General features: G+C 41.3%; 3 protein-coding genes, 1 long non-coding RNA gene and 1 pseudogene across 7 annotated transcripts; 4 read left to right on the top strand and 1 right to left on the bottom strand.

The window, feature by feature from the left end:
* Positions 1 to 28,090: 28,090 nt before the first annotated feature.
* LOC139450591 (anaphase-promoting complex subunit 10-like) lies at positions 28,091 to 101,965 on the bottom strand. Of its 2 annotated transcripts, XM_071232356.1 has the most exons (4): positions 101,827 to 101,965; positions 35,975 to 36,120; positions 31,400 to 31,562; positions 28,091 to 29,726 (listed from the first exon to the last, which is right to left on the bottom strand). In XM_071232356.1, exons 2-4 carry the CDS (start codon positions 36,087 to 36,089, stop codon positions 29,441 to 29,443), a joined length of 564 nt encoding a protein of 187 aa, XP_071088457.1. In that variant the 5' UTR covers positions 36,090 to 36,120; positions 101,827 to 101,965; the 3' UTR covers positions 28,091 to 29,440. The 2 variants fall into 2 exon arrangements, with proteins under 2 accessions (XP_071088457.1, XP_071088456.1); XM_071232355.1 differs by lacking the exon at positions 101,827 to 101,965 and having other exon boundaries at positions 35,975 to 36,153.
* On the top strand, positions 49,463 to 55,696 carry LOC139450082 (uncharacterized). 2 transcript variants are annotated; one of them, XR_011652218.1, is made up of 3 exons: positions 49,463 to 51,888; positions 54,259 to 54,400; positions 55,314 to 55,696. It is a non-coding gene; the product is annotated as an uncharacterized lncRNA (long non-coding RNA). The 2 variants fall into 2 exon arrangements; XR_011652219.1 differs by having other exon boundaries at positions 54,256 to 54,400.
* LOC139450592 (protein furry-like) lies at positions 96,783 to 172,414 on the top strand. Its single transcript, XM_071232357.1, has 64 exons — positions 96,783 to 97,096; positions 105,660 to 105,829; positions 106,487 to 106,540; positions 107,424 to 107,560; positions 108,878 to 108,908; positions 109,474 to 109,524; positions 110,174 to 110,253; positions 110,771 to 110,854; positions 112,104 to 112,227; positions 113,591 to 113,728; positions 113,987 to 114,085; positions 114,780 to 114,937; positions 115,322 to 115,478; positions 115,815 to 115,895; positions 116,812 to 117,116; positions 117,483 to 117,623; positions 118,633 to 118,700; positions 119,851 to 120,017; positions 120,620 to 120,811; positions 121,418 to 121,507; positions 121,898 to 122,160; positions 122,578 to 122,748; positions 123,405 to 123,581; positions 123,797 to 123,946; positions 124,111 to 124,283; positions 125,778 to 125,886; positions 126,433 to 126,592; positions 128,349 to 128,360; positions 134,619 to 134,773; positions 135,148 to 135,431; positions 136,032 to 136,282; positions 136,922 to 137,056; positions 138,830 to 138,904; positions 139,359 to 139,558; positions 141,702 to 141,778; positions 142,038 to 142,203; positions 142,580 to 142,680; positions 144,196 to 144,375; positions 144,852 to 145,023; positions 145,281 to 145,491; positions 145,792 to 145,890; positions 146,990 to 147,221; positions 147,910 to 148,229; positions 148,793 to 148,892; positions 149,037 to 149,134; positions 149,767 to 149,934; positions 150,324 to 150,476; positions 151,293 to 151,467; positions 152,584 to 152,801; positions 153,090 to 153,164; positions 154,754 to 154,771; positions 157,768 to 157,861; positions 158,276 to 158,364; positions 158,673 to 158,861; positions 159,299 to 159,423; positions 161,132 to 161,345; positions 163,610 to 163,700; positions 164,645 to 164,709; positions 165,650 to 165,748; positions 165,854 to 165,937; positions 166,054 to 166,164; positions 166,287 to 166,483; positions 168,402 to 168,499; positions 168,780 to 172,414. The coding sequence occupies exons 1-64, from the start codon at positions 97,069 to 97,071 to the stop codon at positions 168,938 to 168,940; spliced, it is 8,850 nt and encodes a 2,949-aa protein (XP_071088458.1). The 5' UTR covers positions 96,783 to 97,068; the 3' UTR covers positions 168,941 to 172,414.
* An 11,833-nt stretch (positions 172,415 to 184,247) lies between these two features.
* On the top strand, positions 184,248 to 226,173 carry LOC139449678 (protein inturned-like). Of its 2 annotated transcripts, XM_071231164.1 has the most exons (20): positions 184,248 to 184,404; positions 198,806 to 199,041; positions 202,615 to 203,351; positions 204,176 to 204,258; positions 205,101 to 205,304; positions 208,089 to 208,201; positions 208,920 to 209,009; positions 209,793 to 209,870; positions 210,794 to 210,968; positions 211,719 to 211,775; positions 212,000 to 212,062; positions 212,870 to 213,076; positions 213,901 to 214,058; positions 214,750 to 214,874; positions 215,036 to 215,110; positions 215,751 to 215,881; positions 221,641 to 221,744; positions 222,605 to 222,794; positions 223,282 to 223,424; positions 224,180 to 226,173. In XM_071231164.1, the coding sequence occupies exons 2-20, from the start codon at positions 198,953 to 198,955 to the stop codon at positions 224,295 to 224,297; spliced, it is 2,940 nt and encodes a 979-aa protein (XP_071087265.1). In that variant the 5' UTR covers positions 184,248 to 184,404; positions 198,806 to 198,952; the 3' UTR covers positions 224,298 to 226,173. The 2 variants fall into 2 exon arrangements, with proteins under 2 accessions (XP_071087265.1, XP_071087264.1); XM_071231163.1 differs by lacking the exons at positions 184,248 to 184,404; positions 198,806 to 199,041 and adding an exon at positions 201,534 to 201,779.
* LOC139450220 (uncharacterized) lies at positions 217,875 to 219,175 on the top strand (annotated as a pseudogene).
* Positions 226,174 to 242,642: the final 16,469 nt, after the last annotated feature.

The raw sequence follows: 242,642 nt of genomic DNA, 5'->3' as shown, positions 1-242,642 counted from the left end.
TTTGGTTGTTGTTTCTGTTTCTTTGTTTGAGCTGTGGTTGGAGCTGGAGCTGGAGCTGGAGCTGGAGCTGGAGCTGGAGCTGGAGCTTTGATATCAATTCTAGACACTGGCTTAGGTGTGTCTCGTATTTTCCATGACAGATCTGACTGACGGTGTACAGATGCTGTTGTAAATAGGATAACTGTTTTGTAAACAGAAGCAGAAGAATGTTGGTTAGTGTTTGGATGTGAGACTAACTTTGCTTGTGAAGCTGATCTTCTGCTCAGATTTATTTTTTTGTACAATGCCTTGAAACTTATGGTGACTGCAGTCAGTTGAAGAGGACATATGTTTACCCTGACAGTTAGAGCATTGGTTTAGTGCAGGCATTTCCGTCATGACCCATCTCACCACATCTGAAGCAAGTAGCCTTACCTGTACATGAATTCTGCCCATGTCCAAATTTCTGGCATTTGAAACAGCGAGTAGGTCGTGGAATGCAGAGGTTCACAAGCATTCAGAAATAACCAACTTTGATAAAGCTGGGTGGAAATTTTGTATCGAAAGTCAAAAGGTATCTGCTTGAATGGAAACACACGCCATCTTTGCGATATGTGAATCGTTTGGCTTCAATCACACCGTGACTCCGAAGTTCAGATAGAATTTCTTCAATAGTTTCTTCAGCGAGCCTGCGATTGTGGTCTCGGATTATGGCCTTGCTGAAATTTAGGGTCTTGTGAGCAGAACAGCTAAACAGGTATATGAAACAGTTTAGTTGATGTCATGAGGTGGAATATACCGGGAAAAACACAATCTATCAATCAAAAGCGCTCCAGATCGTAATATCGTAACATTCTTTAACTCACCAACTTTATCCTTTTCCTTTTTCCAAAAGAAATGGTGAATACGATGCTAAAGTATGGTCACCCTTAGCTTCTATGACAAGGAACCGAGGCCAAGTATCCTTTTCAGAATACAATAATCTTGTCACCGTTTCATCATCAGATGAATCAAGTTCAGAATCAGAATCAGAAAGTTGCCGGGTTGTTTTTTACACATAGTTGTAGTAACTCTGGTTCAGAAAACTTGCTACCTGCCCTCTAAGGAGCACCAACAAGGGCGATGCCATACGTAAGGTGAATTCAAGCAAATTAACATCATAATGCATAAATTAGTTTACTCCAGCAGAACAATAAAATCAACCAGATTGGTCGGAGAGCTACCGTCTTCTGGGAATACGACTCTAGGGAAAGTTAGAAATTGAAATTATACGTTTGGAATTTAAGTGAAATATCATTTGGTCAAGACTAAAACAAACTATGACAACATTTAGATAAACTTGTGTGAAACAATAATGACGAACAGGGTTTGGCATGACCAGGCGATTGATATCACCAGGCCCATCCTACCTCACGTCAAGGGCAATGTAAGGGTCAAAGTGATGTGTTGGACAAAGAACAATATTGCCGGCTCTGGCGTCCTCAACCATAAGACCCCCTTTCTCTGCCGTCACAGTGATGCAACACACAGCAAACAGTTTGCCCAATTCGCTCGCCTCTTACGACCAGCAATGGCGTGCAGGGGACACATTCTACCCCACTAACCATTACTTGCCTTCTATTACAGGCTCTTACTCTAAGCACACTCCTCCAGACACAACTTTAGCCACTTCTCAGCTCTTCAAAATATTTTGTACCAGTCTCTAGTATTATCGTTCCTTCCAAGTTGTAAATATATAGTTGCCCATTATTTGTCTCGTCTGAGATACACACAATGGCTATTTCATCACCCAATGCTGTTAAAGACAAAGCATCATCATAGTTTGCAGGGCACTTCATTAAAAACGTATCCAGATTATTTGTAACGTTTCGCATGTATACTCTCAAATCTATAAGACCATAAATTAGAAAATCTTTCAAAATCACAAATTGTAACAAATGACACGGAGCCGAGATGCTCGTAAGCATTTGCGGAATGACAGGGGGCTGGTGATTGTACATTACATAATACACATCGTACCTATACCTTCTGTTGACTTTCGTCAATTTGCACCACACGAACATCTTGTCCCTACTTCCGCCTATAAGATAAGTGCTGGCGACTATGTGCTCATTAACATAGGCAATAACAACTTTGGTTGGATTGTCAAACTCTGTTGCCATCAGTTGCCATTTGGAATCCCGTCCTTGAAAGAAATAGATATGTTTATTACTTCTGTCATAATATAGGCCGCGGATTTCATCATAGCCCTCACTAACCAGCATTTTTAGAAAACGCCCACCTAGGGAGTGAAGTCGTATGTTGTAACTATCTGGCTGAACTATCAGAAGACAGGCACGCGAATCCACTGCCCAGTTTATGGGAGAATGTAAGCCAGATATGCGTACCCAATTTGTTCCATTTGGGTCCAACACATATAAACCCATTTCAACTGTTTGTTCTGCGAAAAGTAAATCTTTTGAAGAGTCCATTCGAATTGTGAGCGGGATGCCAGTACATCTTGATCTTGGGGATAGAGCTGTCCTGTTAGAAGCCACACTTGGACCAACATGAAAAGAAGTATTTGTTTTTGTTGACCAGTTTCCTTCACTGCTGCTCGGGAGAAAAGAACAATTCATAATTCCTGATTCATATACTATCGCACAGATAAAATTGCCAAAGTTCATGAAGGTACTTTGTAATAGGTAGTTGTTTGTTTTGCTTTCAAGTTGCAAATGTTTCCATTCAATACAATCAGAAGGAGGCGTTTTTAAGCAGAAACAGGCTACCATCACCACGACGTTTCTAAGGCATTTCATGTTTATGTGTAAGGTGTTGACTATCCAAACGTCGACTTCAGAATAAGTTTCAGGACAGAAGGTCTAGACAGAATATTCCAATTAACTATGAAAGCCACAGAAATATATTTTATCAAACAGGAGCTTATCAGTGATTTAAAAATAAGCAAAATTCGTTTGCGATTGTTTATGCATTATCATTAGATCTGATCTCGAGATTTGCAATCATATGCTGAAAAGAAGAAAGAAGACGAAATAGCCACATACAACTGTCTTTGCTGTATGTTAACTCAACAACCGATGCTGCAGCTGAAACAGCTCTATGCAAACCGTTATCCTCACCACTGCCCGTACATAGATATCAAACCAACCATCAAGCGTTATACTCGGGAACGTATGCAAAACAAAGGGGGACAACCAGGTGGGGATCAATAAACTTCATAAGTTTAAACCAACAATCGGTCACACCTACATGTATGTGGGTATTCAGTAAAGACATGAAGACGTCATTTTGCGACGAGGTCCTATTGGACACGATTATCTGTTTTACACAGATGATGACGAACCTGATGTATACCTTTTAATGAAAGGTTCACCATCAAGCAAGTTCTGCTTGACTGCACATGTGTGGTCTTGGCAATTGCAAGGGATTCACATTATTAAACAGTAAGTTTGAAGGATCTTATTTCCCCTGTGAGCGGGCTATCACCGTCAACGTCTTGACAGAAATTATTCTGTATTATAAATTTTAAATATATATGGTAGTTATTAAAATTGGTGTGATGCTTTTTGTCAACAGAGCTTATGGACTGCCCAGGAAGTTAGGAAGTGCCGTAAATTATTATCCCTCTATGTGACACGTAGTTCCTATCATAATTGATGCAATAATAATGTATAATCAACACATGTTTTAAGCCAACTTACTATAAGGCGGTTTTTTTAAAACATGTTAAATGAATAGCTTTTAAATCGAACTTTTAAAATCGCACTAGTATATATATATACTTGTATAACATGTTCTCATCATCGTGTGGCTGGAATAAGTTCCACTCACTGACTTACTCACTGGATCGCTTTCATTATAGAAATATTCCAGCAGTTCAATCCTTTGGTGTCTACAATTTTGAGGTACAATCGATCATGCTCTGTCTACGAAGATTCCAAAAAGCCTTAAAGAAGTCAAATGTTGTTTTATCAAGAATACAATATTCAAGGCATCACTGATAAAAGTGATGTACGATCGAATTATCACCCAGTTCAATATTTGCAGATCCCCAGAAAGTTCTTAACGTTCACTTTATACAGTGTTTTAAAGAGATGGCCCATCAGCCAGATTCAGATAATGGGGAAGATTACAACAACAAAAATCTCTTCATGAACTAAATAATGCCCTTGGACATGCTCACGATACTGCTACAGGAGCTGATAACATACATTATCAAGTCCTGAAGCACTTACCAGAATCATGTTTACAATCACTGTTGAATATTTTTGATGAAATTTGGACGTCAGGACACTACGTGGAAAGCAAATGACACTACATAGAAAAATTAACATGATTTTGGATTGCGAGGCCGTTTGCCGTTTTTAAATCCAATTTTTTAACAGACAGAAACTTTCAAGTCTGCTTGGGTACGGCGCTGCCCTGTCCGCTCATCATAATCATGATCAGGGCGTCTCACAGGGCAGTATTTTATCTGTCATATTCAGCATAAAGATCAATAGTTTATCAAAAAGTTATAATTTATTCAGTTGATTGATATTGCCTGTCTTGGTAAAAACATGGATACTATTGAAAGGCAACTCCAATTATGTTCATAAATGGCCACTCGAAAATGGTTTAAAGTTTTCTAAAACTTTTGCCAGCGCCACTGTCATTGGATCCAGGACTATCTCATCCAGATTACCTGATAGCTGTTCTATTTTAACAGAAGAAGCAAATGCCATTTTAACAGCTCTTAAATATATCAACAGCCAAACTAAACATAAACAGTTCATTTTTTTCAGATTCTCTTTCTTGCCTCCTGGCTATTAAAAAACTTGTCTTGCTCACATCCACTTTTAATTGAAATTGTTGAATTCTTTAATTAATTTGCTTCTGGCCAATACGACATCGTTTTCTGTTGGTTACCCAGCCATGCTGGTATCATATGTAACACAGTGGCCGATGCTGCAGCAAAAGCAGCACTCAACAAATCTGTGACACCACTTCTAATCCCATACAGTGAGGATAAACCTGTTATTACTTGTGAAGAGATCTCCCGTTTACTAAACATACAGTTGTGTTACTCATTGTGTATTACCAAAACGCGTGCTTTTGTACTCTCGGAACACGTTTCACGAACAAATATTGAAAGCTCAAAACATCCCTTGGTTTATTCAACGACATTGCATGTGGAGTTGATATATCACTGAGAGGAGCTTATGCACACTTGATAACCCCAGCAACCCTGTTCCTAGGCTGACGTCACATGGCACTGTTTCGCCGATGGATCTTGCAACAAAATTCCACAAATTACGTCATCGGGTATTGTGACGCTATTGTAAACTTTGAGGTGCAAGGCCAGTTCCACAACGCGATCTTATTGTAGTGGAACGACAGTCGTTAGTCTATTAAAGTATGTGAGTTGCGATAGTCTCAGCCCTACGGTAATGCTGTGAATTCTAAAGGTGGACCGTTTTATGGTATTAAATTCATACGTTTCAACTTTTGACGTGTTTGAAGTATTATTCTGTTCTGTTCAAACTCAATTGGACTATGCCGTGGATCGTGTAGGCGTCAGCCTATTCATACTCAACAGTATAATTCTAAAAACGTTATAAATGGCAAGTAATAAATAAAGTACTAAACTCGCTTCCGTGTAAAACCAATTTTATGAAACTCGTGAATAGTTTTCGCTTTCGCTATATCAGATACCATAACTATTTACTCGTTTTTTTAAATTGTTATCACATAGGACCTCGTTTAGTATTCTATCTTTATAAAATATTACATCCGAGATCTGATGCATTTTCATATTGTGTTAACTTATACTTTCTGCTTGTAAATGTTCTCGACTAGTTTTAAATCGAATCGGTGATATTCTAGTTATTGTACTGTCCATGGATGACAGGTTTTATTTGTCTAAATATATGTATTACTAATGTATAACTTTTCGTCACGATATGGCTGAATTATTGCCGATGTGACGTTCAATATGAACTCACTCTCTATGTTTTAGTGTTGTTAAAATGGTGTTTGCTTCTACTGTGAATATGGAACTGTAATCTGGTAATCGTGAAGATACTGTTCTGGATCCAATATAAATATACATTTATAAGTGTCATATGTGTTTCTTAATTGATTGTATTGCTGTATATTAATTAGAGGGTTTGTGTGAGATTTCTTCAGTTTTGTTTATGTCGGGTCGACATTTGGCCTTGTCATTTGCCAAGGAGGTGATGAAAAGAGTTGAGAGGGAGCTATATCTTAACACTAGTATTAGAAGCAGAAATGACAGATTTAATTCTTAATCCAAGTGTTGAAACAAGAGACTTTTGTAAATAACCCTTACATGCTCCACTATAGACGATGGAGCCGTAATCAAATTTGTAAGGGTTGTCTGATCTCCTCCCTACTTTGAATTAGATACAACTTTCAATAAATCGGATGACATCAGAAATTTAGATCTAAGTAATTTAATGTGTAGTAAGAAAGTTAACTGGCTATCAAAGATGAGTCCCAAGAATGTGGCCTTCTCTACAACTTTGATAGTAAATAATTCAGGGTCCTTGTGTGGCTTATATTTTCTTCACAAATGTATGTTTAGTTAGTTTTTTATTATCTAAAAGTGACTCAAAACATGGTTCAGGCAAATGTTTCACAAACTGATAATGGATATTATCTTCCCCTGCTGCAGTATTGAGAACGTGTTGTCTCAAGGTAAGTTTTCCTTGAAATGAAATAGATGAATTGAGGGAAAATGATGACATTCGATTTATTCAAATGCAGTGTGTGAATCAATAAACATTTCGATTCAGTTTATCACATAAACACAAAACTAATAATCATAAAATATATTATTACAGATAACGTCTTGGTTTCGTATAGCATGACTACTCATGATTAGCAGAATATAAATCAATAAGCATTTCGCTTCAACTAATACAATAAACATATCAAATAATCATACATTACATTATACATATATACGTAAATAGTATCGAATGGATCTTTACCAAGCGGTACAATAACCACACAACACACATGATTCACTATTCCAATGTCACCTTGAAATGATGCAACATTAAAGATGGACGTATTTGTAGATGTATTACGGATGTAGATGTAACACAGTTTCGCGCATTTACTGTAGTTCTTCTAATGCAAGTGTTACTAGATATTTTATGCAGAGCTCGTATACGAGCTTTTTGCATTTAACCTCAAACATTCAGTTACAAGTATTGCATCATTTTCTTTTAATCTTTCGATCTTTGGTGATCGTAATTACACTAGAACCTGTACAAGTGACTCATATTGTTGGAATAGTACGCGTTTTTTTAAAGTTCCTAAAACATCATAGAAGATTCAAACATATACATTGAGCAATAACCTTACAATAAAGCAGCGCATGTAGATCAAATTATATAATGTTCCAGAAATCATAGACAATAATAATCAAGATACTTGAAAAGAACCATTAAACAATCTATGACAACAATCATAAAACACATTCAACATATATGAAAACGACCATTGAAACACCGCATGAAAGTGTCTTGCCCTGAAATAAAATAGATGAATTGAGGATATATAATGACATCAGAATTGCTAGCGTTCCAAGATTATATTCCGATGCAGTGTGACTTGGCGGTCTACTTATGTCTTTCTATGTTGTTAGATTGAACGTGCGCTTTCTGCATTTTGGTGGGTAGGGGATGTAATAAATGAATATAATAAAGTGGTAAAAGCTGGGCTTGGGTTGGTGGGGGTTGGGTCAAGCGGTTGAAGCACGGCGTCGGCTGGCGAGCCTGTGTGGTGACAAAGCCCCTTGGAGCGTCTGATGGAGTTGCCTGGCCAGGAGCTTCATGGCTGAGCTCTCTTTCTGTTCACTGAGGGCCTTGTACAATATGCCGGTCAGCTTGGCGGCTGTGTTGGTGATGTACGCTAGACTTATTATCACAGTCCACCAGGAAATCAAAGAGATCCTTCTAACTGTGGATATCATGCTCGAACCTCTCCTCCATGTACCATCCCATGACCAGCGGTGGGCGCGGACGAGCGCTCGCGAAGTGTTTACCAAGGCTGTTGTCGATACGAGGGGCGGGGTTGTCCTTGTGCTGCTCCAGAATAAAGTCATCTATCCGTGACAAATCCATACAGGGATCCTCCTTCTCTCTTGGAGGAAGGGTCACCTCAATCTCCTGTCTGGAGACTGAAGTTGTCTCCTTCTTTATATTCTGGGGTCTGGGTTTCTGCACCGGGAGTGACGCAGAGGGAGCCAGTTTGTACTTAACCGTGGACTGATCGAGATCAAAGATGATGGAGAATGTTGAGATGTTCTTTCTCTAGGACGTCTGGAGATAGAAGTCCCTAACCCGGTACGTTAGAAGCGGTTCCAGGGTGGAGACCAGCTCCCTCGGTAGGGCCTTGCTTATATCTATCATGATGGGCGCTTGGGGGTGTCCAAGCCAAGTGTGTGGTCACATGACAGTCAAACTGCACATCCTTATATCGTGGAGGGACGCATAGCAATCTCTGATTGGTTAAGTTTTGAAGACATTATTTTAATTTATTGTCACCATTAGTTTCTTTGTTATTTTATGGATTAGAGAAAACACGCTTACGAGGTTTTGGTAGACAGAGCATGCCCTGGGGAGAGGGAAAAACCAAGGGGGCGAAGTATAAGTATGGAAAATCACTTTCCCTTACGAGGTTTTGGTAGACAGAGTATACCCTGGGGGTCGGGGAAAACCGCGGGGGCTTCGCCCCCTTGGTTTTTCCCTCTCCCCAGGTCATGCTCTGTCTACCAAAACCGAGGGAATGTGATTTTCCATACTTATAAACCGTCTAAATTGATTAAATGTTATAACGAGCATCTATAAATGAGGCGCTTCATTATAACGCTTCCTTGAAGACGTGATGTCATAACTTGCACGTGAAATTCGCTAACTTGCTGGCGTTCAAGAGCACTTGGATGTGTCAAAAACAAACCACAACTAAAATACTTACTTTTAAATGAAAGTGAAATCTTCGGTTTCTAAATGTTTGTGTTGTAATATTCCACTTCTTTTAAACTTTTCAAAACGAAAATTCGCAAATTTTAAAATTGATTTTTTGCTTTACAAGATTTTCAACTTTAAACAATCCAACTGTTACATAGAGGTAGTTGTGACGTAACAGCTATCAGTTACTGCACGTGCAAATTGTGCAGCATTGGTAAGCACTAACTAGAGGCATTAAAATTAAAATGCCAATTTAGGGAATGTAAGTAGTACAAAGGTGTTCTCCTATTTGTAGATTCTCAAAGGTTAGCTGCCAATCACACACAAGAATATTTTCTCTCACCCCCCAACCCCCCCACCCCCACCCACCCCCACCCCACCCCCACCCCAACCCCCAACCCCCAACCCCAACCCCCAACCCCCGATTATTTATACAGACGTGTCATGCAGTTCAATAATTTTAGGTGTATTAAATGCTTAAGTTATGCAGCGTCTGTGGGGTATTTTGTGATAGACCTAAATACTAGATAAGGAAATGTATGTGGTAAGAATGGGTTCAGCTATAGATTCCCGTCATCTAGCTACAAATCCTGTGATGTATTAATGGTTGAAGAATTTTGAACTGAATTGTCCGAAAATTTATAACTAAGTTTTTGGAATTCAATACAGTGATAAAGTCTTATGTCAATATGTGGACTCATAAATATTTGTTTTATTATTAATTTAGATATGTTATTATCTTATGAAATATCGCGTAATAGTGTAATTTGCATGCTTTACCATTCATTGTACCATTCTAAATCATATGAATGTTGTAATATCAGTCAATCGGGTGAGAAAACAGCCCAATCCTCGCTCTATAAAGGACTATGTCACTCATTTTGCAAGTTGAAATGACCCCTGATACTTTATGAATACTTTATGACAGTTTATGGAGTACAAATCAATGCTGATTAGTCAAACCGCTATGCAATTTTTTTTTCAAAGGAAATTATGCCTTATTCTGTAAAATTACCATTGGCTCGGGTAGAACCGCTGGGCTAACCACGCGGTTCAAGATAATTGAGCACTGTTCGACTTTTTTAACCGAGCGTTCCTAACCACGCCAATGAAAATACTACATCATAAATGAACTGTTCCGATTTGCACGGTTTTACCAACCGCTAGTCCCTAGCGGTTTGCAGTTGGTGAAACCGCGCCAAACTGCGCACAATGGAAACTAAGTCGCCGAACTTTTAAGCATAGTTTTGGTATATAGCATTTTAACCACCTCCCTAAACGTCCCCCAAACCACGTGGCAAACCGCGCACATGGAAACTCAGCCTAAAGGGCGGCGGCTTTTACATAAGCCAGTAAAGCTTGTTTGTCAATCCCCATTCATATATTTATGTAAAAAAATCTGTTGAAACAAATACATTGTTAAGCCTGGTTTGTTTGCATTAAAATCAAAACATAGGAATCTGTAAGGTGTAAAAAGCTTTTACATAAAAGAACAAAATACATGGGAGAGAGTAAATACATAATTCTATATAATTTTCTTGAATGGAGCACATTTGAAAAAAAGATAATCCAAGCATATGCGATATTACAGTGTTTAAAGAATTTATATCAGTCATATATTTCTCACTTAGATCACCAGTATGTAACCCAGGTAAAGCATGCATATCGAGGAACATTGTAATGTTGGTACAGTTTATCGTGTCTTCGTGCTTTATAATTAGCATTACACATTGTCTTTTCATATTCCTCAAGGTTTTAATGTTTATTTGTTTATGTACTTTTTATTTATTCTTTTCTCTCCTTTATTTTTTCTGGGCTATAAATTTATCTAAATATACATTTAGTTACTAATATGTGTGGGGGTGTTTAACAGAAACCTGGTTGCACCATGATATTCTAGCCACTGATATTACATTGATACCATTTTCAAATCGTAGCCTGTATTAAGGAATATATCCGCCCGTGGGAGATTTTATTGCAGAACAGATTCACCGGGGAAGAATCTGTACCGGTATAAAATCTCCAGTGGGAGAATTTGTACGGGGGAAAGTTTATGACAGGACACGGGCCGCATTTCAGGCTGACTGCCGACTTGTATAGGGGATTATCATTATTGGTCAGCGTGTCAATCTAGAAATGACACGACGGCGGTGAACTCTAAAGCAAGCGTTTGCACCATGACAATATCATGAGCATGTCATGAAAATACTTCATTGTAATCTTCACCATTATTAGAATCAAAATAAACTCTTTGTCTTTTCCTGTTGCCTCTGATATCTCTGACTCAGGGACATAATTTGTTGATGAAGAATATTTGGCAAGAGTTTTGCCAAGATTATTTGTAATGGCAGATTTATCAGATATTAAATTATTACTGTTTTTGAGATTTGAAACTTTTTGCCATTTATGCCTTTAACATGTTCAATCCCTTGGACATGGTGGTGCGTGAAGTAATTTTTGAGTCGTTGTTATAAGCACGCGATGCCAGGACATAAGTAGTTTTTCACATTTTCAAATTGTGAACTGTAGCATGTCGGTGGAAATATTTTCCCACTTTCTTCCTACACTCCATTGTTTTTTGCAGGCGTTATTAGATGATGGTTTACGAATATGAGGATTTTCAGAGGACTTTGCAATTGTTTGGTCAGCAATTTCTAGTTGAGCCGAAAACAACTGGATGTGATCTTGTGAATCTCTGAAATTATAGGTTTTAGTTTTTGAGGACATAACATATTATACAAGGACCAATTGGCTTTCATAAAACTCCACCGTGATGATGAAGGTGGGTCATCATTCACTTTTACAGCTTTTAGGACAGTAGGGAAGTAATCACTTTCACAAAGGTCATCATGCACAGACCATTCGAACTCATTGTAAACGTTTAACCCTAAAGAGTCAGGAAAAAACACATACATCATTATCAGAAATATAATCTGCAATGACTTTAACCTGATTGGTAGTAGTTGCACTTCCACAAAGTGGGTTATGTCCATTTAAATCGCCCATGATGATGCAGGGCTTTGGGAGCTGATCATGTAGATTCTGAAGATCAAATAGTTGAAGAGTAGATGAAGGTGGGACATACAGAGAGCACAAAGTCCATGCAGTGTGCAATGTACTTCGGACAATAACAGCTTGAAGATAAGTATTTAAATGAACAGAAGTATGAATGATGTGCTGCATGACTAAAATAGCAGAGCCCCCAGACGCATTATCTCCCAGAGGAGAAAATGAATGATGAGTGTTGTACAGCCTTAGGTCAAATGTCTCTTGGAGACAGATTGCTGACAGCTTAAAATCTTGTTTTCGGAAATGCAGCACATTAAAATGGGTCCCGAATCCTTGGCAGTTCCACTAAATCAAGTGATTTGTGTTACTCATTAAGGTGGAGTAACAGGGGGATCGTCTCCTGTCTTCCTTTTTGGGAGAGTGGCCACTTGTACGACCACTTGTGCTCACGTGAAGGGATACATATCTTCTAGCGACTCATACTTGTTGTTGAGCTACACAGGAAGTTTTAGTGTCTTTGACACTCAGTTAGTTACATATTTCTTTTTTTGTATTGTCAACATTATTTCATGCAATGGTTTTGGTTGTTGTTTCTGTTTCTTTGTTGGAGCTGGTGTTGGAGCTGGAGCTGGAGCTGGAGCTGGAGCTTTGATATAAATTTTAGACACTAGCTTAGGTGTGTCTCGTATTGTCCATGACACATCTGACTGACCTTGTACAGATGCTGTTGTAGATAGTTTAACTGTTTTGTAAACAGAAGCAGAAGAATGTTGGTTAGTGTTTGGATGTGAGACTAACTTTGCTTGTGAAGCTGATCTTCTGCTCAGATTTAATTTTTTGTACAATGCCTTGAAACTTATGGTGACTGCAGTCAGTTGAAGAGGACATATGTTTACCCTGACAGTTAGAGCATTGGTTTAGTGCAGGCATTTCCGTCATGACCCATCTCACCACATCTGAAGCAAGTAGCCTTACATGTACATTAATTCTGTCCATGTCCAAATTTCTGGCATTTGAAACAGCGAGTAGGTCGTGGAATGCAGAGGTTCACAAGCATACAGAAATAACCAAATTTAATAAAGCTGGGTGAAACTTTTGTATCGAAAGTCAAAAGGTATCTGCTTGAATGGAAACACGCGCCATCTTTGCGATATGTGAATCGTTTGGCTTCAATCACACCTTGACTCCGAAGTTCAGATAGAATTCTTCAATAGTTTCTTCAGCGAGCCTGCGATTGTGGTCTCGGATTATGCCCTTGCTAAATTTAGGGTCTTATGAGCAGAACAGCTAAACAGGCATATGAAACAGCTTAGTTGATGTCATGAGGTTGAATATACCAGGAAAACACAATCTTTCAATCAAAAGCGCTCCAGATCGTAATATCGTAACATCCTAACATCCTTCAACTCACCAACTTTATCCTTTTCCTTTTTCACCCTTAGCTTCCATGACAAAGAACCGAGGCCAAGTATCCTTTTCAGAATACAATAATCTTGTCACCGTTTCATCATCAGATGAATCAAGTTCAGAATTAGAATCAGAAAGTTGCAGGGTTGCTTTTTACACATAGATGTAGTTACTGTGGTTTAGCAATCCTGCTCCCTGTCCCACAATGGAGCACAAACAAGGGCGATGCCATACATAAGGGGAATTCCAGCGAACTAACATAATATACAGAAATATTATACTCCAGCAGAACAATAAAATCAACCAGATTGGTCGGAAAACTACCGTCTTCTTGGCATATCCAGTTAGAAATTGAAATGATACGTTTGGAATTTAAGTAAAATAACATTTGGCGAAGACTAAAACCAACTTTGACAACATTTAGATATACTTGTGTGAAACAATAATGACGAACAGGGTTTGGCATGACCAGGCGATTGATATCACCAGGCCCATCCTACCTCCCGTCAAGGGCAATGTGAGGGTCAAAGTGATGTGTTGGACAAAGAACAGTATTGCCGGCTCTGGCGTCCTCAACCATAAGACTTCCTTTCTCTGCTGCCACAGTGATGCAACCCACAGCAAACAGGTTGCCCAATTCGCTCGCCTCTTGCGACCAGCAATGGGGTGCAGGGGACACATTCTACCCCACTAACCATTACTTGCCTTCTATTACAGGCTCTTACTCTAAGCACACTCCTCAAGACACCACTTTAGCCACTTTTCAGGTCTTCAAAATATTTTGTAACAGTCTCTAGTATTATTGTTCCTTCCAAGTTGTAAACATATAGATGTCCATGAGTTTCGCCTTCTGAGATACACATAATGGCTATTCCATCACGAAATGCTGTTAAAGTCATATCATTTTCAGAGTTTTCAGGGCACTTCATTAAAAACGTATCCAGATTATTTGTAACGTTTCGCATGTATACTCTCGAATCTGTAAGACTGTAAATTAGAAGATCTTTCAAAATCACAAATTGTAACAAATGACACGGAGTCGAGATACTCGTAAGCATTTGCGGAATGACAGGGGGCTGGTGATTGTATATAACATAATACACATCGTACCTATACCTTCTGTTGACTGTCGTCAATTTGCACCACACGAACATCTTGTCCCTACTTCCTCCCATACGATAACTGCTGGTGACTATGCGCTCATTAACATAGGCAATAACAACTTTGGTTGGATTGTCAATCTCTGTTGCCATCAGTTGCCAGTTGGAATCCCGTCCTTGAAAGAAATAGATATGTTTATTACTTCTGTCATAATAAAGACCGCAGATTTTATCATAGCCCTCACTAACCAGCATTTTTAGAAAACGGCCATCAAGGGAGTGAAGTCGTATGCTGTAACTATCTGGCTGAACTATCAGAAGACAGGCACGCGAATCCACTGCCCAGTTTATGGGAGAAGATAAGCCAGCTATGCGTACCCAATTTGTTCCATTTGGGTCCAACACATATAAACCCATTTCAACTGTTTCCTCTCCGAAAAGTAAATCTTTTGAAGAGTCCATTCGAATTGTGAGTGGGATGCCAGTACATCTGGATCTTGGGGATAGAGCTGTCCTGTTAGAAGCCACACTTGGACTAACATGAAAAGAAGTATTTGTTTTGGTTGACCAGTTTCCTTCACTGCTGCTCGGGAGAAAAGAACAATTCATTATTCCCGATTCATATACTATCGCACAGATAAAATTGCCAAAGTTCATGAAGGTATTTTGTAATAAGTAGTTGTTTGTTTTGCTTTCAAGTTGCAAATGTTTCCATTCAATACATTCAGAAGGAGGCGTTTTTAAGCAGAAACAGGCTACCATCACCACGACGTTTCTAAGGCTTTTCATGTTTATGTGTAAGGTGTTGACTATCCAAACGGCGACTTCAGAATAAGTTAAAGGACAGAAGGTCTACACAGAATATTCCAATTAACTATGAAAGCCACAGGAATGTATTTTATAAAAACAGCTTATCAACGATTTAAAAATAAGCAAAATTCTTTTGTCATTGTTTATGCATTATCATTAGATCTGATCTCTAGATTTGCAATCATATGCTCAAAAGAAGAAAGAAGACGAAATAGCCACATACAACTGTCTTTACTGTATGTTAACTCAACAACCGACGCTGCAGCTGAAACAGCTCTTTGCAAACAGCTATCCCCACTTCTTATCCCGTACATAGATATCAAACCAACCATCAAGCGTTATACTCGGGGTCGTATGCATAACAAAGGGGGACACCCAGGTGGGGATCAATAAACTTCATAAGTTTAAACCAACAATCGGTCACACCTACGAGGTCCTATTGGACACAATCGGTGTGCCAACGAATATCTGCTTATAACAGATAATGACGAACCTCTTAAGTGTATACCTATTCTGCTTGACTGTGCAATTGCAAGAGATTCACATCATCAAACAGTAATTGCTTTTTCCCTGTGAGCGGGCTCTCAGCATCAGCCCGGGTAAAGACATTAATCTGTATCATAAACCATAAATATATATGGTTGTAATTAAATTTGGAGTGATACTTTTTGTTAACAGAGATTATGGACTGCCCAGGAATTTTGGAAGTACCCTAAAATTATTATTATTCCTCTATGTGACAGGTAGTTCCTATCATAATCGATGTAACTATCACCAACACGCTTTAACCTCATTGCTATGCGTTTCTTAAATGTGATATAAAGCATGTTTAATAAATTTGCTTTTAAATCTATCTTTTTAAACGCTATATACTTGTTCGAATAATTTTCACTCACTCACCCTTTCGATCGCTTTCATTACAGAAATATTCCAGCAGTTCAATCCTTTGGTGTCCAATTTTGAGGTACAATCAATCATGCTCTGTCTATGAAGATTCCAAAGAGCGTTAAATAACTCTAGCTCAAACGGTGTTTTATCAAGAATACAACATTCGAGGCCTTTGTGAAACTTTAAAAAAATGTTTAAAGTAGACAGGTGGAGACAGTTCCAAATAGCACGCATCACTGACAAAATGATGTGCGATGCAATTCCCTATTTTGACTTGTACCATATTTTCCTGATATTATAAATGTTTGATTGAAATCATTTTGCCATTGACTTGGCTTTGCGTGTGTTTGTGATTTGTTCCATCGTTGGAGCTCACCTTTCTGTGAACACCTATGTGATAGTGATTCATAAACACATGTATAGTCGGAATCGTATAGTCGACCATGATTTGGGCAGAGATTTTTTATGAAAGTGGAAAGGGGGGGGAGAAGGCAGAAAGGGGATTTATTACCCAGTTCAATATTAGCAGATCCTCATGAAGGGGATTAAACACACAACTTATAGTTCACTTTATATAGCGTTTTTAAAAGATGGCTGATCAGTCTCAACGTTTAGACTGTCAATAGGAGGTGTTCTGAGCGATTATTGAAAGAGACCTTGAAGATAGATTGATTCGAGTAATAATATAATAGAAATAATAATAATAATAATTATAATAATAATAATAATAATATTAATAATAATAATAATAATAATAATAATAATAAGAGTTTGCCACTAATGTGGCTGTATCCCCCGCCCCTGTTGCAGAATTTGTGACATAATTAAATCTAAACAAACCCTTAGCTTTTTTAACCGGGGTGGAACTCGTCATGGAAATTGTCAAAAAAAGAAGAGTTTGGAACTTAAGTCCATCTTGTTGCCATGGAAACGTAAAAAATTTTTTCTATAATTTCTAAATAGCAAAAGGCACCAGATAAGCATGTACCTGACAGACCTGCAAAGTTTGATGAAAAGATATGGAAGGGTTTATGAGTTATGCGCCGGAAACGAACCCCACCCTCACAGAACCTAAGTCCATCTTGTTGCCATGGAAACGTAAAAAATAAACATTTCTAAAATTTCTAAATAGCAAAAGGCACCAGTTCAGCATGTACCTGACAGACCTGCAAAATTTCATGAAAAAATATTGAACGGTTTGAGTTATGCTAGGGAAACGAACCATCCCCTCCCCTCCTAGCTACCAATCATAATGGGAGGGCGTGGTTTGATTAACGTGGGGGCTCTTCTTGATAGAAATGTATTGTGCACTTTTGCACACATTTATTTGTCTGATGAAAACAATTCCACAGTTTTCTTTAATGAACCAACCAAGCGAAGTGCCATATCAAATCGGCCAAGAATAAGTTTTTTCCATGGAGAGGATGTCTGAACGGCCACTGCATCGAGTCTATGCGCAGTGTTTTGAGAAGATCAGCAACCCAGCGGAGTCCTTGAATGAGGTCAGCTGGCCTGAAAAGTGTAACAGGAGTCTTTCTGTTTGCTGCTCAGGGCCAGTCACTTCGCACTCGAAACCGTCAATTTGAGATTTTGCATCAAAATGTAAATATGAAATGTAGAATATGCAATGAATTTATTGAGGTAAAGCTTTGGGTAACGGATTGTGGATCACTTTCAATACCACCAACCACACAGTTTTAATTATTTAAATTACCAACATAATTTAACAACACAATGTTTATTAATTACATTGTAAAGAATATAATTATTCTTTTATGAGTATTCTGTATACAGTCAATGTAGTGGGCACAAGGATGCTCTCGAAGATTTAACGTACACTTCTATCTACATTGAAATATTCTATTCACAGTACAGAACAATAATACTGGGTATATTACTCTGGAATTTCCCAAGGGAATGAATCTAAATACTAAACAACGCGACAGACAAAATACTGCCTTGTGGAACATTCTGATCCGGAGTATAATGACCAGACAGGGTAAATCCCACACGAACTTGAAATCGTCTGTCTGATAAAATAAACGGGATATAAATTGAGGCAAAGAGCCTCTCATTCAGAAGTCATATAAATCTATAAAAATACCGTATTTCCATGTTGTGTCATATGCTTTTTCTAGATCTTGTATTTCTTGAATGGCCAATACGACATCGTCGCTTAATGACCTCATCAAATCTGGACTGACAACCCAGGAAGGTGTATACGAGTGAGTGAGTGATTGAGTTGAGTTTAACGCCGCTGTTAACAGTATTCCAGTTATATCACGGCGTGTCAGCTTAATGTGGGAGGAAAACCCGAAGTGATGCAGACGTGTACCACTTCGGTGAAACCCACGAGCACGGGTATGGTGCTGACAAACCTAGAAACATAATCGGGGCAAACCGGGATTCGAACCCACAATCATGGGATTCTGGCGTGCCCAAGGGACGCAACTCTGCACAGCTAATCGCGGCACCTTAGACGACGGGGCCACCCGTGCCCCCAGGTGTAAACGATATTTGGTTTAATTTCATGTGATTTATTGATACTTACAAGGGAGTCCCAATTCCATTAGATCATGGGTGTAAGATCTGACCACGTGTTTATAATCAGTGTATGGGATGAGAAGTGGTGTCACGGATTTGTTGCGTGCTGCCTTTGCAGCAGCATCAGCCATGGCGTGACAAATGATTCCAACATGGCTGGGTAACCAACACAAAACGATGTCGTATTGGCCAGTAACAAGAGTATTATACAATTCAACAATTTCGATTAAAAGTGGGTGTTGATATGACATGTTGACATGACGAAAAAGAATAAAAAAATAGGATAAACTTCTGATATTTTGACTGTTTACAGATATATTTGAGAGCTATTAGAATGGCATTGGCTTCCTCTGTGAAAAAAGAAGAGTTATCAGGTAATCTGGATGAGATAGTCCTGGATAGTCCTAGACAGCGGCGCTGGCAACAGTGTCACCATCCTTTGTATCCATCAGTAAAGATTGATTTGTAAGTATCATATGTGTTTCTTAATTCATGAAATTGGTGTTGATTAATAAGTTCATTTGTTTCAGATTTCTTTCGTTTAGTTAAGTTTAGGTCCTCTGGCTTTATCAACTGCCATGTCGGAGAAGACAAAAGTTCAGTGGGAGCGATGTTTTCAAATTTAGTTTAGCAGCAGCAATATAAGATTATTGTCTTATTCCAGGTGATTTTGTAGATTTTCGTAAAGGGGATTAAAAACATATGCTGGATTCGAGTTATTGGTTGTAATTTAGATCCTTAAATATAATAAAGATCCTTAAATGTGCCGATGTTTTAGGGATGGCTCGTCAGCCTTCACATACAGCCTATTAATGGATGAAGTAGCAAGAGGTACCACTTCAGGATCTGTTTGATATATCTGCCAAGTTTTGTTGAAAAGTATTAAACGGTTACACTGTGGAAGAAAAATGATTACGGACAGATGATCCTTGTTGTATGAAGTATTTACTAATATTAGAGATAATTAATTTTGTTTTGTGCACATAGCTTGTAGGAGTTGTTATAACATATATCTGTCCATCCTCATTGCATATTTCTGTACTTTTGTACTTTATTGTTAGTAGTTTCCTTGAACTCCATGAACATCTGATGATGGGACAATACACTCTGTTCATTTGTTTTGGTGTTGTTTTTTATGGCATATTTTCAATCAGAGACCAGTTACATTGTCCTTTTGAAGACACTCACAATTACTGTATGATTTGTGACATATTCTAACTACAGAGGAGGATATATTGTAGTACTCCAAATACCTTGTATAGACCATGATGTCTGATTTCTCTTCCAGGAATAGTGAGAATGATTCTATTGGTCAACATACCAGGTCATGGGGCGAGCGAGCAACTGAGTTTTGTTTGTTGTCAATGCCACACTCAGCAATATTCCAGCTTTATGACGGCTGTCTGTACATAATCGAGTCTTGACCACATAATCCAGTAATTGACATCATGAGCATCAATCTGCACACTTGGGATACCAAGATAAGCATCAACCAAGCTATGTAGCCAATCATGTTTGCCTCATCTTACGACAAACATTCGGCTACTCATGCTACCTATGGGGTCACCCTCTATCGTGTTACCCGTGGAAGCAGCCTCACTCATGTTACCTGTGTAGCCAGCCTTACTCATGTTACCTGTGGAGCAAACCTTACACATGTCACCTGTGGAAGCAGCCTTACTTGTGTTACCAGTGGAGAGAGCCTTACTCATGTCACCTGTGGAGCCAGCCTTACTTGTGTTACCTGTGGAGCCAGCCTTACTCGTGTTACCAGTGGAGCCAACCTTACTCGTGTTACCTGTGGAGCCAGCCTTACTCATGTTACCTGTGGAGCGAGCCTTTCTCATGTTACCTGTGGAAGCAGCCTTACTCGTGTTACCTGTGGAGCCAGCCTTAATTGTGTTACCTGTGGAGCAAGCCTTACTCATGTTACCTGTGGAGCCAGCCTTACTCGTGTTACCTGTGGAAGCCACCTTACTCGTGTTACCTGTGGAAGCCACCTTACTCATGTTACCTGTGGAGCCAGCCTTACTCGTGTTACCTGTTGAGCGAGCCTTACTCATGTTACCTGTGGAAGCCACCTTACTCATGTTACCTGTGGAGCCAGCCTTACTCGTGTTACCTGTGGAGCCAGCCTTACTCGTGTTACCTGTTGAGCGAGCCTTACTCATGTTACCGGTGGAGCCAGCCTTACTCGTGTTACCTGTGGAGCCAGCCTTCCTCATGTTACCTGTGGAGCCAGCCTTACTCGTGTTACCTGTGGAGCCAGCCTTACTCATGTTACCTGTGGAGCCAGCCTTACTCGTGTTACCTGTGGAAGCAGCCTTACTCGTGTTACCTGTGGAAGCCACCTTACTCATGTTACCTGTGGAAGCAGCCTTACTCATGTTACCTGTGGAAGCAGCCTTACTCATGTTACCTGTGGAAGCAGCCTTTCTCATGTTACCTGTGGAGACAGCCTTACTTGTGTTACCTGTTGAGCGAGCCTTACTCATGTTACCTGTGGAAGCAGCCTTACTCATGTTACCTGTGGAGCCAGCCTTACTATTGTTACCTGCCGTGGAGCCAGCCTTACTCATGTTACCTGTGGAGCCAGCCTTACTCGTGTTACCTGTGGAAGCAGCCTTACTCGTGTTACCTGTGGAAGCAGCCTTACTCGGGTTACCTGTGGAAGCAGCCTTACTCATGTTACCTGTGGAAGCAGCCTTACTCATGTTACCTGTTGAAGCAGCCTTTCTCATGTTACCTGTGGAGACAGCCTTACTTGTGTTACCTGTTGAGCGAGCCTTACTCATGTTACCTGTGGAAGCAGCCTTACTCATGTTACCTGTGGAGCCAGCCTTACTCATGTTACCTGCCGTGGAGCCAGCCTTACTCATGTTACCTGTGGAGCCAGCCTTACTCATGTTACCTGTGGAAGCCACCTTACTCATGTTACGAAGGGCGTTCAATAAGTTTTGCAACTTCATTATAAGACCAAGTCGCAGAATATCTTTAGCACTTTAATTTTTTAATATAATTTAAATATTAAACGAGACTTACCTGTAAGGTGAAGTTTGATATAAATTCCACCGACCTATGGAGTACTGAGGGATTACGTGAGATGTGCGCATGCGCTGATTCATCAGTCTTTAACGTGGAAATGTGATTCCTTGTCATACCTAGGGTTGGGAGTGGAGGGCACGTAATCCCTCAGTACTCCATAGGTCGGTGGAATTTATATCAAACTTCACCTTACAGGTAAGTCTCGTTTAATATTTAAATTCCACCTCTCTATTCCGTACTATCGGAATCACGTGAGATGTTTAGAGTCGGAATCATATTTCCATATGGTAAACAACAGAAACGTGGTATGAAAATCTACCTATTTAATGCTAAACTATGTTCATCAAAGTTTACAAAAGTGGCAATGTCAAAATGTCTGGCTGGGTGCCAAAATGAATAACTAACCAATGTCACTGTATTATAGGCTAAAGTCTATGCCTTGCTAGGATCACATAGCTTTCATTATGCACACTGGAGCTAGGCTACACGCAAATTTCAGTTCAAAATAGCTCTACTAAACTGACTAGCATCTGAAACAGGTTTTTTGTAGTATTTCCAAAACACACAATCAGTGCTCCAACCTGCAGTATTAAGAATTGTCTTTAAAGGCACTTTTTGGCAACTCGCCTTACTGGTAGATGCTGCCCTAATGCTATGTGGCTTGAATATGTCCATGTTTATTCCAGCATTCTTAAGAACAGTTTTCACCCATCTTGCTATAGTGTCTTTTGAGACCCTTTGATGTGGTTTCTTCGTTGTTAGGAAAAGTGCAGTTTCTGTGCCTCGGAATTCTTCTGTCCCCTTGATGTACAGACTAAGAAGGTAAACAACACAAAGCTTCTTGTCAGGAAAACTGTCTAAAGTCAGTTCCTCTTGGTGATATCCCGGCCGAGATTGTTTTAGTAAATCTCCGAACCTGATCTTCACAGAAGTTTCTAACATATCAACATTTCTGCAATCAATCAAATGAAGTGCCTGAAGCCTTTGTCCTGACAGTAATAACAGAAGAGTTGACAGCTTCATTGAAAGGTATTTTAACGATACACTTTCATCAAATTCTCTCAGATAAGTGATCACTTGTCCCACATCCCAGGTGACGTTGTATCGAGGAAGAGCAGGTCTCACATTAAACACACCTTTCATGAATCGTGACACTGTGGGATGTTGTCCAAATTGCAAATTCTGAATCTTCACTATTGTTGACAAGGCTGACCTGGCTGTATTAATTGCTGAGTAACTTAAGCCTTGCTTGTACAGCAATGCTAGAAAGTCTAGCCCCTGCCTCAAAGAGGGTGAAAAGGTATTGATATGCCATTTACCGCAAAAAGACACCCACTTCTTGAGATATGACCCATATTGTTTGTGAGTGGAATTTCTCCATGACTGCAATATAATGTCCTCAGCTGGTTTTGAAATATCTTCACTTTGGAGTCCTTCCCTGATAATTTCATGGCTGTAAGGCGTAACTTCTTGTGCAGTGGATGAGTCGTTTCTGGACGATTTCTCAGTTTTAGCAGACTGGTTGACCTGGGCAGCAATCTGGGACAGTCTGTTAATAAATGTAGTAGCTTGCTGAACCAAGGTTGTGTCGTCCAAAGTGGTACTATCATTAGTACATCTGCTGCCTCCTCCTGAATCTTCCTCAGAGCTGGTCCAATCACACTAAAAGGGCAAAATATGTACTTATAAGAATTGCCCCAAAACAAAGAGAAGGCATCAATTGCTGCTGCACCCGGGTCAGGGTGCCAAGAGACATAACACTCAAGTTGTCTGTTAAGCCTTGAAGCAAAAAGGTCAATCGATGGGGTACCATATACTTCAGTCAGTCTGTGAAAAACACCACAATCTAGTTGCCATTCTTTGTCATCTGACACATTTCTTGAATGCCAGTCAGCTTCACTATTACAAATCCCTGGCAAATGAGCTGCTGAAATCCATAGGTCCCTTTCTGAACACCACTGCCATATCTCTCTAGTAATATTGTTGCATATCAACTTGGTACCCCCCATGTGGTTTATGTAGGCAACTGCTGTGGTATTGTCAAGCATAAGCCTGATATGAGCATGTGTCATATTCCCACACAGTGACTTTAGTACTAGCCCCGCTGCTGACAGTTCTAAATAGTTTATATGCAGTTTACTTTCCTCACTAGACCAGTGTCCTGATGCACTTTCACCATCAAGTACTCCCCCCCAGCCTGTTTTTGAGGCATCTGTTTTGACTACTATGTCAGATTGATGTGGTTCAAGTGACACTGGACTTTTTCCCACATTGTGTATCCACCAGTTCAAATCATGTACACATCTATCATCCAAAGTAACATGCCCATCATAGTTCCCTTTAGCTGCTTTCAATGCACTGTTCTTGACTATTTCCAAGTGCTTAAAATATAAAGGTGCAAGTTTTACACCATGGGAGCTAGCATTTAGTTGCCCGATAACAGCTGCCAAATCTCTGATTGAGAGAGTTGTGGTCCTTAGTAACTCAGAACAATTCTTTTTGATTTTTTCAATCTTCTCTTGAGTAAGATTAACAGTCATGTTAGAACTGTTAATAACAAAACCTAAGTAAGTAATAGATTTTGAAGGTTGTAAAACAGACTTTTGTGGGTGTATGGTAAACCCCAAATTGTCAATAACACTGACAGACCAGTTCACATTGTCTCTACACATATCTTCCGTTTCCCCTACAAGCAGTGAATCATCCATATATGCAGTGTTTGCGAAACCCTGTTTTCTCAAACAGGAAAAAACTGGTTTCATGATTTTTGTGAATAGTCTAGGGGCAGAGGCTAACCCATTGGGCAAACATGTGAACTGATACATTTGGTTTTCCCAGTAAAATCTCAGATATTTTCTATCTTGGGCACATATAGACACTGAATAATAGGCATCTTTTAGGTCTACAGATGCAAAATAACAATCTTTTTGGACCAAGTATAGGGCTGATTTGAAAGTGTCCATTTTGAAGTGAGATGAGTCAACCTCATTATTCAAATGTCTGAGATTTAAAATAATTCTCAATGAATTGTCCTTTTTTACCCTGCAGAAAATATTTGAAATATATTCCCCAGGTTCATGGGCACATGTTTCAATAATACCTTTTCCCAACATTTTTCTTAACTCTGTGTCAATTTGAGTACGCTCTGCACTGTCAAAAGTTATAGGCGAGGGAACACATTGTTGTATGGGTACGTTTCTGAATTCAATACTAGCACCCTCAACACAGGACAGTGTCCAGGGGTCAGATGTTATGTTCATCCAATTCTCTAAATGCAACTTAATCTTGCCTGCAGTGAAATTGTCAGGAATGTTGTAAAGTGAACCAGTTTCATAAAGATTCCCCACCTGTTCATGGCTACCGCCATCATTGTTTTTCAGAATTTCCTGTGATGTGGTTTGGGCCCCGATGGTCGTCGCCCTAAAAAAGGCCCCTGGTTTCGGTGATTTCCCGTTCTTCCACGATCAGACCCCGACTGAAAACCTTTGTTCTTCACAAAACCACCTTTTCTGAGTCGTTGAGAGTCATAAGGCCTGAACCTGTGTCCTGGGTTTCTATGTCCATATCCAGGTGTGTATGACCCTCTATGCATGGCTGTCTTGCCTGGTGTGTGGAGCTTGATGCTGAGCTCTTTGCACTCTGTTATGTCCTTGATACTTTTGGGGAGGTCATCCCCAAACAGGTATGCTGTTGTTGGGGTATCAGCCGAACAAAGACGCTTGTAAGGACCTTGCAGATCTGGTTTAAAGTTATCTCTTCTTTTGACATTGAGATCTGTCTCTACTCCAATAAGTATTCTCAGAGAATCTTTGGTCTTATCTAACATCTTGATTGCATTAACCTGTTGTCTGTTGGCAACAGCAGTCATCAGTTCATCCATCATCTCAGTGATGGGCACTATAGCTTTAGTTATCATTCCTTGCGTGTGCTGCATCCGAATATCACGTGCTCTGGTCAGGGGTCCGGCCTCATTCCAAATAACTTCATTGACACGTGGTACCAAAAGGTTCCCAACATTCTTAGGTCGCATGTACTTGGGATTTTAACTTGACCATGTTAGGAGGTTTAGACAGTCCCTCATTGACAGATTTGGCCAGGTTTCCCGTGATTTCCGGACCGGCAGCGTCCTCCTCGCCAAAATACTCGACCATATCTTTCATGAGACTGTTCAAATCGGCCTCATCATCACCATTATCAACACTGGAATGCTCCCTGTCTATACACTGAGTTACCAAATTGTCAATCATGTCCTCATCGGATGTTTCGCCTTCCTCACTATGGGCGCCGCCATCTTCCTGCGATACGGAAGCAATCGGTTCTTCTCGGCTCCTTCCGTCACTTTCCCCCCTGCTGCTATTTTTAGCCAAAGTAGCACAGAGTTCACGCATGGCTTGAGCTTGGGCGTTCTGGCCCTGAAGTAGTGCTTGCAGTGTAGCGTCCAGCTGCGACCCCCTCACGGAATCTGGGTCACTGCCCCTCTCTCCTTTTCTGCCACTTGGGTTCTTGGAACCAGTAATTTCTTTTACTCTCTTAGAGTTCGACTTTCCCCCAGTGGAGGTCGTGTCGGAATTAGAGGCATCGTTCGAAATCTCAATGAGATTCTCAACAAAATCAAATAGGCCAATAGTCTCTCTTGCCACGCTGTCACCAGCAGTGCTACTTGGTCCCTTGACCCCTTCTGCCAGTGGCATCGCCATCTTGGCTGACCACGACCAGTAGCCGTATCGGTCAAAACTTCAAAAGTAGATGTAGAGTTCTTGAAGGGACCCACTCAAGAATCCTTGTTAGCAATCGGGTCCCATCTTGGATATAGACACACTGAACGTAAAGAATCTTGATGACACGTCCTGGAACCGTAGGAGAAATTGATAAAACTTCTCTCTCCTGATTTACCTCTTGACCGATGAATTAACTCACACGAACTGATGAATCAGCGCATGCGCACATCTCACGTGATTCCGATAGTACGGAATAGAGAGGTGGAATCTCTATTCACCTCAATACACTTATCCCATTTGTCCTTCAAGCTTTTAATACCATTTTTTCTGGAAATCCACAGATTAGCCCTCTAACCACGCCTCTGTGGCAGCCTTTATGTCCTTGTCCTTTATGTAAGAGCAGATTTCATTTGCAGGAACAGGAAATAGTCACTGGGGGATAAGTCTGGGCTGTAGGGTGGGTGATTTAACTGTTTGGTTCCACATTCACATATGGCAGCCTGTGCAAATATCGACTTGTGAACCGGAGCGTTGTCATGCAAAATTAGATTTTCGCAATTCTGTCATTACATTAGCATAATACTGTCCATTGATTGTAGTTTTTTGGTAGCATGTAATCAATCAGTAATATGCCTCTTGTATCCCAATATATGGTGGCCATTACCTTGCCAGCCATTGGTTGAGAGCGAAACTTCCTCAGAGATTGAGAATTAGGTGGCTTCCATTGCATGGATTCCAATTTAATTTCTGGGTCCCAGTGGGGGATCCATGTTTCATCACCTATCACTAGACAAGAAAGAAATCTGGTTTCATCAGCAGTATAGAGATCCAGGAGGTCTGGACAACTTTCAGTTCTCTGATGGCGATCATGAGCTCTGATTTTTCTAGGTAACCATCTTGCAGATACCTTGGGCATACCAATATGCTCATGAATAATGGTTACAACAGTTCTAACTGATATTTGGAATTCCCGTCAAAGTTCAGATACTTTCAATCGTCGGTCAGACAAAATTCTTCTTTCTATAGCGGCAATAGTTTCCGATTGGGTGGCATCTGATGGCCTGCCTGACTTTCGGTCATCGTCTATGGACTCCTACCCCTTTTAACATGTTTAAACTGTAGAGACCAACAGCAAACTGTGGAATAGTCACGAGCATGCTTACCCATCAGTTTACACATGCGATCATGGATTTCTTTTGCTTTGCATCCCTCCTTGGTAAGGAACTTTATTAAAGCGCGTTGTTCATGTTTGAGAGAATCCATGATTGTGACCACCCTAAGATGAATGAAGCCATCACATCTAACTTATTCTTGTGTCTGAAACTTGTTACGACACGTGTCAACCTGATGTTATGACTAGTGTCGCACCTGCTACAAGTTGACATCGTTTTTGTAAACACAAATGCCTAAGTAGCAAAACATATTGAGCGCCCCTCATACCTGTTGAACCACCAATATTCATCCATTACATCTGAAGGACATTTCTCCACAAATTGATTCATCTGAAGTAATGTTATAACCCTGATTAACAAAGAAATGTGGTAATAATTAGTAAATAAAACAACATGTGCATGAAGAAATATATATGTTTATTTCTCTTGTACTCATGTCTACCTGAAACACAGATATGGTGTCTGTGTTTATTTGTTGTTGAATGCCGCACTCAGCAATATTCCAGCTATATGAGGGCGGTCTGTAAATAATCGAGTCTGGACCAGATAATCCAGTGATTGACTTCCGGAATATCGATCCATGCAATTGGGATACAATGACATCAATGCATCAGGCAAGTCAAGCGAGCCCGACCACCCAATCTGGTTAGTCGCCTCTTACGACAAGTATGGACTACATCCTACAATACATAAGTCATACTAAAACCAATGCAGATATGTCCAGTGATGCTGATGGGACTATTTTTGTTCATGTAGCATAGACATTCCCACAATCCTTTCTGCAGCTAACAATTGTTAGCAATGTCAAAGAAGAGTTACATACTGACTTCCATGCCAGAATACAAAGTGCTTCAATCAAGAAGTTTGACATGCAGTAAATCTCATTCTTTACTTTCTGATTGGTGATGTTGTTTGTTCTGCATTGTCAAACTGATGCTGATATACAGTTACGTCATAATGTGGTCCATGATATCCATGTTCTATTAGAACCTGGCCTCAAGAGCTGACCACACCAGAATTGACAGCTCTAGAATTGACCCATCTTCCCGAGGCATGGGAGTTAACTGACTTTAAAAGTCTATTTTCGACCCCTGACGAACTAGGCTGGAAGTTTGTGGCTTGATTGTAGGGCCACCAGTGGCTATTACCAGTTGTGTCAGATTCCACCTCTCATATCACATGTATTTGCTGCAAACAAAATGGTGACGCCCAGCTAAGATAATCTGATCTATAAACAAGATAAATATTATAGTAAAACAGGTCTTACCTCGCAAAGTGCATCAAATCATTTGAGCACCTAGGTTAAAAACATGAAAAGATTTGTAAAATATCTGTTGATGCCAAGTTGACAGTACACATGCAAATCCTGCAGTCGATTGATATCTGCACGTTGAATTCCATGTTGTTCATGAACCAGATATCTTGTTCGTTGCATGATTTTGATTAAAATATACATAGACTCCATATAGTCCAGCCAAAATATAACTCCTGAATTCCAGTCTAGGTTGGCAAGGGTGGAAACTGGACTTTTACAGTCAGGTAACTCCCTTGCCTCAGAAAGATGGAACTCAGCACACCAGCAGTGAGCGTACCAGAAGTCATGACCTGGTAGTGCAGCTGGCCCTGAACTGACTTCTTCCCATCAGTAATAGTGAGTTTCCAGATAAAGGTACCGGGGCTGCTGAGAGTTCTGTCTTGGGTTATTGGGTAGGCTGGCACTGTTCCGTATAACCCTGACAACCTTGTATCACATGGACTGAAGTACCTCGAGGACAAATCAGTCATCACTATCTCGTGTGTGCAAACTGAGTGAACTCTAATGTGGTGAAGTTGGGTGCCCTCACCATGGCATTGTCTGAACAGTGGGTGGGAGAACGGATCTTTATCCGCCGTATGTGTGTATCCCGACCATTTTGGTGATTGGACAAGACAGTGACCTGGATCATGAACGTCCTGATGGGTTTGTCATTGACGTCTTTGAGTGGGACACACACCCAGCCCACCGGCTCGCTCATCTCCACCTGCTCCACCTCAGTCAGGTCGTTGAAGTGGTTGCCAGCTCGGATGGATATTCTGAAACAATTCCACCACAGCATTATTGATGAGTTGGTATGTTTCTGAGGGACTAAACAATAAAAGACAAAACATTCATGAAATAACTCGGTGAAAAGATTATGTAGCTCACCTTCATGTTTTGTATAACTAGAAAAATGTTTGGAAGTACATGAAACATAAGAAGCAGCCCTTTCACGGCCATTTCCAGAAAGAATCATTACAATTTACATATAATCATGCATTTCCAGTCGAATGTCTTCAGTTTGGATTATATCTGCCTTCAACAACATCAAACCAGATGAAACTTGCCTTGCCTTCATCATGATATATGAAAAGAAAAAGAAACCTAAATGTCCCCAACAATGACCTTAACAGTGCCCTGTTCCTCAAAGCCATCTTAGCGCTACGATGATCGTAAGCCTATGTTAAAGTATGGGACTTACGATCACCTTGGTGCTAACATCACTTTGAGGAACGTGGCCCTGCTGCATGTAGGATTTGCTCAGTTTGGGTTGTGTAACCGTTCAACTTAACTAGAAAATTGGTACTAGAACTGTTAGGTGTGAACTGTTATTACAGCAAATACACTGGGAGTTTCCATGTCAGAAAAATAAGCCAACTTTTCAAACAGCAGACTAAATAGGTCACAGGCTTCTCAATGTTACATAATCTGACCAATAAAAGCAACGTAAACTTTCATCAAGAACCTCTACACCTCAGTTGATTGGAATGTTCATGTTTAGTTGATTGGAAGGTTCACGTTTAGTTGATTGCAAGGTTCAGGTTTAGTTGATTGGAAGGTTCATGTTTAGTTGATTGGAAGGTTCACGTTTAGTTGATTGCAAGGTTCACGTTTAGTTGATTGCAAGGTTCACGTTTAGTTGACTGCAAGGTTCATGTTTAGTTGATTGCAAGGTTCATGTTTAGTTGTAGGCAAGGTTCATGTATAGTTGATTGCAAGGTTCATGTTTAGTTGATTGCAAGGTCCATGTTTAGTTGATTGCAAGGTTCACGTTTAGTTGATTGCAAGGTTCACGTTTAGTTGATTGCAAGGTTCATGTTTAGTTGATTGCAAGGTTCACATTTAGTTGATTGCAAGGTTCACGTTTAGTTGATTGCAAGGTTCATGTTTAGTTGATTGGAAGGTTCACGTTTAGTCGATTGCAGGTTCATGTTTAGTTGATTGTAAGGTTCATGTTTAGTTGATTGCAAGGTTCATGTTTAGTTGATTGCAAGGTTCATGTTTAGATTATTCCAAGGTTCATGTATAGTTGATTGCAAGGTTCATGTTAAGTTGATTTCAAGGTTCACGTTTAGTTGATTGCAAGGTTCATGTTCAGTTGATTGCAAGGTTCACGATTAGTTGATTCCAAGGTTCATGTTTAGTTGATTTCAAGGTTCATGTTTAGTTGATTGCAAGGTTTATGTTTAGTTGATTGGAAGGTTCACGTTTAGTTGATTGCAAGGTTCATGTTTAGATGATTCCAAGGTTCATGTTTAGTTGATTGGAAGGTTCACGTTTAGTTGATTGCAAGGTTCATGTTTAGATGATTCCAAGGTTCACGTTTAGTTGATTGAGTTTGGTCTCCACTGTGAACCAATGCTTGTTTCTCAATGTAAGCAGCAAGCTATGACACTTTTACACAGCTTGGAGCAAAACAACATTTACATTAACATGATAGACAGTGTACCTGTTAGGAGTGTAGCTTTCATCTGCCTTATAATCCGCATACAGACAGATATCTTGTATTGTTGTTTTCTTCTTGAATTGGATGTTCACAAGGTGTGGCTGGGGTCCATCTGACTGCCAAAAGGTCTCGTAGGATTCATCCCGAAGTTGATCTACTCCAAATCCTGCAAAATGATCACAGCTGTCCATTTGATTATGTTTTTTGAATAGGCCCACAGAAAATGTCAAATTTTAATGTTACTGAAAACAGAAAATATTGTAGTGCAGTTTACCTGGCTAAGTGTTAGAGGTGAGATGCGGTGAGATTGCGTTCAAGATTATTCCACTTATACCATGTATACAGCGAAATGCGTGCACTTGGGTGTATGTATGTGTGTGTGTATGGCTGCTTGCACTAGTACGAACTAATGCCAATTTTATAGTGCTAGCCCACTGAGAAACCAAGCCCATTTAACAGGAATACCCCACTCAGACACAGTATACTGACTCCGAGCCAACCAGTCCTTATTTTAGACCCTTAATGCTGAGTGCCAGGCAGGGTAACAACAAGTACCATCTTTTTGTATGACAGCCAGGCACTCTACCACTAGACCAAAGAGGTGGTTACAGTGCAAGAGGACCCATCCCCGATGGCTCTGGGTGGCGTCACACCTTTAGTTCAAGCATGATTCAATTTACAAACAAAAACAACAGGCCTCCGCACAGCGAAGCCAACAACCCAAGTGCTGTGCAGAATAACTGGCTTTGGTCATGTTTTTATTAGAGGAAAATTGAAGAGAAAGCTTCTTTGCATTTCTTACGGATAAGTTACAAAATACAAATTGACAGCTTGATTGGATTAGATCAAAGCCTAGATTACAACATAAATGCCTTGGTCATATGAAGACAATTATGTTGAAGAACACTCTCCTACCTAGGGCCAGCCTAGTACCTCTGCCACATTGTCACATCTTAGTCCATTAAGATATTTATTATGTTTTTCATCTGTTTAACTTTCATTGAGAAAAAAACCTCAAATGTGAAAAAATCTTTCCATTTTCGTATTTATCCTTTGTTTACACTGGAAGTATGGCTCCACATGCTGTCAATCAAAGCCTTTCGGAGAGGTCGTGATACAGTCACTTTGATGTGTAAAGCCATATTGTCATGCATCTCTGTCACAGTTGTAGTACCATATCGATATAACTATGCAAAACAATGTGTACATGTACCAAAAGGCTCTCATTAGGCATTTTTTCAGAATAAGTGCGTTTGTAAACAACAAGCACAAAGTCCGATAAAGCCCACTCCTGTGGTGTGGTCACTGGAGCAGAAACTTCTCCCACGGAATATGGCACACAGGACCGAGTTAGCTTCGGGGTTATTGTTTGCAAACAATACTTCAGACAGTCAACATACTGGCCCTTTCAAGGTAGCCACTGAGCAGTCATTTTTCTTAACACGGGTACAAGCCTTATCATGCTTATGTAGCAAAACCAAAAGGCTTAATGTCTACTTAAATAAACTGTTTCTTTTGCAGCATGATGTGTACTGCTGTGAAGAAGGGGGATTCCACTGTAGTGTATTTAGGCCATGTGTTTAGGTCTTCCACTGGTGGGATAGTATGACAGTTTTTGGAATGTTTTTGAAGTGGAATTACCCCTACCTCCATTAGAAATTAGAAAGGAAGACATTTGGTCATGTTCTTTGGACAAAATTGCCTTGACCCAGCCAAGGTTGTATGCATATCTATTAATTATGTACAATCCAAAACAGGAAGTGATGTAAAGCACATATTCCACCCATATCATACCATAAAATAGCCATAACGCAATAATATAGAGTTGTCTGCTCTTGAGTCCCTACCGTGTAACAGTGCCTGTGGTCTGGTGGCAAAGTGCTGGCTAAATAACATGTTAACTCAATCATTGTCAATAGCCTTGCCATCTTCACTTAAAAGAGGCAGTGTGAGTGATCCTCCTCTACCGAAGTTGTGTTATTTGGAATCCGAAATAAAATGGGCCTGGGCCCACTTGCACAGAACAATCTTAGGTACAATTGATCTTAGGTGGCTACAATCAACTTTACAATCACCATACAATTGTCCTATTCCACTTGCACAAACCGATCTTAGCGCGATTGTCAGACGGCTAGGAGTCTTCATCTGTGGAGGTACGAATATTTTCAACTCGACTCCTGTCTACAGTTGTCTGCAAACGCGCATAGTTTGCTGCGCATACAATAAGCGGAACCGGTAACGACACGCAACACGTACCTTCCTCCATCGTACTTTGCAGTTTCAAGACAGGTTCCAATCTTTTTAAGGAAACGATTACTAGAATGAAGGTATATATTCTTGTCGGCATTAATACTGTCATGATTTAGGAATTGTTTTCTATTTCAACAAGAGAAATACCTACTCATGTTTTTATTCAAAGTATTGAAATACGAATAAATACATTATTTATCAACATAATTATTATGAAAATTAAAATGAATAATAAAAATTATTCCTAAAAACATAACGCGTAAATGCATGATCGTCATCTATTTGGGTAAGCTTTTCGTAAAATCCTAAATATATCCGTCATGTTTTCGTTTCGTTGCTCCAACAAAGGATGTTGTGACTACCATTTGAAAACACAGAAAGACGGGAACTTTCAAAAACGCATAGACGGGAAAAAAGAATAATGAATAATACTTCGAGAAAGCAATTGTTTAAATATATTCACTGGGTAATTATTTTGTGTGTGTTAAAAGTGTGAATTTTATTTTTGCTATTTATGGGATATTTTGCAAAAAATTAAAATGTTTCATCATGTACATTTGCTTGTTTGATGAATACTTGCATTTCTTTTATTTTAAACTCTGATATTTAACCGCTCGTCCACGTACCAATTTGATTTTAGATTTAGCATGTATATAGGGGGAGCTCAGCGATTCAACAACATTGATACACTGGGTAACGTAGATTGTACTCTTATACAAAGGGAAACCACTTCCATCTAGAGTATGAACTAAGATTAGCTGCCCTTGATTTATCGAAAAGGTCTCGGACGTTACAAAACGCTTGCGGGACGACTTAGGTTTTTATCCTTCCCTTGTTTAGCGAAAAGGTATGTTGTTTCACATTTCTTTCAGTATTGAGTCGGATGGGAATATTCCTTTTATTACTTGCCCTTTAAGAGATCACTCGTTTAATAAACGTACAGCTGTATTACACATTGTGTAATACCAAAACGCGTGCTTATGTACTCTCGGAACACGTTTCCACGAACAAATATTGAAAGATCTCAACATCCCTTGGCTTATTCAACGACATTGCGTGTGGAGATGATATATCACTGAGAGGAGCTTATGCACACTCGATGACCCCAGCAACCTTGTTGCTAGGTTGACGTCACATGGCATTGTTTCGCCGTAGGATCTTGCAACAAAATTCCACAAATTACGTCATCGGGTATTGTGACGTTATTGTAAACTTTAAGGTGCAAGGCCCCGTTCCACAAAACGATCGTACGGTAGCGCAACGACAGTTGTTGGTCTAACTTAAAGTATATGAGTTGCGATAACCTTAACGCTACGATACTTTTGTGGAACGGACGCCTGAATTCTAAAGGTGGACCGTTGGATGGTATTAAATTCACACGTTATCAACTTTTGGCGTATTTGAAGTATTACTGTGTTAAACTCAGTTGGATTATGCCGTGGATCGTGTAGGTGTCAGCCTATTCACGCTCAACAGTATAATTCTAAAAACGTTATAAATGGCCAGTAATAAATAAAATACTAAATTCGCTCCCGTGTAAAACCAATTTTATGAAACTCGTGAATAGTTGTGGTATCTGACTCGCTTTCGCTCGTCAGATACCAGAACTATTCACTCGTTTCATAAAATTGGTACTACACGGGAGCACGTTTTGTATTCCATATTTAGCTGTCGAATCGATAGTTACGTTTTTAACTGTGGTAATTAACGATATTTCTGACGTTAAATCTGTGGTGCGTTCTTCATGTTGTTTAAGTGTCGATTCGAATTATAAAGTTTAACAAAATAAAGCGGCAATGTTTGAACGTAAAGCAGTTTATTTATGTGCACGCCATTTTGTCAAGTTTATTTTAGGGACTAAAACGATCTTAGCTACTAAGATTGGTCCGGACCAATTGTAAGTTTCGATTGTAGCTTACAATGATCTTAGCCTACAATCGCTTTGTGCAAGTGGATGGCGATTGTAGCCGAAGCCTAAGATCGCGATCTTAATGATTTACAATGATTGTAGCGCTAAGATCGCTTTGTGCAAGTGGACCCTGGTCAAGTGCAGTATTCAAAACAACAACTTATATCTTGACAAACCAAGAGACATCACTGTTATTTTATGTCAATTGAATGTGCAATGTTAGTTTCTGCTGATTTCGGAAGAGTTCATGTCTGAGCAGTTCAAACAGGCTGATCTGCAGCATCCTCCATAACAAGCTTCGCAAATGTATTGGTTCTAGTGTTCATCTCAGACTTCTTACAATCTGGCCATACTCCCTTAATTATGGCATGCCAACTCTCCGCTGACTATATACAGTTTTCACAGCTCCATGGGCCTACCTGGTTTGCACGATGACAAAGACCATACCGCTTGGTTACCAACTTCTCTCAATTTTCCCTCCCGTTCTGCTTTGAATATATCAACATCCTGCACTCCGTTCATCTTCTTCGCCATTTTAGATAGAACGTAGTTACAGCTTTTCTATCTGAAGAGAAGACGAAATATGTTCAATTTCGCCGCGATCTTATAACGGAAGTTCATTTGCCTGTAAAATACGGACAATTCCTGTTTCTGCCTGTGGCTGGGATTGCGATAATTTCGCGACCCAAACGAATTCGTACCCCTATAAAAAATTAAGAAACTTCGTAACCCTATTTCGTATTTCTGCACCCGTGTTTCTAAATATCCGTCTTTGCTTGCCCAACATCTTTTATTCGTGTACATAGATCTACATGGACACTAATACGATAGGTGAGGTGAGGTGAGGTGGGGTGAGGGGGGGTGAGGGGAGGGTTAACTTCATGTGCAAGATAATTGCACTTATATATAGCAACGTGCATGCACGTGTGGGTGCATGGCTGCTTGTACTAGTCCGGACTGATGCCGATTTATAGAGCTAGCCCACTGAGATAACATGCCGCTGTGGTGAATACCCCACTCAGACACAGCATACTGACTCCGAGCACGACCATGCATGCAGTCCTTGGTTTTGCCCCTTAATGCCGAACGCCAGACAGGGTAACAACAAGTATACTCGGACCCCGTGCATACCGCGATAACCCGAGGTTGCAGGCTACCATCTCTTAACGCCTTTTGGTATGACGCTGCCGGGGATCGAACCCCGGACCTTCCGCTCTCCGGCCGGATGCTCACTAATACGATATTTATTAGGGCTCCAAGCCGAAAGGCTGTAGAGCCCTATTGTAATCGTTCGATTTATTATTATTATTTATTATTATTATTATTATTATTATTTATTATTCCGCCGATTTTTGTACCAGGCCTAGCAAAATAACCACTTCCCTGATTGTGTTCAAATTTTGTATGTATATGTGGACCGTTGGGTACTAGTGCCCGCCAAAAATCCAAGGCCATAGGCCTAAAGGACAAGGGCAGATAACTGAAAAACAAGTATTTTTTGACGATATATTTTGCCCTGCTGCTCCACAACCGTTTGTCCGTTTACTTTCAAACCTTGCATGTATCTGCTGCTTCAGTTCTTTGATATTTTTTGTTCTTTGACTTTGGTCATTGGTCACGTGGTTTGGCAGCAATATTGGATTCAAGGTTTTGCCAAGGTTTTTTGGGCACCTGTCTTCAAATACTATCTCCTCTGAATCCACTGCATGAAATGATTTCAAACTTTCTGAGAATTGTCTCCATACAGAACACAACAAATTAGCATAGCCGTTTTTTTATATCTTTTTTAGTTGCGGCCATATTGGATTTTGATTTTGATAATTTTTTTCACCAAAATTTTACTTTAAAGATCATATCTTGTAAGGTTCTCCACAGAAACTATTGAAAGTTTGCATGAAGTTTTGATACTATATGTACCTCATTTTTTTTCTGGGTTGCATACTGAAAGCACCACCGCTTGGTGGTATTACTTGATTTTAGTAAAAGTTATTGAGTACAAATTGACTTGAGTACAAATACTGAAGGAAGCGCCTCATAAATCTACTATAAACCCCCATTCACTGGCTTTGCAGATACTTAAGCGTTCTCCACAGTCTTGTTCAATATTATGTGTACTACCCTTGACGACCAGAGTTAGAATTGGCCTTTTTCAACCGATGCTTGTCCTAAGAGGCAACTATGCTTGTCACAGGAGGCGACTAATCGGATCGGGTGGTCAGACTTGCTGACTTGATTCTTCATTTCTCAATTGCTAATTACTACAGTACCTTATTTTTGACGGCGTTGTTAAAAGCAAACCATTTGCGGATTAGATTATGGGAAACTGTGGCACACGCCAATTTGGTAGCGGCAATGTCCTGCAAACGGTGACTATCTTTTGACGGAGTTGGTACAACCAAACCATGTGCGGATTCGAACATGGTCGAAGTCAAACTTGGGTTAAGAATACACTGGGACACATGTGGTGATCTCTCACAAGCGGTTAATTACATTTAACGGCATTGGTACAACCAAACCATTTGGGGATTCGAACATGGCCGAAGTCAAACATGGGTTAAGAACACGCTGGGACACGTGTGGTGATGTCTCACAAGCGGTTCATTACATTTGATGGAGTTGGTACAAGCAAACCATATGCGGATTCGAACATGGTCGAAGTCAAACATGGGTTAAGAACACACTAGGACACGTGTGGTGATGTCTCGCAAGCGGTTCCTTACATTTGATGGCGTTGGTACAAGCAAACCATTTAAGGATTCGAACATGGTCGAAGTTGGAAATTGGTTAAAACATCCTGGGACACCCAGGCACATGTCAATTTAGTAGTGGTGATGTCTCATAAGAGGTTCCTTACATTTGACGGCGTTGGTACAGGTAAACCCTTTGAGGATTCGAATATGAACGAGGTCGGAAACAAGTTTAGCACTTTATCTCAGCAATGCGACAGGAACCCGGGGTCCGGACAAACGCAGAACGCTAATCCGTTTGACTTGAGCCCAATTGACAAAGAAGTTACAGCCTGTTTAAGAGTCACCAAGCCGAAAGGCTAAAGAGCCCCAGTGTTATCTTTTGATTTAATATTATTATTATTCCGCCGATTTTTGTACCAGAGCTAGCAAAATAACCACTGGCTCGATTTTGTTGTAAAAACCCAAGGCTGTAGGCCCAAAGGCCAAGGGCAGATAACTACAAATCAAGACTTTTTAAAAGATGTATTTCGCCCTATTGCTCCGCAACCGCTTATCCGATTACTTTGAAAACTTGCATGTATCTGCTGCTTGAGCTGCTTGACATTTTTTGTTCTTTTACTTTGGTCATTGGTCACATGGTTTGGCAGCCATATTAGATTCAAGGTTTTCACAGTGTCTTTTGGGTACCTGTGTTCAAACGCAAACAACTCCGAGTCCACAGCATGAAATGCTTCCAAGTTTTTGGAGAATTGTCTCCACACACAACACAGCAAATTCTAATAGCCGTTTTTGGATATCTGTTTTAGTTGCGGTTGTATTGGATTTTGATTTTGATTAAAAAAAATACCGAAATTGTACTTTAACGATCATATCTTGTTCGCTTGTTGACAGAAACTATTGCAAGTTTACATGAAGTTAGTGTATCATATGCATCTTATTTTCTGTTCTTGGGTGAATGGAAAAAGTAACAACACTTGGTGGTATTATTTGATTAAAATTTGGGACACCCCTGGAACACGCCAATGTCCAGAACACGGTGACTATCTTTTGACAGAGTTGGTACAAACAAACTCTTTGAGGATTCGAACATGTTTGATGTCAGAAATGGGTTTAGAACAGACTTAGCACACGCCAATTTCGTAGCGGCAATACCCTGCAAGTTGTGCCTACATGTGACGGATTTGGTTCAAGGAAACCCTTTGAGGATTCGAACATGGACGTTTGGGCACAGTGTTACTTGGAGCCCGCCATTGCTGCTTGCAGCTTTAATTATATTTTATATTTATTATATTATATTTATTTTCTATATTTAGGATCCATGGTGTATGCTATATCATAGTCGCTATCTAGTCATATCGCACATTGTGACGCTGAAGATATGACGTCACAGTCGTGTACAGAAAAATATCCAAATTCCAAGGTCACGGTTGTCCCCAAAACTGAAAATATATTTTTTTTGAAGATTTGTACGGAATATATTGCCAAACATCCTTTGAATGTAGCTTTGCGTTTTGTAGCCTATAATTGTACTGTAGATAGATTTTTTTAATATGCCTACCGACGATGACTGAAAAAAGTACTATTCTGTGAATGTTAGCTTCTGCCGTGATATGGCCTTTAAATCGGCTGTTCCAATCAGAGGTTTTTTGTGTGTGATTTGATACCTCTGATTGACCTATCTAAATCGAGTATTTTCCACATTCATGGTAGAATATATGTTTCACATTTGGGGTGCGAAATATCTCATTTGTATGAGTACGAATTCGTTTCCTGTGGGTATCCGAGTCCTACTCAGGACCCACCCGACCAGAGTACCCGCGATCGAGTTACCCGTCCAAGCCCTAGTTTATCCATTATCGGTCTGGGTCAACACGCTTGCCAAACCCGTAAACAAATAAACCGGGAAAGGCAAATCAAAAATACATTGTTCGTAAGGAAGATAATTTCTGTATGTCAACTTCTTTATTATGAGAAGCACAACGTTTGTGCCCCCTGTGTTGATGGAGGAAGTTAGAAACATACGTTGTAGGTATTGAATGTTCCAGAGAGCAAAGGGTTGCCACCACAAACGTGGCATGTACATAGGCATAAGAAACATCAACATGTAAGATACATGTTAAACTCCGAGCTAGGAGTGTACATAAAACATATTTTGAATTATGAAAAATGTATATTCTCATTGCTTTTAGACACTGTTCACCCTAATATCTTTTTTTATATCCTAATACTTGTAAGAAATTGCAAATTGCAAACAACCTCAAATTATTGCATTCTGTGTTCACCATGCTCTGTTGAACATAAACGATTGTTAGCGATGGACATGAAAAAGACTGTATAAAGTTGGCCGAGTGAGTCCGGTTAATATATGTCTCCGAAGAAGGAACGGAAATGACGTTTGCGCATGCGTGTTAAATATCAACAGGAAATGGGTTATCTGTATAAGGTCGTCGCTATTTTACATACTTTTCGAGACCATGTGTATGCGTTAGTTTTATCGACTATCGCGCTTTTCAAGGGAGACAACTCATGGCAACTGTCAAATTCGCGTCTAATGTTACAAACCAATTAAAGTCAGAAAGTTCGCGTGTTTTACGACTGCTTATGACACTTGGATACAAGGACATGTCATCAGTTTTCCGATATTAATCAGCGCATATATCGTCAGTTGAATGATCATGTCGTTTATATGTTTATGTTAGGCGTGGCGGGCGTCATATATTGTATTCAGACGGTAGTCATGCGATAAGTTTGTCTGACATTTGTAGACAGAACCCAGCTACCCTAATGTTATCGATATTACCGCCCATGTTCTTTGAACACTTGTATTCCAATATCTGCATATTTTGTTTTCCCACATTGCGAGGCATATGTAATTTTGTTTCATTAAAATAGGCTTCATTGTTTTTTTAGAAATCAAATGGTTTCTCGTTCAGTAAAGAATGGTTGATTTTACCTTGATCTGCTTCACAGTTCTGATTTTTTCCCCATTTACGTCAAGTTTACAAAGTTGTGATTGAGAAAGTTTTAATCATACATCACATAGATCTAGCATCTTGTACTGAAAGTTAATATAATATGAGCAATTATAATGTATCTTCATACACAGTAAACATCGCCATGGCCTAATGTAATGTTGAAACCCCATAATGTTAGACAATAAGTAGGTTTATAAGTACAAAATATTTAGATCTAGCTTCTATTTGATTGTAACAAATGTTATATTTGGGATAACACTTTCTTAGTAAAGTACAGATTCTAGTACTTTTTGGGGTTGAGTTCTTGATTGATATTTTGAATATTACTTCAGATTTATATCATAATGTTCCACATAAAAATTATATGGAGACTTTTATCCTAGGTTAGGTTTTATTAAACAGTGGTTATAGGCCTATCTATTTTGTTTCAATTTGAAAGTTTCTTCAAGTTACTTATTATCCTGATTATGGGACACTTCAAAGAAAGACTGCATTAAGACATCAAATGCGTGTAAACAGAAAATAGGTTACTACTTTACAATATCCAGCTTAGGCAAACTCACTATATACTGAGTTGAGCTTATAACACAGACAACATCAACTTTGCTTTATTTCTTTACATATAGTATCAAGCACCACCTTTGCAGGCCTTGGATGTCTTGTGTATAGTATAGTACTGCCATGACGTTTGTTTCTGGAATATATCAACTTTGCTTTATTTCTTTATATATAGTATCAAGCACCACCTTTGCAGGCCTTGGGTGTCTTGTGTATAGTATAGTACTGCCATGACGTTTGTTTCTGGAATATAAATGGTACAATACATACAGACTTAGCTTTAACTTATTTAATCTAATTACCAATTGTGTGTTTTATAAATGGATTACAGCAGTACAGTGAAGCTTTGTTATTGGGTGTACCATTCCCATGGAAACTATCCAGTTGTCCAGTTATTGTAATTATGGTCTTTTCTATGTGTGTAGGTTGGTTGTTCGATGGGTGGTTGGCATTTGGCATAAGGGGAGTAAAACGGGCACTTGTTGTCTTGGAGTCCATATGATGTGTCTGAATGGAGTATCCATCATGTTTCACTGCAGCATGGTACAGTGTAACTCGGTGGGCATGCACTGTACTCTTTACATTATGTAATGTCTGAACTGGTACAAGCAGCCACATACATGTTGCTATACAAGTACAATAATCTTGAATCCGACCTTTAACCCTGTTTCACCTCACCTCCGCTGCCTCAGGTCACAAATATTATATGTCTTTATCTGTTGTAAATGAGGCAGGCTCTGTCGTTGGTCAAATTGGATGGGAATTGAAAGATTTGTAATATCTTTCAGAGAAGTACTTCCTGTAAATTCACCAACTACAAGACTGCCACCTGACTCATAATTGTTAAATAAGAGTTTTTCAAACTTCTTTGAAATTGAAGTACTGTCAAAAGTGGCAGTTAATCCATAATAAAACAACAGGCTCAAATTTGACCAATTCTATTTATATTTCTGAGCAGATCTTATTGCATTCTTCATTCTTCACAGAGTTTATGACACTTTAGATGTACATAACATTTGTATGGCAGCATATTATGTTTTCAATGTAATTTCATAATTACATAGAATGAACATTGTCATTCTGTTAACTGTTTGAATGCCTATCAAATGTGCCCCAAAAGGCAATGAATACGACCATTGCATAACTCTGCTGTTATACTTAAACTCCTTTCAATATTTTATTGAGGTCTCATCATTGTTATAATAAAGTCTATGCACTACCACGCTTTGTGAACATCTACAATCTGTTTCACTTTGTGCCTCATCATGAAATAGGGTAATGCTCATGTTATAACCTTAAGTTGCTGTTCACATCTTTATTAATCTCAGCTATGGCAAAAAAGGTCTTTATGTCAATCATTGTCAAATAGTCAATAGAAGGGAAAGTCATAGACTGCCAAACAGAGTTTTAGAATATAGCAAAAGAAGAAAAAAAGAAGAATATCATTCACACTGTCATTAATATAAGCAAGCAGCTGGATAACCATGACTTGATATTTATGCCAGGCTCAACTCAGTATGTGGCGTCTCTTATAAATGAAAAACTCAAGACAGTAGATGGATATACATGTACTTGGTTTGAACAACTCTGGAATGATACATCAAATCCTCAGCATGGAAATATGCTACTCAGCTACCATATGTTTAAAAAAAAGATCTTGTCCCCGAACTTAACTTGCAAACTTTTATGTCCATGAATCTCAGAAAATATCTCCCCAGACTATGTTTGGAAGTCTCACCCTACACGTTGGGATAGGTCGGCACAATGCACCCCCATCCCTTAGAGCTCAGAACTTGTTATTTGTGTAAGAAAGAGAAAAATGAAGTTCATTTCCTTAATTGACCCATGAAGATGTAGAACAGGTCTTCAGCAACCCATGCTTGCCGTAAAGGCGACTATGCTTGTCATAACAGGCGACTAAAGGTATCGGGTGGTCAGGCTAGCTGACTTGGTTAATGCATGTCCTCGATCCCAATTGCATGGATCGATGTTCATGATGTCAATCACTGGATTGTCTGGTCCAGACATGATTATTTACAGACTGCCGTCATATAGCTGGAATATTGCTGAGTGCAGTGTTAAACAACCAACCAACAAACAAACAAAACAGAGGGTAACATTTACAGTATATAACTTTATCATTGAATCTGTACTCTTAGTCTATTTTGAGCTTAACTTTCTTTACCATTTTTCACAATACACTGGCTTTTTTGCTGTTTTGCTGTGGTAATAAGTTTATCATAAATATGCCATACACTTGTGTTGACACTTTGGTTATTAATATTCAATGTTTCTCTCTTATTATTATTTTCGATGATTTAGGAATATTTTGCATAATTTGATTATATTCTAATATTATTCAATTATATACAAATGTTGTTAGTGCTAAACAGACTAACTGCTTATTCTATTATTGTTCAAGTTTATACTCTTCATTATTAAGCTTTATTCCATTAATTCGATCATTAATTCGAGAACATGCTACCAAGAAGAAGAGATAAGGTGACACTGGATCACCTACACAACCTCTATTATTTGGCAAAAGAAACATATATTTGAGTATATTAGCCCTTAGGTCGTATTTTTCCAAAAAAAACTATAGTGAATGGTTTGGAGACAGTATGAAAAGTCTTTTCAAAATCAGTGAAAAATAATAAGCCTGGCCTGTCTGTTTGATTTCATATATATATAATATAACACATTAGTCTCTCATGTTCACTTATACAGGAATGCATGCAGTTTGATTGGAATGAATTGTTATGCCAAATGTTGTTTTTTCAATTGTGTTGATTTCATATGTCCTAAGCATTTATTTAAAGTTAGGTATTGAAATTGGCAGTCAAAATTTTTAATGTCTTCAATCTTTATTTTGTTTTGGTATACAAGTTATTATAACATTGTCTTTAGTTATTTTAATGTCTTTCAATGTTTCAGTAATACACTGTTTATCTGTATACCCATATACCCACATCTGTTTATAAATATTTAAAGAAATCAACAGGAAATGGGTATTTAGGAAAGTTCATGCATTTCAATGGTTATTTTTCAAACTGTCAGCAATTGAATTACTCAGTCTTGTTGTCAGGTGGTGGGGTTGCTTGAAGACTTGGGTTTGATTCCTCACATGGGTACCATGTGTGAAACTCATTTAGTGTGTCCCCTGCTGTTTTATTGCTAGAATATTGCTAAAAGTGGAGTAAAACTCACTCACTTACCCAGTATTGGTGTCTTGATTTTGGCTTATATTTTGCTAGTTTCACCGTGAGGTTCATCATTGGATGAGTATAGTTGCTCATTAATTCCCATGTTTCCCCATCAGTGTTTCCCCATCAGTGTTTCTCCATCAGTGTTTCCCGATCAGTGTTTCCCCATCAGTGTTTCCCCATCAGTGTTTCTCCATCAGTGTTTCCCATCAGTGTTTCTCCATCAGTGTTTCCCCATCAGTGTTTCCCCATCAGTGTTTCTCCATCAGTGTTTCCCGATCAGTGTTTCCCATCAGTGTTTCCCCATCAGTGTTTCCCCATCAGTGTTTCCCCATCAGTGTTTCTCAATCAGTGTTTCCCCATCAGTGTTTCCCCATCAGTGTTTCCCATCAGTGTTTCTCCATCATTGTTTCCCATCAGTGTTTCCCCATCAGTGTTTCCCATCAGTGTTTCTCCATCAGTGTTTCTCCATCAGTGTTTCCCCATCAGTGTTTCCCCATCAGTGTTTCCCATCAGTGTTTCTCCGTCAGTGTTTCCCATCAGTGTTTCCCGATCAGTGTTTCTCCATCAGTGTTTCTCCATCAGTGTTTCCCCATCAGTGTTTCCCCATCAGTGTTTCCCCATCAGTGTTTCCCGATCAGTGTTTCTCCATCAGTGTTTCTCCATCAGTGTTTCCCCATCAGTGTTTACCCATCAGTGTTTCCCATCACCAAAAGTGTGCCAAAAAACCTATGATTGTTGGGTTGGGATCCTGGTGTTCTCTCTGATTATGTTCCTTAGTTTGTCAGCATTTTTGTGTTCATGGGTTTCATGCCGTGATATAACTGGAATACTGTTCAAAGTGGCATTAAACCCAACTCATTCCACTTTATCTCGCTCATTTGGTACTTGGTGATAATGTGGCTGTTAAATGTGTTTTGTAATATAGTGAAACATTGCTCTCAGTCACTCAGTCACTCTTATTAAAATGAACTGTTGCATGAAGCAATAGAATTAAAATTTACTTTCAATGTTATAAGTAATAACTATACTGATAGAAAGACGCAAGGGAATTCCTGATATATGAAATATAGTATGGTTATGCTTTAACTGTTTTGGAAATGTTGCATATGCATATTTACATTTCTTTTTCTTAAACACAGAAGTAAACATTTCTCTGAATATTGTTATGAATTCCCTTTACAATTTTTCTGTTAGTATATTATTGTAAGGGAACTGAATCACCCTGTGTTAGCCTATCCCATTCACCTGTAATGGTGTCAGCATTTCACAGATGAATGGGATAGTTTCCAGGCCAGGCCACGTGGAGGCCCAGGGTATCTGGCCCAAAAAAACAGTTAAAAAAAACAATACCTTAGTAAAGTCTTACTGTTTCTTCTATAGATCATTAATGTGCCATATTGATTACAACAGCAACATATACCCCAAAAGTATTAGTGTGAAATTTTCTTCACTGTCATGTTATCCTGACTTTCTTCCATCTGTTGTGGGTAGAAGGCTTCTGTGAGGGTATTGGTTGTCATGTTATCCTGACTTAGTTGAGGGCTGCTGCGAGGGTCATGGTTGTCATGTTATCCTGACTTTGTGGCATCTGTTCTGGGTTGAGGGCTGCTGTGAGGGTCTTGGATGTCATGTTATCCTGACTTTCTGGCATCTGTTCTAGGTTTAGGGCTGCTGTGAGGGTCTTGGTTGTCATGTTATCCTGACTGGGTTGAGGGCTTCTGTGAGGGTCTTGATTGTCATGTTATCCTGACTTTCTGGCATCTGTTCTAGGCTGAGGGCTGCTGTGAGGGTCTTGGTTGTCATGTTATCCTGACTGGGTTGAGGGCTGCTGTGAGGGTCTTGGTTGTCATGTTATCCTGACTTTCTGGCATCTGGTCTAGGTTGAGGGCTGCTGTGAGGGTCTTGGTTGTCATGTTATCCTGACTGGGTTGAGGGCTTCTGTGAGGGTCTTGATTGTCATGTTATCCTGACTTTCTGGCATCTGTTCTAGGCTGAGGGCTGCTGTGAGGGTCTTGGTTGTCATGTTATCCTGACTGGGTTGAGGGCTGCTGTGAGGGTCTTGATTGTCATGTTATCCTGACTGGGTTGAGGGCTGCTGTGAGGGCCTTGATTGTCATGTTATCCTGACTGGGTTGAGGGCTGCTGTGAGGGTCTTGATTGTCATGTTATCCTGACTGGGCTGAGGGCTTCTTTGAGGGTCTTGATTGTCATGTTATCCTGACTGGGTTGAGGGCTGCTGTGAAGGTCTTGATTGTCATGTTATCCTGACTGGGCTGAGGGCTGCTGTGAGGGTCTTGATTGTCATGTTATCCTGACTTTCTGGCATCTGTTCTGGGCTGAGGGCTGCTGTGAGGGTCTTGGTTGTCATGTTATCCTGACTGGGTTGAGGGCTGCTGTGCGGGTCTTGATTGTCATGTTATCCTGACTTTCTGGCATCTGTTGTGGGTAGAGGGCTTCTGTGATGGTCTTGGTTGTCATGTTATCCTGACTTTCTGGCATCTGTTGTGGGTACAGGGCTTCTGTGAGGGTCTTGATTGTCATGTTATCCTGACTGGGTTGAGGGCTTCTGTGAGGGTCTTGATTGTCATGTTATCCTGACTGGGTTGAGGGCTTCTGTAAGGGTCTTGATTGTCATGTTATCCTGACTTTCTGGCATCTGTTCTAGGTTTAGGGCTTCTGTGAGGGTCTTGGTTGTCATGTTATCCTGACTGGGTTGAGGGCTGCTGTGAGGGTCTTGGTTGTCATGTTATCCTGACTTTCTGGCATCTGTTCTGGGTAGAGGGCTTCTGTGAGGGTATTGATTGTCATGTTATCCTGACTGGGTTGAGGGCTGCTGTGAGGGTCTTGATTGTCATGTTATCCTGACTGGGTTGAGGGCTTCTGTAAGGGTCTTGATTGTCATGTTATCCTGACTGGGTTGAGGGCTTCTGTAAGGGTCTTGATTGTCATGTTATCCTGACTTTCTGGCATCTGTTCTGGGCTGAGGGCTGCTGTGAGGGTCTTGGTTGTCGTATTATCCTGACTTTCTGGCATCTGTTCTGGGCTGAGGGCTGCTGTGAGGGTCTTGGTTGTCATGTTATCCTGACTGGGTTGAGGGCTGATGTGAGGGTCTTGGTTGTCATGTTATCCTGACTGGGTTGAGGGCTGCTGTGAGGGTATTGATTGCCATGTTATCCTGACTTAGTTGAGAGCTGCTGTGAGGGTCTTGGTTGTCATGTCATCCTGACTTTCTGGCATCTGTTCTAGGTTTAGGGCTTCTGTGAGGGTCTTGGATGTCATGTTATCCTGACTTTCTGGCATCTGTTCTAGGTTTAGGGCTGCTGTGAGGGTCTTGGTTGTCATGTTATCCTGACTGGGTTGAGGGCTGATGTGAGGGTCTTGATTGTCATGTTATCCTGACTTTCTTGCATCTGTTCTGGGTAGAGGGCTTCTTTGAGGGTCTTGATTGTCATGTTATCCTGACTGGGTTGAGGGCTGCTGTGAGGGTCTTGATTGTCATGTTATCCTGACTTTCTGGCATCTGTTCTGGGTTGAGGGCTGCTTTGAGGGTCTTGGTTGTCATGTTATCCTGACTTTCTGGCATCTGTTCTGGGCTGAGGGCTGCTGTGAGGGTCTTGGTTGTCATATTATCCTGACTTTCTGGCATCTGTTCAGGGTTGAGGGCTGCTGTGAGGGTCTTGGTTGTCATGTTATCCTGACTTAGTTGAGAGCTGCTGTGAGGATCTTGGTTGTCATGTTATCCTGACTTTCTGGCATCTGTTCTAGGTTTAGGGCTGCTGTGAGGGTCTTGGTTGTCATGTTATCCTGACTTTCTGGCATCTGTTCTAGGTTTAGGGCTTCTGTGAGGGTCTTGGATGTCATGTGATCCTGACTTTTTGGCATCTGTTCAGGGTTGAGGGCTTCTGTGAGGGTCTTGGTTGTCATGTTATCCTGACTTTCTGGCAGAAGGGCTTCTGTGAGGGTCTTGATTGTCATGTTATCCTGACTTTCTGGCATCTGTTGTGGGTAGAGGGCTTCTGTGAGGGTCTTGATTGTCATGTAATCCTGACTTTCTGGCATCTGTTCTGGGTCGAAGGCTTCTGTGAGGGTCTTGGTTGTCATGTTATCCTGACTTTCTGGCATCTGTTCTAGGTTTAGGGCTTCTCTGAGGATCTTGGTTGTCATGTTATCCTGACTTAGTTGAGGGCTGCTGTGAGGGTCTTGATTGTCATGTTATCCTGACTGGGTTGAGGGCTGCTGTGAGGGTCTTGGTTGTCATGTTATCCTGACTGGGCTGAGGGCTGCTGTGAGGGTCTTGGTTGTCATATTATCCTGACTTTCTGGCATCTGTTCAGGGTTGAGGGCTGCTGTGAGGGTCTTGGTTGTCATGTTATCCTGACTTAGTTGAGAGCTGCTGTGAGGATCTTGGTTGTCATGTTATCCTGACTTTCTGGCATCTGTTCTAGGTTTAGGGCTGCTGTGAGGGTCTTGGTTGTCATGTTATCCTGACTTTCTGGCATCTGTTCTAGGTTTAGGGCTTCTGTGAGGGTCTTGGATGTTATGTGATCCTGACTTTTTGGCATCTGTTCTGGGTTGAGGGCTTCTGTGAGGGTCTTGGTTGTCATGTTATCCTGACTTTCTGGCAGAAGGGCTTCTGTGAGGGTCTTGATTGTCATGTTATCCTGACTTTCTGGCATCTGTTGTGAGTAGAGGGCTTCTGTGAGGGTCTTGATTGTCATGTAATCCTGACTTTCTGGCATCTGTTCTGGGTCGAAGGCTTCTGTGAGGGTCTTGGTTGTCATGTTATCCTGACTTTCTGGCATCTGTTCTAGGTTTAGGGCTTCTCTGAGGATCTTGGTTGTCATGTTATCCTGACTGGGTTGAGGGCTGCTGTGAGGGTCTTGATTGTCATGTAATCCTAACTGGTTTGAGGGCTGCTGTGAAGGTCTTGGTTGTCATGTTATCCTGACTTTCTGGCATCTGGTCTAGGTTGAGTGTTGTGGAGAGTTACGGTTCATTTCAGCTTCTTTTCTTGACTTTGTTAAATATGTTTGTTTAGAAATATGGTACTTTTGAATTTATAACTTGCATAATGTCTATGCCATTTTGTTCCAAATGTTGTATATGGTCATCTGTTAATATTAGGGTTGGATCAATTACTAGCCTATTAAGTGTGAAATGTTGATTATTTGTCAGAATGCACTGAGCCCTGCAGTGGTAATGACAATTTGTCCAAAATGCCTGTTGCTTATTTGCCCTATGGCTGAAAAAGTGTCTTAATTCCAGATGCCTCACTACCATGTCAAATGGTGCCCTCGGTGTATGAATGAATTTAGTTTTGCATCCTTGGCATTTCTTTATGCGACCATTTAAAGCGATCAACTGGAAGTTGTTCTCTGTGTGCCCACCAAACCTAGTTTGATATCTGTGAGGATTATTCATTGATGATTTGTTTGGTTGTGTGCCTTTTCTCAGAACTACACTTGAAGTTGGTGATCTATTGCCCACATAGTCTTCATCTACCTGGCACACTTTGCACACAAAGGTTTCCTTTTGCAGTGTTCTAAATGATGCATTGCTGCCAGAGCATTCAAAGTGATACCAATACCTGCAGCTCTCACACTGCACCTGCAACATGTGCAATACAAAATTGTTATTTCTATTGTTTGTTATTTCATTTCAGTTGGTTTTTTTCCTTACAGTCAAACATATCATTATTCATGCTTATATTTTTCGTTGTGCTACTTTATAAGCTTGCTAAAACATGTTCACTTATGTGATTCATTTAATCATTATTTCCTGTAGGGCTGGGACGAGTCCAAATTTACTACCCGGGTACCCACCCCCCTATTATCCGACCCTACCCGGCTGCCCGCTGTAGGCCTCAAGAGATTGGTACAAAATGTCCGATTGGGAAACGTTTGACCGTACACCTGTCACCATGCATTTAGATACACGTATAAACTGATCTGGTCATGCATACACTGAAGTTGACTGAAGTTTTATCTTTATGCAAACATATAAAGCCAGAAGGTATGTTTACATATATAGTCAGAAAGAAATGTGACTATTTGTCACTTATAGTGTAACCATAGAGTTCTAGATAAGTTTTGCCATTAAACGATATATATATATAATTATGTGACTAAACTCGGGTCCGGGTAGTCCCGTGGGTACCCGGGTCCTACTCAGTACCCAGCCGACCCGAGTACCCGAGTTACCCGTCCCAGCCCTAATTTCCTGAGTACTTTGTGTTGTAACTGGTCAAGAATTCTTACCCAATCTTGTTCCCTCTGTTTGGTCCCTTGTGTTGACTTGACACATTTGCCAGTGGTATCCACTTGTGTATGCATTGAGCAGCCTCTACAGATGTCAGCCATTGCTGGTAAATCTGAAACAGTACATTCTCATGTTCCAATTTCTTTAGAAATATTCATTGCATTTAATTACTTTTCTTAATTTTTTCAATGGTGTACCTCCATGTCAGTGGTGTCATTAACTCACTCTATATTCTTAAGTGATAATGCCTATCAACCAGTTAACATTTATAGAGAGTATTATATGATATTTAATGTGTATTCCATCATTTCCGTCAGTTCTAGTGTAATGTCATTCTAACCTTATTTCGTAAGGAAGTAAACAATGATGTCCGAATGATGTAAACCATATTCTGGTGCATGGGAAGTAATATTTGCCCTTGTGCACATGCAAATTTTATGAATTCTGTTATTTCTAACCCTTTGGGTTATAAAGAGTGGTATGTTTCTGTTTGCTCATGATTAGTTTCAGGAATCTGTACCTACCAGAGTTTTGCAGCAAATATGATGCTATGTGTGTCCTGAATTCATCTGTGTCAAATTGGGTGGACATGTTCTTCCCATCAAGAAGGAAGTCAACAAACTGAAATTTCAAGTTATCACTAAGGGTAAACTAGCGTTTATCAGTTTGAATATTACTAACAAAAATTATGCATTGCCATTTCTCTATATTGAACAGCTTGAAAAAGGTTAATATCTGTTACTAAGGTCATTTAGCAGTAATTAGCTGTCAAGTATGTGTCCTACCTTCATCACAAATATTCCACAGCTTGTGGAATCTTGTTGCAATTGGTGATTTGCTGTTATTAGCTTCCATCGTTTCTTTAATATTTCCTTGTCGAGGAGGCCCTTTTCACTTCTCACTTGGAGTATTCTCCTCCAAGCTGACAAAATTGCTTCTTTACTTTTATAAGACGTGTCTTCACCCAAAGGATTTAAGTATAAAATCTCATTTCTTTGTGGGAACACCACAAACATGTGCCAGTGCTTTCCTGTGACATATGGAGCAAGGATCATTTCTTTCAGAAGCAGATCCACCTGTTCAAGAAATAAATTCAGTCTTTTAAACATTATTCTTTGCTATGACCATCTTTTTTACTTATATATATATTCATTGTATTGATGAATGAGCAGGAAGATGTGTTCTTTCTGAAGTCAGTTTTGCTAAGTCAGTTATACACTCTTTAAATAGCAAGTCAACTGTAATCCCCCGCAGGTGTAGATAATGTTAGATGTACAGATATAACAGGCGTATATGTCACATGTACATAAGTCTTCTACATTAAATCTTGCTTCACATGTCCCTTGGAGGGAGTAGAATGTTTCACTGTTGTTAGAGGAAAGGATTTGTCATGAATTGTAATGCTCATATTTGCTCTGATTTTAGAACCATTACAAACTTTTGACAATGATTGTATTCCTTACATTCCTGAATAATGGTGGTTGTCCATGATTAAGAATAACGTGTGTGGCAACAAGGCAATCCATCAGGTATACATCATCTCGATCTCGACATTTAGCCCCGCAGTATGCATTGAGTACCTGTAAAATTAGAAAGCAATGCATTCAAACTATAATACATGTGTTGCATTCACATAATTTATTACTGGATTGTCTGTTCCAGATGTGATTATTTACGGACCACTGTTATAAACAGAGTGCAGCATTGAAACAAGAAACAACCATTTTTGCTTTCATGCTTTCTGATATTTTGATGTAATTGAATGGTTAATGTTGCATTGAACACTGGTTCAGCTATGTTATCATGGCAATGGTGTAATTGCTTTTCCTGTCAGTAAAGCCCAAACTAATATTCTTCCAAGAAAGCCATGTCTTAAGGGTCATGACAGACTAAGCATAATAATTTCTGGGAAGCTGCAACTTGGTATCAGTGACATGAACATCAGAATTACCAAAACAAAAAAGATATCAATAGATGTATCATATGCCAAATAATTAGTGCCTCATCAGATTTGAAAATAATTGGTTATTATGAACGTACCTCATCTGTAACTTCATGCCCTGGTTTCAGTGCTCCAAAGCTTCTTCCCGTCAGTTTATGTCCATCTACTACAGCCATCACAGCATTAGTGTTTGAGTGAAACCTCCATACAGACCCATAATCCAAAGGTATCGGCAGCTGAAACGCAAGTGAACGATAGCTGTCACTTCTGTAATGTTAAAACTTCAAACTCGTTGGTGGAAGAGTAGACTTGGTTTTGGGGACAGGCTTGCTGAGGACTAGGGGGTTATTTCCCACCTACTCAATGTTGCCCACATTCATATGTGGTCGTCCATGGCAACGTAATGAATTCGGTGGTCACGTACAGTTACTGTGTGTCATCGCGCCGCGATTGCATTTTTCTCAAATCAATCACTGGGTTGTGAGGTCAACATTAAGTTGTGTACAGGACACCATGATATAGCTAGCTGGATTCAAAGTGTGTATTCAAAACATCAAAAGTCAGTCCAACATTTGATTATATCTACCAGTACATATTCTGTTGTATTCGTAGCTCATTGACTTACAGTTTCACTCTGTCTCCTGTTGATCTGAAGTGTCCCCTCCCCTTGATTCTGTAATACAGGAATAGTATGTTTACAATAAGTTAATATTGAAACTTAATGAGAGCAACTGTACAAACAAGCAGGGTATTATGGTACAGATACGGCACATACGTTTTTGGTTGTGTGGTCATCTGTTGTTTGCTTTACAACTGTTTCTTTCCTCTTTCTCCCCACAAATTTTAACTCTGGCAAGTCATCAGAAACATCATCCTGCTCCTGCAATTGGTAACATAACAGGAATTTTCAGTATGCTACTTTTCCTCACAAAGTCCCAAACAAAACTCTTCATTTGGTTCCAATTGATACATTTTCAGTGACAGAATTTCTTCTATAAAGAATTTTATAGACATTCCAAATATGTGCACATAGCATACCTCTGTGGATGTGTTCTGCTCTGATTCTGCCAGCAGGTCTATTACAGCCAGTTTCTTCCCTTCCTCAAATGTTGCTGTTGAAGTTGCCTAGGATCAGAGAATGAAGGTTTCATCTTTACTTTCATGGTATTACAGAGATTTATGACTTGATAGATACTTGTCAGTATTAAAAAGAGATGTAAGTAAATGTTTCGATAATATGTACCTAAAATGTACACAGTGCATGGATTCTACTAATAATACAAGACTGTTTGAAGAAACTTTTAGTATATTTTGTCTTCTCTCTTTATACTCACCATAAAACTTGCCATATCAGGTAGGTCATCTTCTGACTCTCCATGCTCCTGGAAGTGGTCAATTTTATTTAAGTATTCACACCTGTTTGATTGTCATTATTCATTGCAAACTTTAATTTATAATGCCACAGAATGTAGTCCAGCATGTGTATAAAAAGAAGATATCAGTTCTTGCGCCTAAGTTCAAGATGTGTGAACGTTTTTTCTCAAATCACATGCACGTGCACACACACACGTCATATTTATCGTATTATTTGAAAGTACATGTAATGTTAAAACATCCATTCAGTATGAAACATGCATTGCTTAAACAGATGATTGCACATATGACTAAATGTATGTTTCTCTTTTTTTTAGTTCTGCTTTTCCTTTTCAATAGTTACCTTATTTTCTGTTTTTCTGGTAATATTTGAAAGCGATTTTGCCCTCTCTGCAAGTGAAATTGTGATCAATTACACATGGTTATTTGTTCACTTTATTTCTTCTTTAAAAAATCAATCATTTGTGTTGCAAAATGTATATCCTCCTTATAATCCTGAATGCACATTTAGAAATTTCACTTGTTCATGCACCTGATGAAAGCTTTTTTGTGTGTTAATTTATTGATATTGTATTAATCATTGAGTCAATAGATTTAATACAAAACTTACGCATCATGTGTTTCTTCTTGTTGAGCAAATACTTTTTCTGTACTTTTGACTTAAGGAAATTTTTAGCTGCTGTTGGCATCTGCCTGTGTTTCCTCCTTTTCCTAAAACAGTTTCTATTTTGAACAGTTAGCTTTATCTTTTCTAGGGACTTGTTGGCCTCTGTTACTGTTTCCTGGCTGCTGCACCTCATCAGTAGATCCCTCAACTCCAACAACAACCTCACACTCGTTTGTTTCCTTTGGGCATTGCCAGTGTCATTTGCAGGCGCCTTCAATGTTGTGTCACTTTGCTCTGCACCAGTCATGTCAACAGCTGATGGAGAATCTTCTGAAGAGACTTTTGGAAATTTGACATTTATACCTGTTGGCAGTGATTTCCTACAGTCTTTGCTGACATGGAACATTTGGATGTCTCTGTATTGCTTGGGAAGGGCATCCCAAGGTAGTGTATTGTGATATAATGTTGCCAGAATATGCTTACATGGAAAGAAATATCTTCTAAAGTCTTGGCAAGAACAAAGATCTTTGTTTTCCCTTTTTAAAACAACATTGTAATTGTTCACTTGGTAAGCAGATTCGCCTTTATGTATAGACTGAATCTGTGTCACCTCATTTAATCGCTTTCTGCAGTGGTCAAAGCATGTCAACCCTCTCCCATTCAAGAACCCTGGTACAGAACTCTTCAATGTCATCTTCATTCTGTCATTCTTTTCATAGTAACTGAAATAAAATTGTTTATTTGTAGAATATTTCTCAAGACTGTGTATGTGATAATTAGCAGTTAACCTGTTTTTAGATTTAACTTAATTGTGTCATTTGTGCATGCAGTAATTTTGTTTTTGTATTTATTAATAATTTAAGTTTAAGTGCATGTAGCCCATGCTTATGTTTAGTTGAATATATTTAGTTTATACACATCCATCCACACTGCCTTACCTCAGGTAACAATATATGGGTTGTTCTTTGTTGTTGTCATTTTGCCTATATCCCAATATGCTTGCACTCTTATCAAAACAAATTTGCACTTCTATGAGGATGTAATATGCATCGATGAGTGTGAAATACCTTACTTAAAATGGACTATCCCATGGCTAGACATTGATAAAGAACAAATATTAATATGGTGTGACTCATAAAAAATATGTTGATTCATCCATTACAGTTTTTACAATATTTTGCTGGTTTTTAATGTAAAATTAGATCCATCAACAATATCCTGGCTAATACAAGAAGTGCATTTCCGGTCAACTAAAGGTGTATTACTCCATCTCCCACAATCGATTTGTAAATAAAGACAAGATGTTCTAAACAATAGCAATTATATGTATACCATGTACACATGTTTTGTTTAAGTATGTAAATATGTTTCCAGTGTAGTGTTATTATCTATGACTTTATGAAATCTTGCCTTACCAGAAATTGCCCTATCAGAATTCCTTTTTTGAATAACATGATCTTCAAGGTGTGGTCTGGTAACCAATTTAATCCAATCAACTGATGTAGATAACATCCAAATTTTGAGGTTACTAGCAATATTGTATCAACATTAGCCACTTCTAATGTATATTGGTAAAGTAAAGTTATTCTACAAAGACTTCTGTTATAAACAAAATGTGACAATTTTCTTGTGATACCCAGACGTTTTCCTCCTATTTACTGTAAACTCCATATCTTATATACATTGGAGTGAATGGTTTAATGATAAATAAATGATAAATTCAGATTTTCCACTATAATAGGCTATTCGTAACCACATAACTCTCATCTGTATGGGAATATTTTTGTATTAATTATGATACCGAGATCCTTGTATGCATTTACATTTTCTAAACATTCATAATATTTCTTTTTGCCTCAAAAAATAAGTATTAACACTTAACCACAATTATCTTCAGTTTCTAAACGTTACAGCGAATCCAGCAAGTAATTTCTGTAGGTCTTTCTTGTAGATTGTTAGTAATATGCTTACATCAGCATATATCAATCCACAACGAACAAATAGTGTTGGCATACTGGGATGTAGGCATACTGGGAACAAACCTGATATCTAAAACCTACTGTTATCTGTTATCAAATTAACTTAAGTAGTAGATCTAGATTACCTCTGTTGTCTGCTCTTGTGGTGTTTCATTAAAAGTTGAATCAGCCCTGTTATGCTCATGTCTGCAGTATGTTTCTGCTCACTCTTAAACAGAGAATGGAGCCTCTCCACTCCATTAGTAGTTGTCAGTCCCACATGCTGGTTGAAAGGTCTGAAGGCCATAGCCCATGGCTGGAATTGTAATATTAGCGTTAAATATCACACACATTCACAGTTTATATTTATTTTATCTATTTGTGTACAAAAGAATTCAACTTTTATTGTACAAGATGTTAATAAAACAAATAATAACATTGACTTTAACATTTGATTATCAGAACAAAATTAAGAATCCTGGCACAGTCTCTCAGATGTTTTCTAGGAACTGATTTAAATATGATGCATCAAATATGCATCATGAAAATAAAGACCAGGAGTATTCTGGATTAAAATCATATATGCATTTCACTTCATGGAAATTCTGTGGCCAACAAGTTGTGGGACTTTCTTCACATAACAAATTGCATACACTTTGTATCATTTTACCCACGTTTCTTATAGTGCATTCACCTTACATATATACCTTAGGTGAGCACAGCCAGAAGTGGTCCATATAGTTGATGAAATTCATGTAGTGCCCCCACTGAGTTCTCAGTTCCTGTACTTTAGTCCCATAGTCTGACTGATCCAGGCAGGACATAATGTCAGACAAACTGAATAACAGGCATGAAAACATACTGAAATTCTCAATTGAATATTCATGTAAGTAAATTTGCAAACATTTTAGAAAGTAAGTAATTTCAATATATTTGAAAGGAAACAGGAAGTTGTACCTAAAGACAAATAATATATACTGTTTAAGAAGTTCGAAATATCATAATATAATGTAATTTATAACATTAAAGAACTTGCAACACAGAGGAGATAATGGGATACACTTTGATTTAAATTATGGACATTTTGTGAAATTATTTATAGTCGCCTCAGTCTTGGCTGCAGCGATCTTAACATATATAAGTATAATAGACATATTTTGGATACTGAAATTAATTTCTGTTGATATCATACCGAAGATTCTTTACGTTTCTTTTTCATGTTTACAAATGACTTTAATCTTCCAAATGAAATGTATTTTCCCAAACAGTGCTATATAATAATTTGAATTTGAGTAAGGAATATTAAACCCAAATATTATATTCTATTTAAAACATCATATTAAAAACTGACAGATTTTCAATGAAGTACTAGTAAATGAATCAACTGTACATATATTTATCATATGTACACGTCTAGCTTGGCAGGTATAATTAATTTATTACATTGAACCTTATGTGATATCATAATTGCTTCTTGTATTATGCGTCATGGAGCAGTATTAACGCTTGTTTACCATTATTTTTTCATATGTTTGTGAAAATAAAAACATTTAAATAAAAAAATATGCTTGTTTTTTCTGTTTGTAACATAAATTCATCTCAGTAGTAATGAAACATTCAGGGTATATGTTGTATTGTTATGATAGTGTGTTTTCAAACTATTGTTAATACTTCTAAAGTTCTGTTGACTCATTACACAGAAAGTAGCACAGGAACATACTCTGACAATATTGCTTCCCGATCTGTCCTTGATGGTATCCTCTGCAGCCATCTTTTCCAGGCTTGCTTTACATGGAAATGGCAGATGTAAAAACTGCTTTCTGCAAACAGAAATCTTCATCGTGTGTACTTTCTAAAGTTATTTCTCTATCATGAAATTTGATCCTCTTTTGTTTGAAGGGCATATCTGAGAAGTTGACAGATGACAAATTAGACCAAATTTTATGAATAACAACTTTTTTATTGTAAAGCTATTAAAGCATAACTAAGAAGTTCTTATCTATAAATTTTGTCTACTTTGTCATCTTTGTTCCATTTGTAAATGCTGCAACAACAACATGTACTTTATCACAATAACTTACATAAGTGAATACATTCTTTAACAATAAGCATTTGCTAGTATTTCATACGTGGTTGAAATCTGGTATAAGAAATAGTGTCAGTGCTACCAGTAAAAGCCATGATTAAAGAAATGTAAAAGCTGCAAAATTTCAAATAGGTAGTGTGTGCGTGTGCATGCATGAGTGATGATGTAGGTGGACAATTTGACACAATAGCTACCTGGAAAAATCTTTTGGATGACATATTTTTCCCTCTGGTCATCATCAATTATAAATATGTCTGGCTTCCACTCCTTATGTAAGGAAGCAAACTTCTCCATGCCCTCCTGTAGACTATCAGTGGTCTGGTCTTCTGTTATGATGAAACCTACTGGAACATACACTGAATCTGTCCGTACTGCCAGTTGATACAGAGGTAGGTTGTACTTGTTAGTGTTGTATGTCGCATCCAGTAAAACAGCACTGCCAAACTTTTCAAGCATAGTCCTTTGCCAGTGTGTTGACATGACAAGTAAGAAGGTGTCACCTGAGGTGTCGCTGAAATGGCAAGATATCTTTATACACAAATATCTTTACATATATCAATTTAACAAAGGCTGCATGGTATTGGTTTTATTAAGGCACATTGGAACATTGATGCATGTCATTGTATCCCAATTGAGTGAATCAATGCTCATGATGTCAGTCACTTGATTGTCTGGTCTAGATTTTTACAGGTTGAAACAACAAATTTTTAGATATACAAACAAACTTCGCTGTACCAAACACAGTTAAGAAAGATATATGCTATATATGCTATAATAGTTCTAAAAATGTACTAAAATTCTTCATTTGTGTAGAAGTACTCCTTGCATTGTAGCCAGAGATGAATCAGGTCCTTTTTCATTGCAAGTCAGTCAGTATATGAAATAATTGGTCCGGGTTATAGTAGCAGGAAGATGATATTATTCTCAATAGCTCATTATCAAGATGATTTTGCTGAAAGTGAATCTAGATGCTTGGCATTACAAGTAAAAACGAATGTATGAATCAAGATGTGTACTGTTAAATCTTTTTAAATATATTCAAGTGAAAGGTGCATCTATCCACGTTAGCATATATGGGTCACATGTAACATCACTTAAAATGCTTTGAATGTCTTCAGTTTATTGGGGGGTGCGAATGGCCCAGTCGCTAAGGCGTCGCGGTTCGCTGTGCAGAGTTACATCCCTTGGACACGCCAGAAACCTATGATTGTGGGTTCGAATCCCGGTTGTCCGATTATGTTTCTAGGTTCGTCAGCACCATACCCGTGCTTAAGGGTTTCACCGAAGTGGTAAACGTCTGAGACCTGCATCACTTCGCGATTTCCTCCCACATTAAGCTGACAAGCCTCGATATAACTGGAATACTGTTAAAAGAGGCGTTAAACCAAACTCACTCACTCACTCATAACGCTTATTCCATTCATGGAGAATAATTCTTAAAAAGAACACGTTGTCCCAATAAAAGATCGGTGTACTGTTAGCTTGTCTGCATTGTTATAAAGATAAAATGACTACACATCCACGGATGTATCATTCAGTACAGACGTGAAGCAGGGCTAATCAGCACCTTGCGGCTGTTTGTTTATAGTAAGAGACTTGTACCATGGGGAGTGGACATCGGCATGTCTGATGACCATGAGCTCGTGACTGCTGATAAGATGCTGACAGTTTTATCACTAAACACAATTCTTTTGCTCAAAATTCCTTGTGAGCTAGCACTATAAATCAGCATCAGTCCAGACGAGTACAAGCTGCCACACACACGTGCATGCACGTCGCTATATAAGTGCAATAATCACCTCGCCTCACCACAATTGCACCATATGAATGAATACACGAGTGTGTGGTGAATATTATTTATCGCTGACATCATAAGTTCTATGTAATATACACAGTTTTAATTCTTATTTATTTAAAATGCAGAACAGCACACTCATTTGTGTGTATACAAACGGGTTCAGCGCAAACTTGTCACATCCAAAGGCTTTTTTGCAGCACCAATTTTATAGATTATTATGGAGTAGAAGCAAATAGACACAATAGCTTCACAATTATGTTTTCTGGGCTTAGGGGTATATATTAACTGCTTATGAATTAAGTTTTTTTACCTTACATTGTATTCATTATTTTCAAACGAATATTAGTATTTCCTTACTTTCTTGGTCGAAACCAGCAGCTGTCTAAACGTGAGTCTGTCTCATCTCTTTTCAGTTTTTCCAGTAAGTCTGAGATGACTCCTTGTTCCTCTTCGGAATTTCTGAAATTCAGTATGATTTTAAATAGAAACATTTGTTGAGCGAATTTGAAATAAAAACGTGCATGTTTGTTGAATCGTCATCCATTTAGTAGAGTAGAGTTTATGCGATCATTTATATCGTAGAATTGGAAAAATTAGGTTTCATTATAAAACACTACAGTGAGATGAACAAATGGTACTCCTGTTGGTCATTTTCTACAACTGTCTCAAATGTACTGTTAAAATCAAATATTTGAAAACAATTTCTCTTTGAATTGAAAACACATTGGGTAAATCGTCAGTCAACTTATCATATACCAGTCTAGAAACCTGTGCAGTGTTATTTACTTATATGTATACGCAGCAGTTAACGACATCACCTGTTGTTTCGTACAGCTGTGTGAATGTGGTTGTATAAATCCTTCTTGGTTGGACTGAACTGCCGATTCGTTGAATTTGGTTCTGATGGCATAAACTCCTTCATGAATTCCTCTACCCTCGCTCCAACTTCTCTGGGCCGCCTTTCACCAGTTTCCACGACTTCATGTATTTTGTTAATCACAATGTTGTCAACCCTGTTTGTGCCACCGCTCTCCTGCAAATTATTATTTTCTATAATAAACGTCGATCGAAACCTCACCTCCAAGAATGAAGAGTTGTAGGGGGAGGCCCACACTACCTGGAACCGCCCATAGTTTTCAGGCCCATACCTACATAAATACTACGGACTGCTGAACGTTGATATAAATTAATCATTGCAATAAATGTAAGTTACTTTTAAGGACATTAACAAACTTAAATGTACATCGATCGCTCATCGCAACAGAAATTTTTCATGTTTGATAGGCATTTCGTAGAAGTTGACGGGTGAAAAAGTAGACAAAAATGTTCTATGGATAACAACCTCTTTATAATACTGTAATAACGACGTTCCGGTATAGATTCTTATACCGTTGTCAAGCAAGACAGACTAATGAACGTAACAACAATTATAATACTTGAGAGGGATTAACATGAGGAGATTGACATGTACTGTTACGAGAGAAAAATATTATATTCAGGTGTCAAGCGTGTACGCATTTTAAAACCACCATAAACACATCATCAACAGATCACAATGTTATACGAGGCCAGGCCAGCTAGGGCATATTAGACACCAGTTACCGCTAAACGGTCAATAATAATAATAAAACCACTTACAGTGCTAAAATAATACAAATACCCTGTGTTAAAGGATGAGAGTAAATGCAGGGAGTCCGAGCTACGCAAAAAGCAAAAGTAAACATTATTTATTTTAGCGTCTACGCTTAAACATATTGTTAATCAGTGCGACTACATGGGTTGACAAATCCTCGCTCTGCATCAGATATTAATTTTCATTTGGTCTGTAGGTGACCAAGATCTGAAATTTTGATTCAAAGACGAGGCACGGTTCCAAACACAAGTTCTTAGGTCCAAGTAGAGATTTCAATTTATCAAAAAGTGTTTCTCGTCTTCAATACTATTTGTATTACAGTGTTTACAAATACGAGTATCCAAAGTAGTCATTAATGAAAACCGAAAATCGTGTAGGTGACAAAACGCAGCCCTGTTTTACACCACTAAGTACAGCGAAACTGTCTGTCATTTTACCATTTTACAAATACCTGCGAGCGATTAATTTCACATGATGATTTAACCGCCCAAAAGAACTTCCAGTTTACTCCCAATTAGAATAGCTTGTACCAAACATAATCGCGATTCACTCGATTGGAAGCTTTCATTGCATCGATATAACACACACAGGTTGAGCGATTCACGGATTTCCTGTTTTTGATAATAGAATATATGGTATAAATATGATCCGTTGTACTTCTCTTACGCCGAAAGCCGTTTTGTTCCTCTGCTAATAAATGATTTGATTCTAGCCATTTAGAAAAGCGTGTAGTTAAAATATCAGCGTAAATTTTTCAAGGTATTGATAATAAAGAAATTTTACGTTAACCTAACGGATCACGTGGATCCGTATCTGATTTTGTTATTGGATAAAAAAAAATGTGCCGCCAAACCTCAGGACAAACATTATTATCCAAACAAAACATAAATATGCGTAATAGTATTTTTAGATTAGAAAAAGACATTGCCTGACAACGATACAGTAACTTTTCGATACTTAACGTTCGTATCCTGTCAGTGATGCCTGAGTTTCTCTTATGGGTGAATAACATAAAATGACATTTTACTATACCTCGCCAGTGGGGTGTTCTAAATGGTCTTCAGGTCTCCGAAATGAAACAATAAAGCGCCGTTCAAACTGATGTTCGGTCAGTCTTCCCTCGCCCAATGCTTTATGTAAATCAGCTGCGTATTTCCGTCTTTTCCGTCTGTCACCTTTTTCGGCCTGTATATAATAAAGACATTAAAAAATGATGATATATGTTGGAAGTGATAGTCTAATACGATTCACGATTTTGACTTGTGCCATTTGTTCCCGTGATTTTCCATGTGAACAATTGACTTGCCTTTGCATATGTTTGTGACGATGCCACAGGTAGGGCGTTGCGCTCATTCGCGAACACCTCATTTCATGATTTAGTCTATTTGATAGTGATTCTTATGCATATGCTTATGATATAGTTCGAATCGTACAATTGACTCTGCAATTAGTAGAATTTTCTTAAATCAATTGAGATTTTTTTTATAGTTTTTATTTAATGTTATGATAAGCATAGTGCTGTTTACTGTATCAGCTGGAAAGTGTACAGTACAAAAAACACCAACTGCTTTCATTTCATCCGAATCCCCTGTTGTAATTTTCTCCAAATATATATATAACATATAGACGATTCTGTCATATCATAAGTCGCTCATGATTTTATCATTCTCTAATTAGTAACATATGCCTATAACTGCCATACGATTGTGTATCAAGGTTCGGATGCAAATATGTTTTTAGGACCAAGTTGACAAATGTATGCTCCTGAAATATTCATGAACCGACTTTGTTATACTTTACAATCCTACATGTGGATTTGCAGTGTCACCTTTGCATATGGAAAACACAGCATCTCTCTGACATGCAGTTTTGCGCCACAGTCCAGTTTTGGTGTCGTGAACAGTCGCTCCCTGGTTCTTTTCCTGGCATACTGGTGTTCAGCTGGTGGTTCTTCCTGGAATAATATATTGTAACAGAAACATAACCATCCGTTATACACTACAAATTTGTGTTTAGGACGTAAATACATTCAAGCCATATTAAGATCTAAACATGTTTAGGATCGTGTTTAAATCCTGAACGGGATAACATTTAGTCTGGGGTCTAAACACACAGAACCCGCTATCGTCTCACAGCCTAAACACCACCTGAACACAGCATCTCCAAAATGTAAGCATGTTTCTTATTTAAGTATGTTTATAATGTAAACTTGTTTACGTAAAAGTCCACATAATTGTGTTTATCCAAATAATCTAAACTTGTTTAAATAAAGTACATATCATTTGGCAATAAGTCAAATATGGAAAATATGTATGATATGTATTGAAATCAGATGTGCCAATTAGATTCACAGGCACTTACATAACACATATACCATCAGAATTTACAACGAACTTGGTCCAATATAAACAAAATAATGTTCAAATAAATCAAGCTAAGACAATGGTGAGATAAAGAGATAAGCTAACATAAAAGTTGACATTTGATCTCCGTACCACATGTGGTAGCGTGCCGGACTACAAATCAAGAGGTTGCAGGTATGGGTTCCTATATCACGCCGGGTATTAAATAAAGTGTTGTGTTATGTGTTGTTGCTGTGTGACTAATTGTACTTACAGAACACAGAAGCTGTGAACGTATGTCTGATTACAACGATAGACTCCAATATTTCTAAAGTTACCACCCAAATTTCAGTATCCTCATTAAACGCTAAAATACATACAGAAAGCGTCCATTATCAAGTTACTGAAAGTGAAGATTACGGATCTTACAGATTGAACGAAAACGTATGTGTTGAGTATGACTTTAAAGTATCTTGAGGGGAAAATATCCAACAATACTGGTAAAATAATTAGTATTCACGGTATTTTGTTTAAAATAATCTTTTCGTCATTAAAGATGTGACACTAAGTTCAACAAGTAGTACCTATATTCCCTGTCTCATGACTGTCATGATGAGTTGCACAAACGTTCCTATAACTGTACGTCCCTTATACCTTGTCATATAATTGACAGCAAAACAATTATGTCAATAGAATATATGTTTTAGGCCACGAGAAAGTACTTATTACATTATCACCTACGTCTGTTCAACAATTAAACACCTCACCTCACTCCATTGTTCTGTCATAATATTGTGATAATACGTTGTAACCAAATAGTAATTTTACACCCATCTCCTAATGTAACACAACAGCGGTTGCATAACATTCAAACAAAGCGACTTCATTGAAATATTTCCGTCTTTTAACTCTCAAATATATTTTATTCCTTTGTTGTCTAAGGAGCGTTATCATGTTGTATACTTTTAAATGTGTGTGTGTGTGTATATATATATTATTCATTTTATGTAGTTTGTATTAGTCGAAAGTATTGATTTACAGAGATACGGTTATTACCTTATTCTTTTCTTTGCGCCCTTTTCCGTATTTACAATCCCACGTCTGCGATGATACAATGATATACAGGGTATCATCTTTTGGCTTCAGACTTTGATTCCTGCCATTCAGCAGAATCCGCGGTTTATCTGTCGCCGTCGGGATATCTGTATGGGCAATGAGAAAGGAATTATTTTAACGAAAGTTATAAGATCGTATGTTCATTATACCTGTGAACATGAGACGAACATATGCCTAGAACATGTAAAAGCGCTAAATGCCTTCTTTACATTATTATTATTCAGATACCAACTGTGTTGTAATCGCGAAACTAACTGATACTCACATAATAAATACTTCTCTACTCACAGTTTTTGTTGAAGTGCTTCTTAGTTGTTGTTTTCTTGAAGCTGTATCCTGTAACATTACAAAAGCTGGCTTTGGCAAGCGCGACACTTTCGTTGTTCTCAAACTCCTGGGTATATTCGAACCTGCAAAAAATATTTTTCATATTTGATTTGAATGTTTTTCATCCGTATGATCAGCGATGCAGGTACGATTATACGGTGTATATTCATCAAATTGATGTTTATCATTGCCAGCATTAGGAAATGGTGTTTACTATGATCAGATAAAAAGTTTAATTCGTTACATTTCATCATTGTAGTTGAAAATCTACAAAAAATTCTTAGTTATATTATACATGTATATTTTATTTTATTTTTATCTATTTGTTTTTATATTCGTTATAAATTTGATTTTGATGTAAAACAATATCATTCCACGTAATTATCACAGCTTAGTTATAGTTTATATATCCCGCCCCCCATTTGAATTCACTTAGATTTAAATGTCTATTAGTTTAACTATGGTGGAATTATATTAAATATCTTATACAATTGCATACAAATCTATCTATCTATCTATCTATCTATCTATCTATCTATCTATCTATCTATCTATCTATCTATCTATCTATCCATCCATCTGTGTGTGTGTGTGTGTGTGTGTGTTGTATTTTCTTATTACTTGTATATAATTCCTATGCACTATACATTTATTATGCACTATTATTATTCAAATATTACAATATAATGAAATGTATGTTTGAGAAGGCCTCGTAAGTGTGTCACTTGTGCCTAATCCATTTGATTTTCCGCATAAAATATGTTTATAATAACAAAATCTAAAGTTGAATTAACTTACTCGTATTCCATCTTCAAATAATAGTGTAGTGATCAGCTAAAACGCATGTGGTCCTCGCTGAAAGTGTCAGATGAAACTGACCTGCTGGGTAAACGCGTCACCTGCTGGTCACTATCTAGATTTGTCATCCTTCATGCGATATAATAAGGGGGATAGTGTGGCCCCTGACATGAATTTGTTGAAAGGTTCTCGCAATAGCTCATTGGCCAAGTGCCCCGGTAGGCATCACATTGCATAACGGTTAGTTCAAGCTACACACGTCTGTTCATCCTGAAAAGTGCCAACGCTTAGCCTCTGAAAATATATAATTTTATTAGAAACAAACAAGTACATTCAAATTGAAAAAGACCCCCATTGAGATTGGAGAAATAAAATATATCAATAAAGCAAACGATTGCTGTCGCATTTTCAGGTTCGAGTAATTAACTGATCATGGACTACATGGTCGATAGGCGGTGTTGATTCAACACGTCTTCTGTCTATGAGGTATCAGGGTTATAGTGTAAATAGCCCTAGACAATATGGGGTCATTTTTTCCCCAAATTGTGGCCACTTTCTCTACAGTTTAGGCCATTGCCTCCAAATTGGTTGGGGCATGGGACAATTTTTTCCTGCACCCAGTTACAAGGACCATAATTGCTAACAACAAAGTTACGCGGTGTGTAAGCATCTATCATGCGTTAATTCTCTTTCTTTGGTGCACTTCGTATTGTCAATGAAATGGAAACCCTTATATTAACATTTAGTCCAAGAAATGAAGCTATTGTATACATAAATATACATCTGCAACAAATGAAGACGAATCCAAATAGTGCCCTAAACAATGTTTCATTTCAGGAGCTGAGGCAATTGAGACTTGCCAAATCTTCATAGCCCGTATATTATCGTGATAAACAAGAATTACCTCACAAAATCTGACATAAGGATAAAAGCGTTGTTAATAAATTCAGTGACCAACCCGCCCTTTATTTTTTCAAACGTCTCCATGGCTGTGACTGTTCATTCTCCATACCGCCGGGGCCGAGGCCACATTTGGGTATCCAGCATGTCAAGCAAACGAATTAGTTTTTCTGTTTTGTTTTTTCAACAGCACCGAAAGTTAATATGTATTTTATTTCATAAGAAAGTAGGCCTTCGGCCCAAATTTACAGTATATATTTGGTCCAACACTGAACAATAAAAACGTTGTGTTGTGTTGATGGCATGATACATGTACATGGCATGGCTTTTAACTACCTTTACATGAGGTGAAGAGATCGATTAATTGCATTTAAACAGTGTTGAATGAATAACATGTATGTTTGGTACACATCTTTCTCGTAACGTACTGTATTTGGAACAAATCAATGCAAAATGGAATATTGATATTTCATTACAGAAAATCCTTTCATATCTTGGAATATTATCTCAGTGTCCCTTTATTATGCGGATGTAGACACGTTTAAAACAAATGCCTTCAGATGAGAATACAACCGCTTTATTTATATGCTGCCTGTGCTATACTAACCCAAACATTTTGGGCATTTTTTCCAAGAGTGCATGTGCTCGTAAACTCATGTTCTCTTCGAAAAACCTTAAGATGAAAAGACCGACTTTTCATAGTCATCTAAATTATTATATTAGGTTATATTATTTTCTTCTTACTAAAAACGAGTACATTAAAGGTAAACTTGATTCTGACGTACCACGTGAGAAAAGTTAAGGGCGGATTGGATAAGAATTGTATTCTCACCACACTCTATGTTTGTGAAGTGATACATTTCATTGAGATAATATACAACAAATTGTTAATTGCTTCCAGCTGACTATTTTTCAGGTGAAGACCATCAACCCGGGCTCTGCGGAAAGTGTCACGACGCATGGTATGACATCTTCCGACACTGAGGGGGTATTAGCGCACAACCGTCATGTGTTATGGCGAGAGAGCTGGCATCCTTTATCAGTTTCTCAATAAATGCAGTGTGATAAGATCGTATCAGTTGACAGTGCACATACCCACGAACATATGATATTTTCTCTCCCTGTGATTCGCCATGGGTGTCCGTTGCCTCCTCTCAGTTTTGCTCGTCTTCCTCCTCGTGTAGAATTTGGTCAATAAACACGATGTCATCAGAACACATAATCTGACCCACGGTTTAGCAGTAGCTTGCTGCTAATTTTTCAAGGGGTCGATCTGTGGAAGAAGGGCGCGTGTGTTTGTGGCGGGTGGGGGTGAGGGGGGGGGGGGGGGGGGGGGGGGGGGGTATCCAGCAAGTCCAGTTTCTTCTGTGTGTTTTTTTTCTCAACAGCTCCGATTAAATATAAATTTACAACTCTGTATGATCACAGTAAAAATGTGTTTAGATCTAAATCCTAAATGGTTAGGGTTTCAACATTTGTAGGATTGTGTTTAACATGCTAAACGTGTTTCGAGTCTAAATGTGGGAAGACTCGAAGTAATCAGTTACACTTCCATTGTTTTGCAAGTACATGTGAATCTGATTGGCACATCTAATTTCAATATATATTCCACATCATATTTACATTTTACTTTATGCCCAATGATAGGCACTTCATTTAAACATGTTTAGATTATCAGTATAATATCCAATGGTTTGCATTTTATCGTTAACATGTTTAAAGGTTAAACCAAATGTGTATTCCGCTTAGGATTTCAACACATTCTTAAACATGTTTCTACCGAAACATGTGTTGTATGTATTTTGATTCTAAACTCATTTTACAGTGTAAGTACCATGATATCTAATCTGAAATGTGTCTCATGTGTGGTTATGAAATACGTGGACCAATAACTGTATGACATGTACAAGGCAACAACGGGAAGTTTCCTCAGAGGTCAACAATACATTTACATGAATACATGATATAAAAAAATATTTTCACTGTAGGCATTTATTCACGTTGGGCCATAATATAGTAATTTTAGAGACCGGTAGAGTAGGATATGCACACCCTTTTTTGTGTAAATTAATTTTTAAAAATCGTTGAAAAATGGTCTCCAAAAGTCTGTTGGTGATGTTTATAGAAGGCGGCCATTATGGTCTCGAAAAGTAGGTTGGTGATATTTATATAGGGCGTGGAGGGTTTGGAAAACAAGAACGGAAAGGTGCTAAACTGGGGTATATTGTCACTTTCTATTTTTTATAGAGTTATTAAGATGTCCATCTACACCTTTGTCGCAGAAAGTATCTTTCTATCTTGTCTAAATTAATTTTTAAAAATCGTTGAAAAATGGTCTCCAAAAGTCTGTTGGTGATGTTTATAGAAGGCGGCCATTATGGTCTCGAAAAGTAGGTTGGTGATATTTATATAGGGCGTGGAGGGTTTGGTAAACAGGAACGGAAAGGTGCTAAACTGGGGTATATTGTCACTTTCTATTTTTTTTGTAATTATTAAGATGTCAATCTACACTTCTTTTGCAAAAAGTATCTTTCTAGCTTGTGTAAATTAATTTTTAAAAATCGCTGAATAATGGTCTCCAAAAGTCTGTTGGTGATGTTTATAGAAGGCGGCCATTATGGTCTCGAAAAGTAGGTTGGTGATATTTATATAGGGCGTGTAGGGTTTGGAAAACAGGAACGAAAAGGTGCTAAACTGGGGTATATTGTCACTTTCTATTTTTTTTGTAATTATTAAGATGTCCATCTACACTTTTGTCGCAGAAAGTATCTTTCTATCTTGTCTAACTTAATTTTTAAAAATCGCTGAAAAATGGTCTCCAAAAGTCTGTTGGTGATGTTTATAGAAGGCGGCCATTATGGTCTCGAAAAGTAGATTGGTGATATTTATATAGGGCGTGTAGGGTTTGGAAAACAAGAACGGAAAGGTGCTAAACTGGGGTATATTGTCACTTTCTATTTTTTATAGAGTTATTAAGATGTTCATCTACCTTTTTGTTGCAAAAAGTATCTTTGTATCTTGTCTAAATTAATTTTTAAAAATCGTTGAAAAATGGTCTCCAAAAGTCTGTTGGTGATATTTATAGAAGGCGGCCATTATGGTCTCGAAAAGTAGGTTGGTGATATTTATATAGGGCGTGGAGGGTTTGGAAAACAGGAACGGAAAGGTGCTAAACTGGGGTATATTGTCACTTTCTATTTTTTTTGTAATTATTAAGATGTCAATCTACACTTTTGTCGCAGAAAGTATCTTTCTAGCTTGTGTAAATTATTTTTTAAAAATCGCTGAATAATGGTCTCCAAAAGTCTGTTGGTGATATTTATAGAGGGCGGCCATTATGGTCTCGAAAAGTAGGTTGGTGATATTTATATAGGGCGTGGAGGGTTTCGAAAACAGGAACGGAAAGGTGCTAAACTGGGGTATATTGTCACTTCCTATTTTTTATAGAGTTATTAAGATGTCCATCTACACTTTTGTCGCAGAAAGTATCTTTCTATCTTGTCTAAATTAATTTTTAAAAATCGTTGAAAAATGGTCTCCAAAAGTCTGTTGGTGATATTTATAGAAGGCGGGCATTATGGTCTCGAAAAGTAGGTTGGTGATATTTATATAGGGCGTGGAGGGTTTGGTAAACAGGAACGGAAAGGTGCTAAACTGGGGTATCTTGTCACTTTCTATTTTTTATAGCGTTATTAAGATGTCCATCTACACTTTTGTCGCAGAAAGTATCTTTCGATCTTGTCTAAATTAATTTTTAAAAATCGTTGAAAAATGGTCTCCAAGAGTCTGTTGGTGATATTTATAGAAGGCGGCCAATATGGTCTCGAAAAGTAGGTTGGTGATATTTATATAGGGCGTGGAGGGTTTGGAAAACAGGAACGGAAAGGTGCTAAACTGGGGTATATTGTCACTTTCTATTTTTTTTGTAATTATTAAGATGTCAATCTACACTTTTGTCGCAGAAAGTATCTTTCTAGCTTGTGTAAATTATTTTTTAAAAATCGCTGAATAATGGTCTCCAAAAGTCTGTTGGTGATATTTATAGAGGGCGGCCATCATGGTCTCGAAAAGTAGGTTGGTGATATTTATATAGGGCGTGGAGGGTTTGGTAAACAGGAACGGAAAGGTGCTACACCGGGGTATATTGTCACTTTCTATTTTTTTTTTAATTATTAAGATGTCCATCTACACTTTTGTCGCAGAAAGTATCTTTCTATCTTGTCTAAATTAATTTTTAAAAATCGTTGAAAAATGGTCTCCAAAAGTCTGTTGGTGATATTTATAGAAGGCGGCCATTATGGTCTCGAAAAGTAGGTTGGTGATATTCATATAGGGCGCGGAGGGTTTGGTAAACAGGAACGGAAAGGTGCTACACCGGGGTATATTGTCACTTTCTATTTTTTTTTTAATTATTACGATGTCCATCTACACTTTTGTCGCAGAAAGTATCTTTCTATCTTGTCTAAATTAATTTTTAAAAATCGTTGAAAAATGGTCTCCAAAAGTCTGTTGGTGATATTTATAGAAGGCGGCCAATATGGTCTCGAAAAGTAGGTTGGTGATATTTATATAGGGCGTGTAGGGTTTGGTAAACAGGAACGGAAAGGTGCTAAACTGGGGTATATTGTCACTTTCTATTTTTTATAGAGTTATTAAGATGTTCATCTACCTTTTTGTTGCAGAAAGTATCTTTCTATCTTGTCTAAATTAATTTTTAAAAATCGTTGAAAAATGGTCTCCAAAAGTCTGTTGGTGATATTTATAGAAGGCGGCCATTATGGTCTCGAAAAGTAGGTTGGTGATATTTATATAGGGCGTGGAGGGTTTGGTAAACAGGAACGGAAAGGTGCTAAACTGGGGTATCTTGTCACTTTCTATTTTTTATAGCGTTATTAAGATGTCCATCTACACTTTTGTCGCAGAAAGTATCTTTCGATCTTGTCTAAATTAATTTTTAAAAATCGTTGAAAAATGGTCTCCAAAAGTCTGTTGGTGATATTTATAGAAGGCGGCCATTATGGTCTCGAAAAGTAGTTTGGTGATATTTATATAGGGCGTGTAGGGTTTGGTAAACAGGAACGGAAAGGTGCTAAACTGGGGTATATTGTCACTTTCTATTTTTTATAGAGTTATTAAGATGTTCATCTACCTTTTTGTTGCAAAAAGTATCTTTGTATCTTGTCTAAATTAATTTTTAAAAATCGTTGAAAAATGGTCTCCAAAAGTCTGTTGGTGATATTTATAGAAGGCGGCCATTATGGTCTCGAAAAGTAGGTTGGTGATATTTATATAGGGCGTGGAGGGTTTGGAAAACAGGAACGGAAAGGTGCTAAACTGGGGTATATTGTCACTTTCTATTTTTTTTTGTAATTATTAAGATGTCAATCTACACTTTTGTCGCAGAAAGTATCTTTCTAGCTTGTGTAAATTATTTTTTAAAAATCGCTGAATAATGGTCTCCAAAAGTCTGTTGGTGATATTTATAGAGGGCGGCCATTATGGTCTCGAAAAGTAGGTTGGTGATATTTATATAGGGCGTGGAGGGTTTCGAAAACAGGAACGGAAAGGTGCTAAACTGGGGTATATTGTCACTTCCTATTTTTTATAGAGTTATTAAGATGTCCATCTACACTTTTGTCGCAGAAAGTATCTTTCTATCTTGTCTAAATTAATTTTTAAAAATCGTTGAAAAATGGTCTCCAAAAGTCTGTTGGTGATATTTATAGAAGGCGGCCATTATGGTCTCGAAAAGTAGGTTGGTGATATTTATATAGGGCGTGGAGGGTTTGGTAAACAGGAACGGAAAGGTGCTAAACTGGGGTATCTTGTCACTTTCTATTTTTTATAGAGTTATTAAGATGTCCATCTACACTTTTGTCGCAGAAAGTATCTTTCGATCTTGTCTAAATTAATTTTTAAAAATCGTTGAAAAATGGTCTCCAAAAGTCTGTTGGTGATATTTATAGAAGGCGGCCAATATGGTCTCGAAAAGTAGGTTGGTGATATTTATATAGGGCGTGGAGGGTTTGGAAAACAGGAACGGAAAGGTGCTAAACTGGGGTATATTGTCACTTTCTATTTTTTTTGTAATTATTAAGATGTCAATCTACACTTTTGTCGCAGAAAGTATCTTTCTAGCTTGTGTAAATTATTTTTTAAAAATCGCTGAATAATGGTCTCCAAAAGTCTGTTGGTGATATTTATAGAGGGCAGCCATCATGGTCTCGAAAAGTAGGTTGGTGATATTTATATAGGGCGTGGAGGGTTTGGTAAACAGGAACGGAAAGGTGCTACACCGGGGTATATTGTCACTTTCTATTTTTTTTTTAATTATTAAGATGTCCATCTACACTTTTGTCGCAGAAAGTATCTTTCTATCTTGTCTAAATTAATTTTTAAAAATCGTTGAAAAATGGTCTCCAAAAGTCTGTTGGTGATATTTATAGAAGGCGGCCATTATGGTCTCGAAAAGTAGGTTGGTGATATTCATATAGGGCGCGGAGGGTTTGGTAAACAGGAACGGAAAGGTGCTACACCGGGGTATATTGTCACTTTCTATTTTTTTTTTAATTATTACGATGTCCATCTACACTTTTGTCGCACAAAGTATCTTTCTATCTTGTCTAAATTAATTTTTAAAAATCGTTGAAAAATGGTCTCCAAAAGTCTGTTGGTGATATTTATAGAAGGCGGCCAATATGGTCTCGAAAAGTAGGTTGGTGATATTTATATAGGGCGTGTAGGGTTTGGTAAACAGGAACGGAAAGGTGCTAAACTGGGGTATATTGTCACTTTCTATTTTTTATAGAGTTATTAAGATGTTCATCTACCTTTTTGTTGCAGAAAGTATCTTTCTATCTTGTCTAAATTAATTTTTAAAAATCGTTGAAAAATGGTCTCCAAAAGTCTGTTGGTGATATTTATAGAAGGCGGGCATTATGGTCTCGAAAAGTAGGTTGGTGATATTTATATAGGGCGTGGAGGGTTTGGTAAACAGGAACGGAAAGGTGCTAAGCCAGGATATATTGTCCCTTTCTATTTTTTATAGAGTTATTAAGATGTCCATCTACACTTTTGTCGCAGAAAGTATCTTTCTATCTTGTCTAAATTAATTTTTAAAAATCGTTGAAAAATGGTCTCCAAAAGTCTGTTGGTGATGTTTATAGAAGGCGGCCAATATGGTCTCGAAAAGTAGGTTGGTGATATTTATATAGGGCGTGGAGGGTTTGGAAAACAGGAACGGAAAGGTGCTAAACTGGGGTATCTTGTCACTTTCTATTTTTTATAGAGTTATTAAGATGTCCATCTACACTTTTGTTGCAGAAAGTATCTTTCTATCTTGTCTAAATTAATTTTTAAAAATCGTTGAAAAATGGTCTCCAAAAGTCTGTTGGTGATATTTATAGAAGGCGGGCATTATGGTCTCGAAAAGTAGGTTGGTGATATTTATATAGGGCGTGGAGGGTTTGGTAAACAGGAACGGAAAGGTGCTAAGCCAGGATATATTGTCCCTTTCTATTTTTTATAGAGTTATTAAGATGTCCATCTACACTTTTGTCGCAGAAAGTATCTTTCTATCTTGTCTAAATTAATTTTTAAAAATCGTTGAAAAATGGTCTCCAAAAGTCTGTTGGTGATGTTTATAGAAGGCGGCCAATATGGTCTCGAAAAGTAGGTTGGTGATATTTATATAGGGCGTGGAGGGTTTGGAAAACAGGAACGGAAAGGTGCTAAACTGGGGTATATTGTCACTTTCCATTTTTTATAGAGTTATTAAGATGTCCATCTACACTTTTGTCGCAGCAAGTATCTTTCTATCGTGTCTAAATTAATTTTTAAAAATCGTTGAAAAATGGTCTCCAAAAGTCTGTTGGTGATGTTTATAGAAGGCGGCCATTATGGTCTCGAAAAGTAGGTTGGTGATATTCATATAGGGCGCGGAGGGTTTGGTAAACAGGAACGGAAAGGTGCTAAACTGGGGTATATTGTCACTTTCTATTTTTTATAGCGTTATTAAGATGTCCATCTACACTTTTGTCGCAGAAAGTATCTTTCAATCTTGTCTAAATTAATTTTTAAAAATCGTTGAAAAATGGTCTCCAAAAGTCTGTTGGTGATATTTATAGAAGGCGGCCATTATGGTCTCTAAAAGTAGGTTGGTGATATTTATATAGGGCGTGGAGGGTTTTGAAAACAGGAACGGAAAGGTGCTAAACTGGGGTATCTTGTCACTTTCTATTTTTTATAGAGTTATTAAGATGTCCATCTACCTTTTTGTTTCAGAAAGTATCTTTCTATCTTGTCTAAATTAATTTTTAAAAATCGTTGAAAAATGGTCTCCAAAAGTCTGTTGGTGATGTTTATAGAAGGCGGCCATTATGGTCTCGAAAAGTAGGTTGGTGATATTCATATAGGGCGTGGAGGGTTTGGTAAACAGGAACGGAAAGGTGCTAAACTGGGGTATATTGTCACTTTCTATTTTTTATAGAGTTATTAAGATGTCCATCTACACTTTTGTCGCAGCAAGTATCTTTCTATCGTGTCTAAATTAATTTTTAAAAATCGTTGAAAAATGGTCTCCAAAAGTCTGTTGGTGATGTTTATAGAGGGCGGCCATTATGGTCTCGAAAAGTAGGTTGGTGATATTTATATAGGGCGTGGAGGGTTTGGTAAACAGGAACAGAAAGGTGCTAAACTGGGGTATCTTGTCACTTTCTATTTTTTATAGAGTTATTAAGATGTCCATCTACACTTTTGTTGCAGAAAGTATCTTTGTATCTTGTCTAAATTAATTTTTAAAAATCGTTGAAAAATGGTCTCCAAAAGTCTGTTGGTGATATTTATAGAAGGCGGGCATTATGGTCTCGAAAAGTAGGTTGGTGATATTTATATAGGGCGTGGAGGGTTTGGTAAACAAGAACGGAAAGGTGCTAAGCCAGGATATATTGTCCCTTTCTATTTTTTATAGAGTTATTAAGATGTCCATCTACACTTTTGTCGCAGAAAGTATCTTTCTATCTTGTCTAAATTAATTTTTAAAAATCGTTGAAAAATGGTCTCCAAAAGTCTGTTGGTGATGTTTATAGAAGGCGGCCAATATGGTCTCGAAAAGTAGGTTGGTGATATTTATATAGGGCGTGGAGGGTTTGGAAAACAGGAACGGAAAGGTGCTAAACTGGGGTATATTGTCACTTTCCATTTTTTATAGAGTTATTAAGATGTCCATCTACACTTTTGTCGCAGCAAGTATCTTTCTATCGTGTCTAAATTAATTTTTAAAAATCGTTGAAAAATGGTCTCCAAAAGTCTGTTGGTGATGTTTATAGAAGGCGGCCATTATGGTCTCGAAAAGTAGGTTGGTGATATTCATATAGGGCGCGGAGGGTTTGGTAAACAGGAACGGAAAGGTGCTAAACTGGGGTATATTGTCACTTTCTATTTTTTATAGAGTTATTAAGATGTCCATCTACACTTTTGTCGCAGAAAGTATCTTTCAATCTTGTCTAAATTAATTTTTAAAAATCGTTGAAAAATGGTCTCCAAAAGTCTGTTGGTGATATTTATAGAAGGCGGCCATTATGGTCTCGAAAAGTAGGTTGGTGATATTTATATAGGGCGTGGAGGGTTTGGAAAACAGGAACGGAAAGGTGCTAAACTGGGGTATCTTGTCACTTTCTATTTTTTATAGAGTTATTAAGATGTCCATCTACCTTTTTGTTTCAGAAAGTATCTTTCTATCTTGTCTAAATTAATTTTTAAAAATCGTTGAAAAATGGTCTCCAAAAGTCTGTTGGTGATGTTTATAGAAGGCGGCCATTATGGTCTCGAAAAGTAGGTTGGTGATATTCATATAGGGCGTGTAGGGTTTGGTAAACAGGAACGGAAAGGTGCTAAACTGGGGTATATTGTCACTTTCTATTTTTTATAGAGTTATTAAGATGTCCATCTACACTTTTGTCGCAGCAAGTATCTTTCTATCGTGTCTAAATTAATTTTTAAAAATCGTTGAAAAATGGTCTCCAAAAGTCTGTTGGTGATGTTTATAGAGGGCGGCCATTATGGTCTCGAAAAGTAGGTTGGTGATATTTATATAGGGCGTGGAGGGTTTGGTAAACAGGAACAGAAAGGTGCTAAACTGGGGTATCTTGTCACTTTCTATTTTTTATAGAGTTATTAAGATGTCCATCTACACTTTTGTCGCAGAAAGTATCTTTCTATCTTGTCTAAATTAATTTTTAAAAATCGTTGAAAAATGGTCTCCAAAAGTCTGTTGGTGATATTTATAGAAGGCGGGCATTATGGTCTCGAAAAGTAGGTTGGTGATATTTATATAGGGCGTGGAGGGTTTGGTAAACAGGAACGGAAAGGTGCTAAGCCAGGATATATTGTCCCTTTCTATTTTTTATAGAGTTATTAAGATGTCCATCTACACTTTTGTCGCAGAAAGTATCTTTCTATCTTGTCTAAATTAATTTTTAAAAATCGTTGAAAAATGGTCTCCAAAAGTCTGTTGGTGATGTTTATAGAAGGCGGCCAATATGGTCTCGAAAAGTAGGTTGGTGATATTTATATAGGGCGTGGAGGGTTTGGAAAACAGGAACGGAAAGGTGCTAAACTGGGGTATATTGTCACTTTCTATTTTTTATAGAGTTATTAAGATGTCCATCTACCTTTTTGTTTCAGAAAGTATCTTTCTATCTTGTCTAAATTAATTTTTAAAAATCGTTGAAAAATGGTCTCCAAAAGTCTGTTGGTGATATTTATAGAAGGCAGCCATTATGGTCTCGAAAAGTAGGTTGGTGATATTCATATAGGGCGCGGAGGGTTTGGTAAACAGGAACGGAAAGGTGCTACACAGGGGTATATTGTCACTTTCTATTTTTTATAGAGTTATTAAGATGTCAATCTACACTTTTGTCGCAGAAAGTATCTTTCTATCTTGTTTCAATTAATTTTTAAAAATCGTTGAAAAATGGTCTCCAAAAGTCTGTTGGTGATGTTTATAGAAGGCGGCCATTATGGTCTCGAAAAGTAGGTTGGTGATATTTATATAGGGCGTGGAGGGTTTGGAAAACAGGAACAGAAAGGTGCTAAACTGGGGTATCTTGTCACTTTCTATTTTTTATAGAGTTATTAAGATGTCCATCTACCTTTTTGTTTCAGAAAGTATCTTTCTATCTTGTCTAAATTAATTTTTAAAAATCGTTGAAAAATGGTCTCCAAAAGTCTGTTGGTGATATTTATAGAAGGCGGGCATTATGGTCTCGAAAAGTAGGTTGGTGATATTTATATAGGGCGTGGAGGGTTTGGTAAACAGGAACGGAAAGGTGCTAAGCCAGGATATATTGTCCCTTTCTATTTTTTATAGAGTTATTAAGATGTCCATCTACACTTTTGTCGCAGAAAGTATCTTTCTATCTTGTCTAAATTAATTTTTAAAAATCGTTGAAAAATGGTCTCCAAAAGTCTGTTGGTGATGTTTATAGAAGGCGGCCAATATGGTCTCGAAAAGTAGGTTGGTGATATTTATATAGGGCGTGGAGGGTTTGGAAAACAGGAACGGAAAGGTGCTAAACTGGGGTATATTGTCACTTTCCATTTTTTATAGAGTTATTAAGATGTCCATCTACACTTTTGTCGCAGCAAGTATCTTTCTATCGTGTCTAAATTAATTTTTAAAAATCGTTGAAAAATGGTCTCCAAAAGTCTGTTGGTGATGTTTATAGAAGGCGGCCATTATGGTCTCGAAAAGTAGGTTGGTGATATTCATATAGGGCGCGGAGGGTTTGGTAAACAGGAACGGAAAGGTGCTAAACTGGGGTATATTGTCACTTTCTATTTTTTATAGAGTTATTAAGATGTCCATCTACACTTTTGTCGCAGAAAGTATCTTTCAATCTTGTCTAAATTAATTTTTAAAAATCGTTGAAAAATGGTCTCCAAAAGTCTGTTGGTGATATTTATAGAAGGCGGCCATTATGGTCTCGAAAAGTAGGTTGGTGATATTTATATAGGGCGTGGAGGGTTTGGAAAACAGGAACGGAAAGGTGCTAAACTGGGGTATCTTGTCACTTTCTATTTTTTATAGAGTTATTAAGATGTCCATCTACCTTTTTGTTTCAGAAAGTATCTTTCTATCTTGTCTAAATTAATTTTTAAAAATCGTTGAAAAATGGTCTCCAAAAGTCTGTTGGTGATGTTTATAGAAGGCGGCCATTATGGTCTCGAAAAGTAGGTTGGTGATATTCATATAGGGCGTGGAGGGTTTGGTAAACAGGAACGGAAAGGTGCTAAACTGGGGTATATTGTCACTTTCTATTTTTTATAGAGTTATTAAGATGTCCATCTACACTTTTGTAGCAGCAAGTATCTTTCTATCGTGTCTAAATTAATTTTTAAAAATCGTTGAAAAATGGTCTCCAAAAGTCTGTTGGTGATGTTTATAGAGGGCGGCCATTATGGTCTCGAAAAGTAGGTTGGTGATATTTATATAGGGCGTGGAGGGTTTGGTAAACAGGAACAGAAAGGTGCTAAACTGGGGTATCTTGTCACTTTCTATTTTTTATAGAGTTATTAAGATGTCCATCTACACTTTTGTCGCAGAAAGTATCTTTCTATCTTGTCTAAATTAATTTTTAAAAATCGTTGAAAAATGGTCTCCAAAAGTCTGTTGGTGATATTTATAGAAGGCGGGCATTATGGTCTCGAAAAGTAGGTTGGTGATATTTATATAGGGCGTGGAGGGTTTGGTAAACAGGAACGGAAAGGTGCTAAGCCAGGATATATTGTCCCTTTCTATTTTTTATAGAGTTATTAAGATGTCCATCTACACTTTTGTCGCAGAAAGTATCTTTCTATCTTGTCTAAATTAATTTTTAAAAATCGTTGAAAAATGGTCTCCAAAAGTCTGTTGGTGATGTTTATAGAAGGCGGCCAATATGGTCTCGAAAAGTAGGTTGGTGATATTTATATAGGGCGTGGAGGGTTTGGAAAACAGGAACGGAAAGGTGCTAAACTGGGGTATATTGTCACTTTCTATTTTTTATAGAGTTATTAAGATGTCCATCTACCTTTTTGTTTCAGAAAGTATCTTTCTATCTTGTCTAAATTAATTTTTAAAAATCGTTGAAAAATGGTCTCCAAAAGTCTGTTGGTGATATTTATAGAAGGCAGCCATTATGGTCTCGAAAAGTAGGTTGGTGATATTCATATAGGGCGCGGAGGGTTTGGTAAACAGGAACGGAAAGGTGCTACACAGGGGTATATTGTCACTTTCTATTTTTTATAGAGTTATTAAGATGTCAATCTACACTTTTGTCGCAGAAAGTATCTTTCTATCTTGTTTCAATTAATTTTTAAAAATCGTTGAAAAATGGTCTCCAAAAGTCTGTTGGTGATGTTTATAGAAGGCGGCCATTATGGTCTCGAAAAGTAGGTTGGTGATATTTATATAGGGCGTGGAGGGTTTGGAAAACAGGAACAGAAAGGTGCTAAACTGGGGTATCTTGTCACTTTCTATTTTTTATAGAGTTATTAAGATGTCCATCTACCTTTTTGTTTCAGAAAGTATCTTTCTATCTTGTCTAAATTAATTTTTAAAAATCGTTGAAAAATGGTCTCCAAAAGTCTGTTGGTGATATTTATAGAAGGCGGGCATTATGGTCTCGAAAAGTAGGTTGGTGATATTTATATAGGGCGTGGAGGGTTTGGTAAACAGGAACGGAAAGGTGCTAAGCCAGGATATATTGTCCCTTTCTATTTTTTATAGAGTTATTAAGATGTCCATCTACACTTTTGTCGCAGAAAGTATCTTTCTATCTTGTCTAAATTAATTTTTAAAAATCGTTGAAAAATGGTCTCCAAAAGTCTGTTGGTGATGTTTATAGAAGGCGGCCAATATGGTCTCGAAAAGTAGGTTGGTGATATTTATATAGGGCGTGGAGGGTTTGGAAAACAGGAACGGAAAGGTGCTAAACTGGGGTATATTGTCACTTTCCATTTTTTATAGAGTTATTAAGATGTCCATCTACACTTTTGTCGCAGCAAGTATCTTTCTATCGTGTCTAAATTAATTTTTAAAAATCGTTGAAAAATGGTCTCCAAAAGTCTGTTGGTGATGTTTATAGAAGGCGGCCATTATGGTCTCGAAAAGTAGGTTGGTGATATTCATATAGGGCGCGGAGGGTTTGGTAAACAGGAACGGAAAGGTGCTAAACTGGGGTATATTGTCACTTTCTATTTTTTATAGAGTTATTAAGATGTCCATCTACACTTTTGTCGCAGAAAGTATCTTTCAATCTTGTCTAAATTAATTTTTAAAAATCGTTGAAAAATGGTCTCCAAAAGTCTGTTGGTGATATTTATAGAAGGCGGCCATTATGGTCTCGAAAAGTAGGTTGGTGATATTTATATAGGGCGTGGAGGGTTTGGAAAACAGGAACGGAAAGGTGCTAAACTGGGGTATCTTGTCACTTTCTATTTTTTATAGAGTTATTAAGATGTCCATCTACCTTTTTGTTTCAGAAAGTATCTTTCTATCTTGTCTAAATTAATTTTTAAAAATCGTTGAAAAATGGTCTCCAAAAGTCTGTTGGTGATGTTTATAGAAGGCGGCCATTATGGTCTCGAAAAGTAGGTTGGTGATATTCATATAGGGCGTGGAGGGTTTGGTAAACAGGAACGGAAAGGTGCTAAACTGGGGTATATTGTCACTTTCTATTTTTTATAGAGTTATTAAGATGTCCATCTACACTTTTGTAGCAGCAAGTATCTTTCTATCGTGTCTAAATTAATTTTTAAAAATCGTTGAAAAATGGTCTCCAAAAGTCTGTTGGTGATGTTTATAGAGGGCGGCCATTATGGTCTCGAAAAGTAGGTTGGTGATATTTATATAGGGCGTGGAGGGTTTGGTAAACAGGAACAGAAAGGTGCTAAACTGGGGTATCTTGTCACTTTCTATTTTTTATAGAGTTATTAAGATGTCCATCTACACTTTTGTCGCAGAAAGTATCTTTCTATCTTGTCTAAATTAATTTTTAAAAATCGTTGAAAAATGGTCTCCAAAAGTCTGTTGGTGATATTTATAGAAGGCGGGCATTATGGTCTCGAAAAGTAGGTTGGTGATATTTATATAGGGCGTGGAGGGTTTGGTAAACAGGAACGGAAAGGTGCTAAGCCAGGATATATTGTCCCTTTCTATTTTTTATAGAGTTATTAAGATGTCCATCTACACTTTTGTCGCAGAAAGTATCTTTCTATCTTGTCTAAATTAATTTTTAAAAATCGTTGAAAAATGGTCTCCAAAAGTCTGTTGGTGATGTTTATAGAAGGCGGCCAATATGGTCTCGAAAAGTAGGTTGGTGATATTTATATAGGGCGTGGAGGGTTTGGAAAACAGGAACGGAAAGGTGCTAAACTGGGGTATATTGTCACTTTCTATTTTTTATAGAGTTATTAAGATGTCCATCTACCTTTTTGTTTCAGAAAGTATCTTTCTATCTTGTCTAAATTAATTTTTAAAAATCGTTGAAAAATGGTCTCCAAAAGTCTGTTGGTGATATTTATAGAAGGCAGCCATTATGGTCTCGAAAAGTAGGTTGGTGATATTCATATAGGGCGCGGAGGGTTTGGTAAACAGGAACGGAAAGGTGCTACACAGGGGTATATTGTCACTTTCTATTTTTTATAGAGTTATTAAGATGTCAATCTACACTTTTGTCGCAGAAAGTATCTTTCTATCTTGTTTCAATTAATTTTTAAAAATCGTTGAAAAATGGTCTCCAAAAGTCTGTTGGTGATGTTTATAGAAGGCGGCCAATATGGTCTCGAAAAGTAGGTTGGTGATATTTATATAGGGCGTGGAGGGTTTGGTAAACAGGAACAGAAAGGTGCTAAACTGGGGTATCTTGTCACTTTCTATTTTTTATAGAGTTATTAAGATGTCCATCTACCTTTTTGTTTCAGAAAGTATCTTTCTATCTTGTCTAAATTAATTTTTAAAAATCGTTGAAAAATGGTCTCCAAAAGTCTGTTGGTGATATTTATAGAAGGCGGGCATTATGGTCTCGAAAAGTAGGTTGGTGATATTTATATAGGGCGTGGAGGGTTTGGTAAACAGGAACGGAAAGGTGCTAAGCCAGGATATATTGTCCCTTTCTATTTTTTATAGAGTTATTAAGATGTCCATCTACACTTTTGTCGCAGAAAGTATCTTTCTATCTTGTCTAAATTAATTTTTAAAAATCGTTGAAAAATGGTCTCCAAAAGTCTGTTGGTGATGTTTATAGAAGGCGGCCAATATGGTCTCGAAAAGTAGGTTGGTGATATTTATATAGGGCGTGGAGGGTTTGGAAAACAGGAACGGAAAGGTGCTAAACTGGGGTATATTGTCACTTTCCATTTTTTATAGAGTTATTAAGATGTCCATCTACACTTTTGTCGCAGCAAGTATCTTTCTATCGTGTCTAAATTAATTTTTAAAAATCGTTGAAAAATGGTCTCCAAAAGTCTGTTGGTGATGTTTATAGAAGGCGGCCATTATGGTCTCGAAAAGTAGGTTGGTGATATTCATATAGGGCGCGGAGGGTTTGGTAAACAGGAACGGAAAGGTGCTAAACTGGGGTATATTGTCACTTTCTATTTTTTATAGAGTTATTAAGATGTCCATCTACACTTTTGTCGCAGAAAGTATCTTTCAATCTTGTCTAAATTAATTTTTAAAAATCGTTGAAAAATGGTCTCCAAAAGTCTGTTGGTGATGTTTATAGAAGGCGGCCATTATGGTCTCGAAAAGTAGATTGGTGATATTTATATAGGGCGTGTAGGGTTTGGAAAACAAGAACGGAAAGGTGCTAAACTGGGGTATATTGTCACTTTCTATTTTTTATAGAGTTATTAAGATGTTCATCTACACTTTTGTTGCAGAAAGTATCTTTCAATCTTCTCTAAATCAATTTTTAAAAATCGTTGAAAAATGGTCTCCAAAAGTCTGTTGGTGATATTTATAGAAGGCGGCCATTATGGTCTCGAAAAGTAGTTTGGTGATATTTATATAGGGCGTGTAGGGTTTGGTAAACAGGAACGGAAAGGTGCTAAACTGGGGTATATTGTCACTTTCTATTTTTTATAGAGTTATTAAGATGTTCATCTACCTTTTTGTTGCAAAAAGTATCTTTGTATCTTGTCTAAATTAATTTTTAAAAATCGTTGAAAAATGGTCTCCAAAAGTCTGTTGGTGATATTTATAGAAGGCGGCCATTATGGTCTCGAAAAGTAGGTTGGTGATATTTATATAGGGCGTGGAGGGTTTGGTAAACAGGAACGGAAAGGTGCTAAACTGGGGTATATTGTCACTTTCTATTTTTTATAGAGTTATTAAGATGTCCATCTACACTTTTGTTGCAGAAAGTATCTTTCAATCTTGTCTAAATTAATTTTTAAAAATCGTTGAAAAATGGTCTCCAAAAGTCTGTTGGTGATATTTATAGAAGGCGGCCATTATGGTCTCGAAAAGTAGGTTGGTGATATTTATATAGGGCGTGGAGGGTTTTGAAAACAGGAACGGAAAGGTGCTAAACTGGGGTATCTTGTCACTTTCTATTTTTTATAGAGTTATTAAGATGTCCATCTACCTTTTTGTTTCAGAAAGTATCTTTCTATCTTGTCTAAATTAATTTTTAAAAATCGTTGAAAAATGGTCTCCAAAAGTCTGTTGGTGATGTTTATAGAAGGCGGCCATTATGGTCTCGAAAAGTAGGTTGGTGATATTCATATAGGGCGTGGAGGGTTTGGTAAACAGGAACGGAAAGGTGCTAAACTGGGGTATATTGTCACTTTCTATTTTTTATAGAGTTATTAAGATGTCCATCTACACTTTTGTAGCAGCAAGTATCTTTCTATCTTGTCTAAATTAATTTTTAAAAATCGTTGAAAAATGGTCTCCAAAAGTCTGTTGGTGATGTTTATAGAGGGCGGCCATTATGGTCTCGAAAAGTAGGTTGGTGATATTTATATAGGGCGTGGAGGGTTTGGTAAACAGGAACAGAAAGGTGCTAAACTGGGGTATCTTGTCACTTTCTATTTTTTATAGAGTTATTAAGATGTCCATCTACACTTTTGTCGCAGAAAGTATCTTTCTATCTTGTCTAAATTAATTTTTAAAAATCGTTGAAAAATGGTCTCCAAAAGTCTGTTGGTGATATTTATAGAAGGCGGGCATTATGGTCTCGAAAAGTAGGTTGGTGATATTTATATAGGGCGTGGAGGGTTTGGTAAACAGGAACGGAAAGGTGCTAAGCCAGGATATATTGTCCCTTTCTATTTTTTATAGAGTTATTAAGATGTCCATCTACACTTTTGTCGCAGAAAGTATCTTTCTATCTTGTCTAAATTAATTTTTAAAAATCGTTGAAAAATGGTCTCCAAAAGTCTGTTGGTGATGTTTATAGAAGGCGGCCAATATGGTCTCGAAAAGTAGGTTGGTGATATTTATATAGGGCGTGGAGGGTTTGGAAAACAGGAACGGAAAGGTGCTAAACTGGGGTATATTGTCACTTTCTATTTTTTATAGAGTTATTAAGATGTCCATCTACCTTTTTGTTTCAGAAAGTATCTTTCTATCTTGTCTAAATTAATTTTTAAAAATCGTTGAAAAATGGTCTCCAAAAGTCTGTTGGTGATATTTATAGAAGGCAGCCATTATGGTCTCGAAAAGTAGGTTGGTGATATTCATATAGGGCGCGGAGGGTTTGGTAAACAGGAACGGAAAGGTGCTACACAGGGGTATATTATCACTTTCTATTTTTTATAGAGTTATTAAGATGTCAATCTACACTTTTGTCGCAGAAAGTATCTTTCTATCTTGTTTCAATTAATTTTTAAAAATCGTTGAAAAATGGTCTCCAAAAGTATGTTGGTGATGTTTATAGAAGGCGGCCATTATGGTCTCGAAAAGTAGGTTGGTGATATTTATATAGGGCGTGGAGGGTTTGGAAAACAGGAACAGAAAGGTGCTAAACTGGGGTATCTTGTCACTTTCTATTTTTTATAGAGTTATTAAGATGTCCATCTACCTTTTTGTTTCAGAAAGTATCTTTCTATCTTGTCTAAATTAATTTTTAAAAATCGTTGAAAAATGGTCTCCAAAAGTCTGTTGGTGATGTTTATAGAAGGCGGCCATTATGGTCTCGAAAAGTAGGTTGGTGATATTCATATAGGGCGTGTAGGGTTTGGTAAACAGGAACGGAAAGGTGCTAAACTGGGGTATATTGTCACTTTCTATTTTTTATAGAGTTATTAAGATGTCCATCTACACTTTTGTCGCAGCAAGTATCTTTCTATCGTGTCTAAATTAATTTTTAAAAATCGTTGAAAAATGGTCTCCAAAAGTCTGTTGGTGATGTTTATAGAGGGCGGCCATTATGGTCTCGAAAAGTAGGTTGGTGATATTTATATAGGGCGTGGAGGGTTTGGTAAACAGGAACAGAAAGGTGCTAAACTGGGGTATCTTGTCACTTTCTATTTTTTATAGAGTTATTAAGATGTCCATCTACCTTTTTGTTTCAGAAAGTATCTTTCTATCTTGTCTAAATTAATTTTTAAAAATCGTTGAAAAATGGTCTCCAAAAGTCTGTTGGTGATGTTTATAGAAGGCGGCCATTATGGTCTCGAAAAGTAGGTTGGTGATATTCATATAGGGCGTGTAGGGTTTGGTAAACAGGAACGGAAAGGTGCTAAACTGGGGTATATTGTCACTTTCTATTTTTTATAGAGTTATTAAGATGTCCATCTACACTTTTGTCGCAGCAAGTATCTTTCTATCGTGTCTAAATTAATTTTTAAAAATCGTTGAAAAATGGTCTCCAAAAGTCTGTTGGTGATGTTTATAGAGGGCGGCCATTATGGTCTCGAAAAGTAGGTTGGTGATATTTATATAGGGCGTGGAGGGTTTGGTAAACAGGAACAGAAAGGTGCTAAACTGGGGTATCTTGTCACTTTCTATTTTTTATAGAGTTATTAAGATGTCCATCTACACTTTTGTCGCACAAAGTATCTTTCTATCTTGTCTAAATTAATTTTTAAAAATCGTTGAAAAATGGTCTCCAAAAGTCTGTTGGTGATATTTATAGAAGGCGGGCATTATGGTCTCGAAAAGTAGGTTGGTGATATTTATATAGGGCGTGGAGGGTTTGGTAAACAGGAACGGAAAGGTGCTAAGCCAGGATATATTGTCCCTTTCTATTTTTTATAGAGTTATTAAGATGTCCATCTACACTTTTGTCGCAGAAAGTATCTTTCTATCTTGTCTAAATTAATTTTTAAAAATCGTTGAAAAATGGTCTCCAAAAGTCTGTTGGTGATGTTTATAGAAGGCGGCCAATATGGTCTCGAAAAGTAGGTTGGTGATATTTATATAGGGCGTGGAGGGTTTGGAAAACAGGAACGGAAAGGTGCTAAACTGGGGTATATTGTCACTTTCTATTTTTTATAGAGTTATTAAGATGTCCATCTACCTTTTTGTTTCAGAAAGTATCTTTCTATCTTGTCTAAATTAATTTTTAAAAATCGTTGAAAAATGGTCTCCAAAAGTCTGTTGGTGATATTTATAGAAGGCAGCCATTATGGTCTCGAAAAGTAGGTTGGTGATATTCATATAGGGCGCGGAGAGTTTGGTAAACAGGAACGGAAAGGTGCTACACAGGGGTATATTGTCACTTTCTATTTTTTATAGAGTTATTAAGATGTCAATCTACACTTTTGTCGCAGAAAGTATCTTTCGATCTTGTTTCAATTAATTTTTAAAAATCGTTGAAAAATGGTCTCCAAAAGTCTGTTGGTGATGTTTATAGAAGGCGGCCAATATGGTCTCGAAAAGTAGGTTGGTGATATTCATATAGGGCGTGGAGGGTTTGGTAAACAGGAACGGAAAGGTGCTACACCGGGGTATATTGTCACTTTCTATTTCTTTCGTAATTATTAAGATGTCAATCTACACTTCTTTTGCAGAAAGTATCTTTTTAGCTTGTGTAAATTATTTTTTAAAAATCGCTGAATAATGGTGTCCAAAAGTCTGTTGGTGATATTTATAGAGGGCGGCCATTATGGTCTCGAAAAGTAGGTTGGTGATATTTATATAGGGCGTGGAGGGTTTGGAAAACAGGAACGGAAAGGTGCTAAACTGGGGTATCTTGTCACTTTCTATTTTTTATAGAGTTATTAAGATGTCCATCTACACTTTTGTCGCAGAAAGTATCTTTCTATCTTGTCTAAATTAATTTTTAAAAATCGTTGAAAAATGGTCTCCAAAAGTCTGTTGGTGATATTTATAGAAGGCGGGCATTATGGTCACGAAAAGTAGGTTGGTGATATTTATATAGGGCGTGGAGGGTTTGGTAAACAGGAACGGAAAGGTGCTAAACCAGGATATATTGTCCCTTTCTATTTTTTATAGAGTTATTAAGATGTCAATCTACACTTTTGTCGCAGAAAGTATCTTTCTATCTTGTCTAAATTAATTTTTAAAAATCGTTGAAAAATGGTCACCAAAAGTCTGTTGGTGATGTTTATAGAAGGCGGCCAATATGGTCTCGAAAAGTAGGTTGGTGATATTTATATAGGGCGTGGAGGGTTTGGAAAACAGGAACGGAAAGGTGCTAAACTGGGGTATATTGTCACTTTCTATTTTTTATAGAGTTATTAAGATGTCCATCTACCTTTTTGTTTCAGAAAGTATCTTTCTATCTTGTCTAAATTAATTTTTAAAAATCGTTGAAAAATGGTCTCCAAAAGTCTGTTGGTGATATTTATAGAAGGCAGCCATTATGGTCTCGAAAAGTAGGTTGGTGATATTCATATAGGGCGCGGAGGGTTTGGTAAACAGGAACGGAAAGGTGCTACACAGGGGTATATTGTCACTTTCTATTTTTTATAGAGTTATTAAGATGTCAATCTACACTTTTGTCGCAGAAAGTATCTTTCTATCTTGTTTAAATTAATTTTTAAAAATCGTTGAAAAATGGTCTCCAAAAGTCTGTTGGTGATGTTTATAGAAGGCGGCCAATATGGTCTCGAAAAGTAGGTTGGTGATATTCATATAGGGCGTGGAGGGTTTGGAAAACAGGAACGGAAAGGTGCTAAACTGGGGTATATTGTCACTTTCTATTTTTTATAGAGTTATTAAGATGTCCATCTACACTTTTGTCGCAGAAAGTATCTTTCTATCTTGTCTAAATTAATTTTTAAAAATCGTTGAAAAATGGTCTCCAAAAGTCTGTTGGTGATGTTTATAGAAGGCGGCCATTATGGTCTCTAAAAGTAGGTTGGTGATATTCATATAGGGCGCGGAGGGTTTGGTAAACAGGAACGGAAAGGTGCTACACCGGGGTATAGTGTCACTTTCTATTTTTTTTTTAATTATTAAGATGTCCATCTACACTTTTGTCGCACAAAGTATCTTTCTATCTTGTCTAAATTAATTTTTAAAAATCGTTGAAAAATGGTCTCCAAAAGTCTGTTGGTGATATTTATAGAAGGCGGCCATTATGGTCTCGAAAAGTAGGTTGGTGATATTTATATAGGGCGTGGAGGGTTTGGTAAACAGGAACGGAAAGGTGCTAAACTGGGGTATCTTGTCACTTTCTATTTTTTATAGCGTTATTAAGATGTCCATCTACACTTTTGTCGCAGAAAGTATCTTTCGATCTTGTCTAAATTAATTTTTAAAAATCGTTGAAAAATGGTCTCCAAAAGTCTGTTGGTGATATTTATAGAAGGCGGCCAATATGGTCTCGAAAAGTAGGTTGGTGATATTTATATAGGGCGTGGAGGGTTTGGAAAACAGGAACGGAAAGGTGCTAAACTGGGGTATATTGTCACTTTCTATTTTTTATAGAGTTATTAAGATGTCCATCTACCTTTTTGTTTCAGAAAGTATCTTTCTATCTTGTCTAAATTAATTTTTAAAAATCGTTGAAAAATGGTCTCCAAAAGTCTGTTGGTGATATTTATAGAAGGCAGCCATTATGGTCTCGAAAAGTAGGTTGGTGATATTCATATAGGGCGCGGAGAGTTTGGTAAACAGGAACGGAAAGGTGCTACACAGGGGTATATTGTCACTTTCTATTTTTTATAGAGTTATTAAGATGTCAATCTACACTTTTGTCGCAGAAAGTATCTTTCGATCTTGTTTCAATTAATTTTTAAAAATCGTTGAAAAATGGTCTCCAAAAGTCTGTTGGTGATGTTTATAGAAGGCGGCCAATATGGTCTCGAAAAGTAGGTTGGTGATATTCATATAGGGCGTGGAGGGTTTGGTAAACAGGAACGGAAAGGTGCTACACCGGGGTATATTGTCACTTTCTATTTCTTTCGTAATTATTAAGATGTCAATCTACACTTCTTTTGCAGAAAGTATCTTTTTAGCTTGTGTAAATTATTTTTTAAAAATCGCTGAATAATGGTGTCCAAAAGTCTGTTGGTGATATTTATAGAGGGCGGCCATTATGGTCTCGAAAAGTAGGTTGGTGATATTTATATAGGGCGTGGAGGGTTTGGAAAACAGGAACGGAAAGGTGCTAAACTGGGGTATCTTGTCACTTTCTATTTTTTATAGAGTTATTAAGATGTCCATCTACACTTTTGTCGCAGAAAGTATCTTTCTATCTTGTCTAAATTAATTTTTAAAAATCGTTGAAAAATGGTCTCCAAAAGTCTGTTGGTGATATTTATAGAAGGCGGGCATTATGGTCACGAAAAGTAGGTTGGTGATATTTATATAGGGCGTGGAGGGTTTGGTAAACAGGAACGGAAAGGTGCTAAACCAGGATATATTGTCCCTTTCTATTTTTTATAGAGTTATTAAGATGTCAATCTACACTTTTGTCGCAGAAAGTATCTTTCTATCTTGTCTAAATTAATTTTTAAAAATCGTTGAAAAATGGTCACCAAAAGTCTGTTGGTGATGTTTATAGAAGGCGGCCAATATGGTCTCGAAAAGTAGGTTGGTGATATTTATATAGGGCGTGGAGGGTTTGGAAAACAGGAACGGAAAGGTGCTAAACTGGGGTATATTGTCACTTTCTATTTTTTATAGAGTTATTAAGATGTCCATCTACCTTTTTGTTTCAGAAAGTATCTTTCTATCTTGTCTAAATTAATTTTTAAAAATCGTTGAAAAATGGTCTCCAAAAGTCTGTTGGTGATATTTATAGAAGGCAGCCATTATGGTCTCGAAAAGTAGGTTGGTGATATTCATATAGGGCGCGGAGGGTTTGGTAAACAGGAACGGAAAGGTGCTACACAGGGGTATATTGTCACTTTCTATTTTTTATAGAGTTATTAAGATGTCAATCTACACTTTTGTCGCAGAAAGTATCTTTCTATCTTGTTTAAATTAATTTTTAAAAATCGTTGAAAAATGGTCTCCAAAAGTCTGTTGGTGATGTTTATAGAAGGCGGCCAATATGGTCTCGAAAAGTAGGTTGGTGATATTCATATAGGGCGTGGAGGGTTTGGAAAACAGGAACGGAAAGGTGCTAAACTGGGGTATATTGTCACTTTCTATTTTTTATAGAGTTATTAAGATGTCCATCTACACTTTTGTCGCAGAAAGTATCTTTCTATCTTGTCTAAATTAATTTTTAAAAATCGTTGAAAAATGGTCTCCAAAAGTCTGTTGGTGATGTTTATAGAAGGCGGCCATTATGGTCTCGAAAAGTAGGTTGGTGATATTCATATAGGGCGCGGAGGGTTTGGTAAACAGGAACGGAAAGGTGCTACACCGGGGTATAGTGTCACTTTCTATTTTTTTTTTAATTATTAAGATGTCCATCTACACTTTTGTCGCACAAAGTATCTTTCTATCTTGTCTAAATTAATTTTTAAAAATCGTTGAAAAATGGTCTCCAAAAGTCTGTTGGTGATATTTATAGAAGGCGGCCATTATGGTCTCGAAAAGTAGGTTGGTGATATTTATATAGGGCGTGGAGGGTTTGGTAAACAGGAACGGAAAGGTGCTAAACTGGGGTATCTTGTCACTTTCTATTTTTTATAGCGTTATTAAGATGTCCATCTACACTTTTGTCGCAGAAAGTATCTTTCGATCTTGTCTAAATTAATTTTTAAAAATCGTTGAAAAATGGTCTCCAAAAGTCTGTTGGTGATATTTATAGAAGGCGGCCAATATGGTCTCGAAAAGTAGGTTGGTGATATTTATATAGGGCGTGGAGGGTTTGGAAAACAGGAACGGAAAGGTGCTAAACTGGGGTATATTGTCACTTTCTATTTTTTTTTTAATTATTAAGATGTCCATCTACACTTTTGTCGCACAAAGTATCTTTCTATCTTGTCTAAATTAATTTTTAAAAATCGTTGAAAAATGGTCTCCAAAAGTCTGTTGGTGATATTTATAGAAGGCGGCCATTATGGTCTCGAAAAGTAGGTTGGTGATATTCATATAGGGCGCGGAGGGTTTGGTAAACAGGAACGGAAAGGTGCTACACAGGGGTATATTGTCACTTTCTATTTTTTTTTTAATTATTAAGATGTCAATCTACACTTTTGTCGCAGAAAGTATATTTCGATCTTGTCTAAATTAATTTTTAAAAATCGTTGAAAAATGGTCTCCAAAAGTCTGTTGGTGATGTTTATAGAAGGCGGCCATTATGGTCTCGAAAAGTAGGTTGGTGATATTCATATAGGGCGCGGAGGGTTTGGTAAACAGGAACGGAAAGGTGCTAAACTGGGGTATATTGTCACTTTCTATTTTTTATAGAGTTATTAAGATGTCCATCTACACTTTTGTCGCAGAAAGTATCTTTCGATCTTGTCTAAATTAATTTTTAAAAATCGTTGAAAAATGGTCTCCAAAAGTCTGTTGGTGATATTTATAGAAGGCGGCCATTATGGTCTCGAAAAGTAGGTTGGTGATATTTATATAGGGCGTGGAGGGTTTGGTAAACAGGAACGGAAAGGTGCTAAACTGGGGTATCTTGTCACTTTCTATTTTTTATAGCGTTATTAAGATGTCCATCTACACTTTTGTCGCAGAAAGTATCTTTCAATCTTGTCTAAATTAATTTTTAAAAATCGTTGAAAAATGGTCTCCAAAAGTCTGTTGGTGATGTTTATAGAAGGCGGGCATTTTGGTCTCGAAAAGTAGGTTGGTGATATTCATATAGGGCGTGGAGGGTTTGGTAAACAGGAACGGAAAGGTGCTAAACTGGGGTATATTGTCACTTTCTATTTTTTATAGAGTTATTAAGATGTCAATCTACACTTTTGTCGCAGAAAGTATCTTTCTAGCTTGTCTAACTTAATTTTTTTTAAATCGTTGAAAAATGGTCTCCAAAAGTCTGTTGATGGTATTTATAGAAGGCGGCCATTATGGTCTCGAAAAGTAGATTGGTGATATTTATATAGGGCGTGGAGGGTTTGGAAAACTGGAACGGAAAGGTGCTAAACTGGGGTATATTGTCACTTTCTATTTTTATTTAAATTATTAATATGTCCATCTACACTTTTGTCGCAGAAAGTATCTTTCTAGCTGGTCTAACTTATTTTTAAAAAATCGTTGAAAAATGGTCTCCAAAAGTGTTATATGGGGGTGGCCATGTTTGTCTCGAAAAGTAGGTTGGTAATGTTTATATAGGGCGTGGGAGCTTTGGAAAATAGGTGTTAAACCGTGGTATATTGTTACCTTCTATCTTTTTTAGATGCCAATCTACACATTTGTCGCTGAACGTACCCTTCTGTCTCGTCTAAAGTCATTGTTAAACTATTAATATGTCGGACTACTTGAAAGGTATATGAACCTGTGCCCTCTTATGCTGTGATCTGTTCCAGGATCAAAAACTGTTTTTTCAGCTCTAATACACCCTTTTTCAGTCATCTGTGACTCTTGAGGTAGTTGTCCGATTTCTCTCAATGTTCGATGCCATTGTGGGTTATATACAGACTCAATGGTCTGAAGATTTAAGACCTATATATATAAATTAATTAATTAAAACTGATTGAACGTGTTGTTCCCAAACAGTCCAAGGAATGCATGATATTTTGGAGTCTTTAAGTCCTAGGTCACATGGGGTGGCAGCTATATCAGATTCATGATTGAAAGTATGTTTGGAACTAGAATGCAGTCTAGAGTGTCTGAATGCATGGTCAACAACATTTAAAGCACGGAGCCGTGAGCCTCGGAGCTAGATTTTTTTTGGAGGGTATGGTCGGTGTGTTATTGCTAAAGACAACCACGATCACGAAACGCGTTGTCGGGTATTTGTTTCATCATATTTGCACAATTGTAATATTACTCTACGGCATAATTTATTCTTTGATGGCCTTATTCAGCCTCATTGGATGGTTTTAGAAGTGGTATGAAAATGACCTCTGAAAGCCTGACTATTTAAATAGTGTCACATACAGACCCTGACAAAAGAAAATGTGGGTTTCACCGAAGTGGTGAATGGTGGTACACATGTATGGCATATTGGGAAATGAAAATGTAGAGACGTCCACTGTGGGTATGATAAGAGGTGTAACCACGGTAATCTTTTAAGATTACAATTTGTACCAGGAAATACTTTAAAAACAATTGCCTCAACTTCTACACACAAAATAATGATTAAAGGACGTGTTGGATGTGGTGAAAATATTGCGTTGGGAAAGAAAGTCGGACCCTCCTATTAGAATGGTTTTTTTTTCTATGAAGCAGGGTGAAAATGTGTAAGATGAAAATAAAATTATTTTATTTTAGTGGTTGTTAATGCTATTGGGAAACATTGTACTTTCTTAAATAAGAATGAAATAACAAACACGTCCTAAATATGAAACTTGACATAAAATTGCGAAACAATATACATACTTCTAGCCTCTATACACATTAAAATTCTCACATAGATATTCCTCACCACACTAAATGGGAACAAGGAGAATTCCTAGACACTCCAAAATCGAAGACAAAATTCAGGGAACTCGTAGACAAAAGACATATGGTAGGGAAATATACTTATCTATTGATTTATTACATATAGATATTGAATTATTATGTGGCAAATGTATTTCAAATAGTAAGTTTTAAATGACAATAATATTATTGCTATCATCTTGTCCCTCTCTGCTTGGATATACATGTATGTACCTATTTACAAAGGATACTGCTAATGCTCAAAGGATACTGCTAATGCTTTCATAACAAAAGTACGGTAATCCCCTATTCATCACTTACGGGGTTATTAATTTATTTACAAAGAGGCCTTACCATATCTTTTATTAAACACTTTTGAAATTAAAAAAAACAACAACATATGCAAACGAAACACTCAGAAACATAAACGAGACCGGTATGGCGATCAGTGATAATAATAATAATGCTAAGATTACTTATCATCATTTAATTCCAATATCTAACTCCACTCCCGGTTTGTCTTGGAGGTGGCGGTGTCTACGAATTCACCGCATCCGTCCGTATTATAACATTTCTTGTTTGCCAGGCGACAGAGCGATAACAGCGCACATGTATCAGCCGAACGCACATAGAATAACAGTCAAACTGAGTTGTACGCGCGATACGAAGAGCTATACCACTCGATAAAAGCGGTACGCTTCCTTGGTCTCGAAAAGTATGTAAAATAGCGACGACCTCTGTATAAGGTTCTATCCGGAGATAACTTGAATGATGATTAATTGTATTTGTTACAACTCTGTACGTTAATGTGGAGCTCATTTATATTTCATAGTGTCATGGATGTTAATCAGACATAGATTAGCGAATGCAACGTTTATTACTCAGTGAAATAGGAGCAGCAGCGAGCACTTTCTTGGAGCTGTCAAACTGAGAATGTGATTGTCAGAGCCCTGTCATTTAAAGTGTTCAAAATGATATGTCGATAGAGTGCAGCTGATTTGTCTTCTGCATCAACTTAGTGAACCGAAAATTTCTCTACGCGGACTGAAGATGCAACCATCAGCTCCAAATGACAGAGGTTGGTGGACCTATCAGTGTGTTAGCTTGTAGTTGTAAAGAAATTGTGACTGAATTCACTCCTGTAGTTTTTCTACAACTCTTTCTCAACAGGCTCATATTGTATATATCATATTGTGGCTAGACATAAGAACTGACTTTCACTTTGAAAGGGTTCTTTGGGAGAATGAACCTCGCAAGCGTTGTCGTTCATACAGATTGTCCCTCACTCTGTGAAAGTTCATACTCCAATAAACTGACATGATCAATTCATATTTTTTTTTACGAATACTGTTTAATACCTCAAAGAATGCATAGTCAATTTAATTAATAGCAACATTGCCATACTTCCAGTTACTGTATTTGCTAAAATAACATCTCAGGGCCAGCAGGCTATTTGTACTAGAATGTCTTGGTTACCCCCAACTCTATCCTTATAGCCCTTGGATCCCTTTGCTGAAAATGAGAACTAATTATTTATGAAAGCACCATGGTTCCTTTTAAATAGTTGTCTAATCTAAAATTAGTCTATCCAACGTGTCCAAGTTTCAGACTGTCAAGCGGGCATTGGCGTCCCAGTTGTCTAACATGTCAAAGGCACCGCAATTCGCTGTTTTGAGTTGTGTCCCTTGGACATGTTGGACACCCTAGAAACCTGTGATCATGATGATTGTGGGTTTGTATCCTGGTTAAGCCTGATTATGTTTCTAGGTCTGTCAGCTCCATGACCATCCAAAGTGGTTAGTAAATGTCTGTGACCTGCATCACTTTGGCGTTTCTTTTCACTCTAAGCAGACCCAGGCACACCTTGATATAACTGGAATACAGTTCAAATTGGCATTAAACCCAACTGACTCAAACCTCCACTCATGCATTAAATTAGCATGAATTGTGCTACACTTCTTACATGAACACGAAACACATAAGATTGAAAAGCTCTGAACTGGTCAATGATATGCTCTACTTATATCAGTATCCTTTGTATTTGTATTCAACAACAATCAGAAAGTAACACATGCTACAGTACCCTTGTGTAATATATTGACTCAGAAATGCACCATGTTCACATTCCAGGTTAAAATTGTGATTACTATGCTGGTCGTATGAGGCAACAAAATAGATTGGGTGGTCAGACTCGCTGACTTGGTTGAATGTGTATGATCATTCTCCAACAGCATGGATTGTTGCTCACTGTATCGATCACTGGTTTCTCTGATCCAGACTTGAATAATCCGCCTCCGTGGTCTAGTGGTAGAGCGTCCGCCCGGAGAGTGGAAGGTCCGGGGTTCGATCCCCAGCCGCGTCATACCAAAAGACGTTAAAAGATGGTACTTGTTGTTACCCTGTCTGGCGCTCAGCATTAAGGGGCTAAAACAAGGATTGGTCAGCTCGGAGTCAGTATACTGTGTTTGAGTGGGGTATTCATGTTAAACTGCGGCATGGTATCTCAGTGAGCTAGCACTATAAATCGGCATCAGTCCGGACTAGTACAAGCAGTCACACAAACACACACACGTACATGCACGTCTCTATATAAGTGCAATAATCTTGGACGCGACGTTAAACCCCATTTCACCTCACCTCACCTCACCAGACTTGATTATTTACAGGCCTCTGTCTTATAACTTCTTTGATAGGCATTTAGAAGTTGGAATACTAAGAAAGGTAGGATTTATGGATGAACAACTTCTTTATTACAATTAAGAGCGACGTTTCAATGTAGGATTTTGTCGCTGATATGCATGATATGTGTTTAACTTTAAAATACCACAACTTCTAAGTTCCTCTTTTTATTGTGAGAAATAAATTTCTCACAACAACAAATGTAGGCCACTATTACGTGCTGGTTGTGTAAATAAGCTGACCTACATTTTTTTTACACAGTTTTCTGTTGTTGCCATGGAAACAGCATGATATGAAAATTTGAAATGCAGGGCATATCAGCATGCTAACCAAGTGTCGACTATGCATGGTTCGTACCCTGCTTAGTCATGTTGCTGAATACTGAACACCTCCAGATTTGTGTATTTGTAAATGATTGTACCTGAACGTGTTGAATGATAACGCTAACATGGAATTTATTTTCATTTGCCTGAGGACATTATTTGGTTGGATCAGAAATATAGCAAAATACAGCTTCAAAAATCTAACAAGAAAGGAAATGTTAATGTTTTTAATAATAATCATGATAATTGATCAAATACATTTATATACTCTCTGTAAACACCACATTAATAGAACAATGCCATCACTAATAGAAGTAAATAAGTCCCAAACTTGTCATTCATTTTTGCCACTCAACCATGTCCATGATGTCAGCTCAACTGACATACCCATTACAACTATGCCAAATAAGCATGATCAAATTGAAACATTTGTTTGGCTGGACAAAAAACTTTTTTAATCCAGTGCACACATGTTGCATACTTATTAGTTTGCAAAAAATCTGTAAACCCTGAAATTAAAAAAAAATGTGATCAAGTATGTACATCATGTACATGAGATCAGTTACGAAGGTTTTGACTTCTTGTCGATAATAAGAATGTACTGATCTGTTGATAGAAATTAGAAAAATTCAGTGGTGATAAATCATGTTTATGTCTGATGTCAGTTCAATCTCACTAAAATCGGACACGCTGAAGACCCGGGTTTGATTCCCGACATTGGTACAATGTGTGAAGGTCATTTCTGGTGTCCCCCGCCGTGACATTGCTGGAATATTGCTAAGAGCTGCGTAAAACCAAACTCACTCACTCACTCACTCATTAAAATTGGATCTTAGTTATCGCTAAACAAAGATCTGAGAACATCCCATTAGGGATCACGCTAGAACAACCTTTCATCCAACCAATCAGAGCGTCGCTTACCAGATCATGAAAGTGACAGTCGGAATGTGATTTCTTACCACGCAACCTCGAAAACTTTAATACAGGGTATTCTGAACGATAGTTACGACTCAACGACTGAATCCATAAAATCTAGACCATCTGTTCTTTGTTCAGGTTTCAAATTTTTAATCGAGAATTTGTCAAAATATGATCTGATGATTTGAAGTGTAGTCACCAATTTGAAATTTGTGCCATAAAGCACGAGAAAGCTGCCTTCTGATTAGCTAATGTCGACTTCTTGTCAGTCATTCCATTGTTCGGTCAAAGTTAACTGAAGGTCGGTCTGACGTGACCTGTAAGCGGGTGTTCTCAGATCTTTGTTTAGCGGTAGCGAGAACTATGATCTGATTTTAATTAGATTGGATGTCAGTGTGACATGGGGCAGAATGTAATATCTGAATCAATGTGTTGTAGTTTACATGTGTTGCTCAACAACCAGCCATTGAGAACACGAGAACTCCCATGACTGTACAGTATGCACTGATGTAGGTCATGTCATATCAAGGTAACATATGCCAGCTTGCTGCAAGCTTACATGTATCACAATGCGAGAACAGATCCATATTATCAGCTGATATACCTGTAAAGATCTGGGGAAGAATAGGTCTCCAGCAATCTATGCTTGCTGTAGAGGTCACTAACAGGATTCGGGTGGTCACTGTCAGGCTCACTGACCTGGTTGATGCTTTTCATTGTATCCCAATTGCGTGGATCGATGCTTATGATATCAATCACTGGATTGTCTGGCCCAGACTTGATTATTTACAGACTGCCATCATGTAGCTAGAATATTGCTTTGTGCGGCATTAAACAAACAATCAACTGATCATTCGTACCTCTCAGAAATACGTTTCATTGTTTACAAATTTATGTATGACAGACACAATGTTTACCCTGAATTTTGTCAAAATATTCATGAAAAAATAACTTATTGAAATCCCTGCCAGTGATGACTGACCTGTTGTTTGACATGCTTGAACATCCATGTACCCAGACAATAGTTATTTTTCAAAAGCTTTTTTGTCTTATTTCCTTGGTTACCAACCATTATCATGATAGTCTTTTAGACATAAGACCATGATGAGATGAGTCAAAGTTCATTTGTGGAATTTAATCAATCACCATTTAATTAACTTGGAATCATACTTCAAGTATTACCGTCATGAGCATTTGTATGAGTGAGTGAGTGAGTTGTGTTTAACGCTGCTTTTAACAGTATTACAGTTATATCGCGTCGTGTCAGCTTAATGTGGGAGGAAAGCCCGAACTGATGCAGGTCTCAGACGTTTATTACTTTGGTGAAACCCACGAGCACAGGTATGGTGCTGACAAACCTAGAAACATAATCGGGGCAAACCAGAATTCGAACCCACAGTCATAGGTTTCTGGCGTGTCCAAGGGACCCAACTCTGCACAGCGAATCGCAGCGCCTGAGACGACGGGGCCACCTGTGCCCCCGCATTTGTGTGACATTTTCCTAAGTACAGACATTAAGTATTTCAGGTTTTCACATGGCCCCAAGTCTGCTTGAGGAACACAAGCAGGTATATCGTGAGTGATTGTAGTGAGCGAGCCAACAATAGTCAAGCTATGTCATGTTGGCAGTCTGTTTATCAAATCCTGTTCAGACAAACCAGTGGTTGACAGCTTGAGCACCAATCCCCACTGTCGGCACAGCGAAGCAAAATCATCCTGATCTCACTGTGTAACAACCAGATCACTATTTGTGGACCCCACCCTAGAATTATTCCTGATGGGGTCTGCCACAACATTAATGGTATTACATGGTGAAGAATTTTCAGATAAGATTCAGATAAAATTCAGGTTAAACAATGTTAAAGATGTTCACCAGGTTAGCTCTTACCTTTAACAGACAAATGTCCATGTGCTCTGTCTTCACCTGTATCATGCTGTCACTGGTTTCACACTGATATAGAATGTATCCAGATTCTGCTGATATTGATTGAAAACCAGTATGGCATAGGTGGTGAGTTAGCTTTTGTTGGGACTGTGAATCGGAGTGTAGTGAGCTCTTGCTTTAAGAGTGACCATGAAACAGATGGAGCACAGGTGGTGGGAGGCTCCACATGAGAGGGGACAGGCACACAGTGTTAACATTTTAGAACATATGTTTTTCATGTAACATTTGACCCAGTTTAACAAGTGTAGATGCTAGGGTTGGAACGAGTCCACATTTACTACCCGGGTACCCACCTACCTATTACCCAACCCTACCTGGGTACCCGCTGTAGGTCTCAAGAGATAGGTACGAAATGTCCGATTGGGAATAGTATGACAAAATGTATTTAGATACACGGATAAAATGATTTGGTCATGCATACACTGAAGTTGACTGAAGTTTTATCTTTATTCAAACATATAAACGTCTGGGTGCATAGTCAGAAAGAAATGCCAACATTGGTGACTTATGATGTAACGATATAGTTCAAGATCATTTTTGTCTTTAAACAATATATCACATGACAAACCGGGGGTCCTTGTAGTTCTGTGGATACCCAAGTCCTTCTCAGTACCCACCCGACCCAAGTACCCGAGTTACCCGTCCCAGCCCTAGTAGATGCTGTCCATCAGTTTGTGATGTACTCAATTGACTGGTTGATTAAGGCTCGTTCTTGTACAGTAGTTTTTTATGCAAACAGATTTTGCTTTTTTTGTGATATTTGGTTAGGTGGTAACATTTCTGCAAAACCTGAGTTGGTATCAGGCTGGGTTATTGTGAAACTTTATAAAGATTACTTTTGAAAATTGAATCTGTATTGGAAGTGTATTGTATATCTTAACATTGAGTGCACATTTGAAATGAATTGGTGCATTGTGACACCCCTATTATATATATATACTTATGAAACGCACAAAAGGTCATGGAGATAGCATCTGTTTGGGTAAGAAGATAATGATATTTGAAATAATCAAATGGGCTGGAAACACCACACCTATCCAAAAAGATCAATGTGTAAAATATATGTGGACAAATAATCTAGAGCTTGTTTCATAGTTAGTTTGGTCACAGACTTGTATAATATGTTATATAGGTCCGTGGGTTGGTTCAAGCATTACTTACTGAATCTAGATCAGATGCCCCACCCATGGAGAACCCCCAGGCAGACTGGTTTATGTGACTGTTCGATTATTACAGTCACATCAGTGTGGTAGTTGGCAGAATGACATGACCATCACCTAGGCACACAACACATGTACTCACACATGCAGCCATGGCAGCAAAACTTCTTTGTAGACGAAGGAAGAACAGTTTGCCAAAGTGCAGTAAGACTATGCCTTGTTAATCTGTGTGTGTGTGTGTGTGTGTGTGTGTGTGTGTGTGTGTGTGTGTGTGTGTGTGTGTGTGTGTGTGTGTGAGTGATGGATGTTTAATGCTACGGCAGGCTGCATGGTATTTAGTGTAACACTGGATGTTACATGTATTGCGCTTTGTGTCTTGTGTTTCTGTAAAGTATAGCCAGAGATTTAGCTTGGATTCCAAATTAAGTGCCTTTGTCTAGCAAATTTGAAAAAAAAGTGATATTGTTCAAAATTCAATTTTTTTTAAATTCCTCTTTTCAAAAACATGCTGAATTCTGAGAATTAGGAAATTAGATTCAAATTTGGTATTTCTACTGTCATTTGCTACAGAATTAAATTAAGGACAATTATCGGCCTCTGGTTTGCCTAAATCCCTGAGCTTATTCATGTAGGCAAATGTATATTTAGTAGTGATAAATGTGGCAACCACAGACATTTTATGATACGTCACATACTTTGTCATCTATTTTCTGTAGTCTTTTGATTTTGCTGTTGGTAAACATCACCATTTTCCTTTAAAATTATTTGTATGCTCCAACATGTTCAATATAGGCCTATCCTTGAGAGAAAACAACCCGGGTCAACGAGAACCTTTGTCCACACTGATTCTATTTGGCATTCATCATGTTCATGTAGCCAGGTAGCGATTAGATTGTAAACAACTTATATCCTTATGAACAGGAGTTTTAGGTCAAAGGTGATGTGATGTCTGTGCAAAATATATTTCATATAAGGGAAAATCTTTCAAAATATCTGGTTGTCATGGTAGTTTCCTTGTTTTGTACTCCACAATGTGTAGTCAGTGTCCATTATGAGGGCATGTTTGGCCAAGTGGTGTTAAATCTCTGTGCAAGGTTGCATCTTTCATATCTGCTGTGTTAGAATTTGGAGATGGACCTAATAAGAGGCAGTATATCTGTAGAGTATGTAGGCTATTGATAGATCTGTGTACACACAAGTGTTTGTGTGAAAAGTCTGAAAGATACCTAAAATTTAACAAGACTCTTCACACAATTTTTTCACTGAATTTGATGTTATTTTGACATCTAGAATGAAGCATTCCTAAGTGTGATGGTAGAATTCCAGATTGTTACCCATGATGCACCTTGGTCTGCCAGTTCTTGTGTGTTTCACCCAAGTAGCAATCATGATCATCATCGGTTACATCACACTGGCTTTCCTCCCCCAGTACAAGCTCTCAGGCCATGCACTGTTAGAAACTGATAGTTTATAATGATGACATATAACAAAACCCTTAAATATAGCCAATTTCTACTAGTCCTCATGATACCTTAACTGTTGGGCAGTTGTTTGGGCAATTTCTATCGCTGCCATGGTGTGACAGAGTGTATTGGAAGCAGTGTGAAACTCACTCATTCACCCTGTCTGTCTGGGTCATTGCTCACACTATCAATCACTGGTGCTTTGCTTTGTCATGGATTGATTACATGACGAGTACTGAATTTACCCTGTCTGTCTGGGTCATCAGACAGACGGTAAGTTCAGTAATCGTCAAGTAATCAATCAATGACAAAGTAAAGAACCAGTGATTGATAGTGTGAGCAATGACCCAGACAGACGGTAAGTTCAGTAATCGTCAAGTAATTAATCCACGACAAAGTAAAGAACTTTGTCATGGATTGATTACTTGAAACATTACCATGGCTACGGGATGATATCACTCACTCATTCATTCCATGAGGGACAACTGGTTACTCCAGACACAACAAATGATCCGGAAACAGCAGGCCAGCATTCCTGATCAGTCGTTGTTTGTTGCAGCTAATACATGTATTGGTGATGAGGAAACCTGCAGGATGAAATGTCAAACATTCCACAGATTAAGTGAACATGCTGAATACATCATTTATCAAAATTGCTTATGATATAATTACAGTGAGCTTATTAAGTTATGGCTGATTGGGTGTCTCAGCTGGAGAGCTTTAACAGAGAAACTTGCAACAAGCAGTACAGGCACTTTATTAGATAACGCTTCATCAGTGAGGAGTTATAATTACATAACTCGTGTCCCAGTTGAGTTAGCAGCTGGATATAATTGTCTTGTCAAACTGTTTTAGTTGTCCCATCCATCAATGTATTTGTATGAGTCATAATCTCATATTAAGATTAAGAGATTATGTTAGGTTATTCATGTGTTCGTTGAGTTGATCTCTGCATACTGAGGTTGATCATGCATGCAAACAGTCTGATGATAGTCTCCACATACCACTGTGGGTAGCCTTGGCATACCACAATATAGCATGTATGCAAACAGAGTCTGTCTGCATAACCGTTGTCCTGGTTGCCATGGTTATTGTTGTATAGGTATGATGAGAAAGTTTAGTTTTGTAAACATAGATACGTTTTCATTCCTAGATGGTGCCCGGCCACCAATGGAATCTGACTTGCTGCTGAAGTTTCCATGGCGACCTAACAACACTGGTACAGAGGAAGGCAAACCTGGGGAGTATATTCTTCGCAGCCTCTTTCTGGAGTTCTGTCGCCTGTCGGAGAAGAAGATTGAACAGGTTCTTGCGGAGCCCCTGGTAAGTTAAACAGTATTCTACAGATCATGAACATAGGAAGTTTAATTTAATTGAGTATAATTGTGATAAGGGGATTGTTTGATTGACATTCTAGCATGTCTAGAAGGCGGTGGGTAAATAGGAAATGTACATCTTTATGGATAACAACTTCTGGTTATTTGCATATAGTGAGTGACCTTTCGATGTACAGTAAACTTCTTTTATGACAAACACGTTTATAGCAAACTGACAGATGTAACAAACTTTTTGGTGAGTTTATTTTGCTGTTTGTATGATTATAACGAACTACAGTTAAAACAAACTAAAATTAGTGGTCCCTTTGAGTTCGTTATACCGTAGTTTACTGTAGTTAGAAACATCGAAATGTCACTATATACAATAAAAAAGTTGTTATCCATAAAGTTGTATGTTTTCTAATAAGGGGATGTTTTCAGTTATGATAGAATTATTTTGGGCTGAATGTTAACTATCATATTGATAAGAATGAGAATGGGATTTTGTCCACCTTTTTATATGTTTCTGTGACTGAATTAGCATGGCTAGGAAATAACATCCAGGAAACATTTCTGTTGAGAATTTCTGGGAGAAGTGGCAGTGTGGTCATCGTCTGCCTGATAAATCGACTGTTCTTGTGTTTCATGATTTTTTTGTTTCCAGGAACGTCCACTGTCCAACTCACTAAGGAGGGGTGAGGATGCCTTGTTTGACCAGGTGGGTGTGGCAGGGTGGGAATCTCTGAGATTAATTCAGGATTTGAAATAAACATGTCCACTAGTCCGAGACTAGAACCAATAAGGATGGACCAGTGATATTTCCTTGAGGGCTACCACTTTAACCATTAGTTTGATGGAAACTGTGATTGGTTTTCTGGCTCTGATTGTGCAATTGAACATCATCCTGTTTCAGTTGTAGTACCCTACCACATGCTCATCAATGTTGAGAATTGAGGATAACTTGGAACTCTGTCTATTTCATTATATGATCATGATGATGTTTAACAATGTTTAAGGAGTAAACATTTGGTCGTGGCAGAATCTTATTGGCATAATGATGTGATAGTTTCTGTAGCTCATGTCAAACTACAGATAACTTGCTATTTTGATATGATCCCCAGGACTTGTGAGTTGTCTATTTTACTACATGTTGTGTACATTTGATAGTTTATCGAAAAGTTTTGTCAAAGTATCAGCATCATGATAAAAAGGATCTGTTGTCCTCCATTTCTTTTTTAATGATGGATTTTGACCACTATCCCTGTACGCCAGATCCTCGGTGACCGTCTCCGTGGTCTAGTGGTAGAGCGTCCGCCCGGAGAGCAAAGGTCCGGGGTTCGACCAAAAGACATTAAAAGATGGTACTTGTTGTTACCCTGCCTGGCGCTCGGCATTAAGGGGCTAAAAAAAAGACTGGTTGTCTTGGAGTCAGTATACTGTGTCTGAGTTGGGTATTCATGTTAAACTGCGTCATGGTATCTCAGTGAGCTAGCACTATAAATCGGCATCAGTTCGGACTAGTACAAGCAGCCACACACATGCATGCACATCACTATATAAGTGCAATAATCTTAACTCCATTCCACTTCACATCACTTCAGATCCTTGGTGCTCTGGGCTGTGTTGCTGAACAGAGTCTGCCATCCATCCTGCGGACACTGTTTGTCTGGTACGACCGACAGACTCGTGGCGATGAGGCAATGCAGCAGGACTCCAGACAGCGACACAGGAGCAAGGGGTAAGGCAGGGGGAGGGGAGTGACAGGGAGGATAGATGTGTGGTTGAGATGACTAGTTGGTGGTGGGTGGATGGGGGGCCTCAATTAATGGCAAGGAAGCCATGGAGCTGGATATGTCACAGACACAAGGGGTAGGGCAGTGTGTATGGGTAGGGCAGTGTGTGTGGGTAGGGCAGTGTGTGTGGGTAGGGCAGTGTGTGTGGGTAGGGCAGTCTGTGTGGGTAGGGCAGTGTGTGTGGGTGGGGAAGTCTTAGTGGGTAGGGCAGTCTTAGTGGGTAGGGCAGTCTTAGTGGGTAGGGCAGTCTGTGTGGGTGGGGAAGTCTGTGGGGGTAGGGCAGTCTGTGTGGGTGGGGAAGTCTGTGTGGGTAGGGCAGTCTGTGTGGGTGGGGAAGTCTGTGTGAGTGGGAAGGTCTGTGTGGGTAGGGCAGTCTGTGTGGGTGGGGAAGTCTGTGGGGGTAGGGCAGTCTGTGTGGGTGGGGAAGTCTGTGGGGGTAGGGCAGTCTGTGTGGGTGGGGAAGTCTGTGGGGGTAGGGCAGTCTGTGTGGGTGGGGAAGTCTGTGGGGGTAGGGCAGTCTGTGTGGGTGGGGAAGTCTGTGTGGGTGGGAAGGTCTGTGTGGGTAGGGCAGTCTGTGTGGGTAGGGCAGTCTGTGTGGGTAGGGCAGTCTGTGTGGGTAGGGCAGGCTGTGTGGGTAGGGCATTCTGTGTGGGTAGGGCATTCTGTGTGGGTGGGGAAGTCTGTGTGGGTAGGGCATTCTGTGTGGGTAGGGCATTATGTGTGGGTAGCGTTGCAACCTTCATCAGTTGTATAGCACTACTCTCTTTACAATATATTTAAGCAATTACATTGAAACTGTTCATTTTTATTATCTTGGATTTCATTTTATGTCTCAGTGGTTTGTCTGTACCAGACTGGACTCCTGTTTGTTTGCTTTACTTCTGTTGCATCTATAACTGCCTGGTGTTGCAATCCTCCCCATGTAGGAAAATCACTGTCAATGATAGGAGTACAGAACTTTATGATGGATGTAGCGTCTTCAATTTCATGAAATCCATAATCTTTTATACATCACTTAACTGATGTAATAACTGTAGTTCATTATAAGCATACATACAGCATATAAACAACATATGGTCGGGACTAAAAGATATGTTTGTTATATCAGTCAGTTCGTTATAAGCATAGTTTACTGTATTTCTATTATTGAGTTTTTGTATTGTTTTAGTTGAGTTTAGGCAAAGCCTTGAAGGTTGTGGTTCTAGAACACATAATACATAATACCAGCCCATGATACACGATAAACATACTTATTCTTCCAGGAGCAAAGACTTCCTGTGTGAAAGGAGAGATGTAAGTTTTCCAAGACTATTCTTTGTACTTTTAGAATCTGATCAACTTACCACAGTGATAATCACAACAATAAATGTCCTGAGACATCCTGAAGCTTAGCTACACGAGTGAAAGGAAGAGAATACATGATGCTCAGCAGAATGAATAATCAGCAATCATACACTTCATATGATCGCGATATGTTTTAAATGTTTGCTATTCATGAATTTGTAATGCCATGTTGATTTCGACCGTCTCCGTGGTCTAGTGGTAGAGCGTCCACCGGGAGAGCGGACGGTCTGGAGTTCAACCCTCGGCCATGTCATACCAAAATACGTTAACAGATGGTAGTTCTTGTTACCCTGTCTGGACCTCGGCATTAAGGGGCTGAAACAAAGACTGGTCGGCTCGGAGTCAGTATACTCAGGATCTGAGTGGAGTATTCATGTTAAACTGCGGCATGGTATGTCAATGGGCCAGCACTGTAAATCGGCATCATACCGGCATGCACATCGCTATATAAGTGCAATATTCTTGGACGCGACAATAAACCCCATTTCACCTCACCTCACCATGTTGATTTCAGCTTGCTGTGGAGTTTGTATACTGCCTGGTCCTGATCGAAGTGCTCTCTAAGGTAGGTTCAACTCTCAGTATGCAGTATTGAGGTTTTCTGTACCATTGATAAACACTTGACATAGCAGTTGACTAATGTAATGATTCCTATAATTTGTTACGACCGCCTCTGTGGTCTAATGGTAGAGCATCCACCCGGAGAGCGGTAGGTACAGGTTTCGATCCCTGGCCGCGTCATACCAAAAGACGTTAAAAGATATTACTTGTTGTTACCCTGTCTGGTGCTTGGCATTAAGGGGCTAAAAACAAGGACTGGTTGGCACAGTGTCCGTATATGGTGTCTTGAGTGGGGTATTCATGTTAAACTGCGGCATGGTATCTCTAGCACTATAAATCGGCATCAGTCCGGACTAGTACAAGCAGCCACACTTACACACACATGTGCATGCACATCGCTATATAAGTGCAATAATCTTTGGCGAGACGCCAAGCCCAATTTAACCTCAACTATTATTTGTTACATTTAATCAAACATTGCTGATGTTGATAGGATTGTTATGTGGTGGGATCTTTCAGTATACCGGTATTGTCAATCACATGAATAGTTCATGTGACATTACCTTGATGGGTTTAAAATTTTCAAAAGCCTAGTCCTACTTGCGGTGTGGATAATGTAGACCATATTTGACCTTATTCTATTGGGTTTGCAGTTTACATACCACCCAGGTCATGACGACCTGGTGAGCCACATCATCAAACAGGCGTTCAAGCACTTCAAGTACAGAGATGGGTAGGTTACCAGCTTGGTCAGGCATTTTGTGGGAACATGCCAATATATTTGAAATCTTTCAGTCATGACTGAGATCCTGCTGCATTAAATATTGCTCAAACCTATGTTGATGATTTTTAGAGGTGATGCTATTCCAGCGCATAAGTGAGATATGTTTGTCATGTGTATGTTGTATCTGTGGAGTTGAACAAGAGGTGGAAATATTGCCTTAAGTTACAGTTGAGGAAATTTCACCTTAATGGATCTCTCTCAGCTTGTGCAGAGGGGTGGGGTTTGTACCATCATGTGTCTAGTCATGATAATGCTGTTGGTTAGAATTGGTCCCTGCAATCTGTGCTAGTTGTTTGAGGCAACTTCATGGTAGTGGTCATCTTCAGTGACTTTGAGTGTGCTCATATCATCAGTCACTGGATTGTCTGGTCCAGATTATTTACAGGCCGTCCTCATATAGAGGGGTTATTGCTGACAACAAACATACAAGCAAACAGACAAACTGACACTATCTGTTTTCCTTCAGTCTGCAGACCAACCCCAATGCAGCCAATGTGAACACTATCGCAGACCTCTATTCTGAGGTGGTCGGAGTGCTAGCACAGTCCAGGTATGTCAGTAGGAAGATTTGCTCATCTTTGTTCTTTTTGTACTTTGGGTTCTGTGAATGAACACCTGACTTGAATCACTGCTGTCATTCGTAAATGCCTGTTCAAAAGGTATGATTACTTAACACTATAAATCTTGAAATAAATGCGTCTCCACATTAATACGACTGCTGACCCATGGCCCATAATGCAACTCAGTATCAATGCGACTCCCGTCACCCCATCCCCAGTTGAATGATACATATCCTTACCTTAATCCAATCAAGGGGCGGTCGGGTAGCCTAGTGGTTAAAGCTTTCGCTCATCACGCCGAAGACCCGGGTTCGATTCCCGACATGGGTACAATGTGTGAAGCCCATTTCTGGTGTCCCCCGCTGTGATTTTGCTGGAATATTGCTAAAAGCGGCGTAAAACCATACTCACTCACTCACTCACTCACTAATCCAATCAAACAGCAAATAGCACTGCTTATTAGTGCTGAGTAGAGCACTCCCATAAAAACAATAAACAGTTTATATATTTACTCTGTTGACTGGCATTAAGGAAATTCAAAGGCGATGCAATATGTGAAAAAAACAACAGTTCACTGATTGGTATGCGGAGCTTGACACAAGTGGGTAGAACTCTTGCCCCCATCAGTGATAACTCACCGGATGCCCATTGTGTAATTCCTATTCTTTGAATGAGATTTTTATATGCTTGTCACGGCTGCTGCTCAATAAACTGTGTTTGTGTTTGTGTTTGTATTCAAGTTGGTATTTCCACTATCCAATGTGGATATCCGTGAGGCTGTCTTATTGTTGATTGTCATTTTGGAGACATAAGTTAGTTAATGAGAGCAAAGACCACTCGCATTTTTCGCATGTAATTCACGCTCACATTAATTTCAAGATTTACAGTATTCCCATTTCAAAAGTTCTGGTGTAAGAATGAATTGAGAGCATGTCACCCTACAGATGTGACGGGATAGCATGTTTGCAGGAACTTGATCATGTCGATGGTAACACCTCGATGAAAAACGTACCTGCCTTGAATAAAGGCCTGTGCCTAAAGGTTCTTCTGAAATGAATAATCTTCTGATGCTCAGTGAAGTATTATGTCTATAAATATGAACCAAATTTTGAAATATCTTCAAGTAGTTCTGAAGTCCCTGTTTTTGAAAGAGGCATTAATGTGACTGAATTGTTGATCTTGCCTAGTATGTGGACCATACTTGCCATTTGTTGTGAATGTAGACCGATGTTTTGGCAGATTCCAGGCAGTGAGGAAGACATTCCTGAGTGAGTTGAAGGAGCTCAAGCTGAGAGACCAAACTCCCTACACAGCCCAGAGCATCATCAGCCTTCTGATGGGACTCAAGTTCTTCAGGGTTAAGGTAAGGCTCCATACACAGCCCAGAGCATCATCAGCCTTCTGATGGGACTCAAGTTCTTCAGGGTTAAGGTAAGGCTCCCTACACAGCCCAGAGCATCATCAGCCTTCTCATGGGACTCAATTAACCCCAATTCTACCATGAATTTGGAATTTACTCGATTCTGATTGGTCAATCAGAGGCTATTAAATCACAATAAACCCCCTCTGATTGAAACAGCTGGTTTGACGGCCGCATCACCGCGGAAGCTAATATTCATAGAATAGTACTATTTTGAGTCATTGTCAGTAGGCATATTTAAATATTTATATCTACAATTACAGGTTACAAAATGCACAGATGCGGTTACTACAATATTCAAAGGATGTGTGGCAATACATTTCGTGCAGAAAAACATGACAGAAATCAACAAAGGGAATGTATTTACGTTTTGGAGACAACAGAGGGCTTGAAATTTTGGCGCTTTTCTATATACGACTGTGACGTCATATCTTTTGCGTCACAATGAGCGATATGATGTCATAATGGTGACGTGCGATGTAGAGCGAAAGCCTTGCAAAGCTTGCTTTGTTTTCTTTAGGGATGCCCCCTAATGTTAGATTACCAAGTTGCCGTGCTTATATGCTTTCAATGCCTGTCATATGTTCGAGTGAAGTATTACAGCCTAAACAAACTGCTTGAGTATATACAGCACCATATTTTGTTCGGTGATTCCGTATTTCAGATCGATAACCCACTCAAAACACTGAACTCAACCTATGCCACTTCACTCAGTATATTTGCTAACACCAAAGAGTTCGCGTTTTATTTAGTCATGGTAGAATGGAGTTAAACATACTGTGTTTTCAATGTAGAGCTAGGTTACCTGTAGATTTAACCGCGCTAAATTTAACATTTGAAACCTCACGCTGCGCGTTTGGTTCCAAATTCAATTTAGCGGGGTTAAATCTACAGGTAACCTAGCTCTACATTGAAAACACAGTATGTTTATCTCCTAATTAACGATACCAGAGAAATTGTTAGAGCATTATTCACAGAATACATGTCTCATTCACTAAGAATGGTAGATCAATTGATTCCATTCCTCCTACATCAGTTGCTTTGTACGAGCATGTCAAAAGAGCTGCATTTCAAGCTGGCCACTGTTGGGGACGAAGTCTGGTGTCCGAAACAGACCTTCCCACACCAACTGAGCGAGGATGAAAATATTTGGAATGTCATTACCTACAACTGAGCCAAGTGTCATGCATTTATCACAAAGTGCACAATTTTTCACGAAATGGCTCCACTGATAACCAATATGATAGTTGTGGAGTGTTTTGGCAGTATTTGTTGTTTTTGCTACCAAGGCCTTCCTTTGTTCTAGATGCACCCTATAGAGGACTTCGAAGCGTGTGTGTCATTCCTGCAGGAACTGGGCCACTACTTCGTGGAGGTGAAGGACAGGGACATCAGACATGCCCTGGCTGGACTGTTTGTGGAGATCCTTCTGCCTGTAGCTGCTGTGAGTGTCATATGTTGTGGACATGTGTAGTTACAATGGCTGGCTCCAGGGTTCGGAGTGGAGAGGCAGCACTCATAGTTTGATTTTACTCATTTATGTAAAGCCCTTTATCTGTAACCATGTGATGCTATGGTGAATGGGGTGGTGCGGTAGCCTAGTGGTTAAAGCATGAACCTGTCATCCCAAACACTGGGGATCCATTCCATGTAAACTCTTGATATATTGTGGCTGTCACACACACCCATTGTTCATCTTCAGACTGCCAAGAATGAGGTGAATGTGCCAGTGCTGAAGAACTTTGTAGAGTTGCTGTACACTCTGTCTATAGACATGACCACCAAGAGGAAACACACACTGGTGAGTGAATCTGTTGCCATAGAAACACAATGTCATATTCAACACAATAGTAAAAGTCAGGAAATCGCTGCACAATAGAGTTCAATGTCTACATTATTCTTGTGCAACAGTAATGGATCTAACATGATGTGGTCGGTGAATAACTACAGAACAGTCCTTTGTAATGTGACCTTTTCACAATTGTTAATGACATTACTCATAATAATCGCGACCCATGAAGATCTGGGGTAGAATAGGTCTTCAGCAACCGATGCTTGCAGTAAAAAGCGAATATGCTACTAGACAGGATCCGACTGACTTGGCTGATGCATGCGTGGATCGATGCTCATGACCTCAATCACTGGATTGATCCAGTCTGGATCAGACTGGTCCAGGCTCAATTATTTACAGGTCGCTGTCATATAGCTGGAATGTTGCTGAGTGCGGCGTTAAATAATAAACAAACAAACAAACAAACAAACAAACAAACAAACATGCATAATAATAATCGTAAAATAAAAAAATAATGATTGAAAATGCATTGTGTCAATTTTATCATGTATACCTCTTGTGTCTGAATGTTGCAGGTGCATTCAATCTGTCTGAGACAGTTTGTGAAACACCTCTTCGGATTGATCATGAAATATGTTCTTCTTGGAAGACTTAGTCTTGGAGCTGTTGTCTTTCTGTGTGTCAGTCCCCTGTTGTGTTTCAGCACCTGTTCCCGCTGGTGACCTGCCTGCTGTGTGTCAGTCACAAACAGTTCTTCCTCAACAACTGGCCCTACTTCCTCACCATGTGTCTGTCTCAGCTGAAGAATAAGGACACCAAGATGTCCCGAGTTGCCCTCGAGTCTCTCTACAGGCTGCTCTGGTAGGTGCCCACTGGCAGTCATTGTAACCTCCACACTGCACTGTCAGCAATATGTTACAGCTGATGTGATGACTTTGTGTTCATGTTGTCATGTTGTCATGTTGTGCTGGTATGCTGTGTTGCTGTGGTGATGTCATTACCTTCAGAAGGCGCAATCCTGTGTTGCTAGGGTTATGTTATAACAAACTAAAGGTGGAATGCTGTGTTGCTAGGGTGATGTTATAACAAACTAAAGGTGGAATGCTGTGTTGCTAGGGTGATGTTATTACCTACTGAGGAGGGAATGCTGTGTTGCTAGGGTGATGTTATAACCTACTGAAGGTGGAATGCTGTGTTGCTAGGGTGATGTTATAACAAACTAAAGGTGGAATGTTGTGTTGTCAGGGTATACATGGTGAGGATCAAGTGTGAAAGTAACACGGCCACACAGAGCAGACTACAAAGCATCGTCAACAGTCTGTTCCCCAAGGGGTCCAAGATGGTCACACCCAAGGAGACTCCCCTCAACATCTTTGTCAAGATCATTCAGTTCATTGCCAAAGTAAGTTGTAGGATTAGTTAACTACTTCTGAATGCATCCATGTTACTCCTTGATACGACTAGGTTAATTGGAGGAGTCCTATAACATGCCATTACCTTGCACCTATCTACACACCCTAATATCATTTAGTGTATTTGCATTTTGGCAGAAACATTAAAAAGTAATTACATTATGACCCATTTTGAAATGGTTTTGTACTAAAATAAAAATTGCAGTTTTATTTAAATAGTGATTATCTCTTCTCATATGGCAAATAAATCGTTAAGTGTACACATGGTGTAGATGGATTGGCTTTCGCTAAGAACATCAACACATAATATGCATTTCTTCCTGCAGGAGAGACTTGACTTTGCCATGCGGGACATCATCTTTGACCTTCTGTGTGTTGGAAGGAACTTCAAGTTTCTCACCCCAGAGGTATGGGTTTCACCACTCCCTGCTTGATAGCAACTCGGAATGTTACAACTACTGGCTTGCAATCTCATTACAATCAAATTTTAGTTCCCGCTTCCGCTAAACAAACATCTGAGGACATCCCATTGTGAGTCGCGTCAGATCGACCTTGCGCAAACTTTGACCGGCCAATGGATTGACTAATCAGAAGGGAGCTTTCTCATGCTTTACGGCACTAATTTCAACTTTCTCGTGCTTTACGGCACTAATTTCAAATTGGGGACTACATTTCGAAACATATTTTGACAAAGTCTCGATTGCAAATTTGAAACCTGAACAAAAGAACATTCTGGAATGGCTAATAGATGGTCTGGACTCTATGGATTCTGTCGTTTAACCCGAAATAGTCGTTCAGAATACCCCGTGTTAAAGTTTTCGAGGTTGCATGATTAGAAATCACATTCCGACTGTCACTTTCATAATCTGGTAAGTGAATGTCTGATTAGTCGGATAAAAGGTCGTTCTGATGTGACCCCTAATGGGATGTCTTCAGATCCTTGTTTAGCGGTAGCAAGAACTAAGGTCTGATTTTAATGAGATTGACTGGCTTGAACATTTAGAAATGGCGCTTTGTGCTGACTTTGGTTTTGTTTTAGTTTATTTATCTTTCACATGTCACCTGGCAGCAAACATTATATAGTGTCACCTGGGACCTTTTGTAGAATGTTTTGAGCTTTCTCTCCTGTCTGTCACTTTAATGAACAATCGATACAGCATCAACATTCTTTGTTACCGATACTTCGATTTTGCAGTATATGATGACATCACTCCTTTATTTCCAAGCAAATAAACCTACCAATTTTTCATAGACCTGAGATATTGTCTGACCTTTGAATAATTATGGACAGGTGTATCAATTAGGATGTGTTTCTGTCTCCAGAGAATGAGCATAGGTTTACGAGCCTTCCTGGTGATTGCTGACAGTCTCCAGCAGAAAGATGGCGACCCACCGATGCCGCAGTCGACAGGGACCCTCCCATCAGGTAGCACTGTGAGGGTCAAGAGACAGTTCCTGAACAAGATGCTGTCTGACCCCATGGCCAAGTCCATCGGCCTGTCACAGTTCTATCCACACATCCGCAAGACATTTGATGCCATGTTGAGAGCCCTTGACCTCCAAGTTGGTCGACCTCTCCTGCTAACCAAGGCAGAGAATGCCAACAAGGAACCCGATGAGATGATTGTGTAAGTCTCCTACAGGAATTGTATGCCTATATTTGCTGGTATCAAGTGTTGATAGATATTACATGTAAATTAGAGTCTGACTGGACCTTCTTTGGTGCAGATCTTAGTGGTAAAATCAAAGATTTAAAAAATGAGTCATGTTCAATTTCTTGCGTGGAGAACTATATTGATGATGATTAAGAAGAAGAGATCAATTTCAGTAGATTGCCTTTAACCATTGCTTACTGGAAGGACCGAACAAATTTAACTTTCATCCGGTGATATCCAAGCTTAAAGGCTGGACAGAGGATATGCATTGAGTCAAACATGTAATGGAAACTACAGAACTTAACCAAAAGTTGAACTGATTGATGTTTTTTATTATAGCGGTGATCGTAAGCCTAAGATTGACCTGTTTCGGACATGCATTGCTGCCATCCCACGGTTGATACCAGATGGAATGAGTAGCCAGGAAATAGTGGAGGTGCTCACCAGGCTTACTGTCCATGTGGACGAGGAACTCAAGGGGTAAGTCACTGGGGTTACCGGCCATGTGGACGAGGAACTCAAGGGGTAAGTCACAGGGGTCACTGTCCATGTGGACGAGGAACTCAAGGGGTGAGTCACTGGGGTCACCGTCCATGTGGATGAGGAACTCAAGGGGTAAGTCACTGGGGTCACCATCCATGTGGATGAGGAACTCAAGGGGTAAGTCACTGGGGTCACTGTCCATGTGGACGAGGAACTCAAGGGGTAAGTCACAGGGGTCACTGTCCATGTGGACGGGGAACTCAAGGGGTAAGTCACTGGGGTCACCGGCCATGTGGACGAGGAACTCAAGGGGTAAGTCACAGGGGTCACTGTCCATGTGGACGAGGAACTCAAGGGGTAAGTCACTGGGGTCACCGTCCATGTGGATGAGGAACTCAAGGGGTAAGTCACTGGGGTCACCGTCCATGTGGATGAGGAACTCAAGGGGTAAGTCACTGGGGTCACTGTCCATGTGGACGAGGAACTCAAGGGGTAAGTCACTGGGGTTACCGTCCATGTGGACGAGGAACTCAAGGGGTAAGTCACTGGGGTCACAGTCCATGTGGACGGGGAACTCAAGGGGTAAGTCACTGGGGTTACCGTCCATGTGGATGAGGAACTCAAGGGGTAAGTCACTGGGGTTACCGTCAATGTGGATGAGGAACTCAAGGTGTAAGTCACTGGGGTCACTGTCCATGTGGACGACGAACTCAAGGGGTACGTCACTGGGGTCACTGTCTATGTGGACAAGGAACTTAAGGTGTAAGTCACTGGGGTCACTGTCCATGTGGATGAGGAACTTAAGGGGTAAGTCACTGGGGTCAGCATCCTATGTGGATGATTCTGAAGTAATAAATCTGTTATCATGGTTACACTTTGGAAAGACCTGTTGAAACTGTAACACCCTAAGTGTTCCTGATCTAGATGCTGTCATATATTTCATGGATTTCAGTTTTACAAGGCTTGAGGTCTTCAGGTTGTTTCATGGGTATTGTCCTCATTACAGACTGGCCTTCCAGGGTCTACAGAACCTGATGCTGGAGTCCCCGGCGTGGAAGGAGCATGTTATACATGGTGAGAGGGGCGGGCAGAGTGGGGTCGGCCAATGTGGCTGAGCAGGATGGTTCTTGTGCTTGTTTAATGACTTTGTTTTTACTCTACACTGACTGCTGTTTACATATATGACAAGCTGATGACTGACTATACACTGACTGGACCATGACAACTAGTAATGTTGGTAAAGAAAGAATATTGAAAAACATAGTCTGTCAGTGATATCAATCCCTGTTTAGGGCTTTTTGTGTGGTGAGTAAATGTTGCGCAGTTGAATATTAACTATTGACTAAAATGTGAATTTCTCTTTCTGTTGTATGCGGGGAACTAAACGTGACTCTCTTGATATTGATGCCGTAATTCAGATAATAGATGTGGAAACTAAATGTGAATCTCTTCTTAAAAGGATGACAAAATAAACTAAATATGATTTCAAAGTTTATCAAACCTATCAGTCTATCAATAGTCTAAGCTCCATTAGAGCAAGCTATGATGTGCCCTGTTGCGACGACCTATCAAAAGGAATGGTCTACCTCCATCCAACCTTGATGAGATATAAAACAAATTTGTTGAATGTACGTCCTATTGCCATGACATTTCAATTTATCATGCCAATCTGACAAACGTATGTCCTATCTCAAGTTGAGATATCAAACCAATCTGACCTGAACTCCAGTGAGTCCGATTTGCCTCGTTTTGCACATACTCGGACACACATGCCTTGTCATACTTTTGTTTTCTCCGCAAACGCAAGTTGTGGAGGAGCTAACCTCCTGATTCTATGCAAAATGAGGGGCGGTCGGGTAGCCTAGTGGTTAAAGTGTTTTGCTTGTCACACCGAAGACCCGGGTTCGATTCCCGACATGGGTACAATGTGTGAAGCCCATTTCTGGTGTCACCCGCTGTGATATTGCTGGAATATTGCTAAAAGCAATACTCAAGGTGTACACTCACTCACTCACTCACTCACTCACTCACTCACTCACTCACTCACTCACTCACTCACTCACTATGCAAAATGTGACCACGACAATAAACATTCACACACTCACTCTGTGCTGACAGCAGCGTAAACAGTTACCTTGCTTGTGTGCAGATTAACAGTGTGTATATGCACTGCTTGTAGTTTAGCATGGGCTTCTTTGTAGAACATTGTTTCTGTGTTGTGCAGGATTTGTGCAGTTTGTGCACAAGGACATCTCCGACACCAACACCCACCTGGTGGACGGTGTGCTACGGATGATGATGCAGCTGCTGGTGCAGTGGAAGTCCAACCCTCAGGCCGGCAAAGACATGCACGCTCAGAAGGTGACCACTAGTGTGGGGATGGGCGGTGAGGTGAGGTGAAATGGGGTTTAACGTCGTGTTCAAGATTATTGCACTTACATAACGACGTGTGTGGGTGTGTGTGTGTGTGGGTGTGGGGATGTGTGGGTGTGTGGATGTCGGTGAGTGTGTGTGTCTGTGTGTGTGAGTGTGTGTGTGTGTGTGGGCGGGTGGGTGTGGGGGTGTGGGTGGATGGGTGTGTGGGTGGGGGTGTGTGGGTGTTGGTGTGTGTGTGTGTGGGTGTTGGTGTGTGTGTGTGTGGGTGTGTGTGTGGGTGTGTGGGTGTGGGTGTGTGTGGGTGTGTGGGTGTGGGTGTGTGGGTGTGGGTGTGGGTGTGGGTGGGTGGGTGGGTGTGGGTGAGTGTGTAGCTTGCTTGTACTAGTCTTGACTCATGGTGGTTTTATAATGCTAGCCCTGGGATAACGTGCTGCAGTTTGAATGGATATCCCACTCAGCACCACAATATCAAAAGTGTCCTTCAGCACTGTACCCATTCTGCATCACTTAAGTCTTTCTTTCCACATGAATCGAAGATGACATGCCACGTTGGAACTTAATACTGTTGACATTGACATCAAGCCTTACTTTGAACCTTTGTACCTTGTGTGTTGCAGCAGGACAAGCCCCCGGGGGACCAGCAGACCTCCAACAACCTGGCCAGTCAGGTGATGAGTCTGGGGGTGCTGCATGAGGTGGAGGGGCTCGCCCTCGTCATGATGTGCAGCTGCAGAGTCGTAACACGCAAACTCTCCGTCCATCTACTCAAGGAAGTCCGCAACATCTTCAACTCCTACCGTGTTTCTCAGGTTGGTGGACTGGCTGTGTAGACTTGCTCTTGTCTTGTAGTACAGCAGGCACATACTGAATACATGTTTCTCTGGAGACATGATAGATGAAACATCTTCAGTTTTGTGAAATTCAAATACTATAGGAGAAAACCTCATGGACCCAAGTACTCCCTTAATTATGAAAACAGGTTGTTTCCAGGCTGTTCTCAAGTGCCCAAGCCATGAGCTGAATCAGCCTTGTTCATTGGTCAGTTAGGACTGGTTGTCATGTGACATTGCTACATGTTCTCCTTGCAACTTTTGACTTGTCCTGTACCAGTAGACCAGCACTTGTGTGAAACCCCGTGAAAACCTGAAAAAAAACCCAGTGTTCCTGCTTAGAGAATAGTAGAGATAGTAAACACAAGGGAACACACTCTTGTCTTCCTGTTAACATGTTACTAATTATTTTTATTTTTGAACTTTATTTTCAAGACTTCATTTTACTGGGAGTTGAATGAATAAAACCAAGGTTATAGTCTTTGTCATATTTATACTTGTAGTTGAACCACTTCCAAAACATTTGGTTGTATTCTTCAGTTTGTGGTTTGTTTGATATGGCAGCTGCATGAGGTTCTATTGTAGATGTGCACACCGTGTCTGATAGACGTTATAGACAAAGCCTGCCCTGCCATCCTGGAGAAGCTGCAAGTCTTCCTGCCAGCCCAGGAGAAGGTGAGAACACAACCCACGACCTGATGTCTGGACTGGCAAATAATACAGGAGATACATGATATACATGATGTACCTCAACTTCTGCCCTGATATACATGCCTCCCATGTTGCAGACTCTACTTCATGTTGCCTTTGGGACAAAGAGCTCAGTAACATGACACTGATGTCCATCTTGTGATACTGTCTCTGTTTAGTGTTAAGCCTTGTCAGGAATTGGATTAGCCAAATCTCCCTACATCTGTACTATGTGCTGTGCAGGCAATGTCCTGTCTCTGTCCACCATAGAGCTGTACTATATAATACCTCTGTCCCTGTATTGTGCAGCCCATGTGCTGTGACTGTCCACTATAGACCTGTACTATATAATACCTCTGTCCCTGTATTGTGCAGCCGGTGGTGCTATCCCTGTCTAACCTGGACCTGGCCTGGGTGGTTGAGCGAGCCGCCTCCTGCTGGGTTCCTGCCAACGGAGGTTCGACCCAGGACGGCAACCAGATCAACTACAGCTTCCACCGTATAGACGTCTGGATCCGCTTCATTGCCGGCATCACCTCCAAGGACTACGCTCTGACCAACTGTCCCCACGCCCTGGCTCATGCCTGGCCCTTCGTTTACAACAAACTCAACTCTCTCTTCCCGCTCGTGGATCCAAAGTAAGTCCAGATATATCCTGTTTTAGGTTTATCATGTCTCAAAGACTCCTTTGATTTTATGGTTTGTCTCTATGCTTTTTAGTAACTTGTTCAGCAGAGTGGACATTCAAAGTTAGTATGTTTTATTACCACAGTCCTAACTGTCAACTGTCATTGTGTTTGGGACACGTAAAGGGTCTAGGAATACATTTAAGAGTCTTATTGTCTGCCTATCCAAATGCAATCTCATTAAAATCAGATCTTTTACTTCGAGGCTTTATGTCTCTGCTGGAACATCTGATAAACCGTCCATTGGAAGTCCCATCATGTGACACTGAGTGGAAGATCTGATATTAATGAGATTGATCCACATTGCAGTTTCAGTAGGGTTATATTCCATTAATTCATTACCAACTGTGTCCTTGTTGCTGTTTCCAGTACTCAGACTAATGAAAATCGAGCATCATCCATCCTGCGGTCAGGCAGTAAGAAGGTGACCACCGAGCGAGACGTACACATGCAGCTGTGGCAGAACTATGTCGTCCTGGCCTGTAGCATAGCCCAGCAGGGAACAGTCATTCCCCACCGATGTTCTTCACCAGAGCTAGGGTAGGTGCTGTTGAGGGGACAGTCATACCCTACAAATGTTCATCACCAGAGCTCGTGTCGGTGGTGTTGAGGGGACAGTCATACCCCATCATTTTCATCCACACATCTAGGATAAGACATCTGGTGGTGATTTAGGGAAATTTCCTATCTTGATATGAAATGAATACAACCAAAGGAAGCCAAGTTTCCTCCTGAGCCACTGGAAGGAATCTCTCAATGCCAGAGATTTGAATGTGGTGTTGACATTTTTAGTAGAAACATTTGAAAGGTTTATTATGAAATATATTCAGAGAGATTTGTATTCAGTTAATGAACAGTTTTTCAGCCTCTGAATCTAACAGCAACTTGACATGTACATGAAGTTGTGAGTGAGAGTGTTACTGTTGTATTGTATGCATGCTGCTTGTTCAGCAGTGGATTCCGGGGTAGAATAGCAACCTGCGTTTGTTGTAAGAGGCGACTAAGCGGATTGGGTGGTCAGGCTCTTTAACGTGGTTGATTGTATATCAGCGTTTCTCATGTGTGTGGATCAATGCTCATTATGTTAATCACTGTATTGTACTGTCTGGATTATTTACAGACTGCTAAGATATAGGTGAACGATTGCTGAGTGGTGTTAAACTAAAAACAATCAATCAAAACAATCAATGTTGCAGAAGCTCCTCCCCAGAGAGTGCGACAGGGTCCGACAAGGGGGAGTCCCGCCAGAACAGTGGCAACAGCACCGCCACCAACCTGTTCCGTCTCCTGGTGCCGCTGATGAAGTGTGAGAACTCCGACATGAGGGACACCGTGGTCAATGGGCTGGGATACTGCAACCCTGTTGTCTTCAAGTGAGTGCAAATCCTTGGTGGAAGAATAAAGAATTGACTTTTTGTTTATCTAAGAATTGAATTCACTTTGTTATTATGTGTATGGAGATATAAATGTAATCAACTTCAGATTAGAGTTGCTTCCTTTTAGTTTGACCAGCAACAGGTAGGAAAATGATGACAATGTCAATCCCCGAAATATTATTTAAAGCATTAACATGGCCATAATCTTACAGGGAACTGGCAGAAGAGTTACTGCCCTTCCTGAAGGAGGCGATAGACAAGAAGCAGGACAACCTGCGCCGTCGCCGCAAGAGAGATGTTCTGCGTGTACAGCTGGCACATATATTTGAGCTGATGGCAGAAAACAAAACATTTGCACAGAGGTACGCCAGAGCTTATTTATTTAAGAAATATTAAAACGTCATTAGTGTTTCTCAACAGCTTCTGTAACACATGCGAAATCCATCTAATTTTGACCTGAATACAGTACTCCTGCTGAATGTGTTCACAGTGTATATAGAGTTCATACAAATGTTTCTTTACACAGTGAGTCCGGCATCATCGACAAGGACCGTGGGTGTCTGAGTGGGATGTTCGTGGACTACATCGACGGAGCACGCCAGTACCTGGAGGGAGAGAATGACCGAGACCTGCCCATACTGCAGGAGATCAGGCTGCACTTCAGTGGCTTCATACAGAATCTCATTTGTAACACTCCATGTAAGATGGCACAGACCCCAGGGGATTCCGGGTTAAAATAGCTAGGTCCATGACAAGCTGTATGCTTGTTGTTCCATGGTGATTCCTGGTTGAAATAGGTCCAAGACAAGCTGTATGCTTGTTGTTCCATGGGGATTCCTGGTTGAAATAGGTCCAAGACAAGCTGTATGCTTGTTGTTCCATGGGGATTCCTGGTTAAAATAGGTCCAAGACAAGCTGTATGCTTGTTGTTCCATGGTGATTCCTGGTTGAAATAGGTCCAAGACAAGCTGTATGCTTGTTGTTCCATGGGGATTCCTGGTTAAAATAGGTCCATGACAAGCTGTATGCTTGTTGTTCCATGGGGATTCCTGGTTAGAATAGGTCCATGACAAGCTGTATGCTTGTTGTTCCATGGTGATTCCTGGTTAAAATAGGTCCAAGACAAGCTGTATGCTTGTAGTTCCATGGGGATTCCTGGTTAAAATAGGTCCATGACAACCTGTATGCTTGTAGTTATTGGGATTCCTGGTTAAAAAAAGGTCCATGACAACCTGTATGCTATTTGTTCAATGGGGATTCCTGGTTAAAATAGGTCCTTAGCAACCGACTCCCATCTTACCATGGGGATTCCGGGTTAGAATAGGTCCATAACAACCTATACGCTGGTCATGCCATGGTGATTCCTGGTTAAAATAGGTCCGTGACAACATGTATACTTGTTGTTCCATGGGGATTCCTGGTTAAAATAGGTCCATGACAACCTGTATGCTTGTAGTTCCATGGGGATTCCTGGTTAAAATAGGTCCATGACAACCTGTATGCTTGTTGTTCCATGTGGATTCCTGGTTAAAGTAGGTCCGTGACAACATGTATACTTGTTCATTGGGGATTCCTGGTCAAAATAGGTCTTAAGCAACCGACTCCCATCTTACCATGGGGAGTCCTGGTTAAAATAGGTCCATGACAACCTATATACTAGTCGTACCATGGGGATTCCTGGTTAAAATACATCCCCAGCAACCTATATGCTGGTCGTACCATGGGGATTCCTATTTTAAATACATTCCCAGCAACCTACATGCTGTATGTACCATGGGGATTCCTATATTAAATACATCCCCAGCAACCTATATGCTGATTGTAGCAGTGGGAGTCGGGATTCAAATAGGTCCCCAGCTACCTGTATGCTTGTTCTACCACAGGGACTCTGGGTTAGAATGTGTCCCCAGCAACCTATGCTGGTCATACCATGTGGAGTCTGGGTTAGAATGTTTCCTCAGCAACCTATGCTGGTTGTACTGTGGGGAATGTGGGTTTGAATAGGTCCCAAGCAACCTATAATGGCCATACCGCAGGGAATCTGGGTTAGAATAGGTCCCCAGAAATCTATGCTGGTCGTAAGAGGCGACCAAATGGATCAGGTTGTTACTGTGTCTGTAGTGTAAAGATTTATGATTAATGTCATATATCATTATTATCCTTCAGTAATGATGTATGTGTGTCACGTTGTAGTGGAACTGAGGAAGACTCTGTTGTCCCGGGACCTGAGGTACGGGTTGTTCCACCTGTTTGCCAGCTGGAGTGGTCACTTCAGTCACACGTTCGGAGCACTGGATAGAAGGTAAGATTGAGATGTGACCGGTATCCATGCCAGGATAAGCTGAATGATGGTTTGAATCCAAGGCTAACTATATTTTATCCTTGGCCTGTAAGCACCATACCATGTTCATTGGTTAAACTAATGTGGTAACCAGGTAAAATCTGCATCACTTGGGGCTTTCTCCCACATGATGCTGACATTTACTGATATAACTGAAATACAGCTCTAAGAGACATTACTCTTACCATGAAGATCCAGGTTAGAATAGGTCTTCAGCAACCCTTGTGAGGCACTAACAGGATTGAGTGGTCAGGCTCGCTGACATGGTTGATGCATGTCATCATACCCCAATTGCGAAATTTGATGCTCACAATGTTGATCACTGGTTTGTCTGGTCCAGACTTGATTATTTACACTCAGCTGTTATATTCCCTAGATATGTAGCGTTAAACAACAAAGAAAACAAATACCCAAATCACTCACTCATCTTAAGACTATCTTTAGTGTTTGATGGAGTCTCTAATGGCTCCACTCCCTGTGTAATGATACTCAACTGTTCTGTGCCAGATTGTCAAAGGAGGAAGCTTGGAATGAGCAGGAGCTGTCGGCTGTCCGCGCCATGTCGGCCGTGTTGTGCTGTGGTCCTGTGTTTGACCTGACCGGCCTTGGAGATGATGGCTACATCTACTCCTGGCTGGACACTCTGCTCAGCTCGCATGATGAGAAGGTTGGTCTGAGTTGCCCCTCTTTATCGTTAAGTATATGAAGTTGTACATTGGTGAAACTCTCCATACAGTTTCAACATCTATCATTGAATTCAGCTTCAGCTTTATCAAATACATTTCACTGTTTCACATTAATCCTTTAACATTATCATACATAAATAGCTGATAGACCTGATAAGAATATGCTTAAGTATTCATGTAATAACTATTAGGGATGACAGAGAGTTAAAAGCCTACAAGGATGTTCTGTGTTCCAGGAACTTCACCTTGGACCCGAGACTTGATGTTATAGCAAGAAGTCTGGGGTCCGAGGTGAACTTCATGAAAAACAGAAATATTCTTTGTCCTCCCTGTTTTATATCCATCCTACTTGTGCTTTACTGTAAATCTTAGAGCATTTGTTATTGAATATTTGAAATGCACCAGTTACTCTGACCCAGGACTGAGTCTGACTCTACATTCCTGCTGTCTCTAGTGCACTGTGGACAAAGATGGTCGCCCGTCCGTCCACATATCTGTTAGATGTAGATGAGACTTGTAGAATGTGTCTACACTTTGTTCTCTGTGTGCATGAAGGAGGTGAACTCCTGTAGTCCTGTGCAAACAAATTTCAAAATAGTCACTTTCTTAACTTTTGACATTTTCATGCATTGAGGACCTTGAGCAGTCTGGAACTCTAAATGACAATATCTGAAAGAAAACAAATCTGATTTCTTGTAGTGCAAAGTTCTTTCTTAACTTTTAGCATGAAAGAAATGAATCTGTGTAGAATGACATAGAATGAACCGTCAGAACCATATGGATGGAATGAACTCTGTGTGCGAAGCTGCAGGTGTATTGTTTCCACTTGTCTGTCAATCAAATAATGTAAAGGGAAATGGAGCTTAATCTGAAGGACACATGTAGATTCAGTGTTGATGTTTGGGGCTTGGTTTTGTTGATATGTCACTTCAGACTTTCCGCCAACATTAGGCTAACATGCCGTGATAAAACTGAAATACTGTTCAAAGTGGCAATAATCTCAACTTGCTCACTCATCTGGTAAGGGATGTCTGTTGTTTGGCTTGTTCAAACGTTGTAAGTGTTGATGAGGTAGTCCTGTGGTTAAGACATTCACTCATCATGCCGTAGGCACGGGTTTTACTCCCCACATGATTACAATGTGTGAAGCCCATTAGTGTGGAGCCCATATAGCTGGAATATTGCCAATTAAGTCCACCTCGCTAGTGCCTGCTGTTAAACCTCTTCCCTAGCATGCCCAGCAAGGTGATAACTCATCACAGAAGGGTTTCATGCAGTGTGGTACTTTGTGCCATCATATGAAACAATACAAACATATATATGAAGGCATTCAAAATAGAAAGAAAACAAATTGTAAAATAATGTTTTCTGACAGTATGTTACATACAAGAGTTTTCAAGACCAGCTACTTGACAGCCATAATGCTAGGGCCACTGTTCAGGAATGGTATGGGGTCGGGTCGGGTTGTTAGTGGTTTGTCTAAGTGGGATCTAGTACCTTATTGATGTCACTGTCGGACCTTTGGCCTGACAGTACTGATACTAAGGTCACAGTCGGCGCAGGGTCTGTGATAGGGGGATAATCCTTCTTCAAAGGTTGGGTGACACTCATTTCGTCTGGGATGACATGTGTCCCTCTCTATGCCGCTGGTACACATGTGCCAGCCATATGGTTCTGTCTGAGCTCTAGTTGATATTGTGTCTCTCATGACCATCTCTTGTCTCTCTCTGATGTCAGATGAAGCCGAAGGTAAGTGGTCACCACCGTCTCTCAGTCGCTACTGCATGTAGTGCAATCTCATTGGCAGCCATCTTGGATCCCTCACTCTGGTATCTAGCCTCACTGCGTTCTCTTGCCAAGAATGAGACTCTAAGAGTCGGCGTGGTCAGTATAAGGGTGTGTGAGACTCTTACAGTCAGCATGGTCAGTGTAGGGGTGTGTGAGACTCTTACAGTCGGCGGGGTCAGTGTAGGGGTGTGTGAGACTCTTACAGTCGGCGTGGTCAGTGTAGGGGTGTGTGAGACTCTAAGAGTCGGCGTGGTCAGTATAAGGGTGTGTGAGACTCTTACAGTCAGCATGGTCAGTGTAGGGTGTGTGAGACTCTTACAGTCGGCGTGGTCAGTGTAGGGGTGTGTGAGACTCTTACGATCGGCGTGGTCAGTGTAGGGGTGTGTGAGACTCTTACAGTCAGCGTGGTCAGTTTAGGGGTGTGTGAGACTCTTACAGTCAGCATGGTCAGTGTAGGGTGTGTGAGACTCTTACAGTCGGCGTGGTCAGTGTAGGGGTGTGTGAGACTCTTACGATCGGCGTGGTCAGTGTAGGGGTGTGTGAGACTCTTACAGTCGGCGTGGTCAGTGTAGGGGTGTGTGAGACTCTTACAGTCGGCGTGGTCAGTGTAGGGGTGTGTGAGACTCTTACAGTCAGCATGGTCAGTGTAGGGGTGTGTGAGACTCTTACAGTCGGCGTGGTCAGTGTAGGGGTGTGAGAGACTCCTACAGTCGGCGTGGTCAGTGTAGGGGTGTGTGAGACTCTTACAGTCGGCGTGGTCAGTGTAGGGATGTGTGAGACTCTACGATCGGCGTGGTCAGTGTAGGGGTGTGTGAGACTCTTACAGTCATCATGGTCAGTGTAGGGTAAGGGTGGGTGTGTCTCTCACGGTCAGCATGGTCAGTGTAGGGTAGGGGTGGGTGTGTCTCACGGTCAGCATGGTCAGTGTATGGTAGGGTGGGAGTCTCTCACAGTCAGCATGGTCAATGTAAGGCAGGGCTGTGTGTGTCTCTTACAGTCAGTTGATGTGGTAAGTGTAGGGTTGGGGTGTGTGTGTCTTCCAGCCAGCATGGTCAGTGTGGGTTAGGGTTGGGTCTGTCTCTTACTGTCAGTGTAGGGTAAGGGTGGGTGTGTCTCTAACTGTCAGTGTAGGGTAAGGATGGGTGTGTCTCTAACTGTCAGTGTAGGGTAGGGGTGGGTGTGACTCTTACACTTGGTGTAGGGTAAGGGTGGGTGTGACTCCTACTGTCAGTGTAGGGTAAGGGTGGGTGTGTCTCTTACACTTGGTGTAGGGTAGGGGTGGGTGTGACTCTTACACTTGGTGTAGGGTTGGGGTGGGTGTGACTCCTACTGTCAGTGTAGGGTAGGGGTGGGTGTGACTCTTACTGTCAGTGTAGGGTAAGGGTGGGTGACTCCTACTGTCAGTGTAGGGTAGGGGTGGGTGTGACTCTTACACTTGGTGTAGGGTTGGGGTGGGTGTGACTCCTACTGTCAGTGTAGGGTAGGGGTGGGTGTGACTCTTACTGTCAGTGTAGGGTAAGGGTGGGTGACTCCTACTGTCAGTGTAGGGTAAGGGTGGGTGTGACTCTTACTGTCAGTGCAGGGTAGGGGTGGGTGTGTCTCTTACTGTCAGTGTAGGGTAGGGGTGAGTGTGTCTCTGTCAGTGTAGGGTAGGGGTGGGTGTGACTCTTACTGTCAGTGTAGGGTAGGGGTGGGTGTGTCTCTCACTGTCAGTGTAGGGTAAGGGTGGGTGTGTATCTTACTGTCAGTGTAGGGTAAGGGTGGGTGTGTCTCTTACTGTCAGTGTAGGGTAAGGGTGGGTGTGTCTCTTACTGTCAGTGTAGGGTAAGGGTGGGTGTGTCTCTAACTGTCAGTGTAGGGTAAGGGTGAGTGTGTCTCTAACTGTCAGTGTAGGGTAAGGGTGGGTGTGTCTCTGTCAGTGTAGGGTAAGGATGGGTGTGTCTCTAACTGTCAGTGTAGGGTAAGGGTGGGTGTCTCTCTAACTGTCAGTGTAGGGTAAGGGTGGGTGTGTCTCTTACTGTCAGTGTAGGGTAAGGGTGGGTGTGTCTCTTACTGTCAGTGTAGGGTAAGGGTGGGTGTGTCTCTTACTGTCAGTGTAGGGTAAGGGTGGGTGTGTCTCTAACTGTCAGTGTAGGGTAAGGGTGAGTGTGTCTCTAACTGTCAGTGTAGGGTAAGGGTGGGTGTGTCTCTGTCAGTGTAGGGTAAGGATGGGTGTGTCTCTAACTGTCAGTGTAGGGTAAGGGTGGGTGTCTCTCTAACTGTCAGTGTAGGGTAAGGGTGGGTGTGTCTCTTACTGTCAGTGTAGGGTAAGGGTGGGTGTGTCTCTTACTGTCAGTGTAGGGTAAGGGTGGGTGACTCCTACTGTCAGTGTAGGGTAAGGGTGGGTGTGACTCCTACTGTCAGTGTAGGGTAAGGGTGGGTGTGTCTCTTACTGTCAGTGTAGGATAAGGGTGGATGTGTCTCTTACTGTCAGTGTAGGATAAGGGTGGATGTGTCTCTTACTGTCAGTGTAGGGTAAGGGTGGGTGTGTCTCTTACTGTCAGTGTATGGTAAGGGTGGGTGTGTCTCTTACTGTCAGTGTAGGGTAAGGGTGGGTGTGTCTCTTACTGTCAGTGTAGGGTAAGGGTGGGTGTGTCTCTTACTGTCAGTGTAGGGTAAGGGTGGGTGTGTCTCTTACTGTCAGTGTAGGGTAAGGGTGGGTGTGACTCCTACTGTCAGTGTAGGGTAAGGGTGGGTGTGTCTCCTACAGAACAAGGTAGGGGTTGAGGTGATCAGTGAAGGATAGGGTTAGGCACTACAGAGATAAAGACACCATTTTTAAGCACTAGGACACCTTCGGAGACAAAATTTACTTGATGTGGAAAAATTGGTAATGTGGCTATGGTTAATGTTGTGCCATTACTTTAACCGTATCCTTAATTTGTGATAATACAAAAAAGAATTGGCATTATGAAAATGGTAGGAGTCATGGAAGCCTCACTGCTGGGGCTCTTGTAACCCTGCTGTTTCCTCTGATTCGTCATCATAGCATCCTGTAAAGATGACTGCCTGTGTTGATAAGAATGTTATGTATGTGGATGACCTTAATGTGGACTGAGACCATGTAGTCGACCGTACTTTGAAATAGCAGTTAACTATAGGTAGCCAGACTTGTAGTTCTAATGAGATGATGTATGATGTCAAGGAGATGGTGTGTAGTTCTATCTGAATCTTGATGTAGACAAACAGGCAACTTCTACGACTTCTGTTGGGAAGATAATAATCATGTAACTATGGGTATAGAAGTGATTGAGAGAGATGAGGCTAGATATCCGAGTAACCACTTTAATTTCAGTGTTGTCAGTCTGTGGCCAGTATTTCCCTTCTTTTGTTAGTCTGAGAAGCACTGTTAAAGACACTTTTGAAGATTTCATTTAAACTGATTCACATTTTCCTTTTAATAGATAAATAGTGATAAAAATAATTTGATGGTTTGCTGAAATAAAAGTCTGTAGACATTTATCATTTTTGTAGGTCTGATCTCTCTATAATTATATTTTGAAGATCACTGTTAATTTGCCAAGGGTGTGTTTAACAGTGTCTACCAGCCTTTGTTCTGCAGTATTATGCTTGTCATGATTTCATTTGCATTTGTTTTATTTTATAAACAATCACGAAGGATTCATACCATATCTTTTTATATAGCGACCAACGTCTTGAATGTTATTTTCATTGTCACTATTAAACTTGAATGTGAAATAGCTTATGTAATGTTGAACTTCCTCCAGGTACAAACGCTTCCATATGCGCCAAACCACAATCACAAAATCCATTAAAACACTCTTGTAATCTGAACCCATTCAGCATGTTATCATTGAAATATCATCTCCAAATTCTGCTCCTCTAAGCTAGAATGATGCTGTGAAAATGTATACCTCTCGATGATAGTCTATAATTCCCCGGCCATGCATTTACAGCCAATCATCTTCCCAGTCTCATCAACCTAGAAGTGGAATAACATATATGTACATTGTAGTAATCACTCATAGCCTGATGTCATACTGGCTCTATGAGGCTTTTGTATCAAATATGTTATGGGTTAAACATGTCTCTCCTTTGTGACTTTTCAAGGTGCATGTTGATCTGACTTTTTTTTTAAGAATATAAAGGTATGTCATATACATATTATGTTTTTTTTTTAATATTGTTTGATAGTGAGTAGAATATATTAACTGAGTATCAAGTATTTTGACGTGCTGTTTGTCCCACCCCATCAAAATGTTAGGTATTGTGACACAGAGTGTGATGGTTGTTTTTTATTGTTCATTGAGTGTGGTTCAGCAGTTGTTCAGTTAGATACTGTTCAATTTGCATGCTATATTTTGCTGAGTTTGTGTGCTGACTGAACATTCTATTTTGTAAATAATGCTACAAGCAGGTCAAAATTAACATGTTTTGTTCTCTTGGTCCGAAGGATCAGGCTGAACTTGATGATGGTGCTTGTCTGTAATCATCAACATCCGTTTTGTGAAGTTACTAAACTGACTCAGCTTGCTCGCAAATAGCTGCAAGATTGTTGATGTGGCAATAATCACCCACTCAAACTCAGCAGTAAGAGATGGATTGGCTTTTTATATATGTTTTAGTTTTCCAGTGTCTGTGTTTTGATATGAGTTTTGTTGAATTGGAAATATTATCCCTAAAGTTTATGATAAGGGTTTCCCAGTGTGAAGAGTGTCACAGTGGAATTCCGTTTTTGAATGACACCAATATGCAGGAACCATACACGGATTTGTGTGCAGTACAGCACACTTAGGTATTAGTGCATAAATGCCTCATAATTATGAACAATCACATACAAATTTATCCCGAAACCTATATAATCTATAGTTACATTCTCCCACGGAGGTGATGGAGGTCATGTTGGGCAAAAGAGTGCTGAAGACACTACTAGATCGTCATTCATTTCCAGTTAGGACTTCGTTAGTAAGAGCAATATGCAGTATGTAATGCATGATAAGTATAAAATATAATCCATTGTATTTAACTTTGTAAAATATTGGATAAGTATATAAAATAGATATAACACTCGATAATGTAACAATTTTAATCGAAACTTTTAACATTGTCAATGATTTCCTAAAATCCTAAAATGTGGTTGTGGTAGTTAATTTGTGTTCCTAGAGCAATATAATGCACACTGACCACTGTTTTACATTTCAACAGTAAGATCATATTAATGTTGGTAATACCTGTCTCAGATAAGGTTAGATACTCTTAACACAGACAAGCCGACATCTCCAGTTTCCCCTGTCCACGTTTTGACAATGATGTGAATCAGCTGAATGTAGGAGTCATGTAGGATACAGTTAGGGTGTTTGTTATTCAATTGATCGGATCACTCATCATTCCGTGCTACAACCGTCACGATATGGCTGAAATAGTGCTGATGTGACTATAAATTTTAACTCACTCACTCATTGCTACAACATTTCCATCATACACCTAGCCACTCTGTGTTGAGTTAGGTGAGCTACATATATGTTTGTGCACCATTTGTTTTAGTAGCTTGGCATATTTTTTTTGCTGACAATTATTGCCTCAACTTGAGTAATAAACTGTAGACTATTTCTTCCCAGAATTGTTTCAGTCAGCTTTAGTGAGCTTGTTCCAGAACATTGATTTTCAGTGTGCTTGGCGTTTGTAGTTAGGTTAATACAACTGCTTAGTTACATTGGTTAAATATTCCTGATTTTGACAGCTGAGATGATGATGATGGAAAACATTTAAAGTCGATAGCCATTCGTGTAGGAAGAGGTTCTAGTATTTTCTTAAAACAGAATATACAATAGCTGATGATATGATAGCAGAATAGATATTATGACAAGTTTTCAACTGAGCCTATGGTTGTTTTAAGTTGGCATGTGGTAAAAATAGTTGTCATGTGTCCTAGTCTGGCACCAGGAATCAGTAATGAGGGGATTGTATCAGCAGCTGCAGCAGGTGCTTCAGGGGGATGGAGATCAGTGCTCCAGCATCTCAGACTGTATCAGCAGCTGCTGCAGCTGTTGTAGGGGAATGGAGATCTGTGCTCCAGCATCTCAGACTGTATCAGCAGCTGCAGCAGGTGCTTCAGGGGGATGGAGAGCTGTGCTCCAGCATCTCAGACTGTATCAGCAGCTGCTGCAGCTGTTGCAGGGAATGGAGATCCGTGCTCCAGCATCTCGGACTGTATTTCAGATCTACTACCTAGCGAAGGAGACGGTGTACCTCCTGCTGGACTTTAACCCTGATGTCCAGGGCCTGCTGGACTGGGTCATCGACAGGTGCTACACGGGCTCCAATGAAGTGGCCGATGGTTGCTTCAATGCCCTTGCCGCTGTCTTCCAAACCAGGTGGGACTTTGACACTGTGACTTAAGATCCTCAAATCAGCTCTCAACCGTTCTAGATGCTAAAGGTTTTCATTTGTGATTTGTGTAATGTATTCAGTCTTATAGACATGGGTAATTGCTTATAAAGCTATGTTAGAGCAGACAACATATCGCTCTTTGAACAAGATATTAACCATATTTCAGGATTACTAATTGATGATGAATATTGCGTAATGATTCCATACCATCCTGACAGTGTTGTTTGCAGGAGAAACAATTATGACTTACTTTTTGAGAATCTATTCTTAAGCCTGCTGTACTATTTGTGATACAAGAAAAACCACAACCAAGTTACAACAAGTGATACTTGTCCTATTGTGTTTTCTTGTCTTACAGACGAGAGTACCCCTGTGACCATGTAGCGATGCTTAACCTGGCTGTGTTAAATGTGGGCAACCCACGCATCCAGACTCACGACACAGCTCTACAGCTGCTCCACCTTCTGGACACCCGCTTCTTCCAGGAGGAGCCGGTGTTCACAGACAGCTCAGAGGAGATCCACCAACCTCAGCTGCCTCTCAATGACATCCTTCTGGCTGTATCCTACTGCCATTCTCAGATGTACCTGTCTGAACAGCTAGCCAGAATACACCCGGATCTCACCATGCCCATGTTCTCAGGTGAGTGTCTGAACAGCTAGCCAGAATACACCCGGATCTCACCATGCCCATGTTCTCAGGTGAGTGTCTAAACTGTAAAACAGCTAACCAGAATACACACAGGCCTCACCGGGCCCATGTTCTCAGGTGAGTGTCTGAACAGCTAGCCAGAATACACCCGGATCTCACCATGCCCATGTTTGCAGGTGAGTGTCTTAACAGCTAGCCAGAATGCACCCGGATCTCACCATGCCCATGTTCTCAGGTGAGTGTCTTAACAGCTAACCAGAATACACACAGGCCTCACCGGGCCCATGTTCTCAGGTGAGTGTCTGAACAGCTAGCCAGAATACACCCGGATCTCACCATGCCCATGTTTGCAGGTGAGTGTCTTAACAGCTAGCCAGAATGCACCCGGATCTCACCATGCCCATGTTCTCAGGTGAGTGTCTTAACAGCTAGCCAGAATACACACAGGCCTCACCGGGCCCATGTTCTCAGGTGAGTGTCTGAACAGCTAGCCAGAATACAGCAGAACCAAAATTGTTATGATGGGAGACAATTTCCTGTTGACATACTAAATATTTTGTCTACCATAAAATTTTCTGTTCTTTTCTTCAGAAATCACACACAGGTTTCAAACAGCAAAGCCCTCAGTGCGACAAACGTTGCTGAAGTATCTGTTGCCATGGTTACACAACATGGAACTGGTTGATCCAGCAGTGCCCCCTGCCAACCCCATCTCCAACTTCCTGAACCGACTCCAGGACAGCCAAACGGAGTCCATCTTCTGCCCCCTGAAGGGAGAGGGATGGGGGTCCACTCAGGCCACAGAGATGGTCCTAAACAACCTCTTCTTCATCACAGTCAAGGTGATAACTCTATCTGACCCAAACCCCATGGGGATTCCCAGTTACTAAAGATCCCCAGCAACCTGTGCTTGTCGTAAGAGATGACCAAATGGATCGGATGGTTCATGCTTGGTAACTTGGTTAATTGTGTGTCACTCTACCCCAAATATGACAATTGATACTCACAATCTCAATCACTGGATTGTCTGGTCCACACTTGGTTATTTAAAAGCCTCCATCATATGGCTGTTATATTTTGAAGAGTGTTATATTAAACAACAAACAAACAAGCAAACTTTCCTTTCTTCACTGTCCAATGTGGGGCACATGCGACCCTATGGCTTTAAGGTGCTTAAAGTGGCTGTACAGTGTTGTGTCCCTCAATTATTGCAGGATCTGCTGTTATGGGTTTGATTCCCCTTTGAGTCTGATTATGATCCTTGGTTTGTCACCATAGCCGTTCTTGCGGGTTTCACTAAATGTAAAATGTTTGTAACAGGTAACTTAAATCCCTAAAGGCTGGTCAGTATATCTACTGGATTATGCTCCTCTCATACAGACAGTTTCACTCGTGAGATTTGCTTCGAGCTGACATTTTGTAACAGTGACAGCACTGAATATTTCATCTGTTGGTTATGAAGTGTATTCTGTCCGTTGTAGTTTGGCGATGAGCATCCGGTGGAGATCGAGGCCCTGTGGGCGGCTCTCATGGTGTGCTGGCAGAACAACCTTAAGGTGGTCATCCGGTACCTCGTCGTCATCACTAATGTCGCACCCACACACCTGCTTTCATTTGTAAGTAAAGTTTTGTGACAGTGAGTTGATGTGTGCATGACAGTAATATAAATCACCTTATACAAAGTTAGGTGATAAAAGTAGGCCCCAACAATGTGTGTTATAAAATGTGTGCTCAACAACCATGGAGATATATTGCTAAGCAAAGATAGTTCACATAAGGATAACCCCAGGTATGAACAGCCTTTATGGACCAGGGTCGACTTGCACAAATCGATCTTAGCGCTAAGATGATTGTAACTCCCATATTTTAACATAGGCTTACAATAGTCGTAGCTCTAATATCGCTTTGTGCAAGTGAGCCCTGGTCAAAAAAGGGTGGATGTACACACTGTGATAATGAACACAACAACAGGTTAGTCCTGTTTATTTTACTGAACATGCCGAATGGCCTTTGATAAATGTGAAACTTTCATGAACTACAGTGTGACGATTTCACAATACTGTACTGTAAACTACCATGAACAAAACACTACAAGAGAGATCCATCTCAGAGAACCATCTTACATTGCAACACATGTGACTGAACAATCAGGCCATGTGCTGCGTACACCTGGTGATCCTCTCTATCTATCCTGGACTCCCATTTCTGTAAACCAACACTAACCCCTGGACCTATCCTCTATCTCTCCTGGGACCTATCCTCTATCTATCCTGGGATCTATCCTCTATCTATCCTGGGACCTATCCTCTATCTATCCTGGACTCACATTTCTGTAAACCAACACTAACCCCTGGACCTATCCTCTATCTATCCTGGGACCTATCCTCCATCTATCCTGGGACCTATCCTCTATCTATCCTGGGACCTATCCTCCATCTATCCTGGAACCTATCCTCTATCTATCCTGGGACCTATCCTCCATCTATCCTGGGACCTATCCTCCATCTATTCTGGGACCTATCCTCCATCTATCCTGGGACCTATCCTCCATCTATCCTGGGACCTATCCTCCATCTATCCTGGGACCTATCCTCCATCTATCCTGGGACCTATCCTCTATCTATCCTGGGACCTATCCTCTATCTATCCTGGGACCTATCCTCCATCTATCCTGGGACCTATCCTCTATCTACCCTGGACCTATCCTCCATCTATCCTGGGACCTATCCTCTATCTATCCTGGACCTATCCTCCATCTATCCTGGGACCTATCCTCTATCTACCCTGGACCTATCCTCCATCTATCCTGGAACCTATCCTCTATCTATCCTGGGACCTATCCTCCATCTATCCTGGGACCTATCCTCTATCTACCCTGGACCTATCCTCCATCTATCCTGGGACCTATCCTCTATCTATCCTGGACCTATCCTCCATCTATCCTGGGACCTATCCTCTATCTACCCTGGACCTATCCTCCATCTATCCTGGGACCTATCCTCTATCTATCCTGGGACCTATCCTCCATCTATCCTGCACTAACATTTTGGTAAACCTGCACTAAGCCCTGGATCACCCTTGGTTTTCATTAACATGTTATCGACCAATCAAACATCGAGATGAGTAAAAAGGAAATGGGTAAGGAGTTGGACATGAAGAAATACTTTCCATCATAAAGAATAAAGAATTTTGAGGTGACTGAGAAGCATATCAAATCAAATTGGCTAATGAAAATTATGGGCATGTAATTTAAGATTTCGAGAACCACGGGGATTGATACAGGGATGAGCGAGCTCTGGAGATATAGAGGATGCAATGTGGTCTGGTCTAGAGATGTCATAGTTGTAAATGCTGAATGATTGGCTGACTGGTTTACCTATGTGTTGCAGGTCAAGAGGGTGGTGAGCTACCTGGGCCGAGCAAAGCCCGAGAAGTTGGTGGACGAGCTGATGAATGAGCTACAGGTTAGATTCCTTGCCTATCTGTCAGTGTGTCAGTTGGTAAATAAACAGAATTAATATTTAGCTGGAACTTGATATCTTTTGCTGCTACTGTTCCTCATGTTTAGTCCAGGAAGTATAGATATAGTCATGATGCTTGTATCTCTGTTGTTACCAAGTACCTGTCGGTATTCATGGGCAGAACCAAGTACCCATGCTTGTTGAACGATTCAGGTCTTTAGGTGGCTACAGTGGCTCTGTGTCAGTTTACACTGACGTCATGGATTGTTCGTCCTGCAGTCGACCATTAGTTCGACCAAACTGGTTGTTTGCAGGATGCTGCTTTATGGAGTTAATATTGCAGACTGTGACATGAAACAGTAGGAATATACACCAAAATATCATGCTTTGTAAATACAGAAGATGTTATTCATTTGTTGGCATGTTACCAACATGTAACGTTGTTGATTTGTCCCAGACTGTGGAGACTCTGAACATGAACATCGAGAGGACCCAGACTCCTCCATACTACCGCCTGTCTGCTCAGCGTAAAGTAGGTGGCGCTCCGAACACCACTGATGACGAGAAGCTTGTGTGTCAGACTACGGACTGTCAGCTGGAAAAGGGTGTGCTCCACACCAAGAGACACAGCACCAATGAGGATCTGCCCAGTGAAGCGTGAGTATTACCAGCTGTCAGTTAGAGAAGGGTGTGCTCCACACCAAGAGACACAGCACCAATGAGGATCTGCCCAGTGAAGCGTGAGTATTACCGGCTGTCAGTTAGAGAAGGGTGTGCTCCACCCCAAGACACAGCACCAATGAGGATCTGCCCAGTGAAGCGTGAGTATTACCGGCTGTCAGTTAGAGAAGGGTGTGCTCCACACCAAGAGACACAGCACCAATGAGGATCTGCCCAGTGAAGCGTGAGTATTACCGGCTGTCAGTTAGAGAAGGGTGTGCTCCACACCAAGACACAGCACCAATGAGGATCTGCCCAGTGAAGCGTGAGTATTACCGGCTGTCAGTTAGAGAAGGATGTGCTCCACCCCAAGACACAGCACCAATGAGGATCTGCCCAGTGAAGCGTGAGTATTACCGACTGTCAGTTAGAGAAGGGTGTGCTCCACACCAAGACACAGCACCAATGAGGATCTGCCCAGTGAAGCGTGAGTATTACCGACTGTCAGTTAGAGAAGGGTGTGCTCCACACCAAGAGACACAGCACCAATGAGGATCTGCCCAGTGAAGCGTGAGTATTACCGACTGTCAGTTAGAGAAGGGTGTGCTCCACACCAAGACACAGCACCAATGAGGAGCTACCTAGTGAAGCGTGAGTTCGTCTGACTACACATGGCTCTGAGAAGGCTCTGACATGTATATATATCTTTAAGTGGGTAATAATGATAAATTGATAGACATGTGTGTGCAGTATCTTGTTTGTTGACCAACTTGACCCAGCTGGAATATTTTCTTTTCAATTCTTTGTTGTTTCAAGGTCATCTGACCCCAAATGCATAAAACAGTATGGTATCATAGAACATGTACATGCACATTATAAGAAGTGCAGCAGTATCAGGAGATTGTTGTAGATATAAATTGTATGTTGAATACCATAAAAGGTGTATTAAATATTGGTTACATTTATTATATTTACCTAATACTAGATACTCAAAGCAATGTTATATACTATTGAAGTCTCTAGATGCTGCTGGTCACATTACATGGGTCACGTATGATAAACAAAGGTTATTTGATTATGGATGGGAATTTGTTTAGTTTTCGCAAGAAGTTGGTGATTGTAAAATATTTATTGATATCTTTGTACAAAGACTGAAAGATTGTTATCAACAAGAATGGTATAGTAAAGTTTGTGACACTCATAAATTGATAATCTATAACAAAGTTACTTTTGAACATGGAATTCTATTTAACAAATTTATCTAGCCAAGGTTATAGACATGTTATTTTTCTGTTACGGTCTGGTGAGCTACCCTTGATGAAAAATATTGGTAGACGCTGTGGTGTGGAATATTTTCAAAGACTTTGTAATTATTGTGACATGCAAGCTGTTGAAGATGAGTTCCATTTCATGTTAGTATGCCCATATTATAAGCATTTAAGAAACAGATATTTCCCAAAATTTTATTGTCATAACCCATGTTGAAGAAAATTGTACTCTCTAGTGTCATGCAATAAGCAATTGATGTTGATTAATTGTGCAAAGTTTATATAAACTCTCTATTTGTTAGACAAAACGCACATCTGTCTCAAAATTGATTTTTTTAATTTATTGTACGTGGGCCAATGGCCTTTCTTCTGAAATAAACTTTGAAACTTTACATGCACATTTAATAATATTTTCTCCACAAACTCCTAATACATTGTTTGGATACTTTCCTGATGCATTTGCTTTAGTGTTTCTTAATTTTGAAACCAAGAAAGAGGAATAATCATACACTTTTTTGTTTGTAATTTAACAGCATCATTTAAGTGTAATTCTGCATACAGATTAGCATGATATGTATCTCATTTTCTGGAACATTTCAAATGATTTATGTTATGCACTATTTATTCATTAAGTTTCATGTAGAAAAGATGATGTTCATGAACTGTTATTTACTGTGCCATTAATTTTGATAGGCTGTGTTTGTATTTGACAGGCTGTGTTTGTATTTGACAAGCTGTGTTTGTATTTGACAGGCTGTGTTTGTATTTGACAGGCTGTGTTTGTATTTGACAGGCTGTGTTTGTATTTGACAGGCTGTGTTTGTATTAGACAGGCTGTGTTTGTATTTGACAGGCTGTGTTTGTATTTGCAGCACTCCACGAACCAACTCATCTGCTTCACTGAAGAGTGCTGCGAGTACTGCCTCCACATCAGACACACTGCCCCAGGGTAAGTACTGCCTCCACATCAGACACACTGCCCCAGGGTAAGTACTGCCTCCACATCAGACACACTGCCCCAGGGTAAATACTGCCTCCACATCAGACTCACTGCCCCAGGGTAAGTACTGCCTCCACATCAGACACACTGCCCCAGGGTAAGTACTGCCTCTGGATACTTTCTGGTAGATCTGATAGCGCTGACAATTTATGATCTATCCTTTCTGTACACTCTTTGTTCAACCTGACTGTGTATGCTTGACCCACAGAGGAGGAAGTACATGGACTGGGCCACACCCCCACAAGGTCCAGGGAGCGTTCCCAGAGTGGGTCCCCTGACCCCTACCCACTTCCCATGCCGGCATATGGAGGATACTTTGCTCAACTTAATGAGTTCCTGCCTGAAGACATCCAGCCGACGCCAGGCTTTCACAGGTGAGGCAGTCAACAGTGCCGGTGTGGATGCTGGATGACTCTTGCTGGGTCCACCTAAATACAAGTCAGTCATTAGAATTTGTTAACCAGAATTGACTCTAATAGAATTCAATAGTCAAGGTTTGAGTGTGCTTTATACACTTGGGTCCTGTCGCACAGGCTGATCTTAGCATTGTAGTCGTTAATTTCAGATACGTTCATAAAACGTCAGTCAGTTAAGATGAACTCAATGTAACCAACTACACACCTGTCATATGTCTAGAGGAAAGCTAGAAGAGAAATATATGTGTGTTAATAATGTAAATTAGATGAATGCGAGACAGATGCTTATAACTGACAATTTGCTGAATGATGCACACTGCCCTTTCTACAACAGGAGCAACCTGGCAGTGATGTTCCTGTCAGACCTGGTCCTGGATGGGCTGGAGATTGACTGGTCTCCACATCTCCCCCTCATGCTGCACATCATCTTCCTAGGTCAGTACTCAATCATGACATCATCTCCCGAGGTCGGTTCTCAATCATGACATCATCTTCCTAGGTCAGTACTCAATCATGACATCATCTCCCTAGGTTGGTTCTCAATCATGACATCATCTTCCTAGGTCAGTACTCAATCATCTCCCTTGGTCTGTACTCAATCATGACATCATCTCCCTTGGTCAGTACTCAATCATGACATCATCTTCCTAGGTCGGTTCTCAATCATGACATCATCTTCCTAGGTCAGTACTCAATCATGACATCATCTCCCTTGGTCAGTACTCAATCATGACATCATCTTCCTAGGTCGGTTCTCAATCATGACATCATCTTCCTAGGTCAGTACTCAATCATGACATCATCTCCCTAGGTCGGTTCTCAATCATGACATCATCTTCCTAGGTCAGTACTCAATCATGACATCATCTTCCGAGGTCAGTACTCAATCATGACATCATCTCCCGAGGTCAGTTCTCAATCACGACATCATCTCCCTTGGTCAGTACTCAATCATGACATCATCTCCCGAGGTCGGTTCTCAATCATGACATTATCTCCCTTGGTCAGTCCTCAATCATGACATTATCTCCCTTGGTCGGTTCTCAATCATGACATTATCTCCCTTGGTCAGTACTCAATCATGACATTATCTCCCTTGGTCAGTACTCAATCATGACATCATCTCCCTAGGTCGGTTCTCAATCATGACATCATCTTCCTAGGTCAGTACTCAATCATGACATCTCCCTTGGTCAGTACTCAATCATGACATCATCTCCCTAGGTCAGTACTCAATCATGAAATCATCTCCCTTGGTCAGTCCTCAATCATGACATTATCTCCCTTGGTCAGTACTCAATCATGACATCATCTTCCTAGGTCAGTACTCAATCATGACATCATCTTCCTAGGTCAGTACTCAATCATGACATCATCTCCCTTGGTCAGTACTCAATCATGACATCATCTCCCTTGGTCAGTATTCAATCATGACATCATCTCCCTAGGTCAGTACTCAATCATGACATCATCTCCCTTGGTCAGTACTCAATCATGACATTATCTCCCTTGGTCAGTACTCAGTCATGACATCATCTCCCTAGGTCGGTTCTCAATCATGATATCATCTCCCTAGGTTGGTTCTCAATCATGACATCATCTTCCTAGGTCGGTTCTCAATCATGACATCATCTCCCTAGGTCGGTTCTCAATCATGACATCATCTTCCTAGGTCAGTTCTTAATCATGACATCATCTCCCTAGGTCAGTTCTCAATCATGACATCATCTCCTTAGGTCAGTTCTTAATCATAACATCATCTTCCTATGGATCTGTACTCCAATCTTGAGATTGTACTACAATTCAGCTTGTAATCCAAGTGATGTTATAGTTGATAGGCCTCTGCTAGAGTGGCTCTGGGATATGTTTATGTTGATTGGGTCCTATGATGTTTGTCAGATGTTTGGGTATTTCTATATGCATGAGTGTAACTGTCCCACTCATGTGTAGGTCTGGACCACTCAAGGGCTCTGGTGTATGAACACTGCAAGAAGCTGCTGCAGAACCTGTTGCTGCTGGCGTCGTCACAAGACCACCACGACACCTCCCGAGTGCTGCTAGGGTACCGCAGTAGCCAGGCAGATGCTGTCAAGGTCAACTCAGAGGACAGGGACATGCCCCTGACGTCAGGTGAGTCTCTTCTCAGGGTAACCTGGAGTCTAGGATAGAATACATCACCAGTACACATGTTGGTCGGAAGTGATCAGGTTGTCACAGTGTGCAATGTAGTCAACCACTTACTTGCTCCTCCAGACTGTGTTTGCAATTATGCTTATGATGATTTGAAGCAGAATTCACTCTCTTAGATGGAATCAATCAATGTTAGCTGTCTGTCCCTCAGCATTAAGGGGCTAAAACAAGTCTGTATACTGTGTCTGAGTGGGGTATTCATGTTAAACTGCGGCATGGTATCTTAGTGAGCTAGCACTATAAATCGGCATCACTCCGGACTAGTACAAGCAGCCACACGCACGCACATGCACACACACACACACACACACGCATGCACGTCACTATATAAGTGCAATAATCTTGGACGTGACGTTAAACCTAATTTCACCTCACCTCAACAATGAATATTTATGTGTCTTGTTTCCTTTTCATAGAAACACCCACCCACATATCAAACAACACCTTGCTGTCCATCGGCAAGTCCACCTTCAGCATTGACAGCAGCGCCACCATCACCCCCGACACCATGAGCAACCTCACCGACCCTGACTCGCTTGGTTCAGTGGAAGAGGTTATCAAGGCAATACTGAACTTCATGGAGGCCAGGTTGGGAGACGTGTAGAAAATGAATAATGACTTGAAATGTTTATAACCTTCAGAGAATAGTCCTATTAAGAAACAACATAGTAGATATTTCCAAACATGCATTTTGAATAGTTTGTAAACAGTGGTTTGAACTTTCCTCAGAGTGAAGTTTACCAGGTACCAGGTGGCTTGTGACAAATAACAGTACTGCCTGTGTGTAAGATGGTACATGAGATACAAGTAGACCGGAGGTTACAGGTAATCGTGATGTGTTGCAGGAAGTGCAAGTCACTGTGGAGCTGTGAGGACATCACACCCAAGACACTCAACACACAGAGCTCCTCACTGCTGGAGTACTTCCTCAAGTGTGTTGTCAAGTCCTTTAAGGAGTTATCTCCCCTGGCCCTGGTGGAGCAGCGGTGGTCACAGACAGCTCTTCAGCTTGCTCTCTCCTGCTCTTCCCGGCATTACGCAGGCCGCTCATTCCAGGTGAGTGTGGACACTGTGTGTTATGCGCTGAGTTATTTGGAGTGAGGTGAGTTGCCGCTCCTTTAAAAACAGGCAAAACAAGTTTGTATTCATAAAGCTCTGTCACAGAAACGTTTGTCTTTTTAGGTCTATTTCTGCTGTGTTTTGTGTACATTGTTTGTAGCTGTGTTAAAATGCAGCTGGATGAATTATTTGAGGGGGTTGTTGTTGGATATATAAGATATTTTCATGAAGATATGGGCAGTATTTTTGACACCGCTGGAGGTAACATTATGGTTTGCATTTTTTGTTTTATTTCAGATACTTCGAGCCCTTAGAATCCGTCCATCTACGCAGATGTTGTCTGATATTTTGTCTCGACTTGTGGAGACTGTGGCAGAACAAGGAGATGACATGCAGGTGAGACAAATGCTCCATGGCCAGCAGGCTTCAGTAGCTGCCATCAGGCAGAACTCACACTCAGGGCAGTACCATGACAACTGACAGTAACGGTAAACCTGATCCCAGGATGGCAAAGAAACATGCAAAGAAACCTGTCTGATCTTGATTAGAACTGTGACAAATGTTAAATTTGGGCTAAAACTTTGATAAAGTTCAGATTCTAGTACTTTTTTTGGTTGAGTCCTATCCGAAATTTGAACCCACACTGCCTATTTGAGGAGGCATGGGCGAAAGTTATGAACACACGATGCCATTTAGGAAGTACATTTAGAATTTATACTTTACTGAGAAAGCGTTATCCCAAATGTAACATTTATTACGATTGACCACTTTCTAAATGGCTTTGTGTGTTTATGGTTTCAGACATGGGAGCTGTGCCAATTTACACTTGTCAGAGGGGTATACAAACTATGTGATCTAGACAACCAGTTGTCAATGATTTTCATTTTTGTGGAAGTGCCAGAGGCTGAGTGGGTTAGATTGCTGACTTTGTTTGTTGGTGATTAGGTGCCTAACTTAGCCAGTGTGGGTTCAAATCCTGGATGGGACCCAACCCAAAATAGTACTAGAGTCTGTACGTTACTAAGAAAGCGTTATGCCAGATGTTACATTTGTTACATTTGACCACTTTCTAAATGGCTTTGTGTGTTCATGGGTTAGTTCTGTTGGAAATACTTACATGTGATACAGGCTATTCAATTATCCTAATGAGGGGGTCGAAGATGGATCTATGCCTGTGGCACTACATTTTTAGTTAACATTAGTCCACAGGTCATTTTGGACTGATCATTTATCTCCTATCACTAATCTTTTTATCCTATACCAATGATTCTTTAATCCTCAAATTTGGCTGAGTTCTGGAACTGGTTCACATGGACTGGAACTGGTCCACATTAGTATGAGTTCTGCTGTATAGAAGTCACAGAACTAATGCTTTACATGTGTTTTCCCATAATGACAATGACAAGACCATATCTCGATGATCCTGACGAATGGATCGTCATGTACACACCATGATCGACCAGTACATCAGCACTTTAACATTGATTTCTTCCAGGGCTATGTGACAGAGATAATGCTGACACTTGAAGCAGCCATTGATAACCTTGACCTTGAATTCCGACCAATCGACTTCATGAAAGAGCTGTTCATGTCAACGCCCAATCTTGCCAAAGACTCGGATGGTCGCCGTGGAGCAATGACAGCCCCCAAACAATCGCTGCCCCACCACTCCCGCAGCACCAGCTACTCCGTGTCCGTCATCATCCAGAGGGCTCACGCTGCTGCCAGTTAGTGTCCTGCATAGTTTCCATTAGACCGGGGTCACGAGGGGATGCTGTGTTTCAATTGGTCCCCTGAAACCTATACTTGTCTTAAGGCAATTTAATTGATCTCTTAAAAGTTCTCAGACTTGACTTAATTGATAGTGTGCCAATGTGCCCCAATGTGTGTAGAGTTGCTCATAATATCAATCACAGGTTTTTCAGGTTCAGACTCAATTTGTAACAGGCTGCTCTCATATTGCATGGGTGGCCCAGTTGTCTGAGGTGGTGTAACTCAATGATCAGAGTTGTCTCCCTTAGGCATCATGGACTGAATCGCGTATCTCGCCCAGATTATGTTTTTAGGTTGTCAGCACCATACCTGTGCTCCTTTGTTTCACCAGAGCTGTAAACTTCTAACACCTGCATCACTTCGGGCTTTCCTCAAACATAGATTAAAGCTGACATGCTGTGATATCACTGAAATACTTTTCAAAGTGGCATATGAACCAAACTCAGTCAGTCACTCACTCACTGGGTTAGTAGCCCAGTGGTTAAAGTGATCACTTGTCACAGTATTGACCCAGGTTCATGTCCCACATGGGTGTGATTTGTGACGCCCACACTTGGTATTGCTTAAGTGTTGCTGATGCAGCTAATAAACATTCCATTCTTCCACATCCTGCTGATTACTTGAAAAGCTTTCTTTTCACAGATGACTCACGTAACAGAGCAAGCACTGACCTTGACCATCGTCGAACAAATCTTGGCCGGTCTCGCAGTGCCCAGTCTCTGAAGAACCTGGACCAAAACGGGACAGAGGACAAACAGACCCTGGTGACGCAGATGTTCTGGATCGCAGTGTCGCTGCTGGAGTCAGACTACGAGTATGAGTTCCTCCTGGCAGTGCGACTCCTCGACAAGATCCTGTGTCACCTGCAACCCGAGAACCCTGAGTGGAAGGAGAAGCTGGACAAGATGCAGCAACAGATCAAGTGGCCCAACTTCCCCGGGCTACAGACGCTTCTGTTGAAGGTAAGAGTAGGCCATCTCAGATCAAGTGGCCCAACTTCCCCGGGCTACAGACGCTCCTGTTGAAGGTAAGAGTAGGCCATCTCAGATCAAGTGGCCCAACTTCCCCGGGCTACAGACGCTCCTGTTGAAGGTAAGAGTAGGCCATCTGAGATCAAGTGGCCCAACTTCCCCGGGCTACAGACGCTGCTGTTGAAGGTAAGAGTAGGCCATCTCAGATCAAGTGGCCCAACTTCCCCGGGCTACAGACGCTCCTGTTGAAGGTAAGAGTAGGCCATCTCAGATCAAGTGGCCCAACTTCCCCGGGCTACAGACGCTCCTGTTGAAGGTAAGAGTAGGCCATCTCAGATCAAGTGGCCCAACTTCTCTTGGCTACAGACGCTTCTGTTGAAGGTAAGAATAGGCCATCTCAGATCAAGTGGCCCAACTTCCCCGGGCTACAGACGCTTCTGTTGAAGGTAAGAGTAGGCCTGCCATCTCAAATCATAGCTTGAATATTGCTGACTGTGGCATAAGGCAATGTTCACTCACTCACTAATTTCTAACAATGACCCTTCTGTCCCCAGGGCTGCACGTCCCCAGTAACAGCGGAGGCCACCTGGTCCCTGCTGTCAAAGATCATCCTGTGTATCAAGGCACCTGTCATTGATCCCTCCGGCAAATGGGGTTTGTTCACTTTCACTCCATTTCTAAATTAATCAAAACTTATCTGAATTTTTTTCATCTGTGATATGAGTCCAAGTTGTTTGTCATTTCTTAGAGTCTGTGTGTTAAATGTTTCCTAACTGTCACTGTTTTGTGTATGTGCAGGGTTCCCTATGAACACAATCGCCATGCTGCCATACCTGGTTGCCAACTATAAAAACCCCAACCAGACCTGTCGTGAAGCATCTGACCATATCGCACAGGTTGGTCTCTTCATTCGTCTTATCTGTCCTGTTTCACATGTGTAATGTAGCACTCTGACTGGTGCAGATACTTTTGCATAGACTTACAACAGCTGTACCAGAATGAGGATTCCTGGTGAGAACTAGTCCCAAGCAACCGAAGCTGCTCGTCAGAGGGGACCAGATGGTCAGACTCGGTGACTTGGTTGATAGCATGTCCTCGTACCTCAAAGGCGTGTGTTATTGAGCACTATATCTTTCACTGGATTGCCTGGTCAAGACTCGATTACTTACAGGCCCCAGTCATGTTGCTGGAATATTGCTGAGTGTGTCATTTTTAAACAAACCAACAAAAGGGTCCCTGGTGAAGAATAAGCAATAGGGTAGTCTTGAAGGATGTTCACTCATGATCAGGCAACCAATAAAGTTGCTGTATGGTAGCCTGGATGGATGGATTACCTCCTACTTTCAAGCCCATGAGCAACACTGTATTTGAAAACCAAATGTAATTATTGCATACCTACATTTTTTGAGTGTTTGATAAGACCCTTTTATTAAAAAAGGTTTTTATTTGTAAAGGTTACTGAATGATGTTAGGATTTTGTGCATATTGCTCAAGATTTAAGCATCACAGGATATTGTTTGTGTGACAGATGTGCAGCCAGCAGACTGACCGACTGTCCAACCTGGCCACAGTGATGTCGCTGTACAGCCGGGGCACCTTCGGCAAGGACAGCCTCCAGTGGACCAAGTGTGTGGTCAAGTACCTGCTGGACGTCAACTCCTTCGCCGCCGTCAGCATGCTCACCTTCCTTGTAGAGGTCAGTCGGACTCATGTTTTGACAAGTTAATGCAGTCACTGATCATGTTATTTATTAGGGATTGATGTTTGACATGTTGCAGGTGTTTGATGTTTGACATGTTGCAGGTGTTTGATGATTGACATGTTGCAGGTGTTTGATGTTTGACATGTTGCAGGTGTTTGATGTTTGACATGTTGCAGGTGTTTGATGATTGACATGTTGCAGATGTTTGATGTTTGACATGTAACAAGTGTTTGATGTTTGACATGTTGCAGGTGTTTGATGATTGACATGTAGCAGGTGTTTGATGTTTGACATGTTGCAGGTGTTTGACATTTGACATGTAGCAGGTGTTTGATGTTTGACATGTAGCAGGTGTTTGATGTTTGATGTTTGATATGTTGCAGGTGCTGGAGAAGGGTCCGGCCTCCAACCAGCCCGGAGTGCTGCAGATACTGCACTGTATGACGCACTATGTGGACATCAACTCCACCCACAGCTCAGCACACAACTCGGTCCTTAACACAGAGGTGTTCCACACTGCCACCAAGTATATTCAGGTCAGGGCGCCATTGGGAGCTTCAACTCTTCAGTTGAGATGTTACTTGTATCTAACCTGAGGTGTTGTGTCTGGCTGACCCCAAGTCCTTTGTCTGTGTTGGCATTATGAAGAGCTAAAAAACAGGAACAATTAAACTGAAGCTTTATCCACAAGTGATGACATCTGAGCAGTCGTTTTTTAAGACTGCTCATCCAAATTTAAGTTTAAGTCATGAGGGGAAACTCGTCTGCCATTACCTTTACCCATGATAAGAAATGTGTTTCTTTGTGGAGAGACTGAAAGTGTGTATTTTTGTGCCATATTATACAACATATATACTGTTTTCTCACTTTCCTATGACATACAATTGAAACTTATTATGTGAAATTGTTTAAGAGTGATGAGTGTAAAAGTGAGATTCAAACTTTCCTTTGAGATATGTTGTAGGGGAAGTGTGTTCGCCTAATGATGTTAGTGTTTTGTAGTCATATCTGAGATCTGGGTATGATTCACAATATGGGTACAGTCTGCATCACACATCTGGTGTTCAATGCTGAAGTATTGTTGGGATATTATGAAAACAGCAAAAGGACTAACTGGCTTACTCACTTAAACATGTTTTAGCTCTCCATGTCCCTCTCTTCCTCTCCCTGTCTGTCCCTCCCTCTCTGTCCATCTCTGTGCACCATCTACCCATCCCTTTCTGTGTTAGAACTGAACATGACTCTAGTTTGACACATCTGCAATCAGGTGATAATTCATCCAATGAAAGTGAGCTTCTGAACACATTGTACTGATGCAGACTTCATTAATCCAATCCCCACCATGTGTTTAGAGCGTCCACTGGAAGGAGGCTCTGAAGATCCTGAAGCTTGCTGTAACGAGATCGTCCACACTGGCTGCAGCCCCGCCCTCACTCAGCTTCTCCGTCAGCTCCGAGCTCAGCATGTACTCCCACACCTCCTTCGCTGAGGCCGAGATATACACCAAGATTCACAAGGAACTGCCAGGTAATCTCTGCCGGGACATCACATTTGTTCGATGAAGGCCATGTGTACAAGACACATCCTGTTAGTTCTGCATCACAGCAGCTTTCCATTTTGTCAAGATAGCTCACCCTCTATCTATATTTGATCAACAACAAAAGTTTTTTTGGATTTGACTTACAATAATCGCTGTATAAAGAGCTCTACTGCAATAGGCATCCCCTGAACAATTTCTAGACCAATCTGTAGGTAATTTTTATTAACGCCCACTATTATAGCTGATAATTTACATGACAGTCTCTATATTCTTGTGTATATTACAGATTTTTTACAGAAAACAGCAGCGTAGAAAGGGTAGTGCTTAGTAACTATCATCGAAACTTCATCAATATTTGAACTAAGTTTGTTCACTGCCGCTCAGTCACTGACAACAAATTAAGCTCGTTGTGTATCATTTTAATAATGGGGCCTCTTTGTCTGTTTTGATTATAATTGCGAATACAGTATATTGATGAAGTTTCTTCATAAGTGCTGGTCAGGGCAGTCAGAAAGGTCACAGTGATCTCTTGATGTCACCTGGGTGTATTAGTTGTCTTGCACACAAACTTTAATGTTTTGTAGAGGCTGGATGACCTGTTGATCTTTGACCCTGCAGAGTTATTTCCCTTAGCTGCCAGTATCCGCTAGTCAGTGGTTTGATTTGCCAGATAATGCTGCAGGTCTAGCAATGTACTCCTGCCCGTGGATTTCCTTCTAGTGATTAATGTCTATCATGTGACTGACAAGGACCTCGAATATTGACTCGTCACCTGAAACGTGATGAATATTGACTTGTCTGCTAGAAAAGGAGGTCGCGTCTGGTACGAACATTTTATGTTTCGCAGCTGAGTTACTGTAACGAAACAGAAGATGGTTTAAAAACTTCATAAACTTTGAAGTGAATTTCGGTATAACAAAACAAATGATTCATGATGTCAGACCACCTCATGGGTCGGGTGGTCCTTGTTTTCACATATTGACCTCATCAAGAGTACTTTATATAATGTCTTCTACCTATTGTAAGCAATGAATTGGTGTACCAGGAGTGGAAAGCTGTTCAAAACATGAGTAAACCGAAGCTCACTCAATATTGTTCTGTAGGTCGCACTCTGGACTTCTCTGTTGACCTTTCCAAGACGCCCATCATAGGCAGGAAGTTTTTCATCAATGACCAGTCATCAGCCGGCGGTGCTGCTGCAGCTGCTGGTGCTACTGGTGGTCCTGCACAGAGCAGCTCGTCATCAGGTGTGTCGTTGTCAAGGAAACCATCCAACAACCAGGACATTGACTCTGTGTGGCGCCGACCCCAGGCTTCACAGGTCAGTCACTGTACTAGGTGAAGGTCATTCTGAAACAGTGTCAGCCACACCTGGTCAGAATACATTAATAGATTCAATATTCTCTTGTTTAAGTGCTAAATTCAATCACACAAATTTGTGTTTGACAATTGTTATCTTTCATTTATGATGTAACATAAAAATAACACTGCTTTTGTTTTTTTAATAGATTACTAACACATTACTAACTGCTTACTGTAATTTCACTGAATTTCACTATTATCTTGTTTGGGATATTTTGCTCTTTCATATGTTATTTTTGAATTTCAGGCTCGAACTCGAGAGCGCCTCGTGAACCTGCTGACCTGTTTCGGACCCCGCGTGGGACTGCTCAAGAGCCCCTCAGTAAGTCGGCACTGCCTCCTGACGTCTCAGTCTTGTGTTACTAGAATGTATTGGAACTTTACTAATGCACATGCAGATATTTGTTGTGGGAGAGTTGATATTATAAGTTCTGCATATGTTCTGTTTTATTTGTCAACATTATGACATTGAGAAACTGCATGCATTGATCCTTTTCAGCAGGTGTCTTTGTGTTCAATAGTTCTGACATAATGCTTAGTACTACATAGTGGTGATGAATTTCAAAATTGTCCGGTTTCACAAAGAAATCTGTGCTATGACTTGTGTCAGATTTCAGCTTTATGTTATTAAGCTGATTATGTCCTGATGCATGTTGAAGCCAAGTAGTGCATACCTTGTATGTTGTGTGCATACTTTGTGTATGTTGTGTGTATGTTGTGTGTATGTTGTGTGTATGTTGTGTGTATGTTGTGTGTATGTTGTGTGCATGCTGTGTGTATGTTGTGTGCATGTTGTGTGTATGTTGTGTGTATGTTGTGTGCATGCTGTGTGTATGTTGTGTGTATGTTGTGTGCATGCTGTGTGTATGTTGTGTGCATGTTGTGTGCATGCTGTGTGTATGTTGTGTGCATGTTGTGTGCATGCTGTGTGTATGTTGTGTGTATGTTGTGTGCATGTTGTGTGCATGCTGTGTGTATGTTGTGTGTATGTTGTGTGCATGCTGTGTGTATGCTGTGTGTATGTTGTGTGTATGTTGTGTGCATGCTGTGTGTATGTTGTGTGTATGTTGTGTGCATGCTGTGTATATGTTGTGTGTATGTTGTGTGCATGCTGTGTGTATGTTGTGTGCATGCTGTGTGTATGCTGTGTGTATGTTGTGTGCATGCTGTGTGTATGTTGTGTGCATGCTGTGTGTATGTTGTGTGCATGCTGTGTGTATGTTGTGTGCATGTTGTGTGCATGCTGTGTGTATGTTGTGTGTATGTTGTGTGCATGCTGTGTGTATGTTGTGTGCATGCTGTGTGTATGTTGTGTGCATGCTGTGTGCATGCTGTGAGTGTGTTGTGTGCATGCTGTGTGCATGTTGTGTGCTGGTGGTGAGTTTGTTGTGTGTTCATTGTGTGTGATGTGACTCTCCTGCTGGCATGAACATTGCCACCACAGTCTGTCTGTCAGGAATGACTGCATGAGCTACCAGCTTCTGTGAGCCGTGTATGCTGAGCCCTGTTGTAGCTGAGATACCGCTGATACAGCGGCAAACCATTCTTACCCCCTCACTCACTCATGCCGGTGTGAAACTACGGCACTTTGTCCTTATTACATTAGATATTAACATCACACGGTGAGAAACTAAGGCACTTTGTCCTTATTACATGAGATATTGACATCACACGGTGTGAAACTACGGCACTTTGTCCTTATTACATTTGATATTAACATCACACGGTGAGAAACTAAGGCACTTTGTCCTTATTACATGAGATATTGACATCACACGGTGTGAAACTACGGCACTTTGTCCTTATTACATTAGATATTGACATCACACGGTGAGAAACTACGACACTTTGTCCTTATTACATGAGATATTGACAAACTATAACATCACTTCGTTTTGTCCTGGTGTTTAGGACACTGTAATCAATAAGGTAAGACGTCGACTAGGACGTCGACATCCACCAACAACTTTATACTTCATTTCTATCAATATCATGTCCTCCTGTGTTGAGCTGCTTGTGTCGCACAGTCCCCACTCTTCTCCTACAATCCCCCCTGTGACTGGAGCAGTGTCCCGCCACAACAGTACTGGCCACACAACCCAGCCTCGCCACAACAGTACTGACCACATAACCAGGCCCATCATAATAGTACTGGCCACACAACCCAGCCTCGCCACAACAGTACTGGCCAGACAACCCAGCCCCGCCACAACAGTACCGGCCACACAACCCAGCCCCGCCACAACAGTACTGGCCACACAACCAGGCCCATCATAACAGTACTGGCCACACAACCCAGCCCCGCCACGACAGTACTGGCCACACAACCCAGCCTCGCCACAACAGTACTGGCCACATAACCAGGCCCATCATAATAGTACTGGCCACACAACCCAGCCTCGCCACAACAGTACTGGCCACACAACCCAGCCCCGCCACAACAGTACCGGCCACACAACCCAGCCCCGCCACAAGAGTACTGGCCACACAACCAGGCCCATCATAACAGTACTGGCCACACAACCCAGCCCCGCCACAACAGTACTGGCCACACAATCCTGCCCCGCCACAACAGTACCGGCCACACATCCAGGCCAATCATAACAGTACTGGCCACACAACCCAGCCCCGCCACAACAGTACTGGCCACACAACCTTTGCCCGCCACAACAGTACTGGCCACACAACCCAGCCCCGCCACAACAATACTGGCCACACAACCCTGACCCGCCACAACAGTACTGGCCACACAACCTTTGCACGCCACAACAGTACTGGCCACACAACCCAGCCCGACCACATCAGTACTGGCCACACAACCTTGCCCGCCACAACAGTACTGGCCACACAACCTTTGCACGCCACAACAATACTAGCCACACAACCCTGCCACCTCTCAACAGTTCTTGCCACACAACCAGGCCCACCACATGAGTCCTGGACACACAAACATGCCACCTTTCGACCATACTTGCCACACAACCATGCCCCCTCACAACAATACTGGCCACACAACTGCACCCCCTCACAACACTGTGTGGCCTAGATTACCATTGATCTGCTTGCTCCAGATCTTATACTAACAGCCAGCCAGTATTCCCCACCCTCTAAGCAGTACTGTTTGTGTCATCAGGCTAAGACACGTCCAGTCCCAGGGGGCTCCCAGGTGTGTGTTCCGAGGGGCATGTTTTGGTCGCTGCACATTCTCATCATTTTGTTGCTGACGTCCTTCCCTTTCAGACGCCCGTTGTTATGTGGGACGATGCACAGGCTTTGCATCATGGTACATGGGTCATTTTCATCCTCCCTCTATCTCAATCCCTCCATTTCCATTTAAAGACTTCTCATTGGTCTAATTTAGTCATAGTAGGGCATTATAAAATATTTATTGACTGTCTTCCCCCTATACATCACCTTGTTCCAGTTTGTGTGGGATGGGTTCAATTCTTTCAGAATTTTCAAAACTTCTGTAAAGCATGGAATGTGGACCCAGTAATCTATATTGTATCACTAGATTACTCATTGTTTGAATATGGCTAGAGAAATAGTTGTGTGTATATGGTAAGACAAATATTACATATGCGTACCATCATGTTGCAGTCAGTTCATGATAAATGTGTTTGTTTGCTTATTATTTTTGCTTACTATGTTTAGTTTGTATTGCTTATATCTATTTGGATACTGATTTGTCTGACAGTTACAGAAATCATATATGGTGATGATGCCTAGCTGTTCTGATGTTTCAACTTCTGCCACTGTCGTGTCTGCTATATACACCTAGTGCACCAGACACTTCATCAACATGTGTGACACACCCGTGAAGATCCGGGGTAGAATAGGTCTTCAGCAACCCATGCTTGCAGCAAGAGCAAGAGGTGACTGTGCTTGTCGTAAGAGGCGACTAATAGGATCCGATGGTCAGGCTCTCTGACTTGGTTGATGCATGTCGTCGTATCACAATTTCATGGATTGATGCTCATGATGTTAATCACTGGATTGTCTGGTCTGGACTTGATTATTTACAGACCGCCTCCATATAGCAGGAATATTGCTGAGTGCGGCGTTAGACAACCAAGCAAACCAAACAAACAAACGTATGACATACTTCATGATATGTATAAATATATTTATGAAAACAGAACACTTCTTAGTTCTTTTGAAGAAAGTATTTGCCTTTTTAAGGCTTTTGTTCAGTTTGGGGTCAATTTCAAATGAATTAATAAGGTTCCTTCCAAACCTTTAGGGGAGGTGGGGGTTGTGTGCTCAGGGGCCCTTGGGTGTGCGCCTATGCATAGTTGCCTCCCTTGTATCAGCACCATACCTGTACCCTTGGGTTTCCAAGTGGTGAACGTCTTTAGTAATTTATCTCCAAATTAAACAGACACAAGATAATGTAGCTGGAATACTTGGTAAAGCAGCACTAAACCCCAGTTTGCTCACACTGAAACTTATCTTCCTGGAAAAGAGAAAATTATTGTGTCACAATATAGAACATTTTTACAAATCTAGTTTAGTTTTTGCGTATTTATATTGATACTTTGATAATCTGAAGCCATCATTTCATAAGTTTATTTGACATTATTGTTTTGTGTGATTGTATGTTCATTGTACATCCAGAAACTGCTGATAACACAACTTATACTCCCTGAATCTCAGGTACTAGTAACGTTAACACATCCATCATAATTCTGGGATGGCATCAGGTGATATATTGTTCTCCTATTTTGTTTGTGATTGTAACCTATCATAGATCACAAGATCAATACTCTGGGCCACATGACACAATCGTAGTGTTATGACTGTTGTAAGCTATGTTTGAGTTTGTACTCATACGATTGTGTTCTGAAACAGCCCAGGTGAGAAGCAGGAATCTTTGTGTAGGACCATATGATTGGGGTGAATCATGACCTTGCATTTACTTCCAGGTCATATTCAGCCAATCAAGTGACACGCTGGACCACCAACACAGCGTGGCGTCAAGTGGCGAGGAAGCCTCCCTGCCCGAAGCCCCCTCCTCCAGTAAGACTTGACAATCTGAGGGACATTGTACCTAATAACTCTTTTTGTTGTGTGCAATTGTAGTATGTTATGTGAATAGGATTTCTGTCCAAATGACACAAAGATGGGTAGTAAAACATGTGACACTGACCTTTTGCACATTGATCCTGAACAAATTAATTTAAGTTCTGATAATTTTGGTTCACGTTATTTCAAAAATAATATCTTCTCAGAGATAACATAAGATGAGATAAGGCTTTACTATCCCAAGGGAAAGTCATATTCAGATAACACTATAATTTTGACGGTTGATATAGTCCGTAATATTTAAGAGTTGTGATAAATGATGATGTTGTATAGCTTGTGGCTGGATGATGCAAGCAGGAGTAGTGAGTCTACACAATGGGACAATCGGCCATGTTGTATGTGTTGCAGACAATGTGCTGGATGACAGTAGTGGCAATGAGTTGATGGTCACATTCAAGGGATTCGACTTCCTGGACAATGAACTGGAGGAATCGGAGGTATGTTGGGACTCAAAGTGGGGACTTAGTCTGTCACTGTTGTGATCTGAATTTTGGTGAAAGTGTCTTGTATTTAAAAGAATGAAATCACTGCATCTTGGAATATCTATTCCTGTTTGCATATTTTATCATTGAGGGAGCTGCAGGTTTACTCATGTTGCAAATTGTTTTGTAATGATATTATTAGTCAGCTCCATTCAATTCTGCTATTTTAAACAGCCATTTATCTCCATTTTCTTCACAGCTCTCAATGTGTTGTCATTAAGAAACAGGAATTGCTATTTTATTGATGATTTTCTGTTTGACAGAATGAGGACTTCTTCTCGCAATTTGGTGACAGGCGTCATTCCCTGAACCTCCAAGACTCGCCGACGACAGTGCGTCCCCACTTCGGTAGCGTACCTGATCTGAAGCTGATTGGCTCTCCCAGCCTGACAGAGATCACCATCTCCCCCAGCGAGAGTCTCAGTGTCAAGGAAACACTCTCCGAGGATGAGGTTGGTCCTGTGGAGACTAACACACACTTGTACCATACTGATGTATACTTGTTTCCATCAGTGACAGTAATACATGGATTCTGTCTCTAATTTCATGTTTCATTACTCATTACTCATTGCTCATTATGTATAATGATAAAAATACTAAATAGGGAGATACCCATCATACAATAAATCCACACATTGATTTGAGCACATAGATAAGAAATATAGTCATCACCAGTGGTTTAGTTTTTTATGAAGTATTTTAATACCATGGGATAAAATGAATGGACATTGAAAACTGATGTGAGCAGGTGTTGATGTTGAAAATTAAGATTTGATGAAGTAGCTGAGTTACTAATGCAAATGTTGTCAGTTTGTGTTGACATTTCACAGGTCTTTGTGAACACGATTTTCTTGGAAGATGTTTCCATGTCTTATATTCCCTTCTTCAGTCGGAGAGTTCTGCAATGGATGACAATGATGACATCCCCCAGGACTTGCCGGCTTCGGAATCCATCGTGGTGACAAACCCCAAGCTGGAGAGACGACGGAGATCCAGTCCCCTCACAGCATCCACGTAGGTGTCAAAGCAACAACATTTGTACTGTGTGTGGGGCCAGTCATGTATTCTGAACAACAGTTGTACTGTGTGGGTCCAGTCATGTACTCTGAACAACAGTTGTACTGTGTGGGTCCAGCCATATCCTCTGAACAACAGTTGTACTGTGTGGGTCCGGTCATTTACTCTGAACAACAGTTGTACTGTGTGGGTCCAGTCATATCCTCTGAACAACAATTGTACTGTGTGGGTCCAGTCATATACTCTGAACAACAGTTGTACTGTGTGGGTCTGGTCATATCCTCTGAACAACAGTTGTACTGTGTGGGTCCGGTCATTTACTCTGAACAACAGTTGTACTGTGTGGGTCCGGTCATATCCTCTGAACAACAGTTGTACTATGTGGGTCCGGTCATATCCTCTGAACAACAGTTGTACTATGTGGGTCCGGTCATATACTCTGAACAACAGTTCTGTGTGGGTCCAGTCATATACTCTGAACAACAATTGTACTATGTGGGTCCGGTCATATCCTCTGAACAACAGTTGTACTGTGTGGGCCCAGTCATGTACTCTGAACAACAGTTGTACTATGTGGGTCCAATCATGTACTCTGAACAATTGTACTGTGTGGGTCCGGTCATATCCTCTGAACAACAATTGTACTGTGTGGGGCCAGTCATATCCTCTGAACAACAGTTGTACTGTGTGGGTCCAGTCATGTACTCTGAACAACAGTTGTACTGTGTGGGTCCGGTCATATCCTCTGAACAACAGTTGTAGTGTACACTCATGGCTCGGGTCATATACTCTAAAAAAACAGTTGTAGTGTACACGCATGGCTCGGGTCCTATACTCTGAACAACAGTTGTAGTGTACACGCATACCTCAGGTCATATACTCTGAACAACAGTTGTAGTGTACACGCATGGCTTGGGTCCTATACTCTGAACAACAGTTGTAGTGTACATGCATGGCTCGGGTCATATACTCTGAACAACAGTTGTAGTTTACACGCATGGCTCGGGTCATATACTCTGAACAACAGTTGTAGTGTACATGCATGGCTCGGGTCATATACTCTGAACAACAGTTGTAGTTTACACGCATGGCTCGGGTCATATACTCTGAACAACAGTTGTAGTGTACACGCATGGCTCGGGTCATATACTCTGAACAACAGTTGTAGTGTACACACATGGCTCGGGTCATATACTCTAAAAAAACAGTTGTAGTGTACACGCATGGTTCGGGTCATATACTCTGAACAACAGTTGTAGTGTACACGCATGGCTTGGGTCATATACTCTGAACAACAGTTGTAGTGTACACGCATGGCTCGGGTCATATACTCTGAACAATAGTTGTAGTGTACACGTATGGCTCGGGTCATATACTCTGAACAACAGTTGTAGTGTACACGCATGGCTTGGGTCATATACTCTGAACAACAGTTGTAGTGTACACGCATGGCTTGGGTCATATACTCTGAACAACAGTTGTAGTGTACACGCATGGCTTGGGTCATATACTCTGAACAACAGTTGTAGTGTACACACATGGCTCGGGTCATATACTCTGAACAACAGTTGTAGTTTACACGCATTGTGTACCAGGTAGGTCATGATTATGTACTTCGTGTAAATGTGTCATCTTTGACATTGCACGATACCCACTGATACCATTACTCTCACAGTCTAATACTCCATGTTGTGTATCCCTGCAGGCGTAGTCTGTGCAGCAACCCCAGTGAGACGGACATCGTGGAGTTGACAGCGTCGGTGTCGTCGCCTAGCTTCTCCCAGCTGCAGTCGCTGAGTCTCAACCTGCAGAGTGACGAGGTGGAGGAGGTGTGGAAGAACCACGTTACCAAGGTGATGGGGGAGGTGTCCCTGGCCCACACCTTCAGCACCTTCCAGGTGTTCCCCAGGCTATTCCGGGTGAGTGGAGTCATTACTGGTAGTAGGGTAGCCCAGTGGGCAGAGTGTTGCTCATTACTGGCAGTAGGGTAGCCCAGTGGGAAGAGTGTTGCTCATTACTGGCAGTAGGGTAGCCCAGTGGGAAGAGTGTTGCTCATTACTGGCAGTAGGGTAGCCCAGTGGGAAGAGTGTTGCTCATTACTGGTAGTAGGGTAGCCCAGTGGGAAGAGTGTTGCTCATTACTGGTAGTAGGGTAGCCCAGTGGGAAGAGCGTTGCTCATTACTGGTAGTAGGGTCGCCCAGTGGGCAGAGTGATGCTCATTACTGGCAGTAACATAGCCCAGTGGGAAGAGTGTTGCTCATTACTGGTAGTAGGGTCGCCCAGTGGGAAGAGCGTTGCTCATTACTGGTAGTAGGGTAGCCCAGTGGGAAGAGCGTTGCTCATTACTGGTAGTAGGGTCGCCCAGTGGGCAGAGTGTTGCTCATTACTGGCAGTAACATAGCCCAGTGGGCAGAGTGTTGCTCATTACTGGTAGTAGGGTAGCCCAGTGGGCGAGTGTTTGCTCATTACTGGTAGTAGGGTAGCCCAGTGGGCGAGTGTTTGCTTATTACTGGCAGTAAGATAGCCCAGTGGGAAGAGCGTTGCTCATTACTGGTAGTAGGGGAGCCCAGTGGGAAGAGTGTTGCTCATTACTGGTAGTAGGGTAGCCCAGTGGGAAGAGTGTGGCTCATTACTGGTAGTAGGGTAGCCCAAGGGGAAGAGTGTTGCTCATTACTGGTAGTAGGGGAGCCCAGCGGGAAGAGCGTTGCTCATTACTGGTAGTAGGGTCGCCCAGTGGGAAGAGCGTTGCTCATTACTGGTAGTAGGGGAGCCCAGTGGGAAGAGCGTTGCTTATTACTGGCAGTAGGGTAGCCCAGTGGGAAGAGCGTTGCTCATTACTGATAGTAGGGGGGCCCAGTGGGAAGAGTGTTGCTCATTACTGGTAGTAGGGTAGCCCAGTGGGAAGAGTGTTGCTCATTACTGGTAGTAGGGTAGCCCAAGGGGAAGAGTGTTGCTCATTACTGGTAGTAGGGGAGCCCAGCGGGAAGAGCGTTGCTCATTACTGGTAGTAGGGGAGCCCAGTGGGAAGAGCGTTGCTCATTACTGGCAGTAGGGTAGCCCAGTGGGAAGAGTGTTTGCTCATTACTGGTAGTAGGGTAGCCCAGTGGGAAGAGAGTTGCTCATTACTGGTAGTAGGGTAGCCCAGTGGGAAGAGTGTTGCTCATTACTGGTAGTAGGGTAGCCCAAGGGGAAGAGTGTTGCTCATTACTGGTAGTAGGGTAGCCCAGTGGGAAGAGAGTTGCTCATTACTGGTAGTAGGGGAGCCCAGTGGGAAGAGCGTTGCTTATTACTGGCAGTAGGGTAGCCCAGTGGGAAGAGTGTTGCTCATTACTGGTAGTAGGGGAGCCCAGTGGGAAGAGCGTTGCTCATTACTGGTAGTAGGGGAGCCCAGTGGGAAGAGCGTTGCTTATTACTGGCAGTAGGGTAGCCCAGTGGGAAGAGTGTTTGCTCATTACTGGCAGTAGGGTCGCCCAGTGGGAAGAGCGTTGCTTATTACTGGCAGTAGGGGAGCCCAGTGGGAAGAGCGTTGCTCATTACTGGCAGTAGGGTAGCCCAGTGGTGAGAGCGTTGCTCATTACTGGTAGTAGGGTAGCCCAGTGGGAAGAGCGTTGCTCATTACTGGTAGTAGGGTAGCCCAGTGGGAAGAGCGTTGCTCATTACTGGTAGTAGGGTAGCCCAGTGGGAAGAGCGTTGCTTATTACTGGCAGTAGGGTAGCCCAGTGGGAAGAGCGTTGCTCATTACTAGCAGTAGGGTAGGTCAGGGGGAAAAGTGAATGCTCATTAGGTGGATGACTGAGGTTTGAATCACCCACATGGGCATAATTTGTGAAACCAAATCATTGTTGTGCCAAGCTCCTACTTTACAGGAATATTGTTAAAAACAGAAGTGACACAAAGAAGGTAATAATCTTGTGAACAGATACACTTGTCCTGTTAGTAAGCATGCTATATATTTTCATGTGATCATCCAGTTGGGATGCTAGGAAGAATAGGCTCCCAGTACCCCATGGTTGTCATAGGAGTGTATGATAATGCATGATTGTATCCCCATGAGTGGATAGCTGCTCATGCTATCAACCACTGGTTTGTCTGGGTCAGACTCCATCATGCACAGGCCCTGGTGATATATCTTGATTATGCTTTAGCAGTAGCCCACACTCACTATGACTGGTGTCCACTTCAGGAGCTGCGACGCCGGTTGATGACGATGACGAAGGAAGCATGTTTCTACATCTCCAAGACCGAGTCTCTGAAGACTGTGGCCTCACAGATCAATATCCTTTATTACACTATGTACTAGTGGGCAGTGGGTAGTCAAGTGGTATAAACTTTCTCTCTCACACTGAAACCTGGGTTTGATTCCCCAACTTGTATCTACTTGTTCAGATCCAGAAACACAATATCTCCATAATCCCAAGCAAGTCTGTAATAGTTAAGCAAGTCTGTAATTAAGGCTAAAAAAAATAATGGTCTTGGTTCTCAGGCACTGCCCGCATAATGTCATAAAGTCTGCTACATGTTTAGCTTTTATTTCCATTTTCAAAAAAAACAAAACCCTTAAATATTCCACATCTCAAACGTACAACCCCTTGGCAGTGAAATGCTACAATACTAAAAATGCTAACAATGCTAAAAAACCAATGCAATCCAATATAGTAAGCAGTTACTTCCCTTCACATGCACACTGCTTTACTACTCATCTCTGGTTATGGTCATGGCCGCAATAGGAGTTTGTGTGCTTGTTTTTTGTTGTTGCAAATTTGGTCAAAGAAAACATGTAATTTACGATAAAACATCGCTAGACATGATGATTTACAAATTCAATTATTTTTGTGTACTGTATGTCAGACAATGTTTCACATGCAGAGATTAAGCTTACATGTGTATTTGTCTTGTAAAATAAGCCGGAAATGGCTATCAGCTATTCACACATTTTCTCCCCTATCTATGGGTGATATAGTTTAGAAAATAATTAATGTCATGGCCAATATCATAACCGGAAAGAAATTTCTGTACAGTGATAGGAAGAACTCAGTATTTAGAGTATTAGTTGTATCGGTATGTTGTTAGGTACTATAGTACACATTGGTGGTGGATCTACTAAATATGTGTTTTTAGCAAATCCTTTGCAGCACAAACTCAAACATTCTGTGATGTAAAGCAAAAGATTGCTTAATGTTTTCGCAACTGAAGAAAGTTATCTTCCTGACATAATCACTGACAGTTCTGGATATGCTGTATGTGCAGATGGAATGTCCCTTCATATTTGCTGAGTCCGACAGTGTGAGTATGGCTAGCGTGTCTCACAGTATGCGTACATACTGTTGCCATCTTTCTGAGGCAAGGGTATTAATTGACTATAAAAGTCCAGGTTCCACCCTTACCGAACTAGGCTGGAATTTCCTGGCTCGATTGACAGTGCCACCAATAGCTGTTATGAGTTATGCCCCTTCTATGCCCCTCTTATTTAGTGATCAGATTGCATCTCTCATATCACTTGGCGGCTCCCAGTCAAGACGATCTGAGATATTGTAATAGATACTGTAATAAGATGAGTCTTGCCTGGCGAAGTGCATCAAATCACTATAGCACCTTGATTAAAAATATGAGAAGATTTGGAACTTACCTGTCGGTGCCCAGTTGACATGCCAGCAATAGACTGTTATCTGCTCAGCTGTCGCTGTGTTTTTTATGAACTGGAAGTAGATTTCGTTTTGTGATTGTGATTTGACTACGCATACACTCATTAGTCCAGCCAAAAAATAACTCCAAATTCAAGCCCAGTTTGGCAAGGGTTAAAACTGGACTGATGAGTGGGAAGATGCATGTTACACACAACCCATGGGTATTCCAAGGAATTGCTAGCAGCCCATGCTTGTCAAGAGAGCTGACTGAAAGGATGAGGTGGTCTCACAGGGAAATGTTTTTGATTTCAAGTTTTTTCCAAAATAAAAAAACCCTTCAGCACCAACACAGTTTGCATTGGGTTTTTTAAATATCTCATTCAAAATTTAGGTTAAGCTTGTCTGTGAATAATAAATATAAACAGCTTTGGCCTTTTGTATGAAAAGTTTTATATTGGTTCTATAGTTTTTGGCATCGTTTAGGAGATCTGCCTTTGTTATGGCTGATGCTGTGCTGTGTTTGTCTTCATTGTGGCTGAATCTGTTTTCCTGCTACAGTTGAATGCAAGTGATTTTGATGTGCCTTTTGTGATTTTTAGTTGATAGGCAGTCGAGTGTTGGAGCGCCACCGTTTCTGTATCTTGGAGATACAGGAATGTTTTGAGACCTACTGCATGAGAAAGGACCAGTCAGAACAGGTATGTTATTCTACTGATCATGCTCTGCTAATTTCACTATCTTTTCAACCTTTGTTGATGCGTTGTTATTCATCTGATTGATGTTATTTCTGATTGTATTGACAGAGCCTGGAAGCCCTCAAGTCTTCCATTAAACAACAGTCCCTGGGAGATGGTGGAGGGACAGCTCTGTTGTGTGGGGAGGAGCAGGTTAGTTCACCAGGGAGGCAGATCTGAAGTGTAAATAAATGTGTGATATGTTGTTGAAAGTCTGTCTACATTTGAAGGTGTCAGTCAGTCCAGTATTGTTTCAATGTGCGTTGCAGAAGGTGAATCTGTGTCGGAGGCTGTACAAGCTGGTGTTCGGGCTGGTGTTGCTGTTTGAGAGTTACCTGAAGCTTCTGGAGGTCTTCCACTCTGTCACGCAGTCCCCACAGGTAGGACAACGTCTCGTTAGCATTCCATCACTTGGATTACACAGGTAAAACAACACCTCGTTAGCAATAAGGTAACTGAAGCAAAGTCTCTGGTTTTGACTGCATGAACCATGTCTGTACAGGTGACGGATATGTCGCTACAAGCCACATCGGTGAAGAGCTCCCTGTCTCACGCCATGCAGGAGCTGGAGAATGGACAAGCGTCGCCATTCAATGTGGACTGCAAGGTGGTCAGCAAACAAGAGGCAGTGTCCAGTCTGGCCGAGTACATCCACAGTCAGCAGTACCCAAAGGCCATCCAGTTGCTGCGGTCATTCAGGTGGGTGGACAGTCTCTGCTTGGGGGAGAATGTTGATTGTTGCAGTCTGACATGTAGCAGGAATGTCTCTGTAGCCAGTTGATAATTGGCAGCCCTATGATGGGGACTGCTCTAAGGTCTTGTTGGAATTTGTGCAGCAAACATAAGAAAAATCCAAATATTATTGACAATAGGAATGATGCTTCCATGGTCTTCTTCCAAGTTTCCCTGTGGAATTAATTATTTTCGCACATGTCATGAAAAGGTCAATGTTAAAGTTCATGAGATTGAAATTCTTTTTCGTAAAAAGTTTATAGTTAACTTCCTCGAAAGGTTATGGATGCATTTGTCATTGAACTTAGTGTATGCCTTTTCAAGGATGGGTCCATTGTCTGAAAAGGTTTTAGTAATAATTAGTCAGAGGTCAAGGTCATCATTCAGGAATTTGTGAAGACATGGCAATGTTATTGTCAGTTTCTGAGTCATGTTTACCTTGACAGGAATGAGACTTGATGTTTGCTTGTATCTTAACAAATCCTACCACAGTTAATGTTGAAATGGGGCTTATATCTATCAAAGGTCAAGGTCATCTCTGAAGTTGTTGTTAAATATGGTTGTATCATTCATTGCCAGCTGCTGTTGCACTGTACCTGTACAGTCCTGAGACTTGATAATTGTTGAATCTTACGCAGCTGTCTTGATCGAGGTCATGGTCAGGAATTTATGCTATTGTACTGGAAGTGCATGTGGTATTTGATAACATTGGGAAAATGGTGTTGAAGCATCTTCCTGAGACAAGGGAGTTAACTGAGTGTTAAGTCCAGTTTCCACCTTTGCCGAACTAGGCTGAATTTCTTGGCTCGATCGTTGTACCAACAGTGGCTTATTACAAGTTATGTCCCCTCTATGTCCCTCCCACTGGCCAATCAGATTCCACCTCTCATATCACTTGCACTTGGTTCAAAGGGAATGGCGACACCCAGTGAAGACGATCTGATCGATAATCAACGGGTATTACTTTGCGAAAATCATGTGAACACCTTGATTAAAAACGTGAAAAGATTTGAAAAATATCTGTTGACGCCAAGTTGACGGTACTCAGGCTTTGCAAATCCTGATTTTGTTATGCAGTTTTGATTGGACTATGCATAAACTCTTTAGTCTATGCAGAATATACCTCCATAATTCCTGCCCAGTTCAACAAGGGTTTGAACTGGACTTCTACAGTGAGTTAACTCCCATGCCTCGGGAAGATGGGGATGAAGAGGCTGCTTCTGTGTTGTACTTGCAAACACCTTCAGTTTAGTCTGGACCAGACAAACCATGTATTGAGCAGCAGTGACCCTCTGTGTGGATGACACATGATCAGACAGTGCACACATTGATCACACATGATCCATGTAATTGGTGATATGATCTCATTCTCCCTGGCATCAGTTAGGAATGATGAAATTATGATGTTTATGAAACACTACTTACCGTATATTTGACATAACTTAAACCTTATACTTGTCTTAACATGTCGACTCGTAAAGATCTGGGTTAGAATTAGTGTTCAGCAGGCCATGCTTGTCGTAAGAGGCGACTAACGGGATCAGGTTGTCATGCTCTCTGACTTGGTTGATGCATGTCATTGCATCCCAATTTGGTAGATCGATGCTCATGAAGTCAATCAGGATTGTCTTGTCCAGACTGATTATTTACAGACTGCTGTCTTGTAGCTGGAATATTTGCTAAGTGTGGTGTTAAACAAACAAATAAAAAATCTTAACAGTTTAGTTTGAAAGAAAGACATACAAGGTATCATTGGTCAAGACAGGTTGGAGACATTCTTTTGAATCTTGATGAATATTAGGTTAGACTTTGCATTTACAGCTGAAGAATAACATCATTCTACAAATGTCTAAATAATTCAAATGTTGGCACGTCATGTTTTCAGATCTATCTGGCCCAATGATGTTTTTGGGATGTCATCTGAAGACGATATCCTCACACTGCTCAACATCTTCTGTAGCTGTCTGGCAGAGAAGAAAGCTGGTGAGTGTCTGACTGAGCTGTAGAGAGTCTGTGAAGCTGACATATTTGTTTATTTGACTTAGTTAACTTCTTGTCAACACAGCTTTTGCATCATTCATTTCTCTGTGTAGATCTACCTGCCTGAAGGGATACATATTTGCTGATCTATTTTTGACTGGTGATGTTTTCAATTGTTGTCAGAATAGGAGTGCTGAAAGCTTGATACATGTTTAATTGGGTTGAGCCAACATGGCCGGTTGTCAATGGGTTGATCATGTAATCCTACTGTTATTTCTTTCAGGTATTTTTGTTCTAACTCGAGTTGACCTTGACCTTAATCAGCTGTACGGTCACTTGATGGACATCAACATTAAACTGAATCATGAGTGGCCTCAATCGGCATCAGTGTCCAACAGCCGCACCGATCAGGTCATGAAACAGCAGGACTCCAGTTCTCTGTGACCACTCTTCTGATGTGACCACCATGAATGATGTGACTGCCCTGATGTGACCACTGTGATCTGATCACCGAAGTGTGAACACCGTGATGTGACCGCTGTCAGTGTGATGTGAACACTGAGAACACTGAGAACACTGTTGTGTTACTGTCTCATCAGTCAATACAGCTGATGGATACTGATAACGGTTGCCTAGAACTGGGACTGTGTCACAGACCTGTCACCCAGCAACCAGACATTAATGACTTCCTTCTCCTAGACAACACACTTTGAACCACTCTATTTTATGGCCATCCATGTTTATTTCATGGTTTGTTTTACTTGAAATATGTTTGATATGTACTAAATGCTCAGCTTTTGTTTTACATGCTGGTCTGGCATCAAATCTAATACTTGTCTTGATGGAGATGATTGCGAGGCCATCAAGTCTTTGTTAGTCTGGATGAAATAGACAACTGTAAATAATAAAGAACATCCAAATTTGAACAGATTTAATAGTCCCAGATATGAGGAAGAAAACCGTCCTTTTTATGAAGCTTCCATTCATCGACAAATATCTGATAACGCATCTTCAGAAACAAGCTTGTTGTCACTGCAGACAATTTAGGTCAGTCATGACAAATGTCTGGAGAATCTTTACAAATGGCTGAGTATTAGCTGTGTCATTATGCTTTAGTGAAATTATGTTGAATAAAGGCCCAAAATAATTTTTAATACATATATTATTATAATGTATTCCATAAGTGTTATTGACTTTCTATAGAGGCATTAGTAAGTCTTCAATACCCAGCACTGTGCAGGCATTCACTTGTCCACTCATCCATGCTGCTGTGCTACTTGGCTCTACTGTTCCCATCTCTGATACAGCGAGGGGAAGAGTTTCTAGTTGTGTGTTCAACAAAACATCACTGATCATAGTATTGGGGAAATGTTAATTAAAATGAACTCCAAACAGGGACAGAGAGCAGCTGAGGAGCTTTACATCAGTGTTGCCATGTCGGAACAACTTCCTAAACAGCTCATAAATAATGTGTTCCAAAATCATGATCATTTTGGCCTCAGGCAGGTTTTCACCAAGTCTTCACCAAGGTTGCTTGGATTAAATGGTACAGCCAAGAAAATGCAGCAGTGATTTGTGGCCCCACAAGTAATGGCATTACTGTGTTTTCTATAGAAATATTGAGTATGTTTTACGCCGCTTTAAGCAGTATTCCAGCAATATCACAGCGGGGAACACTGGAAAATGGGCCTCACACGTCGTACCCATGTGAGGAATCGATCCCGGGTCTTTGACTTGACGAGACAACGCTATAACCACTAGGCTACCCCACCGTCCTTGGGGAGGACCGATGAATCATAAAAAGATACATGAATCTCATATCTGTTTCATTTGTCATTGTGTCCTGATTTTACAACAGTTTTCTGCCATGTATTGTTTACTTATGCCGTGTAGCCTTCTCTGTATGCTTCCATGTATTGTGGCTTTAATCGCACATCGATTTGCTGTTATATTTGTATGTGTTTGATTCAGCAATATTTCATTTGTCGTTTGATTGATTCGGTGTTGAGTGTTGCTGCTGTGTGTCCCAGCTTCCTGAGTGTGCCAACCATCACTACTGTGGGTATTAGCAACAAAGACTTTATCTTTGTCAGTACCAACAGTGTTTTTGCTGTTGTGACGTCTACAAAGTGATGCTCGTTGACTTGGCTCAACTCTGCAGTACACTAGCTAGAGACATAGCAGGTTGAGATACCATAGTGTTTTTCATCTGCAGTTACAAATGTTGTTAGCTTGACTTTCATTACACTCTTTTAAATCGGATGCATTCTCAAGTTAAGTCTTTGACCTGAAATTTAGTGTTTACAACAAGCTTATGATATGCACATTTATATTCTAGTCTAGACATCTCTGAGATCCCAATTTTACGTTAAGGCAAGATAAGTAAAGCATTATAGTTTTGAAAAAGTTGAATAGCTTCTGGAAAACTGTTTTTTTTTCGATTTGATAAGGACTTGTTTTCTCATACTTAAATTTGAGATGAACCAAATTTGTTTCATAATTGTCTCTTGTTGGTTGTGCAGGACAATAAGGAATGTGCAGCACTGACCCTCCTATCAGTTTGTAGTAGCGGGTACTCTGCATCTGACTTGTTCAACACACCACTAGTCCTACAGTCCATACAGCAGGCAATACGTTATTTAGCGCTGCTAGAGGGGTATCTGCACAGCTAGATCTATGTGTTTAATGTTAAGCATTTGTTTTTTAAAATTAACAGGTTTTTTATCTTTTAGATTTGTATGTTATATCTGTAAGAAATACGGATTAAGGTGAAGCAATTGCAGTTTTCATCTTCATAAGCCTATAGTGTATGTGGTCCCAACATTGTTAAACATTGACTCATGATGATGATGATTATGATACTGGAAGACCATTATGCTAGTGTATATATACATGTGTATTGAAGTGCTAGTGTGTATACATGTGTATTGAAGTGCTAGTGTGTATGCACATGTATTGAAGTGTTAGCATGGTGAGTGCTGTCAAACGTGTGTGATAGCAAGACTACTGTACGTGTAGGGGGGAGGGGGAGGGGGAGGGAATCTAGTCAACACTACCCTTGTATTGACACAGACAGCATTTCCCGCTCTGGCCACAATCAATTGATTGTTACATTTGGATCTTTTCCTGTTTCATCTAAATCTGTTTTGACATAAAAAAAGAGAAAAATGTAAATGCATGGACATTTCTGAAGAATTAAAATTCATGACCTACTTTCAAGATATGTATTAAGATCATGATGCAAGGTGGCTGAACACTGAATAAATCAAGTGATGTGTTTCAGAGTGAAATGTGCAGAGGGAAAACCAGACATTTCATATATTGTGGCCTTTAGTTGTGCATAAGGTTTTGACCAGTTTTCTGAAACATTCATGTTGACATGGAAATTATTGAATTCATTAACATTCTACAGTAACTAGATCAGCATTAACAGTATTGGTGAATTCGTTCTTTGTTCTTTCTTTCATTTTGTTGTAGTACTAAGTTCATTGTAAGGTTTGGTTTTCTGTTTTAAATGGTGGTCTGTTTTCTTCATATAGTATCAAAGTTAGTGCAGAACTATTGTATGTCAATGCTGTCTAACGTAAATACCCATGAACTGTATATATGTACAGATCAACCCAAAGATACGTACATGTATTTCATATTGGTGAAAAAAAAGAAATTCCTGAAATAATATTCTTCCATAGATGTCACATAAGTACCATTGATTTGTCTTCACTGTGCTGTACATTTTCACTTCTAATCATGAAACTCTTTTGAAAATCTGTGACACTGAACCAAAGGTTTATGAATACTGTCCCTGTGATCTATTGGATACAGATTGTGATGACGACTATTTTGACCAAGAATTGCATTGTGCCGTACATTCTCATATCTGTACAAATAGTTTTGTACTTACTAAACCACATTTGTAAAATAAAGTTTGAAGTCTTTACTAATATACTGTCATATTTTATATAATCACTGCATGTCAGCTGTGTGTGGGAGGAAAGCCAGAAGTGAAGTGCAGAGGTTGTTACTACCTTGAAGCTTACAAGGAATGGTACTGACAGACCAAGATACGTAACTCGGGCTAATCTGGGATTCGAACCAAACAACAGCGGATCTTGACACGACTAATACCCACACATATGTGTGTACATGTTTATACATGTGTAGAAATACATACATGAGTATACTTGTCATGTGAACGTGATTACACATGTGTGTATATTTACACCAGGAGCAAATTTGCATCATGTCTGGAGCAGGTGCAAATGTAAATGTAAATTTGCACTGCGTGTATATGTTGCAATGTGAAAGTTTATGCCAACGTAAGAGGATGATCTAATTAATATCTATTCTTTTGGAAACACCAAACAAACTGTCAACAGTTGCCAACTTTTATGCTTATATACAGAGTTGAGCGGACAGTGTTTTCTTTTGGTTTCAAGGAGTCAAAATTTTGTGTACAAATTAAATCAAACACTTGTAGCTTCTCGGTGAAGTAACTCTCTCATTCAACTTTGATTGGAAAACAACCTGTTTCGCGTTGAAAGTCTTGAACAGATTGACGAATATGTGTGCCTTACACAATTTACATACTTTATTTACAACCTGAGATGCTTTTCATGTGAACGCATAGTAAATTTACATATATGCACGTATGTATAGTTACACGTGTAAAATTACCCACGTTAGTTAAAGTTGTGCATGTGAACGGGGTATAAGAAAAGCAACTCAGAACAGTGATTTGCGCCTTTTGTGGACTGCGTAATAATGACTGAAGTCACCTGAGCCACGGCTGCAGTGATGAGATGGAACTCGATGTATGGTACACTACTGAGCATGTCAACCATCTCCTTGCAAACTCGTGCAAACCATTTAGAAGATAAATCTGTTAAAAACAATTATAAGTACTAACCACAATATTCTACCAGATCTTTAACATAGTCTTAAAGTACTTGTGCAATTGCACAGTCAGAAATTTTGATTGAATGCATTTTGCTATGTTTTGACGTGCAAACATGCTGGCTATTTATAATAACAAAACAGTTGAGGATACTGAGTCGTGTGTTTATCTGTACTGACTGCCAAGTCCCCAGGGTCGTGGGTGGGGCAATCTGACGTAGAGCGGACTGCATTTATAAATAAATGATCACACTTTTGAATCTTTCATATGTGTTTCAATCACCTACATATCATATGGCCTGGCTTATACCTTCAGTAAACACGGGTGGTTAAGACAGACAGTGTTGTGTTGTGAAGTGTTGAAAAACATTAACACAGAAACCCAGACTGTCATCTTGCCCCTGTTGGAGCTGTGGTTGTACAGAGGGGCCAGCATGTGAATAGGGATATAGTACATGGATATTTGTTCCAAAAGCAGAAATGTTTGTGAAATTACTATTATGTTTTTGCTTTTCGGGAATTAATTGACAACATTTCACATTGTTTGATATCTACGGGTAGTTACGTGACCTGTAATGTCGGAACAATGCTATTCTATTGTGTGATAGGTCCTCTGTGATGTAGGAACACCGCTATTTTCATGTTTCATACGTCCTCGGTGATGAAGGAACACCGCTATTTTCATGTTTCATACGCCCTCCGTGATGAAGGAACACCGCTATTCTCATGTTTCATACGTCCTCCGTGATGTAGGAACACCGCTATTTTCATGTTTCATACGTCCTCGGTGATGAAGGAACACCGCTATTTTCATGTTTCATACGCCCTCCGTGATGAAGGAACACCGCTATTCTCATGTTTCATACGTCCTCCGTGATGAAGGAACACCGCTATTTTCATGTTTCATACGTCCTCCGTGATGTAGGAACCATGCTATTTTCATTATTGAAATGTCCTTCGTGACGTAGAAACAACGCTATTCTCATGTTTCATATATTCCCTGTGATGTAGGAACAAGGCTATTCTCATGATTCATACTCTCCGTGATGTAGGGACAACGCCATTCTCATGTTCTCCCTGTGTGAGAGAGCGTTGTTGACACAAGATTCAATCTACTTTCTGTCCTCTATCAGTGTACATCAAGCCATGCCACTTGAGCGCTCGTGAGAAGAGGTGATCGATTCCAGATTCTGCATTGTTAACTAAGTAACTGATATTCTTGGTGTAAAAACGTATGGAACATGGTAACTAGTTCCTGCACTCCTGCCTGGCGGACTAGCAATCGTGGTTGTATTACAGACATAGCTTAATGTGTCAGGAAAGTCCAATATGCTATATATGTCCAAAATGCACTCACTTGTCGCTCAATATGATCTGTTAAGTTATATGGAGGGGGTTCAGGCTGTCACGAGTTGGCTTTTCAGGACAGATACTTAAACAATGTGTTGTGATACAGTTTTATTTGCCTGCATATGCTGCTGCGATATAGCCATTTCGAGTTTAGGCTGTCGCTGATATGTCTGCATTACAACATCGGGCCCGTTCCACAAAGCGATGGTAGCGCTACGGCTGTAGAACTGTTAAGGTATGGGTTGTATGATCGTCTCAGCACTAAGCGGTACTACGTACTGTCGCAAGTCAATGTTAAAGTATGGGTTTTAGGATCATCTCAGCAATAAGTGCTACTACGTACTGTCGCAAGTCAGTGTTAAAGTATGGGTTTTATGATCATCTCAGCAATAAGTGCTACTACGTACTGTCGCAAGTCAATGTTAAAGTATGGGTTTTATGATCATCTCAGGATTAAGTGCTACTACGTACTGTCGCAAGTCAATGTTAAAGTATGGTTTTTAGGATCATCTCAGCAATAAGTGCTACTACGTACTGTCGCAAGTCAATGTTAACGTATGGGTTTTATGATCATCTCAGCAATAAGTGCTACTACGTACTGTCGCAAGTCAATGTTAACGTATGTGTTTTAGGATCATCTGAGCATTAAGCGGTACTACGTACTGTCGTAAGTCAATGTGAAAGTATGGGTTTTATGATCCAGCGTTAGAAATTGGCACTAGTCATATAGCCCTTGCCAAACTGCCCAATGGTAAAGGTATCATAAGGACTAGTAGAAATTTGCCCTTTTTATAGTGTTTTGCTATATGTTATCATTATAAGGACTAGTGGACGAAAACTGTTAGTTTCTAACCCTGTGATCATCTCAGCACTAAGTGGTACTGCGTACTGTCGTAAGTCAACGTTAAAGTATGGGTTTTATGATCATCTCAGCAATAAGTGGTACTACATACTGCCGTAAGTCAATGTTAAAGTTTTGGTTTTATGATCATCTTAGTATTACGTACTGTCGTAACTCAATATTAAAGTATGGGTTTTATGATCATCTCAGCACTTGGAGGTACTGATCCAGTCTCATTAAGACATGACAGACACACTTATACAGCGTTGAACTCTGTGCTCTAGATTTTCTTCACTTTATTGACTTTTATGGGGGCATTCTGGAGCTTTTCATACCCAGTTGCCTTCCCAGGTAGATTTGTTCATTTTTACCCCATCTCCAGAAAGCATAAATGATCCACCTCCTTCTACCTTGCCTCGTTTAAGCAACATTAACGCTGAAGATGACATGAATGGTAATAGACAACATGACAGAATGTGGCCAGTTTCTACAGTCGCTATATCAACACAGCAACAAGGCCGATCATTGTTTAGCGACACAACATGCTATATAGTATATTTACAGAACCACATGATTGATAACCATCGTGACAGTTGATTTGTACAGCTTCTATTGTTTGACATTGTTCATATACTGTCTTTAAGATACGGTTTATATTGATTTGTCAAGACACTATGTATGTTGTGCAAATGTAATATGACAATACCACGTCATCTATTGTTTACTATACCGGCAATCAGAATGGGGGTATTTGGTACGTCTTGTTTGATGAGTTACTGCGGGTAATGATATAGAATAGTGCATTCCATGTACACGTAATTCATTAATGAATTATTGTTGAGTGTGTCCTTACGATCTGAGGATTATCATACTCCTCCTCATGCATCAACAGTGCTCTCCTGTCTCACACTTTTGTGTAGTTACAGACTTTTGAATACTTTCAATAAACCCCAATTTCAGAAAGCTTCGTCCATAAGTCATGGCACACTGCTGCCATCCCAAAAATACGTTATGAAATGCCACGTGGTACATTTTGCTAACCGTGCAGATCGATTTTATTCAAAGTGTTTTGAAGGCCATAGACCCATGACGTGAAGGTCACCATGCAGGGGTGTTGTACCTTATGCTGTACCATCCATCAAGTGTTGTACCTTATGCTGTACCATCCATCAAGTGTTGTACCTTATGCTGTACCATCCACCAAGTGTTGTACCTTATGCTGTACCATCCATCAAGTGTTGTACATTATGTCATCCATCAAGTGTTGTATCGTGTGTCATCCATCAAGTGTTGTACATTATGTCATCCATCAAGTGTTGTATCGTGTGTCATCCATCAAGTGTTGTATCGTGTGTCATCCATGAAGTGTTGTATCGTGTGTCATCCATGAAGTGTTGTATCGTGTGTCATCCATCAAGTGCTGTACATTATGTCATCCATCAAGTGTTGTATCGTGTGTCATCCATCAAGTGTTGTGTCGTGTGTCATCCATCAAGTGTTGTATCGTGTGTCATCCATGAAGTGTTGTATCGTGTGTCATCCATGAAGTGTTGTATCGTGTGTCATCCATGAAGTGTTGTATCGTGTGTCATCCATGAAGTGTTGTACATTATGTCATCCATCAAGTGTTGTATCGTGTGTCATCCATGAAGTGTTGTATCTTGTGTCATCCATCAAGTGTTGTATCGTGTGTCATCCATCAAGTGTTGTATCGTGTGTCATCCATGAAGTGTTGTACATTATGTCATCCATCAAGTGTTGTATCGTGTGTCATCCATCAAGTGTTGTATCGTGTGTCATCCATGAAGTGTTGTATCGTGTGTCATCCATGAAGTGTTGTATCGTGTGTCAGCCATCAAGTGTTGTATCTTGTGTCATCCATCAAGTGTTGTATCTTGTGTCATCCATGAAGTGTTGTATCTTGTATCATCCTTCAAGTTTTGTATCTTGTGTCATCCATCAAGTGTTGTTCCTTGTGTCATCCATCAAGTGTTGTATCGTGTATCAGCTATCAAGTGTTGTTCCTTGGGTCATCCATCAAGTGTTGTATCGTGTATCAGCCATCAAGTGTTGTTCCTTGGGTCATCCATCAAGTGTTGTACCTTGTGTCATCCATCAAGTTTTGTATCTTGTGTCATCCATCAAGTGTTGTATCGTGTGTCATCCATCAAGTGTTGTTCCTTGTGTCATCCATGAAGTGTTGTACCTTGTGTCATCCATCAAGTTTTGTACCTTGTGTCATCCATCAAGTGTTGTATCTTGTGTCATCCATCAAATGTTGTATCTTGTGTCAGCCATCAAGTGTTGTTCCTTGTGTCATCCATCAAGTGTTGTACCTTGTGTCATCCATCAAGTTTTGTACCTTGTGTCATCCATCAAGTGTTGTATCTTGTGTCATCCATCAAGTGTTGTATCTTGTGTCATCCATCAAGTGTTGTATCTTGTGTCATCCATCAAATGTTGTATCTTGTGTCAGCCATCAAGTGTTGTTCCTTGTGTCATCCATCAAGTGTTGTACCTTGTGTCATCCATCAAGTTTTGTACCTTGTGTCATCCATCAAGTGTTGTATCTTGTGTCATCCATCAAGTTTTGTACCTTGTGTCATCCATCAAGTGTTGTATCTTGTGTCAGCCATCAAGTGTTGTATCTTGTGTCATCCTTTCAGGTGTTATACCTTGTGTCAGCCATCAAGTGTTGTACCTTGTATCAGTCATCAAGTGTTGTACCTTGTATCATCCATCAAGTGTTGCACCTTGTGTCAGCCATCAAGTGATGTATCTAGTATCAGCCATCAAGTGTTGTATCTTGTGTCAGCCATCAAGTGTTGTATCTAGTGTCAGCCATCAAGTGTTGTATCTTGTGTCAGCCATCAAGTGTTGTATCTTGTATCATCCTTCAAGTGTTGTATCTTGTGTCAGCCATCAGGTGTTGTATCTTGTATCATCCTTCAAGTGTTGTATCTTGCGTCATCCATCAAGTGTTGTATCTAGTGTCATCCATCAAGTGTTGTACCTTGTGTCAGCCAACAAGTGTTGTGTCTAGTATCAGCCATCAAGTGTTGTATCGTGTGTCATCCATCAAGTGTTGTATCTAGTGTCATCCATCAAGTGTTGTACCTTGTGTCAGCCATCAAGTGATGTATCTAGTATCAGCCATCAAGTGTTGTATCGTGTGTCATCCATCAAGTGTTGTATCTAGTATCAGCCATCAAGTGTTGTATCTAGTGTCAGCCATCAAGTGTTGTATCTTGGGTCATCCATCAAGTGTTGTTTCTTGTGTCATCCATCAAGTGTTGTACCTTGTGTCATACACCAAGTGTTGTATCTAGTGTCAGCCATCAAGTGTTGTATCTTGTGTCATCCTTTCAGGTGTGTACCTTGTGTCAGCAGACAAGTGTTGTGTCTTGTGTCATCCATAAAGTGTTGTATCATGTGTCATCCTTCGTATTCTCCTGATCTGGCTCCTTCAGCATCCACATTATTCTCCTGATCAGGCTCCTTCAACATCCACCTTATTCTCCTGATCTGGCTCCTTCAGCATCCACCTTATTCTCCTGATCTGGCTCCTTCAGACTTCATGAAGAAAGAATGAAGAAAGCTCTAGCCGGAACGATGACGTCATACCAGCTGTGGAGAACGTTTCGGACAGCCAAGAAGACTAGGACACAACCCCTCCGACATTGTTGGCAAAAGTCTATCAATGTGGAAGTGTCAGTATACATAATTCTAATGTCTGTAGGTCAAGTCATTTTATGTTAGGCTCAGAATATATCAATCAAACATATCACACCTCGTACATAGTGTTGAGAGTACAATTGACCTTGTGTTGTGGATATCCAGGTCCCTGCTTCAGGACACAAGTCGATCACTAATTTCTAGAGTTTACAAATCAAACATTCCTGTTTCAAAAGTTCATCCATACAAAAATGAGCGTTGTGTATTTTATATTTATCGACCGCGTCAGAAATAAACATTTTAACCAATGGGTGTATTTTAGCATTTGTCCGAATTACATTAAAATATAATTTTAACGCCAGTGTGTGAAGCCTTGGAGCATGTTTCTTTGTAAAGAGTCTAACAGCTCGGGATGTGTAGATGCACATGCTGCCATCTATAGCTAAATATTCACTTGTGTAAAGTAGATATAATTCGCCCAATTACCTATGTTGACTCAGCCGCCAGGTCATGTGTCGACTATGGCTACTGGAACCCCTCTGTTCTGGTATTTACCCAAAGGGCGATAATTTGATAATGCTGTAGCGATAGGTATTGACACAGGAAATAAACCGTTTCTATCAAAGACGTAATAAATAACATACACTCCAGGGAAATATCCCAATCGCAATAAAAAGTAAACCATACAAAAATATTTTTATTCTCTTGAAAGTATGGATGTGAAGCATGGGTGTGTGGTGCGGTACTGAGGATCACTTGGACGCTCGTGGTTAACGCTTGGACTCACAGTGCCCTCGGGTCAGTGTTGACCAACACGTACCTGTGAGTAAATGGTCAGTTTAGCACTGTATTGACCGGCTGTATGACGGTAACCCTCTATATGTGACAGCAACGTTCGAGAAAGGTATGTCGTCCCACCATTTATAACTTTATTGATTAATTCTTAAATGGATTAAACATGTTTGATAGGAGTAAGTCCAAGATTAGGCTACTGCTTTGTAGTGTTTTTAGACGTCAAAAAAGCATTTCAAGATATGGAATCCAATCGATTTAGACTCGAAGGAATACGTAATGTTATATCGTAAAGGTAATTTGCAACTATATTCCATCTGTTCTTGCGTTGGCGTTAAATCAAAAGTTAACTTTTTTCACATAGTCTCAAAACTGTTTTTGTAAACAAGATAGTGGGCCGATTCCTTGTATGTGTAGGAAGGGGCGGTGGGGTAGCCATGACGTTAATGTCCAAATGCTGGTTCCATCCACACGAGGGCAATGCACGAAGCCCATTTCTTCGGGTTCTCAGTGTGCCTGTGTTATATATGTTTATGTGCGCATGCGTGGGTGCGTGTATGTGTGTGTGTGTTTGTGTGTGTGTGTGTGTGTGTGTGTTTGTGTTGGAGTGTTTGTGTGTGTTTGAGTGTGTGTGTGTGTTTGTGTGTGTGTGTGTGCGTTTGAGTGTGTTTGTGTTGGAGTGTGTGTGTTTGAGTGTGTGTCTGAGTGTTTGAGTGTGTGTTTGAGTGTGTGTGTGTGTGTGTGTGTGTGTGTGTGTGTGTGTGTGTGTGTGTGTGTGTGTGTGTGTGTGTGTGTGTGTGTGTGTGTGTGTTGGTTTGTCTGATCCAGTCTGGATTGCTCACCGTGTAATGTCGCGGACTAGGGTGTTGAACATACTCCACTCACTCCACTCACTCATCCTGTCTGTGACACTGTCCCGTTGTTGTCTACGCTTGCACTTGAGTGAGAGAGTACGATTTTACGCCGTTTGGGGGGGGGGGGGGGGGATATTGCAGCACCATAACGGTGGGGGACACCAGAAAAGGGCTTCATAAGGTTTACTTATATGGGAAATCGAACCCGGGCCTTTGGCGTGACGGGCGAACACTTTTACCCCCTAGGCAACCCTGGGTTTCATTCCGCTGTGAGCAATATATAAATATATCCTGGCATAGTAGCTTAATGTGGTTACACTAAAAACGGGATAGTAATATTAATTGACAATATGATGATAATACGTATTCCCTACTAACCACATACTAACCATATGGTAGCCACATACTAACCATATGGTAGCCACATACTAACCATATGGTAGCCACATACTAACCATATGGTAGCCACATACTAACCATATGGTAGCCACATACTAACCATATGGTAGCCACATACTAACCATATGGTAGCCACATACTAACCATATGGTAGCCACATACTAACCATATGGTAGACACATACTAACCATATGGTAGACACATACTAACCATATGGTATATACACATACCAGCCACATAATAAACACACTAACCACACACGAGCCGCATGCAAGCCACATACTAGCCACGAACTAACCACACACGAGCCCCATGCTAGCCAAAACTAACCACACGAGCCGCATGCAAGCCACATACTAGCCACACACGAGCCACATGCTAGCCACATACTAACCACACACGAGCCACATACTTATCACAAACTAACCACACACGAGCCACATGCTAGCCACATACTAACCACACACAAGCCATGTACTAGCCACATACTAACCACATACGAGCCATACACTAGCCACAAACTAACCACACGAGCCACAAACTAACCACAAAGGAGCCACATGCGAGCCACATGCTAGCCACATACTAGCCACATACTAACCACATGCTAGGCACACACATTATCAGAATGAAACTTACAATGTCATACAGTGTCAGAAGGTAACATACAATGTCAGAAGATAACATACATGTCACATACGAATCACAAACTGACGATATACTAGCAATAAACTAACCACATACTAGCCATGCATCATATACATTCCCATGTCCCTGTTTTAATGACGAGTGAGTGAGTTCGGTTGTAAAATTTCAATTATATAATAATCGAGGAGATACTAGGATTCGAACCATCCGCCATCCGATCCTGCTTTAAAGGGGCACAACTTTGATCAGCGAGTTAGAGTCCTTAGCCCACTGCCCTACCTGAGTTCCTGGTTATACACGGGGAGAAAGAACAGCATGGGTTGGCGAGGTGCCCACGCTTCACATATAAGGGAACTAGTAGTAAGTCTGTTGACATTCTTGAAACATTAAATTGATTTTGTCGAGCGGGTCGAGGCCCTTTTGGCTATATCTGTCAGTCAAATACATGTAATCTTATCAATCAGTTTGACGTTGTTTATGTGTGTGTAAATGATCTCTGAGTTCTGTCTGATTTGTGTCGAGCTGACTTGTTACGTCAAGGACAGAACGTGACATGTGTTCGCCTCAGGTGGATGCAAGTCTGGAACCATGTCAAACAGGTGCTCGCCGTGTCACATGGTGTATGTTGTTTCATTGAGTGGCACACCGTGTCTTGCAGTGTCATAAGAGGTATCATGCAATGCCAAGAGAGGTGTCATGCAATGCCATGAGAGGTGTCCTGCAATGCCATGAGAGGTGTCATGCACTGCCATGAGCGGTGTCAAGCAATGCCATGAGAGGTGTCCTGCAATGCCATGAGCGGTGTCATGCAATGCCATGAGTGGTGTCAAGCAATGTTATATTGTGTCATTCAATATCAGCAGTATAATTCAGATGCAACAGCGGCAAGTACACCTGTTCTTTAATCCTAGTACACCTTGTCAGTACACCCTTTCAGTACAGCTTACTTCATGTTGAGCTTCTTAGTTAAAAGAGAGGGGCATTATTATCGTCATGTCTTAAAGATAGATTTGAACATGATCCCAACCATCAACCTCGCCCAAACTTTACATAAACCTCTCATAGCAACATTAATATAATGAAAAGCCTGTTTTCATCACTAAGTGCTACATCTTCCTTTGCCTCCAGGTCCCAGTGTAGAGACCTATACAACCATGGCTAGTATGCACCACTGGTCACTGCATCCTGACAATTAGAACTGTTACATACCCGCACTTCATTCAACACAACAGTTATTAAGATGATTTAATGGTTCTAATGGCTTATGTTGCCCGGTGAAGCCTCAGCATGAGAGACAGGTAACAGTTTGATAGTCACGCTAATGTTCGGGTAATATATAAATATCGTAAGAAACAAGGACCCTACGGAGCGCTATAGGACAAGCAGTTGACGTGGAAGAAGGTATAGACTTTGGAAATGGCTGTGCATTGTTGACTTGAAACTTAATACAGTATTACTACTTTGTAATAAAGACGTTGAGGCGAGAACGCCCGCTGACAGTGATAGTCGAAGTGTGACAACCCTGTCACTCTCTAACTTTGAAATAGACACTTTATCACACCCTTGTTCTCCAAAACAATGGACAATAGAAGTAACGGTGAAAAAAACGAGTGTGTGTGATGAATGTTGAGTTAAACATTAACACTTGTACAGTCCGGTCAGACCTCTAGGATCAAATGAAGACTCGCAAACAAGAGAGGTGATACATGCTCTGATGTGTGTCTAAGAAACAGGGTGACTTAAAGCAGAGAGGCGGGATGTGTGTGTTCACACCTTCAGTCTAATGACCCGGTATCTTCTCACCCCCAGAAGCTGTCACTTGAAAGGCACAGATATCATTTCTCCCTTACTTCTGCTTGCTCAGGTATTCGATCTACCTGCATTCTTTGATTAAAACGGACGCTCAGGTAGATAAACTTTCGGTGAGACACCCTGCACTGATATCCGACTTCTGTTTGTGTTGGGTATAGAGAGACATTTACCCGTCAACTTGCTTCTTATCAAGTTCTGGCAGACGACAGCTTCACGACATGACTGCCTGTCCTCTTTGTATTTGTAATGTCTTTTGAATGAATCTATCAACACATGGTGTGCATAAATAGGTTTCTTCTTCAGTTGTATCTGTCTAACCAGGGGCTATTGGTGATATAGAGCAGATAACGGCTAATACGTGTCGGAAACGAGCAGACTTGCAAGTGTAATAAGAGCAGACGACAATCTCAATTCAAGGAGTTCAGTTACGAAAGATCGGAGTTGTTTTAGCTCTCGCTTTGACGTGCCGCCTCCCAGGATGGGCTGAACTATACACTACACTTCAGCGCTGACTGGAATTCACACAACTGAAAAAAGGCAGACGATAGATTTGATAGCAGACGATAGTCATGCTGACATTTCATGCTGTGTGTTCGGACGATACCGCTTGTTTTAATTTCACTGGGACTGTCGACATTCTTAAGGTAGGTCAGAGTTCTGTTAGTTATTCTGTCATGATATATATCTACATGTTGATAACACAAATTAGACCCAAATACTGATAACACATTAACTTCAGCCATCCCTCTCTTATATGCATGGTTCAAATAGGATTTCAAAATATGCCACCTGGACCTCGCTAACAGCCTTGTATACCTCCAAGCCATAGCGGAGAGCTCATCCTAATTTCCCCTAAGTCCTCAAGGCTTCTCGGGTATTGATTATGTGTCCGCTCTCAGTAGCCTAACCAGTAAATCCACCCGAATGGTCTCAATCCTCTACCCCGAGAGTCATCCGGCACACACCAGACAGACCTGAGCCGATATTTATCATTGAACTAATGGCAAACTGTTGTTATCCCTCGCCCACAAAGGCAATCCAGCTCGTCGACCGCTCACTCTTTGTGCTCGGATTAGTGGTAGGCAAGTAAGAGAGAAAGGAGGACTCAACTGTTGGTACAATAGCTACACGATGCACAGGACAGGTGTGGAAGGCTGTCCTGGAGACTGTAGATATTGTCATCATCGTCATATTCATCATCATCGTACCGTCGTTGGGGGTACGCCATTAAGCGCGCCAGGAACCAATGACCGATAATCCCAGTTTGTCCTGTGTTTTTCATCGTACCGTCGTTGGGGGCACGGTGGCACAATTCAATTAAGCGCGCCAGGAACCAATGACCGATAATCCCAGTTTGTCCTGTGTTTTCTAGGTTTGTCCATGGGTTTCACCAAAGTGGTATTTGTCTTAGACCTGAATCACGTCGGGCTTTCCTCATGATCTATTTTATGGCTAAGGTGTACAAACCTACACCGAAGAAGAATGTGATATCCTTCGTCTATCACATCATGTGCAGTACAGTTTCACATGTTATATCAGCACGGACAATACAGTTATAACAGACAATATTCTTACAACTGTTATATGACAGCACAAACAATACGGTTACAACTGCCATTTCACAGGACGGAAATACGGTTACAACTGTTAGATCAGCACGGACAATACAGTTACAACTGTTATATCATCACAGACAATACAGTCACAACTGCTATATCACAGGACGGACAATACCGTTACAACTGTTATATCACAGGATGGAAAATACGATTAAAACTGTTATATCACAGCACTGACAATACCGTTACAACTGTTATAACACAACACGAACAATACAGTTACATACTGTTATATCACAGGATGGGAAATACGTTTACAACTGTTATATCACAAGACGGACAATACAGTCACAACTGTTATATCACAGCACAGACAATACGGCTATAACTGTTATATCGCAGCACAGACAATACGGTCACAACTGTCATATCACAGCACAGACAATACGGCTATAACTGTTATATCGCAGAACAGACAATACGGTTACAACTGCTATATCGCAGGACGGACAATACAGTTACAACTGTTATTCCACAGGTCAGACAATACTGTTACAACTGCTATATCACAGCACAGACAATACAGTTACAACTGTTATATCAGAGCACAGACAATACAGTTACAACTGTTATATCACAGGACAGACAATACGGTTACAGCTGTTACATTAAAGTACAGATAATACTGTTACAACTGTTATATTACAGTACACACTTACGACTTTTATAACTGTGTGGACAATGCACGAAGGACACTTGACTGAAATGCTGTATTAAGTACAGCGCGACCCAAAATCGTCATACTTTAGTGTCGGAGTGTAGATTATTAGAGCAAATAGCTTGTTGAGGTGGTTGGCCCCCAGCAATAGGGAATATTGGGCACCAAGATCAGGACGAGGTTTCACATAATTGTGGCTGATACTAACCCAGGTACTGAATCTGAAAGTGTGGACGAGGCCAGTGAGGCTGTTTACTAATCCTAACACCTTAGACCTGGTGCTGTCTCTCCTGACATTTACCCCTCGTGGACCATTATCAAGCAAATATACAGAAAGGTTTTCTCCAATTCACAGTTATGATATTTCGTACAGTTACATGAAAGCTACTTTGCACGACACAGTGCTTCACATGTCAACTCACAACCCTTGGTGTTTTATATTGGTATTTACAATCCAGGTGTATCATATGTGTGTTTACAACACAGGAGTTTTATACTTGTATTAACAACACAGGTGTTTCGTATTTGTGTTTACAACACAGGTGTTTCATACTTGTACTCAAATCACAGGAGTTTCATATTTGTACTCAAACCACAGGTGTTTCATATTTGTACTCACAACATAGGAGTTTCATATTTGTGTTTACAACACAGGTGTTTCATACTTGTACTCAAAACACAGGTGTTTCATATTTGTGATTACAACACATGTGTTTCATACTTGTACTCACAACACAGGTGTTTCTTATTTGTGTTTACAACACAGGTGTTTCATACTTGTACGCAAAGCACAGGAGTTTCATATTTGTACTCAAACCACAAGAGTTTCATATTTGTACTCACAACACAAGTGTTTCATATTTGTGTTTACAACACAGGTGTTTCATACTTGTACTCACAACACAGGTGTTTCATATTTGTGTTTACAACACAGGTGTTTCATACTTATACTCAAAACACATGTGTTTCGTATTTGTGTTTACAACACAGGTGTTTCATATTTGTGTTTACAACACAGGTGTTTCATACTTGTACTCACAACACAGGTGTTTCATAGTTGTGTTTACATAACAGGCGTTTCATACTTGTACTCACAACACAGGTGTTTCATACTTGTACTCAAAGCACAGGAGTATCACATTTGTACTCAAAACACAGGTGTTTCATATTTGTGTTTACAACACAGGTGTTTTATACTTGTTCTCGCAACACATATGTTTCATTTTGGTCCTAACTTCACATGTGTTTCATATGTGTACTCACAGCACTGGTGTATCATACTTGTATTCACAAGGCCAATATCATCCTTATCTGTCTACATGCAACTTCGTAAGGTTATCAAGGCTGAACGTCGTGGAGAATTCCGTGAAGGTATGGTTTCCACAATGTCCCTGTGCACAAGTCTGTTGTCGACATGGCAACAATGCATGACCATGGCTTTGAACTCATTGAACATCCTCCGTATTTACCAGATTTGGCACCGTCAGATTGGCAAACATGATGCAAAGTATGATGACGTTATTTATTTTTGAATAACTTTATTATAATTACAATGACGTAATTTCTGCTGTGGCGAAGTCTTCTACACCAGTGGGATTCTGGCACTCCAGTGTCGTTTGCAGAAGTGTATGGACCATGGAGCGGATTATATTGAAAATTAATTAGCAACCAACTCTTCAACGCAGCCCGTTATACCTTTCAGCCATCCCTCGCAACAACATATTTCATTTTCCTAACAGTATTCCAAACCTAGACTCATTATAATTTCTTTGCCCAATGTCAACGTATCAAGACAGAAGTATCAATTGTGTTACCCACTTAATCGTAAGAGTCTCAAGACTGTAGCCGATTATGATAAACTTATTTGTTCGCGTGATTGTTTGTTTCAATGAATTCATAATAGGTTTCATAATAAGGTGTTTGTATACTGTCTGTATTTCCTATTCTGACGTGTAGGTAGACAAACAGCTGGTGGTTGAAGCAACATAGTGGAATACAGGTGCAAATCACCTTGTACAAATACACACATGGACAAGTGACGGGCTAGCCTGACTTCAGTCTGGTCGTCAAACACGCCGTCAAGTAACACACTACCATATACATTCTAAAAGCTGGTGCATTTAATATTGAGAAGCATTTTATCAAGAACAGTTTCTCTATTTACCAATAGGAACTTGCAGAATTACTATTTTACTTATAATGCATAAACTTGTAATCAGTACAGTAAACTACGTTTATAACGAAGACTCTTATAACGAACTGACCGATAAATTGTTTGATAGGCATTACTTAGAAGTTGACGGATGACAAGATAGACACAATTTTTATGGATAGCTTTTCCCAGTATTAAAGAAGTTGTTATCCATAAAAATTGTGTCTATCTTGTCAACTGACCGATATAACGAACTTATTTTTTGCCCCGCGATATGTTGTATACATACTGAATATACGCTTTTACAACCTACGGTTATTACGAACTAACATTATTGGTCCTTTTGAGTTCGTTATAACCGTAGTTATATGAATATTGAACCAGACTGGATACAGGGTCATTTTATGCATGACTGTAAACAAATTGTGGAATTTGATCAATTGAAGTTTTGGTTAACATATAACAACACGACAATGTTTTGACACGAAAGGACTTGTGTTATATATGAAAAGGTGGTCAGAGACGATCTTGCTATACAAAACTAACGTTCTCTCCTCACGGGGCCGGCTTGCCTATCGATAACCATCAATACTGCTTGAATTTTAAAAGTATTTGTTGAACTGAACTGTTCGTCATTGTAGAATAATGCAATATAAGCGAAGCAATCATTTCCATAATCATATGAAATATCTTCCGAAACAATAGAACATTGTACGATTCCGATTAGTATATAATAACTATGTATTTATCAATCACTATTATATGGTGATGATACCAGGTGTTCGTTTCCTGCCACCGTGGGCACTCGTCACAAACACATGTTAAGGCAGGGCAATTGTTCCCCTGAAAAACAGGAAACACATGATACAAGTCATATGGTACAATGTCCTCCACATGTCCACCATAAAACTGTTGGGTTTTTAACATTGACTGAGGCCATGAATGTTGTAACCCTAATCAAACAACTTTTGAGAACGAGTTGTGTGAATGTATAATGTAGAAAGTCAAGCCGACTTTATTGTTGGAGTGATTGAGTATGGTTTTATGCCGCTTATAGCAATATTCCAGTAATATTACGGCGGGACACACTAGAAATGGGCTGCACGACATTGTATTCATATTAGGAATCGAACCCGGGCCTTTGGCGAGACGAGCGAGGGCTTTAACAACTAGGCTATTGTTTAGCGGTAGCGAGGACTAAGATCTGATTTTAATGAGCTTGCAGACAGTATCGCTTCCAGGGAAATCGTCCATATTCATGATTCATAGGCAGCGAGTAATGTCACGTGTGTGCATAGCAGCGTCAAATCTGTCAAATCACTCATTTGATATAGTGACTAAAACGTTAATTCATTTGGTATAATGACTGTGAGGTGAGGTGAGGTGAGGTGAGGTGAGGTGAGGTGAGGTGGGGTTTAACGTCGCGGCCAAAAATTATTGCACTTATATAGCGACGTGCATGTACGTGTGTGTGTGGCTGCTTGTACTGGTCCGGACTGATGCCGATTTATAGTGCTAGCCGATTTATAGTGCTAGCCCACTGAGATACCATGCCGCAGTTTAACATGAATACCCCACTCAGACACAGTATACTGACTCCGAGCCAGTCCTTGTTTTAGCCCTTTAATGCCGAGCGCCAGACAGAGTAACAACAAGTACCATCTTTTAACGTCTTTTGGTATGACGCGGCCGGGGATCGAATATAATGACTGTGACCTAACCATGTAACCAAATAACTAAACTTTCTAATCATTTTGTTAAATGATAAAAATTGAACGTCCTTCATTTGATAAGAGGAGGGTACGGGTAGCCCAGTCGTCTAAGGCGCCGCAATTCGCTGTGCAGAGTTGCGTCCCTTGGGCACGCCAGAAACCTATGATTGTGGTTCGAATCCCGGTTCGCCCCGATTATGTGTCTAGGTTTGTCAGCACCATACCCGTGCTCGTGGGTTTCACCGAAGTGGTAAACGTCTGAGACCTGCATCACTTGGGGCTTTCCTCCCACATTAAGCTGACACGCCTTTATAACTGGAATAATGTTAAAAGTTGCGTTAAACTCAACTCACTCACTCATTTGACAAGACGACAGGGCAACCCGATTGAAGACTAGGCGGTGCCTGAAAAACAATGTTCTACGTAACAGCTATGCCACCGTAACCTAAACTGTGAAATTCAGCTGTGTCGATGCTAAAAGATGCAGATATAAATTTTGGAATAGAAAACCTCACATTTACGACGTTAGTCATTTGGTACACATGACTGAAGCTATATTCAGTCATTTGATAACAACGGCTGTATATCCTAGTAAGTTTAACAATGACTTAAGGTCACAAAGTGATTTTACCAGATCATTTGATCCAAATGGTTGATTTCACTTACCGACTGGGGTTGTCAACAGTAACCATGGTGATGGCGGGTATCAAGACTGACGGTGTTCGGATTGAGGGGGTGTCACTGTATACAGTGTATCCCCCGAATTGTCTCTCCTCCTCTGGAGCGGTCAGGTAGCCTAGTGGTTAAAGCGTTCGCTAGTCACGCCGAAGACCCGGGTTCGATTCCCTATATGGGTAAAATGTGTGAAGCTTAAAGCGGCGTAAAGCCATACTCACTCACTCACTCACTCCTCCTCTGCCCGGGTGGATGGAACTGATGTGATATGTCCTCTATCGCGTGTGCAGTACTTTCTTACTACCCGGGGTACAGGTCAAGCCGAGATTAACATCTGAAGGTTTGCCTGGCGTGTATTGTTGCATGGCGTGTCGTGACTGTAGTCACTTCTCGTCACGGATTTGTCACTGTATACTCGACCTGTGCACATCGTAATGTCAGTCGCCACGTGGCTCGCTGATTCCAGCTTGATGTGTTCATGTATTGTAAAAAACAGAGTAACGGATCCAAGATTGTGTGTGACCGACATTATACATCTAGGGCCGACATCATACATCTTTTGTCTCTTGTAACGGGAGACACGGTGCAGCCCCTTTTCTCTGACATTGATTCAAGATGCATGCATTGAAAGATATGATATATATTATTTGTGAAATTTAAAGTGTAAAACACATTACCTATAGCATATGATATTTTAGATTAGCTTGATAAATATTAGTGAGGTGTGAGGTGAAATGGGGTTTAACGTCACGTTACTTTTATAGCGACGTGCATAGACGTGTGTGTGTTTGTGTGGCAGTTTAACGTGAATACCCCACTCAGACAGAGTATATTGACTATGAGCCGACCAGTCCTTGTTTTAGCACCTAAATGCCGAGCGCCAGACTGGGTAACAACAAGTACCATCCTTTAACGTCTTTTGGTATGACGCGACCGGGGATCGAACCCGGGACCTTCCCCTCTCCGGGCGGACGCTCTACCACTAGACCACAGAGGCGGTCGATATATATAAGAAGAGCATAAGATATATAGGATAGACAAGTAAAACATGATATATGAAGGATGAGTAAACGATACACGAATAAAGAACGATATATAATACAGGAATAGCACGATATGAATGTTTACCAGGAGAAGACGTTAAGCATCACCCCCTTCTATACTTAACATATTGTGAAGGAAAAATCATTCTACTTCCGGAATCAACACATTCGAGTGATTTCTCTGACTTAGGCCATGTTATGGTTGATATAATTTCTCGATTGATTTCAATAATGACCAATTTGGTTGGTTGGTTGATGGTTGGTTTGTTGTTGAACGCCGCACTCTGCAATATTCCAGCTATATGACGGCGGTCTGTAAATAATCGAGTCTGGACCAGACAATCCAGTGATTAATATCATGAGCATCGATCCACGCAGTTGGGATACAATGACATACATCAACCAAGTCAGTGAGCCTGACCACCCGATCCCGTTAGTCGCCTTTTACGACAAGCATAGAAGCCATTTACGACAAGTATTGGTTGCTGAAGACCTATTCCTTCCCTATCTTCACGAGTCTATAATGACCTATAGTTGCGTCAGTTTCACGTGTTTAAAAAGTACGTTCAGGGTGGCCAGTGAATTCCCAGCTCAGAATTGTTTGAAGAAAATATATTTGTTGCACCAACAAAATATAGGAAATATATTTTATCTCCCCCTTTCAGAGAAGAATTTATGCAGCAACCGATTATGATCGATCCCCTGTGATACACCACGGTAGTATGGTCGTGTCGCCTATTGACACTCCGACTGACATGGAGAATGCAGTTCGTAATTTACAGCATTGACACACGGAGCTAGACCACGTTGTTGTGTGAGTCCCACCTGTAATTAGTCAGACAACAATTACACTCGATATCTACTGCCTTGTATCTCAGTAGAGTGTTTTACAGAGGGACTCGCCGACACGCACAGAACACATGCTTTCATCGTCTGGCTCTGTAATATCCATTACATAAATCTGTATCCGGGGCCGTCATATGTACTTTTTAGCCGCTTGATTCCCTTTAAAGCCCCGTTAATTAAACGCATGACTATAAGCATGGTTTAAGATTGGATTTAAACTGGTATTTTTGGCCCATGTATAAATGCAGTGTTAAGAGTTCAAACCCGGGATACCGATCAGAGGGTTGGCAATGAGCTCCTCACACAGTTATGGATTCTCTCAATATGGATTAATAGAACTCGTAACCTAGTCATCGTTGACTTTCGAAATAGTTAACATAGTTGCTTCGCACGAACTTTGCTATTTGCCATTGTTCTGTGTGCGGGGTGGTCTACATGGACAGGGCCTAAGCTGTGTTGGTGAACTTCGATTGAAGGCGACATGCACCTCGCCAGACTCGTCCAAACACTTTATTTACCTTGAGATAGAAGGAGGCACGCGGTATACGCACCGTTAACAGAGGTGGGAATGTATGTGGTGTTGACTCGGGTATTGAACAGTCACCATATTAATGTTGTCTGAAGTGCTTATTAGCCTTTTTCGCCACAGCTTTAGAAACGTGACATTGTTGTATTGAAAATGATGTCAGGTGTGGCTATGTGTAAGTGAACACTAGGAGAAGCCTAAAGGCACACGGTTATGAAACCTCTACCGGAAACTAACTAACATAAAAAGAATAAAATAACGCCAGGTCCCTGTGTACAATAGCTATATATTTTTCCCTCCTGTCTACTCACGAATTCACAAGTGCAGCTAAATGATAAGCTTACCTACAAGAGCTTTGAAGTGCACTTTCAAAGGCAGGGACTACCCACACGCAAACCTGCATGTATAGATATAGCGACCGGTATGTTACATATGTTTAAACAAAATACACTGACAATGTACCACTTGTTGAAACTCTGACGAGAAAGTACTGCGTTGCTGTATTTCTTCAGAGGCTGCCCTTATTGATTAGCGTACACTGGTTCATATGTTAGTTAGTATTCTGGCCATACCTCGCATTTTACAACCTGACCTTGAGCAACCTGTCGGTGATGTGACATGAACGACTCTCAAGACATTTCCATCTATAGTATGTATGTAGTCAGCCTCGTTCAGTATTTCAATTTACGCATGTACAGTCAGGGAGCACTGATCTCCTGTGAAGACCTCGTCCTTCCTGTGGTCACCATTATGTACGCCCGATGGTGTAACGATCACTATCATGTCTGCCCGATGGTGTAACGGTCACTATCATGTGTGCCTATGGTGTAACGGTCACTATCATTTGTGCCTATGGTGTAACTGCTGTGGCGCCGGTCGATGTGATTCATCTTGTGTTGTTACAGTCTCGTGAAGAGAGGTGACACTTGTTACAGTCACGCGAAAAGAGGGGACACTTGTTACAGTCACGTGAAGATAGGGGAAACGTGTTACAGTCACGCAAAGAGAGGGGAAACGTGTTACAGTCACGCAAAGAAAGGGGACACTTGTTACAGTCACGTGAAGTGAGGGGAAACGTGTTACAGTCACACGAAGAGAGAGGAAACCTCTTGTTACAGTCACGTGAAGAGAGAGGACACTTGTTACAGTCACGTGAAGAGAGAGGAAACCTCTTGTTACAGTCACGTTTAGAGAGGGGACACTTGTTACAGTCACGAGGAGAGAGGGGAAACTTGTTACAGTCACGTGAAGAGAGGGGAAACGTGTTACAGTCACGTGAAGAGAGGAGACACTTGTTACAGTCACGCGAAGAGAGGGGAAACGTGTTACAGTCACGTGAAGAGAGGGGAAACGTGTTACAGTCACGTGAAGAGAGGGGAAACGTGTTACAGTCACGTTTAGAGTGGGGAAACGTGTTACAGTCACGCGAAGAGAGGGGAAACGTGTTACAGTCACGTGAAGAGAGGGGAAACGTGTTACAGTCGCGTGAAGAGAGGGGAAACGTGTTACAGTCACGTGAAGAGAGGGGAAACGTGTTACAGTCACGTGAAGAGGGGGGAAACGTGTTACAGTCACGTGAAGAGAGGGGAAACGTGTTACAGTCACGTGAAGAGGGGGGAAACATATTACAGTCACGTGAAGAGAGGGGAAAGTTGCTACAGTCACGTGAAGAGAGAAGAAACTTGCTACAGTCACGTGAAGAGAGAAGAAACTTTTTATTACAGTCACGTGAAGATAGGGGAAACTTGTTGTTACAGTCACGTGAAGGGAGGGAAACTTGTTGTTACAGTCACGTGAAGGGAGGGGAACTGGATGTTACGACAGGGTACTATTTCAATGGTAAGATATTCCATTCGCCGCAATTCGCTGTGCAGAGTTGCGTGTATGATCATGAAATCGAATCTCATGTCGACCGCGATTAACTTCCTTGGTTTACTGAAGAGGAACACGTGTTCATGACATCTAACTCATTAGCCCTTGAGATATGTCGGGGGCACGGGTGGCCCAGTCGACTGAGGCGCCACAATTCGCTGTGCAGAGTTGAGTCCGTTGGGCACGCCGGTTCAAATCTAAGTTCAAATCTCGGTTCGGCCCGATTGTTTGTTTGTCAGCACCATACCCATGCTCGTGGGTTTTACGAAAGTGCTTAACGTCTGGGACCTTCATCACTTCGGGCTTTTCTCCCACATTAAGCTGACACACCGTGAAATAACTGGAATACTGTTCAAAGCGGCGTCAAACCCAACTCACAAACTCACTCACTTAAGATGTGTCAGTTGGTCACGATTCATTATACAAAAACATGTTTGGCAACCTTCGTTAGAATATTGACAAAGTGATATTTGGTAAATGAGTATGTTCGTTTTAAAGTGTGTTTTTTTAAGTGATTCATTCGGTTAATTGGCACCGATACTTTGCCTTTTACGCCCGTTAGAATCTGCGGGTGCTCGAAACTGGCCAGTTTGGCCTTAACGTTTTGTACGTCAGTAGTTTTTTAATACTTTTTAATCTATTTTGACGACTTGTCAATCTCCAGCCTCTCGCTGTGGACAATGTCTCATATATCAGCGGAATACACCCGCCCGTGTTATATAACATCACAACGCCCAGCTTCTTGAAGATCAGGGCCGATAACTCCTTCAGTCGAGAGGATCTTGATCTTATACACACACATATAGGGTGTACTTGCGCGGCAATGAGGTCGCGTGTTGACACAACAATCCCCCTATCTATCTATTGTCTCCCCGTATACCCGGCCACTGTGTGTCTGGGTGTGGGACAGGTCGGGTTTCCCTCACGCTCTGTGTCTGTGGGTGCCAGGCACATAGATATGGGTTGTCTTCCTGCGGTTAACCTGTGGTTTCTCAAACGACCTCAGCAGCATCATATACGACATCAAAGTAAGCGACATCTACTACTATTTATCTTTTCTCTTAAATAGTTTATGACATGAGCGTGTATCTACGTCTTGTCATACTTTCACGACAAAAAGATTGTGTGTGGTTTCTTAGCCATCGTTCTTCCGTTTGTAAATCTGTGATTTGTACTTGTTTTTAGTAACTTTGTTCCTCTACCTGTAAACTTCCAGACAAAGAAAGTAAACACCCATGTGTGATGGTGGCTAAAAACGAAACAAACAGTGAAATGGTTATACGATGGTGATGTGTTTTGGACGTTATGTTTGCAGTGCTGGAGCGACTGTTTTCAGCCTGGTAACGTTTTGATAACGTTTGTAATGTTTTGATAAATTTTCGAACGTATACTTTCTTTTGCCCAGTTGATGTCTTCCTTTGCTGAAATTACTGATCCGCCATCATATTTAACGGGTTTTCTCACATCTGTTGAACTTCAGCCGTTTTGGAGGATGTTAGTGAAAAAGATAATCAATGATAATCAATGATAAGCAATGATAATGTCTGTAAACGGCACGTGCAGCACAAATCCAACTTTGCGAACGTCCCTATCAGATGGCGTAGACGTATGTCCCTCTCATGAGTATTGTAGACTTAAGACCATTGTAGGTTTAAGGGGTACAACAGACGTAATGAGTTGAAAGAGACGACCATGTGTTTATATGCCAACGGTCTTAAGATGCTGGTTTAAGTTTCTGTTGAACTGAGAGTTATACAGAATCTGTCTTCAAACTTGAAGATTTATTTTAAAAACTGAACCCGTTGTGTCTTGTGATTGTTTTGCCATGTGCACAGTCAGGTGCTCGCAGGATGTAGGTAGGTGTGCTCGCAGGATGTAGGCAGGTGTGCCCGTCGTCGTGTGGGGACATATCTTAACGTCTTTTGGTAAGACTCGATCGGGGATCGAACCACCGACTTTCGCTTTCCGGGTAGACACTCGATCCACTAGGCCACGGAGGCTGTTGCTCATATACCATGCTTCTACTGACCTTACACAGACAAATCTATATTCATCTTAATAATTAGCATACTAAACCTTCAACAGTGTATTTTGTAAATCTTATATCTTCTAAATTCAAATATGCAATTGTACAACTATCAAAATACCTATTTAAAGCCATGACGCTATGTAAGTCACATCATCAATATTGATATCGAGTGTTTGTATTACGTTTGTAAATGTTAATGTATTGATATCCCGTTCGGACCTCTGGCTTTAATAGCTGAAACTAAACCATGATGAAATGTGAATACCCATGGAAGCCGTACATGCCATGGCATAAATGGATAAATCGCAAAGAACAATGAAGAACCAGGTTTATTTCATGATAAAACAGTGTTCTATCATGACGTCATTTCTGGAGATTCGAGCATGCGCTCTCATCTTGATGACGAAAATAACGAAAAAAACCCACTAATTCTAGAACAAATTAATTATTTTATATTAAGAATCTTCTCAACCTTCATTTACAAAAGAAGGCCGATTGTAGTTATTTTCGGATCATGAATACACTACTGCTTAGTTGTCTGAAAATGTCTGCTTAAATAATATTTAACTTCACTACATGGCCTAAATGGCAAAGACAATCACATACAAAGCATCAAAACATTCATTTGATATTCGTACATTTACATAAATTACGCAGAACTTATAAATGGGATTTTTATTCCTTTCTCGGATTTTATATCAGAATAACTGTTTACATAACCTGGGTACCAGGTAATACACAGTTTATAAGATAAAAACATCGTATCTTGACTATTGTAAGAAACTTGCAGTCTCGACTTTTATCTGTTACATTGTATTATTTTTGAAAGGGACAATTTGGGTCTTATTTTAGTAAAAAAGACTCAAAGGAAACATAACATGTACCAATCTAAGAAGAAAAAGAAATTTGTGCAGTTTATTACATTAAAACTATTTTTACGAGCATACGCCGTCAAATGTACAATAGAAGGTCGTAATTTGCCAAACGTTCAAACGTTAGTATTCGTACAGTTATGATTTATATGAGGCGTATTGCCCCGAGCCCTCCAGTTAAAGCCATATATTACAACCATGCTTTAAATACACCTTCTCCAGAGTCTTCTAGTGCCATGACGTTGCGGTAAGTTATTTATTTTCATCCACAACAAGTAGCAAGAGCGTTGTGTGAAAGGGTAATGGGATTAAGTCCATGAAAACAGAACACCTTCATAAACATCACAGCGGACATTCAGGCTTCATTGCGGTGTGATAGATGACACAGTACTGGATAGGCATGTCGCTTTATGAATCCCCGAAACACTTTGACAGATATTAATATGTAAATATAGGAGAAACGATAGAAGAAGAGTGTGCCCCTTGCCGTGAACCGTGTAGGGAAGTCAGTGTATCTACTCGGGATTCTCTGTACATGCTGTGAGTGGCTTGTTTATTTCTCCTTTCCCTGATTTTTTATCACATCTTTATTAATGTACCCCTCGAGCCGTGACCCTGCCCACAGAGGAACAAGTCGGGTCTCTGTTCTGGACTAAATTGCTACCCGTTACATAAAAGGAACGCGCACGAATGTTTTAATTGATATAGACAACCACCTCTTACACTCGCACGGGGTTGATTGTATAGTGGGTTTGTTGTACTGGTTGGGACTTTGATTAGATGTGAGAACCTGAACACGCGTCTCTATAAATGAGTCAGTATATTGCTTGTGAGGCGTCTGTTCTTAGATCCAATATCAGCATCAACGACCCTCGTCTGAATATCCGCAAGTGAAGGATATTTGTTTCACAAACGTACATGATCTAACAATCAAATTACTGTTATTTATTTCACATGTGGATACAATAAACAGTAATTTTGTGTGTTAATAAACTATGTCAAATCATCCCGATTCAAACATATTATCTCGTGTTTGTACAGGAAGGAGAACTACAACCTACGCTGTCATGGATACAGAGGATGACGATGACGTAATTCTGTTGCTGTGTCTGCGGCTGTTGTGACGTAAGATCTTGTGACTGGTGTAGGGGGTGTCAAGGTAGATGCCGCGAGTGGTTCCGGTGTAGAATGTTTGGCGTGAAGACGCCCATAGCCAGATGTAGACCGACCAGCCGACAGAGGGACTTCGACACCGTGCGGACGATACTGTCACGGAGGTAGGACATACTGTACATGCATTCACTTTTCCTTCCCCTTTCAATTTTGAGAGTTTTCGTTTTCAGTATAATAAAATCTGTCATATTAATTTATGCACACACAAAAAGTGATGAAAGCAGTCAATCAAATAGTGCGACTGTCTCGTCAAATTTCCATTGTTTAAAACTAAAACTGACGTTGAAATACATAACAAATCCTATTTAACTAGCATATGTAGCTTATAATTATTGCTATAATGTTATACATAGATGCATGTCCAGAAAACTAAACACCGCATCAATACATTGATGTGAGTCCCGTGGGCATTCCGGTTTAGAATAGCTCCCCAGCAACCATTGCTAGGCGTAAGGGGCGACCAAATGGGTCGGGTGGTCAGGCTCGGTGACTTGATTGATGGCGTGAAATCGTACCCCTCTTTGCTCACAATATCAGTCACTGGATTGTCTGGTCCAGACTCCATTATTTACAGAGCGCCTTCATATAGCAAACAAACATTGACATTTCGTTGATTTATACCCTGTCATGATGACAATGCTTTCCAAAATATAACTGTGAAAATTTGTTTTGTCACTCTGAACTAACATACACATAGAAGACTATGGATGTTCGTCAATAGCCTATCGGTTTTCACGTCTACAGTAACATATTAATTGCTCGACATAACACTATGAAATGGACCTAATCTTATGAAAAGGTTACTTGTTCAAAACACTCGCCGAAACACGACAAACATAAGGTCCTAAAAAGACTACGATATACCCGTATCCATTACGTTACCATCGAATAACCATTTCATTTATTTTAGCCACCATCAAAAAAGAGTGTATACTTTCTTTTGTCCGTCAGTCTACATCTGCCATCAGTATTCAAATGTAAGAAGCTGTGATGATATCCGCTTTCTTCAAACTGCTTTCTTCTAATAATAATAATAATCATCATGATTACCATTACGCTACAACGTGAACTGCAAACGTTTTAAAACTTACATGGACGTTAAAACGTTTCTTGTTTCTTACAATAATCGAAGTAATTAATATCACTATTATTGTTGGGACTGCATTAAACACATAATCTGTTCCTAAACGATTGTATATTGTATATACATACCTGATGGTTAAAATCGTTTCAATAAACAAAAGTCAGCGAAACAATCCAAGTTGAAGTCACCTTCAATGCGTGTATACATAGTACGAATACATATATGTTTTACAGACCGTTCATATGTTTGATGAGTAGTTTTCAAACCTAATTAGAGAATGCGTCAACCACTCGCCTTTTGAAAATATATATGCCTACAAGTATTGAATTCAGAATGGTTCGGGCGTTATGACTTTTCAAATTAAATAATATCCAGTGTCTACAACACACGAATGGGGATAATATCCCGATTCATATATGAGTTTTTACACGAATGTTTCTATTTTTAATTGGGTTATAACATTTTTCATTGAGTAACCAATATTTTTTCACTTATCTATTCATCACTCTTTCTGGTTTTTCCCAAAATGAGTAAAAAATTTCAGATTTAAAAAAAATATTTTTTTTTTAGATGTATACAAGGGTTTGTAGCTCGTAATTGTGTTTCTGAAATTAGCTCCATTGTACGCATGCTGAAAAAGCTTCATTGGGTATTTACGCAACTGCGCAGCTTGTCTGTAGCTCTGATATACCCAAAAGGTTCCACACTATTCCTCCTGACAAACTTTGAAACCGTGAAACACTATTTGCATCTACTCTTGCAAACACCCATAACTTATTTGTACATCGTATTTTAGATAAATTTAGGAATTCCTATAACTGTGATTTTATCACAGTAATTAGAAATTCTGTAAAGAGGGGAGTTTTTTTTATAGTAAAAACAGTAAGGTTTCATGAAAATATCTGTGGTTAATAAAACATACATGATTATTGTATTGTTTAATCTATCGTATTTTTCAATCTTAGGCTGACTCGTGCATTTTTTGCTTTTTCTCGTGATAATAGTCTTATAATCGTTTAAAAAAGTATCAGGGCGGGTAGCCTAGTGGTTAAAGCGTTCGCTCGTCACGCCGATGACCTGGGTTCGATTCCCGACATGGGTACATTGTGTGAAGCCCATTTATGGTGTCCCCCGTCGTGATATTGCTGGAATATTGCTAAAAGCGGCGTAAAACCTCACTCACACACTAAAAAGGTATTACATAACATTATTCAATGAGAATCTCATCGATTAATTTAACTGCTTTTCCCTGTAGTCTAGATGTTATAAAGTCTATAAAGGGAAAATAAATCTTTACGAAAAAGTGAGGTGATGCACGTTGGATTTTGTACAGAAAAGTAAAGGTAGCCTATTGCAGTTCAGGAATGCGAGTCAGCGAAGTGAGCTTCTAAACTGTTGAATGAATCACGACGCACGGGGTAATGTAAGAGTTTTGTCCCTTGAAAGCTCTCATGCTTGTGATTGGAAAAAAGCTAGTCGGGTGACCAGTCCCCGGATGTAAACAGTATGGCCGCCATGGACAGGTCAATATGTAAATTAAGAAAACTTTTCAGTTATGGATATAAGAAATAACATGGCCTATTTCCCTTCGATTGGACCGTTTTATGATCCTGAAAACGAGCAAGAAATATATGATGGCAGTGATGGACGACTGAAATCGCGACAGTATCCCCGGGCCGAGCGACAAAACGTCATATCGCACCCGGGGAACGAAAACTTGTCTGCCAGAATATCACCGAGAGACAACGGGGGTTCCGAGTAGGGAGGATTATTTATGTGTTTCATAACAACGCTTTCAAACCATACATACTTGCATTTGCAAGGCCATTATAGACATCTAACTGGCTACTTTAGAATTCCCGATGTTTCAACATGTTTTAAAAATCAATACTTCGAGCTTGTGTATATTTCTTGTTGCAATGTTGATGACAGGTCCATAACAGCATGATCAAGAAAAGTAAATATCAGATTTATGAAATATTGTAAAAAAACAGTTGTTATCAATATAGTGACGTTGGGTATTGATTACGTAAAACCATGGATGTTTTATTTTATTGTTCACTTACCTGTTTACGGTATTTACCTTGTCAACATTTGAAACGAATCAAACTGTTTTAGGGGCCTATAAATAACACCACTTAGTGTTTTATGTGCACTATGTTAAATGTCATAGACCCTGGTTCTAGTCCTAAGAATTGTAATTAATGTGCATATGTGTTTGTTGTTTAGTGCTGCACTAGGCAGTATTCCACCTATATGGGGGTAATCTGTAAATAAACTATGCAGTGACTGTCATAATGACCATCGATCGATCATATTTTTCCATAGAGCATGTTGAGTTTTTATTCACTTGTTATCACTCATATTGGGTATAGTCTATTAGGTAATTTAAAAAACCCATGTTTATTATTCGGATTACTATGCTGTTTCACAATGTATCAGTTGACCTTATTTGCAATTAATTTGTCTTGTTTTTCCCCGACTGGGTGTTGTTCTAGCATGTTTAGCCATGGTGACTATCTCATCTAGTTCCATCAATTGATATAGCACAATATTAAACATGATAAATAGTTGCTAATTGATTTATTTTCAGCAAAGTTGGTGCCAGTTGGACTCCATATGTGAACCAGAAACAAGGGGATGTTTACTATGTGGATGTGGAGAAGCCCAGCAGGACAGACAAGGTCACAAATGACTCCTACCCGTACTTCCAAAGATTTGCACCCGAGTCAGTAAATCAACACAACGAACATGGCAATCCTGATATTCCCAAAGGAGATGTGGACTCACTTCAGAAACACTGTGATCGTAGCAGTATATCTAGTCAAGACAGAGCTCTCAGTGAGAGAGGAAAACTGTCGCAGAGAAACCAAAGAAATGAAGATGTTCATAGGAATGAGGAGGTTACTGACTTCAGACATTTTGGGAAAGATGCTGATGAGAGAAAAATGTGGAAGGATGAAAACTTCAATGATAGGACTAGTGGTAGCAGTCACGGCAGTGGTAGCCATTTTGTACGCCATGGTAGCATGGATAGCTTTGAAGAATACAGAGATATGTCGGAGTCAGTTCAATCACGAAAAAGTTACGATGTTGAAAGATGGAAGGATGTTGTTCTTGTGCCAGATTTCCGAACAGTGAGGAGAGATGATGGAGGGGTCTTGTTGTGTGAGAAACTCTTCGGTGTCATTTTGTTCCAATTCAATCACAAACCGGGATCAGGAAGGTCACGGAACAGTGAGTCGAGGGAGGTCCTCAAAGACAGAAAGGTCATAGTTCAAGGGGTGGCGCCCAGAACGGCTGCTGAGAGGTCTGGGAAGATACACAGAGGTATGATTCAGTTTTGTCTGTGATGTATCTACTGCCGCACACCATGGTACATTGATGATGCATGTGCCAAAAAAATGTCACATTATTCGATTCTTGGAAAGAAATTCAATTGATCACTGTCCCTGCTGTAAATGTGAAATGGTAAACACGTTAAAAACATTAGAATTAATTAAAACCCATTATTCATGCATGCCACATGATATGCTGTGATATAGTCAGTTGTTCCTTTACCAGTGTTCTACTGACCATGCTGAATTGACTAAGTTACTGGACCATGTACCATGTGTGTACATGATCATTACATTTAGGTTTGAATTCAGGATTTGCCCCAGTTGCGATCGTTAGCCTCTCGGGACTTCCAGCAGCCTATGCCCTAACCTCGGAGTCCACTCATTCGAACTTGGCTATTAGCTTCATGTTGAGTAGATTTTACTGTTATCAGGTTATCATGTGGCATTTATTAGCTGACTTTACTAGAAAGAACAGAATTTTACTTGACTCGCAGTCAGGCTTTAGAATTGTGGCAGAATTTGCGGACTGTACGAGTGTTGTCATCATCTGATCATGGTCATTGTTTCATCACCACGGTAATGTCTGTTCACTTGACATAAACATAATATGGAATAATGATGACATGGTGAATCAGGCAATGTAACTCAATTATTGTCATTGTTATGTAAGTCAGTTCTAACCATGCTAACCTTATTGTTGTAAACATTGCTGTTTGGATTGGACAAAATATAATAAACAGAACTGTGTCGTGATGCATTGATGTGTGACTGTCAATGATAATTATTCAAGTGTTTTTTTGCTGTCTCCTTCAGGTGACATGTTGATCTCAGTGAATGATAATGAGGTTACGTGGCTAAATATTGACAAGCTCTTCCAGGTTATCCAGCCAAAAAAGGTTTGTGCTAGTATTCATATTTGACATCTGAACATTGATTGTATTTGAAAAAATGTTGAATTTGTACCATGGTTACTGGTATTTATCACATTATTGCTAACATGGCCGATATAATAGAAATATGGCTAATGCTAAGATAAATTGATTTATGACTGCATCTTTATTACAAAGGAATATTCTTGTATATATCATGTGTTCAGACTCTTTAGCATGTTTAGCATGTGTCAAGGGACAGGTGCTAAATTAATTTTTATGAAGAAGGCACTTGGTGCCTATCGGTCTTATCCTATTATTTCTGAATTACCTGTACAAAATTTGATCTAAGTCTTGATATGGCTCTTTAAAAGTTTTCAAGTTTCATGATCAGGAATATAATAATAGTTACACTATTCGACATAATAAACGCCCGGGGCGCTCTCAAAATTAGAAATAGGGGGCTCTTATTAGAATACTATGGTGAAAAACAACATGAACAACAGAGTTGAAAGATCTTGAATTTCATGGTTTATGCTGACAGCCTGAAATGTTTATATACAAGAATTTAATTTCCCATTATTAATCATTAAGGATGCATATAACACATGTATTGTACAAGAATAAATAAGTCTTGTGTACATTGATCAATCGGAATGGGTGTCAGTTGGGATTATCTACTAGCCAATATATTAGCAAATATTGCTGTGGGCGCTTATTACGTCGGGGTGCTTATTACATCAAATACAGTATTCATGATTATCTGCTGGCTAAATTTACCTACTGTATCATTGTAATCATGGTAATACTTGTACGTCTCCTGAGCATGTCACCAAGCTGTTTGTTAATGTTTCATTGTGTGTTTGTAGAATGTGAAGCTGACACTTCAGTCCCCTGTGATTGTGGGCCCCAAGCCCCCAATCCATCCCCGGCCACGCTTCCCCCGACATGACATCTATAGACGAGTGACAGGCTATGGTGTGAAGGAAGGACAGAAGAACCTGAGTGCTTCCATGTACACTCTGCTGTATCTCACCTTGACCGAGTCATCGGAGGATTCCAGCTCTACCATGGTGAGAACCACCCCAGATTAGTCTGTATCAGCGATCATTGCTATTAAGTATGATTCACATGATAAATACAGGTAAACAAACACAAGAAAATTGTCAGACATTTTTCTTATTACTAAAGCATGGCCACTTGATGTAGATATTATATAGCATATTTATCATCCCAAACTGGCTTTCACCATGTTCACGGGAGAAATCGCTGCAATAAAATGCCAACATTTGTGACACATCGGTTTCCGTGATGTTACAGTCAAATGACATCACTAATCTCTCTGTCACTGAGACTAGTTAGGTGTACTTTGTATGCACAAGACACTGCTTTTTACAATGTATTATTGATTACAAACTGAAAAAGTGGAAAGTAGGATTTTTGTTAAATATTATGAGGGCAAAATCATGTTTTATGGATCCATGAAACTGATATTCATCGAGACCAGGGGCCGAGGTCAATATCAGTTTCTTTGGTCCATAAAACATGTTACTGCTTGAATTGTGGTCAATAATCTCTTTTTGCATAATTAAAAAAACAGGTATATTTCAAATTCAACAATAATTGAATCAGATGTCACAGGTCTGAGGAGATGATGCACAACAAGCGTTGCGTTATTCTCTCTCTGCTTTGCTGAAATTATTTCTCTTCTTTGAATCCATTGGCTTAATCACAGGGCAATATCACTTTTGATCGCTGCATGGCAGGGTGGGACTCAGGGCAATGCCTTGTTTTCAGGAAGGTCATGTGACCCTTTCTCATTCGATGAAAATACAGATATATCTTGTAATAGGAAATTATTAAACTTATTCTATCTCATACTTTGCATTTCTTTGATCCTATGAGGAAATATGTTTGAACCATGTTTCCAGCTTCTAAAATAAAAACATTCACCCAAACACACCTATGCATCTCCATGGTTACGTCCAGCAGCTAGGTCGATTATGTGCTCTGTGTCTGGCAAGCTTGCTCGAGCTGACCATGTGTAGACCTCTGCCAACTCTTCTCTTTCTCATCGCCACTGTGTGTTGACATGTTTTGTCACGGAAGAGAAGTTTGTTTTTCCTGTTGCCAAGTTCTGTGAATAGATACACAGCCTACAAACATGGGTAAAAAGGACAGACAACGGCTGGCATGCAAAGAATGCCAATGCACATTTTCAACGTCAGACCCTCGCTCCTTGTGTTCTGATTGTCGCGGACAGTGTTTGTTGAACTCGCGTTGTGCAGGGTGCCTATCTTCAGTGATGTCGTAGATTATCAGACCATTGTTCTAAGCCCAAGGATTCAACCAAGAAATCATCCAAGAAACCTGGATCTTCAATCCAATCAGAAGAACCCGTACTGTCCGTCACTGATGATAACCATCTCTGACAACTTCCTGACGGGTGATATTTCCAATCCCGACTTTCGAACGCTCCACAATCTCTTATCCAAGCTGATGTTCGTTCTGTCCTTTTGACTGATTCGCTCTCGTTCAAGCGACCAACCACTGTCCTGCCTTTAAGATACCACACTTGGAATCTACGAGTTCTGCTCCTACAATCAATTGAGGAAGGACAATTGTTCTACTGTTTGTGCCTCAACTACCACAGGGGATGCTCCCAATCATCACACTCAGGATTGCATTCCCACCAGGTGGCTCCTCCGGAACCTTGTCAACCTATCTAGCCCATGAGTTGGGATCGCCGCGATCAGCAGAGTATGGAACCCTTCTCTTTCATGATAGCGATTTCTACAGTCTTACTTCAAAGTTCTTCTTCTTCAACTTCTAGTCTACCTTTCATTCTACAGATGCAGCACCAGGTCCTGTTACCTCCAACTGAGCCCCTCTCTTTCTGGAGGGGCGGTCGGGTAGCAAGCGGTTAAAGCGTTCGCTCATCACGCCGAAGACCCGGGTTCGAATCCCGACATGGGTACAATGTGTGAAGCCCATTTCTGGTGTCCCCCGCCGTGATATTGCTGGAATATTGCTAAAAGCGGCGTAAAACCATACTTACTCACTCACTCACTCACTCACTCTCTTTCTGGAGGGTGGATTAGCTCGTCTGAGGAGACTTTTTAGTCTTCATCTATGAAGTCGCCATGTTGCGCGGCCATTCATTAAACTAAGAATGGTGTCTCAAACCTCTGACTTGAGTATATGTGATGTAGGGTTTTGTTTGAAGGTCCTTGCTATGGAATATTGTCGATCGTTGACCGGTGGTACCAAATCTTAATCTCTGTCGACAATGTATCATCTCCTGTTATGGATCAACCTGGTTCTGACTTTTGTTGAAGTGTTAATAATGTTCATGGTAGAGTTTGTTTATCAGAAGTTCTGTTGATTTAACTGAAGACTGGTTTTGTTTCTTATGCTTTCTGCATGTCAAAGCCACATTGAGAGTGAGTGAGTGAGTTTGGTTTAAGGCCGCTTTTAACAGTATTCCAGTTATATCATGGTGTGTCAGCTTAGTGTCGGAGGAAAGCCTGAAGTGATGCAGGTCTCAGATGTTTACCACTTTGGTGAAACCCACGAGCACGGGTATGGTGCTGACAAACCTTGAAACATAATCGGAGCGAACCGGAATTCAAACCCACAATCATAGGTTTCTGGCATGCCCAAGGGACGTAACTCTGCACAGGGAATTGCGGCGCCTTAGACGACAGGGCCACCTGTGCCACATTGAGAATGCTTTGAATAATGTTATTGCACAAGAAGTAGAAGTAGTTGCCATACCTCATCATGATCATGTTTTGTACAGTTTTTCTCATTCTTGTTTTGACGACTACCATGACAACCATTTTTTGTTGTTCCAGGACGAAGTTGTGTACATGTATCCCCCAGAGAACAACAAACTGATCGGTATTCGGGGTCTGTTCCTCACCATCAACTCATCGCTAGTTGACGTCACTAACTTTAAGGCCAAAAAGTAAGACTGATTACTGATTATCCAATGCTTGCTGTAAGAGTTGCTCCCATGCTTGCTGTAAAAGGCGACTATGTTTGTGGTAAGAGGCGACTAACGGAATTGGGTGTAAAAGAATACATACATGAATGAGGAAGGTTGACAAAAGTTTCATGAACAAACCTGGACATTTAAAGCACAAATACAAGTACTAAGGCCTCCGCCCATCACAGGTGAGGGCAGATTTAGGCGAGAGAGGCAATAAAATAAGCCACAGGTTAATCCCAAACTGGACAATTTATTAGAGCAGCATGTCTGTCTGGTGACAAGCAGTAATGTGGTGTTTATGTGACGTCATCTCATCGGAGTCACATGGCCTCAGGACCCATGAAGATCCAGGGTAGAAGATGGTTCATCATGCTGTCAGGCACTGATTATTTAGTGTTGTGTTGTCATTGTTAACATGGTCCAAGATGTTAACAGTCCTGCCTGCATCTTTCATTAATATAGGTTACAGTTTTATTTGGTCAATGATGGTGGTTACCATGGTTACAAGTAAGAATTCTTAGATCAAAGCAAGATATTTTTCTTAAAAGTTAGGCATTGCTTTTTTGTAATCATGTTTTGGAGCATGATATTAGATTAATTTCAGTCTTACTTTCTTTTGGATATTGGAAAGACACTGATATATGTTTCACTGAAGTGGTTTTCATAAGTAAGGTTAATAAACATGTTTTTCCAGCTCTTCCGTCCAGCATCAAAGTGAAGTCATCCATCTTGCCTACAGTTCTGAGAATAAAGATGTGCTGGTTCTAGGCCTTCCAGCTGACAGGTGGGAAATGCTTCCTTCACTAGGGGTCACTGGCTATATCTAAGTAACACTATGCAGAGTTATTCCCCTTGGCTGCCAGTATCTCAAGCTGTTTCCCAGTACGAGACACATTCGTTACACTCTTGTAACATTACTGCCATCAGTGTGGGTGCAGCCATTACCAGAATCTTAAAATATGCCCTCTAACCCAAAATGTAGTAACATCTATACTTAAATTAACGTCTTTGTAAATGACATAGGGAATTTTGAAAAAGTTTCAGACAGACCAGATTTTCATGATGAATTTACTTTTTTGATTGCTTCGACTAATGAAAAATCACCAAAGTCCATTCTTAAATTCTTACTATACCAATTACATGATAGTTGAAATGAAATAGAAATTCAAATTGACAAACAGAGAAACTAATTTAGCTGGGGTGAGAGTATTGGGCGTCATGGTTGTCATCACTTGTTTGTATACATAACCATCAGTCGGTTGCGAGTTCAACTCCAAGCATGGTTGTAGCCACCTATCACAGTATCGAGCTGGTCGCAACAATAGTATAGAGAGTTCCGCATGCAGGCTATTGCTGTGAGGAGCTTGCCAGTATCTGCCTCACAACCTGCCTCACTTCGGTCTTTTCTCCCACGCAGGCTGATGTGCTGTAACTAATTGAACTACTGTACTCACTCTCTATGTTTATGTTGATTCATGTTCTAGAGAGTGATGGACCTCATCCAAATGTACCACTGTATCATGCTTTCAATGCTTCTTCATCTTGTTCGGTGTTGATGATGTTTCAGAGTGCCGCTTGCCCTGTTGAACCAGCTGATGGAAGACATCGTCAAGCTGCTCAAGTTTATGTTTGGAGGCCTAGGCCGGTGAGATATCAGGAGCTGCTAGGCTCTTACTCTTTAATTACGCAGCCCCCTGTAATGTGCTCACTCGAATTTGAGCTCTGCTGTCACCAGACAGATGGTAGAAATTTCATACATGATATATGTCCTAATACCTCATGCAAGTGATATGAGAGGTGGAGTCTGATTGGTCAGCAGGAGGGACCTAGAATGGACATAATTCGTAATAGCCGCAGGTGGTGCAACAATCGAGCAATGAAATGGCTGCCTAGTTCGACAAGGGTGGAAACTGGACTGTTACAGCCAGTTAACTCCCTTGCCTTGGGAAGATGGCCGTTGTACAGAGCGATCTCAACTCTAATACCTTAACATAGAATTAAGACAATCATGGCGCTAAGTTTGGATTGTGCAACAGCACCCTGGCTAATTGTTGGTCATTGTACCCTGACAGCTTTGACACCTTGAATGTGTCATTCTTAGTAGATATTAGTAATAATATGTAGACAGTTGTCAGCTGCGCATACTAGACAGAAAAATATATCACTAAACTCGAGCTTCTGACTGGAGAAGTCACAGACCGTTATTATATTGATTATTAATCTTATCCTGCAGTACTCCTAAAAGCATTTACATTTATTAAAGATTGTAATGGATAAAGCTGAGAGCTCAAAACAGGTGACTGTTCTCGCTGAGTGACAGCAGTGATGTGACGTCATCACTTCCGTGGTCAGTGGGAGCTGTGTGATGGGATTAGTCACACATCCAGTTGAAACAATTGCTTCTTCAGCAAGTCATTAAACAGCTCTTCTTTCTGCCAAGTACAAGCAGTAAATGCATTCAGGAGTAATGCAGGATAAGTATAGAAATATGAAAAACATCTAGATTTGACTAGATTTGTATTAACATGTTAAGGTGGTTTGACGTCATGTTTGCTGTCATCATTGCAGAGCGTTTCGAGACTGTGATAAGGAGCAGCTGGACCAGCTGTTTGCCCTCACATTTCACCAGCTCCTCACACCACGACCTGCACACCTCTCCCCTGTCAGTGATCTCCCGTCTAGCTCCAAGCTCTTGTCATCCCTCTCTGCAGTCCGCAGTCTGCACCTGGCTCAAGATCAGGAGGTGAGTTAGTTTAAGTCTCATACAAATGCTGTATGTGTTTAAAACAACAGGATGATCAGACTCCGGGACTTTACCCCGACACATGCATGTCACTATCTAGGTGCAGTAGTCGTGAATGTGGCGTTAACCCCATTTCACCTCACTGCACCCTACAGTGAACAGTACTGTCCAGATTAACGTGTTCACTGTAGCACCCTTCTTGTTTTCTTCACATTTAATTCACTGATATAAATTTGTAGGGCATGCCTATTTGGCATTTTTGAGTGAAAGGGCTTTGCATTAAAATTGTATTATGCTTCACCTATCCTACATTACTCCTTAATGCATTTACTGCTTACTTTGGACAGAAACAGAATACGTACATGAATGAAGAAAGTTTCACGAACATACCTGGATATTTAAAGCACAAATACACTTACTACGACCTCCACCCATCACACGGAGGGCAGATTTAGGCAAGAAAAGCAATAAACAATGCCACGGGTTAATCCCAAACTGGACAATTTGTTGGAGCAGCACCAGTAATATGGTGTTTACATGACGTCATCGCATCAGAGTCACATGGCCTCAGCTGCTGGGTCCTGCATCACAATTCACTGAAACAACTTTCTTTCTCAGCTGGTATCCTGCAGCTTGTTTTCTGTCAAAAGTAAGCAGTAAATGCATCAAGGAGTAATGCAGGATGAGTACCGGTATACAAATGTAAAAAAATATCTAAATTTTTACTAACTTTTCATATTTTCCTTTCAGCTCATTTGTGATGAAATACTCAGTGAATTTGAAGCAGCAGATTTTGATGAGTTTATGGTGAGTTAAACATGTTTCCAGTAGTTAATGGCTGACAATGAATGATTATAACGGCTTGTACAAATAGTGTGTATTCATGGGTCATCATTTATTAAATATCACTGACAACTTTCCAAGGGAAACTGTGTTTTCAAGGAGTAGGATAAAGTTAAATAAGGTATGTCAGAGTTTCAAAATGATAGTTTTGAATTTTGTAAAGATGATAAAGAAGTATGGGTTTTCAGGAAGAGGAAGAACTGGACAACAGAAGAGCATATACAATTCTTGGTTCCAGTTTGTTCTACAAGGTGAGGAACACTATTTATACTTGCTGTACTACGTGATTTCCCGTCTTCCAGATACGTCCTCTACCCGTGTAGTTAGAAATTGTGAGTTATGGCTTAGTGTACAGAAAGAACTAATCAGAAGTGTCGACATGTACATTTTTGTCAAGACTTTGACTAAAGCATTGGCCGTGTTTACCATGGTTCAAAGTTCTGTCCCAATGGCCATGTGTTCCTAGACACTGCCATATAATGGAACTTGGGAAGAAAGGTCCAAAGTAACCACTGCTTGTGAGAGTGGACTTACAGGGATTGGGTGGTCCCACTCTGTCACTTTGCTGTTTGTTGTTGTGCTCAAATGGTGTGAGGTGAAATGGAGTTTAACGTGTGTGTGTGCACTAATCCGGACTGAGGCCCATTATATAGTACTACCCCACTGAGAATCCTTGCTGCAGTTTAACATGAATACCCCACCCAGACACAGAAAACTGACTCCGAGCTGACCAGTCCATGTATTAGCCCTTTCATGCTTAGTGCCAGGCAGGGTAACAATAAGTACCATCTTTTAATATATTTTGGTATGATGTGGCCCGGGCCGAACCCCGACCTTCTGGGCAGACGCTCTATCCACACGACCACGGAGGCGGTCTCGCTCGAATGGTGTGGATCGTTGCTCATTTATTACATCACTGTTTTGTCTGGTCAAGACTTGATTGTTTACTTTGCCGTGATGTCACTGGAATATTGCTATTAACGACACACCCTCTCCCAATGACAAGTACAGTGGGTGTAGTGATCTCATGTTTACATGTCCGACCTCCTCCCCTCCAGTGCTACCAGTTGTGCTCCCACTTGCCGAGTGCCGACTCCAGTGACCTTCACCTCTTCCTGCGACATCAGAGTCTCCTTCACCTTTTGTCGCTGCAATCTGTGGATGAGATCGTCGTGTGGCAGGAGGTGTGGCCTTCTTACCACCACCCTGGCACCCACGGCTACCCGACCCCCAAGGGCAGGTGCTTCCTCCTGGTTGTGGGCATGGTGAGGAACATTTGTGTGTTGTTGTAATAGTGTACTGATAGTGGGATTCACTCATCAATGATTTATTTATAGTCATATCAGTCATCAAACTGCATGGCAGTTTTGCTTCAGCATTCAGTTGAAAAGGGATATTGAATATCTGATTAAATTAGTTATACAAAGTATCAAGTGTTTGATCACATAACTGAGATTTGTTGATTTTGATTAATCAGAAAAAAGTTATAATTGACAACCACAGGGTATTTTATTTGTTGCTGTGACAGAAAGTCAAACACTGTGTTCAGAGGGGGCACGGATGATCCAGATGTCTAAGGCGCCGCAATTCGCTGTGCAGAGTTGTGTCCCTTGGCAATGCCCAAAACCTTTGGTTGCGAGTTCGAATCCCGGTTTCGCCCTTAGTATTTTTTTCAACACCATACCTTTGATTGTGGGATTTGTCGAAGTGGTAAACATCTGATATCTGCATCACTTCGGCTTTCCTGCCACATAAGGCTGTCATTCTGTGATATGACTGGAATACTGTTTAAAAGCGGTGTTAAACCCATCTCCACTCATTCAGTATGAACCAATGGGTGAAGATATGCCTTTCACTTGTAACGTAATTTTGAAATATCAGTTTGTCTTTTGTCTTACCACATTAGGCAAACAAACTTAGAAGAACATCAAAACAGATCTGTGAACAGAACTTGCCTGAAGATTGTTCTCTATTTCTTTCCAAAAGTAACAAGCAGTTAGCCTTGGTAGATGTGCTCTCCTGATGCCTGAAGGTGTCCCCTCTTGATTACTGTAGGTGTAGATGTTGTAGATGTTGAGCTCTGTTGCAGAAACACTTCCTGCTGGGGTGCCTGCTGGAGATGGGAGGGTGCACTCAGTTGGGGGCAGGGAAGATGGCCCCCCACCCCCTGTATGTCGACCAGGCCAAGGCCACACTGCTGCAGTTGGAGACTGATGATGTCACCATGGCAGAGTGGTGTGAGGAGAGGTCAGTCCCACACCACACCACACCACACCACACCACACCACACCACACCACCGCGCACCGCACCACACCACACCACACCACACCACACCACACCACACCACACCACACCACCGCGCACCGCACCGCACCACACCACACCACACCACACCACACCACACCACACCACACCACACCACACCACACCACACCACCGTGCACCGCACCACACCACACCACACCACACCACACCACACCACACCACACCACACCACACCACACCACACCACCGCGCACCGCACCGCACCACACCACACCACACCACACCACACCACACCACACCACACCACACCACACCACACCACACCACACCACACCACCGTGCACCGCACCACACCACACCACACCACACCACACCACACCACACCACACCACACCACACCACACCACACCACACCACACCACACCACACCATTACAAGTCCTGGAAGAGATGAAATGGCTAGATATGACTTTGAAAGTTAAACGAATAACCATGTATGTGATACTTGGGTCTGATTCATTCCATTCAGGGGGTGATGCGTTGCAGCGTCGGTCTATGTCAATGTTGCTGGGACTGCCATACTGCCATTTGGCCTTTTCCTACTGCTCCCTATAAAGTCACTCCAAAAGGATTTGATGACAACATTTGTAACTTTACATATTCTACTTTTCAGAATACTCGCGGATGCAGGAAGTGTATCTCTAGTTGGAGCTGAGCGTTACTTGGCCCGATCCAAGATTTCTAGAGAAGAGACCATCTTGATGTCCCCTGTCAAACCCATGGGCTCACCGAAGAGTGGTAGGTATCTCAAGTAGATAGCTGCATTGCCACAGCAAGGCAGAAATTTGCCTGTAATTTTGAAAAAAAAATTTAAGATATTTTTTATTTGACAAACTACTACTTGACACCTTACATTTAATATTTGTGTGTCATCTCTTGATGTCCTCTCTCTCCCTCAGCCCCCAGTCCTCTCAAGTCTTCTGTGGATAATGTATTCAAGTACCGCTCTAGTCCTCTAGCTGACAGGAAGCCAGGTACAGTTCGGGGGAGGATTCTCATGGGACTACTTGTGTTTCATTCCATCATCGGGTGGGCAAGCGCAGTGACTTGGTTGATTGCGTGTATCATACCCTGGCGGCATGGATCATTGCACACAGTATCAATCACTGGAATGTCTGGACCACTGATATTTTATCAGACTCAATTATTTACAGACTGCCGTCTTATAGCCAGAAGATTGCTGAGTGCAGTTTTAAACAACACACCTATGCACTCACTGTGTCTGTCAAGCTGTAGCAGTTTAGGCCTGCAGTTCTACATTTGATCTGACTGCAGGATCTGATATTCAGTTTATTTTTGATGGCATCTTTTACTGTAGTTTGTATTTTTCAGACCATTGATTTTCAAGACATAAAAGTAATATAGCAAAGTCTAAAAATAATATAGCAAAGTATTTGATATCATTATTACTCCATGATGTCTCGTGTGCAGGCGAGGTCGGCGGGTAGCCTAGTGGTTAAAGCGTTCGCTCGTCACAGGTTCGATTCTAGACATGTGTACAATGTGTGAAGACCATTTCTGGTGTCCCCCGCCATGATATTGCTGGAATATTGCTAAAAGCGGCGTAAAACCATACTCACTCACTCACTCACTCACTCACTCACTTGTGTGCAGGCAGCGAGGGTGACCCAGATCGTAGTCCCAGCACAGAACACTCCACTCCGGTGATGACCAGACAGGGCAGCAAACTCTCCTACGGATCCAACGACTCTGGCGGAAGTGGTAGCAGTACAGGCGCACCAAGGGTGAGTTACAAACATGTGTGCCCGGAGAATGGAGGGTCGGTTGCTTGTACATGTTTAAATATCGTACTTGTTACCTTGCCTGTCACTCAAAATTTAGAGGATAAAATAAGGACTGATTGGCTTGGTGTCTGTATGCTGTGTGGTATCCCAAGGCAAGCACCATAAAACCAGCTTTTGTTCGGACCTGTACAAGCAGCCACACACACACACACGTGCATAAAGTGACTATTGGTCTGGAAATCACTATTGCCATAGGTATTGATATTGAAAAAAACTATTGCGATAACTGTAGATAATTACATTAAGTAATATGTTACCACTGATATACCGAGGCTGTTGTCTCCCACAACCCTTCACTCTTGTCTCTTCGCTTGCTCTAGCAAGACGTGTTTATAGACTGAAGCGTTCCTGTTTCCTCGACCAATTCGGTGATATTTATTATGGTTTATTCTCACAAATAAACTGTGCTTGTACGGGGCATTTGCGGTAGCTACGCTTGGATATAATTCTCCCACCAAACGGAAAAACTTTTCCCGCCCTTTTTTCCATCTACTCACGGGGTTCTCGTCTGCACGTTGTGTCTTACGTTCCCCTGCTGTAGTATGCTTTGGGGGTTAACATCACTTATTTCTCTATATGTTCTATGTGTATGTTCTATATTCACATTGCTCGTTTATTTTCCTTGTGAAAATGCTCGTTTGTGAATATTTTTGTTGTGCATATGTTGTAACCATGTTTTGCTCTTTTGTTCATCGTACCAAAATGTCTGACATGGATGTGTCGCCGTTGTCCACCCCCTCTATCCCTGCAACCCGGAGTTGCGAGGTGTGTCACAAGTTCTTATCGTCACATGATCCCAACGATCGTTGCCCGCGGTGCAGGGTTCCTTGCGGGGACACCCGGTGCGTCCTGTGCCTGCGGCGTTCGAGCGCTACCGGCTGTATGTACAGTCCGTTTCAACCCCTGTGGTGGCCGGTTCGTCCGGTCGGGGTCCCCTTGCGGGTACCCCCTCCACGGCTGCGGCGGATCCCTTGGTGGCTCTTGGGCTATCCAGGGATTCTGTCACTGCATTGCTTTCCAAGCTTGTGGACTCCAAGCTGGCGGCCTTATCTCAGGAAAGGCTGCTGGCTGTTCCGTCCCCGGCCTCTTTGGTGGCCGCAGTTCGGACACGGGGTCCAACGGTAGGACGGCGGCTCCTGTGGTCACTGGTCCTTCCCCCGAACTGTTGCTACCGCTATCGGTTAAGGATTGCATGGCCATGGTTTATGACCTCTTTGAGGACATGCCCAAGCCCCTGCCGGTACTGCGGGGAATCCACGGCTCTGTGGGTTCCTCCGAGGTATACGATGAGGCTTCGGACAAGGCTTTCCCCGCATCAACCTTGCTGCGCGTGATCAAGCCGTCCTTGGAGAAAGCCTTCGCGGCGGCCTCCAGTCGGGGTCTCCCGTTGCCTCCACCGTCATGGAGAAAGGGTTCTTTCCCGGTACATAGACCCTGCCTTTCCCGAGGCTGGTCCTTCAGCGGAGGCTCATGTTGAGCGGTTGGGTGTCCGTGCCCCAACGGCTGCTATGGTAACACAAGCTACCTTGCAGCAGCTGGACAACCTCGCTTGGCACTCCATGCTTGCCATGTCGCACGGAGACACTTACTTGGCTGCAGCGGCCAGTCTGGTCGAAGGTTCTCCCATGGACCGTGACCAGTGCATTTACAACTGCCAGCTCAGTTTAAATGCTTCCCTGGAGTACGTTACCGGGGCTTTGGCCTTTATTTCCGGCACGTGCCATTTTCTCAGGCGCCAGTCGTATCTTGCCGCCTCGGGGTTAGACGCTGCCATCCAGGAAGTGCTCCTTGCAGCCTTGGTCTGCGCGGATCCCTGGGGTTCTGAAGGAACAACTGGCTGCTGTGTCTGCGGAGGCCTCTCGGCACACACTTGATCTTGTTGGGTCCCTGCATAGGCACCTGGGTGCCGCTCCTAAGCTGAGCACGCCCCACGATGCTGCGGCCGGTAGGTCTAAGGGGTCGGGTTCATCTTCCTCGAAGAAGCCCCGCCCTGAGGGCTCCGGTAATGGCAATCAGCAGCCCTTTCGCGGGAAGAAGGGGAACTGGGGGAAGCCCAAGTCGTCTAAGGACGGCAAGGGCCCCTCCAGGTGACTCTCATTGGAGGGGTTCGTATGCCGACAGCGCCAACTTTGATTGGCACGTAGCCGAACCCGAGTCACTTGGCCCTGGACAGTTGCGCCTGCCGCAGCCTGTCAGGCCCCCCTCTCCTTCCCCAGTGGGAGCCAGACTCCAGACTTACTGGGAGAATGGGGAACAAGTGTTCTACAACCCATGGGTGGTCAACACGATCCGGTATGGCTACCGGCTAGATCTCAAAGCGGATCTGCCGCTCACCGTTGCCCCGTTGGCAGGTTTCTATTCGGAAACCGATCTTCCCATCCTTGCCGATGCCATAGGCAGGTTGGTGGAGAAGAGGGCAGTACGGGAGTTAGCTCTACCAGAAATAACAGCGGGGTTTTACTCCAGGATATTTCTTGTTCCCAAGAAGGACAGTGCCGAACTCAGAATGATTCACAATCTGAAATCGTTCAACGAGTTGACCCTGCACAAGCTGCCCAAGTTCAGAATGTTGACCTTGGCGGACCTGAAAGCTCTGATCATGCCAGCCGACTGGCTCGCTTCGATCAACCTGAAGGATGCTTATCTGCATGTTCAGATTCACTCGGACCATCATAAGTATATCAGGTTTGTCTTTCAAGGCAGGCACTACGAGTGGGTTGTACTCCCATTCGGCCTTTCGTCCGCTCCCTGGCTGTTCACCCGGTTAACCACCCCCATAGTGGGGTTCCTCCACAAGAGGGGTGTCAGGTACTTCGCGTACTTGGACGACTCGCTAGTGGCCAATCGAATGACGGACACCCTGTCCTGCCATCTCGATTTCGCACGTCGGCTCTTGGAGCAATTGGGGTGGATTGTCAATCTCCCCAAGAGCTAGTTAACCCCCTCACAGAACTTGAAGTTCATCGGAGGTCGGTTCGACACTGTGACCCATCGCCTCTTTGTCTCCCCAGACCGGTGGCACAAGATTCAGGCGAAGCCAAAGTCTTAGCGGTGCAACAGACTGTTCACTTTTGGGAACAGCTGTTAGGGCTACTTGTATCAGCCCAGGACTGCACCGATCGGGGTCGTCTCCAACTCCGCCCGCTGCAACGGTTTTTCATCCAGTTGTTGGCACAGGAGGTGAACAGTGCGTACTATTGTACAGGACGTTGCTATGGGTACCAGTCTCTCTAAAGGTGATTTGGGGTATTATCAAGGGTTTCAAGCAGCTAGATCTTAAAAAGGCCCGCCTTCGGGCACTGGCCTGGGATCTCTCCTTAGTGTTGAATTCACTTACGGAAGCTCCGTATGAACCCTTGTGTAGTGCTTCGTTTCGGCATGTGACTCGGAAAACAGCATTTCTCCTCTCCTTTGCCACGGCGTCACGTGTGTCCGAGATTCATGCACTCGATGTCTCTAGAGTACGATTCGATAGGGGCGACAAAGGAGCGGTCCGCCTGGGCCTGCTCATGGGCTTCATCGCCAAGAATCAGAAATTTGGTCAAACGGAGAGAGAATTCACTGTAAGATCACTCAAGGAAATCTTACATCCTGCTGATATCGAGGACAGATCGCTGTGTCCGGTTAGGGCCCTTAAGTATTAACTTACGGCTTCGAATGAATGCAGACAAGGGAGTGGCCGTCTGTTCATATCGTGTAACCCTAATCGCACTGCTGACATTACTCGCAACTCGATTGCGTTGTGGCTTCGTTCTGTCATCAATCTGGCGTACCGGTCTCGGGGGGGTTACCGGTAGCGGGGTCAACCCGTACGAGATCAGGGCGCTAGCGGCAACATTTGCCCTACACTCGAATATCTCTGTTCACACAATATTACGAGGTTGTTACTGGCGTTCTGAGTTTGTTTTTGCCAATCATTACCTCAGAAAGGTTTCTGATGAAGACGTGGAGGGGGTGCACAGTCTTGGGCCGCTGATCGCAGCACAAGCGGTCATCTAAGGTGTGTGTCCAGCGCAGTTCCGAACTCCACAGGCGTCAGACCTTGCACAGTGGTCAATCTGGGTCGTCTCCAATGTTCCCACCGCCGTGGGTACAGGAGTGGGGGTCCCGCAAGCCAGCGCGCTCACACCACAGGTAAGGCGGCTTTTTGTGTGTTTTGTCCTTATTTGTATTTTGACAATTATGCATTTAATTGTCTGTCGTGTATTCCAACCTTGTGATACATGCTTACGAATACTGGAATTAGGTCACGCGCCTAATGCATACTTTAAGTAGGCTTGCTTTGGGATATACGGTCTGGATGAAATTAATTTCCCTCTTCCCGACTGTTTAACCTGATCTAAGATTTAGCTCACATGGATACTGTGTTCTCATCCGCTGCGGCGAAATACCTATCCAGTGGGTCCGTTTGGAGTCACCAATCGTTTGGCAATGACGATTGAGCCTTACGGTATGCGGTTTACTTCCGCTGGTATAACAGTGGTAACGTATTACTTAATGTAATTTGTAGAATTTCTCTATTTGGAATATTCTATACGTAATACATTACCACTGGGCTGCTGCCCGCCCGTCTGTCCCCTGAGCACTTGCTCTCGCAGGAGACAAGAGTGAAGGGTGTCACATGGCAGCTAGGTGGCTACGCACGTGCTGCATGAGGTAATTGAGATCTCTGTGGTAGATTTCGCTATAGCAGCAGTTGTGGGAGAGAGCAGCCTCGGGATATCAGTGGTAACGTATTACTTATAGAATACTGAATATAAGTTTTCACTGTATCATTTTAGATGGATTTTAGAGTTGAATTAAACCTTGGTACTAAAGTTGAACTTTGAATGTGATAACCATAACAACAAAGAAAAAGTAAAGTTTGAGATATGACTTACTACCGCTCATGATAAAAAAACAAACAAATTTGAACAGCATTTAATGTACAATCGAAACTATCGATATTCCTAACTGAAATTGATACTATTGATCAGAAACTGATTTAACAATGGATTTTTTTACTTTAAGTGCTTACCAATAACAATATATCGATATTTTGATTTATCGTGACACCCCTACTCGGCATGCATGTCTCTATATTAGTGCAATAATTTGGAACGTTTCGTTAAACCCCATTTCACCATACCTCACACAAGCTTTTGTCGACCGATACAGACCATATTGAATACTCTTGATTAATGTGTTGTATTACACAATTGGGAATGGAATGTGTTGTATTTGATTTTACCATCGGTTGAAGGAATTGATTCCTATTGTAATCTCACAAAGTTCCATGGGATCATTAAATGAGGCAGAGAGATGTGACAGTGCTGCAGTCTCAGTAGTTGGCTGCTGACACATACATTGCCCCAGTGTTTCAGCAACACTCTAGACTTGGATGCAATAGAGTGGTGGCTGATATCAGTCAGGAATCAACTTTTGTTTCTGCTCCATTTAAGGAAAATGAAAATTTGAAGTCACTTGATTCTTAAATATTGTTCAGCTTTCCCTTAATAAGTTTGGTATGTAACTCACCTTGGCGCAAGACTTGCAATCTGTTCTTCCCAACAGTGAGTAGCCAACAGGAGGCCTTTGTATGACAAGTGTATTACTATGGTGTGTGGTCAACTTGGTCCTCCCACCTGGTAGGACTACAATGTTGGGCTAATGGTGGCTTAGACTATGAACTAAACTATGGGTTCAATACTGTGTTACAGAGTAAATCTAGTCGGAAGAGTTTCCAGAATGACATGTCAAGCATCAGCAAGAGTCTGTCTGCTCTACAGGTGGAGGAGCTGCCTATACACGGAGGCCACGCCAAGTGAGTTTCCACACACCCCATGCAACAGGCCACACCACACGCCTCATACACCGCTCACCAGACACTACATGCCACACATCACACAACATGCCACACGCCTAACACCACATGCCTAACACCTCACTCCACACACCACACATGCAACAGCTGTCTCACTGATACATTCCTTGGACCAGTGATTTCCTCAATCATATGTCCAGCCCTTAGTTCCGTGATCTCCTCAATCTTATGTCCAGTGATCTCAATTTATTGTTCAGCTCTTAGTCCAGTGATCTTCTTAATTTAATGTCCAGCCCTTACTCCCATGATCTCCTCAATTTAATGTCCAGTCCTTAGTCCCGTGATCACCTCAATCTTATGTCCAGCCCTTAGTCCAATGATCTCCCCAATCTTATGTCCAGTGATCTCCTCAATTTAATGTTCAGCTCTTAGTCCAGTGATCTTCTTAATTTAATGTCCAGCCCTTAGTCCTGTGATCTCCTCAATTTAATGTCCAGCCCTTACTCCCGTGATCTCCTCAATTTAATGTCCAGCCCTTACTCCCGTGATCTCCTCAATTTAATGTCCAGCCCTTAGTTCCGTGATCTCCTGAATCTTATGTTCGGCCCTTAGTCCAGTGATCTCAATCTAATGTCCAGCCCTTAGTCCAGTGATCTCCTCAATCCTACGTAACTTTCTATCATACAAGTCTGTATCATTTGTAGGGAAATTTATCCTGTTTATGATAGGATATTTTATCATGTCTATATCTTCTCTCATGTAAATAAAATATTTATATTATTACTTTCCATGAATAATTTTTAGGCATTATGTAGATCTTTTTGTAATATGTGTGTCATATACTCCTATGTTATTTTCAGAATAACGCGTGGTGGTGAGAACGTGTTGTTCCACTACGTCCAGCTACACGACCTGGAGGGGGTGTACGTGACCCCGTCGGACTACGAACTGGCCTCCGTGCAGGGAGCTATCCACTCCCAGCTACTGGACAACTTCTACCGCTGCTCCCTACACATACGGAAACTGTTCACCGAGCAGAAGCAGGTCCAGGTAGGGGCACCTGTTCACAGTCATAGGATGGGTACTGAAGGAGTAGTTGAACATGTTGAAGGTGTAGCTCTGTAGCATTTATCTTCTACATTGCTTTTCCAAGTGTAACATTGTGTAACTGCATTTTAGGAAGAATACAACAGATTTTAATATTTGGCTTCCATTTCGCAAATGTTTTTTTTATAGTTTGATAATTACAGTAGGTGTGTTTGTCAATTTCAGCCAAATAGAGTGTTTGTTGATTGATTATTGACTGGAGACACATCTCTGCCTGTACATAGCCTGTATCGTGTCCCCCCAAAACATCTTTTAGCGAAAAAACTATGATTAATGTGTTGAGGTACCTCCTTAGAATACATATTGGACACAACGTTTTGCCTGTCAGGAGTGTTATCCTGATCATGCAGCTACTCTTGTAGAGTGTGCAGTGTTCTCTGGAAGCGAGGTGATGATGGTAAAGATGTTGTGTATGATGTTGATGCTGCAGGCATGTGCGCCGCTGCGTCCCCGGTTCGGTGTCAGCAGTACTCTGGTTGACCTGGAGGAGCATGGGGTGATGTTCAGACACGCGTACCTCACATCTCCAGAGGCAAGGAAGAACACCACTGTCCTCTGCTACTGGGTGGTCGGGTAAGCTTTCTGTCGCTATAACCATGTGTGATCACATTGAGTTTTGTCAGTATCATTTAGTGTCATAAGTGACAGACTTTGGCTAGTTTGTGAAGCTGTAGGTGTCTTTTTGTTTGATAAGTGTTAAGTTTTATCACTATTGTTCGGTGTAGTCAGTGTTAGAATGGGTTTCATGAGCTGTCCTGGATTGTGATGTTTATCACTGTCATTGAGTGTTATAAGATTTGGTTCTGTATTAGCAGGTGTCGGAGGTTTCCCACTTTCATTCAGTATCATACACTACTCAGTTGAATTGGAAGTTAAGGATCATCTGATCCTTTTTTCATTGTCTTGGCGTGCCAGATTAACTCTTGTGATATGTGAAAATCAGAGGTGGCAGATTAACTTGTAATATGAAAGAATCAGTTGGTCCTTAACTTCTTTGAGTATTATAGGTGTTATTTGAGGATAGGGCATCGATGGGGCTATGGTATACTGATGAAAACACAAGTCAAGGTCAGGTCAGTGTTAATCATAAGAATACGTACAACTTTATGGGTAACAACTTCTGGCTTATTACATGTAGCGATGTTTCAATGTAGACCCTTACACCATTATCAAGCAAGCGACTTTCCAGCTTCGTTATGGTGTAAGGATCTATATCGAATCATCACTACATGCCATAAACCAGAAGTTTTTACCCATAAAGTTGTGCATTTTTTTACTTACTCACAAACTTCTAGAATGAATCATGTTTCACATTCTGTGTTTTGCAGTCGTCGGTTCCCTCTACCCGATCAGCGCGAGTTGTACGTTTGTTTCCACGAGTCTGTGACACAGAGTCTTGTTGAGGTTGCCTTTAACCTGGGCTTTGGTGTCCTGGGTGTCACTTGATGATGGATCTGCCTAGCACTGCTGCCGACATCCTCCTCCTGAGGAGGAACCAAGGATACCCACCACAGGAGTGTGTGTGTGTGTGTGCATGTCAGAAAATATTGCCCTGGCTTTGTTTTGCATTTGTGGCTATAATACTCAAGTACTGATACCTACACACACGACACACTCAGGCACTGGTCTCACCTCAGTAACCATGGTTACCTGGTGATGTTCAGTGCCAGGAACAATGTCCATACATATACATGATGTCTCACTGAAGCACTCGTAAAATATATATACATGGAATTAATATACCGGTACTAGGGATGAGATCAAGTAAATTCTGTTGACAGCAGTGATGGTAAAATAAGTTAACACAAATTTAATTAAAAAATTAATGAGAAGGAATAGGAAATACTGAAATATTAGGTAATGGAGTGTATTGATAAGTTACAAATATGAAGTAGACTTTGAGGAACAAGGAACTGTTTTAAATGGACATGTTATTGTGATGTTGCAATATACAGTATTTAATCATATATGGCATTAGTGGTGCATGCGTATCAGTCAGCATATTCCTCCATACCTATCATCCATTGCTGTCCCCATCCAACACTGATACAGGCTCCACTGTGGTAACTCGGAGCTGTTTGCATGAAGCTGTTGGCAGATGCATTCCCAGTCATGCTGAATAGTTCTCTTAGCAAATTGTACGTATCAGATTCTCTGTCACATTCAGAAATTATGTTATTCCATTATTTTGTGAATATTATTTTCATATTTTTGTATCTTGTGTGGCAATACTCAGAATTTGTATTTGATTTACCAACAAATGACCACAGGTTAAAATGTTTTGAACGTCGCTCTGAACAGATGGTGAATATGTAAATTTGGTCTCAGCTACTGGTATTCTCTGACTGCTGTTTCACTCCAATGAAGAAATCCTTACCGCTGTGTATCAAGTAGGCTGATGCTTGCACGAGATACAGCAGCCACACTTCTGTCGTAGAGACTGACTCTCAGAAACTAGTAGTGCTTGAAATAAAATACAGATGTCAAGATATATGTATCACAATAATTAGTCCACAATGCACGATTTTGAGCTTGAATAGTATTAATGTAATTTGTACCTTATGCTGTTTACATATTGCACATTGCTCTAGTGCATCTACAGCTAGTAGCGTCTTCAGTACTCTTTTGTCCAACCTGCCCTCCGTGACATGGACGTGCATTTGGGTGAACACCCTACTGATGGGAAACAGCAGTTACAGTCTGTGCTGTCCTGGCAGCTGAAGCAGTTAGGGAACCCAAGGGACCACGTTCTTCACACGTTGCCATTGCTGACTCATCTAAGGAGACAGGATCACCTGTCCGCTTCAGCATAGGATCCAGGTTTTAAAGCGATGTTGATCAACCAACTATGGACATCGTCAACTCTATTTAACTACGCCATAGCCCCAGTGGTTGAACAAGTGTAGAGAATAGAGGACAGACAAGTCACACTTTCTACCCTTAGGGCGATGAAAGACGAGTTCCAACCTACAGGACCACTCCATGATATGCTGTACCATCAGTCAGGGAGTGTGCGAAAACAATAATGACATATAGGGGCATGTCTTCTGACACCTGATGTAACAGAGGTCTTCTTGGGCAAAAGAGTGAAGACTCTACAAGATCGTCATTCATTTCTTCCAGATAGGAGTTCCAATAAGAGCAATGTGCAATATGTAATGCAGGATAAGTATATAAAATAGACATTATGCTCTGATTATGTAATTATTCTGTTTCTGAGGAAAACAATGTTCTATTTTTAAAAAATCACAAAGACCCTAATGCACGATTTGGCTACACGATAGATGTCATGTGATGAATCCAAAATGTACCTATGCTTGTCGTAAGATCGGGTGGTCAGGCTCTGTGACTTGGTGGATGCATGTCATCGGTCCCAATTACATGGATCGATGCTTATAATATTAATCACTGGATTGTCTGGTCCAGACTTGATTATTTACAGACCACCGTCATATAGCTGGAATAATGCTGAGTCCGGCGTTAAACAACCAACCAACCAACCAAAATGTTGATATGTAACAGTTCGAAGACCATACTATGCAAGTACCACTAATCCAACCAATGTGTAGTAGCATTTTGTGTCTGTCGCGTTCCATATTGGGGTGCATCACATGCTGGGAGTCACGTTTCCTCTAAACAGAGATATCTGTATGAAAGAAGCCAAAGTTTCCATCACTTCTTGTCCGATATTGTATCTTCTGTGAGTTCAGCTTCAGCAGAGCTAAGTGTCAGCTTCAAATAACGGCACCGTCTTTCACCGCTGGGGCACACCATGGGGTAGAGTCCCCGTAAGCTGGGACCAGTACACAGGTGCTATGATCTGGCTTGTGTAGTTCCGTGTTCTACAGTCAGTACAGTCAGTGTCTTGTTTAAGGTAATGGCCGAGAACCGTTTGGTTATTAAAAATGGCTTGACAACTTCCACCTCAACTTATTTTATAATTTATTATATGATTTATGTTTGATGCAGCATTATTTTATTTCAGATCTTTAATGTGTAAAGAGTAATATATCCTTTGTATTCCAATCAATCATTAGCTGTTTTACAATCAACTATTATCCTTATCAAGAACTCATCTTCATAAATAGTATTTTCAACATATTACACATAATAACTGTAACGTATCTATGTGGATGTCATATGTATACAAACATAGGACTGATAAGGAAAATTACATCTTATGATTTGTGAATTGAGACAAATCCATGATTTTATGAAATTACTTGATAAATACGGCTAGTATGATGCCCTTACTCAAGAGACTGTTGGAGATTGAAATCCTTGAAATGAAATATATGGTTATTTATATATAATTATATTAATTATGTAATTTGTCAAGTGTCCTGTTCTAACATTATTTACCATATGCACAAATGCTCATATTCATTGATAATCACACACAAACCTGTTTACTGTTTGTTATAATGGCTGGCTAATTCAGTTTAAACCTTGAATCAAATTATTTATTCAATTTATCCTTATACAAATGACAGACTTGGCAACTGGATTCCCTGTTCCGAATCTGACACCACTACAAATATAATCAAATTACGTGTCTGCCTGGGTATTGCCCAGTATAGAGTTATCTGTAGTCAGTTTTAGTTCTCCTAAAATCAAACTGTTTATAACTGAACTATATAACTGGTTATACAGAGCTGGAGTCTGTGATATGAACATCAGGAGATGCCCCTCCTCCACTCTTGTTACTACACTGTATTTATTATCTACTTAAACGGACCATTTTATACACCCCCTGTTTTATACATGATTCAACATGTGTTGTTTATGAGCTCCTGTATTTTGTATACGTTATTTTATATATTACCCATTTGTATGGATATATCTTTTATTGCTGCAGTGCTTGTTTTGATATGTTACTTTGGTCAATTATTTGTGTACTTAATTATGTTAATAGAGCACAAAATGTGACAGTGTTGTCCATTGTGCTACAGGTGTATCTATTTGATCTCTGTTGAAATCCATCCAACCATTATGATATTGACATTTATCGTTCATGCCATGAGTTTGTTCATACAAGTTGTTCATCTGATTATCGATTGTTAAGATCAATATTTGAGGTATTTTATCTACCTTTTTATGTGACATTTTACTTTCATATAGTGGGTATATTTGAAAATTATCTTAATTTTTAGGGTAGAGTGAAAACAGGCTCTTCATAAATATTGTAGGGCAAGGGTGACCCAGTAGTCTAAGGCACCTCAATTCGCTGTGTAGAGTTGTGTCCCTTTGGCACACCAGGAACTTTGATTGAGGGTTAGAGTCCTGGTTCGTCCAGTTGATTGTTTCTAGGTTTGTCAGCACCATACCTATGCTTTCATTCCAGATAATGCTGACACGCCGTGATATACCTGGAATACTGTTAAAAGCGGTGATAACACTCAATTCATTCACTCCCTTCAAATGTTGCAATGTTGTTATTTTCAATATCTGTTTGGGGTATGGTTGTTCCTTGTCATGCAATATGCTTCCTGGTGCCTCAAATCTGCATCCATTGGGAGATCTCCTAAATGGTAATCATGGTAAAATGATTTATTAACATTGATGCATTTCATGTGTACAATGTTACTGAATTATGATAATTTTGTGTTTGCTTCAAATGTTTGAAGAAGTGTTTAGAAATATAGGATGAGAGTAGCTAGAATACAAATGATTATTATCTTCATACAGATAAAACAATGTCTATGTTTGTTCATAGTGTTGATATTCCTCGAAGTTCATATCTATAAAACATTTTTTTAAATATATGTAACATGTGAATGCCCGAAAAGTGCCATTATGTGTGAGACATGTGTAGATAGTTCATAATGCCAAATGTAGTCAATATTTAATGTGATGTCTGTCTTTGTGATGTATGCCATTGTGATGAATGCTATTGTGGTGCCTGTCAATGTGGTGCCTGTCATTTAGGTGCCTGTCAGTGTGATGCCTGTCACTGGGATAGGTGTCATTGTGATGCCTGTCCCTGGGATAGGTGTCAGTGTGATGCCTGTCACTGGGATGGGTGTCATTGTGATTCCTGTCATTGTGATGGGTGTCATTGTGATGCCTGTCATTGTGATGGGTGTCATTGTGATGCCTGTCACTGGGATAGGTGTCATTGTGATCCCTGTCATTGTGATGGGTGTCATTGTGATGCCTGTCATTGTGATAGGTGTCAGTGTGATGCCTGTCACTGGAATAGGTGTCATTGTGATCCCTGTCATTGTGATGGGTGTCATTGTGATGCCTGTCATTGTGATGGGTGTCATTGTGGGGCCTGTCATCGGGATGCCTGTCATTGTGATTGATGTCATTATGATGCCTGTCATTGTGATGCCTGTCATTGTGATAGGTGTCATTGTGATGCCTGTCATTGTGATTGATGTTATTATGATACCTGTCATTTCGATAGATGACATTGTGATGCGTGTCATTGTGATAGGTGTCATTTAGATGCCTGTCATTGTGATAGGTGTCATTTAGATGCCTGTCATTGTGATGCCTGATATTGTGATGCCGATCAAGGCTATCTAGACAGTGCCACATCTTGAAATCAAATATGTGACTAAGTGATTGACTGTTTACCATTCCCTTGCCTGTCAGCTGGCTTGTTGGCACCAGCGACCCAAAGATTTGACAGTAGCATTGTGCTCACATGTTTTGATGTGAATAACAGAAACACCATGTGTTCCTTGACTCAAGGGGTGCAGCTGTGATTATCATCGGCAGCACAGATCTAGGGGTGTTATTTGAATAGATACATCCCTAGAGTCTCTTCATCATTAGGGCAAAACAAGGAAATAACACCCTGGAATGGTGTTCATTATTAGATTGAAATGAGGGAATAACTTCCTGGATATATCTTCACTCGGATTTTGCAACATCACCATTCTCAGGTGTTCTCATGGCTGCCAATTTTCAAAAATGTTGTTAAATGCTGTTCCTTCCCACCGATCCTCCTCCTGTCAGCTTTGTACTGGTATTGTTGTGTCAGCTGGCAATGTAACAACTGGTACAACTCAAGCATCCAACATTTGGCAATAGTAGAAGTCAGACACTTGGCCATCAGGAAATGAAGGAAACATATTTACTGATGACTTTGGCAATAAATATATTAGAATGATGATGTGTATAGTTTTGTGTTTCTGCCTGTGGCTTGATGTACAGGTAACCATGCATTTAGCCTGTTTTGACATGGTTTTATTAACTGTGGATTCCAAGTTAGAATTGATCCCCAGCAGCCTACCTATGCTTATCATTCAGGCGACTTTATTGATCAGGTTGGATTTGGTTGAATGTGTTCATGTATGGTGATGCTTAAAACATCAATCGCTGAATTGTCTGGTTCAGATTTGATTATTTATAGTTCGCCGTCATATGGCTGGAATATTGTAGTGCAGCACTGCAGCACAGTGTTAACTCCAAATGTGAACTAGGCTAATAGATACACTTTCTGACATTTGGCCTCCACTTGTTTGTTTTCAAATCTAATCCATGTTAGTCATGCTATGCAAATACAATTTCCCAGGGAGGTTGATAAATTTATGAGGCACCATATAGGATTAGAGGTGCTTTCTAGCTCTGAAGGGTGGTTGAATTGTCACAAATACAAGGGCTGATCAAAAAGTTCTAAGCCTAACAAAACAAAACCAACAATTGTGAAAGTGTTTGTCAACATAATCTCCCTGCTTTTCAATACACTTCCCATTTCGATAGTGAAGCTTTTCAATTCCAAAATTCCGTTTTCTAAAGTAATCCTCTTTTGACTTTCTAAGTAATCAATAAGGAGCACTCCCTTTGCATCCCAGAATACAGTGGCCATAACATTCTTCACTGATCTTGAAGACTTGAATTTCTTTGGTGCCGGAGAAGGTGGAATGGTGCCATGCCATGGATTGACGTTTTGACTCTAGATCATAGTTGTAGACCCATGTTTCATCACCCGTTACTAATCTCTTTTTGAATTTGACGAAATCCTCATCAATTAGCTTTTTTTCTGGCAATGGCACCTAACAAGCAGATATCTTATTTATATGTAAATGTTCATGAATAATGGTTTCAATTGATTAATGGCTTAGATCTGTGTCTTCCTCAAGTTCAGCAATGGTACTTATCCCAATACGCTTGTGACATGCGGTCATGAATTTCTTTAGGAGTACTTTTCTCTAAACTCAAAAACTTGATGACTGCTTGGTACCCACCATTCAGATTTGCAACACTTGCTACCCTACCAGACACATAGCCCTGTGCCCTGCTGGGCAGGTTACACGATCAGGAACATACCCCTCTACCCTGCCACACAGGCAACACGACCCAATACACACCCCTGTTTCCTGCCAGACAGGCTACACCACCCAACATATACCCCTGTGTCTTGTCAGACAGGCTACACGACCCAACATATACCCCTGTGTCTTGGGAGACAGGCTACACCACCCAACATATACCCCTGTGTCTTGCGAGACAGGCTACACCACCCAACATGTACCCCTGTGTCCTGCGAGACAGGCTACACCACCCAACATATACCCCTGTGTCTTGCGAGACAGGCTACACCACCCAACATATACCCTTGTGTCTTGCGAGACAGGGTACACGACCCAACACACACCCCTGTGTCTTGCGAGACAGGCTACACCACCCAACATATACCCCTGTGTCTTGCGAGACAGGCTACACCACCCAACACACACCCCTGTTTCTTGCGAGACAGGCTACACCACCCAACACACACCCCTGTTTCTTGCGAGACAGGCTACACGACTCAACGCACACCCCTGTTTCTTGCGAGACAGGCTACACCACCCAACATATACCCCTGTGTCTTGCGAGACAGGCTACACGACCGAACACACCCCTGTTTCTTGCGAGACAGGCTGCACCACCCAACATATACCCCTGTGTCTTGCGAGACAGGCTACACGACCCAACACACACCTCTGTTTCTTGCGAGACAGGCTACACCACCCAACACACACCCCTGTGTCTTGCGAGACAGGCTACACGACCCAACACACACCCCTGTTTCTTGCGAGACAGGCTACACCACCAAACATATACCCCTGTGTCTTGCGAGACAGGCTGCACCACCCAACACACACCCGTTTCTTGCGAGACAGGCTACACCACCCAACATATACCCCTGTGTCTTGCGAGACAGGCTACACCACCCAACATATACCCCTGTGTCTTGCGAGACAGGCTACACCACCCAACATGTACCCCTGTGTCTTGCGAGACAGGCTACACCACCCAACATATACCCCTGTGTCTTGCGAGACAGGCTACACCACCCAACATATACCCTTGTGTCTTGCGAGACAGGCTACACGACCCAACACACACCCCTGTGTCTTGCGAGACAGGCTACACCACCCAACATATACCCCTGTGTCTTGCGAGACAGGCTACACCACCCAACACACACCCCTGTTTCTTGCGAGACAGGCTACACCACCCAACACACACCCCTGTTTCTTGCGAGACAGGCTACACGACTCAACACACACCTCTGTTTCTTGCGAGACAGGCTACACCACCCAACATATACCCCTGTGTCTTGCGAGACAGGCTACACCACCCAACATGTACCCCTGTGTCTTGCGAGACAGGCTACACCACCCAACATATACCCCTGTGTCTTGCGAGACAGGCTACACCACCCAACATATACCCCTGTGTCTTGCGAGACAGGCTACACGACCGAACACACCCCTGTTTCTTGCGAGACAGGCTGCACCACCCAACATATACCCCTGTGTCTTGCGAGACAGGCTACACGACCCAACACACACCTCTGTTTCTTGCGAGACAGGCTACACCACCCAACACACACCCCTGTTTCTTGCGAGACAGGCTACACGACCCAACACACACCCCTGTTTCTTGCGAGACAGGCTACACCACCCAACATATACCCCTGTGTCTTGCGAGACAGGCTACACGACCCAACACACACCCCTGTTTCTTGCGAGACAGGCTACACCACCCAACATATACCCCTGTGTCTTGCGAGACAGGCTACACGACCCAACACACACCCCTGTTTCCTGCCAGACAGGCTACACCACCCAACATATACCCCTGTGTCTTGTCAGACAGGCTACACGACCCAACATATACCCCTGTGTCTTCGGAGACAGGCTACACCACCCAACATATACCCCTGTGTCTTGCGAGACAGGCTACACCACCCAACATGTACCCCTGTGTCTTGCGAGACAGCTACACCACCCAACATATACCCCTGTGTCTTGCGAGACAGGCTACACCACCCAACATATACCCTTGTGTCTTGCGAGACAGGCTACACGACCCAACACACACCCCTGTGTCTTGCGAGACAGGCTACACCACCCAACATATACCCCTGTGTCTTGCGAGACAGGCTACACCACCCAACACACACCCCTGTTTCTTGCGAGACAGGCTACACCACCCAACACACACCCCTGTTTCTTGCGAGACAGGCTACACGACTCAACACACACCCCTGTTTCTTGCGAGACAGGCTACACCACCCAACATATACCCCTGTGTCTTGCGAGACAGGCTACACCACCCAACATATACCCCTGTGTCTTGCGAGACAGGCTACACCACCCAACATATACCCCTGTGTCTTGCGAGACAGGCTACACCACCCAACATATACCCTTGTGTCTTGCGAGACAGGGTACACGACCCAACACACACCCCTGTGTCTTGCGAGACAGGCTACACCACCCAACATATACCCCTGTGTCTTGCGAGACAGGCTACACCACCCAACACACACCCCTGTTTCTTGCGAGACAGGCTACACCACCCAACACACACCCCTGTTTCTTGCGAGACAGGCTACACGACTCAACGCACACCCCTGTTTCTTGCGAGACAGGCTACACCACCCAACATATACCCCTGTGTCTTGCGAGACAGGCTACACGACCGAACACACCCCTGTTTCTTGCGAGACAGGCTGCACCACCCAACATATACCCCTGTGTCTTGCGAGACAGGCTACACGACCCAACACACACCTCTGTTTCTTGCGAGACAGGCTACACCACCCAACACACACCCCTGTGTCTTGCGAGACAGGCTACACGACCCAACACACACCCCTGTTTCTTGCGAGACAGGCTACACCACCAAACATATACCCCTGTGTCTTGCGAGACAGGCTGCACCACCCAACACACACCCGTTTCTTGCGAGACAGGCTACACCACCCAACATATACCCCTGTGTCTTGCGAGACAGGCTACACCACCCAACATATACCCCTGTGTCTTGCGAGACAGGCTACACCACCCAACATGTACCCCTGTGTCTTGCGAGACAGGCTACACCACCCAACATATACCCCTGTGTCTTGCGAGACAGGCTACACCACCCAACATATACCCTTGTGTCTTGCGAGACAGGCTACACGACCCAACACACACCCCTGTGTCTTGCGAGACAGGCTACACCACCCAACATATACCCCTGTGTCTTGCGAGACAGGCTACACCACCCAACACACACCCCTGTTTCTTGCGAGACAGGCTACACCACCCAACACACACCCCTGTTTCTTGCGAGACAGGCTACACGACTCAACACACACCTCTGTTTCTTGCGAGACAGGCTACACCACCCAACATATACCCCTGTGTCTTGCGAGACAGGCTACACCACCCAACATGTACCCCTGTGTCTTGCGAGACAGGCTACACCACCCAACATATACCCCTGTGTCTTGCGAGACAGGCTACACCACCCAACATATACCCCTGTGTCTTGCGAGACAGGCTACACGACCGAATACACCCCTGTTTCTTGCGAGACAGGCTGCACCACCCAACATATACCCCTGTGTCTTGCGAGACAGGCTACACGACCCAACACACACCTCTGTTTCTTGCGAGACAGGCTACACCACCCAACACACACCCCTGTTTCTTGCGAGACAGGCTACACGACCCAACACACACCCCTGTTTCTTGCGAGACAGGCTACACCACCCAACATATACCCCTGTGTCTTGCGAGACAGGCTACACGACCCAACACACACCCCTGTTTCTTGCGAGACAGGCTACACCACCCAACATATACCCCTGTGTCTTGCGAGACAGGCTACACGACCCAACACACACCCCTGTTTCCTGCCAGACAGGCTACACCACCCAACATATACCCCTGTGTCTTGTCAGACAGGCTACACGACCCAACATATACCCCTGTGTCTTCGGAGACAGGCTACACCACCCAACATATACCCCTGTGTCTTGCGAGACAGGCTACACCACCCAACATGTACCCCTGTGTCTTGCGAGACAGCTACACCACCCAACATATACCCCTGTGTCTTGCGAGACAGGCTACACCACCCAACATATACCCTTGTGTCTTGCGAGACAGGCTACACGACCCAACACACACCCCTGTGTCTTGCGAGACAGGCTACACCACCCAACATATACCCCTGTGTCTTGCGAGACAGGCTACACCACCCAACACACACCCCTGTTTCTTGCGAGACAGGCTACACCACCCAACACACACCCCTGTTTCTTGCGAGACAGGCTACACGACTCAACACACACCCCTGTTTCTTGCGAGACAGGCTACACCACCCAACATATACCCCTGTGTCTTGCGAGACAGGCTACACCACCCAACATATACCCCTGTGTCTTGCGAGACAGGCTACACCACCCAACATATACCCCTGTGTCTTGCGAGACAGGCTACACCACCCAACATATACCCTTGTGTCTTGCGAGACAGGCTACACGACCCAACACACACCCCTGTGTCTTGCGAGACAGGCTACACCACCCAACATATACCCCTGTGTCTTGCGAGACAGGCTACACCACCCAACACACACCCCTGTTTCTTGCGAGACAGGCTACACCACCCAACACACACCCCTGTTTCTTGCGAGACAGGCTACACGACTCAACACACACCCCTGTTTCTTGCGAGACAGGCTACACCACCCAACATATACCCCTGTGTCTTGCGAGACAGGCTGCACCACCCAACATATACCCCTGTGTCTTGCGAGACAGGCTACACGACCCAACACACACCTCTGTTTCTTGCGAGACAGGCTACACCACCCAACACACACCCCTGTTTCTTGCGAGACAGGCTACACGACCCAACACACACCCCTGTTTCTTGCGAGACAGGCTACACCACCAAACATATACCCCTGTGTCTTGCGAGACAGGCTGCACCACCCAACACACACCCGTTTCTTGCAAGACAGGCTACACCACCCAACACACACCCCTGTTTCTTGCGAGACAGGCTACACCACCCAACACACACCCCTGTGTCTTGCGAGACAGGCTACACGACCCAACACACACCCCTGTGTCTTGCGAGACAGGCTACACCACCCAACATATACCCCTGTGTCTTGCGAGACAGGCTACACGACCCAACACACACCCCTGTTTCTTGCGAGACAGGCTACACCACCCAACATATACCCCTGTGTCTTGCGAGACAGGCTATACGACCCAACACACACCCCTGTTTCCTGCCAGACAGGCTACACCACCCAACATATACCCCTGTGTCTTGTCAGACAGGCTACACGACCCAACATATACCCCTGTGTCTTGGGAGACAGGCTACACCACCCAACATATACCCCTGTGTCTTGCGAGACAGGCTACACCACCCAACATATACCCTTGTGTCTTGCGAGACAGGCTACACGACCCAACACACACCCCTGTGTCTTGCGAGACAGGCTACACCACCCAACATATACCCCTGTGTCTTGCGAGACAGGCTACACCACCCAACACACACCCCTGTTTCTTGCGAGACAGGCTACACCACCCAACACACACCCCTGTTTCTTGCGAGACAGGCTACACGACTCAACACACACCCCTGTTTCTTGCGAGACAGGCTACACCACCCAACATATACCCCTGTGTCTTGCGAGACAGGCTACACGACCGAACACACACCTGTTTCTTGCGAGACAGGCTGCACCACCCAACATATACCCCTGTGTCTTGCGAGACAGGCTACACGACCCAACACACACCTCTGTTTCTTGCGAGACAGGCTACACCACCCAACACACACCCCTGTGTCTTGCGAGACAGGCTACACGACCCAACACACACCCCTGTTTCTTGCGAGACAGGCTACACCACCAAACATATACCCCTGTGTCTTGCAAGACAGGCTGCACCACCCAACACACACCCGTTTCTTGCGAGACAGGCTACACCACCCAACATATACCCCTGTGTCTTGCGAGACAGGCTACACCACCCAACATATACCCCTGTGTCTTGCGAGACAGGCTACACCACCCAACATGTACCCCTGTGTCTTGCGAGACAGGCTACACCACCCAACATATACCCCTGTGTCTTGCGAGACAGGCTACACCACCCAACATATACCCTTGTGTCTTGCGAGACAGGCTACACCACCCAACACACACCCCTGTGTCTTGCGAGACAGGCTACACCACCCAACATATACCCCTGTGTCTTGCGAGACAGGCTACACCACCCAACACACACCCCTGTTTCTTGCGAGACAGGCTACACCACCCAACACACACCCCTGTTTCTTGCGAGACAGGCTACACGACCCAACACACACCCCTGTTTCTTGCGAGACAGGCTACACCACCCAACATGTACCCCTGTGTCTTGCGAGACAGGCTACACCACCCAACATATACCCCTGTGTCTTGCGAGACAGGCTACACCACCCAACATATACCCCTGTGTCTTGCGAGACAGGCTACACGACCGAACACACCCCTGTTTCTTGCGAGACAGGCTGCACCACCCAACATATACCCCTGTGTCTTGCGAGACAGGCTACACGACCCAACACACACCTCTGTTTCTTGCGAGACAGGCTACACCACCCAACACACACCCCTGTGTCTTGCGAGACAGGCTACACGACCCAACACACACCCCTGTTTCTTGCGAGACAGGCTACACCACCAAACATATACCCCTGTGTCTTGTGAGACAGGCTGCACCACCCAACACACACCCTTGTGTCTTGCGAGACAGGCTACACGACCCAACACACACCCCTGTTTCTTGCGAGACAGGCTACACCACCAAACATATACCCCTGTGTCTTGCAAGACAGGCTGCACCACCCAACACACACCCGTTTCTTGCGAGACAGGCTACACCACCCAACATATACCCCTGTGTCTTGCGAGACAGGCTACACCACCCAACATATACCCCTGTGTCTTGCGAGACAGGCTACACCACCCAACATGTACCCCTGTGTCTTGCGAGACAGGCTACACCAGCCAACATATACCCCTGTGTCTTGCGAGACAGGCTACACCACCCAACATATACCCTTGTGTCTTGCGAGACAGGCTACACGACCCAACACACACCCCTGTGTCTTGCGAGACAGGCTACACCACCCAACATATACCCCTGTGTCTTGCGAGACAGGCTACACCACCCAACACACACCCCTGTTTCTTGCGAGACAGGCTACACCACCCAACACACACCCCTGTTTCTTGCGAGACAGGCTACACGACCCAACACACACCCCTGTTTCTTGCGAGACAGGCTACACCACCCAACATATACCCCTGTGTCTTGCGAGACAGGCTACACCACCCAACATGTACCCCTGTGTCTTGCGAGACAGGCTACACCACCCAACATATACCCCTGTGTCTTGCGAGACAGGCTACACCACCCAACATATACCCCTGTGTCTTGCGAGACAGGCTACACGACCGAACACACCCCTGTTTCTTGCGAGACAGGCTGCACCACCCAACATATACCCCTGTGTCTTGCGAGACAGGCTACACGACCCAACACACACCTCTGTTTCTTGCGAGACAGGCTACACCACCCAACACACACCCCTGTGTCTTGCGAGACAGGCTACACGACCCAACACACACCCCTGTTTCTTGCGAGACAGGCTACACCACCAAACATATACCCCTGTGTCTTGTGAGACAGGCTGCACCACCCAACACACACCCTTGTGTCTTGCGAGACAGGCTACACGACCCAACACACACCCCTGTGTCTTGCGAGACAGGCTACACCACCCAACATATACCCCTGTGTCTTGCGAGACAGGCTACACGACCCAACACACACCCCTGTTTCCTGCCAGACAGGCTACACCACCCAACATATACCCCTGTGTCTTGCGAGACAGGCTACACGACCCAACACACACCTCTGTTTCTTGCGAGACAGGCTACACCACCCAACACACACCCCTGTTTCTTGCGAGACAGGCTACACGACCCAACACACACCCCTGTTTCTTGCGAGACAGGCTACACCACCAAACATATACCCCTGTGTCTTGCGAGACAGGCTGCACCACCCAACACACACCCGTTTCTTGCGAGACAGGCTACACCACCCAACACACACCCGTTTCTTGCAAGACAGGCTACACCACCCAACACACACCCCTGTTTCTTGCGAGACAGGCTACACCACCCAACACACACCCCTGTGTCTTGCGAGACAGGCTACACGACCCAACACACACCCCTGTGTCTTGCGAGACAGGCTACACCACCCAACATATACCCCTGTGTCTTGCGAGACAGGCTACACGACCCAACACACACCCCTGTTTCTTGCGAGACAGGCTACACCACCCAACATATACCCCTGTGTCTTGCGAGACAGGCTACACGACCCAACACACACCCCTGTTTCCTGCCAGACAGGCTACACCACCCAACATATACCCCTGTGTCTTGTCAGACAGGCTACACGACCCAACATATACCCCTGTGTCTTGGGAGACAGGCTACACCACCCAACATATACCCCTGTGTCTTGCGAGACAGGCTACACCACCCAACATATACCCTTGTGTCTTGCGAGACAGGCTACACGACCCAACACACACCCCTGTGTCTTGCGAGACAGGCTACACCACCCAACATATACCCCTGTGTCTTGCGAGACAGGCTACACCACCCAACACACACCCCTGTTTCTTGCGAGACAGGCTACACGACTCAACACACACCCCTGTTTCTTGCGAGACAGGCTACACCACCCAACATATACCCCTGTGTCTTGCGAGACAGGCTACACCACCCAACATGTACCCCTGTGTCTTGCGAGACAGGCTACACCACCCAACATATACCCTTGTGTCTTGCGAGACAGGCTACACCACCCAACATATACCCTTGTGTCTTGCGAGACAGGCTACACCACCCAACATGTACCCCTGTGTCTTGCGAGACAGGCTACACGACCGAACACACCCCTGTTTCTTGCGAGACAGGCTACACCACCCAACATATACCCCTGTGTCTTGCGAGACAGGCTACACGACCGAACACACCCCTGTTTCTTGCGAGACAGGCTGCACCACCCAACATATACCCCTGTGTCTTGCGAGACAGGCTACACGACTCAACACACACCCCTGTTTCTTGCGAGACAGGCTACACCACCCAACATATACCCCTGTGTCTTGCGAGACAGGCTACACGACCGAACACACCCCTGTTTCTTGCGAGACAGGCTGCACCACCCAACATATACCCCTGTGTCTTGCGAGACAGGCTACACGACCCAACACACACCTCTGTTTCTTGCGAGACAGGCTACACCACCCAACACACACCCCTGTGTCTTGCGAGACAGGCTACACGACCCAACACACACCCCTGTTTCTTGCGAGACAGGCTACACCACCAAACATATACCCCTGTGTCTTGCAAGACAGGCTGCACCACCCAACACACACCCGTTTCTTGCGAGACAGGCTACACCACCCAACATATACCCCTGTGTCTTGCGAGACAGGCTACACCACCCAACATATACCCCTGTGTCTTGCGAGACAGGCTACACCACCCAACATGTACCCCTGTGTCTTGCGAGACAGGCTACACCACCCAACATATACCCCTGTGTCTTGCGAGACAGGCTACACCACCCAACATATACCCTTGTGTCTTGCGAGACAGGCTACACGACCCAACACACACCCCTGTGTCTTGCGAGACAGGCTACACCACCCAACATATACCCCTGTGTCTTGCGAGACAGGCTACACCACCCAACACACACCCCTGTTTCTTGCGAGACAGGCTACACCACCCAACACACACCCCTGTTTCTTGCGAGACAGGCTACACGACCCAACACACACCCCTGTTTCTTGCGAGACAGGCTACACCACCCAACATATACCCCTGTGTCTTGCGAGACAGGCTACACCACCCAACATGTACCCCTGTGTCTTGCGAGACAGGCTACACCACCCAACATATACCCCTGTGTCTTGCGAGACAGGCTACACCACCCAACATATACCCCTGTGTCTTGCGAGACAGGCTACACGACCGAACACACCCCTGTTTCTTGCGAGACAGGCTACACCACCCAACATATACCCCTGTGTCTTGCGAGACAGGCTACACGACCCAACACACACCTCTGTTTCTTGCGAGACAGGCTACACCACCCAACACACACCCCTGTGTCTTGCGAGACAGGCTACACGACCCAACACACACCCCTGTTTCTTGCGAGACAGGCTACACCACCAAACATATACCCCTGTGTCTTGTGAGACAGGCTTCACCACCCAACACACACCCTTGTGTCTTGCGAGACAGGCTACACGACCCAACACACACCCCTGTGTCTTGCGAGACAGGCTACACCACCCAACATATACCCCTGTGTCTTGCGAGACAGGCTACACGACCCAACACACACCCCTGTTTCCTGCCAGACAGGCTACACCACCCAACATATACCCCTGTGTCTTGCGAGACAGGCTACACGACCCAACACACACCTCTGTTTCTTGCGAGAAAGGCTACACCACCCAACACACACCCCTGTTTCTTGCGAGAGAGGCTACACGACCCAACACACACCCCTGTTTCTTGCGAGACAGGCTACACCACCAAACATATACCCCTGTGTCTTGCAAGACAGGCTGCACCACCCAACACACACCCGTTTCTTGCGAGACAGGCTACACCACCCAACACACACCCGTTTCTTGCAAGACAGGCTACACCACCCAACACACACCCCTGTTTCTTGCGAGACAGGCTACACCACCCAACACACACCCCTGTGTCTTGCGAGACAGGCTACACGACCCAACACACACCCCTGTGTCTTGCGAGACAGGCTACACCACCAAACATATACCCCTGTGTCTTGCGAGACAGGCTACACGACCCAACACACACCCCTGTTTCTTGCGAGACAGGCTACACCACCCAACATATACCCCTGTGTCTTGCGAGACAGGCTACACGACCCAACACACACCCCTGTTTCCTGCCAGACAGGCTACACCACCCAACATATACCCCTGTGTCTTGTCAGATAGGCTACACAACCCAACATATACCCCTGTGTCTTGGGAGACAGGCTACACCACCCAACATATACCCCTGTGTCTTGCGAGACAGGCTACACCACCCAACATATACCCTTGTGTCTTGCGAGACAGGCTACACGACCCAACACACACCCCTGTGTCTTGCGAGACAGGCTACACCACCCAACATATACCCCTGTGTCTTGCGAGACAGGCTACACCACCCAACACACACCCCTGTTTCTTGCGAGACAGGCTACACGACTCAACACACACCCCTGTTTCTTGCGAGACAGGCTACACCACCCAACATATACCCCTGTGTCTTGCGAGACAGGCTACACCACCCAACATGTACCCCTGTGTCTTGCGAGACAGGCTACACCACCCAACATATACCCTTGTGTCTTGCGAGACAGGCTACACCACC

This window comes from Haliotis cracherodii, unplaced genomic scaffold (genome assembly GCF_022045235.1).
Source record: "Haliotis cracherodii isolate W230 unplaced genomic scaffold, xgHalCrac1.p SCAF_8, whole genome shotgun sequence".
Lineage (NCBI taxonomy): Eukaryota > Metazoa > Mollusca > Gastropoda > Lepetellida > Haliotidae > Haliotis > Haliotis cracherodii.
The sequence above is the reverse complement of the archived record's forward strand: the minus strand, read 5'-3'. Positions and strand labels throughout refer to the sequence as shown.

Coding starts and splice junctions, on each gene's coding strand:
- LOC139450592 (XM_071232357.1), top strand. CDS start 97,069: ATGCAACCATCAGCTCCAAATGACAGAG. Junction 145,024..145,280: donor CTGAACTTCATGGAGGCCAG/GTTGGGAGACGT, acceptor GATGTGTTGCAG/GAAGTGCAAGTCACTGTGGA. Junction 165,749..165,853: donor GAAAGGACCAGTCAGAACAG/GTATGTTATTCT, acceptor TTGTATTGACAG/AGCCTGGAAGCCCTCAAGTC.
- LOC139449678 (XM_071231163.1), top strand. CDS start 201,577: ATGGATATAAGAAATAACATGGCCTATTTCCCTTCGATTGGACCGTTT. Junction 204,259..205,100: donor AGGTTATCCAGCCAAAAAAG/GTTTGTGCTAGT, acceptor GTGTGTTTGTAG/AATGTGAAGCTGACACTTCA. Junction 208,202..208,919: donor ACTAACTTTAAGGCCAAAAA/GTAAGACTGATT, acceptor ATGTTTTTCCAG/CTCTTCCGTCCAGCATCAAA.
- LOC139450591 (XM_071232356.1), bottom strand. CDS start 36,089: ATGGCGAAGAAGATGAACGGAGTGCAGGATGTTGATATATTCAAAGCA. Junction 31,563..35,974: donor TTTGTCATCGTGCAAACCAG/GTAGGCCCATGG, acceptor ATCATTTTGCAG/GATTTGGAGTAGATCAACTT. Junction 29,727..31,399: donor GAAAGCTACACTCCTAACAG/GTACACTGTCTA, acceptor GAATTGTTTCAG/AATATCCATCCGAGCTGGCA.